Source organism: Phocoena phocoena, chromosome 10, assembly GCF_963924675.1.
Source record: "Phocoena phocoena chromosome 10, mPhoPho1.1, whole genome shotgun sequence".
Taxonomy (NCBI): Eukaryota; Metazoa; Chordata; class Mammalia; order Artiodactyla; family Phocoenidae; genus Phocoena; species Phocoena phocoena.
In genome coordinates, this window is record NC_089228.1 from 91,508,126 (window position 1) to 91,758,905 (window position 250,780).

Genomic DNA, 250,780 nt, shown 5'->3' on the forward strand with positions numbered 1-250,780 from the left:
CAGTCCCCTTCAAAGCAAGTTCACACATTCCAGTGATGACATCTTAGCACTCTGGGGTCTCATCTCTTGGAATTGCCATCACTTTCATGAGAGCAAGCAGACTAGTTTATTTTCACTTATATTTTGGTTTTGTACCAACCAGTATTACCCAGCAGATTCACGCATTTTACCTCTAGACGTAACTACAAATGACCTTAAGCTGTTTATGAACAAACTGAAAAGACAACCTATGGAATGGGAAAAAATATTTGCAAATCATATTTGATAAGGGGTTAATATCCAAAACATAGAAAGAACTCATATAACTCAATAGCAAAAAACCAAATAACACAATTTAAAAACAGGCAAAGAAGCTACATTGCTATTTCTCCAAAGATATAAGAAAGGCCAACAGGCACATGAAAAGATGCTCAACATCACTAGTCATTAAGGAAATGCAAATTAAAACCACAATGTGATATCACTTCACACCTGTTGGAATGGCCATCATCAAAGCAAGACGAGAGAAAAACTGCTGATGTGGATGTGGAGAAAAGGGAGCCCTTGGGCACTGTTGCTGGGATTGTAAATTGGTGCAACCATTATGGAAAACAGTATGGAGAATCCTCAAAAAATTGAAAATAGGGCTATCGTGTGATCCAGCAATTCCACTTCTGGGAATATAACCAAAGGTAACTAAAACACTAAACTGGAAAGACATTTGCACCCCTATGTTCTTAGCAGCATTATTTATAATAGCCAAGATGTGGAAATAACCTAAGTGTCCATCAATGGATGAATGAATAGAGAAGTTGTAGTATATACACACACACACACACACACACACACACACACACACACACACAATGGAATATTACTTAGCCATAAAAAATGAGGAAATCCTTCCATTTGTGACAACATGGATAGACATTGAAGGCATTATCCTGTGAAATAACTCAGAGAAAAACAAATAGTGTATGATCTCACTTATATGTGGGATTTAAAAAACAGAAACAAAAACAAAAAATAACAACAGGGACTTCCCTGTTGGTGCAGTGGTTAAGAATCCACCTGCCAATGCAGGGGAAATGGGATTGATCCCTGGTCTGGGAAGATCCCACATGCCACGGAGCAACTAAGCCCGTGCGCCACAACTACTGAGCCTGCGCTCTAGAGCCCACAAGCCACAACTACTGGAGCCCGTGTGCCTAGAGCCCGTGCTCCACAACAAGATAAGCCACCGCAACGAGAAGCCTGCACACCGCAATGAAGAGTAGCCCCCACTTCCCGCAACTAGAGAAAGACCGCGTGTAGCAAAGAAGACCCAATGCAGCCAAAAATAAATAAATAAATAACTGTATTGAAAACAACAACAAACTCAGAAAAATAAATCAGACTTGTGGCTACCAGAGGTGGGGGTGAGGGGAGCGGGAACTGGAGGATGGTGGTCAAAACATCCAAACTTTCAGTTATAAGATGAATCAGCACTAGGGATGCAAAATGATGTACAACGTGATGACTATAGCTAACACTGCTGTATGCTATATGGGTAAGTTGTTAAGAGAGTAGATCCCAGGAGTTCTCATCACAAAAAGAAAATTTTGTTTCCTTTTCTTCTTTATTTTTTTAAGATTGTATTTATATGAGAAGATGGATATTCGCAGAACCTTTTGTGATAATCATTTCACAATACATGTAAACCAAACCATCATGCTGTACGCCTTAAACTTATACAGTGATGTATGTCAATTATTTCTCAATAGAACTGGAAAAAAGAAAAATCAAGCCCATCTTCCTGGCTTTGTTACTGACCGGCTGTGTGACTTCAGTCACACCACCTAATGTCTCAGGTGCCAGTTTTTCTAAGGCAGTAATTGGGCTAAATGAGCTCTCAGATCCTTTCCAGCTGGAAAATCCCAGGACCAGGTGACAAATGAAGACCTGACAACGCTGAGAATGTTCACAAGAATGTGTCACAGCCTCTGAAGGGAAAAGAATTTAAAAACATCACGATAACCTGTGCATTTACTTCCATGCTATTTTGCAAAGGACAGAGATCCCACTACTCAATTCATTCATTCAATGGACATCCCTGAGAAGATACTGGGTGTCAGGTTCTGTGCCATGGGCTAGCCATAATCAGATGAGCAGGGCAAGTTTTTTACCATCTTGAACAACAGTAAGAATAAAATGATCTACCTTTTACTGGGTTCCTTTGAAGTGCCCATCACTTCTTAGATTCTAATTCCTTAAGGAGTTCACAATCCAAGAGGGAGACAAACAATCAAACCAATGGATTGCAGATGGCTTTAACTGACTCCAGACAAGACTAGTTCGCTAATTTCCCATGGAATTCTCACTGCCTTCAGTCTGTCTTGATATTAATTTGACTAAAAGAAAATTGTTGCTTTTTTTTCAGACAAATGTATCAGTGCTTGTTCATTGACAAGAGCATCGTCCTGACTGAACATTATTACTGATAGTGTTACTAACAATGCCCCATCATAACCCACTTTTCTATCTCCCACAGTATCTTATGACTCTTTTATGGAAGCTGCATAACGCATTAAACTGTAAAGCATAATAGTAACAGACTATTATTTATATTGCCTATCTTATTTTTTTGTGCCAGAAAAATACAGGTGAGTCGGGGCAAATCTATTATCCTTCTTAGGAAAATCACTCACATGCATGTTCCAATTTGTATGTGCATTGAAATCCCAAGGCCACCACTTCCGAGATACTTGACCTTGAACAAGTTACCTAAATTTTCTCTTTATTTTTTACCTATCATAAAATGAAGGATAATAATAATAGTGTGTACCTCAGAGAGTTATTGCGACTATTAAATAATAAAACTGTGCTTGAGAAGTAGGCAATGCTGAATAAATATTCGTTACTGTGAGCTATTGTGAGATATAAATATTATTGTGGTAGATGGTTTGGAGCCCTTCTTTAAAGGAAAAAACTCACTTTGTTTTCCATCTACTCACTACTCACTGAATCCGTCTGTACTCCAAATGTGTGGGGTTTTCCCCCTTACCAAGCAGTTCTCCAATTTTCAGGAGACACCAACTGGATTTCCTAAAGTTTAACTATTTCTGACACTATCCACCTGGACGTAGCTTCAGATCCCACAGGTTAAGGGCTCAGTCCAACAAGACTGCTCTCCCTTCCCACCTCAGATATCAATAACAAGTCCAGGTCATCCTACATGTTCCCATGACCCCCTCCTCTGTTCAATAATTTGGAGAGCAGCTCACAAAACTCAGGAAAACAGGTTACGTACTAGATTACTTGTTGATTATAAAAAGATACAACTCAGTTAGCCAGGTGGAAGGGAGGTGTGTGGGAAGCGGCACAGAGCTTCCATGCCCTCCACAGATACACTACGCTCCCAGCGCCTCTATATGTTCATAATCCTGGAAGCTTCCCAAACCCCATCTTCGTGTTTGATTCAACCTCCAGCCCCTCTCCCCTCCTCTGAGATAGGGGTGGTGGGGGTAGGTGAGCTTTAAGTTCCAACCTTGTAAGCACATGGTCAGTTTCCCTGGCAACCAGCCCTCATCCTGTGGTTATCTTTACAAAAATCACCTCGGTTCCCCTTTAATGCTCTGGAGCTATTTCAGGAATGAAGGATTAAAACCAAATATTATAGTGGAAGATGCTCCTATGCTCTAATCACTTACGTAATTACAAGAGTTTTAGGAGCTGTGAGTCAGGAACCACGATGAACACCAAAATATATATTTCTTTTTAAAAAAATCATTTTGCATTTTTGATAGAAAACGATAACACAAAAGGTGCATTAGAATGGCCACACTTTTATATTGATGGCAATACATTTTTTATAAATTTCGTTTGGGAAGCAATTTTTCACCAGGTGTAAATACATTCCCATCTGGTAATCAACATTCTGGGAATCCTTCCTGGGTTTAATAATACAAAATGCAGGAGAAGGTGCATGAATGAAGATGTTAATTTATGTGTGTTTTTTATAAGTTTAAAGTTGGATGCGTATATAGTTCTTATTATATGACAACATCACACCCACCTTGGGGGAGAATTACTCCCCTGCCCCATCAGTGCTAGCCTTGACCATGTGACTTGCTTTGGCCAATGAAAATTGAAAAGTGATATGCATCATTTCTGAGCAAAAGCTTGAAGAGCCATTGTGTGGTCTGCCACCTTTTCCTTTCCTTCTGCCACAAAACTGGCATTGTCCTGGCTCAGGGCTGTTTCATTGGCCTGGGAGTGGAAATGAAAATAAGTGGAGCAGAGCCACAGCCAGGCTGTGATGGACAGGTCATATGAGCGAGGCATAAAGCCTTGTTTTTATAAGCCACTGAGATTCGAAGGTTGTTGGGTTACCATGGTGTAACTTAGCCTAGGCTGATGGATACCGTTGTTAAAGTAGATTTATAGAAAGCCTCTTATTTAAGTATTTGCCTGTGCCATCATTACTCTTTGATCCTCTGTAGACTTAAGCCATTAGCAGCTTCTACATCGGCCTGGAAGCCCCCTTCCGGCTGAAATAGCTTGAAATCGGATGATTCCAGAGTCTCTGGGATGTTTGTTGATCAGGTGTCTGTCGGATCTTCAGAACCCATGGCATTTCCGGTTTCTAGAGTAAAGCTCTATTAACCAGCTCTTCCTAAAGAAGAGCACATGTGTAAAGTGCATAGACTGGAGGGGGTGGGGGTGGGCGTCTAGTGGCTCGTGGGTGCAGCAGCTGCATTCGTTGCTTAAGCTGAACTTTGGGGATTGTAGAGATGGTTGAAAAGAACATCCGGCCGTGCTGTGCTGTCAGGCAAGCCCTCCCAGCCTGTCCATAGCTCAGGCCCACGACCAGGATCTTCTCAGTCTAGGTCAGCTCTCTGATGAGGCTTTACGTCTACACAGCAGGCCTGGGACCTCAACAAGCTGCTTTGTTCTTCCCTGAGCTTCTTTTTCCTCAGACTGACTCCAGAATGCCACACTGTCTGTCTGGTTCCCAGAACTCCCCTTGCTGCTGCTGGAGAAAAAGCACATCCATCCTTTTATTAGCTTTTTTTTTTTTCCTGCTTACTTGAATTTATTAGAGAGAGAGAAGAAAAACAAAACAAAACAAAAAACTGAGCCTGGGTGCCTTAGAAGTGTCCAGATTCTTCTTAAGAAGTCCATCCAGTTAAAACCCCTGGTCTACGGCCTGTGGCGCCTTCTTAGATGGATAACCACTGGTATTTCTGCTTGCCAAATGTCTGAAGTTGGGGTTCCCACAAGCTCCCCTCCCCACCCTTTGGGACCTTCTTTCCATAGAAGGGCCCTGGGGATGCCCCCCCCATCCCTTCATAGCAAATCAGCCTGAAGAGCCAACGGTGGCAGGACAACAGGTTCCCTTTGTGGACTTGAGTGGGTAATTTGTACTTTTGAGGGATTGCCACTTGCACGTGGCAGAGCTGGAATTTGAACCCGGGTTGCATGACCCCAGAGCGCATGCTTTCACTGTGCTGCCTTTCATTCTCCATCGTGTTTATAATCTGTGTCCAACTCTATATATTCCCCTTCAAAAGGGACTCGTGGACGAAGGGCAATGTGAGCAGTATTTTGCGTCATTTATCGACATTCTCCAAGCTGACAAAATACCCTTGCTACTCCTCTATGAGCATCTTCTTGACTTTTCAGTCCCACTGGCACTTTTCCCAGGTTAATTCTATTCTCACTGTGGAATCTAGGAGCGGGAATGGAGCTCAGCCTTGGTAGAGACTAGAAGCAGAACCTGGAAGGTTTTCAAAAACCTGAAAACCCAAACCCAAACAGTTCTCGCTTCCCTAAGTATCCTTCACAATGGCTTCTTAATTCTTTTTCAGAGCAGTGTTCCAGGACTGCCTGTGAGCATGAAGAATACAGCCTCTCCACAGCCCTCAGGTTGACTTCAGGGGGTGCCAGCTTCCACTTACAATGCCGTGATGAGAGTTTCACCGGTATTAACTCATTTTATCCTCATAGCAACCCTATGAAGTAGGAACTTTTTCCATCATCAATCACCACCATCCTATTTCACAAATAAGGAAACTGATGTCCAGAATAGTTAATACAGATTTTCTTGCTCAGAAAGGGAATGTTCAGGATTCAAACCAGATAGTTTGATTCCAAGGGTCACACCCTCAGTCACAACCCTATGAATGCCAAGCCCAGATTTCCAGGGGGAAGAATCTGATACATCCAGCTTGCAGCAGGAATAGCCCTTGGGGTCCAATGAACTGTATCAGGAATGTGGGGCTATGTAGTACAAACATGGTAGCTGAGGCTCAGAAGCCAAGGGGTGGGGTGTCGGGGGAGAGGGAACAGCAGTTCTCAGAAAAAGTGGAACATTGTATGCTAGGCACTTACTCAGAAAGGTGTCTATTACATCCTGTGTAATAGTTCAGATTCCCCATTTACTCATGAACCAGCTGAAGATGGGGGTGGGGTGCAGTGGGGAGTGCAAAACTTGTTCCAGGCTACGCATGAGACAAGATTCAAATACAGCTCATCTAATTCCTAAGCCTTACTTTATCATAATATACTTTTATAGGAGGATACCCAGGACAGTTGAGAGAATGCATTATGTGGCAAAGTGTATTTTCCAAAAAGGGCTGCAACAGATATCTCCCACCTCACATGATCTTACAAGATTAACTGTGACATTTCCCCCACTGAGATAAGGGGACTATAGTTCTCTCCTGGGATTGGAGAGGGCTAGTGAGACTACAGAAGTGACACTACAGAATTTCTAAGGTAAGGTCGTAAAAGCTGAAAGAGCTTACATTGGTGCTCTTAAAATGCTCATGCTTAGGGCTTTCCTGGTGGCGCAGTGGTTGAGAGTCCGCCTGCCGATGCAGGGGACATGGGTTCGTGCCCCGGTCCGGGAAGATCCCACATGCCGTGGAGCGTCTGGGCCCGTGAGCCACGGCCGCTGAGCCTGTGCATCCGGAGCCTGTGCTCCGCAACGAGAGAGGCCACAACAGTGAGAGGCCGCGTACCGCAAAAAAAAATGCTCATGCTTAGAACCTAACCACCATGCTGCGAGGAAGCTCAAGCCCGCCCATGCAGAAAGACCATATAGTACCTAGAGAAACAGAAACACCTGTCCTGCTCCAGCTGTTCCAAATCCCCGTGCACTGCGCCCCCCCACCCCCCAGCCAATTCCAGCTCCCATCTGACTGCAATCTCATGATTGAACCAGATGAGCCCTTCCCAAATTGTTTTAAGCTGCTGATTTGGGGCGGGGGTGGGGGGGGGAGAGATGATGTGTTATATAACCAGAACAGCATATTCTTCTTCTGAGCAGAGGTCTTCACAAGAATGTGAGAGCCATCTTCAGGTATCTGAAGGGCTGTCATGTAGAAGAGGAGGTTGACCTGGAGTGGGGAAGCTCTAGGTGGCAGCACTAAAATCAACAGTTGGAATTTACAGGGAGGCAAATTTGATTCTTCACAGAGCCCTTCTCTAACTGTGGAAGTTTAGAGCCACCCACTAGTGAGCACTCTGCCAGCAAACATACCCAAGCAGAGGGATGACCGCTTTGGGGGAGGCTGTAGAAGGGTCCAGAAGCCCCCAAAGGCACATTCGCAGCCTAAAAAGATGTGATTTCAAACGAGTTAAGGCTAAAACCGTTTTGAAGAAGAAATAGTTCATACAAGAGGTGAGGACTAATCTGAGTCTTTAAAGTTGGAGAGGGCTGGGAAAGGTGAAAAGCAGAAGGACCACTCGGCAAAAAAAGAAAAAAAAAGGAGGGGACTTCCCTGTTGGCACAGTACTTAAGACTCCTGACTCCCAATGCAGGGGGCTGGGGTTCGATCCCGGGTCAGTGAACTAGATCTCACGTGCACGCTGCAACTAAGAGTTTGCACGCCACAACTAAGGAGTCCACCTGCCACAACTAAGACCCAGCGAAACCAAAAAACAAACAAAACAAAAAACAATGGAGGGCTTCCCTGGTGGCGCAGTGGTTGAGAGTCCGCCTGCCGATGCAGGGGACACGGGTTCGTGCCCCGGTCCGGGAAGATCCCGCATGCCGCGGAGCGGCTGGACCCGTGAGCCGTGGTCGCTGAGCCTGCGCGTCCGGAGGCTGTGCTCCGCAACGGGAGAGGCCACAACAGTGAGAGGCCTGCGAACCCAAAAGGAAAAAAAAAACCAAAAAACAATGGAAACTATTTAACCGGCAACACCCAATTAATCATGGCCCTCTCACCTTAAAACCTATTCTTATCTGTGTATGGTGTGTTATGGCTCATCATCCTCCCAGACCCTCTCCAATCAGCTGCAACTCTCATTTCTCACATCCCAGTGGTTGCTAAGTCTTTCACTCTTATCTCCACAGTAAGTCCTGCCTCTGCTCTTAGCGTTCCATCTGCACTACCATTGGCTTTGCTCTAGCCATCATCACCTTTTATCTAGATGATATTCTTTTAAGAGTCAGGCCTGGGAATTCCCTGGCGATCCAGTGGTTAGGACTCCCCACTTTCACTGCCGAGGGCAAGTGCGCTGCGAAGCCAAAACCAAACCAAACCAAACAAACAAACAAAAAAACACCCCAAAGAGGCAGTCCTGGGCTTCAAGACCAAAGCCTTCATTCAGTTCTCACTGCCTTTGGAATAAAGTTGAAATTTCTTAGGTATTCAAGGCTTTCATGATATGACAGAGAAGGTGATGGTGTCAAGCCCATACTTGGCACCTGTTGGAGACAGAATTAAACCTCATAGCACCTGCCAGCAGTCCAGTCATACCTGACTCGGGGCTGTTTTTCCCGCCACAGAGTGTGTGTCTGTAGCACAGGATGCATGACTTTATTCATGTTTTTGTGTGTCCTCCACAGCACTTTGCACGCAGTTGGTCCCCAATACAACTTCCAGTGACCTTGTGAATGATTGAATTTCTACACTTAAGCAAATTGGAAAGATTTCCCCAGATCTAAACTCGGGATTTTAGACTTGGGTACGCTTCAACATGCCCGGCTCCCAGTAAGCGCCCAAGAAGCACTTGTTGAACCGCACAGAAGAAATCAGATCCCCCGGTTCCGCCCTGGCAGCGAGGTGGGCCTATGGCAGGACGACGGAATCCATGGCTATTAAATTCTTATGTAAGAGTGAATGACCCTCCAGCCCACTTGACAGCTCTCCCGCAAGAAAAGTGCAAGGGCAGGGGAAGGAAGCGAGAGCAGTCTTTGCAAACACACACTCTTTCGGTGGCAGAGGCACAGATTGATTTCCAGCCTCGGTTCACCACACGCATCTGAAAATGCAGCTGCGCGCTCCGTGCGGTGCCGGGCGGGCGGGCGGAGGGGGCGGCGTGCCGGCATTTCGGTTGAGGCGTATTTCATTCCGTGGGTAAGGCCTGCCCACCCGGCACGCCCAAGAGCTCTGGGGCTGCGGTGACAGCGGCCCCACAAGGTGACTCGAGTTCAAGGCGGTACCCGTGGGGTCCCCGCCGGCGCTGGTGCAGGCCGGGCCCGGAGAAACCGGGCGCCCCGCCCCGGACTGCAGCGGCCCCCAGCGCCGCGCCGCTCGCCGTCCCCTCCGGGTTCCGCTGGGCGCCGCGCGCCGCCGGGCCGAGCCTCCCCGAGCCGCGGGGGCGCGGCGCGGCGAGGCGCGGAAGATGGCGGCGCGGCCGGGCCCGGGGCGGCCGCGAGGGGCCGCGGCGCTCTGCGGTCGGCTGGGCCGGCGCGGGTAGAGCGGCGCCTGGGCCCGGGCGGCGCGGCCTCCTCCCCGCCCGCCGCCGCCGCCGCGCCCCGCCCCGCGCGCCCGCCCGCGCGCCCGCCCCTCCCCGGGCCGCGGCCGTGCCCCGCGTCGCGCTCCCCCGGGATGGCCCGCGCGCCTCGGCGCTGCCTTACGGAGCATACGGCGGAGCAGCGGCGGCGGCCGCGCTCGGGGGGCGCGCGGCTGCTGCGGCGGCGGCGGCGCCGCGCGTGAGGGGCCGCCTGGGGCCGAGCGGGCGCCGCCAACATGTCGGATACCAAGGTAAAAGTTGCCGTCCGGGTCCGGCCCCTGAACCGACGAGGTGAGGAGCTTTCCGCTCGTTTTCGTTTGTGGTCGGGATGAGGGCGGGGGCAACTTTGGAAACTGCGGGGCCGCGGGGCTGGAGCGGCGGGAGCGGAGCCGGAGCGCCGGGGCGGAGGCGGCGCCCGCACCGGCCGCGGGGACCCGGTGCGCCGGCTCACGGCTTCGGGCTCGGCCGCCTCCCGGGGGAGTCCCGCGCGGCGCGCAGAGGCGGGCTGCGGGCACGGATGCTCGGCTTGGCAACGTTCGTTTTCCCTTTTGCTTTCAGAACTGGAACTGAACACCAAGTGCGTGGTGGAGATGGAAGGGAATCAAACGGTCCTGCACCCTCCTCCTTCTAACACCAAACAGGGAGAAAGGTAAAGCGGGTGCCGAGAGGGCGGGCAGGAGGGTGCAGCCCCGCTGCCTCCTGCAAGTTTGAGCCAGGGAAATGGGAGTGCTCTTGCCTATTGTTAGGAGGACGGCTTCAAGTTTGTAGCACGCTCCTGTCTGAAGCTGTTGCAAGTCCAAGTTCCTCTCTCTCCTTCTGGCCCCCTCCCCCTTGTCCCCTCCCATCTAGAGCGGCATCAAGGCAGGGCACCCCGGCCTGAACCAGGACCAGTCCGCTGTGTCCCCGGCCGGCTTCGAGGGGGCCGGATGGGACCCTAGAGATGATTAGTCCAATAGCCACATTTTACAGATGAGAAAACTGAGGCCTGAGGCGAGCAAGTGACCACCCCAGGGCCTAGTTCGTGGAACCCAGTGCCCCTGGTTCTTTCCACCACTGTACTGTTTGCTTTACTTGGCAGAATTGTTAAGGAACTTTGTGTGTAAAATGGGGGGTGGGAGGGAACACCTCCGCACAATAAAGCAGAACAGTTTTGTACGATGCAGGCTCAGGCCTGGACCATGTAAGATCTATTTTTTTGTTGGTGCTGAGTTGAGATAATGCCTGAATGTAATGCGCGAATTTCGATTTTCAGGGAAACAAAAGTAGTGCCTGGAGCTGTGTAGACACTGGGGGGGATGTTTAAAAGGGACTGCATTTACTAGATGGCAACATTTGCATTTGAAAAGTGGTAACTGTTGGATCCTTATTAATTCTGCTCTATTCCACGCAACAGTATGGGAAAATGCCCTAAAATAATTTGAATATTTGGCATTTTTTTGGTAAGCCCCTGAGAAGAAAACGGTTGGAATTCATTTAGTATAGCAATGCAGTAGCTTGTAAAAATAGGAAAGAGAAATCAGGGAGATCTGACAAAATTAATTCCTCTCTGACGAGAGTTTGTGTTTCTAAAAGTCACCTGTTGATTGATGTGTTACAATTTAGTGATTTTTTTTTGTTGTTGTTCTTCAGAGATTTTTTTCACTAAAGAGAGACTCTGAAGTAGGGTTTGTTGCTTTATTGCTAAAGGAAGCAACTGCCTTCATTCTATAATCACGCGGTGTTCAGGCATAGTTTTACTAAGTTGGGGGGGAGAAATTATCAGGAGGTAAGTTTGGGGATTCTTTGCTTTTTGTGCGGAGGCTAGAAATTTTTATCCAATGTGCAAACATTCTGCTTCCTGTAGCAGATTGTTATGCTATTGTAGATAGCTAAGTTGTACTTAAAATATGTTAAATACTTTTCAGCACTGGATGTATCCTTGAATAATACTTTTAGATACATTTTAGATATTTATAGGATTTTAGATACATTTATAGCAATGTAGTTGTGTATTTCTTAGTGATAGTAAGTAAACTCATTGAGTAAATTAAGATATTTACAGATTAAATTAGTCACCCACCTCACCAACATTTCCCTCCCCCCCCCAACCTGAATATTGTTTGAGAAAAAATTCTGCTGGGTCAGGGTCTTCAAAGCCGTCTAGGAAACAGGTAGAATGTTAACTCCTTTTCTGTAGCTGTGGCTTCTGTTTCCCTTGCTGGTTTGACACCTGCTCCTTGTCACTCTTAACCATCAGGAGTGTTACTGTTAGCTACTATTTAATGAAATGAAGCTTTGTCATTTGTGGGCAGACACAGATTTAGTGTTGTGGAATTTGGATAGAAATTACAACTGTAGACGGTTGGAACTGTTGAATAATCAATTGATCATTTTTAGGGCCACCACTGCGGTTACTAATCAGCATCTTTTAAGTAATGATTTGAAGGGTGACTTTGGGATTTATCCATCTGCTTGCTTCTTGGAATAGCCCCTTATCTGGAACTATAAGAATAGCACTGAAACATGGGTGTTCTCTTGTTCTGACCTCCTGACAGATATGATTCTTGGAGTGGTGGATGGGCCCTTTCTGTGGGATTCTGCCTGGGTACCTGTCATTCAGTTTACAGACAAACTGGGAGGAGTGAACACAGCAGTGCTGCTTGCAGGTTAGGATTACTGTCTTTGCAAGGAGGGAGACACCAAATGCATTTTGATTTTCATTATGCAGCTTGGTTTTATGTTTCTCCAGTGGGTCTTCCCTTAAAGCAACAGTGCACTTAAAAATAGAAACAGTTCCTCCCTTGGGTTCTCGGTTGATTAATTGCAACGACGCTTCATGTTTTGTTTGCAATTCATTTCTATCGTTTGTTTTGGATAGAGCTCAGAGCAAGGCAAGACTATTATTTTTCTTACCTAAAAGTCCAAGGTTTGAAGTGTAAGAAGTTTTAAATTAATATTGGCAAACCTGTGTCAAATTGAAAATCACTTTTTTTCTCAATATTGCAAGAAATTACTAATGTATTAACCATGGTTGGAATTTTAAGTTACTGGGTGAAAGCTTCCACTCCTACCAGTAAAAACAAACAAGAGTGCATTGGTTTCCAGGAAAAGAAACAGATAGGCTTAGGTTTCATGATTTTCCCCCTTTATGGAATCAAAGCCAAAACTACATGTTAAGGACTAAAAGATCACAGGTCTTCTGAGGTTAAAGATGTTTGTTTTGGTTCTGAAATTCTAAGATCATAATACACCACAGAGGTCCAGGTTATAGTTGATGTGTTTATCAATCACCATTCTGAAACATTAAGACATATATGAATGTATTTCTTAAAATACCATTGCATTACCATGCAGGACACATTTATGAAGTTCAGATCATGCTGGTACCATGCTTAGCTCAGGGGATACAAAGATCACTACGGACCCATTTCCTGCGCCAGAGACTCTCACCTTTGAGAGACGTGGGAAAACAGGGGAAAAAATAATTAAAATATAATGTGGTAGATTATGTAGATTACACTTTTCCCACTATATATACCGTATCATTTGGAAATTACCTGTTTGCTCTTCTGTCTCCTCTCCTCTCCTTGAGGCTTTGAGATCTGGGAAGGCAGGTACCTTGTCCTACTGACTTTTGTGTCCCATGCTTCCAAACAGCATCTGGCACATAGCAGGCCCTCAGCAAATGTCTGCAGTGTGATGGTTTGCAGTGTGATGGGTGTGCTGAGGAGGGGCTGTGGATGTGAATCGGGGTCCTGGCATCCTGCAAAGACAGGTGGCATTTGTGCCTGTCACGTGGTGCTAAGAGTACAGGTTCACTTTTTCAAGATCGGGAGAAAGTCTTTTGTCAAAGTGAAAGCATACCTGCCTCAAATTACTTCTGGGTGATTGTGTGTGCGTGCGTGCAGGATGTGGAATAGGGTGCGGAAGCGAGGCAATTCATGAAGGGAGAATAGAATGAGAACCCCCAATTTGCCAAAATAGGTAATAGTTTTTTTTTTTGCGGTACGCGGCCCTCTCACTGTCGTGGCCTCTCCCGTTACGGAGCACAGGCTCGGGACGTGCAGGCTCAGCGGCCATGGCTCATGGCCCCAGCCGCTCCGCGGCATGCAGGATCTTCCCGGCCCAGGGCACGAACCTGCGTCACCTGCATTGGCAGGCGGACTCTCAACCACTGCACCACCAGGGAAGCCCGGTAATAGTTTTAAAATCAAAGTAGAAGCAGATGTACAGTGCAAAGCCTTCCTCTCACCCTGGTTGTCATCCCTACTCTTCCCATCCCTTCACCTGTCCAAAAAGTAACCACGGTCATTAACTTCTCATGCATATTTTCAAATACACACACACACATTTTATATATATATATATTTCCACAAATATCTTTTCTATAATTAAATACCAGTATATTGACTCCTTCATATTTAAAAAATTTTTTTAATATCCTGTATGGGTGGTAGTAGTGGTTTTAAAAATATACATACCCATGTGTATATGAATCTGATCTTTATAACATTTAAGAAGTGAAGCTTTATCATGAGAGTATAATGGAACTTGCTTTCTGCAGACGTTTTTGTTCTTATTTTAAATCATTTTAAAGTAAGTGAATTGTAGGGTAAGCATCCAAAGCAATGTGCATATATCAGTATAACCTAGCTAAGTTAAAAGAAAAATTGGACTAAATTTAGGGTTTTAGTAAAAGAGCATCAAAGTTTTAACTTGCCCAATTTTTCCATACTGCAAGGTGGGCAGTGTAGCTTTTAAAGTATATGAGGGTGGGTCAGTGGAAGAAAACTACATCTTGGTCGACTGCATCTATACTTTCTAGTTTATGCATTATATGTTGCAAGTTTTTGATCGTTTCTTCCACCAGGCTGGCTTCCACTGCTATTCCAAAGTCGTCTAGGATGGTTCCTTCTGCTCGAGTATATCCGTAGACCGGAAATTTAAAAATTAGTTAAAATCATATAAAATGAAAAAGATCCATCACCTAAGAAGCAGTAATATTCCACATTATCTGATTGACTTTGAGTTTTATTGTGTTTTCTGTGTTGTTACTCTTCTCTCTGGTTCAAATATTACAAAGTTGATTGTAAGAAAGCAGAGTATTTAGATTTCAGTAATATAGGAGTGAGCATTCTTCATGCATGATATCAGTGGCATTTTAAGGAGTGTCACAATGGAATATTTTCATTAGCTGTCAACGTTTTCCATTTCTTTGCTTTACAATAAAGATAGATTGTCATCTCTCACTTTAAAAAACAGGACTAAAAGTAATTATAATGCTGTATAGATAGTAATTTTAAAATTATTTTGTTCACAGTTAAACATACATTTTACATTATGCACTGTTGTGTGTACGTATATGAAGGTTCATGAAAAAATTTACTAAGTGCAATGTCTCTGTTATTTTCTACCACCTTTTTTTTTTAAAGGGAACTTTATTTTTATTTATTTATTTTTGGCTGCATTGGGTCTTTGTTGCTGCGTGGGCTTTCTCTAGTTGTGGCGAGCAGGGCCTACTCTTCATTGTGCCGTATGGGCTTCTCATTGAGGTGGCTTTTCTCATTGTGGAGCACCGGCTCATGGCGCGCAGTCTTCAGTAGTTGTGGCTCGAGGGCTCTAGAGCGCAGGCTCAGTAGTTGTGGCACACGGGCTTAGTTGCTCCGCGGCATGTTCCTTAGTTGCTCCTCTAACATGTTCCTTTATGAACTGGTAACCACCTCTGCCTGATGTAGCTGTCATCCTGGGGTTCCTGTCACATCATTCTGAGAATTCCTTTTATTTCTCTTGTGTGTGGAATCTGTTTTTCTGTTTCCTTTTTCTTTCTTGGTTTACTGTCTCAATTTTGTAGAGCATATCCTTTGGTAGCTTCCTGAGAAAGAATGTTTGGGAAGTAAGGGTTTTTAAAACCATGAAAATATCTTCATTCCACCCACTTACCTCGTTAATAGTTTGGATGGGTATCAAATTCTATTTTGAAGATATTGTTGCTTTAATGTCTTCTAGCTTCCAATGTTTCTCTTGAGAAGTCCAAAGCTATTTGGATTTCTAATCCTTTAAACGTGACCTAGATTTTCCCTTTCTGGAATCCTATAGAATATTTTCTTCCCCATTTTTGTGAAATCACAATGGTGGGCCTTTTGGACCTGGAAACTTGCATCCTTCAGTTCTGAAAAAAAAATTATTGAATTAATTCATTAGCAAACACTTTTAAAAATTTACTCAGTTCTTTTCTGGAACACTTATTTGGACATGGGGTTTCCTGAACTGGTCCTCTAATTACTTTATTTTTCCTTTCTACTTTTTTTTTTTTTTTTTTTTTTTTTTTGCGGTACACAGGCCTCTCACTGCTGTTGCCTCTCCTGTTGCGGAGCACAGGCTCCGGACGCGCAGGCCCAGCTGCCATGGCTCACGGGCCCAGCCGCTCCACGGCATGTGGGATCCTCCCGGACCGGGGCACGAACCTGTGTCCCCTGCATCGGCAGGCGGACCCTCAACCACTGCGCCACCAGGGAAGCCCTCCTTTCTACTTTTTATCTCTTGTTTTTATTCAACCTTCTGGGAGATTTCATCCACTTTATCTTTCAACCCTATGTTTAATTTTTATCATATTTTTCATTTCCAAGAACTCTTCTAGTCTTTTTTTGTTTGTTTTTAAAATAGCATCCTATGCTGCTTTTCTGGTTGTGGCATTTTTTGTGTCCTTCTGAGGACACTAATGATAGTTTCCTCTATATAGTCGGTCTTTTTTTTTTTTTAAGTGCATAGTTTTGTTGGTGTTGGTGTCTGTCTTTTATGTTGAATCTCAAATGTATAGATTTTGGGCTTTCTCTAGGACAAGGACTATATATGATTTATCTTTGTGTTCTTAGGGCCTAGATTCAAGAATGCCCAGCACACAGAAAGCATTTTGTAAATTCTCTTTGTTGTTTTAAAAAAAATGATTATTAATAAACGGTTCTGTCAACTCCCTTTTCTTTTTAGCTTCCAACAATAGAAATAAAAATGCTTTTCTTTTTCTTAAGAGCACGTGTAAATGCTAGAATTAAAGGTAGTAGCTGCCTTATACAACTCTTAGCTACCTACATTAATGAAGATAATCAGTGTAGTCAGTACAAAAGCTGGAAAAATAAGAAAAAGCCTGTTTTTGTATCACTATTGCAAAAATTTTAGTTAGGAGATTTTTCTTTTTTGTCATCATTAATTTTAAAATATGTATGCTTGTTGGGCTGGGGAAATTTTTCAAAATGATACCAAACTGGCCAGTTTATCATCCTACCACTTGGCTTCTTCTGGCAAAATCTAGTTAGAGATAAGTGGATAACTTGGATTGTTTCCAATTTTCAATAAAATTACACATGCTGTGCACTCATATTTTAAAGAAATTTATAGGTCTTCCCTGGTGGCACAGTGGTTAAGAATCCGCCTGCCAGTGTAGGGGACACAGGTTCAAGCCCTGGTCTGGGAAGATCCCACATGCTGTAGAGCAACTAAGCCCGTGTGGCACAACCACTGAGCCTGTACTCTAGAGCCTGCGAGCCACAACTCCTGAGCCCACGCACCACAACTACTGAAGCCTGCATGCCTGGAGCCTGTGCTCCACAACCAGAGAAGCCACCGCAGTGAGAAGCTCGTGCACCGCAGCAAAGAGTAGCCCCTGCTCACCGCAACTAGAGAAAACCTGCGTGTAGCAACGAAGACCCAACACAGACAAAAATAATTAAAAAAAAAAAGAACTTTATAAGAAAAAGTCTTTCACAGATAGTAAGCTTTCTGAAGACATCAAGGTCTCTCAGTTATTCAACTACAGTTACCCTTTCTCAAATCTTCCCTGGAGCTATTTAGAGTTTAAAGGAGTTTGGAGAACATTACTGGCAAATGAAACAGAGAAACCAACAAGACATATAGAAACGCTCAGAAAGAGAACTTTGTACCTTCACAACATAGGAAATGAAGTTTACTAACAACACAGCTGTCAATAAAGGAAGTATGCTAAAATTCACATTAAAACAATCAAGAGTTGATTTATATGGGATTCAAGAGTTATCTTTTCAAAGATTACACAGTATTTCTGGGAATTTAGATTTGCAAATATAAGAAGAAAATATGAGAAATTCTTCCTTGGAAAATTAGTTTATTTGGCATTTTACCACCCAACAACTATGTGGAAACTAAATAAGCATGGGAAAAATGTCAAGTTTTCACATCTCTAAAATTTTATTGTAAAAATGGGTAATTCTTATATTTGATTGTAAGATCTAAGGTTAAAAAAAGAAAAGTAGAGAGGAGAAATTCTTGGAGACTCTCAGAATTAGGTGGACAACCAGTCCAAGCCTCATCTTTTGCTTGAATGCAGTCTTGATTTCATTTTACTACGAGATGAACAATTCAGTGAATCATTGATGAAGCAGTAGAACTGTTTTACCAAATCATTCTTGAAATAAACTTTTCATGTCAAAGCGCAATTGTATCTTTTAAAAAGATTGCTTCCTTAGATACTCTAAAATGTTTTATAAGAAGCATGACAGAAATTTAAAAGGGGGGGTGGGGGCGGGGGAAGGTGTCATTGTCTGGGCAAACCTAACAAATCCATTATTCTTGTTTTTCCCCTTTCTTCATTTTGTCCTTGTCCATATAATATAAATATTTGTAATTACAATTTTGTGTTTTGCTTTTCTCGCATTTATATTTTGTCATGCAACATAGTTTTCATAATTATAATAATTGAGTAGTTTGTTGAGTTTCATAATTTTAAACCATATTTCTATATTTCTGGACCTGAAAGTTGTTCCTCTTAATGATTGTAAATAACTGAGAGCATCTTCGAGGAACTTTTAAAGAATCCTTTGCTAATTGCAAGGCATTTCTTCCCAAGCAAGCTTGCTACTACAAAAATACATCTTTGAAATTGCATGACAACATGAACTATTCCCTTCTATTATAGTGGAGTTAAAGTTGATAATTTTCAGATTTAAGTATGAGCTAGGTCATGGAAAAAATGATTTTGTGTGGACAGTAACAACCCAGGGGTTCTCACACTTAAGAGTGCATCAGGGGACTTCCCTGGTGGTCCAGTGGTTAAGAATCTGTATTCCAATGAAGGGGATGCGGATTCAATCCCTGGTCAGGGAACTAACATCTCACATGGCATGGGGCAACTAAGCTCACATGCTGCAACTACTGTGCCCTCCTGCCGCAACTACTGAGCCCGTGTGCCACAACTAGAGAAGAAGCCCGCATGCCACAATGAAGAGCCCACGTGCTGCAACTAAGATCTGATGCAGCCAAATAAATAAATGTCAAAAAAAGAAAAAAACAGTCCCACCCAAAAGGTTCTGATCCAGTAGCTTGGCTTGAGAATTTGCATTTCTAACAAGTTCCCAGGTGATGCTGATGCTGTTAGCTCCGGACCAAGCTTTGAGAATCACTGCTTTAGACCAGGACTGTCCAATAGAATTTTCTGTGATGATGGAAATGTTCTACACATCTGCTGTCCAATATGGTAACCACTGGCCATGCATGATTACTGAGCACTTGAAATGTGGCTAGTGCAACCAAATAACTGAATTTTAAATTTTACTTCATTTTCGTTAGTTTAAATTTAAACTGCAGATGGCTACTGTATTGGACAGTAGGGGTCCGGACATGGTTCTAAACCTTGGTTGCACATTAGAATCACCTGGGGGGCTTTAAAAATCGATTCGTGGGTCCTACCCCCAGAGTTTCTGGCTTAATTGGGCTGTAGTGCACCTTAGGCATTGGGATTTTTAGCCGCTTTCCGGATGTCCCAGTTAGGATTGTTGTTTAACAAATCATCCCTAAAGTTAGTGGTCTGAAACCACCATTTTTTAATGCCCGTGGCCTCTGTGGGTCAGGAATTTGGACAAAGTAGATATGACTTGTCTCTGCTTCTCATTGTCTGGGGTCTCATCTTGAAGACTAGAAGTCTGAGGGTGTAGTCATCGGAGGGCTTGACCGGGTTGGATGTCGGAGGTGGTTAACACACATGGTTGGTAGTTGATTCTCATGTGTAGTGAAGGTTGACACACACTGATCTAGTTTAATAAAGCAGGTTTTAAAGCCCAGTTTCACAGCTTGTCCTTTGGTTTATTTTACCATCCTGATTGTGATCATGTATGCAAATTCTCATAACCATTAACGTTCTCAAAACTAAAGTGTGAAAGCCTCATAAAATCAGCCTAAATATTTACCTTATTAAGGCGACTTATGGAACTTTAATAGGGTCTTCGTATTATTATGAAAGTTAAGCCTCACAAATAAATTCTCTCCCATTTGAGAAGAGCCTCCTATTCTCTAGCCAGGTGTATTTAATCAAAATACCTCTTCTTATTTGTTTTTCCTTAAATTGTGGCAGAGGGGGAAGGAATTACCTCGATTATCTGGACGCAGGGTACTTGCCTATCCTTCAGCTGACTCCTCCACCTGACTTCTTGGGAAGCACAGGTTTCTCAGCTTTCTAATGGCCTGTGGACCACAATTCCCTGCTTCAGGCCCTGGAACTATGTGGCAGTCCCAACCTCAACTCCTGAACCATTGCAGAGCCCTAGGGACCCCATCTGTGTGGAGGCTCAGGACGGTGTGATGACTGGATGGGAAGACTGGATGCTGCAGGGTCCTGCCACTAACGTGGTCTGTATCCTTGAGCTAGCCATGAACACTTCATCATATGTCAAACTGCGGGCTAAACTAGGTAACCGGTAAGGTTTTTTAAGCTCTAAAATTTAGATTTATCCCAACTATACTTACGTGTAGAGTTGAATCAAATAGAGTGATAGGTAACACTTACAGGGGCTGAAATGGGTTGGGTTGTAATTTACTTCTTGTCAGAGTGTGAGGGAAACTGGGGAGGAAGGGTCACTGTTCTTGGGAGGCTCTGTTTGCCTGCAGTAGCTGATGCGAGAATTGAAGGTGTCAAGTGAAATAAGACAGCCACTAGCTCCAGGTAGCTGAAGCCATTATCAGCTAGCTGGGGAGCCTGGGTTCCTTACAGACATTTCTACATGCCTCCTGTCTCAGCTAGGACAGCAGCTTTTATACGTGCCTACAGGGCATTACAAATCTTCTGATTTGGTCCTTTCAATTAGTTTTTATCTTGTACAGTTGTGTTCTCTTGGGGAACCAGTGATTTTTAAGCTGGTCTTGCAGGCATACAGCTGTTTTATGTGATAAGTCTGTATGTATGGGGGTGGAGAAATGACATTTCCAGAGCTGTTAGCCTAAAACTTACTTGGGCAGTTTGTTTTGTTTCTGAGGGTTCTGTTATAACCTAACCAAAAGTGTGGTTAATTCCCAATATTTCTTATCTTCAACTGTGAGATGAATTCTGTTTAGTAAGAAAGAGAGAGAGAGAGAAAGAAAGGGGGAAAGAGAGAAAGGGAGGAGAGAGTGAGAGTGTTTCCTTTCGGGTTTGTGTCCTCTTACCCATTCTTTTGAAAGCAGAGTGGAGTTACTGATTTCTCTCTGACCATTTAGAGTCTGGTCTGTAGGTGTGATGAGCTTTGCTACTGTTAGAAGAGGTGTGAGGAAAGCATCTGTGTGCCGTTGCCTTGAGGGAAGAAGTTTGGAGCCTTGTTTTTTTTAAAAGACAGGGAACAGGAAGGAAGGCTTTGAGGAAAGGGAAGCTTTACCCTTTGTTGTTGGCTCTTTGTGTTGTCTTGAAGAGACACTCCCTAGACTGTACACCCACCATGAATGACCACAACTATTCATGTATCTCAAGCCGGGAGCCTCAGGGGAAAATCAGAAAGGGCAAAACCATGAACTGCTCAGGCATTCCATTGCAATATCGAGTAGATTTATCCCCAATTTTGGAAGGGTCATGCAGTAAACCCTCATGTAGTTTGTTGAGCAGATTAATAAGCCTTTAAACACTTTGTAGTTTAATAAAACAAGTCCTCAGAATTGATGCTTTGTGTGCCCACCTATCTATAAGCACAGCTCAGCAGAGAATATGTCAAGATGTAGAGCTGAACTTGTAACTGCTCTTTTTAAACTTGGATAACAAACTGTTAGCGTTTTTTGTTTTGTTGTGTCTTTTGTTCTCTATCTTTAATGACTTCTATTTAGATTGTTAATTAAAGTTTAGTATTCGCTGTACAAATTGTAACAGGGGATGGTTACATTATTGTGTTAAGAAAGAGCCTTAAAATTACTGTTTCCAGGGTAATGCTTTGAGTAAGGAGGAAGGAGTGTGGTAGGGGAAGCTTATCAAGATAATGGTGTTAAATTTGAGCAGCCTTATCCAGTTTTAAACATCTGCCTTTTTGATCTAGAGTTACTGTAACAAACAGGTAACATTAGCATGGTAATGTAACTAAGTTTGTTTTGTTTTGTTTTTGTTTTTGAAGCCTTTAAGTTTTGCTGGCTTTGATAGTTACCAATAGAATAGTATTCCCCCCCCTCTGCAATGACAGCTTAGTCTGCGTTTTTGTGATGAATTATGCAGTGGAAATAATTTTTCCCAATTATTTTTCTTTTAAGTACTGAACAAAGAGTCTTCCTTATTTGTGTGTATAAATGAATTTTTCTGAATGGCAGTGTACATCTTTGCTTTTGTAGTTTGATACATTGAAATAACCTCACCCATCTGTTTAAAAGTTAGCCCAGATAAAGTTTAAATGTCCATAAGTATATGAATTACTTTGTTTTTGTTTTTTGCGGTACGTGGGCCTCTCACTGTTGTGGCCTCTCCTGTTGTGGAGCACAGGCTCTGGACGCGTAGGCTCAGCGGCCATGGCTCACGGGTCCAGCCGCCCCGCGGCATGTGGGATCTTCCCGGACCGGGGCATGAACCCGTGTCCCCTGCATCGGCAGGCGGACTCTCAACCACTGCGCCACCAGGGAAACCCTGAATTACTTTGTATTTGAGCCAGAGCTTTTACTCAATGAAAGGAAATCTTTTATTTGCCTTTTGTATGTTTCTGTGGCCATCCAGTTGGGTGTAAATATCTAGTAGTTTTGTAAAACACTATCAAGTATTGTGACAGAATGATGTAGTGGTCCAGGGCCACTCAGAGGACTTGGGAGACCAACTGCTTATATTTGAACCAGATTATGCAACTGACTAGCTGCAAAATGTCTGGCAAGTCCCTTAACCCTCTGTGCCTGTATTTCCTCATCAGTAAAATGGGAATAATAAAATTACAGACCCATAGCGGTTGTGAGGATTACCTGAAAAACTGGGTTCACCTCTTGGTGGGTGTCAGAGAGGGAGAAGGAGGACTTATTACTTGTAGCAAGTAAGGAAAACACCGGGATCTTTCTCAGAGCTGTGGCTCCCCAGCAGCAGAATTGGGGAAGTTTTAAGCTAAGGGTACCTGCATATTCATGAAAGAGCTTGAGCCCAGGAGAATTCAGCGTAGAATTGGGGCAAAGGTCAACAGAGCCCAGGCTTTAGTTGATTGAAGTCGCAAAAGGTCAACTTCATCATTCTGTCCTCCACCAGGGTGGGGACTTTATTTCCTACAGACTCAAAACTATGTATCAGATGACTGTGTATAGCCCTTGAGGAGGAACTAGGGCTCTGTTTATCGCTGAACTGTGTTTCTTGACTGCTTTCCCTTTGTTCCTGCATCCCCTGGCTTCATTGAAGAGCATTAATTACTGAGACCTGTAATGGCTTAGATCCCCAAATGGCTTAGGTCAAAATGGCTTCTCTTCTGTCAAGGAAGCCGTGCCTGGTTCACTTCCTCCAGGGACCCCCCCATCTGTTTATAATAGCAGGGTACCTTGCACAGGGCACACATTAAGTGTTGACAATTTAATGTTTTTATTAACACGGAACACTTAAAGCTTGTTGACCTACGCTTTGCTTCTCATTCCAAGTTTAATAAATGAAGTTTTTTTTTTAACACCCAAGAAGAGCAATTAAAGAAGGATGTCTCAGAATTTTTGCTTTTTATTGTTATGAATTTTCTGATTACTTCTGATTTAAATGTGGACACTTCATGCAGTATGTGGTGACACTTTGTGGTGTTAAATCAGACAGTTGCCATGTCTCAGCTCACAGACCACAGGAGCACTGCTCTTTGGAGATGGATGTGTTGAATTTTGTTGAAAGGGAAATTCCCTCTATGACAGGTGTTCACCAGTCTGGTCATTTGGCAGTCATTCATTTGGGCAAAGAATATATGCCCATAAATTGTATGTGAACACATTGGGAAGTATAATTTCTTGACAAAATTTTGACATGTTTGTAAAAGTATGTTTGGGAAGAATGGGGGGCTGGCGATGGGAGGGTGCACCAAAGCCCTGGGACAAGATCTGAGGGGGAAAACCGCAGTGCAAAGAGCTTGCCCTGGAATTTGACGCATTGCCAAACTATCTGAGTAACGAGAGCCTGTCTGGAGACCTGCATAGGGATGGGACCGTAGCCCTAATTGTGCAACTTCAGCTCTGTGTCCCAGGTAGTGGGTGTCCATCCATTGTTTCCTTAGACACAGTACGTTCTCAGTAAATGTCTGTTGTGATTGATTGTATTTCTGTTAATTGGATATATGGTGACTAGGCTGTAGTTAGTATAGGAGATTTGTAGATGGTCAGTACTACCTAGTCATAGACTGACTTCTGAGGAAATGAACGTCTGGAGCTACCGAAACATTGTATTCAGTAATATTGGGTTTCTATGCTTTTTTTTTCTTTCTGAGGAAACTGACTTTATTATCCCAGTCCCCAGGCTGGTGACTCTTGTTTCCAGTGTTTACCATACTGGAGACATGGACTTCAGGGCCTTTCTAAAAACTCAAAATAGACATATAGTTTTTCTTGTATATCTGGTTCTCTGGCGCCCCTTAACTGAATATGCGTCTTCCTGAACTCTCCTATTTATTTATCTGTTTGTTGGTAATCTTCTGGGTTTTAGTAGTCTTTCACTGACACACTAAAATTCAGAAAATACGTTTATGCTATTTCGCAGAAATATTCGAGTTTCCTTTGAACTTACTAGTCATTTTCTTAAACATTTTTTGCAAAAAGATATACAAATATGGAAACCTAAATGCATGCAGATTTGTGGGGTTTTTTTAATACGGGAGTGATGTACGCCTTCTCAGAAATTTTGGTCAGATTATCCAATTTCCTGTGTGCAGAAATACACGAAAACTAAAGAGGAAGATAAAGAAAAATTTTGATGTACTAAATTCTTTGTACATTTACGTGAATGATCATCAAGTGTGTGCTTTGCTTTTCTCCTTTCTCCCTCTGCGTGTCAAACACCTCAGCCAACATTCCCAGCCTGTGGCTTTGTAAGTGGGGAAAATACAGGCATGTTCCTCCCGTTTGCCTCACCCTCTCTCTGCTGTGTCCTTTGATGTCTTCCAGGCTCTGAGAGTTTGGTGCTGCTGCCCTTGTTCCACCCCTGGAAGCAGAGAACTTGATGGGGCGGTGGGAGGAGGAAGAATTAAAGGAATTGAATTGGCCTGGGCCCTGACCTTCCTGGCCCTCATCAAAGCCGTCTCAGTGATCGGGAGTCAGCATTAGGCTGAGATTGGGGAGACAGGGTCAGACTACATGTGCCCCATTCCGTAGCTGGAATGTTTTAAAGTATCTGAGGTATGTATTAGGTATCTTCAATTTTCATTTGGGAAGGTAAAGCCTTTTTCTACTTGATTAGTCAACCTTCATGGTTAAACGGCTGTTAATCGGCACGAATCAGAGCCTGTCAGAAAGTATCATTCCAGGTGGGACGCTGAATGCAGAGGAACATTTTTATTTCAGGATTCTGAGACGGGATCTAATGACAACATGAAAGTGAAGCGATTTCTCATCAGTTACACGCTTACAGCAATTTGCCTGCTTCAGTTACCGGTGTGTGTGTGATTCCGATCAATTTCAATGCAGTCTTTGACTGAAAGTCTGGATCCTGGATAGGCCTGGCTCTGGGAACTCCTCCCTAAGCCTCTCATTTAGTGAATTCTTTCTAGGGATGTCACTGATAGGTCCTGGTAGGGGTGTTGAGCAGAAATAGGTTACAGCCGTTCAAAAGCCTTGAATCAGTTCCCCTGATCATTCTGGTGCCCTTCCTCCATCCATGTGGCCAAAACCTGTGGCCCTGAGTAAAGACAGAAATAAGTATTGCAGAAGGCCAGCTTGTTCACATGTGTTTGCCTACAGTGGGCTGCTGTGAACGTGCAAGCAGGTTGGTCCTTGATCTGCTTTGGAGTTGGTTAAGTAGGAGTAATGTGGTATTGGTGGGGGGTACTGAAAACTCATTAGGATTTGAATGTGTAGAAAACCAAACCAAAGCTACCTCTTTCTGGCATCTCCTCCTTGAGATCACCAAGCCCCTGGGTAGAATGAGGTAATTTTAGAGTATCCTCAGTTGTGATGTTTGCACTCCAAATGCTTGCTAGCCAGAGCCCCGTGGTCCCATTCTTGAAGCCACCCGCTGCCCTGCTCGTCCCACAGGTGCCCCATGTCATTAGGAAGTAGCGGGCTGCCCTTTTCTGAGCATGTCCCACAGGTGCCCCATGTCATTAGGAAGTAGCGGGCTGCCCTTTTCTGAGCATGGTGGAATTGAGAGAAGCTGTAGTTGAGGAACTGGTGTGCATTTCGGGGCCTATACGCTGGGAAAAAACAATACTGTTCATGTTTCTAGTTTTCTGAAAAGCTGTCTTTCGCGAAAGCTCTTCACTTGCTTGTGGCTTCTCGCTTGCAGTATGTGGCCCTTTAATAAAGACTTGTGCTTTGACAGCAGGGTATCACATCAGCACACACAGCCACGTGGCACTGGCGTCCTGACTGTGAATATGTCCCTGTATGAAAATTGTCAGTGGGGGCAGAGGCCCTGGCCTGGTGCCACCTGCTCTGGGGACTGTTGCGTGGAGGCCAGCCAGGTGGGAACTGCCTAGTATCTCCTACACTCGCTCTGACGGGGGCGGCAGATAACAGGGCTCCTTGCTGTTTTGCACAGTTTAGTGAATGATCTTTGGGGTGTGTCAGTCTTCCGAACTTGAAGCACTTGTTTCTCATTTGGGCCAGGCTCTAGCCTTGACATTGGGCTGGACTTTTGGGAAGAAGCTTGGCATTTTATATTTTAATAAACTGTCCAATCTTCTTTGTCTCTGTTGGTGGTTGGGGAGCTCTGTGGGTGGTGGAGAGGAGATAGAGCACATGTAGGCATCGTGTGGGTACCTTAGTCCAAGTGCTCTGACCACTTGCCAACTCCACCCCAAAGGTCAGCTGATCCCCTTGGAGGGTGGGCACATCTGGACAGGCCTGCTCTGAAGAGGCCGCCCGGGGATTCTGGTTACATGGCTCAGGAACCCTAGCTCTGTGAAGCGCTATTCCAGGCTCCTGGTCCTTCTCCACTAGCTTCTAGAGTGTTTTACAGGTTTGAGGCATGGCTTACTGTGAACATTTTGTTAGTGCATGTGTGCATGCTTGTGTACTTGCTTATTTGTTTATTTAGCTTATCTGCAAGCAGAATGATACTTGTAAAGTGCCTTGTGTTCATTTACTGACAGTTCATTATAGCTCTGTGAGTTCTGTCATGGAGTGCTGAGTAAATGTTTCCAAATACTTGAGTGGAAGATAATAATAACCAACTTCATGGCCCTGGAGAATTTGTGCAAATGGCTTATTGCCCCTTCTAGATGTAAACTTAGGGCAGAACCCCTGTTTTACTTACCTTCGGTTTCTTTGTTCCTTTCCCCCAGGAGCCAGCACATGCCTCGTACATAGTAGGTGCCTCCTAGATGTTTATGATTGGATACTGTGAAAGATATGGATGTGCATTTTACAAGAAGAGCTGTGCCTGGTACATGAGTCTGTGGGTGGAGTGTTTTTATTTGATCCTCAGGCTGTGTCTGTCACGTCATTTGTGGTTTTGCCACTTCTAGTCTGGGCCCTATGAGACCTTTAATTTTTGCATTCTATTATTACATAGTTATAGGCTCTGCACTGTTATGTGATCTGTCTGTTTGTCTTTGATAATGACAGTACAAATGTGGCTCTTGAGCCTTACAACTTTGACTACCACTGCCCGGGACTGACAAGCAGAGGCCGTAGCTGCTTAGTATCACTTAAATAAAGGTCGATCCAGCCAAGGGGTCACCCAGACTTTGACAAAGTTCACATTTTTAATGTCTGCTCCATAACACATGTGGCAGCCTGAGCAGCAAGCTCTGTATGGGTAACTAGCAGAAGAGAATCCTGTCCTGGGCAAAGTCATGAGGTCAGGTATGTTTCACCCCTGGTAGTGCTAGAGCTTTTGTCTGGCCCAGAGGTGGTATGCGGTCCCAGACTTGGGTGGATCCTAGAGCAAGCTGACTTGGTTGGCACTGATGTGAGTCAATATGAGAAGAGAGGAGGTGCTATAGGGAGAGCCGGGTGGGGGCACAGAACTGAGAGGAAGGGAAGATGCTGGAGTGGTGGGGAGTTGCCCATGCATCTTCCTCCAGCTTCATCTGGAGTCTGGTGCCTGTTACCCTGGGTCAGCTCCCTGGTTTTAGGGCCTGCTGGCCCACTTACTCTTTTTTTTTTTTTTTGCGGTATGCGGGCCTCTCACTGTTGCGGCCTCTCCCGTTGCGGAGCACAGGCTCCGGACGCGCAGGCTCAGCAGCCATGGCTCACGGGCCCAGCTGCTCCGCGGCACGTGAGATCCTCCCAGACGGGGGCACGAACCCGTGTCCCCTGCATCGGCAGGCGGACTCCCAACCACTGCGCCACCAGGGAAGCCCTGGCCCACTTACTCTTCTTCCTCCTGGTGGGTAAGGGCACCTCTCATCCTCTGGTTCCTAGGCAATTGGGTTGATATGGCATCTTTTACTTGTTCTCGAGGCAGTGTTTTTGTTGTTGTTTTAATTCTGAAGCACACATACCAAATGGTGCTCCTAAGATTGTCACTCTCCCAGGGGTTCTTTGAGGGTGGTGGGCAATTTGTAGCGTATTGTCCCAAGAATGCACACTGGAGTGGGAGTCATGTGAGAATGGCACTCTATAGGGATAGCTTTGAATCTGTTTTTATTTATATTTTAAAGTAAACTATTACAGACTTTATTAAGACTATACAGCCGTTGCAGACTTTATTTAATAAGCACGTTATTGACAAGTTACTTTTGATACATCTCACAGTGATTACCAAACATTCACTAGTAATAGTCCCATGGCTGAGCCTTGTTGGGTCCAGAAATCAGAGCAGGAAGGCAGAAGGTTCAGTGGGGACCCAGCTGAGAGCAGGGGAGACCCCTCGCTGCAGGTCTTACCAGAGGGAGGTGAAAGATGCGGGACACTTTACTGGGAGTTGTTGCCAATAGTAGTTTGTATGGTAAGGTATTTCTTGACTCTGGAGAGAGCCAGGCATCCAGGCTCTTGGAACCTGCAGGCTTCTAGAAAAGCTTTGGAATTTGGGTAGTTTTCTCCGCTTTAGGCAAGTTCAGTTTTCCAATCCTTGAGCAACTGAGTGTGAGATGGACTCCTGCTGTCTTTCCTTCTTCACAGCACTTTTAAAATGACAAACTAACAAACAAAACAGTTCTACTTTTATTATTATTATTTTTTAACCCAAGGGTCTGTGTGGCTGACCTTTTGGGAACTCAAGCTAACTTTTGCTTGGCTTAGGACTTCCAAATGCAGGAAAGCAAGAGGCATATATCATTCTTTCTCTTTTTGAAATCTTAAATAACTTTTTATATCATTTTGTTTCTAATTATAAAAATGATGCACATTCACTGTTAAACAACTTAGAAAATGTAGGATATTAGAGAGATGTAAAATAAGATTTGCTCATCATCCTGTTAATATTTTGATGCAGTTCCCTTTTTCTGTGCATGATATTTTATACTGCTGAACGAAGAACTTACTTCTTAAGGTTATGAAAGCCCAGCAATTGCATACTGCGTCTAGGCTGTAGCACTATCTAAAATTTTAGAATACTAACTTCAGCTCAGCATTAGTCCAAGTCAGAGTTCTCACGGACATTTTGTGTGTGTGTGTTGCTTCATCTTTTTAAAAATTAATTAATTAATCAATCAGTTTTATTTTTGGCTGCGTTGGGTCTTCGTTGCTGTGCGCGGGCTTTCTCTAGTTGCGGTGAGCAGGGGCTACTCTTCGTTGCGGTGCGTGGGCTTCTCATTGCGGTGGCTTCTCTTGTTGCCGAGCACGGGCTCTAGGCGCGCAGGCTTCAGTAGTTGTGGCACGCAGGCTCAGTAGTTGTGGGGCATGGGCTTAGTTGCCCTGCAGCATGTGGGATCTTCCCGGGCCAGGGCTCGAACCTGTGTCCCCTGCATTGGCAGGCGGATTCTTAACCACTGTGCCAACAGGGAAGCCCTGTTGCTTTATCTTTAATACCTCTCTTCACCAAAGCTTTCCCCTCCTCAGACTACTTTTTCCTTGAGAAGTGCTCAGCACCAAAGGGAATAGAATGTCTACTCAGCCAAGCATGGTCTGCGGAATATTTGGAATGTTCCCTCCCTCACTAGTGAGGCAGCCTTAGCGGCACTAGTTCTGGAATCCAGGCTCCCTGGGTGTAAGTCTCAGCACCGATGCTTACTAGCTGGGTGATCCTGAGCAAGCTACTTAACCTCACCAAGCTACAATTTTTAACTTGGTTTAAAATAGATAAAGCACTTAAAAATGATTTGTGGCACATGGAAAATATTAAGTGTTAGCTATTTTTATCAGTGCATTGTTATTGATGCAGTAGTTGCATTGTTATTAATGCACTAGTAAGAACCATAAGACAGGGTTGATGCTGAAGTAGTTTGATGAATAATGACGATAAGAACAAAAATACTTTTAGATAATTTCTCAGTTATTTGATGGGAGGATGCAGTTGTCTAGGCCTGATCTGTGTGGAAGCAATCAGACATTGTACCGTATTTGGATTAGGTCTAGTTTTTATTCATACCCTCCATTTATGTAAATGCTCAAATTGTCACATCTTGACCAATAAGAATCTTCTTAATTGTGTTCTTTCAGCTGCTCTTCAGAACTTTTGAAAGTATTCTTGCTCACTGGCAAAACTATGTTCCAGAATCTTGAATACTTACTGTGTCAAGATATAAATCCATTTAGTGGAAAAGAACATTAGAGACAAAGCCCAGTTGGTGCACCAGGTTATATCTCGTATGTATTAAAGTTGCTATGTTAGGTCACTTTAGAGAGAGAATTAAAAATATGCACATGTATAATTTTTATGAGTTGACATTGATAATTTTCATTTTAACCTTGCCTTTATCATACTACTTACCTATTTGAAAGTTTTTAACCCCACGGTTGTACTTCTTTTTAATTTGATGAGCTTGTGATTATTTCTTAATCTAAAATTGTGACTAAAGCTGATGTGCTCTTTATCACCACAAAGAGAAACTGAAAATAAAACAAGGTCAATATCAATCCTGATACTAAAGCTACTAAATAAGTAACAAGATTTAACATCACAGATGTCTCCGACGGCTGTGCTCTGAAAACATCTCACTAATGAAGCACAGTTAAATTACTTTGTTTTGAGTCATTTGTAATAATTTTTTTTCCTTCCTGCTTCTAAAAAGAGAATGGAACTTTTGACTCAGTAAAAGCTATGTGAAATTTTGTAAGGACCAGGGAAAGAGTTTCTATGTCTGAACTGAGTTTCTCTCAATAACTGTTGAAATATTGACCAATAAAATGGTCTTTAGATTTGAATCAAATAGAACAAGAGCCTTATTTTTCCCCACCTATGATTTTTAATATTTGAACACTGTTCTCAGCTAGTCAAGTTTTAGATGCTTGTATGTCTAGCCTTAATGGAAACATTATCACCAAATTAAATTTGTGGACAGACCATATCTAGAGATTAAACATGACCAAAACTAAAAACTATCAGAGAAAACTAATCCCTCATTTTCAGTTGGGACACCTTAGTTTCCTTTGATTTTTTTTTTTTTTTTTTAATAAACCTTTCAGAATTCTAAAAACATTTATCTGGAACAAAATCAAGTCAACTTTGAAGATCTTCAGATGGTGTTTACCCAAGTCTGTGAAAAATTTGCCAGGCTAGTATCATTTTTGTCCAATACACATTATTACCAAAAAAACAAAAAACAACAAAAACAAAAACCCCCAAACCAAAAAGTACCCCAAACTTTAAACTTCTGTGTTTCTTTTCAAGAAAGCAGCTTCAGGGTATGCTCAGCTTGACAGCATTGTACTTTTATTTTCTTCCTCCATGTAATAGAGACATTTTCTACTATTTTAATGAATTTGATTTACTTTCACTTTATTAATAATGGGCATCAATACTTATTATCTTTGCTTTTTCTACATTTGAGGGCAATAGGGAATAAGGTACAGTTTCCAGATGTCAACTTCTGAGAACCACAGATAAGACTTATTAAAACATCCTTTTAGGCCAGTGAATCATCATAGCTTCTGACAAGTAGGAAAATGGACTTATTTGAACATTATTTGCATTTTGCCTACCATTTTTCAAATGTATTTTATGAGAATTAGTGAGGTGGCTACAATATTAGCAGCTAAAAGAAGAGGAAGAGAGTTAATGGAGCTGGTTTACTCTAAACTGAATGATTAGTTCCTGGATAACATTCTTTAAAATCAGCTTTATTGAGGTGTAATTTACCTACAGTAAAATGCACCCATTTTAAGTGTACACGTTCTTGCGTTGTAATAACTGCATACATCTGTGTAACCACCACCATTAAGATCCAGAACATTTCCATCATACAGTTCTCTTGGGTCCTCTTGCAGTCATTGGTGATATATTGTTCATATCGTAAAACTTTTTCTCCCCATGTTAATCCACATGCCACTCTTCCTCCTTCTCTGGATCCCACTTTTATTGGTCACAAGGTTGAAAGGGAAGCAAAACCCTTTGATGTCTACACCCACTGGTCATATAATTATACTATATGGGATAAATGATTTTCCTTGTGAACTTGAAGTTTACAGTGCAGTGGGAGAGAGGACAGACAGACCTGCAGTCTAATTAATTGACTCAAATGCGTAGATGTTAAGATACTTTGGGACTGCCTGAAAACATAAACTTCATCCTACTCATTGCATTGTCATTAATAAGCCAGAACTAATTGGAGAAATCATACTTTGAGTCAAGCATGAGAAAGATTCTAATTGAATGGAAAGATGTATCGTGGCTGCGTTTATACCTACAACAATGGAGGCTCCAAGGGGAGACAGGGGGAGAAAGGGCCACAGGGAATTTGTCAGGTCAAATAGATGTAAGAGTCTTGAGCTCGCTGTGGCTGAGCTGTCTCAGGGTCTCATTCAGGGTACCTGGGAATGACCTCCAGACTCAGGTAAACGTTCATTCAGCTCCCACACCAGCATGAGCTTTTCCCTGGGGGCAGGGCCGGGGTACCACGGCTCCATCTGGCTCCACCTTCAGCCTCCTGCCTCTTCCTGGCTCTGCGCATCTCTGTAGTCAGTGTCTTCTGTTTGTTGCCTCCATCCCCAGGTGCCTTCACGGATCTTTCCTGTACTCTTCCCTTTTATGGCCTTTGTTATGGCTTACTGCTTGCTTCTCTCCTGTGTCTCGGCCTTTGCAGGAAAAGCCTGACCTTTTACGGCTATTTCAAGCCTGTACTTCAGTTTATTACCATATTTTCTCTGAATCAAAAGTGCTATCTGTTGTAAGACTTGTCAGTAGTGAGGTGCCACAAAAGAAGGAAAAACTGTTACTAATTGAGCCATTAAACCTTGATTATAAGATGTGTCCCAATTCCCAAATGTTAAAATGTGGATAAAAAGCAGTATCACCAACTAAACACTGAGCACTCCAGAGCACAGACTGGAACACAGGGCTTGGGGAGGATATCCAAGGTAAAAGGAGAAGAAGAGAAATAGTTTGAAACTAGGAGTAAGATGCCCAGTGTACATTGTAAAGTCCATGTAGTTTCTGGAGGTGGACCTCATATTTGGCTGGAATATTATAGAAGCCCATGCAAAAAGAAAAGCACTATGGGTTATATGTCTATAAGAAGAAAACAAACCAGTTGCTCAAAAGTAAAATAGCTATTGCTGTTACTAAGCCCTGGATGAAATATCTCCATCTCCTCTTTTTTTTTTTTTTTTTTAAATTTTTATTTATTTATTTATTTATATTTGGCTGCCTTGGGTCTTTGTTGCTTGACACGGACTTTCTTTTTTAGTTGTGGCGAGCGGGAGCTACTCTTCGTTGTGGTGCACGGGCTTCTCATTGTGGTGGCTTCTCTTGTTGGGCACGGGCTGTAGGCGTGCAGGCTTCAGTAGTTGTGGCACGTGGGCTCAATAGTTGTGGTACACGGGCTCAGTAGTTGTGGTGTGTGGGCTCAGTAGTTGTGGCTCACGGGCTCTAGAGTGCAGGCTCAGTAGTTGTGGCACATGGGCTTAGTTGCTCCATGGCATGTGGGATCTTCCTGGACCAGGGCTTGAACCCATGTCCCCTGCATTAGCAGGCGGATTCCAAACCACTGCGCCACCAGGGAAGCCCCGTATCCTCATACAGTGTCATTTAGTGAACAATATCCTCAACAGCATCTTTACTATCAGTGCAATCACGTCCCCCCCCCCCCCAGCTTTATTGAGATATAATTGACATAGGACATTGTGTAACTTTAAAGTATACAACGTATTGATTTGATGCACTTGTATGTTGCAAAAATAATCACCACCTTAGCTTAGCTCACACCTCCATCACGCCACATAATTACCATTTCTTTTTTGTGGTGAGAGCACTTAAGATCTGGTCTCTTAGCAACTTTCAAGTATATGATATAGTAGTACTAACTATAATTGCCATGCTGTGCATTAGATCCCCCAAACTTTAAATGCAGTCACTTTGACTGGACTGTTTTTGTCTGTTTAATTTACAGTAGTTGGTTGGTAAAATATTGTAGTTGCCGTTTGCCTCTCTTGGTCTGACCTAATTAAGGGATGATATAAAGGGCTTAAAATATATGTGGTGCTTGTTAGGCCAATTTTATGGTGATTTCAAGTTCCTAACTTGATTCCTGGGATTTGGTTAGGCTCATGTCTTAACTTGCTTGAGTATCTCCACATCAGTTGCTACTTCCCACCTTGGTAATCTCAGCTCCTTATCAGGTCCCCTGCCACTCCAGCAAAGTCCTGCTCCTTACAGGTCCAGATCTTATGAAGTTGCATGTTGAAATTCTTACATTCTTATCTTCTCCAGTCTGAAATGTCCTTTTAGCCTCCTCTCCACAAACTCATAGTTCTTTTTAGGTGATTCAAAATCCATCCTCCTTTCTCTGACCCTTGTTTTAACTTCAACCCCCCTTAACATTATTTAGATAATTTTAACTATGCTATGAACTTGTTCATTTACTTTTTTATAATTAAAAAAGAAAACCCAGGTTGTAAGTTCAGCTTTTCTTAGATTCCACATATGTGATATCAGATAGTATTTGTCTTTGTCTGGCTTATTGCACTTAACATAATGTCCTCAGGGTCCACCCATGTTGTCACAAATAGCAGGATTTCCTTCTTTCTCATGACTGACTAATATTCCAGACACACACACACACACACACACACACACACACACACACACGCCACACACCACACCACACCATACGTCATCTTTATCCTTTCATCCATTGACAGGCACTTAGGTTGTTTCCATTTCCATATCTTGGCTATTGTGAACAGTGTTGCAATAATCATGGGAGTGCATATTTCTCCTTGATATCTTGTTATTTCCTTTGGGTATACACTCAGAAGTGGAATTGCCTGATCATATGGTAATTCTGTTTTTAATTTTTTGAGGAACCTCCATGTTGTTCTCCATAGTGGCTGTACCAATTTACATTCCCACCAACAAAGTCCAAGGGTTCCCTTTTCTCCACGTCCTTGGCAATGCTTGTTATCTCTTTCCTTCTTGATGACAGCCATTCTAACAGGTGTGAGATGATATTTCCTTGTAGTTTTGATATGCATTTCCCTAATGATTAGTGATGTTGGGAATCTATTTATGTACCTGTTGGCCATTGGGATGCCTTCTTTGGAAAAAATGTCTATTTTATTCCTCTGCCAATTTTTAAATCAGATGTTTGTTTTTTATTATTGAGTTATATATATGAGTTCTTTATGTATTTTGGGTATTAACTCCTTATCCCATATATGGTTTGCAAATATTTTCTCCCACTCTATTTTTGTCCTTTTCATTTTGTTGATTATTTCTTTTGTTGTGAAAATTTTTTTATTTTTAATTTCCATTGACTCATACTCTTTTCTTATGATTCTACCATGTTGGTAACTTTTAACTCCTAACATTTGTCTACTGGTCGGGGAATCACAAATGCCATCCAGAATGAATGCATAATGCAGCTTTTCCTAGACTGTGACCACAGCCTCTTGGGGAGGGCGTGTTAGTTGGTGGGAACTGAGAACTTTTAATTGCACGAGGAAACCTACCATTAGATGTCCCCAACGTTCATATTCATTTTTGGGGTTAATGTGGTGGTTTAATAAGTATAAATTGAAAATGACCTATTTTGCCTGAAGACGAGTCCCATCTACTTCAGGTGGGGTAGACCTCTGTTTGCTGGGGAGAAAACTGCTGATACAAAAGGTGTTAGAATCATCTTATTTTAGGATTGTTTAGTGACTGCCTGTTGCCAGCCAGTTTATTTTTCTAAGAATACATTCTTTCCTCTCCTGCTTTCCAACTCTTGACTTGTATGTGTTCATACAGAGAAAAATCTGGTATTCCAAGAATTTTATTTTTGGTGGCAACTGAATATTACTGTACTTGCATTGTATCTAGTTCCCAAGCATAATGGAGCATGGTTAATAAAGAGCAATTTGCAAATGTACATAAAATTCATGGTTCTGTATGAGTATGGCTGAATATCCCACGCACGCTCTATGAACATAAATGAGAATGTCTCTCTAGAAGCTCCCACGAACTTCAGGCATCATGTCAGTTTTCCTCGTCATTGTGTACTTAGCAGAAAGGCTTACAGTAAACATTGAATGAGTGATAAGATGTATATAGCTCCTAAACAGTGACTTGTATGTAGCTTACCAACATATTTTTCATTTAGAAATAAGTAACACAAAACCGTTAGCATTGCCAAAATATGTTCATAATTGAATTTTTATCCATTCAAGAAAATAAATAGGGGATGAAAATCAGTTTAGTGTTGGGGTGAATAAAACCATGACAATGGGTTAGATGGAGTAAATGAAATTAAAATACAAGAATAAGTCATACACCAAGAATTAATTGAAAGTATCACATTATACATTCACGGTGACTATGAAGCAGTTGAATAAAAGTTTGAAATTTGAAATACCATGAGGGTAGTAGGTGGGAAAAAGTAAATTGCTGTTAGAATATCCAATTGTCTTTGCCTCTCAAAATTCAAATAACAGCTGTACTACATTTATAGAGAATAGTCTTTACTATTTATAGCTTGAGAACCAATGTTATAAGCAACAAACTATGTATTAGGATATTTATAGACATTTTACTTCACAATTTTAGATACTCAGAATTCTGATGTATCTGGTTTTCACCAGATACAGAGTTAGGTGTATGCTGTGCAGAACCCCCCTATGCAAATAAAGATTTTCTTAAGGAACAGTTGCAAGAAATTTTTCTGCTAAGAGGGGCCAGAGATAACATTTTCCAGGGAACAGTTTTTGCAAGCCACTTCAGTGGATTTAGAGTTTAGGGTGATGTGATGGATCATCTGGAGATAGTAGATGAAATCAGTATCGCTGAAGATAAATTACAGTTGATTAGAATGGGTGGTGACTTGGTGGGTGCTTTGGTTAAATCCCTCATTGTGCACAAGGTATAATTGTAACTAGATGAAAGCATAGCGGCTTGTAGAGGCAGGTGTCTATTATATAAAAAGCTTTCTATTTCTGTGTCAGGTTATCAGACAGAAGCCTGCTTCAGTAGCAGGGTTTGGTGACATTTCATGGTTGAAAATTTTCTCTGTGAGTATTTCCTGGAGGAAGACTGGTGCAAGACTTTAGAGTGTTCTTTAAAAGCTTTTTGTAAAACTATGGGAGCCATTGTGGTGGCCAGTTTCATGATAGTGTGAACGGGAAGGAAAAAACCTCTACCAGGCTATTAGATACTCCATACACATCATGTCTTCAAATATTGTGATAACCCTAATACTACCTTCACTAATTATTTCATTTAGGCATAACTTATCTCCCTAATTAGATTGTTAATTTCTTGCATATTGAGATCCTGTCTTGGATTTCATGTTTCTATCTTGGCTGTTCTTACAGTGCTAGGCAAGAAGCAGATGATGGATAAGACTCTGCTAATTCATTTGCAAAGGCAGGACCACAAGCAGGTGGCACTCATAGCTGCGTGGCTGACAGTCTTGGAAAGAGTGTGCACACTCTGGACTTCTATGGACCTTCTTCACAATGGACCCGTAGAGCAGTGGTTGTAGGCACAGACTCTGGAGCCAGACTGTCTGAGTTCAAATCCCAGCTTTTTCATATACTGCTGTGGGACCCTGGAAAAGTTACCTGACCTCTCCATGCCACAGTTTTCTCATTTGTAAATGAGGATGACAGGACCTACTTGAGGTGGATGTAAGGATTACATGAGTTAATGCTTGAAGAGTGCTTAGAACAGTGTCTGGCAGTGAATCTACATCAGCTTGCTTTGTTTCTCGTTTACCCTCAAATTGCTAGACCGTAAGATTTAAAGTAATATTTACTTTAAAAAATTGTATTTATGATCTGAAACGGATGGAAGTCATTTCAGGCAAATCTGTACACAAGGATAACAGTCACTATCAGTGGCGTCATCTTTAACTGTAAAAGACAATAGTTGGTTGGTGTGATGAATAAATTTGCATGTATTTAAGCAATTATGTAGATGTGCGAACACCAGGTTGGTATAAATTAACTGTACAGGTTAATGCATGGAAACAAACTGTACTGATTTGGTATAACCTTTTCCTGGGACTTTGCAAGAAGTCACAGTAAACAGGGAATTGCCAACTTATACATAGCACACAGCCTCTTTGGTTTAATAAACTGTGACTTTGCTTTCAGCTGTTATCACATCCAAATGGCCACATCATCAAGATTAGTTCCACTGGTGTACTGAAGTAAGATAAGATAAATTTTGATCCAGAAATGGGTGCTTTTTGTGTTACAAACAACGAGTGAACGCCTTTTGTTGTGTTTGCTCAAGAAAGGCACTTGTTCAAGTATATTTGTGGAAATTATAGGGAAGATTATTTTAGCCAGATGTCCAGATTGGTGTGCAGGGAGAAAAATCCACATGAAACTTTGTCCAGTCAGTTATTTATATACCTGAGTGGTTCAGAAATGAAAGACAGCAGAGTGGCTGTTAAATGAATCGGTAGAATAGATCTGTTATTGTAGTTGTTACGTTTAAATAAAAACAGATGCGGGCTTCCCTGGTGGCGCAGTGGTTGGGAGTCCGTCTGCCGATGCAGAGGACGCAGGTTCGTGCCCCGGTCCGGGAAGATCCCACATGCTGCGGAGCGGCTGGGCCCGTGAGCCATGGCCGCTGAGCCTGCGCGTCCGGAGCCTGTGCTCCGCAGTGGGAGAGGCCACAGCAGTGAGAGGCCCACGTACCGCAAAAAAAAAAAAAAAAAAAAAAAAACAGATGCTAGTCCTGGCTTGGCTGCTGACTACCAGATCCTGGGCAAGCAACTTAACATCTGCAGAAACAGCCCCAGTTTGTAAATTGAGGAGGTTGGACCAGATCATACCTAAAGCTTCATCTGACTCTCGTGTTCAGTGATTCTGAATTTAAAGACTTGTATAAAAGTCCTTGTAAACATGCATGTCATATAACCAGTTGAACTTTGGTCATAGAATCAGTATAATTCTACCTGTTGTGAAAATGTCTTAAATGTAATGTAAAGGAAGATATAATATTGCAAAGCAGGCAAAATCAGGTAACTAGAATGAAAACTAAGAAAAGTTTTTCTGAAGAAGCCTAATACTATATTTTTAAATTATGCTGTATATTATACTTAAAATGTAATACTGGTAGCATGTTTAGTAAGCTGCATTTATTGAGCAGCTGTTCCAAACCTGAGGAATGATGGGATTTGTGAAGACCTTAGCCACCCCTCCCCCAAAAAAGGGGGGTAGGATGTTGTCCTTGAACCATAGGAGTTTATTACCTGTTCAAAAATACTGATCTAATTATTTAGTTTTAAGGAATTTTTTCAATTTCAGTTAAATGATACCTATCATAGGGGCTTAAAAAATTTTTTTTTTTGCCTTTCCCCCTGGTTATTAAGAGAATAAATGATAAATAAGAAACCTCCCTCTTCCCTTTTACTTCCTAAGGGCAATCATTTTTAAAAGTTTGGATTGTATCCTTTGAGAAAGAGAGTGAATATGGATGTGTATTCAGGCACCTGTGTATATATGTATATGCATATAATTTTACCTAAATCAGATCATATGAAGCGTTCTCTAAGTTGCTTTTTAATTTAACAGAATAATGCCTTCCTTTCCCTGTGAATGCATATGTGGCTGCCTCATTCTTTTTAACTGTTTCTTTTTTAACTACATTTCATTGTATGGATGAATGATAATTTATTTACTCATTCTCCTATTGAGGATATAGCTGGATAAGTTTTCACTATAAAGAGTACTCCAGTGAGCATCATTTTTCCTTTTGAGGCCAAAAAATGAATTTATTTGGGGTTTGTTAGGACTGCAGCCCAGGAGACACAGATCCAAGCAGCACTTGAATTGTGTTACACCAGACTACAAAATGGGTCAAGTTTATTCCAATGAGCATCATTATATATTTATCTTTGCCTTCTTAATTATTTCTTTAATATAATTTTTTTTGAAATTTATATTAGGTAAAAGGATATGAGCATTTAAATTTTAAATACAGACTGTCAAATTGCTTCTAGAAAAGCTGTATATAAAATACTTTTGGAAGTTTAAAACATTGTTTAAAAATCTATTTTTAAATTTAAAAAATTGAAGTATAGTTGAGTTACAATATTATATTAGTTTCAGGTGTACAACATAGTGATTCAAATCTTTTATAGATTATACTTTAAAGTTGTCATATAATATTGGCTATATTCCCTTATGCTTAAAAAAATTTTTTTTTTTAAGAAGGAAAGATTTGATGAAAATGAGGCCCTGAATGTTCTACAGCTGATGACTAGATAAATAAAATGTAGTCTAGGGCTTCCCTGGTGGCGCAGTGGTTGAGAGTCCGCCTGCCGATGCAGGGGACACGGGTTCGTGCCAGGTCCGGGAAGATCCCACATGCTGCGGAGCAGCTGGGCTCGTGAGCCATGGCCGCTGAGCCTGCGCGTCCGGAGCCAGTGCTCCGCAACGGGAGAGGCCACGACAGTGAGAGGCCCACGTACCGCAAAAAAAAAAAAAAAAAAAAAAAAATGTGGTCTATCCATACAATGCAATATTATGTGGCAATAAAGAGAATTGAAGTACTGATGTGTGCTACAACATGCATGAGCCTTTAAAACGTGGTGCTAAGTCAAGGAAGCCCATCATAAAGGACCACATATTATGTGATTCCATTTATATGAGAAGTCCAGACAGGCAAATCCATAGAGACAAAGTATGATTGGTGGTTGTCTAGGCCTGGGGGGTGGGGGTGTTGGGGGAAATGGGGAGACTGCAAATGGGTAAGGGATTTTCTTTTGGGGTGTTGAGAACATTCTATAATTAATTGTGGTGAAGACTGTACAACTCTGTGAATACATCAAAACCCATTGAATTGTACACTTTAAATGGGTGCATTGTATGGTATATGGATTATATCTCAATAGTTATTTAAAAAAATGAAGTATATGGAGAATTGCATCAGAGCAGACATGGAAAGTAGATTCTGGCAGTGTGGAGCTCCTTTGGTGTGGGTTAGTGATAACCCACATATTTAGTTATTCACAGCCAATAGTATTCTTTTAAGATATTTAAAATTAAAAACTTTAAAGTCCTTCAGTAGGTAGAAGTTTTTCTAGGTGGATGGTTAAGGGATATTTATAATCTAAGTATTTTTCTAATGTTTCATTTGGATTTGGTTAGGTACAATTAAAAGTGTACTTGAGGATTATTAGAGGAATAAAGATGAATTTCTAAGATGGAGAGATAGCTATTGCTTGTGATTTTGCAAATGCTCAACTGTTGAATTAATAATGCTTTTGTTAAAATTCCATGGGAATTTTTCTCATCCAGAAAATAGGGTATAAGAAAGGGATGCGTGTTTGCGTGCATATGTTCTACTATCTGTTGGTCCTAAAGAATGTAAGAAGGTAAATTTGACCAGTGAAATCCATAATTACAGTGCTTTATTTGGTAATCCATTAATAAATTACTTTGTAACATCACATGTATTTGAGTAATTATATTTTTAATCTTCTGTTTCTTTAATCAGAAGTTAGGTTTGCACTCAGATTTGTTCATATCCCCTCTGGTTTGTTAGAATTGAATCAGTTTGCTCACAGCCCTTCTTTTCCTTGTACATTAGGAAGCAGAGATTTGTAATTTTGTATTTACAGAGATCAACAGAAAAGATCAGATGCCCCACATTCTGAGGCTCTGCCAGATGTAATTTACATTTGAACAAGGATTTACAAAAGAACAAGGAGTAAGTTAAACAATTAGAGCAGTATGCTGCATACTATATCCTAGGAAAACTATTTGGGTCAATAGTTTTTGTTTTCAACAGGCTCTTGCATTGTGAGTGCCCAGTAAACTGGTTGTAATTAATAATTGTCTTAGTGCAAGTCTTTGTTTAGGAAGAAGGGAGCTAGCTAAAATTAGTTTGTGACTGCATTTTGTAGAAGTGTATCATTTTGGTTAATCAGTGAATTTTATTTGGTTAATGTGAATCATTATAAAACCATTATAATGATTACTTTTAAAGTCCACCAGTACTGCATTTGTCATTTCTTAACGGTGTTTAGTTTTGGCCTCTTAGTTTGTCATTCTTTAGGCATCCAAGCCTGAGTTGGCACTCTTTTTCCTCCCTCCCTCCCTCCTTTCCTCCCTCCCTCCCTCCTTTCCTCCCTCCCTCCCTCCTTTCCTCCCTCCCTCCCTCCTTTCCTCCCTCCCTCCCTCCTTTCCTCCCTCCCTCCCTCCCTCCCTTCCTTCCTTCCTTCCTTCCTTCCTTCCTTCCTTCCTTCCTTCCTTCCTTCATCGCAGTATTATGACAATCTGTGTTGTGCAGGGTATTTTAAACTGGGGTCAGTGAATCCCCTCCAGTTAGATGTAAAATGGTGTGTTTATGGAGGCATGTGCAATTTCCAAGGGTGAGAGTTCATATCTTTCATCGAAATTTCAAAGATTTCCACAGCTCTAGAAAATTAAGAACACTGTTGTCAGGTATATTTTATGATTGTGTTTAAAAGCATGTTTTTCTTTTCCTATCCTAACTGGTTTCCTATCCCAACTGCACTAACAACAGAATACATTTAGAGAGCCAAGGTCTCTAGACCTTGGTCACATTGTTGTTTCTACAAAAGTGCTGAAATACAACAGCACTGCCTGTTATTTCTCTAATCACTCAGTAGCCAGAATTAAAATGTTGTGGCTGGCTTTAACTCATAGCAGGAATACCTTTGTGGTTACTATCATAAATATTAAGCAGGACTTTTTCCAAAAGCCATTGGTCACATGCTCTGTCTCACTAGTAATTAACTTATCAATGAGCTATGGCACACTCTGGTGATTTTTCCCTAAAAGATTTATACTTAACAGCAAACCAGGGCATGATACATTTATCTATCCAAAGTGCCTTTTTGACCCAGAGGAGGTTAATGTAAATTTCTAATGAACTATGATGTATGGTGGTAGGCGAGTTTCAGCCCCTTTGTTGAGATGTCATACACCCCCATCTCATCTGGTCTTATTTTGCCTTAAGTCATGTTGTATATTGTACATTTGACTTGTGTATTCATATTGAATATAATATTGTAAAGCAAGAAACTGTTTATTGTTAGTTGAAAGGTAGTATGGATTTTGCTTTCAAAGAGCTTATATTCTCTCCTGCACAGCCCCTCTGTACTGTGAAAGAGGACATGTGATTGAATATGTGTCGTTTGGGAACAAAAGCATTTCCCTTCAGTGTTTGTGCATCATAGCTTATTGTACTTTAGAAAATCCACAGTGCTTGGACTTTCCTGGTGGCGCCGTGGTTAGGAATCCACCTGCCAATGCAGGGGACACGGCTTCGAGCCCTGGGCGGGGAAGATCCCACAGGCCGTGGAGCAGCTGAGCCCACGAGCCACAACTACTGACGCCCACGTGTCTAGAGTCCGTGCTCCGCAACAAGAGAAGCCACCGCAATGAGAAGCCCGTGCACCGCAACGAAGAGCTGCCCCCGCTCGCCGCAACTAGAGAAAGCCCGCACACAGCAATGAAGACCCAAAGCGCCAAAAATAAATGAATTTATTTTAAGAAAAAAGAAAATCCACAGTGCTTGAGAGGGTGAATTGATTTCTGTCACTGTTTTCAGAAGTTGGGAGACATTTGTCTTTTTGTATTTCTTAGTCCCCAAAGAAAGCAGTACTCTTTTTAAACAGAAATTTGTGGATCTACAGTGTCCTCTCGCCAAGTGCCAGCACTTGCGGTGTCATAAGAAACCACTTTGCTACTGGATGACAGTTTTAGGCCAGGACCCTTTAATAGTGTACTATCGGATGCTTCAGTCTGGTTATTCCAGAACCTCTTCATCTGAGACCAGTGGGAGGGAGCAGGTAACGCAGTTCTGTGATTCATTACAATCCAACGTGACTAGAATAGGATAGAGGCATAAAAAGGGTGTTCTCAGTATCCAGTGATGTTTCTTATGCTGACTTTTTAGTCTCTCCTTGGGCAACAGTTAAAAATTCTTTTTAAATTTTGAAAAAGTATAAAGTTGCAAGAATAGAAAGCTTCCACTTTTAAGCCTTTGCTGCATTTGCTTAATCATATCTCTCTCTATATATAACACATATTTTTATAAATATGTATATAAATTTTATCTTGGGGGAATTCCCTGGTGGTCCAGTGGTTAGGACTCGGCGCTTTCACTGCTGTGGGCGGGGTTCAATCGCTTGTCAGGGAACTAAGGTCCTGCAAGCCGTGTGGTGCGACCAAAAATAAAAATTACTTTTTGAGCTCTTTGAGAGTAGTTTGCATATATCATAGCCCTTTAGCCCTTAATATTTAAGGGCATATTTTCTAAGAGGATAACCCAAATTAGAAAATTTAATCAAATTTTGAAATTTTGAAGTTAAGGAGGAACCTGGAAACAAAATAAAGTAGGTAGCCTTAATTATTATTTGTTATCACATTTTGCTAAGATAAATTTGTTCTTTTTCAGTTGAGCTCTCTAAAACAGAACTATTTACATTTCTTTTATTTAAAAAAAATTTTGAAGCATTGCATATGTAACAAAGGAGTATATCATTTATATGTTTGGTTTTAATAGTTAAGAAAAAATTGAAGTACGCTGTGTCACTACCCAGTTTGTACTTTTTTTTTTTTGCAGTACGCGGGCCTCTCACTGTTGCGGCCTCTCCCGTTGCGGAGCACAGGCTCCGGATGCGCAGGCTCAGCGGCCATGGCTCACGGGCCCAGCCGCTCTGCGGCATGTGGGATCCTCCCGGACCAGGGCACGAACCCATGTCCCCCGCATCAGCAGGCGGACTCTCAACCACTGTGCCACCAGGGAAGCCCCAGTTTGTACTTTTGAAGCTCCTTGTATGACTTTCCTGACTCCCTTCACTTCCATTGCCCCTGAAAGGAAATTACTCTTCAGACTTTTGTGTACTTATTTCTCTTAATTTTCTTTATTAACTACATTTACTTCTATGTTTGCCTGGTGTTGATCTTTTTGTAAATGGATTGATTCTCTTTGCAATTTTTCCTCCACTTCATTTGCTCAACTTTTACGGGGGGAGAGCTTTATTGAGGCATAATTTGCATGTAGTAAAATTTACCCGTGTAGCATACAGTTTGGTGAGCATTGGTAAAGGTATGTCATTGTGCAGTCATCTCCACGATCAACTTTTTTTTGGAGATATATTAGTCCATGTTGATGCATGTAGCTGCCGTTTATTCACTTTTGCTGTTGTGCAGTATTCTATTGTGTGAATATACTACAGTTTATCCTTTTGTCGTCAATGGCCATTTGGGTAGTTTCCAGGTTTGGGCTTTTACGAACAATGCTGTTATGCGCGTTATTGCTGGATGTGTGCATGTTAAACTTTACCACATATGTATAAAATTGTTTTCCAAAGGGATTACATCACCATCAGTAGTATAGGATAATGATGCCACTTGTGCTAATGATAGTACTTAATATTATCCAACTTTAAAATTTTTATCAATTTGGAGCGTGTGAAATACTACCTCAATTGTGATTTTAATTTGCATTTCCTACATAACTAATAAGATGAACATCTTTTCATATATTTATTGGCTATTGATTTGCTTTATTTTTAAAGTGCTTGCTCATTTTGTGCCCACTTGGCTTATTTGTTGCCTTTTTCTAATTGAGCCCTAGGAGTTATTTTCAGACTGTGCATATTACTCTTTTGTCATATACAAATATCTTTTCACCAGCTGTGGTTTCTCTTTTCACTTGGTTTTAATTGCTTTTGATTATCAGAAGTTCTAATTTCAAAAATACTCAAATCTATTCTTTATTTTTATTTAAGGTTAATATTTTATGTCTTGTTTTAAAATGTCCTTTACTACCTGAGGGCCGTAAAATACTCTTTTGTATTTTCTTCTGTAAATTTTAAAGTTTTACATTTCACATTTAAATCTTTGATTTAAATGCTTGAAATCGATTTTTAAAAACATGGTATGAGGTAGGGATTAATTTTCCCTCTATGTAGATAACCTATTGCCCCAGCTCTGTTTATTGACTAGCCCAGCTTTTCCCACTCATCTGTGATACTAGTTCTGTCATATCAGGTTTCCAGATAACCAAAGATCACTTTCTGAGCTCTTGATTCTGTTTCAGAGCTCTGTGTGTCTTTCCCTGAGTACTCTGTCCTCTGTATTACTGATAACCATAGGTCCAGCTTCCTCTCTTTGCTCTGCTTCAGGGTAGCTTGGTTCTTCTTATAGATTTCCATTAAGAAACTATGTTGTTAGGTCAATCTCCCAAGGCCTTGGAAATAAAAGCAAAAGTAAATAAATAGGACCTAATCAAACTATAAGCTTTTGCATAGCAAAGGAAGCCATAAACAAAGTGAAAAGACAACCTATGGACTGGGAGAAAATACTTGCAAATGATGCAACCAACAAGGGTTTAATTTCTAAAATATACAAAAAGAAATTATGTTGTGATCACCTGAGGTGTATAGCTCAATGTGGAAAGAACTGACATGTTTACAGTACTGAATTTTCTAATCTGAGAATATGGTATATCTCTGTTTCTTCTTTAACAATAGAAATTTTAAATTTAAAAAGTCTTCATAAATTTCTTACACAGCTTTTGTAAGATTTGCACCTAGGTACTTAAAAATTTTTTTTGTGTAAGTGGGTATCTTTTAAAAAACTTTTTATTGCAGTATATAATATGATATGTGCACTTTTCTATATGTATAAATGAACAGCTTGCTGAATTCTGAAGCTAAACACCAGCACCCAGATCAAAAACCAGGACATTAGCAGTTCCCTAGCAGCCATTCTCATCTTCCTTCCCAGTTACTGACATCCCCCCAAGGGCTGCCACTGTCCTGACTCCCAAAACCATGGGTCAGTTTGGCCTGTTTATATACTTGTCATGTAAATGAATCATAGAGTCTGTGTTCTTCTCTAACTGGCTTCTTTTGCTCAGTGTTATTTTTGTGATCATCTAGTTGTAGATTGTTCATTGTCATCGATGTGTAGTATTCAGTTGTGTGAATGTACCACAAGTTGTCATTTTAAGTTGCATTTTCTGAGTCATTTTGTTGTAGCTGAGAACTGCTATTGACTTTAGTATACACAGATTTTTATAGGCAGTAACCTTGCTAAATTCTCATTAATTCTAGTATCTCTTTGCAGATTGTTTTGGGTTTTCTTTATAGTTGGTCATATTGTTTGCTAATAATGTACTGTTGTGGGTTTTTTTTTTCTGATCCTCATATCTTTCATTTCTTTTGATCAAGATAAGAGACAAGCATAAAACAAGCCAGATGCAAAAAAAATCATGGGATAAATATTTTATGAATAAATTAGACAGGTTTTCCTTAGATTTTGGAAGAGAAATTAAGATGGAATTTCTAGTGTATTTTTTAACAACTCTAAGGTTCTGCTACTGTCTAGTGCCTTGCGGTTTGAACAGGGGAGTCTTGTTTGGGAGGAGTGATTCCAGGGCCAGTGGCTTCTTTGCCCTTGGCCTCTGGTTCTCATGTGTGCAACTGGAAATGAATCTCTTTCATGGGATCTTGACAGGCTGTCACAATTGGTTAATCTCTTCTTGGTTTACCAGTGCAGCTGGAGAGCCAAAGGTTGTAGGGGCAGTGGTAATCTGTGTTCTAGCATAGAAGTTTGTCACTTAATTGAATGAAATAGATTTGGGGCACACGGCACCCAGAAAGGCACAAGTAAGTTCTACTCTCCTGGGTCTGAAAGACTTTAGTGTATATGGATTAATTGAAACTCGGAGAAGACAGGGTGAGGTTTTAAAAGAAAGTGAAAGTCACAAAAATCTTGAATCACAGGTTGCCATGTGATTTCTCAGAAGATGACAGTGATAAAGACAGTAAGGCTCACCTATGAAGTCTCAACAGGGAATTTTTATACCTGCCGACTGAAACTGTATAGTAATATAATTATAGCTTGAGATGCTGAGTAGTGAGAAAAGTCTTTAAGAAGTATGTGATGATGAGAAAAGCATATTTCTAGCTCGTGATTCTTTTCTCTTATGTGTTGAGGGTGGATGCACCCTAATGGAGTTGACGTTTTCTTAAGTGATCTCCATTTAACCAGTTAACTGGTGCTCACAAATCAACTGATGTCTGCGCTGGGTGGAATGTTCATGGACATTCCAGTTGGATCCCCAGGCATTTCCATCCCTCCCAATGGAGTTGTAAGGTACCAAGCATTAATAGTATTTGACCTTAAGTTACAGAATTTAATTAAATATTATGTAAGTCAATGAAATATGAATGCAAAAAGATGAACTTCTATGAAATATAGAATCAGTGAAGGTGAGATCTTAAAGTTTGGTTCCCAGATCAGCAGCATCAGCATCTTCTGGGAACTGTTAAAAATGCAGATTCTTGGGCCCCACCAGATACCAGACCCTCCTGGTGATTCTGAAGCATGCTAACGTTTGAGAACCACTGTGCTAAAAAATATTGCAGTTGATCTAAGTACAGGAAGGAAGAGGGATTATAAAAATATAGGAGGCTTCTGCACTCAGATTGTGTTTCAAAGATCTTTTAGTTCTTGATTGTCTTTAAAGAAACAGAAACCAAAAATTGATAACGGGTAATGGTGTAGTTTACGTAGAAAAAACAACCAGAACTCCATTCAGCAGACCATTTTCAAAGAAATGTCCTTTGCCTCACATCTAAAGATTGGTGAATGAATGAACATATGATATAAATTAACATAAAAGTGTTTAGAGGTACGCATCAGTTTTTATGATTCTCTGCTTTAATCTGTTTTTTCAACTTACTGTCCAGCTGCTGAAGCGAGTCCATACGAAAGGAGAGCTTTGACTGTCTTTGATAAATCTAGTAACCAGGGCTGATAGGCATCCAGTATGTACTGGAAGAGCTGGTCAGCCAGAATTTGTTCTGAAACATATTGTGTCGTTTGATCCTTATCATAACTTTAGAAGCAGGTACCTGTTTTAGAGATGGGTGGGGCTCAAATTTGAAGGTTACACAGCTAATGAAATGACAGCACCAAAATTTAAATCTAGATTGTTCTGCTGGTGGCATAGTCTAAATATCAGTGAACAGAAATGTGTATATTGATATAGAGTACCTTGGATCTTTGAGAAGAGAACTAGTAATTTGGTATCTATGGCAAGGCCTTCTAATTCTCACCATGGGCTCCCTGTGCCCCAGTGTTTCCAATAATAATATTCCTAGTGAATAGCATATACAACCCATATTTTCCTGAATCATACACATAGGGAGTATAGTGAGTTTCTGCTGTATTTCACTCTGAATTGAGAATCAAGGCAAAAAACAAATGTATTAGTTTGCTAGGGCTACTGTAATAAAGTGCCATAGACTGGGCGGCTTAAATAACAGAACTTGCTTTTCTTACAGTGCTGGAGGCCAGAAGTCTGAAATTAAGGTGTGGGTAGGGTTGGTTTCCTCTGAAGCACCTCTCCTTGGCTTGTAGACGGCTGTCCTCTCCCTTTGTCTTCACATGGTCATCCCTCTGTGTGTGTCTGTGTCCTAATCTCCTTTTCTTATAAGGACATCAGTCATATTGTATTAGGGCCCACTGTAATGACCTCATTTTAACTTAAAGACCCCACCTCCAAATCTACACATGTTCTGAGGCACTGGGGGTTAGGACTTCAACATAAAAGTTTGGGGGAGACACAAACCCATAACAACAACTAAGATGCTTTTGGTTAATTAGAGTTTTCCCAGAAGGTCAAGATCTTTTATTTGAGATTTGAATGTCCTTGACTTCTTTTTTTTAAACATAATTAGACCAGAGTTCATGGAACCAGGCTAATTTGAAATCCAGGTGAGAGCAAACCAGCTTCTTAATGGGTTTTAGGAGAGTAATATATTTGGGTAGCAGAATGGATTCCATCCTTCAAAGACCAATTAAACCTTCTTTGATGATTTAGAATCACATATGTTAATGCTAACCAATTAAAAGTTCATCATAAAAACTGCTAACTACAGGAATTCTTGTTATGGGGGGAAAAAACTTGTAGGACTCGAAATGTAAATAATCCTGTTTTACATCAGGTTAATTACACAGCCATTACTACAAGTCCCGCCTTCAGCTGCATTTTACATATGTCCCTCCTGTGAGAGCTGCTTCTGAAAACATGTCAGCTTTGTCTGGTAAGGAAAAATGGGAGTTCTCGCTGAATTCTGCTGGTGCATCTTGAAAGAAGGGAAACAGTCATTGGAAGGAAAAAGTATACGCAGTATATGATTGAATTTTGACCCCTTGTTAGGTTTGAATCTTAGGTTCACTAACAGTATTTTCCTCCCATGTGTAAAATCTGTTAAACAGTAATGCTTTCTTCATATCAAATAATTTCTGTGCCCTCATCTCTCATTACTCAGTGTGATGGTTGTTAGAAATGTAGAATCTCAGCCGCCAACCCCAGGTTTAGTGAATCAAAACCTGTATTTTAATAAGATTCACAGGTAAGCTGTAGGCATATTCAAGTTTAAGAAGCACTGCTTTGGATGGTGATAGCAACAGGACTTTAATGGAATTTTTTTAATAAAAGAATGTCCTACAATGTGTTTCGTCTGTTTCCGTTCCATTGTTATATCCAGTTGGTCTCGGCAGAATTGTGGAGGATTCTCTGGCTTGTTACCAGCTGCATAACCTTCTTTTTCCTTCCATTTCCTTGTTTATAAAAGAAAATAAGACCTTAGTGTGGAAAGATTAAAGGAGTAAATGTATGTAGGGCTTTTAGAACAGTGCTGGGCACAGTGAGTTCAGAACCCAGCAACTTTTGTTGTTATCATTATTCTTATTAATTATCACTACCAGTCACCACTACCACTACCATAACCAAATCAAACAGCAATTACTTAGTCTAGCAAAATGCCTACTACAGAAGTAATAAATGTCACAATTATTTTATGAAGAGCAATTCCTACCATGAATACAAATGTCATGCCAGCCTATCAAATAATTCACCCAAACTTTTAAACCCCTCTTTGAAACAAATACAAAATGACAACAAAATATTTAAAAGCTTGGTGGAGAAAAAGTGTGCATGAACCATCCATTTTTCTGTTGCCTGTCTACCATGAAGAAACTCAAGCTCGGTGTTTTGGTCAGGATTTCTTTGTTTTACAGAAATCGTTGTATCCTCACCAGAAAAGCTCTGAAGGCAACAGTTGTTGGGCACATGTATTTGTTACAACTGGCAATCCAGAAACCTGGGCTCTGGTCCTGTCTGCCACTGACTAGCTGTGCTGACCTGAGCAAATTACATACATGTGAAATGAGATTGAACTCCATCGTCGCTAGTGTTCTGATTCTGAGAATCATGTATGTAACATGATTGTTACATAACATGTATGTATGTAACATTCTAGTACAGTCTGTATGAGACTCATTTCCATTTCAGATGGTTAGACTCTCAGACCCTGATAGCAAAAGAGTTGAATGATAAGCTTCTGCTAGAATGGCTTTGAGGAGCTATTGTAAATAACAACAAATCAAGTATAACTTAAATCTCTTTGTTATGTTATGATGAAGTATATCATTGCTGCTTTGCTGAATATTGGATTTCAGATGTACTAAAACATCTGTTACCAAGATATGCACCAGAATGTCTTATGTCTTCCTTGCAGGAAATGTTGTTTATAGATGTCTTCTGTTGTTTTAGTGTTAATATGTAACAGATGCATGGGGAGGGGGAAAGCATCCTAGAGCACCTTTGAGTTTTTCCAAGATTTAAATTTGGTTCTCTTTGAATTTTTATTCTATTGGAACAAATAATGGAGGTCTTAAAGAAGAAGGAATTTGTGCCAAGTTGCGTGCATAGCAATTGAGTATGTATTAGAGTTAAATGACTCTTGTCTTTATCATTGTGGGGTTTTTGACATGCACAACTATAAAATTTCACGTGATTGGTTGACTAAATTGAACTGGTTTTACAGAATGAGTAAATAAAAATTAACTGAGTACATCCTACATATTAAAACACTGCCTTTGCTGGTTAAAGATGTAGCCTCTACAGGAGTTAGGTTCTAAAGACTTTCAGTTCCAACATAATGGTTCAAGGAAGACCTACACATGGCAAGGAGATGGAGGAAAGAGATTTTTTTTTTTTTTAGTATGTGGGCCTCTCACTGTTGTGGCCTCTCCCGTTGCGGAGCACAGGCTCCGGACACGCAGGCTCAACGGCCATGGCTCACGGGCCCAGCCGCTCCGCGGCATGTGGGATCTTCCCGGACCGGGGCACAAACCCGTGTCCCCTGCTTTGGCAGGCGGACTCTCAACCACTGCACCACCAGGGAAGCCCAGAGATTTTTTTTTTTTAAGTACCATATTGAATCCAATTTAGCTCAGAAAACTAAGATACTAGTTTCTGACATTTTGGTGAGACTTAGTTGCCAGATTTCGAGGGAAAGATATTTCAGTTAGTGCTTCTTTATTCTTTGAATGGAATTTATTTTAGATCAAGTCATAAGTGTGTGTTTCAAGGCTGCCGTAATAGAATAAGCCCTGTTCTTCATTAGGTGAAATGGTGGACTTACACATTCCCTCATCTTTCACGGCCAGGGTATATATTCCATCTTCCTGAAGACCTTCATGATTTCTTTTGCTGGGAGCAATGTATCCACCCTCCAAACTTCAGGATCATTTCATCCCTTTCTTATTGCATTGATCACATCTTATGTTATTTTACCATTTTTTTGTATGCTTGTTTTATTATCCTTCCTTCCTTCCTTCCTTCCCCCCTTCCTTCCCCCCATTCCTTCCTTCAACAGGTCTTTGTTGAGCACCTACTATGTGTCAGGCACCCTGCTTCCTGACACATAGTAGGTGTGTCAGTTGGATTGCCATCCGTTTAAAAGCAGATAGGCTCTCCATTCTTACATTGTACAACTAATAGTCAAAGAAATATCAATGCTTGAGGTGCTGAGTCCATCTCTAGAATTTTCTAATTTCACTTATCAAAAGCCTGAATAAATCACCCCAGTTCTCCACTTAAAGGCACCGTTGCTTCCCATAACTACATGAAGAGACCTTTTGTCATTTTTCCAAACAACACAGTTAGACATGCTGCGTCATCAGGGCTATGGAATAAGCTCTTGCAAGCTATGCTCAGCAGCTGCAAGAAACATCTACCAGGATGATGGAGTAAGGCAATCAGAGGTCACTGGTACCTCGGAGGGTAATGAGTGTGCTTGCAGTAGGATTTAGGGCCAGCCAGGAATAACAACTCTTGGAATTACCAGAGACTTCTAATTGCTGTTCTCGACTTTGGATTGTTGGTGGCCAGTGCAAAATCCAGACTCCTTATTCTTTTCCCCTAACAAATTTTCTAGTTGTCGCTATTTGTTTTTTTTCCCCCCGAGGGAATGAGAACACATTGAAATGTAACACATAAATCTGCTTCATAGAAATCCTACTATGTGTGTCAAAATGAATGATATGTTTTTTAAAATAATACGTTAGTATTGCTCATTAATTTCACTTGTGAATACAATTGAGATTGTTGCCTTGCTGAATTTTAGGAGGTTTGTTCATTTTCAGGAGCCTCATCTATGAACTAGGGTAATGGTAGTGACATCATGGGATCACTGTGCACAGATGAAACAATATGTATGAAATACTTGGGATCACTGTGCATGGATGAAACAATATGTGTGAAATACTTGGCACCAGGCCTGGCACATCATACCTTCAACTTTTTTTTTTTAATTTTTATTTGCCTTTTCTTCTTACAGCATAGCTTGGGACTGTGAGGCATAGAACAGTGCATACACTTAAGCCTGTCAAAGATGTGAGGCTTGTGTTTGGGGAGTGGGTGGGGTAGGGGGACATCTCACTGCCTTACTGAAAGTTTAGGGCAATGTGAAATAAGAAAGAATAAGAATTCGCCTGCCAATGCAGGGGACATGGGTTCGAGCCCTGGTCCGGGAAGATCCCACATGCCGCATAACAACTAAACCCGTGTGCGCAACAACTACTGAGCCTGTTCTTTAGAGCACGTGAGCCACAACTACTGAGCCTGCGAGCCACAATTACTGAGCCCGTGCACCTAGAGCCCATGCTCCACAACAAGAGAAGCCACCTCAATGAGAAACCCACGCACCGCAATGAAGAGTAGCCCCCATTCGCCGCAACTAGAGAAAGCCTGCACGCAGCAACGAAGACCCAACACAGCCAAAAATAAAATAAATAAATTTAGTAAAAAAAAAAAAAGAAATATGTAAATATATTGGCCTTTGCCCAAGTTCCTGATGCAGAGATCCTGAATCCCTTGGAATTTTCTAGGTGATGGGGACATCTTTTGTTGTAATGAGATGACTCTTGGTGGGCCCCTGGTTGGGGACTGTTCACGAGAAAGACCAAACCATAAATAGAAATTTGGAGCCTTCAGCCCCTTTCCCTCTTCTCCTGAATGGTGATTGGAAATGCAGTTAATAATCGATCATGCCTATCTGATGGAGCCACCATAAAAAAGCCAGAAGTGTGGGGTTCAAAGGGCTCCCAGGTTGGTGAGCAAACATCCCTGTGCCAGGAGGGTGGCGCATCCCAACTCCACGGGGACAGAAGCTCCCGCACTTGGGACCTTTGTGGACCTCTCCCTATATACCTCTTCATCTGGCTGTTCATCCATATCTTTTTTTTTTTTTTTTTTTGCGGTATGCGGGCCTCTTACCGTTGTGGCCTCTCCCGCTGCAGAGCACAGGCTCCGGACGTGCAGGCTTAGCGGCCATGGCCCACGGGCCCAGCCGCTCCGCGGCATGTGGGATCTTCCCGGACCGGGGCACGAACCCGTGTCCCCTGCTTTGGCAGGCGGACTCTCAACCACTGCGCCACCAGGGAAGCCCCCATCCATATCTTTTATCATACTCTCTATTATGTAATAAACTGGTACGTGTAAGTGTTTCCCTGAGTTCTGTGAGCTTTTCTGGCAAATGACTGAACCTGAGGAGGAGGGTTGGGAACCTCTGGTGTGTAGATGGTTGTTCAGAAGCACAGGTGATAACCTGGACTTGCAGCTGGCATCTGAGGTGGTGGGGGGCAGCCTTGTGGGACTGAGCCCTTAACAACGGGGTCTGATGCTCACTCCAGGTAGATGGTGTCAGAATTGCTTGGTGGGGAAACTCACAGATCTGGTGTCAGAAGTGCTGTGAGTATGAGAGTAAAGGGCAAACGGTGTTTTTTTTCCTAGACAGGCAATGAAGAGGTAGCCCAGCCCTCTCTCCTCCGCTGGCTGATGAACTGTTCTAATAGTGTCAATTCAACATGGACTTTTACATATGTGATAAGAAGTCGAGATTAGTTATTCATATTCATTTGAGTTGGTTGTGTAGGGTCTTCTGTGTTACTCTCACTGAAGGAAATTTCTGTTTTCATTTTAAAAACAACCTCTGTGGGCTTCCCTGGTGGCACAGTGGTTGAGAGTCCGCCTGCCGATGCAGGGGACACAGGTTCGTGCCCCGGTCCGGGAAGATCCCACATGCCGCGGAGCGGCTGGGCCCGTGATCCATGGCCGCTGAGCCTGCGCGTCCGGAGCCTGTGCTCCGCAATGGGAGAGGCCACAACAGTGAGAGGCCCGCGTACCACAAAAAAAAAAAAACAACCTCTGCACAGTCAATGCACTAAGATGAAAGGTGGTGAGGTTTAAAAAATAAGAGTCATTGTGGTTTTAAGATCTCTTTAAAGCCAAGTAAAGCAGCAGATTCTGTCTTAACTCAAGAATCGGGTTGGGGCTTCCCTGGTGGCGCAGTGGTTAGGAATCTGTCTGCCAGTGCAGGGGAGCTGGGTTCGAGCCCTGGTCTGGGAAGATCCCACATGCCGGGGAGCAACCAAGCCCGTGCGCCACAATTCCTGAAGCCTGTGCGCCACAATTCCTGAAGCCCGCATGCCTGGAGCCCGTGCCCCGCAATGGGAGAAGCCACCGCAGTGAGAAGCCTGCGCACCGCAACGAAGAGTAGCCCCCGCTCACCACAGCTAGAGAAAGCCTGTGTGCAGCAACGAAGACCCAACGCAGCCAAGGATAGATAAATAAATAAATACGTATATATATTAAAAAAAAAGAATCGGTTTGGAAATGAGTAATTTATCTTTTTAAAAGCCTCATTTATACCAATCGGTGTAGTAGAAACCAACTTTTGAATTTTTAAATGAGCCAGTTTTTTGTTATATTACCGGTATAAATCTAAGAAGGTAAACATTTTTGTTTACAAGATAGTCTTATAAAACTGTCAAGGGTAGTCTTCCATCTCTCCCCCTTCCCCTCTTCTATAGATTAGGGTGAGAGTCCTGAAGTTTGAGAGAATTGAAATGTCTTCTCCTTTTGGGGCTTGGTACTTGGAGGTTCATGGACCTGCTAGGGTAGTAATTCTCCATACCTGGCTACATGTTAAAATCACTTGGGTGCTTTTAAAAAAATATTCTGCACGGCCCATCCCCAGAGCTTCTGATCACTTGATGAGGACAGAAAGATACAAGGTTGGGCGCCCTGAGGACCCAGCTTCCAGCAGGATTGTATGCCCAGGTTTCCCTGCACCCACTCCCCCCAGCAGAGTTGCAGCTGAACCAGGGGTCAGGGGTACTGAATTGCCCTCATTGAGCCCCTGGTGACTCGGGGTTTTTCTGCTTCCTACTGCCTTGGGTCTCAAACTGGCTGTCCTTAGCAGGAAATGTCTGCGAAAGACAGGAGGAGGTTAGCAGGAACCTTTTTTTTTTCCCCTAAAGAGAATAAATGTTTCTTCAGCATCTGCTTGTGACATTTATTCAGGAGAGTGACTAATTTAAAAGGAAAGATTACTAAGGTGTTAAAATGCTCATTGTGGAAATTTTGAGAACTGTGGAAAAGCACAAACAAGAAAAGAACAAAATATCTGCAATCCCACCTCCATGAAGGAGAACCACTGTTAACGTGTTGGTCTTTTAATGCCCTTTCATCTTGCCCAGGTAAATTAGGAAAATGACAGGAATAGCCAAAATTAAACTTTCATTTATTGAATATTCATTTTGGGCCAACAAATGAAGTTGCTGTTGCCCTTAGAGTGGTAAGAAACCTGTAGTTTGAGGTGTAAAGAAATTTGCTTCAGGTGTTGCAGCTGATAAGCCAAAACAGGATCTACCTGGTTGCAAGGTGAGGGGTTCTCATCCCTGGGAGATGGAAATATTTATGTTTGTGTATTGCTTTAAAAAAATTGAGTCACATTCTACATTGGACATTGGCCGTATTTATAACATGCAGTTAGCACAAGAGTATTATTTTTAGGTGTTGTCTTTCTATTATGACATTACTGGGGAGTCTGTGTTTATATTAGAATATTGCCAGAATATCTCATTTGACTTTCTGGCTGCGGAAGCATGTAGCATGGGAAGAGTTCAGGGTTCCTTAATTAGGAATGGGGCGGTGTTCAGCCTCCTTTTTCTCTAGTAAGCAGCTGGCCGATGTTTCTCCCATGACCACCTGCCAGGGAGTGAGAGCCAAAGCCTGGGCTCTGCTCTGACCCCACCAGGGTCACCTAAGGATTTGAAGGAGGCCAGCACCCTTTGGCCATTAGGCAGTCATGACCAAAATATAGCCTCCTTTGTAATTACAATGAAAATCTGTCCTGGATTTTATAAAAAAAATTTTCCCTTTTTTTATTCTTTTCCACTTATATGCTTGTTTGCTTGTTTCCTCCATTCTTTAAAAAATAAAATAAAATTGACCCTAAATGGCATAATTTACATGGAACTCAGTTATTAAAAGCAGCTCTTTTTGTTTATAAGAGAAAGTATGACTCTAAGTCCTATGTTTCCATAGTTGCATTGCATGGTAATAAGATAAAAGTCAAACTGAAAGAGAGATCCGAAAGGCACTCCATGCGTTGACTGAGATAGATGTGGTTATAAAGCAGCTGTACCAGGTTTTTAGTCAGGAGCTCGGCAGGCAGGTTGAACTGCCTGAAATCTCCCATTGGACGAAGGGCATTTCTAATGCTTTGTGTTTAAGGTAAAAATGGATCAAGGAAAGTTGGACTGTTGCTTCTGTGTTGGGGGTTTGTATTTTACCAATACTTAGAAACATGATTTACTAACTTTGTTCCTTTTGGAACTGTACATGGTATTTTTCCCCATGCAGGAAATCAATAAAATCAATAATTAAAAGTCTAGGTTACCAGCTTGATCATTCTGGTTTCTACTCCTTTTTAGCTCCCATTCATTTCATTGTTTTCTTTATTCCAAGAATCCTGGAGACTTTAGGCTGAGTATATATTTTACTGGGTTCAAACTTTTTATTTCTTTTATTCTGCCTATTTAAACGGCATTACCAACAAGGACCTACTGTATAGCATGGGGAACTATACTCAGTATCTTATAATAACCTATAATAGAAAAGAATCTAAAAAAGAATAGAGATATACATACATATATATAACCGAATCACTTTGCTGTACGCCTGAAACTAACACATTGTAAATAAACAGTATTTCAATAAAAGTTTAAAAAATAAATGGCATTAATTTTTAAAAAAATGTTGTTTAATGTGCTTTTGTGATTAGATTACTTGATGAGACCCGGAGTGGGAGAGAGGTGAGGAAATGGTACATGGTCAAAAAAATCCAATAATAATGTTCTCTATTTGAAGCGTTTATTATTGTTTTTTAACAGTAAAACTAGTGTGAAGTCATCCAAGTTGTTTGATATTTGCTTCATTTTCTAAATTTAATAGGAACTGAAAAAGGGTAGATTCAAGATTAGGTATAAAAATTTCAATAGTGATTAATAGTCTCCACTGTAGAGTTGTAAATTGCCTTTAACTCACTTTTTAATGGACCAGTGCAAATACACTGCTCTGAGAGTTGGTAATTAATGCTCGTTTTCATGGCTCTCAGTAGTTTTTAGATTAGCTTATGCTGCTTTCTGAGATTCATAGAATCTCTTTCTGTTTGATGTATCACAATTCAGCCTGCTGTGTTCAGTATATAAGAACGTAAAAAACTCTGAAGATGCTTTTGGAACTTGGAGCAGAACTTTAGATAGGCCATTAGTGGGATTTTACCATTCATGAAGTTTCTGATCTCATCGACTGTCATTTCCTTAAAAATATGCTCGGTAGGAAAATAGTTATTCTAATTCACAAGAAAACAGACCCTGCTTTTTTTAAACATCCCTCTCCCCTAAGCCGGGGAGGGATACCATTTATTATCCATGTCATCAAGTTAAAAGGACATTTTAATAACATAAAATGTCTAAAGGTAAAAAATGGAGTTGGAAAACCTGATTGAATTACTCTCTTAAGAAGAAGACTATAAAATTTCTTCCATCCCCCTCTTTTTTTTTTTTTTCTGTGATTAATTTCAGGAAGTAGCTGCTTGGAGTTAAAACCAGAACTTTTCATCTTTTTCACATAAAATGTATTATAAACCTGGTTTTATTTTCAGGGCAAGGGCCTAATTACTATGGTTCCATTCCTTTTAACTTTCTGTCATTCTTCTAAAGCAATTCTCCCTGTGGCTAATCTTGTTAGTTTTCTGCTCTTTTACTGTACTTGTGTTACCAGGGATTGCTACTGAAGGTTGTTTTCAGGAGCCCTCCTCTTGTGAACTGTGTATGACATTTGTCTACTGCAGGAAAAACAGCCATTAGAAAAATGATTTTATTGCAGAATCAAATAAGATGGCTTTCCATGAATGAAACTTTTTTTTTTGAATGAAACTCTTATGTCACATCACTTCCTGGTAAGAAAAGCAACCAAATTATGGATGGGGCAAACATTCATGAGAGAAGTTGTGTTCTGTCTTATGTTTCCTAGTTCCTTGATATGTGAAGTGATGGCTTCATTAATTTTGGCCCCAACATATGGATTCTGATACTACAAATTGCTAATTATTATTAATACAGGTGACATGGTTAATTTTTAAAGAAACAAAGTCTGTAATTAAAGCAAAACAAAATATTTAAGACAGAAGAAACAGAGCTATTTTTGTAACCCAAAGACAAAAAATATTTTGGTGCATGGTTTTTGTTTTCAAGGAGGGTGACCTCTGAGCAAATCTGTGAATTCTGTGGTTTGGCCTGGGTCTGGTCAGTACCTCTCTGCCTCCTTTGGGTCATCTCTGCCTAATGTAGGGTGCTTTCACCCTCCTGGTGCCTACAGATCTTACCTACACTCTTCCTACATCAAAATGGAAAAAGGATGGATGATCTGATTCACTATTTTTCCTCCTTCACAGTCATTGCACTTTCACTGGACCTTTTATTTGAGGTATTTCCTCCCCTTTTAAGACAGCACCATTATTACTAACATTTATCGATCACTTGTTGTATGGCTGTTCCTGTGCTAGGTGTATAACAGTCTTGTAGGGTGGATGAAAGTATATCATTTTATGAGATGAGGGCCATAAATCTCAGTTTAAGCAATTTGTTGGAAGCCACATAGCTCAGGAGTGGAGGTGCTGGGGTTTGAACTCGATTCTCTTCTGACCTGTAGCCTTGAGTCTTTTCTCTGAGCTACTTTGATCTCTACCTGTGGGTTGAAAATTTGCCCTTTGAAAGATACTGCTGTAGTAAACAACAGGGTAGGTAGTCTCCGCGATTTAGGACTAACATGCTCACTTACTTGACCCAGTCCATCATCGGCCTTTTTGGTGGCCCCAGGTCATCTAGGTACATATTTTATGGTTTCTGGCACACATGTTACATTTCAGTGGTACTTCCAGACCATAGGTACTTCGTAGCTTCTACCTCTTAATAACATCCAGTATGACTAACAATATTATTGATCATAATAATAGCTAAAACATACAGATAAGAAATTGTTTTATGCACTTTGCACAATCATTTAATCCTCACAAAACTCTGTTAATCCCATTTTCTAAATGAGCGAACCGAGGCTCAGTGGTGGGTGATTTGGGCAAGTCACCCAGCTGGTAAGTGGTGAACCTGGCACTCGGGCCTGGGCATTCTGGCTTCAGTCTGCAGGTTAACTGTTTCTCCACAACACCTTTCATCCTGTGCCTGCGATACCTTGTCTAGCTCTACTTGTGAAGTTTCTAACAAGAAGAATGTATTTGGAATGTATTTTCTTTGTTGTTGAGGGGAGAGAGGGCAAGCCAAAAAATCTTATACTCGCACTGTCTTGGGTTTCCTTTGTTGACGACTCTTAAGGTCACCTCCTCCAATCGTATCACTCTTATAGAAGAGGAAACTGAGGCCCAGAGAGATTTAACAATGTGCCTAAGGTCACAAAGCTTATCTGTTTTATAAAGTAACAATGATATATTGCAGATATTTTTATCTTACCATGAACTGATTTTTTTTCCAGTTAAGTTTTTGGATAACCTTGAGCAAATAAAAAGCTTGACTTTTCCTCTGCTTTACTCCATCGTGGTTTCCCTGGAGCTGGCAAAGATTTTCGAAATGTATATGTTCCAGGACTCGAGAAATAACTTGGTGAAACTAAGCAAGATCTTCGTGGGATGTTGGAGCTGCTTACTCCAGTTTTCTTCTCTTCCTATTCTCACAGACTTCCTCCTTGCTTCAACCCCGTTATCCCACTCAAGGCCCCTGGCCTGTACATAGGCTTCCAGAGCTTGCATTGCTTTTCTGGAATTTGTGCCGTAGTGGTCTACGGCACAAGGATGTTTGGGTGACAGTTCCGGTGTGCGCAGACTGGTGGGTCAGGGAACGGTTTCTGGCCCTGGTATGTTGGAAAACAAAAGCAAGGTTTCTAAGTAACCCCAAAATAGATTCATGGACAGGATAGAGAAGCTATTACAGATGTTCCTTATTTCTTAAAAAAGGATCTAAAAACCTTATGAAACTACTTAGGGATTTTTAAAAAGTGGATTTTGATAGGTTCGCACGTTGCTAACTGACTTGTTTATTATTCAGCCATCAGTGTTTTAGTCTGGCTGACTCTGATGTTTAATTGCATTTGTTATATGAACCATTTTGTGATATTTTTCACTTTTACAGAAGACATTCAGGCATATAATACAGTATGCAATATTTAGTTAATTTACAAAATATAAGCTTGGTGCCCGATATGGGTTTAAAATTTTAAACAATGTGTATGTCATGACCCCATTTTGGGGAGAGAAATATGTGTGTGTGTGTGTGTGTGTGTGTGTGTGTGTGTGTAGCATATGTCAGAGGTTCTCAAACTTTGTCACACATCAGAATCATCTACAGGTCTCGTTAAAATACAGGTTGCTGGGTCCCACCCATAGAATTTCTTATTCAGTAGGTCTGGGTTGGGGGCCTGAGAATTGGCTTTTCTAACAAGTTTCCAGATACTGATGCTCTTAATTGGGGACCACATTGTGAGAACCATTGTGGGAAAGAGAGGCATAGAAAAAAGTCTACAAGTATACTGCACCATAATGTTAACAGTAGTTACCTCATTTCTGGCTAATGGGATTACAAGGGCTTTTATTTTTATCTTTATGCTTTTCTGTATTCCCCCCCCCAATGACTGAGTATTACAGATATCATCAGAAGAAACAGCATTTAAAATTCTTTTTGGAAGTTCTAGTATTTCTATTCTCATGAGCACATATAGTTTCTGTTCTCCATTGTCTAGTCTTATACTGCTGCCATTATTTTTAAAAAGTTTTGAGAACTCAGTGTTTTGTGTCCCTCGTTTTTATTTTGTCTTCCCAAGATGTGAGCATTTAGAAGGGTATATTTGTCACATGGAGTTCTTATTTCTGTTGTGGTGCTAAACGTGAAGTGTTCAGTAGGTTCTCAGTAGCTCAGTTAGAATATCAGACTCTTTTATGCCACATCACTTCTCTTGAGACCCCACGGGATCCTATTTCATGAATACAGATTGTATTTGATATGCCTTTGATAGAGGAAGGTCTCCTCAGAATCGGAAAGAAGAGTAAAGAATTTATCTAAGGCAACCAAAGTAAGTCAAGACCAAAATGACAATCCAACTCTCTTGACCTCAGAATAAATCAACCAGCCACCAACCAAAACAATCTTGGCACTGAACTATCACTTCATCATAAAGGCCCTCCATAGTTCACCCCTTTTTTTTGTTGTTGTTGCGGTACGCGGGCCTCTCACTGTTGTGGCCTCTCCCGCTGCGGAGCACAGGCTCCGGATGTGCAGGCTCAGCGGCCATGGCTCACGGGCCCAGCCGCTCCGCGGCATGTGGGATCCTCCCAGACCAGGGCACGAACCCGTGTCCCCTGCATCAGCAGGCGGACTCTCAGCCACTGCGCCACCAGGGAAGCCCTCACTCCTTACAGTTTTAAAAATAATATATGCATAACACCAAACATGAAAAACAAAATCACAAGAATGCAGTGCTTTCCCATGAAAGAATAGCAAGGGTATTATGCATATATGTGAGTTTCATTAATATTTTAGGAAGGGCCTCTCTTAATTGAAAATATGTTTAGATGTTGACTAGCTGAGAAACCACAGGACTTAGAATCCAGAGAACTAGTTTCTAGGCCTATTAAATTTTAGGCATATTACTTAGCCCCTTGGATTACGCCCTAGCGTGTCAATGGTAATATTGGCCCTCTGAACGCCGTGGGTTGTTACTGTGATCAAGTGAGTCAACTCTCAGAAAACCTGGTTAGAAATGTTTTACAGCTCTAAGGCAGTGGTGTGATCTGAGCAGTGATTTCATCAGTGCCCCTTTCTCTTCCCCAACCCTGTGGTCTCCTGTGGAAATTTCCGTGACTCCTGGTCCTTGGGCTGTAGAGAACGTTGAGGCAATGTTTGGCAGGTCTAGCTTCTTCTTGTCCACCTTGCATCCTGCCCAGCCAATTTGGCAGGAGCATGGGTTGGCCTTTGTATGACCTCTGAAGTCAGACAGCTTTAGGAAAAGCAAGACCTTTTCTAAGGGTGTTTTTCCTGATGACACCATCAAGTTCCTTTCCAATTAAGATGTCTCCCGGAAGTTAAAGTAGTTACGGTCTCTATGGAAATCCATAAATCTGTTATATAAAAAAATGATCTGTCACCTGAGGAATTTGTTTGTCACCCCGTTGTTCACTGCCTCTCTTAGGAAGCTAAGGAGCTAGGCCTTTGTAACCTCCCTTACAAGTTCTTACTGTTCTTCGCAGTTCCAGCTAAGTTTACACTTAATCTGTCTACTTCCTAAGTAAATACCCCAGAATGGTTTGATGTGTATTGACGAAAATTTCAAAATAACTTGTGAATTCCTAAGAAAGGGGTGATTTTGCTCTGCATTCTGGTTCCCATAGCACCCGGACAAGTTTGGGGTACCTCTTAATTCATTTTACCCTTCGAAGAGTAGAAGGATAATACACTTCAGGAATGGTGCCATCTTTTTAAGCATTGCAAGCAGACCGTAACCCCATTTATAGTTCCTTTTCTTTGCCTTAAGGGTTAGTGAGTCTCATGTAACAGTCTCCCCACTTGTCAGCTGTCCTTCAACTATATGCCGTTGACTGTTGTCTGTGGTCGTGGGATTGGTACTATCATGAAGGTTGGCTAAGACACGCATGTGTAGTGCTTCATTCCTGCTGGAGAAGGAGGTCACAAAGGTAAAACCAGGTGACTGGAATATGGTTTTTAGCCCAAAACATACTTTATTCTAATCTCTACAAAGCAGTTAATGATTTAGAAAATTAATAATGGGCGTCTTGCACCTTTTTCTTGAAGAGCAGCTCTGTTTGTTGGAGAAATTCTTTTGAGTTACTGCTTATGACATGAGCTCGTTCTGGAATGCTCACATGATCAAATTATTTGTAATCTTGTGTTTAGCTTTTACATCTATTTATAGTGTCTGTGATCTTACCTTAAATTCTTTGTCAACATTTCCATTGCATACTGGTCTTTCTAAGTTCACCTTTAAAATATTAGTGTGACCCAAATTATTGTGAAGTTGAAGTTTAGGATTTGATGTGACCTCTATTATGTGTTTTTGCTAATGTCTTTTTAAACATTATAACTTTCTGGATGGTTATCTTATGATGACATTTAACACAGTAGGGGAGGAAAAATAATTCTCCCTCTACCCTCTTGAGTTCATGGCTGAGAACCCTGTAATAAAATATTAACAAGAGAAAAATACGCAAGTTTATTAACGTGTATACATGAGGAAGACCCAAGCAAAAATGAGTAACTCCCTGAGGGGGCCTAAGCCACCACCTTTAAATGTCATCTTCAGCTAAAGACAAAAGAAAGGTAGGTGTGTGTGTGTGTGTGTGTGTGTGTGTGTGTTGTGTGTGTGTGTGGTGGGGCAGTTACATGAATTTACCAGGAGAAGAACAAGAACAGTATAAACAAGGGTAAGGATTGTTAGATTGAAGTCCATGCCATCTCCATTGAGTTTCTTGTGATTTAGAGTCATCCTTCTTTTCCTGGTACAGAGAGGGATGACATTACAATGGTTATTTCCTTTATAAATGTAGATGTCCCTTAAAAAAGAGTAACTTCTCTGTTTTCTGAGCTTCTCCAATATCTGCTATTTCTCAAGTAATCCTTACGCCGAATAAACATATTTTCGGGTGGCATGATCTGCTGTCCCAGCACATGTGGCCTTACTTGGAGCAGGGAAATATTTCTTGCGTTGTACTGTTGTAATAGCAAGATGTCTTGGACAGCATGATACAGAGCAGCAAAGAAGAGGTATTTATAGTGAGGCTCTTACTGCTTTACAGTCTACTTGAATCATACGGATATGGAGGCCTGATTGTACTGTGCCATTTTATATAAGGGACTTGAGCATCTGCGGATTCTGGTATCTGTAGGGTGTCCTGGAACCAATCCCCCAAGGATACCAAGGGATGATTGTGTATAGCAGCATAAAATGAACTCTGAACTGTCGTTTCCTTTGTGGTCAGTGAAGTAGAACTAATTGTGGCCTCTGTTTCCCAAAGTGTCCTTTGGGGGTGGCCTCTGATGTAGCAAGCAAATTGGTGTTGCCAGGTTCTAACTTGTTTCACCAAATCCCCAGGTTTTTATCTACCTGGACCTACTGTCACCACCCCCCCAGGCTTCCTAAGAGCATCCTGATTCCTGTTATCTATGCTGACTGGTGTGAAAAGATTCCTTTGAACTTCATCCAAGACTGGTTTGGAGCACTTCAAACATTTTGAAGAATAAGAAACTCCAAGGTGGGGAGGGGCAGTATGGGGGATTAAGAGGTACAAACTATTATGTATAAAATAACCTACAAGGATATATTGTACAACACAGAGAATATAGCCAATATTTTATGATAACTATAAATGGAGTATAACCTTTAAACATTGCGAATCACTATATTGTATACCTGTAACTTATATAATATTTTACAGCAGCTATACTTCAATTAAAAAAAAATGAAACTCCAAGAGTATGTTTACACAAAATACCCAAGCTGTAGAGAAGCATATAATATATACCTGAGTGGTGTTCATATTGGTTCATCGAACCATATTTTGCCAAGTCTGAGAGTGAGATGAGTTGGCCCAGCTCAGTCGCTCCCTGATCTTGGTTTATTTTCATACTTAAACCAGCCTGGGAAGTAGAAACCTCAACTTCAGCAGGAGATTTACAGCTTTCATACATTGTATTTTCTCACAGCCTGCACTTTTACCCAGTGTACCTAATAGGACGATTCTGAATGGCTTTTCTCTTTAAAGTCTGACTTTCACGTATCACCCGGCTGTCGATTATGAACAGTTAAGGTGTTGTCGCTCCTCCACAGCGTCTGCCCCCGGGGTGTTTGGGGGCTGGGGCTCCAGCGCTGCAGGGGGGACGCACACTGCTTGTTGATACCGAGAGTCTTCTTGCCTGGGCCAGCCTCCCCTGGATTATCACCACCCTGTTCCTTCTAGGAGAAATCTTGCTTTTTTTATCTGTCTCTGAACTCAGTGATTATGAAAGTAGGGAATTATCTAGACTCAGATTGTTTATTGTGGTGAAATATACATAACATACCATTTATCATTTAACTGTTCTCAGTGCGGTGATAGGTACATTCACAGTGTTGTGCAATCATTTTCAAAACTTTTTCATCATCCCAAACAGAGCTTACTACCCACTAAACAATAACTTCCCATTTCTCCTTCTCCTAGCTCCTGGTACCTCTAGTCTACTTTATATCTGTATGAATTTAAGTATTCTTAGTCCCTCATATAAGTGGAATCTTTCAATATTTGTCTTTTTGTTTTGGGTTTATTTCACTTAGCATAACGCCTTCAAGGTTCATCCATGTTGTAGCTTGCATCAGAATTTCCTCCTTAAGGCTGAATAATACTTCCTGTGTGTATATATCTCATTTTGTTTATCCATTCATCTGTTGATGGACATTTGGGTTGTTTCCCTGTTTTGACTGTTGCTGATAACGCTGCTATGCACATGGATATACAAATATCTTTTTCGGCCCTTACTTTCGGTTCTTTTGGGTAGATAACCCAGAAGTGGAATTGCTGGATTCTGGTTACATTTTAAGGCACTGCTTTCAGATCTGACTATAAGGTAGTCTTCATCTGCATACACCCTATTTTATTTAAGCATTCTCCAGTTATCGCACACCTAAATTATAAGTAATTTTTACATCAAAGAAAGTTTCAGTCTCCTTCTTATTAGTCCTCTGCTTTCTCAGTGAGTGTGGAATTGGGGATATTGTCTAGTCAAGAAGCAGCTAGCTAAACTTTGTTTTGAATCCCAGGAAAACCATCTAAATGTGTTCTCAAATACACAAGGAGATAGACAATTTAGGAACGCATGGAACATTATAAGAACTGAATTTCTTGGCAGGCTTATATTTTAACAAAAGATAAACAGTGCTTTTCTTTTCAGAATTAATAGATACTTGGATGTAATGACCACTTCCATTACATGCTTGTCGGACATCTTCACTGTAAGATGAGCAGTTATCCTGAGTATGTCATCAATATGCTTGCCTCTTCGGTGCTATGGGCACAGCAGATTCTCATAAGAGTTGGGTTAGGGGCAGGGTAGAAATAACTGACATCTTTAGTAAATGTCACTATTTATACTACCAAACAGTTTTCCTTCTGATTTGCCTCTCTCCTATCCAGATATTCTCTTTATTTTAAGTAAGTAATTTCCAGAGCAAACTGACAGCTAAGTGTCTCTTTACTAAATGTCCCTTTTCCCTTCTAAGAGATAACACTGTCTTTGTCATTATTCTCATGGCCACTCTCCATGAATGACTGCGGTTAATTGAACCTATTTCTTTTTTTTTTCTGGTACACGGGCCTCTCACTGTTGGGACCTCTCCCGCTGCGGAGCACAGGCTCCGGACGCGCAGGCTCAGCGGCCATGGCTCACGGGCCCAGCCGCTCTGCGGCATGTGGGATCTTCCCGGACCAGGGCACGAACCCGTGTCCCCTGCATCAGGGGGCGGACTCTCAACCACTGCGCCACCAGGGAAGCCCTGAACCTATTTCTTAATTAAGCGTTGAGGTGATGAACTTCACTTGAATGCAGTGGGCACATATGCACACACTATGGACGATCTGCCCCTACCCACAGGGATGTGTTGTTTATGTGCTCTCCTAAGTTCAGTGCATGGGAAGTGTTCTGCTTTCTGTCGTGAAACTGTCTCTTTAAAGTGATGGAAAAACCATCTACACGAGATAGAATATAATGTCATCCAGGTATGTAGCTTTAAGCATCATCTTTATTCTGACCTCTTGTGTATCTAGACTGCCTACTTGCCTTCTCCACTTAGATGTCTCATTGGCCTCTCAAAGTTAGCATGTTTAAAACCAAACTCCTGATTTCCCCCCCAAACTCGCTCTTCTCACAGTCTTACTGTTTTAGTAGAAGGTGATTCCAGTCTTCCTCTTGAACAGTTGGCTTTCTCATTGGTTCCTCTTTTACCCGCACACCTCACATCAGTTCATGAGCACGCTGAAAATTAAAGTTAAAATGATAAATGGTATGTTATGTATATTTCGCCACAATAAACAATCTGAGTATAGATAATTAACTACTTTCATAATCACTGGGTTCTGAGATAAGAGAGCAAGATTTCTCCTAGAAGGATTAACACCAAGATTTCTCCTGGTGATAATCCAGGGGAGGCTGGCCCAGGCAAGAAGACTCTGCTCTAACTTCAGAACACATCCTGAAGAAGACCTCTTAACATCTCGGTCCCCAGACACACACTTGCCTCAGTGTTTTTGCTCTTGTCAGTCCCTCCAACTTGAATCTTCTCCTCCCAGGTACCTGATGGATGGATTTGAAGTATTTGTTGATTTGTTTTTTCTTTTGGAAAGCACGTTTAGAGGGAGGGGTGAATTTGATTTGATTCTAATATGGAGATCCTATGTAAAGATAGTACACTTTCTTAAAGAGTATATCCAAATCTATCTCCTATCTTAGCTATTGTACATCATAAGGTGTAGGGGAGGTCAGTTAACCCATGTTTTATAGGCATTTGTTGCTGTCACTTCTGAAGCAGCCCAGTGTTCATTTCATACCCACCTACAACCAGCAACAAGAGAAAAAAACTGTGCGTGGAACATAATAATTATAGTAAGTGCGTTTCCATCTACACGTGGGAGACTTTGCTGCTTAATCTTCTTTGAAGATTCCTTTTTCTCTGGCTTTTGCCCTTTCTGATCCACATCTTCTCAGCTCACAGTGCTGTCCTTCCTATAACCCTTTGTCCTTGTTCTATTCTCTGTAAGGGAGACAAATTTTTTCTTTGGGCAAAGAAAAGAATATTTAGTCCAGCCTAAATGCAAGCTTTATTGAAGAGAGTCTGTCCTCTGTAGAAATGTGTTTACTGCTTGTAGACTTTTCATTTCACCTGCCAAGTCCTAATACTCGAGTGACTAAAAAAATCTGCGGTTTATTTATAAAAGTACTTTTATCGATTAATCCGAGAAGAAATTTAAACGTTTAAATCAGACAAAAGGACCACGAGGCACACTCACACATTGAACTGTAAATTAACAGCATGGAGAGCATCCTGTGGGCACATAGCATCACTTATTTCAAGTCCAAGACTGGAAGTTGTGCAGAAAACCCCTAAAATGTCTGTTGTAAGCAGCTCTAACAAGCACTGTAGCTAATGGCAGGAAAATATTCCAAATCAAATACAGGTCCTGCTGGAACCTACAGATGTGACTTTTCTAAGCATGTTAATATCTCAAATATTATGTAACTGGAAATATAATCTGCTCACTATGGTATCTTTCAGTTTTAACAGATATTTATTCAGTGATCATGGGGGTTTTTTCCCCAAAAGTTTTAAATAGGATTAATTTTTAAATTCTGGAATCTTATTTTGAAGTACAAGATTTTTTTTTATTGAAGTATAGTTGATTTACAATGTTGTGTTAATTTCTGCTGTACAGCAAAGTGATTCAGTTATACATATATACATTCTTTTTAAAAATATTCTTTTCCATTATGGTTTATCATAGGATATTGAATATGGTTCTCTGTGCTATACAGTAGGAACTTGTTGTTTATCCAGTCTATATATAATAGCTTACATCTGCTAACCCCAATCTCCCATGCCATCCCTCCCCCAACCCTCTCCCCCTTGGCAACCACCAGTCTGTTCTCTATGTCCGTGAGTCTGTTTCTGTTTCATAGATGGATTCATTTGTGTCATATTTTAGATTGCACATATAAGTGATATCATATGGTATTTTTCTTTCTCTTTATGACTTACTGAAGTGAAAGATTTTTGAGCAACTCCATGTATTAGCTATTGAAGTAGGTGCAGAAGATATTACAGGATGAGACATGGCTGACCTGACGAGCTTACTGTGTACATACCGGTGACTGTCCTCCTGGGGCTGCTATGCTAGATGACTCTTAGGGAAAGAGTTTTGAGAGTTTTGCCCTTCCTGCCGCCTGAGATCAGACACAAAGACTGCTGGCATATTCCCAGCTGCAATGTTGGTAAAAGGTGACTGGAGAATTGGGGGAAGTTTGGAAAGGGTTAAAGAGCTTTTATGTGAACCTTCAAGTGCAGCCCATGGAGGATTTGGGTCTGCTGCCTTGTTGCTGTCCCTTCTCATTTGTCTGAGTGGTTCATTTGAAAATTTGTGTCCATTAATGCCGTAATTGTGTGAGGAGGGTCACTCCTAATCACCGTATATTGTCTTGACACAAACATGAAGAAAACCTAGACTGCCAACTACCAAAAAAATGCAGGGGCTTGCGTCTGGCAGCCTCCAAGTCTCTGGAACGAGGAAGATGTCATGGAATTTCCTGTTGTAATTGCAAAGACCAGTTGAGTTCCAGGGGCATTCTTGACCTTACCATGGTTGATGAGTCTCTCCTAATAGAAGTCTCCTGATTCATCCACTTCATTTAAAAAAAAATTTTTTTTTAAGACTTAAGGAGAGTCACTGTTTTTTTTTTTTTAATTTTGAAATATACCATATATACAAAAGTGTATAAAACATACATAAAGACTAATAATAATAAAAATGAACACCCACATACTCTCCATTCAGCTGAAGAAACAGATTACCTGTGCTTAAGAAAAGGAGAGTGGACGGAAGGCAGTATTGCTTTCAAAATAACCTCACTTTCCTGATTTTTGTGTTCATTGTATCCCTTAGCTTTTTTCTTTCTTATTTTTAAAAACAGTTTTACATTTAACTGTGCCTCCCCAGACAATATTTTGTTTAGTTTTGCCCTTATTGGGGAACTTTATAGAAATGGAACCATACGCAGTATATTATTTGGGGACTTGCTTCTTTCTCTCAGCACTTATGTTTTGGAGATTCATCCACATTGATGTGTAGCATTAATAACTGTAGTTCATGTTCTTGCACGGCTATGAAGGATTGCATTGTGTGGATCGCCACTATGTCTTTTTCCATTCTCCAGGTCTGTTTCTTTATTGGTTACTTGGAAAGCAATATGGACACCAAATTCAGCAAGTCAACTTGCCATTTAAAGCTTCAGAGTTTGGCCCCTTCCTGGTCAAATTCCCTGAGTCTGCGTGGGGAATTTCCAAGTGGTTTGCTTTCATTTGTGGGAATACTGCCTGTCCTCATTTCGGGAGACCTTCTAGAGAATGGACTTGCTTTGCCTTCTCCAGGGGTTGTTAGTTCTTGACCTGATTCTCCTAGGTCTGGAATCACAGCCCTGTTTCTGCAGGATCTTGTGTATGAGTCCTTCCCTGTGAAAACCACACTCCCTTTAAGGGCTGATCTTTTGTGGAGGTGGAGGGACAGCTAGAAACCCAGATGCTCTAGCTAGAAGCAGGCTAATCGTCAGAGCACAGGAAGATACTGAGACGTGTTCTTCTTCCTGTGCTCGGCTTTCCAAGGGCATTCTCCTCCCTTCCGCTCCTCTCCCCACCTTGTGTCTCCTCAGGAATTGGCAGGTGTTCTGTTCCGTTGTGCCCCCTACCGAGGGAGCCACTTTAGGGGCACTCCCATTGTTTAGTTTCAGATACCTCTGTGGAAATGACCAAAGCGCTAATAAAAAGCTCAGCAGGTTATATTTATTTTAAAATTTAGAAGCATTTTCTGGAAAGATTGTTCTAAGGGGTTACAGGTGTCATCGTTACGGTCCTATGACACTTTTGAAGGTAGGTCTCAGAGTAAGTGAGTAGGTTTTTCCTCTTTCATAAAGTGGAGCCTGTGAGTGTTTTTTTTTATATTAACTGGGTTTTGTTACTTGAGATTTTTTTCAGCTTTCCTTGAAGTGTGTTCTCCTGAACTGATATTAACGGTTGCCACATAGGGAAAAGTAATTCTGCAGTAAAATAAAGTTAAATCAGTTTCTTTGCTACAGTTCTCAGAGCCTTCAATACACTGCGGTGCTTTGTGAATATTTAAATGGGGAGCTAGTAGAGACAGGAGTTCAAAAACATGTTTGATTATAGAATCCCCCCTCTTAGTGTATCTCGCAGTAATAATCCTCCCCTGAATACTCTGAATACTCTTTGGGAAAGGCATCATTAATATATTTTCCATCGTTTACATTGGCTCCTTTTACCTAGATCTCAGGATTGCGGTGGAATCTTCTAGTACCTTAAGATATGTCCATTTGTCTTGAGGGAGGATGTGAACCTTTAAGGGCAAACTTATTTTCAGTTCACTTTTGATTTAGGAAGTGTTATGTATGCAGTGTTTATAGGCCAAATGATCAAATGTGTGTGTGTGTGTGTGTAAGTGAATAAGAGTAGGGCAAAGAGGGAGTTTTGTAAATTGACGAGAAGAATAAGGTCTCAGCTTTTAAAGGATATTCATTGCCCTTGGAATTATATTCTACAAAAGTAGCAGAGTAACAAAAAGGGCCCAAACCAAAATTATCTTTTTGTAAATGTCTCCAGGCAAAGAAAGATTTTGTGTATGAAAACACTGATGAAAATAATTGATCTTCCCAATGATTGTAAACAAAAAATGTTTCCTACCTTCCTTCCTCTGTCCCTCCCTCCCTTCCTGTTTGGTGAGTGGGGAGAAGTGAAGATGATGATGCGAAGGACACTGAGTTATCTTTTTTTAAAAGACTTGTTTTATGACAGGTACAAGGTCTGATTGGGGCACATTAGATAGATTTTATTTTGGGCCTTGTCAGTAGTATGTTTTCTTCTGTTGGTTACTGTTCTATGTTCTCTTGGCCTTGAACATATAAAAGAGATGGAGACTGAAATGAAAACTGCATCTAATTACACGTCTTCTACCAAAATACTAAAACCAGAAGCAGAGAAGCTAGCTCAATTCTTATACATTTTATTTATTTGTTTCTTTTGTTTGTTTATTTATGGCTGCGTTGGGTCTTCGTTGCTGCACGCAGGCTTTCTCTAGTCGCAGTGAGCGGGGGCTGCTCTTCGTTGCGGTGTGCGGGCTCCTCATCGTGGTGGCTTCTCTTGATGTGGAGCACGAGCTCTAGGCATGTAGGCTTCAGTAGTTGTGGCTCACGGGCTTCAGTAGTTGTGGCTCACAGGCTCTAGAGCGCAGGCTCAGTAGTTGTGGTACACGGGCTTAGTTGCTCCATGGCATGTGGGATCTCCCCGGACCAGGGATAGAACCCGTGTCCCCTGCATCGGCAGGTGGATTCTTAAGCACTGTGCCACCGGGGAAGCCCAGAGAAGCTCAATTCTGAATAACTGAAAATTGGGTATAATCCTTATCTAAAATATTTCTTATTCTGATAAAAAAATTTTCAGCTCTCCCTGCTGCTTAGATTTTCCCACCCATAAGTATTTTAAGATAAGTAAAATTTCCAGATAACTGACGCTTACTCCTTCAAACACCAGACCTTAACCATTTTGCTCTGCTTTCCACTCTGTCTTAAGCAGAGGCAGAGGTGACTGGACGTGATCATGAGCAGCTATTATTGTCCGTGTGATGAAAGGAGCTTGGGTTGCTCTGAGCTTCCCATCTCTTGTCACAGTGTTGGGTTGTCAGGAGACCAATCCCGCTGTCGCCTCCCTTCTTAGCCTTGGATGGTGGCTGTCCTGCCTGCTGTGTGCTGGAAGACTAGATAACAGAGCAGGTCGAATGGGAGTGAGTACAGCAGCCCCAGAATGAACGCCTAGTCCTCTACAGCAGGAGTAGGGGTGTGGCTGACCCCTTGGGGCTGTCGATCATCTCTTTCTGGTGCTCGTAGGCTTTCGTCTGGATACAGGAAGACTGAGGTCCTTGGGGAAAGGAGTGCTTCCTATCCTTAGTACCATGTAAAACCTAGATGAGCCCTTTGGAAGTTTGTAATCTACTTGTTTGTTTCCCAGAACTGAATATGAATCCACCTTGGCTTGGACATTAATATAACTTTTGAAATTCTCTAATGGCCTTATCTCAGGAGCATTAGCTATTCCTTATCTGCACAAGGCTGGCCATGTATGGATACTTGTTGAGGATGGGTTCATTGTATTCTCTTGTTATACGATGGATGTGGTGTGGTGTTGCGTGATGCTGTATTATACTATTCCCTCTGCATTTGTATGTGTTTGAAATTTCCCCTAATAAAGCATTTGTAAAAACATAACACTGCATATACATTTGATTGGTTTTCAGACAAACCTCAAAGAGTGGAGCTACTCAGGGAAACATCACGTTGTCTCAAATGGTACTAGTAACCTAGTGATGAGAGCCACAGACTTCATATATCCATTCATTCACTTAACAGATATTTATTAATCTGGTGCCTGACAATGTCCTAGGCACTAGGAACAAGACAGAGGGAAGCCCTTATTTCCATGGATCTTATAACTGCTAGATCCAGGGGAGAAGGTCTGTAGTTAAGTAACCAGGTAAAGGAGATGGTTTAAAATGGTGAAAGGTGCCACGAGGAAAAGAGCTGAGTAACGCGAGGCAGCCTAGGTGAGGTGGTGCGGCAGCAGCAGCGCTAACAGGAGAGTGAAAGAAGGCTTCCCCGAGGGGAGCAGGCCGTGTGGGGGAGGGGGAGGGCACCCCAGGTGGAGGGAGCTTCTGTGCAGATGCCCTGGGATGCGAGCGCTTTCTTTGGGGGGCACCTCTCACCTTTAGGAAAGCGGCCCCAGAGAACGTGCAATCCAGCCAGTATCTGACACACATGCCCACTGACACCCAGAATCAATACCTGCAACTCTAAGAGCTGTCGAGTAATCCAATACATAAGCCAGTAAACATATCCTTATTAAGAGGACTTTCAAATTAGTCATTAACCAAAACAAAGCAGTCACTTTTCTGCAGTAGTAAAATAAATGTACCCAGTTACTTGTATAAAAATAGACTGCCGGGCTTCGCTGGTGGCGCAGTGGTTGAGAGTCTGCCTGCCGATGCAGGGGACACAGGTTCGTGCCCTGGTCCGGGAAGATCCCATATGCCGCAGAGCGGCTGGGCCCGTGAGCCATGGCCGCTGAGCCTGCGTGTCCAGGGGCTGTGCTCCGCAACGGGAGAGGCCACAACAGTGAGAGGCCCGCGTACCGCAAAAAAAAAAACACAAAAAACCACCAAAAAAATAGACTGCCTTTCAAGTATGACCATCATAAATGGCCTTGTGGGATATCTGCGTTCTTTTGGGATGTAGTTCTGAGGTTATTTTTTATGCGTGTGTTTGTTTCTTCAGTAAACATGTATTCTGTCCTGTGTAGCAAGCACTGTGCAAACTGGACAGGACAGAACCAGGACGATTGTGACCCAGCCTCTGCCTGGGGGGCACTCAGAGTGGGAAGAGACAGGTGTCTGTGACCAGGCCAAATGCTTATCAAGTGCCAGGTGTGGGGTAGGTGGTCATGAGCAAAGCAGACCCCGGGCGCTGTCCTGGTGTAGCTCAGCTTTAAGTGGACAAGACAGACAATAAAGCACAACACTGACAAAGTATGATGGGTGCCATGAGGAAAACTGATAGTGAATAGCAAGGCAGTTCAAGACGGGGCAGTCAGGGAAGGCCTCCCTGGGGAGGTGGCAGTCAAGTCTAGTATGAAAAAGAACCAGGGGAGAGGACATTCCTGGCAGAGCAGCATGGGTGGTGGCTCTGAGTCAGAGAAGAGTTTTATGAGTTCACGGTGGTTAGAAAGGAGGAGGTGGAAGGTGGGAAAGGTGAACAGAGGCAAAATCCTATAGATGACATTAAGGAATTTGTTGACATTCCAAGTGCGACAGGGAGTTATTGCAGGGTGTTAAACCAGGAGAACGGTAGGAAATTTATTTTCAAAAGATCGTTCTGGTTGCAAGGTTAGATGTGGGGTTAATGGAGTACACCCCAAAGACCCTAATCCTAGTTTTGCCTGGTCTTAATCCTAGCTTTGCCATTTGCTTAGTCTTGTAGGCTGTTTACTCATCTGAGAAATGGGGCTAATAGATTCCACCTCTTGTTGTGGGGAGGATTGAGTGAATAAGATAAGGTGTCAAGAATCGTGTAATGGCCAGAATATGCTCAATAACATCATTACCCTCCTTGTGCTCCCTCCTTCTCATAGAGTAAAATACAGGAGGAAAGTGCTCTGGAATCAGTCTCTGGTGGCCTTGGGGACAGCATCACTGGGCCCAGTGGCAGCGCTGTGAGGGGATGGGTCCCGTGTCCAGCTGTGGGGCATTTTGTCTTTCTGTTTGAGGTTGATCTGACCCATTCAAGAACTGGATTAGTAATAATGGCTTTGTTAATGGCTTGTTCCAATTGAGATGATGAGTTTAGTCTAACACATTTCCCCCTTTTTTCTCGATGCCTTCTGAAGGAGAGAAGTAAGTTGTGAATGCAGTACTGATAATTCTCAGAGTTCTATCAGGAGGATCTGCGAACCTTAATGCTTCTTGTCTGTATCTCGCATACACATGTAGACGAAAGACACATTCTTCACTTAATTTTCGTGGACTTTCTTGTGTCTGGAATCTGTGAACATCTTCCACAAATGAGTTTTTTTTTACAGTTTGGAGAACATTTAATTCTCAAGAATTCCATCATAATGGTCTTTACTGGGTTCCTATGTGAGTTTGCCTAGTGGGTGAAAGATTTGTTTTTTTAACCACATATATAGTACATGCAAAGAAAATGCTGTTCAGTGGTGTGGGCATAATACATATAATACAGGAAAGCAGCAGCTGTCCTCGGAGAGTCGGTAGTATGATTACAGCCTTGTGTTAATAATCCTAAACTTCCATGAATGGGTTTCAGACTTGCCTGTAGTCAGTTCTGCCCTGGGATGGTGACCGGCATTGTAGGCAGATTACATGTGGAGTGTGGTTAAGTGGTATTATTTTGTCTTGTTTTGTTTTTGAGAGGGTTTATTTTTTGCTTAGCTTAAAAAAATCTTTTTTAATAAAAACTTTTATTAGAGCCATTTGAGGTTCCCAGCAAAACTGAGAGGAAGGAAGAGATTTCCTATATACCCACTGCCTCTATTCATACAGAGCCTCCCCCATGATCAGCATCCTGCACTAGAACAGTACGTTTCTTACAGTTGATCAGCCTACACTGACACATCCTAATTACCCAAAGTCCGTAGTTTACATTAGGTAGGGTTCACTCTTGGTGTTGTACACTGTATGTATTTGGACAAATGTATAATGACATATATCCATTATTGTACCATACAGGATATTTTCATTGCCCTAAAAATCCTCTGTGCTCTGCCTGTTCCTCCCTTCCCATCCTCCCAAACTCAGGCACCTACCCATCTTTTTACTGTGTCCATAGTTTTGCCTTTTCCAGAATGTCATATAGTTGAAATTATACAGTATGGAGCCTTTTCAGGTTGGCTTCTTTCACTTAGTAATATGCAGTTAAGTTTCCTCCATGTCTTTTCCTGGCTTGATAGGTCATTTCTTTTTAGTGCTGTGGTTGGATATAATTTAATATCGATCCATGGTTCCTGCCTTGAATGTTTTTAGATATACCTGGGCTCTAGAATCAAACTGTTCCTAGTTTGCTGTCCACAATGAAGGTTGAATTCTAATTTTCCTGCCTTCATGATTCAACTCAGTGTGACTCTGAAGTTCAATGGCTCTGCACAGACGTCTTACAGCCCATGTGGGCTGCTGAGTCAGCGTGTCTTGACCTCACAGCCCTTAGGGAGGTGGGTCCTGCAGGCTCTCAAAGTCCACAGGCATCTGGTGTCAGCATCACAGCTGTTTCTATGGCAGATGGAAAGAAGGAGATTATGGGTAAAATAAACAGCTGAAAGTGGGAGCATTCCATTACTAGAAAGTGGTGGAGGCAAGAACAGAACCCCCGCAGTCTGGTTTCTGCATCCCTGCTCTTAGCCACGATGCTGGACTGGCTCTTTTTATTTTATTTTCTTAAACATCTTTATTAGAGTATAATTGCTTTACAATGGTGTGTTAGTTTCTTCTTTATAACGAAGTGAATCAGTTATACATATACATATATCCCCATATCTTTTCCCTCTTGCATCTCCCTCCCTCCCTCCCTATCCCACCCCTCTAGGTGGACACAGAGCACCGAGCTGATCTCTCTCTGCTATGAGGCTTCTGCCCACTAGCTATCTATTTTATGTTTGGTAGTGTATATATGTCCATGCCACTGTCTCACTTCGTCCCACCTTAGCCTTCCCCCTCCCCGTGTCCTCAAGTCCATTCTCTAGTAGGCCTGCATCTTTATTCCCTTCTTGCCCCTAGGTTCTTCTGACCATTTCTTTTTTCTTTTTTCTCTTTTTTTAGATTCCTTATATATGTGTTAGCATACAGTATTTGTTTTCCTCTTTCTGACTTACTTCACTCTGTATGACAGGCTCTGGGTCCATCCACCTCACTACAAATAACTCAGTTTCGTTCCTTTCTAATGGCTGAGTAATATTCCATTGTATATATGTGCCATGTCTTCTTTATCCATTCATCTGTTGATGGACACTTAGGTTGCTTCCATGTCCTGGCTATTGTAAATAGAGCTGCAGTGAACATTTTGGTACATGACTCTTTTTGAATTATGATTTTCTCAGGGTATATGCCCAGTAGTGGGATTGCTGGGTCGTATGGTAGTTCTATTTTTAGTTTTTTCAGGAACCTCCATACTGTTCTCCATAGTGGCTATATCAATTTACATTCCCACCAACAGTGCAAGAGGGTTCCCTTTTCTCCAAACCCTCTTCAGCATTTATTGTGTGTAGATGGTTTTTTTTTTTTTTTTTTTTTTTTGTGGTACGCAGGCCTCTCACCGTTGTGGCCTCTCCCGTTGCGGAGCACAGGCTCTGGACGCGCAGGTTCAGCGGCCATGGCTCATGGGCCCAGCCGCTCCACAGCACGTGGGATCATCCCGGACTGGGGCACGAACCCATGTCCCCTGCATCGGCAGGTGGACTCTCAACCACTGCGCCACCAGGGAAGCCCTGTAGATGTTTTGATGATGGCCATTCTGACCAGTGTGAGATGATATCTCATTGTAGTATTGATTTGCATTTTAATGATGTGGAGCATTCTTATGATTAATGATGTGGAGCATTCTTTCATGTGTTTGTCGGCAATCTGTATATCTTCTTTGGAAAATATACATGATTAATGATGTGGAGCATTCCTTCATGTGTTTGTCGGCAATCTGTATATCTTCTTTGGAGAAATGTCTATTCAGGTCTTCTGCCCATTTTTGGATTGGGTTGTTTGTTTTTTTGATATTGAGCTGCATGAGTTGATTGTATGTTTTGGAGATTAATCCTTTTTCAGTTGCTTCATTTGCAAATATTTTCTCCCATTCTGAGGGTTGGCTTTTCGTCTTGTTTATGGTTTCCTTTGCTGTGCAAAAGCTTTTAAGTTTCATTAGGTCTCATTTGTTGACTTTTGTTTTTATTTCCATTTCTCTAGGAGGTGGGTCAGAAAGGATCTTGCTGTGATCTGTGTCATAGAGTGTTCTGCCTATGTTTTCCTCTAAGAGTTTGATGGTGTCTGGCCTTACATTTAGATCTTTAATCCATTTTGAGTTTATTTTTGTGTATGATGTTACGGAATGTTCTAATTTCGTTCTTTTATATGTAGCTGTCCAGTTCTTCCAGCACCACTTATTGAAGAGGCTGTCCTTTCTCCATTGTATATTCTTGCCTCCTTTATCAAAAGTAAGGTGGCCATATGTAGTGGGTTTATCTCTGGGCTTTCTATCCTGTTCCATTGATCTATATTTCTGTTTTTGTGCCAGTATCATACTGTATTGATTACTGTAGCTTTGTAGTATAGTCTGAAGTCAGGGAGCCTGATTCCTCCAGCTCCGTTTTTCTTTCTCAAGATTGCTTTGGCTATTCGGGGTCTTTTGTGCTTCCATACAAATTGTGAAATTGTTTGTTCTAGTTCTGTGAAAAATGCCAGTGGTAGTTTGATAGGGATTGCATTGAATCTGTAGATTGCTTTGGGTAGTAGAGTCATTTTCACAATGTTGATTCTTCCAATCCAAGAACATGGCATATCTCTCCATTTATTTGTTTCATCTTTAATTTCTTTCATCAGTGTCTTATACTTTTCTGCATACAGGTTTTTTGTCTCCTTAGGTAGATTTATACCTAGATATTTTATTCTTTTGTTGCAGTGGTAAATAGGAGTGTTTTCTTAATTTCACTTTCAGATTTTTCATCATTAGTGTATAGGAATGCAAGAGATTTCTGTCCATTAATTTTGTATACTGCTACTTTACCAAATTCATTGATTAGCTCTAGTAGTTTTCTGGTAGCATATTTAGGATTCTCTATGTGTAGTATCATGTCATCTGCAAACAGTGACAGCTTTACTTCTTTTCCAATTTGTATTTCTTTTTCTTCTCTGATTGCTGTGGTTAAAACCTCCAAAACTATGTTGAATAATAGTGGTGAGAGTTGGTGACCTTGTCTTGATCTTAGTGGAAATGCTTTCAGTTTTTCACCATTGAGGATGATGTTGGCTGTGGGTGTGTCATATATGGCCTTTATTATGTTGAGGTAAGTTCCCTCTATGCCTACTTTCTGGAGGGTTTTTATCATAAATGGGTGCTGAATTTTGTCAAAAGCTTTCTCTGCTTCTGTTGAGATGATATGTTTTCTCTCCTTCAATTTGTTTATATGGTGTATCATGTTGATTGATTAGTGTATATTGAAGAATCCTTGCATTCCTGGGATAAACCCTACTTGATCATAGTGTATGATCCTTTTAATGTGCTGTTGGATTCTGTTTGCTAGTATTTTGTTGAGGATTTTTTGCATCTATGTTCATCAGTGATACTGGCCTGTAGTTTTCTTTCTTTGTGACATCTTTGTCTGGTTTTGGTATCAGAGTGATGGTGGCCTTGGAGAATGAGTTTGGGAGTGTTCCTCCCTCTCCTGCATTTTGGAAGAGTTTGAGAAGGGTAGGTGTTAGCTCTTCTCTAAATGTTTGATAGAATTTGCCTGTGAAGCCATCTGGTCCTGGGCTGTTGTTTGTTGGAAGATTTTTAATCACAGTTTCAATTTCAGTGCTTGTGATTGGTCTGTTCATATTTTCTATTTCTTCCTGGTTCAGTCTCGGAAGGTTGTGCTTTTCTAACAATTTGTCCATTTCTTCCAGGTTGTCCATTTTATTGGCATATAGTTGCTTGTAGTAATCTCTCATGATCCTTTGTATTTCTGCAGTGTCAGTTGTTACTTCTCCTTTTTCATTTCTAATTCTGTTGATTTGAGTCGTCTCTCTTTTTTTCTTGATAAATCTGGCTAATAGTTTATCAATTTTGTTTATCTTCTCAAAGAACCAGCTTTTAGTTTTATTGATCTTTGCTATCGTTTCCTTCATTTCTTTTTCATTTATTTCTGATCTTATCTTGATGATTTCTTTCCTTCTGCTAACTTTGGGGGTTTTTTGTTCTTCTTTCTCTAATTGCTTTAGGTGTAAGGTTAGGTTGTTTGAGATGTTTCTTGTTTCTCAAGGTAGGATTGTATTGCTATAAACTTCCCTCTTAGAACTGCTTTTGCTCCATCCCATGGGTTTTGGGTCACTGTGTTTTCACTGTCATTTGTTTCTAGGTATTTTTTGATTGCCTCTTTGATTTCTTCAGTGATCTCTTGGTTATTAAGTACTGTATTGTTTACCCTCCATGTATTTGTATTTTTTACAGATTTTTTTCCCTGTAACTGATATCTAGTCTCATAGCGTTGTGGTTGGAAAAGATACTTGATACGATTTCAATTTTTCTTAAATTTACCAAGGCTTGATTTGTGATCTAAGATATGATCAGTCCTGGAGAATGTTCCATGAGCACTTGAGAAGAATGTGTATTCTGTTGTTTTTGAATGGAATGTCCTATAAATATCAATTAAGTCCATCTTGTTTAATGTATCATTTAAAGCTTGTGTTTCCTTATTTATTTTCATTTTGGATGATCTGCCCATTGGTGAAAGTGGGGTGTTAAAGTCCCCTACTATGATTGTGTTACTGTCGATTTCCCCTTTCATGGCTGTTAGTATTTGCCTTATGTAGTGAGGTGCTCTAGTGTTGGGTGCATAAATATTTACAGTTGTTATATCTTCTTCTTAGATTGATCCCTTGATCATTATGTAGTGTCCTTCTCTGTCTCTTGTAATAGTCTTTGTTTTAAAGTCTATTTTGTCTGATATGAGTGTTGCTACTCCAGCTTTCTTTTCATTTCCATTTGCATGGAATATCTTTTCCCATCCCCTCACTTTCAGTCTGTAACTGTCCCTAGGTCTGAAGTTGGTCTCTTGTAGACAGCATATATACACAGCATATATAAGGGTCTTGTTTTTGTATCCATTCAGCCAGTCTTTGTCTTTTGGTGGGTGCATTTAATCCATTTACATTTAAGGTAATTATTGATATGTATGTTTCTGTTACCATTTTCTTAATTGTTTTGGGTTTATTATTGTAGGTCTTTTCCTTCTCTTGTGTTTCCTGCCTAGAGAAGTTCCTTTAGCATTTGTTGTAAAGCTGGTCTGGTGGTGCTGAATTCTCTTAGCTTTTGCTTGTCTGTAAAGGTTTTAAGTTCTTCATCAAATCTGAATGAGATCCTTGCTGGGTAGACTAATCTTGGTTGTAGGTTTTTCTCCTTCATCACTTTAAATATGTCCTGCCACTCCCTTCTGGCTTGCAGAGTTTCTGCTGAAAGATCAGCTGTTAACCTTATGGGGATTCCCTTATATGTTGTTTTTTCCCTTGCTGATTTTAATATTTGTATTAAAATTTAATACAAATTTAATATTTAATTTAATATTTGTATTTGTTGTTTGTATTTAATTTTTGATAGTTTAATATGTTTTTTGGTGTGTTTCTCTTTGGATTTATCCTGTATGGGACCCTCTGTGCTTCCTGGACTTAATTAACTATTTCCTTTTCCATGTTAGGGAAGTTTTCAACTATAATCTCTTCAAATATTTTCTCAGTCCCTTTCTTTTTCTCCTCTTCTTTTGGGACCCATATAATTCGAATGTTGGTGCATTTAATGTTGTCCCAGAAGTCTCTGAGACTGTCCTCAATTCTTTTCATTCTTTTTTCTTTATTCTGCTCTGCAGTAGTTATTTCCACTATTTTATCTTCCAGGTCACTTATCCGTTCTTCTGTCTCAGTTATTCTGCTATTGATCCCTTCTAGAGAATTTTAAATTTCATTTATTGTGTTGTTCATCACTGTTTGTTTGCTCTTTAGTTCTTCTAGGTCCTTGTTAAACATTTCTTGTATTTTCTCCATTCTATCTGCAAGATTTCGGATCATCTTTACTATCATTATTCTGAATTCTTTTTCAGGTAGACTGCCTATTTCCTCTTCATTTGTTAGGTCTGGTGGGTTTTTGCCTTGCTCCTTCATGTGCTATGTGTTTCTCTGTCTTCTCATTTTGCTTAACTTACTGTGTTTGGGGTCTCCTTTTCACAGGCTGCAGGTTCGTAATTCCCGCTGTTTTTGGTGTCTTCCCCCAGTGGGTAAGGTTGGTTCAGTGGGTTGTGTTGGCTTCCTGGTGGAGGGGACTAGTGCCTGTGTTCTGGTAGATGAGGCTGGATCTTGTCTTTTTGGTGGGCAGGTCCACGTCTGGTGGTGTGTTTTGGGGTGTCTGTGGCCTTATGATTTTAGGCATCCTCTGTGCTAATGGGTGGGGTTGTGTTCCTGTCTTGCTCGTTGTTTGGCATAGGGTGTCCTGCACTGTAGCTTGCTGGTCCTTGAGTGGAGCTGGGTCTTGGCATTGAGATGGAGATCTCTGGCAGATTTTTGCCATTTGATATTTCGCGGAGCTGGGAGGTCTCTTGTGGACCACTGTCCTGAAGTTGGCTCTCCCACCTCAGTGGCACAGCCCTGACACCTGCCTGGAGCACCAAGAGCCTGTCATCCACACGGCTCAGAATAAAAGGGAGAAAAGAAAGAAAGAAGAATATAAAATAAAATATAATAAAATTAAAGTAAAATTATTTAAATAAAAATAATAATTAAGGAAAAAAATTTAAGTAAAAAAACAAACAAAAATATCAGACAGAACCCTAGGACAAATGGTAAAAGCAAAGCTATACAGACAGAATCACACACAGAAGCATACACATGCACACTCACAAAAAGAGAAAAAGGGAAAAAAAAATATATCATTGCTCCCGAAGCCCACCCCCTCTATTTGGGATGATTCGTTGTTTATTCAGGTATTCCAGAGATGCAGGGTACATCACGTTTATTGTGGAGATTTAATCCGCTGCTCCTGAGGCTGCTGGGAGAGATTTCCCTTTCTCTTCTTTGTTTGCACAGCTCCCGGGTTTCACCTTTGGATTCGGACCCACCTCTGCGTGGAGGTCCCCTGAGGGTGTTTGTTCTTCGCTCAGACAGGACGGGGTTAAAGGAGCAGCTGATCCGGGGACTCTGGCTCACTCAGGCCGGGGCGAGGGAGGGGTATGTATATGGGGCGAGCCTGCGGCAGCAGAGGCTGCGTGACATTGCACCAGCCTAAGGCGCTCCGTGCATTTTCCCGTGGAAGTTGTCCCTGGATCACGGGACCCTGGCAGTGGCGGGCTGCACAGGCTCTCCGGATGGGGGGTGTGGAGAGTGACCTGTGCGCGCACACAGGCTTCTTGGTGGCGGCAGCAGCAGCCTTAGCGTCTCATGCCCATCTCTGGGGTCCGCGCTGATAGTCGCGACTCGCGCCCGTCTCTGGAACTCCTTTAAGCAGCACTTTTAATCCCCTCTCCTCAAGCATCAGGAAACAAAGAGGGAAGAAAAAGTCTCTTGCCTTGTCGGCAGCTCCAGATGTTTTCCCGGACTCCCTCCTGGCTAGCCGTGGTGCACCAACCCCTTGCAGGCTGTGTTCACGCCGCCAACCCCAGTCCTCTCCCTGCACTCCGACCGAAGCCCGACCCTCAGCTCCCAGTCCCCGCCCGCCCCAGCGGGTGAGCAGACAAGCCTCTCAGGCTGGTGAGTGCCGGTCGGCACCGATCCTCTGTGCGGGAATCTCTCCGCTTTGCCCTCCGCACCCCTGTGGCTGCACTCTCCTCCGCGGCTTCGAAGCTCCCCCCTCCACCACCCGCAGTCTCCGCCCGCGAAGGGGCTTCTTAGTGTGTGGAAACCTTTCCTCCTTCACAGCTCCCTCCCACTGGTGCGGGTCCCGTCCCTGTCCTTTTGTCTCTGTTTATTCTTTTTTCTTTTGCCCTACCCAGGTACGTGGGGGGTTTCTTGCCTTTTGGGAGGCCTGAGGGCTTCTGCCAGCATTCAGTAGGTGTTCTGTAGGAGTTGTCCCACATGTAGATGTATTTCTGATGTATCTATGGGGAGGAAGGTGATCTCCGCGTCTTACTCTTCCGCCATCTTGAAGCTCCTCCCTGGACTGGCTCTCATAAAAGGCTGTTATCTGTCTCTGCTGTTCAGCTGATTCTGCTGCTTTCGTGAAGCTGTTGCATGTAGCGTGATGTTTGGTTTTGACTGCCTCATGTAGAAAATGTAAATATTGTTTATGTTATTAAAAGCATGGTATCATAAGTATATGCTATCAAGGTACAGACTGCCACATAAGTGGAAAATTAATCCCGGAAATACGAGTAAAACCAGATAGTTAAATGTATCGTTCTTCCAAACAGCATATTAATTGGGGTCTTGTCTAATACTGGCAGCCGAGAACTACTCTGAAATGGCCTCACAGAGGTGCTTAATTCTAGATTTAAAATCAGGCGTCGGTGCTCACTGCTGCTTTGCTTCTTTTTTTTTTTTTTTTGAGAGCTTCGCTGCATGGTACTTTTGAAGACAGAGCAAGAAAATTGCACAAGAACCATGTTTTCTCTTCTCAACTTTGTTTTGGTTCATCTAGTGTGAGTTTTTGCCAGGCTCCCCCGTGCTACTGGGAAATGCAGCCGTGGCGTTGAGAGACTGGAGCTCCGTGCAGTGGCCTGGAGGACGCTCCACAGAGACCACCAGGGGCTTCTCAGAGGCCTGACAGCCACAGCTGTAGTTGGCTGTATTTTCCTTAGGGGGAGCAATTCAGGTATTTTCCTTGACAATATTAGGGAAAGAAAAGTCAGGGAAGCTATTATCAGTGGATAGTAATTATGTAAAATAGTGCCACATAGCTTGCTAAACATTCTGTTTGCTTTGTGTACCCGTTTTCATTTTGGAAGTATATATATACTGAATGAACATCATTATGTTGGGTTAATAGTTATTGAGGATATGCTCATGTATTCCACTCAAGTTTTGCATTTTACTGTAGCAATCTTTTTTTATTAACCAGTTCATTATGTAGAAATGAAACTTTCTTACAAAACTTCTACTTGGCTTCTGGGCAGCAATGCTAAAAAAATAAACTTTCAGAAGGATCGTTTCATTTTCTTTTTTAATTCCAGTCCATCACGGATGGATACTTTTGTAAATGTCGGAGGAGGGAGGCATTGTGGCATTTTACCTCTAAATGAAGGTGAGACTGGCCAGGACCTTGGAACAGATTCTTACCTCCTCCAGGACCAGTAACAAACTGGTCTGCCACCATTTGTAACATGGACTGCCTGTCACCAACCCTCAAACTACAATGTAAGGAGTGAGGGGCTGGGTGATATTTCCAGATTTCATCCAGATAGTAACCACTGTAAAGGGGAAAATCTGTTTCAGTACTTTCAGTACTTCTGGCCACCAAATGTGCAGGGGTTTTCCCACACCAACCACTTCTCCAGTTCTCTGCAGACACCAGCGGGATGTCCTGCAGTTCAGTCCAATTCTGACACTGTCTGCCTGGAGTTAGCATCACATCCCACAAGTTAAGGGCTCAGTCCCACAAGGCTGCCCCCGCCACCCCCACTGCCCTTGGATGCCATTTACAGTTCCCAGGTTGTTAGTTTTGCTTTTGACTGCTGGGCTATAAATATGAGGTTCCCAAAGACCCCTCCTTGGGTTTGATAATTGGCTACAGTGGCTCACAGAACTCAGGAAAACAGTTTACTTATTAGATTATTGGTTTATTGTAAAAGGGTACAATTCAGGAACAGCCAGATGGAGAAGATGCGTGGGATGAGGTGTGTGGGAAGTGGTGCAGAGCTTCTGTGCCCTCTCTGGGTACCACACCCTCCCAGCACCTCCAGGTGTTCAGCAACCCGGAAGCTCTCTGAAACTCATCTGTTAGCATTTTTATGAAGTTTTCATTATATAGGCATGAGTGATTAAATCATTGGCCTTTGGTTATTGGTTCAGCCTCCAATCCCTCTCCCCGCCTCTGAGGTTGGGGTATTTAGAGTTCAGGCTCAACCTGAATGACATTAAATTTTTTTATTAAGAAAAATAATTTTAGCATACAAAATTTTTATTAGAAGTGTATTTATAGTTATTAGTGTCATAGTAGAATAAACCTGATATTAGGAGAGATTGGTAACTCACCGATTGGCTGATTGGGTCCTTTAACCAGAGCTCACTGAATACAAATTATTTGCAAGCCATTTGATGCACACCAAGAGGGCTTCAGTCAGTTTCAAGTAGACTGTCATCACTGTGTCTCCCTGCCTAGTCAGTGGAGATGGTATGGCCTATGTCTTTTTTTTTGCGGTACGCGGGCCTCACTGTTGTGGCCGCTCCCGTTGCGGAGCACAGGCTCTGGACGCGCAGGCTCAGCGGCCGTGGCTCACGGGCCCAGCCGCTCTGCAGCATGTGGGATCTTCCAGGACCGGGGCACAAACCCGTGTCCCCTGCATCGGCAGGCAGACTCTCAACCACTGCGCCACCAGGGAAGCCCTGGCCTATGTCTTTAAAACTTGAGTCTTGCTGGGTGGCAGAGAGCTTGTATATCTGTGCAGGAAAAAAATGATGATTTTTAAAAATGCAATTTTATTATATTTATACATTCTTACAACCCTAGAACATTTTTGGGGGATCATCAGAGTTGTAAAATAATAAAATTAATTTATAAAACTTGAAGTGATTAGAAAACCTCCAATGGGAATTCTAAGACTTTGCTCTTATTCACTTTATTTCAGAAGTTTCTTCTATAATAAAGTTGATACATCTTTATTGCAGAAAAATATTTTTGTAATTAAAAAATTTTTATTACTGCTATTCATATTTTTTAAAACGCAGATTTTTAAAATTGAGGTTTAGTTGATGTATAATATTATATAAATTTCAGGTGTACAACATAGTGATTCACAATTTTTAGAGGTTGTATTTCATTTATAGTTGTTATAAAATATTGGCTATATTCCCTGTGTTGTAAAATATATCCTTGTAGCTTATTTATTTTATACATAGTAGTTTGTACCTCTTAATCCCTACCCCTCTCTTGCCCTTCGCCGCTTTCCCTCTCCCCACTGGTAACCACTCGTTTGTTCTCTATATCTGTGACTCTGTTTATTTTTAGTTATATTCACTAGTATGTTTATGTTTTAGATTCCACATATAAGTGATATCATACAGTATTTGTCTTTCTCTGTCTGACTTAACTTCACTCAGCATAATACCCTCCAAGTCCATCCATGTTGTTGAAAATGGCAACATTTCATTCTTTTTTATGGCTGAGTAGCAGTTCATTGTATATATAGCACCACATCTTCTTTATCGATTTGTCTGTTGATGGTCACTTAGGTTGCTTCCTTATCTTGGCAATTGTAAATAATGCCATAAGCATTGGGGTGCATGAATCTTTCCGAATTAGTGTTTTTGTTTTTTTTAGACATATACCCAGGAGTGGCATTGCTGGGTTATAAGGTAGTACTATTTTTAGTTTTTTGAGAAACCTCCATACTGTTTTCCACAGTGACTGCACCAGTTTAATTCCCACCAACAGTGTTGGAGGGTTCCCTTTTCTCCACACCTTTGCCAGCATTTTTTAATTGTGTTCTTTTTGATGATAACAGAAAATGTTTTTGACAAAGACTAACAAAACGACACTTTTTTTTTTTTTTTAAATCACCTTGTCTCGCTGTTCATTTCAGTGGACTACAGTAGTGAAGCTTTCAAACTGTAAATCTTCTTCGTGGCCTATAGGGCATATCCTACTTGGGTAATGCAGTTCTGTGCTTTGGTACTCAGCTGAAAATTCAAGGTGTTATTTTGGGAAAGGGCCCAGAACTGTTTGCTCCTTTGGGTTCTGTTTCTAATGCTGACCGCTGACCTTTTTTTTTTTAACATCTTTATTGGAGTATAATTGCTTTACAATGTTGTGTTAGTTTCTGCTGTATAACAAAGTGAATCAGCTGTATGCATATATATATATATCCCCGTATCCCCTCCTTCTTGCGTCTCCCTCCTACCCTCGCTATCCCACCCCTCTAGGAGGTCACAAAGCACCAAGCTTATCTCCCTGTGCTATGCGGCTGCTTCTCACTAGCTGTCTGTCTTACATTTAGTACTGTATATATATCAGTGCTACTCTCTCACTTCGTCCCAGCTTCCCCTTCCCCCTCCCCGTGTCCTCAAGTCCATTTTCTACATCTGTGTCTTTATTCCTGCCCTGACCTTTTTTAATGCCAGCTTTCCAAGTCCTGAAATAGTACTTCTAGATTCTTCAGCTTCAGACTGGGAAAATAAATGACAAATTTTAAAATACTAGGTCATTTTAAAATAAAGGCTACCTTTAAGATTAAATCATTATCCCTGTGGTCACTTTGTCAGGTGTCATGGATGTAGCAGTGCATGGGGCCAGATGTCAAGTGAGATCAGCCTGATGATGTATGCTGAAGTGTTGGCCATTATGCACCTGCTCTTGGCTCTTTGCTAAAAAAAAAATTAATATCCTAGTTTAGTTCTTATAAGGGTGTTCAACTTCATATATGTTTATCTAATTATTTCCAAGGTTTGTTTTTTCTCTCTATTCTTTTCCTTCCTTTATCATACATGTTTTCTTAAAAACCTTTTTTTTTTTTTCCTTAAGGGAAAAAAAACCCCTGTTTTAGAAGTGCTGTCATAGCCAGAAATCACTGTGTCATGACAACATAGTGAGCGTTTTTTCCCTCACGAGTTTACTATTATACATCCCTTTGAGGTATGCCATCCCTGAAGGAAATAGAATGCAAGGCACCTTTCTGGGCCTGGGGTCTCCTCCCGGTCCTGGGCTGCTGCTCTGTTGCTCCCAGGTGGTCCTCGTTGCTGCCGACCCCTTCAGTCATTCCTGTCTTCCGAGCAAGGACACTCGAGACTCAGAATATTTTGTATTCACTTTTATGCTGGTGTATTCTTTTTTTCCTCTAAAACTCATTTCTGAACATCAAAACATTTTGAACATCTTGAACTTTTTTTTAAAAACAAATTTATTTATTTATTATTGGCTGTGTTGGGTCTTCGTTTCTGTGGGAGGGCTTTCTCTAGTTGGCGGCAAGTGGGGACCACTCTTCATCGCGGTGCGCGGGCCTCTCACTGTCGCGACCTCTCTTGTTGCGGAGCACAGGCTCCAGACGCGCAGGCACAGTAGTTGTGGCTCACGGGCCCAGTTGCTCCGCGGCATGTGGGATCTTCCCAGACCAGGGCTCGAACCCGTGTCCCCTGCATTGGCAGGCAGATTCTCAACCACTGTGCCACCAGGGAAGCCCCTTGAACTTTTTTTAAAGAGTGTAACACCATCCATATATCCGTGGGCGACGTTCCAACAATGGTTGACATTCAGGTGTCCTTGTTTGAAGAGCGTATTTTAAACATCATGTTTCTCTTCATTTTTATGAACATAAGTTTTCTCTGTTGCCAAAAGAAAGTGCTCTTGTTCTTCAGCTCCCAGTAACTTTTTCCTAGATAAAATTAGTTGGAGCTGTTAACATTTTGCATTCGTTATCCAGGAGGGCTGTTTGTTGTAGCACCAACAATAGCATGTAACATTTATTGAACAATAACTATGTGCCAGTGGTGTGTAGCATTATCCTGGCCACTGAGTGTGGTCCTGAAGGGGTGCTTTTCTAGCCTCATTTTATTTTTTTAAATTTATTTTTATTTATTTTTTGTATTTTGGCCACGCTGCATGGCATGCAGGATGGTTCCCCAACCAGGAATCGAACCCGGACCTCCACAGTGAAAGCACCAAACCCTAACCACTAGGCAACCAGGGAACTCCCCTTCTTTCCCCATTTTATAAACACAGAAACTGAGGCTCAGAGGGGTTACATAAATGTGCCCCAAGTCAGCATGGCTAGCTGATGGCAGAGCTAGAGTTGTTTGGCTCCAAATCCTTAAATCTTCACCACTATCCTGTCTTACTTCTTGCAGAAATTCCAGCCAAATGTAGTTATGCTAGAAAGATGTAGTCCAAAATATACACCCTGCCCCGCCAAAATTAAGCCACAAGTCTTTCCACTCCGGTATCAATTTAGTTCAGTTTTTCTTTTTGAGTTTTATTGAAAATGAGAGCAAGTTAAATGGAGTGGTAAATTTTTAAAAGAAGCAGTTCACACTGAAGGAATATTGGGATGATTGGGTTTTTTAATTGCAGATGCATTTGGAATTTTTAAACTCAACAACATATAAAATATGAAGATAATTGAAGCCATTTGTTCCTTCATTCATCTCATCAGGGCGGCTCCAAGGTTTGCAACGGAAGGACCATAAGAAGTCATTCCACACCACGCAGCGGTGGTTCCATCCTTGCAGATGTAGAGGGGAGGTCAGGTGGTGGGGCACGTCAGTCAACACATTTTACAGAATCTTCCTTGAAATCATCTGTTTGCTCTCTCCTTTCCATCCTACTTTTTCTCTTGCCTTTGCCTCTGTGCCAACTTACACACCACACAGGCTGCGGCCGTTGCCAAGTAGAGGGTCACCAGTACATCTCACTGCTGACTCTGTAGATGGTGTGGCCTCGATCACACGCTCTTAAAACACATCTGGCCGTGTTACACTCATTGCACAAACCATCCATAACAATTGCTTCTGGGAGAAGTCAAAGTCTGAGTGGCACTCAGTGCCCTCTGTACTTTGGTTGCTGTCTATTATTTCTACTTGATTGTTCTCAATCCCCTCTGTGTACCTGCTGCTCCCTGAGCATACCCTGTACTCTCCAACTTTGTTTCTGCTCTCCTCTGCCTGACGTTTGCTCCCAGCACATCTACATACACATTTTTGTGGCTTTATTCATAGCCCTCTCCAAGGGTGCTCAATTTTCTACTCCCCCAGGGAAGGTGGTAGTTTGCCACCTTCTTCTGACTCTACACTGCCATGGAGCAGCCATTTCTCTCTTGCATGTAAGAGCCATTCCTCCTTTGAGATTCTCCTACACATTCCTGAAGGACCTCGACACAGAGCTAAGTGATGCCATTAACCACGTGGATGACCCATGTGGACACATGAGCCACATCATTGAACATTCACAAAGATTGCTATCCAGGACCCTAGCCTAGGCTCAAAGAGCTTTCACTAAAATCTTCTAGACTCAAAAGAGGCAATGTACTGTTGCTGTTATGAGTTGGGGGGGGGGGGCTCTACAGCCAGAGACAACCTGGGCTTGAATCTTGGCGCTGCTGCCAATTAACTGTGTGACTTTGAGTAAGTCGTGCCATCTCTGTACCTTACACCCAGTATTTTTTCATCTGAAAAAAAATAATAAAGGGAACTTAATAGGGTTATCAAATATGTTAAATGAGTAAAATCAGGTAGAACTAACAGAAAAATATAGTTAGAGCTCCATAAGTGTTAGTTATTAATTAAAGTGATGATCGTCCATTCCATTTCACAGACACACTGCTATGACCAGCTTAGAGTCTACCGTTCTGAAATATTACACCTCAGTCATTGACTGCAACATCTTCTCTTGCTGCCACTACACCATCTTTGCTCTTTCACTTTATCCAGGCCACGAGTTTCTTGCTTTCCCCCAGTCTGTCATCTTCCTCCTGACTTGACTTCCTTCTCGATCCAGCTGTGCTCTATTGGATCTTCCCCTTGGACTGTATCAGCCTCCGTCCAACCACAGGGATTTGAGTTCTTGGAAAGCACCACCGTCAGAAAAATTCATAGGTAGAAAAATCAAAGCCTTCTAGAAAATAGGAGGTTAGGAGGAAAACAATATTAAACATACCTTAAACCCAGTAGATTCCAGAGGACATACTCTTCCAAGCAAACCAGATATATTGGTGTTAAAAGTCTGCTCTGGTTGGTAACATTTCCCCTTAAATGAATCAGCTTCCTATTTAAAAAGGATAACCAGCAAAGACCTACTGTATAGCCCAGTGAACTCTGCTAAGTGTTATGGGGCAGCCTGGATGGGAGGGGAGTCTGGGGGAGAACGCATACATGTACATGTATGGCCGAGTCACTTTGCTGTGTACCTGAAAAACCATAACATTGTTAATCGGCTGTGCTCCAAAATATCAAATAAAGCGTTAAAAAAAAGGAATCAGCTTCATCAGTGTTCGGAAAATTTTGCTGTAGCTTCATATAAGCCTTATAACCTGCTGACTCTAATACCTCTTTTTAAAGGTTTTAGAACCAGGCTTTGTCTTGGAATTTAATGCTTTTGGCATTTGCATTCTTCTTGTGGATGGTTTCAGAGGCTCTTCAAAATATGTAATCCCATCTGCTTTTTATAACTCATAGAAGTGCTTGTTATATGTTTTAAATATATGAATATGTTCATTTGTTGGTATACAAGTATATAAATGTATCTTCAAACTAAAGTTAATCAACTGTCATTGAAGATGAACCTTTATACCCCCCTATCTAACCAAATCCCAACCCTGTATCATCCCGTGTCCCACTGTCTCTTTCTGTGGACAAACTACTGAGTTCGGTGACAGAACAGTCCTATGATGCTCTGGTCCTCAAGCGAGCTGTGTACTCTGATGCTTTTTGCACACACGGTTCTCCCTATTGGGATGCCATTTCTTCACCCTGTCAGCTGGGTGCTCTATTCAGCCTTCTAGATTTCCCTCTCTGAGAAACTTCTCTTCTTTCCCAGTTCATATTTCCGTCTTTGGGGCGTCTCTGCACATCACAGAATGTGTATAAGTTCCATTTATTGTTGTCTGAAAGGCAGCGTGTCTAATTTATTTTTGTACCTCAACAAAGTAGCACACAGTATGTGTTTGAATATTTGTTGACTGAATATAGCTCTTTGTTTCTACCTGTGCTTTGACACTCATCACAGTCCCCTTGATATTAGTTATTCACGTATGTATCTGTCTCTGTTACAAGATGTTAAGCTTCTTGAGGTCAGAGATCATGCCTCATTCCTCTAATATCCCTCAGAGCACCTATGATGTGCAGTGTAGGAATTGGTACTCATTAAACGCTTGCTGGTTAACAGGATTACTTGGACTCTGTTGTGACCCAATGTTTAGCTCTCCAAGTGGGAAGTGAAAATCAAGGGCTTTATAAAGTATATGTCCTTAGAGTAATCTCCAGGAGTCAAATGTCATTTAGCTCTGTATCTTTCTGATATAGGTTGTGGCAGTTTCCAGCCATCAATCAATGACATCATTAGCACATGGAAGAGAACTTTCTGTTTCAGAAGAAGTCACTGATCATTCATGTCTCTTGAAGCACTGACTGGGGTTAGGGCTTGAGGACATCAGGGTCTTTGGCCATCTAACTTGTAAGTAGCTCACTGTAGTCAATAGGCTGTAAATAATGGCCAAAAGGCTCCTTGTCCCAGAAATCTTTCAGTGTGAGGTGTGAGGAAAGAACGACAGCTGTATAGGATTGCTGTCATTGTAATATGCTATTTATACTGCCTTATTTATTTCACTCTCTTGTTAAGCTTTTCAGGTTTGTACTATCTACTAAATTAAGTACTGACGGTTCATTTCAAGACCTGGCCCAATATAGATCCAGCTTATCTTTACAGCCCCATTTCCATGTGTGTGTGTCTCCTCTCCTCTCATCAGACTGAACCTGCATTTCTGAACCTAGTTGACCTACGAAGGTTTTGAGGGCTTGACCCTCGTTGGCATCCCTTTGAACTTCTCTGTATGAATGCTGATCTAGAGAAATAATTATTTTAAAACAAGACCTTGGAAACAGTCTACATTTTCTGACAATCCTTGACATCTTCTCTGCTATTAAACGCAAGCAATCTTGCCCCCGTGGGAATTCCCAGGTTTGATTCCTGGTTGGGGAACTAAGATCCCACAAGCCACGTGGCATGGCCAAAAAAAAAAAAAAAAAAAAATCTTGCCCCCAAATTTTGGAATTGTGAGATTGAGGTGGTGGTGGTAGAAAATCCTCACATCTAGATTATGTTTAACCCATTAATGTAAAAAATTACTTCTGAGTTCTTATAATTATTTCAGTTCTACATAAATATGTGGCATTGGGGACTGAGATCATGCAAGTGGCATAGCTTCTGCTTGCAAGGGGTTTAGGCCTTAAGGATACACGAGATTCCAATTCAGACAGAATCACTGAAGGCTGCAGGACTTTATGTGTGCTCGTGAGTGTTAAGCTGTTTTGTTGACCAAAGGAATCCTGGGGTATCGGAGGTAGTGAAGGCCAAGGTGCTCTCAAACAATTGATGGGAATTGAGAGAGTGGAGCCTTGAGCTGGATGTTGGAGAGGAGACAATTCTAGCGGGCAAAAGGGGGTGAAAGGCATGGAAATTACTTGAGTTGTGTGAGAAATGCACAGAGTGTGGGTGACCTTGAAGAGATCCATCAACTTGCTTGTCCTGGGAGAGGAAGGAACCTTTGGTGTTTTGCAAAGGGATGTTCTTTGCAGTTCATTGGATGTTTGTTAGCCAGGAATATCACCTCCTTCTCTAAGTGAGCCACTCAGGTATCAGCAATAGGCTGGACCTAACAGAGTTAGATGGAACTCTTTGTTGATAAGACTTTATTGATATAATCAACAAAGGCTGTAACTTAAAAAAAATGTATTTAATATTGATTATGTTTCTGATAGATTTTTATATTATTTATTTTCTTTCATAGATACATGTGTGAGAATTTTTATCTTTACATTGCGATATCACATTAGTTGTTTTTTCCCCAAAGGACAGCATGCCATATTTGGTTGTAGTGTCAGTATTACTCATGTTGGAAAAATTTTTCTTCACAGGCCCCAAAAAAATGATATATAGCCTCTGGGGATTGGGGCAGTAAACTATGGTTCTGAATTAGGATAACTTAGTTGCACCTAATTCAAACCTCAAGAAATGTTTGTTTACCAATTAATGAAGTACAGTTGTGATCAACTAAATGACCTACTTTTCCTTCTGTAGCCAGGATCCTTGCTCTAAACTAAACGATGAGTAATTTGGGTAGTGGCGGTTTCACTTAGTGGCTCGCCTTTTCCCCATGCATCCCAGTCTCCCTTTATTCTTAACAAACCATCCTTAGAAACACAAAAGAAGGTAGCAGAATTACATTGGCATTCCCATATTATGTGCTATCTTTCTAAGAAAGAGGGATACACTTACAAAGTACTTAAAATCTTGAAATAGGACTGATTTCCTGATAGGAATAAAGAAAACTGTATTGAAATGTCAATAAGGAAAGGATAGCTCTATTATTGGACAGCGAAGGAGGTCAGTGTACTACTGGCTACAAACCAGCACTTGTTCTGTGCCGCTGGTGACGGTTATTGTACAGTCCTGAAGCACATGAGAACCCTGGAGAAATCCCTGGGATTTCTGTTAGCATGTTCTACCCCCATTAGATTACTCGGTTCATTGTAGCCTAAATGCGAAGCATATATTTTATTAATTTGGCCCATGCTGTTTCATATGGTTGCCTTATCGCAAGCCAAGTCAAGTGGCTTTTCTTTACCCTGTTAAATAAAGCCATGATTTAAATGGCTTTTTAAAAATCAAGCAAGCAAAATAAGAGAAGGCGTTGTCAAAGGTACTGTGCGTGAGGTTTTCATCATTGTTCTACCTGCTCAGAACAGATGCCTTCTAGAGCAGTTGTTCCACTTAAGGACATTTTCTTGGCAGAAACCTCAAGTTTTATGCACAGAGCAAAGACCCATGGCTTTCTTAGAATTAAAAACACTCGTACAATTTTATAACAACATCTATAAATGTTTATCTTGTTTTAAAGGACAGATGCACAGAACGTTGAGACTTGCTTAATAGCAGCCAGAGATACCAGTTTTTATAGGAAGTTTCTCTCTAAAACCTGAAGACAAAAATCACATTCCTGTCGTGCCTTCCTGGGGTCACAACATAAGGACTCATTTACTTTTTAGCTAATTTATGGAATTTCAAGAAGATAATTTTTTATCTTCATCATTATAAGAAATGTCATGATTTTCTTTCCCTAGATTTAAAGGTTAGAGTTACCTACCTGATTGTGGAATCCATGGAGTTTCTTTCCTTGATTCTGAGCTCTGGGTTTTGTTTGGGGCCCTCAAAGTTCTGTGGGGAGTGTTAGACACAATGGTGGAGAAAGAGCACCATGCTGATTTTGCCTGTACCTTTTGGTTTCCATGCCCTCTGCCCTGGAAAATCCATTTCTTATTCTCATGATTCTATTCCCTGTGAAGAAGGATTAAAGCCACTGGAAAAATTCCCGCATTTCTATTTAACAATAATTTTGCAGTTTCTGAATTGATGATACTGGAGGTTGATTAAGAATAACCACATCAAGAAGGCCAAGACCCTGTGATAGGATTACACACCATAAAAATCATAGTTCAGCTCAATTTTGTATATGATCAAAACACTTACAAAGCAAGTAAGCCTAACAGTTTGTTACTTTGAAAACTATTTCCTTTTCCGAGTTTTTTCCGGATGCAGTTTCAGTCATTTTTGAATGCAAAAAATGAATGATAGGGCTTCCCTGGTGGCGCAGTGGTTGAGAGTCCGCCTGCCACTGCAGGGGACACGGGTTCATGCCCTGGTCCAGGAGGATCCCACATGCCGCGGAGCGGCTGGGCCCGTGAGCCATGGCCACTGGGCCTGCACGTCCAGAGCCTGTGCTCCGCAACGGGAGAGACCACAGCAGTGAGAGGCCCGCGTACCACAAAAAAAAAGAATGATAAAGAATACATGTGTTGTTGGTGATAAGGAAGGATGTAACTTGCTTTTAAATTTTTATTCAGGGTTGAAATATGTGAAAATTGTCATCTAAACCGTGGTTTTTAATTGGGAAAAAAATCCCATATTTATTATTTTTCAAAAGAAATATAGATATATATTAAGGCGAATTTAACAAAAATTTAAATGTGAAAATTGATTTTAAAGTATTTGACCGCATGCAGTATGATTGCAGCATCTTTCTTTATTCTGATGCTCTTTTTGTTGGCTTTTTAAGAATCATTAAAAATACCTCTTAATGACTGGATACATTCTATTAAACCAGGAAGGAAACTGATGCCCACACTATATTTTTGAACAAATATAAAAGTTTATCACCTCAGGCATGAAGTGAATATGGCTCCAGATCTTTGTGAAGTAGAATATCTTTCAGATCACGTAATCAAGATGCTGAGTTTCCCTTGTTTTTTTTCTCTTTCATTGCTTCCTTCTGACGTGTGGCTGCTGTGTTGACAACCTGCTCTACTTCTGCTGCGGAATGTTTTGTTTCCATCATTCAGGAAACCTCCCAAGGTAAGCACTGATACGGAATTTGGCATGCATGCTGGCCAGGTGCGCCAAAATCCTGAATTGTATCCATCACAGTAACCCATGTGAAACACCTCTGCTTTTGAGAAGACAAATTGGCATTCTAATGTAAAACTTAAACCATGAGCAAACAATTAATGTTGGTAATGATATAAAATGCGAATGGTCCTCTACATTTACAAAGCACTTTCATACATTATTTCATTCTGGGAATTAATGCTTGGGTCAGAACAAACCTGTTTGGTTACTGTTTCTGTTTTATTGATGATGAAATGAGGCTCAGAGAGATGAATTAAAATGTCCTAATTCACAGATTGGGTAAGCGGAGAACTAGATAATATCACTACCTAGAAAATGGAAAAACAAAAACGGTTAACATAATGATAGGTTAGTAACTATGGTTATTGACTGCACAAACTGTCTTTTCTGGGTCCTACTAAGAATAATCGATATCGTCAAAAAAATTCTTCAAACTTTTAGGGTTTCAACCATCTACCAACTTTATGTGCTTTTTTTGGAGTTTCTAGCCAATCACAAAGTCCACTCATTAGAGCTAGCCCCCTTGTTGTGGCCAGCCTTTGACGGCATGTGTGCCAGTGAGAAGCCCAAAAGTTAGAGAGTAGGTAGGAAAAGAAGAAAATGAGAAGCAGGGCATCTGAATGACCAACTCCTAAATAACTGAAGGCTGATTTTATTACTGGTGAGTATTTTATTGGGTATCCAAGGGACACTTGGTGCCAAAAGGAAGGAAAAATGCAACAAGCCCCTGACCAATGATGCTGGTTATAGCTTTGTTTTTTGAGATGGGATCAAGTCAGGCTACACCCACACACATTATCTGGTCAGAATCTAAGGCATGTTGGGTGAGGGGAAGAAATCCAGAATAGGTTAGGTTTACTTACCTCTGGGATTATGAAGGAAAATCTAACTTAGCTTTTGAAGTATTGAAAGCCACAAAATTGCTAAATGTTAGCCTTTATGTTTATTGAAGGCAGTATAGGAATGGTCCTTGGCACTAAGAGTTCCAGCTCCAAGAAGGAAGGCATACATTGAACAAATAATACGAAATCTTTTAAGAAAGAGGAAATATATGATGTTTAGAAGTATCAGCACTGGCATCCTGGCCAAATCTGGGGGATTGGAAGGTTCTCCTTGAGCAATTATTGATGTGGATATATCCCTAAAATTTGCAACCAAAAATGTCTCTGCTACTCAGAAAGATGGGAGCTCCCCTTAAGTAGCTCTTCCTTCCCTTGTTGTTGGTTCCTAGAAGTTTCAGAACAGACAGTCAACCTTGTGATATATTTCATTCTTTCCCTACAGAAAAAGGCAATGAAATCCTGAGCAGTTCCACATATGGTTACTTAATGAAGGAGAAACAGTGAAATGAAAAAGAGGCACAAAAACACATTTTCTAAAAAGTCGCTAATTGTTTTATACACAGAAAATGTTCTGGTTATTTTCTATCCAGTATCTATAGTATGGTGGTTTCACTAGGTGTCCTACTGATAGTTCCTAAGAAGTGTCATGAAATTATCAAAATAAAATGAATGTTAAATCACCACATTTAAATATGTATGTGCATGCCATAAGACACATCTGGAAAGTGTAAAGATCATCTTGAAATAAAATAAATGACATAATAGAGTCAGATTTTTAAAAAAGACACTAAAATAGATAAGGCCTTTTCTTGCAGAAACTGTAAATATTGAAAGCAAATGGGAAATGGAAAGATATTTTTAATGATGATTATGTAAGCATGAAATTTTATTGATTTAAAACAATGAGATTTTGAACATGAATAATTAGCAAAAGCACCAAAGAAGACAGGTTGTTTCGATTTAACAAATATTCTGGGTAGGGACCAAGTGCTGCATGAATCATACCTGATCCTAGCATTCTAAAACGGTTGGGGTAAGGAGCATATGCACAATATAAAATCAGTTGTGTTAAAGGCCACAAGAGGAAAATGTTTGTGGAACTCATAGGATGAAGAGTCCTGTTCTGACTTCTGCAGAACTGGCAGCTAAGACTGGACAAAATATTAAAAACCTATACTTGTAGACACTGGAAAAATACCAAGTTAATGGACAATTACCAGACCAAGATCTAAGAGGAGGTGGAAATGTAGAGAGGTGAATCTGGTATTTGGGTGTTTGCCATTCAGACAAAAGTAGCTTAAAGGCAGAGCTGTGTTTCTGACAGTCTTGTAGGGTCTAGGGGACCTAGGGGGGAAAAGTGTTGGAATTCAGGGTCTTCCAGAGGTGGAATCCTTGGCAAACTTCTTATGGTTTTGGTTGGCAACATGGTTTGCAACCCAGCCTTGGGTGGGGTGTAAGGGTGAAACAGAAGTAAACCAGTCCTCACATGGATTGCTGTGTGATTGCAAGTTTCTTTGTGTGATCCAGGAAGTCTTGAGCATTAAAAATGGACCAAAGTGATCCTAGAATGCAGGTCCCCATCTCACCTGGCAGGAAAGCAAATGTAATCCTGTCTCTAATGATTCTACAAGGCATTTAAATAATATAATGTGCAGCATCCAATCAAAGATAGAGGTGCACTGCAAGATAAGGCAATGTGGACAAGAACTGCTAATGTATATATATGGAATCTAAAAAAATGGTACTGATGGACCTAGTGCCAGGGCAGAAATAAAGACGCAGACGTAGCGAATGGACTTGAGGACATGGAGGGGAAAGGGAAGCTGGAACTCAGTGAGAGAGTAGCATTGACGTATATACACGACCAAATGTAAAATAGCTAGTGGGAAGCTGCTGCATAGCACAGGGAGATCAGCTTGATGCTTTGTGATGACCTAGAGAGGTGGGATAGGGAGGGTGGGAGGGAGGCTTAAGAGGGAGGGAATATGGGGATATATGTATGCATACAGCTGATTCACTTTGTTGTACAGCAGAAACTAACACAACATTGTAAAGCAATTATACTCCAATAAAGATGTAAAAAAGAAAAAAAGAACTAACAGAAATAATAGAGAAGTAGAATCACAGATACTTCAGATATTCAAATTGTTAGGCATGAACTTTAAAATAACTATGCTTATTATATTCAAAGAGGTAAAAGATTTTTAAATGTTAGAGAGGACTGGAAATTATATAAAGTGACAAAACAAATTTGGAAAATTAACCAACCGAAATTCTTACCCTGACAAACCCCAAACCAAAATTAAGAACTTAGGGTTTAGCAGCAGAATAGGTCCAGCTGAAGAGAGAGTTAAATAATTAGAAGATAGGTTAGCAGAAAATATCAAAATGAAGTACAGAGGAGACAAATGGTGCTGGAACAACTGGACATCCACATGCACAGAAATGAACTTAGACCTTATACCCTTCACAAAAAATTAACTCAAAATGGATCATAGATCTAAATATAAAATGCAAAACCATAGAACTTCTAGAAAGTAACATAAGGGAAATCTTGGAAAACTTGGGGTTGGTGATCAGTTTTTAGATACAACATCGAAAGCCTATCCATAAAAATAAAATTGATTAATGGGACTTCATTAAAAGTAAAAACTTCGGCTCTGCAAAGACACTGTTTAGAGAATAAAAAGAAAGCTACAGACTAGAAGAAAATATTTGTAAAGCTAATCTGATAAAGGACAATTATCCAAAATATACAAAGAACTCTTAAAACTCAACAGTAAGAAAGTGAACTACCCAATGGAATAAAATGGGCAAAAGACCAGAAAAGACCCTTCATCAAAGAAGATACACAAATGGCAAATACACACATGAAAAAATGCTCAACATCATATGTCATAAGGAAATTACACATTAAAACAACACTGAGATACCACTACACACGTATTAGAATGGCTAAAATCCAAAAATCTGTCAAGACCAAAGCTTGTGAGGATGTGGAACTCTCTGTTGCTGGTGAGAATGGAAAGTGGTGTAGAAAGACAACATGGAAGTTTCATGTAATGCTGAACATATTCTTATCATACAACCAAGCAATCATACTTCTAGGTATTTACTCAAATGAGTTGAAAATTTCTGTCTATACAGAAACCTGCACATGAGTGTTTACAGCAGCTTCATTCAAAATTGCCAAAAACTGGAAGCATCCAAGATGTCCTTCAGTAAGGGAATGGATAAGCAAACTGTGGTCATGATCCTGATGCTTCTCTCAGGCCTGACCCCAAAGGGAAAGTGCCCACTGGACCTTACAAATCTGTACACCAACTTGGATTCTCTTGTCATTAATATGTGTTTTCCTAAGGAATATCTTTTCATTATTCTCTGTGTGGGCAGTTATTGAAATTATGTCTAATTACATGATGATGGTAAATAATCATCACCTAACTGCAATATTTACTGTTTCTATTATGTGTAAGGATTTTGTACATTTTACTAAAAAATATCCTGAGGTAGAAGTGCTGATTAGGAGAAAGGAGGTCATTTTGAAAATTTTGTCGTTTTGAAAATTTGGTTGAGTTATCACTATTCCTACCCAACTGTTATGAAGGAAAAAAATCTCACATTCTTTATATCCATCCCTGGAACTGTACTCTTACAATGCTGTTTTCGTTGTTACAATTAATAATAGCTATCTTTAATTCAGCACTTACAATATGCCAGGTCCACTTTATTTTTTATTTTATTTTATTTTTTTTGGCTGTGTCGAGTCTTAGTTTTGGCACACGGGATCTTTGTTGAGGCATACAGGAACTTTCTCGTTACGGTGCGTGGTCTGCTTGGGTTTCTCTCTAGTTGTGGTGTGCGGGCTTCTCTCTAGTTGTGGCTGCGGATTTTCTCTCTCTAGTTGTGGCGTGTGGGCTCCAGGGCACGTGGACTCTGTAGTTTGCAGCACACGGGCTTAGTTTCCCTGCGGCATGTGGGATCTTAGATCCCCGACCAGGGCTCAAACCTGCGTCCCCTGCATTGGAAGGCAGACTCTTTACCACTGGACCGCCTGAGGAGTCCCTGCCAGATCCACTTTAAATCCAAATTAAAATTCAGTGCATACTTGGATGCCTTCAGAGAGGAAATCAGTAGTTGCCAGGAGGAGCGAGAGGAGAGGAGAGATGAATAAATAGGTGAATTACAGGATTTTTAGGGCAGTGAAACTATTCTGTATGATACTTTAAGGGTGGATTATGACATTATGCATTTATCAAAACTCATAGGACTGTACAGCTCAATGAGTGAACCTTAATGTATGGAGTTTAGTTATTAATAATGTATCAATATTGGTTTATCTATTTATAACAAATACAACACACTAATGCAAGTTATTAGTAATGGGAAACTGCCGAGGGAGTGTTCAAGAAGAGGGAGTATGTGGAAACTCTTTGCACTAGCTGCTCAATTTTTCTGTAAACCTAAACTCCTTTAAAAAGTTATTATGAAAAATAAATGTAATTCATACAGAAGAAAAAAGAAAAGCCATGTGATCATCTCAGTAGATGCAGAAAAAAGCATTTGACAAAGTTCAACACTTATTTATGATATAAACTTGCAGCAAGCTAGTAGTAGACAGAAATCTTAATTAAAGTGGTAAAGGGCATCCATTACACATCTTCAGCTGTCATCGTATTTAACTTTCTATCCAAGATGGGGAATAAGGCGAGGATATTGCTCTAGCTACCTCTGTTCAACACTGACTGGAGCTCTTAGCCAGTGTAATTAGGCAAGAAAAAAAAATAAAAGAAATTCACCAATAAAGATGTAAAAGAAATTCAGACTGGGAAGGAGGAAGCAAAAGCATCTTTATTTGTAGATAATAAGGTCATATATTTGAAAAAAATTAAGAAATCTCTAAGTAAACTTCTAGACCGTAACAAGTGTCAACGAGGCAAGAAAAAGGTGAAAATACAAATTGTACTTCTTTACACTAGCATGAACAATTAGAAAATAAAAATTTAAAACAACCCGATAAATTACAGTAGCTTCAAGAACATTAAATACTTATGGATATACTTAGTGAAAACTGCACAAGACCTTTTTATTAACATCCCACATACATTTGGTCATTGGATTGTAGACAGATGTGCCGAGAGATGGAGAAAATATCAGCTGTATTCAGAGAATGACATAGCATAGAGATGGGCTACTGGTACATGAAGGGGAATCCTGGGTGACACATCCAGAAGGAGGTTGAGGAAATTCCCTGGCAGTCCAGTTGTTAGGACTCTGCACTTCACTGCCAAGGGCCCAGGTTCAATCCCTGGTCGGCGAGCTAAGATCCAACAAGCAATGTGGTGTCGCCAAAAAAAAAAAGAAAAAAAGAAGGAGGTTGAAACCAAATCCAGCTGTGGAAGATCTTGACGCCAGGGTTGGACCTTGATACATTCAGTGTCTCTGTTGCCTATTTTGAGCAAGGCAATGGCATAGTTCAGGCTCCCTTTCAGAAGGTTAATCTGAAAGCAGAGCATAAAATAAATTGGGTTTGGTCAGTGGGTAGGCTCGGGATGGTATTGAATAAAATGTGCCAGGAAAGAGGTAATGAGGGCCTGCCCTGGCACAGTGCCATGAGACTGGAGAAGAGGAAGGGAAGAATGATCAAAACATTGCAGAACTAAAGTATCCAGGACTTGGGTGCTTATAGCATGTGGGAGAAGACAATACAGCAAGAGGAGTCAGAGTTCAGGTTTAGAGTGGGTTGAATTGGAAATGATGGCAAAGCATCTGATAGAGATACCTAGCAGGTTGTACAAGGTTTGTAGTCTGCCCTAGAAAGGTCAGGTAAATTCTTGTGGGAAGGAGATAGGAGGTAAAGGAAGAGGTATTGATTATGTTGTCAAGGAAGAAAGGATTAAATGGAATAGAAGACCTGAGAGTAGAGGCTAACACCCTGGGACCCATCCTGCTCTAGGGAATGGAAAGATGGGGAAGAACCAATGAAAACTCAGAAGAGAAAGCAGGTACTCATGTGGTACTGCTGCCCGTGATGGCATTGAGGACACATACGTACACTCGCCAAATTGTGTTTCTTTTGTTCTTAAAAGTTATTTTTTCTAGTCTTGTATTAGGACAGGGAAAAAAAAATTCTTCTGGTTGACATTTAAAAGTGAGATTAAACATTTTTTTATATTGCGTGGGTATGTAGCATATTAGAATAGAAAGGAAAATTTACACAAATTTATCCTTGTATAAATTGTTTTGTACTATACATTTGGATTTTTCTCTTTGGTGTTACATTTTGTAAATTTGTACTCCAGAGCGGAGAAACATTTATTTTAGCATGGGCTGAGTGCATACCTATTAATCCTTTTACCAGTAGCATATTATGCAGTGTTTATTGGAGTGTGTTCTACTTCCCTTAAAAAGAAAAATAAGCTTTAGACAAACATGGAGACACCTGCTTTATGCCTCCTCGTTAGTTTAAAACAAAGAGCCTTGGGACTTCCCTCATGGTGCAGTGGTTAAGAATCCACCTGCCAGTGCAGGGGACACGGGTTCGAGCCTGGTCCGGGAAGATCCCACATGCCACGGAGCAACTAAGCCCATGCGCCACAACTACTGAGCCTGCGCTCTAGAGCCCATGAGCCACAACTACTGAGTCCATGTGCTGCAACTACTGAAGCCTGCACACTTAGAGCCTGTGCTCTGCAAGAAGAGAAGCCACCGCAGTAAGAAACCCGTGAGCCGCAACGAAGAGTAGGCCCCACTCACTGCAACTAGAGAAAGCCTGCACGCAGCAACGAAGACCGAATGCAGCCAAAAACAAATAAATAAATAAAACAGAGCCTTTGTCTCATAATTTTCGGAGTTGAAATAGGTGTGTTTTTCCTTATTGGTCTGACTGTAGTTTTGAGTCTAAGGTTTTTGTCTTAGAGGTATCGCAGATGGAGGTAAAAAGGGGACGTTGCTTGTTTGGTTAGCCACCTTCTTCTGACAAACATTGGATTTTGGCAGAGAGGTGGTACAGAGGGAGAAGACACATGTGTAAGATCTCTATCTAATTGTGTTACGCATGCTTTATTGATGGAAGACAGGAAACTGTCCCAGTCACAGTAGCTTTGCCTTCAGAAGCCCAGTTCTGGATCTCCCCGATGGCCCTCAGAATATCAGGCATGTTCTAGGACCCTTCACTTTTCCTGCTTTTGTCATTTCTGGCACAAGTGTCTTACTTTCCCCCAGAGCCACACTGAAATACATGCAGAGAAAAACAAATGAATTCTTCCTCCTTTTTCTGTTTTCTTCTTCATCCCTCAGTGTTTACTGGGTACCTTCCAGGTGCCAAGTGAGCACTTTGGAGCTGGAAGACATTTCTGAACTCAGATTGTTCAGACCCTCTTCTTTAAGACCACGGAGAATGAGGCTTAAGGAATGAATCAGCCAAGACCATCCAGCGAGAGAGCTTTTTGGCCCCAGTTCTAGGCCTTCTGATTGCCGCTACTATCTGTACATGGTTGTAAAGTGTTTTTTTCTATTTGTTGGGTTTTATGCAGTAAAGAAAATGGGAAAGAGTAAGAAGGGAGAGTTTGGGGGAAATGCAGATATCTGCAAGATCGCTTTGTTAAGGATCATGTTCTTTTTTACTCAGGTTGCTCATTTTTAAAGTCATGATCAACCTTCTCATATCTCCATAAGCTAGGGTAAGAGCCATCTGAACAATTCGATCTTGTTAATTAAACTCACTTTAAATGTTTTTTATTTTATTTACAAGCATTGTTAGGAACTGCTGAACGTCAAGGTGTTTAATCCCTCTTCTAGTTACATAAATTTGTTGGCAAAATTGTGAGCAGGAGAAAATGACATCATAACAAAATAAAATGGTTACTTTTTGAAGGCAGTTTCCTTTTTTTTTTTTTTTTTTTTTTTTTTGTTAATTTTATTTATTTACTTTTGGCTGTGTTGGGTCTTCATTTCTGTGCCAGGGCTTTCTCTAGTTGTGGCAAGCGGGGGCCACTCTTCATCGCGGTACGGAGGCCTCTCACTATCGCGGCCTCTCTTGTTGTGGAGCACAGGCTCCAGACGCGCAGGCTCAGTAGTTGTGGCTCACGGGCCTAGTTGCTCCGTGGCATGTGGGATCTTCCCAGACCAGGGCTTGAACCCGTGTCCCCTGCATTGGCAGGCGGATTCTCAACCACTGCGCCACCAGGGAAGCCCAAGGCAGTTTCCTTTAAAGAGTCATGCTGCCATACCAAAAACCTGCCTTTACAAAAATTACTCAGAAAAAAGTAGGGGGAAGTCTTACTCTGTACAGCCTGTGCCATCTGAAGGGCAGTTTCATTCAGACTTGTTTTACAGTGTGTAACCACCATCATTTTCATCGCTCACTTTGTGCATTTTTGAAAACTAAGTGTTGGCCTCAAACGAGATGAGTTCTAGACCTGCGCTGTCCAATACACCAGCCTCTTAGCCACATGTGGCTTTCGAGCATGTGCTAGGTGGCTGGTCAAAATTGAGATTTTTGTAAGTTTAAAATACACACCAGACATCAAAGAATTAGTATGAGAAAAAAAAAAGATAAATTTTTTAGATGTATTAGGGTACATTAAAATATTATTAAAATTGTTTTATCTCTTTACTTTTTCATGTGCCTGTAGACACAATTTAAATGACATATGTAGCTTGGATCATATTTCTGTCAGGCAGCGCTGTTTCAGGCCAAACACATGGCTGAGTACGGAATGTCTTTTCGGCATCCGTCCTGAGGCTTTTGTTTATTTCTTTTACCCTGTTAAATACAGCCGCTCTGCTGTCGCCCCTTACACTTCTGCCTTTATATCTGAGTCCGTGAGTGTTGCAGCTGCATGAATTGAATGGCAACATAGCCTTCCTGCTCTGCGTTTTCCCTAGGAAGCATTTTTACTTTATTCATTCAAAGGTCATTAATTAGACAATTATTAATTGAGAACATTTGCAGGAAGTATTGTGGGGCTCAAGAGGTGATTCAACTAGTGGTTCCTGCTCTCTGGAATTCACAGTGTGGTGAGGAAGATTAAACATATACAGCACCATAAGTAGTGGAAAATACATTATGATAAACATCAACATTCATTGTTGCAAGATTGTGTGACTCCGGAGGAAGAAAAGCTTCCTAGCTAAAAGTGGATCTTGAGGAGGGCCTTCAAGTATGGGGAAGGTTTCAAAAGGCAGAAATGTGGTATAGGAATCAAGATGTATGCCAGGAACAGAAACAAAGTAATTGATGGTAAAGGAAAACTTTCTCTGTTCATAACACATCTGACCCCATATGTATGGGTTTTCCACACCAAACAATTCTCTTTGGATACCAACTGGGTAGCCTACAAGTCACTTCAGTTCTAACAGTAACTCCCCAGAGCTGGCACAGACCCCATAGATAAAGGGCTCAGTCCCACAAGACTGCACTCCCTCAGACACTAATCGCAAGTAGTGGGTCTCCAGGTCAAACGCTTCTGACTTTGCTACAAATCAGGGCTTTCCAAGACCCCCTCCTCAGGTTTGATAATTTGCTAGAATGGCTTACAAATCTCAGGAAACACTTACTTAGGTTTACTGGTTTATGATAAAGAGTACAGGTGAGCAGTCAGAGGAAGAGGTATGTATGGTGAAGTCCGGAAGTGTCCCGAACACAGGAGCTCCTGTCCTTGTGGAGTCACGTCACCCTCCTGGCACATGGAGGTGTTCACCAACCCAGAAGCTCTCTGAACCTTGTCACTGAGGGGATTTTTTTTTTAAACATCTTTATTAGAGTGTAATTGCTTTACAATGTTATCTAAGTTTCTGCTGTATAACAAAGTGAATCACCTATATGCATATGTATATCCCCACATCCTCTCCCTCTTTTCTCCCTCCCACCCTCCCTATCCCACCCCTCTAGGTGGTCGCAAAGCACCGAGCTGATCTCCCTGTGCTATGCAGCTGCTTCCCACTAGCTGTGTATTTTACATTTGGTAGTGTATATGTCAATGTTACTCTCTCACTTCATCCCAGCTTACCCTTCCCCCGCCCTGGGTCCTCAACTCCATTCTCTACATCTCTGTCTTTATTCCTGTCCCGCCCCTATGTTCATCAGAACCTTTTTTTTTTAGATTCCATGTATATGTGTTAGCATACGGTATTTGTTTTTCTCTTTCTGACTTACTTCACTCTGTATGACAGACTCTAGGTCCATCCACCTCCCTACAAATAACTCAATTTCATTTCTTTTTATGGCTGAGTAATACTCCATTGTATATGTGTGCCACATCTTCTTTATCCATTCATCTGTGGATGGACACTTAGGTTGCTTCCATGTCCTGGCTATTGTAAACTCACTGAGGGAATTTTAGGGAGGCACGATCGATTATTAACTCAGTCTCCAAGCCCTCTCCCATTCCTAGAGATGGTGGGAGTGAGGCTGAAAGTTCTAGGTTTCTAGTCAAGACTTGTCTTTCTGGCAGCTGGCCCCCGTCCTGAAGTTATCTACAGTTCCGCAATAAGTCGCCTTATTTAGAACAAAAGAGGCTTCTATCACCTGGGAGCTTCCAAGGTGATAGAGCTCCTAAATGGAGCTCAGTGTCAGGAATAAAAGACTTCCTATCACTCACAAAAGTTCAAGAGCTTTAGGTGCTCTGTGTCAGGAACCAAACATATATTTCTCATAACATCACAGATGTCTTGGGAAGTGCAAATTTTGGTAGGGTGCAGATCATCCCCAGCAGTGAACCCTGTCACCCTTTACAGTTTGATCTGACTTGCACAATAAATGTTTGCAACCCCTGGACCACCTCAGGTGCTTCTGTGACCTGGGGCCTTGGAGTCAGCACAGCCTCCTCTACATGCTGGACCACCAGGCCTGGTCCAGCAGAGGGTGGTAGGCAGATGAGGTGAGGCCTTGGTCTGGAAGTTCTGAACCAGACCCAGAGATTGCTCGTAGTAGGTAATATCAGGGTGACTCAAATTCGATCTGGGTTTAATTTTTTTTCCTTCTTAATGAGCAACATTAATCATTTATTGGAGACAATCTAGGATCATACAGTATATGCTTAGACGTTTGCATCTGATCGTTTGGTCTGTGTTGTCAAAGAAGAAATAGTCTGTGTGTGAAAACATCCCAATTACCTTTTGCATATGCTGTTGGAAGTTATTTGGGTGGCTAGTTTTTCTGAGGAGAAGTAACCAGGGCATGAAAGAACCATGAAAGTAATGCCACAGATTGTGTATTTGTGACACCACCACCCTTGCCCCTCAGCAACCAGTGAAGCAGATTTTAAAGCTGAATGATGAAGGATTAAACGTGGAAGGAATGGAGTATTTGAAAGAGTTGGAATTGAGTTAGTGCTAAACGGAAGCTCTATGCTCTGTCGAAATATTGGTATGGGATTTGGGAGAACTAGTTCCTATTTTCAAGTTTTTGAAACTCTGGATGGTTTTCAGAGCACTTTTTCGGGGGTGCCTTTGTCCATGGGACTGTTTATATCCATAACTTTCAATCCATTCAATGGATGATCAAGCCTCGTTACTTCTTCCTTTAGCAGCTCTCATATTTATATATTTCTTCCTGCAGTAGTAGTTGGGGGTCTTTCAGCTGAAAGTGACAGGAACTCAAACTAAATGAGCCATAAGATAAATGTGTTAGAAGGACTCTCGGAAGCATCAAAGAACTCAAGGGCAGGAAGTGGCTGGCGTTCAAATACAAGTACTTCTTCCTGTCTCCTCATCTCCTTCTCTGTCCCCATGTGTGTCCTCTTCGTTTCTTTCTCTCTCACTGCAGACCAGCTCTGTCTGCTTTTCTGGTCCACATGGTTAGAAACATGGCCTCGACATGTCCCAGATTTTACAGCGTTAAGATTTTACAGTCATTAAAGAAAGACTAGTTTGACTTTCTTAGTCCCAAATCCAGAAATCCCATCAGGCACCCACTTGAGACCAGTTAACTGTGGTCAAGGGATCGTGGGACTGTGAGTGGTCCAGCCTGAGCCCCTACGTGTGTCTTCCCTGCCTTCCCCTCCCCCACCCCAAGAAATCATATATATAACGTGTGAATTTATATGCCATATAAAAATATAGCAACGACCCACGGGAACCAAATGGCTGGAGTGCAGGTTAGTATAATTCTCCAGAGAAAAGGTGCTGTTTCTAGAATAAATGAGGAATGGGGTTCTGGACTAAAGAAAAGAGTGCCTATATTCACTACAGCTCCTCTCTGCCCCCACTGAGCCTGGGTATTAGAAGCTTTCACCTTCATCACAGTGATTTGCTTACTGGACTCTTTTCCTCCTGTTTTACACCAGTTCAGTCCATCTTCCATGTCGCTGCCACTGTGATCATTGCAAAGTGAGAATGTGATCCTGTCATTTGCCAACAAGCTAAAGTCCAGCCTTCTTAATAATAAAGCACATACAGTCGTACATGCACTGAGCTCAGCCTGTGCCCCCGTTTTTCTCTCTTTCTTCCCCTCCCAACTGCTCTTCGCACACTACTCCCATCACGCCCAGCTCCTTACCTCTGTTGCTTGGCTAGCTTCGCTTTTACCTGGACTGCTTTTCCTACTTGTCTTCTCAGTAATTGTCTTTCAGAATTCAGCTCAGGCTTTGCCTCCTCTGGAAACCTTTCCTGATCCTCGCCCCACCCCCCCCGCCCCAAGCCCTGCAGTGTAATTATTCCATCTTTGTATTCCTGCCAAACCCTGTACAGTCAGCTGTCTGTGTCCATGGGTCCCACAGCCAACTGCAGATTGAAATTTTCAGGGCCAAAAAAAAATTCCAAGGAGTTCCAAAAAGCAAAACTTGAATTTGTCACACTCCAGCAACTGTTTACGTAGCATTTATATTGCATTAGGTTTTGTAAGTAATCCAGAGATGATTTACAGTATATGGGAAGATGTGTATGGCTTGTATGCAAACACTACAACATTTTATGTAAGGGACTTGAGCATCCTTGGGTTTTGGTATCCATGGCAGTCCTAGAACTAATCGCCCAGGGGTATCGAAGGAGAACTATTCTGCGTATTGTACTCTTTCCTTTTCCTGGTTACTTTCCTCTAATAGAATCTGAGAGCCTGATAACTAGTTGGCTCTTATTTCTGTCCCAATTAGCCCATAATACATACTCAGTAAATGCCTATTAAATACATGCAAAGGTAAATTAATTCTTTGAAGACACACTGCTTCATGAGCCCTTAGAAATTTGAGCTGCCATGTAGAACAGTACTTTCCATGACATAGTTGTTTCCTACAGCTGTGAGGTCCCTGGGATCAGGACCCATGCCTCATTGCTGGTAGATGTGCAACAGATGCTGTCAGTTTGCTTTGAGTCTTTAAGATGCTTGACATCTTTACAGTTGGGCAATATTGACATTATTTGGTGTGCGTATATAGGCAACTATAAAGGAAATGATTGATCACCTTGCAAAAGGATAGCAGTTACTTGACAACTTTTTAAATGTGAAGTTGGTGTCCATCAATAGAACTCACCAGTAATAAGAATGATCATTCTGGCTGGTATCCCTTCTTTGATGCCCAGGAGCAGATATGCTCAAATACAGGCTGGAGTTAGCGCTGGCAGAGATGCTTTTGCAAATAGCAGTGATGAAGACAGTTCTGATCACAGAGGCTCTCCTTTCAATTTCAGTCCCGCTTCTCCAAGTTGAATGAAGCTTAACTCTTCTTTTTTTGTGACGCTTCACATCTCTGATATTAGGAGAAAGAGATGAAAAAGCAAAAAATGTTGAAACTTGGCGTTAAAAGGAAAATTTTGACGTGACATGAAATGTAGGACTTTAATTCCTTTTGGTCTGGTTCAGTTCTCATAATACAGTGTGGAGACACATGACCACATTTGGCATATGTCTTTCATGTTAATTGTACTCTTTCACATGGACAAAATTGAAAAGTAACCACCAACAGGACATTGGCTTGCCGATATTTATAAAACCAGAGAAATAGGGTTTGTAGAGGGATCTCAGGCGCAGTTTCCAAAATCAGTAGCGGCCTGAACAGGCAGTTAAGTTGCAGCTGAGTCTGCAGATGTGAACAGTGGATGAATTGTATCCAGAGAAGAGGATGACAGGATAGCATGAGTGCAGAGAGACACACTCCTTCGTGCAAAGCAAAGCCAGCCCACATAGAGTGAACTTTTCTCCCCCACGGGAAGCCCTTTTGATTCTGGATTTGGGGGCTAGGAAGTACACAGTGTGTTTTATATTGATCCTTTTGACACAGAACTCAATGAACTATAGCAACTCTCTTGTCATGGCCATATGAACCTTTTTGCCTTTTCATTTTTCTTTCTTCATTTGATTCAGCAAATACTGAGCACGTATCGACTGTGTCTATGCCTGTAATGATTAAAGAAATGAATTAGCACAGGCCCTGGCTCAGGAAACCTCCCAGCTTGAGCAGACTGTAACACACTTAGGATGGTGCCTGGTACATAATAAACACTCTATAAATGACAGCTGTACTGTTAACTGGGGAGAGGACTCCCTCAGTAGATACCATCAAAACTGATAACAGTAGCTGCCGCATACTGAGTTTTACTGTGCACAAAGCGTTGTATCAGTAGACACTTTGCTAAAATGCCCACAGTTCTAATTTAATATAAAATACGTGATTACTTATGTAGAGTGTGTATTCGAGAGGAGAAGCTATCGACTGAGGCAGCACAGAGGAGGGAAGTCAGGGAAGCATTGGAGGAGGTGACATTTAGGCAGGTCTTGAAGAATGGCCAATGAGGTGAAGAGAAGCAGGGACTGCAGGAAGGGGAGACTTTCTTAAACTTCTACATTTTCTTTTCTTTTTTCCCCCCGGACTTCCCACCAGAGGATTTCTTGGTCATTGATGGAAGCTCTCAGAGCTGAAGAGATGGTTGACTCTTGACATAATATGTAGGTGAATAGGGGAGTTTGCTCCTGTCTTTTGGGAAAGGGGTGGGAATCCAGTAAACACACAAATATTGTCTGTACGGTGACAGCTGTCTTGTCACTTCCACAGTTGAGTGGAAACGGGCTTTGACCAAGGACTGTTGTGTTATCTACTACCCTGCAGCACTGTGGGAGGATTCACACTCACCCGTGTGGGCTATTTTAAGCAGCCATCGTGTGGGATAACACAGATTTACAAGGTTGTTTCGGTGAACGGTCATTCACCATGACGTTGCTTTAAAAAGTAAATTCTCAGAGTATTTTTGTTTGGTGGAATTATGGGGCAATAAAATCATTAGGAAAACCAAGGTCTTGACCTCTCAGAATTAATTATATAGAGCAAAGGGAGTCTCTCTATCTCTTTCTCATGCACATACACACACAATCTGGTCAGATAGATATGAAATTCAGAGTAAGAAGTAGTGTCCTTAAGAAAGGTTTCATAAGGGAGTGACATGTGAGATGATGCTGAAATAGTTTAATAAGGAGAAATTTGAAAGGGAGTAGTCTTTGACTCACTTGGCAAAATCTCTGATGTGTATGTTTGTAGATATTTCTTTGCCTAAAATTAAATTATCTTGAGAAAAGTATTGGGTTAATGACTTTCTGCCTGGAGAGGAGTTGAAGGGTATGAAAATGATTTTGGAAAAAAATGTGCTTTTTAATTTTCAAGAATAATTCTTTTATGTTTTCTCTTTGTGACTAGACCAAAAGTGACTGGAGGACAAAAATGCATGCCTAATGCATATTTGAGTTCCCTGTAGTACCTAAAACTGAGAGGGGTTGGCAACTAGGTATTGGTTGAATGCTTTCTGGATGAAATGTTTTATAACTGGAGAACATGTTAGTGAAAGTGTGCAAGTAGAAAGGACGAATGAAAGGATACAGAGGTAAGGCAATTGAAAGTACCTTTACATTTGGTTTTTATGGATCAGGAAAATGATTACAGATCACACTTCTTAGAACACCAATGCCCTCTTATTCTTCAAGGAATATAGAATATGCTTCCTTTCTTTCCTTTTTAAAAATGGCAAGGTGAATTTTGCTGAAATGCCAATGAGATGGGACTTTTTGATAAGAGTGGACTTTCTCTGTGCTGCATCCTGCTCGTAAGTCCTGAGGCTCATTTGCCTCAGAGTGTATATCACCCAGCACATTTGCCTGATTAAAAACAGCTTGTGATAACTTTACAGGATGTTCAGCGGTTCAGAGATGCAAAGCTAACATTTTTAAGAATGTGTGGAAGGTGGGACAGATATGTACAGCAAGCTGCAAGGAATTAAATGCTGGTCTGAATTTTACAAGTTGGAAACCGAGAGAAAGGAATGGGATTCTGAGAAGGTGGAGTCACATTTTATTGAAAACAGTGAAGACAATGACTTTCAGATTTTAAAAACAACTGGGGAGCATCTGTACCTTTGGCTCTTTTTCTAGTTGAAGGATCTTAGAAGCTGTGGGTCTCTTTACAAAAAAAGTTCTCACGATGTTGATTGGCATTGATGAAATATGAAAAATACTTGGTTTCCAAATTTGATTTTTTTTTTTGCTCAGTTGTATGCATTAAGAAGTCCCCCGCCCCCACCCTTCCCCTTTGCAGGTCTGCAGGACTAAGCGTTGTGGCGGCACACTCATGGCAAGAATCGGAGAAGCAGGAGACAGGGAGGATAGGCTCAGGACCCAAGTCCCTCAGGTTCCCCTCAGTTGTTGGAAGTAGCATCCAAACTGAGTGTCAAAAGCCACTCCATTCCTCTGCTGTGGTGAGCCACCTCCACCCTCCATCATTACAGATTTCTCTAGACACCTCAGTGTCCCAGATTGTCTCCTATAGAGATGTGCATAAAGATCCTCCACTGACTTAGAATTGTACTAGCTTAGCAAAACATGGATGTCTATTGAAGAAACTTAAAAAGTAGAGGGAAGGGTCACCTTTGTGACCAGAGCCAACATTGCAGCTTGAACATCACTGAGCTGGAAGCCTGGGAGAGAGAAACAGGGTTAATCTTGATTAATGGTGGAACAAATTTTGGGCCTGTTGAGATTGAGAAGAGTGATTCCTTTGAGATCCTGATGGGTGAGATCAAAGCCACCTGTCTGCCAGAAAGGACACTGGACACTGGATCAAGAGAGACAGGAGACCTCCCTATTCATGTCTGACCCTACAGTACCAGCCAGGAGATCTCTCTGGGTCGGGGGTCAGGCCTGTGCCTCTGAGGTGGGAGAGCTGAGTTCAGGACATTGGTCCACCAGAGACCTCCCGGCTCCACATAGTATCAAGCAGTGAAATCTTTCCCAGAGATCCCCATCTCAACACTAAGACCCAGCTCCACTCAACGACCAGCAAGCTACAGTGCTGGACACCCTGTGCCATACAACTAGCAAGACAGGAACACAACACCAACCATGAGCACAGAGGCTGCTTAAAATCATAATAAGGTCACAGACACCCCAAAACACACCATCGGATGCGGTCCTGCCCACCAGAAAGATCCAGCTTCATCCACCAGAACACAGGCACCAGTCCCCTCCACCAGGAAGCCCACACAACCCACTGAACCAACCTTACCCACTGGGGGAAGGCACCAAAAACAGCGGGAACTACGAACCTGCAGCCTATGAAAAGGAGACCCCAAACACAGTAAGTTAAGCAAAATGAGAAGACAGAGAAACACACAGCAGATGAAGGAGCAAGGCAAAAACCCATCAGACCTAACGAATGAAGAGGAAATAGGCAGTCTACCTGAAAAAGAATTCAGAATATTATAGTAACGATGATCCAAAATCTTGGAGATAGAATGGAGAAAATACAAGAAATGTTTAACAAGGACCTAGAAGAGCTAAAGAGCAAACAAACAGTGATGAACAACACAATAAATGAAATTTAAAATTCTCTAGAAGGGATCAGTAGTAGAATAACTGAGACAGAAGAACGGATAAGTGACCTGGAAGATAAAATAGTGGAAATAACTACTGCAGAGCAGAATAAAGAAAAAAGAATGAAAAGAATTGAGGACAGTCTCAGAGACCTCTGGGACAACATTAAACGGACCAACATTCGAATTATACGGGTCCCAAAAGAAGAAGAGAAAAAGAAAGAGACTGAGAAAATATTTGAAGAGATTATAGTTGAAAACTTCCCTAATATGGGAAAGGAAATAGTTAATTAAGTCCAGGAAGCACAGAGAGTCCCATGCAGGATAAATCCAAGGAGAAACACACCAAGACACATATTAATCAAACTATCAAAAATTAAATACAGGGCTTCCCTGGTGGCGCAGTGGTTGAGAGTCCGCTTGCCGATGCAGGGGACACGGGTTCGTGCCCCGGTCCGGGAGGATCCCACATGCCGCGGAGCGGCTGGGCCCACGAGCCATGGCCGCTGAGCCTGCGTGTCTGGAGCCTGTGCTCCGCAACGGGGGAGGCCACAACAGTGAGAGGCCCGTGTACCGCAAAAAAAAAAAAAAAAAAAAAAAAATTAAATACGAAGAAAAAATATTAAAAGCAGCAAGAGAAAAACAACAAATATCATACAGGGAAATCCCCATAAGGTTAACAGCTGATCTTTCAGCAGAAACTCTGCAAGCCAGAAGGGAGTGGCAGGACATATTTAAAGTGATGAAGGAGAAAAACCTACAACCAAGATCACTCTACCCAGCAAGGATCTCATTCAGATTCGACGGAGAACTTAAAACCTTTGCAGACAAGCAAAAGCTAAGAGAATTAAGCACCACCAAACCAGCTTTACAATAAATGCTAAAGGAACTTCTCTAGGCAGAAAACACAAGAGAAGAAAAAGGCGTACAGTAACAAACCCAAAGCAATTAAGAAAATGGTAATAGGAACATACATATTGATAATTACCTTAAATGTAAATGGATTAAATGCACCCACCAAAAGACACAGACTGGCTGAATGGATACAAAAACAAGACCCATATATATGCTGTCTACTAGAGACCCACTTCAGACCGAGGGACACATACAGACTGAAAGTAAGGGGATGGAAAAAGATATTCCTTGCAAGTGGAAATCAAAAGAAAGCTGGAGTAGCAATTCTCATATCAGACAAAATAGACTTTAAAATAAAGACTACTACAAGAGACAAAGAAGGACTCTACATGATGGTCAAGGGATCCATCCAGGAAGAAGATAATAACAATTGTAAATATTTATGAACCCAACATAGGAGCACCTCAATACATAAGGCAAATACTAACAGCCATAAAAGGGGAAATTGACAGTAACACAATCATAGTAGGGAACTTTAACACCCCACTTTCACCAATGGACAAATCATCCACAATAAAAATCAATAAGGAAACACAAGCTTTAAATGATACATTAAACAAGATGGACTTAATTGATATTTATAGGACATTCCATCCAAAAGCAATAGAATACATATTCTTCTCAAGTGCTCATGGAACATTCTCCAGGATAGATCATATCTTGGGTCACAAGTCAAGCCTTGCTAAATTTAAGAAAACTAAAATTGTATCAAGTATCTTTTCCAACCACAACGCTATGAGACTAGATATCAATTACAGGAAAAAAACTGTAAAAAATACAAACACATGGAGGCTAAACAGTACACTACTAAGTAACCAAGAGATCACTGAAGAAATCAAACAGGAAATCAAAAAATATCTAGAAACAAATGACAAGGAAAACACGACGACCCAAAACCTATGGGATGCAGCAAAAGCACTTATAAGAGGGAAGTTTATAGCAATACAATCCTACCTCAAGAAACAAGAGAAAGCTCAAATAAACAACCTAACCATACACCTAAAGGAATTAGAGAAAGAAGAACAAAAAACCCCCAAAGTTAGCAGAAGGAAAGAAATCATAAAGATAAGATCAGAAATAAATGAAAAAGAAATGAAGGAAACGATAGCAAAGATCAATAAAGCTAAAAGTTGGTTCTTTGAGTAAATAACCAACATTGATAAACCATTAGCCAGATTTATCAAGAAAAAATGAGGGAAGACTCAAACCAATAGAACTAGAAATGAAAAAGGAGAAGTAACAACTGACACTACAGAAATACAAAGGATCATGAGAGATTACTACAAGCAACTATATGCCAATAAAATGGACAACCTGGAAGAAATGGACAAATTGTTAGAAAAGCACAACCTTCCGAGACTGAACCAGGAAGAAATAGAAAATATGAACAGACCAATCACAAGCACTGAAATTGAAACTGTGATTAAAAATCTTCTAACAAACAAAAGCCTAGGACCAGATGGCTTCACAGGCAAATTCTATAAAAAATTTAGAGAAGAGCTAACACGTATCCTTCTCAAACTCTTCCAAAGTATAGCAGAGGGAGGAACAGTCCCCAACTCATTCTACGAGACCAGCATTCCCCTGACACCAAAACCAGACAAAGATTTCACAAAGAAAGAAAACTACAGGCCAATATCACTGATGAACATAGATGCAAAAATCCTCAACAAAGTACTAGCAAACAGAATCCAACAGCATATTAAAAGGATCATACACCACAATCAAGTGGGGTTTATCCCAGGAATGCAAGGATTCTTCAATATATGCAAATCAATCAATGTGATACATCATATTAACAAATTGAAGGAGAAAAACCACATGGTTATCTCAATGGATGCAGAAAAAGCTTTCAACAAAATTCAACACCCATTTATGATAAAAACCCTCCAGAAAGTAGGCATAGAGGGAACTTAACTCAACATAATAAAGACCATATATGACAAACCCACAGCCAACATCGTTCTCAATGGTGAAAACGTGAAACCATTTCCATTAAGATCAGGAGCTAGACAAGGTTGCCCACTCTCACCACTATTATTCAACATAGTTTTGGAGGTTTTAGCCACAGCAATCAGAGAAGGAAAAGAAATAAAAGGAATCCAAGTCAGAAAAGAAGCAGTAAAGCTGTCACTGTTTGCAGATGACATAATGCTATATGTAGAGAATCCTAAAGGCTCTACCAGGAAACTACTAGAGCTAATCAAGGAATTTGGTAACGTAGCAGGATACAAAATTAATGCACAGAAATCTCCTGCATTCCTGTACACTAATGATGAAACATCTGAAAGAGAAATTAAGGAAACACTGCTATTTACCACTTCAACAAAAAGAATAAAATGCCTAGGAATAAACCTACCTAAGGAGACAAAAGACTTGTATGCAGAAAACTATAAGACACTAATGAAAGCAATTAAAGATGATACAAACAGATGGAGAGATATACCATATTCTTGGATTGGAAGAATCAACATTATGAAAATGACTATAGTACCTAAAGCAATATACAGATTCAATGCAATCCCTATCAAACTACCACTGGCATTTTTCACAGAACTAGAACAAACAATTTCACAATTTGTTTGGAGCCACAAAAGACCCCGAATAGCCAAAGCAATCTTGAGAAAGAAGAACGGAGCTGAAGGATTCAGGCTCCCTGACTTCAGACTATACTACAAAGCTACAATAATCAAGACAGTCTGGTACTGGGACAAAAACAGAAATATAGATCAGTGGAACAGGATAGAAAGCACAGAGATAAACCCACGGACATATGGTCACCTTATTTTTGGTAAAGGAGGCAAGAATATACAATGGAGAAAAGACAGCCTCTTCAATAAGTGGTGCTGGGAAAACTGGATAGCTACGTGTAAAAGAATGAAATTAGAACACTCCGTAATACCATACACAAAAATAAGCTCAAAATGGATTAAAGACCTAGATGTAAGGCCAGACACTATAAAACTCTTAGAGGAAAACATAGGCAGAACATTCTATGACATAAATCACAGGAAGATCCTTTCTGACACACCTCCTAGAGAAATGGAAATAAAAACAAATATCAACAAATGAGACCTAATGAAACTTAAAAGCTTTTGCACAGCAAAGGAAACCATAAACAAGACGAAAAGCCAACCCTCAGAATGGGAGAAAATATTTGCAAATGAAGCAACTGACAAAGGATTAATGTCCAAAGTTTACAAGCAGCTCATGTAGCTCAATATCAAAAAAACAAACAACTCAATCCAAAAATGGGCAGCACACCTAAATAGACATTTCTCCCAAGAAGACATACAGATTGCCAACAAACACACATGAAAGAATGCTCAGCATCGCTAATCATTAGAGAAGTGCAAATCAAAACTACAGTCTCACCTCACACCAGTCAGAATGTCCATCATCAAAGAATCTATGAACAATAAACATTGGAGAGGGTGTGGAGAAAAGGGAACCCTCTTGCACTCTTGGTGGGAATGTAAATTGATACAGCCACTATGGAGAACAGTATGGAGGTCCCTTAGTAAAAATAGAACTACCATACGACCCAGCAATCCCACTACTGGGCATATACCCTGAGAAAACCATAATTCAAGAAGAGTCATGTACCACAGTGTTCATTGCAGCTCTATTTACAATAGCCAGGACATGGAAGCAACCTAAGTGTCCATCCACAGATAAATGGATAAAGAAGATGTGGCACATATATACAATGGAATATTACTCAGCCATAGAAAGAAATGAAATTGAGTTCTTTGTAGTGAGGCGGATGGACCTACAGTCTGTCATACAGGGTGAAGTAAGTCAGAAAGAGAAAAACAAATACCGTATCCTAACACATATAATTGGAATCTAAAAAAAAAAAAAATGGTTCTGATGAACCTAGGGGCAGGACAGGAATAAAGATGCAGACGTAGAGAATGGATTTGAGGACACGGGGAGGGGCAAGTGTAAGCTGGGACGAAGTGAGAGAGTGGCATGGACTTATATATACACTACCAAATGTAAAACAGATAGCTAGTGGGAAGCAGTCACATAGCACAGGGAGATCAGCTCAGTGCTTTGTGACCCCCAGAGAGGTGGGATAGGGAGGGGGGGAGAGTGACGCAAGAGGATATGTATAGCTGATTCACTTTGTTATACAGCAGAAACTAACACACCATTGTAAAGCAGTGATACTCCAATAAAGGTGTGTAAAAAAAAAAAAAAAAAGTCCCCCGTCTGCCATAGACTAATTAAGATACTAGTGACTTCGTAATGAATAGGTGAAATAAACATTTAGGAATTCTAATGAAATTAGTTAGAAGTCTTGAGTAAATATATTTCTCTAGTATAATGTGCTGGCTTTGAAGAAAATTATTTTATTTGAAGTGTTTAGTTTCTAAAGAATAACTCAAGAAAATGGTTTTGTTATCTCTTTTGAAATGTCAATGATTTTGTATTAGAAAATAAGAAAATCATGTCCTCTTTTGTTACAAATCTTTGTGATTAAATTATAATTAAATTTTTAGCCATGAAAAGAAAGATAATAGTTTGTGAATACTAGTTTATTGTACTAAGAAGATTGCAAGGGAAATGATTGGGCTACCTAAGACAAAGAAATTATTTTAAACATCTTTAACACTGTTTTTATAACAGTCATACCAAATAATTATTCGAGCAACAGATAATTGTTCTAATTCTGAGCAAACTACAAATTATACTTGATGTGGCCATTCTTGTTTATCCACATGAACCCTGGAATGATGGTGCTGAAGAGGACTCATCTAGTGACCAAAACTGTATTTGACCCTTGAAGGAATCAAGTTCCCCGAAAATGTGCATCTGAAAGTAATGCAACACTAAAAATCTATCTTGCAGTTTGAACTTATACGTTTTCATAACAGTTTATCATGTTCATTCCGTGTTCTTATCTGCATTCCAACTTCTTCTCCCGGTATTATGTTTATTTATTGAAAAAATGTTACATACAGTGGCTGCTCTATATGAGGTACCGACCCAGGCACTAGCATGAGACAAAGCCCCTGCCCCCAACGCGTTCACCTTTGAGTGGAGGTGAGACCCACACCAGTTGAACTAAGCCATAAAACAGGAGCACATGTGGACTAGTGCCACGGGAGCTATAGAGTGCTGTGGAATTTCATAGGAGGAGGGGGATCACTGGTAACCTGCATTAAATAAAAAAATGATAACAAGAATCTTTTCAGTTGCTTTGAGTTTTTAGGGAAATCCTTCAGATATCTGGGCTTCAACTTTCTTACTGATAAATGTTGAGTAAAAGCATAACCTGTACTCCATGACTGGTTTGAGGGAGATGACCATTATAAAATGCTTGTGATCAAAGGTTTTGAAATTTGAGACATAATTCAGTTCAGGGAGAGGCCAGTTTTTGGCAAGAAAAGAACAATTATGTCTGCCAGTACTATCAGGGCCCTTTCTCCTCTGCAGAGTTTTAACATTTGTCTGAATTTGGGAGGGTGAATGCCTAAAATGAAAAATTGTTATCTTCCTTTTTATGAGCAAAAACAACTTTAGACTATTAACCGTCTGTTAGAAATGAAAGTTGGCACAGAATTTGGAATGATTATTACTAAGGGTAGACCCCCCCAGTTTTGGGATGGATTTCATTTTATTTCAAGTAACATTACTGTGAATGTAAATCTCTAGCTTTCTAAGCTTGTATGCAAAATAGCAAGCTGTTAAATACAGGTTTTAGGTAGGTAGGAAAAATTAACATACAGGAAATAAATTATTATTTCACTGTATGTAGCAACTACTAAGAGGAATTCGTTGAGACTTTAGAGGGAAACAATGAACATACCTCGAAATGGAAAGTAGCCTCTGTTGGCCATTTAAAGTGAGGAAAGTTGATTTAGGTCAAGAGGAAAGGAAAATGTCCTGGGGTTGAAAGTTAAGTGTTATAAGATGCCATTAAAGGGAGGTTGTAGAATCTCCTTTTCTGGAAATGTTTAAAAACACGAGAGATCTTCATCTCTCAGAAGTGTTGAAGTTCAGTCCTGCCTTGAGGCAGGAAGATTAACTGGATTAGCCTGTGTGGTCTCTCAAGTCTTTGGAAGAGCCCTTGAATGCAGTAAATATTTCACACTCTGTTGGCTGAAACTATTGTTTCATAGCTGTTCCTTTTAACCTTGGTTGTCATAAGACCAGAGTGAATGTTTGTATAAATAACAAAACTGAATTTGGATTTGACGTTGATGATGTAAGTTGTGTGTGTACCTGAATCAGTTTTAAAAGCATCAAAGTACATGTAGTGCTGAAACTATTCAGAGCGTAATTTAGTCTTTTGATGATGTGGAAAGTCCCTTCTTTCTTGCAAGTTCTCAATGACAGTAATCATGTAATAAGTAATTACAAAGCAACTACTATGGACATTGCAGGATACAAATATGAATTAGGTATGGTTCCTGCTTTTAAGGATCTTTGTCTACCAGGGGAGATAAAACATATGCACACATCATATACATGATAAGTGAAAAATAAAATAATCGGGATAGGAGTCACACCAAAAAAAGGATTAAACAGTGTTGTGAGAGTTCAGAGAAGAGAAAGCAAATCCCTTTTGGTTTAACCAAGGAATACTTCCTGGAAGAAAAATGTATTGAACTGGGCCTTAAGGAGTATGAAGCATTCTGAAGGGTGGAAATAAAGAAAATGACAGAGGTGGAATTGTACTTAGCAACTCCAAGGTACGGAAAGTTCAGCTGAAGCTTAAGGAAGTTGGGGGACAAAGGCTGGAAGGGTCTCATATGGCCAGTCTCAAGTGCCAGGTCAAAGTGCTTGGGTTCTGATTGCTCAGTGCTTACGATCCCTTGGCAATGATTAAGCATTAAAGGGTCTCTGTCCCTTTAGGATTGTAATTTACCATTAGAGTTGCAAGCGGGGGAAGGCTGTAACAAGGAGCCTGTGAAAGTCACTTCTGAGTCACCTGAGCCAGTTTGCTTGAGGAGTATGCTGAGAAACACTAGTTTCAAGGCATGTTAATAGGTGTTACTCTCCTCACCAAAAGTAATTGAGAAATAAAAAAGTTACAAAGGGCTTCCCTGGTGGCGCAGTGGTTGAGAGTCCGCCTGCTGATGCAGGGGACGCGGGTTCGTGCCCCGGCCCGGGAAGATCCCACATGCCGCAGAGCGGCTGGGCCCGTGAGCTGTGGCCGCTGAGCCTGCGCGTCCGGAGCCAGTGCTCCGCAACGGGAGAGGCCACAACAGTGAGAGGCCCACGTACCGCAAAAAAAAAAAAAAAAAAAAAAAAAAGTTACACAACTAAATGGGTTTATTTGCTGGAGGACTTTTCAGAGACTTTAATATTGAGAATTGCATAGAAAATCTTAAGCAGGGTTAAATATCTACCATTTCCGGATGATGTAATCTTTATTTCATGGACTGTCTCATGAAACTGCTGTTCCTTGGTGCGCACTTTGGGGAACGTTGCCTGACGCATTTGCTAATGATGGCTGGAACATGAGTGGTGGTCATATGCCTGGAAAACATTGATTAGATGTGTGTCCTTATGGAGGCAGCATCAGCCATTCCTAGTACATAGCAGGCATTCAGTAACTACTGCAGAAAACTAAAACATGCAAGAGTGAATTACTGATTTTTTTTTCCAAATCTTATTCAATTTTTTTTTTTTTTTTTTGTGGTACGCAGGCCTCTCACTGTTGTGGCCTCTCCCACTGCGGAGCACAGGCTCCGGACACGCAGGCTCAGTGGCCATGGCTCACGGGCCCAGCCGCTCCACGGCATGTGGGATCTTCCTGAACCGGGGCACGAACCCATGCTCCCTGCATTGGCAGGCGGATTCTCAACCACTGCGCCACCAGGGAAGCCCCCGAATTATTGATTTATTAACAATACTTGGCCCAAGACTGGGAGTCCAAGATTTACGGGAACGTGGGGAGTTTTGACAAAGTTGTGGCTATGCTAGATAATGGTAGCATCATGGAAAGTTAGAAGGAACTGGTTTAAATGAAAGTTGATCACTTTAGTGTTTCTTGTGAAGCCACGGAAGGTCTGGCTGGAGAGTTTCAGCAGACGCTGGAACCATAGACTTGGGAGAGAAGCCATTATTCTTTCTCACTAAATGTATCATTTAAAAAATTTTGGCTAAGATGTCTCCTTGTTCGAATTATGGATAAGTAGCATTTTCTATATGCAACTTAGTCTAATATAAGAAAATAACCATCAATTTAGTCTGAAAGAAGCTTCAGGGTTAATAAAGCATCAAACCTATGGTGTTTTTTCGCTTTTTTGTTTTTTTTTTAATAAGACAGTAGCAGGCACCCTCATCTTCATCAGTGAATTTTTTTTCAGTCTGATTTACTCATGGAAGTTAATTAATTTTTAAGTTTAATGTTTTGTTCTTTCATTCAGGTATTTGCGTTTGATTATTGCTTTTGGTCCATGGATGAATCTAACACTACAAAATATGCTGGTAAGTTGGCTCTCTCTCTGCACTTGGCGGTTAGGCCTCTGGCCTCTTCTTCCGTTATGTCTGTTTTCTTTAATTATTCTGGATCTCTGTTTTTCCCATAAAATTCGCACTCATTCTTTCCAATTCTGGCACGTGGGCTTTGAAGTCAGTAAGATTTGGTTTTAGGATCTGGTTCAGCCATTTACTTGCTGAGAAGCCTCGGACAGGGTTTTTTCCCAAACTCATTAAGCTTCAGGTTCTTTACCTGTAAAGGGGGTATGAAATGTCCTCAGAGGTGTTCCAAGGATTAGAGATAACGAGGAACCACCTCAGGCCTTCAGTGGAAGCTGTTGTGGTTCTTACTCGAAGAGGAGGTTTAATGTGCTGTGCCTTCCCTTGCCTCTAACTTTCAGGGTAGGCACTGCTCCGCTTAAGCAAGCAAAGCGCAGATGCTGTTGGTTTCCAGGGCCCCCTCGCATCCTGAGTGTTGTAAAGTAGTCAGTGGTGATATGAACTAAAACTGTACATTCTTCGGGGAAGCATTGCCTCAAGGCCCCACATTTTGCTATTGTTCCTTCCTTGAGGCATTTTATCCCTACTCGATTAAATACAGAAGACTGCTAATTTTATTTGTGATCACAGGTGAATCTTCACCTTTCCTAGGAGTTAAAATTACTTTAGCTCAAGAGGGAAGCATTTGTTTTAGTGGAGGAAGTCTTTGTTCCTTCCCTTCTGACTGTGACCCCTTTTTCTTAGATATATAGTCTTAATGAGCGTTTTCTCCTTTTTTCTACTTATAAGAATGTCAGCTGAATGACTTTCCCATTTACGAAAGAAAGAAAGAGAGAAAGAAGTATTGAAAGAAAGAGAAAGGAAGGAAGGAAGAAAAACAGTGAGGGGGTGATGGAGAGGATGTAGATCTTAAAAGATTAGAGGGTAAAAGAAATTACTTGCTTATAGGAAATTTTGTTTATTGATAGCCTTTTCCTTGCTGCATAAAGCAAATCTGTTGAGAAATTATTTGATGTATAATTTTTTCAAAAGTTAATGGCTGGAGCTAGGAAAATTCCTTCCATTGCTCACATTGGGTAAATTAGCCTTTCTTCCCAAACATCATTCCTGCAACTTCAGCAATGTATTTTATTAATGTGAGTAAATAGTTCTTCATATTGGTTGTAATTAATTTGTCTTTTTATCAGTCCTTTGGGAGTCTATATAAAAAATTCTACAGAGTCTAGGAGAGTCGGCCTTGACTGTTAGCACAGTATAATTTTGTGCTGGGTGTGTGCTTTTGGATTTAAATAAACAAAAGTAAAACACTTCATACTGTGACAGAACCAGATGAGGACAAATGCTATGGCTATACAAAGTCCAATCTCTCACTCTGTTCTGTTGATATTCAGGATATAGTCAGATATAGCTCCCTGTATTAGAACTCTTACGCAATTGTCACATACTTCAGAGGACTCCTCATCCCTTATAGATAAAAATCTGTACTCTTTGGATGACATTTAAGATCCTTTATTTTATAAGCCCATCTACCTTCCCCACCCTCTGCTCCCTGACTCCCCACCACCCCTTCTGTGCTCCAGCCCAGTGTTTCTTCTTATTTAACCGAGGAAGCCAGAAAGTCTCAGAATAGTTCCTGAAGTCTTCATGAAACTTCTACTGTGTATGCAGCCTAGGAAGCCCTTGAGAAGTTATAAGCTAAGCTGGAAAGCAGAGGGATGCATGACAAACAACAGGAAACATTGTGAGATAGTATTTAAGCTCTAAATTTTACAGGTTTTAAGGACTATAGAAAACCCAAGGAGAGGCAAAACGTGGAAAGACTGAAGTTGCCTGGGAAGTCCCATCATAGAGGAGATGGGACTGAAACTGGACATAAAAGTTTAGCATAGATTTAGCCACGGGGCAGTGTGGAGGGCATCCAGACGAGAGGAAGCAATACAGTGTCAAGGAAAGCACACGGACTCTGAACTCCACCCTGGGTTTAAGTCTCAGGAAGCTCGCTTTGGTTCTCTTAGACAGTTTAATCTCTCTGAGTTACAATTTCTTTTCTGTAAAATGGGAAACATGGCAGTGATAATACTTACCTTACATGTTGTTATAAGGGTTCAGTAGGTAACTTAATGAGCTGACCAGTGGAAGGTGCCCATAAATGATACTTCGTTTGGCTTTTCTGTAAGTGAGGATGCAGAAGTGGGAGTGAGCATGGTGTATATAACACTGGTCTGAGCAAAAGATGCATTTTGGGGGGGAATCAGTGGGAGACCTACTTGTACATGTTAAGTGAGGCCAGATAGTAAGAAAGTTTAAAAGCTAGACTAAGAAATGTAGATGATATGGTGAAAAATAGGGGAGGGGCTATTGGAGTAATGGGGTTAAAATAATGCTTCAGGAAGATTGTTTTCTCTTTCTTTTCCGTATCTCTACAATCACATCCTCCATTACTGCCCATAGAGACCATTCTAGCTTTCTGCAGCGTATCACTCATACCTCTGAATGTAGGACAAACTTTTTTTTTATTACTAGAGATAATTTTATTAAATACAGATGATAAAATTAAAATGTGAAACTCAAGATTTCTGTAGCTCTTCATTACAAATAGTATGTGCCGAAGTATTTTAAAAGATAAAATGATTTTTAAACATTTTGATAGCTTAAACGTTACTCAATTTTAGCTTGCATGATCACATCTAATACCATGTGTCTGGTATTAATCCTGAAATAGGATTCTTTTGGTCGATGGAGCAGAGTCTATTTACAAAATGTGAGGAGACAGTTTCTTACTCTTTAGGTATCCCCATTATTGTGCAAATTCTGTGACCACCTCAGCAAAAAGTAAAATTCTTGCTTACTATTCTTTCAGGGTTTTTTGCACTCATTGTAAATAATTTGCCTAGTGAATATATTACTAGTAGATTAATTGATTGGTTTCTATACTAATATGATTTCCTTTCCCTTTTTTTAAATTTAATTTTTATTTTATATTGGAGTATAGTTTGATTTCCCTTCTCTTTAATTAAAAAAAAAGCAATTGCTTCTTAATTGTGAATAGAAACATTAAGATAGAAGCATTCATTCTCTGATGGGACATACAAGAAACGGAGAAGGGGAAGCACATAGTTCCTGAAACTGACCTATTTGTCAGACTCCATGAATAATGGCATCGTTGATACTGAATCACAGCTCTTGAGGCAGCTCTCAAAACTTGGGGGGCAGAGAGGAGGAGGGAGAGGGGAGAGAGACAGATGAGTGCATGGATTGAAAGAGCAAAGAGAGGCTGTCAGTTTCATGGGGTGTGTCAAATGTTAAATTCTCAATTATGTTTTATGTTACTCTACTCATTAAAAGCTATAGCAAGCAAGAGCTTCCACTCTCAGACTGATTTAGAAACCCATAATTCTATAGTAGATATAATGGCACTGCATTGGGTTGGGTGGAGTGGTGGAAGCATGTGGGCTTTTAAATCGAACTGCCTGGGTTCCAGTCCTGCCTCCCCCGCCTTTTTTCTATGTAAGGTCGGGTGAGTTTTGTTTCCTTTTAGGTTAAATAAGGCTGATAATAGTTCTGATCTCATAGGGTTGATTTGAGGACTAAATGACCTGTTCATGTAAAGTACTTAAACCACAGGAAATGCTCGCTTAATATTTATCATGGGGCTTCCCTGGTGGCGCAGTGGTTAAGAATCCGCCTGCCAATGCAGGGGACATGGGTTCAAGCCCTGGTCAAGGAAGATCCCACATGCCGCGGAGCAACTAAGCCCCTGTGCCACAACTACTGAGCCTACGCTCTAGAGCCCGGGAGCCACAACTACTGAGCCCGTGTGCCACAGCTGCTGAGCCTGCACTCTAGAGCCTGTGCTCCACAGCAAGAGAAGCCACTGCAATGAGAAGCCCGCGCCCCGCAGCAAAGAGTAGCCCCTGCTCGCCGCAACTAGAAAAAGCCCACGTGCAGCAACGAAGACCCAATGCAGCCAAAAATAAATAAATAACTAAATTTAAGAAATATTTATCATCATCTTTATCACTGTCACGTTGTAGCAGTAGTAAGGATAGTAGCATCAGTCCTTTGGAGAGAAAATGCATTGTGTGTGCTGGTATTTATGAGACCTGGTTTTGCCACAAACTGCTAAACTTTGGGGATGTCTGTTTCTTCATCTGTGGAAGGAGGATATATAGCCTAGAATGATCTCAGATCTCTTCCAGCTCTCAGATTAAACATGAATCAGACGTTTTATGCTGGCCACACAGCTGTTGCAGTGGACTTTTCAGAGTCAAATCAAAGGCTTGTTTGTTAAGCCATTTGAATTGCATTGAATCATGCTTTGAGACATTTCACAACTTAAATATATTATCTCTTATTACCACCTTTTGGTTAGCGAGTCTGCGCATGATTCTGAATCTTTAAGCAAAAACCCTTGTGCCAGGGCTAAGAAAAAGCAGAAGTAACCTGCAGAATTAGGCACCCACAGCATGGGATTTCTACGTAAATCCGTTTCCTCTCCCCAAGCCCATATATACATACACATAAACATAGATCAGGGGCTTCCCTGGTGGCGCGGTGGTTGAGAGTCTGCCTGCCGATGCCGGGGACACGGGTTCGTGCCCCGGTCCGGGAAGATCCCACATGCCGCGGAGCGGCTGGGCCCGTGAGCCATGGCCGCTGAGCCTGCGCATCCGGAGCCTGTGCTCTGCAACGGGAGAGGCCACAACAGTGAGAGGCCTGCAAAAAAACAAACAAACAAAAACCATAGATCAACATTTAGGATTATAATGTTATTATAGTGAATACTGATAAACTTGAGAGCATCATAACAGATAATAGGCCTTTTTAAATGTTTAAATCACTACTAATTTCATTTAAGGGCTTCTTGATAATAAATCAGTACATTTTTTATCACTGTCTAAAATGTGTCCTGCTGGTTAAATAACAATGACTTCCAGTAACCATGGTTTTGCTTTTCTTCCTAGCAGGAGAATATTTTTCATAAACCTGTTTTTCTATAAATCTTCATACCAAAAATAAAAATCAGTCTAGTGGTGGCATATCTGGGTATCTACATGGACAAGAACATTTCCTGACCTGAGAGATTCTAAACTGTTGACTTACAAATTATATGACAGTTCTCACCATATGGTATGTCGCTCAGATTTGCTGAAACCTGTGTTTTCAGGCATTGTAATACCCTGCAATTCAGGAGAAACGTTCTACGTCTGATTCTTGTTCTGCTAACGTTGCTTTGTACCCCGAAGGAACAGCTGAGTGCCTCCTAGCTATGGCTATTGCAGTGGGGAGAATAGCCATGTTTGATTCTGTTCCTATGATGGGAGCGTTTATGGGCTCAGAGGTAGAAATGATTTCTGTTTTATATTGTTTAACTGTGCATCAAAATTTACATTCTAAAAGTTGACAGTAGCCAAAATAGAACCAGTTTTTTAAGCAGACTTCCAAAATATTTGTTAGAGCATATTGTATTGATTCATTATTTTACTATTCAAGTGTATATGAAGACCTCAGCAAGTGTCTTGTATAGAATAAATACTCAGTAATTGTTAGCTGTTAAGTTTATCAAAACTGTGGAAGTTTTCCCTGTGGTTATGAGAAGCAGTAGTAGTTGACTATGTGAAAAGTTTGTTAGAGATTCACTGTAAATGGTGCATGCCATCTTAAAAGACATTTATGAAACTGACTGCAGAATCCTTCTAGATTTTTTTTTCTCTTTTACAGTCTTACAAATTCTTACCCATACCTAATCTGACAGTTCTTTTAGGGGCTCACCTTTATCAAGTTGTTCCTAAGTAACCAAACTAGTTTTCTTAGAACCAGCAGCTCTCTTGTTGCATTTGTTAATTATGTAATTACAGAGAAGTGTAACTGACACAAACCAGTTCAGGAGCAAACACAACTGACCCTTTGTGAGAACATAACTCAGCTGGTGGGAGTCCAGAGAGTTGTCTACCAGTTGGGTGATTTAGTGTGCAGTAAGCATGCATCAGTGTATTTTACAGATGGAAGAGAGAATGTGAATTGAGAGAATCGGGTAAGTGAAGGTCAGTTAAGAAAAATTTCTCTGAGATAAAGTAAGCTAGGCTGACACTGTTAAATTTTTTACAAGAGTCTGTGTGTATGCTTCTCTTTCTTCTCATCTCTACTCCCACATTTTTTAATCCCACCCAATGCTGCCTTCTTCCACTTGCCTTTCTTTGTCGACATCTATTCCTTAGAGTATTTCTTGGCGCCCAGAGACATCACTTAACTTAGTTAAGTGTGTTTAGAGGGGTGGATAATAATAACGACAATAGACAATAGAGTTCTGAGCACTAGTTTCCCAGCACTGTGCTCACCCCTTTATCTGCAGCAGGTCATTTAATTGTCAAAACACCGAATCAGGAGAAACTGATATTGCCCCCGTTTTACAGATGAGGAAACTGAGGTTCAGAGAGGCCCTGCTGCTTGTAAGAGAGCTGAAAGCAGTGGTAAATGTGGATTTGGGTCAATGACAGTTATGTGTGAAGATTTTATGGATTCTACTGCAATCCCAGGCTCTCCTCTCTTCTCTCTCATCCCAACAAGAGGCTGTGCCTAGGGAATCATGTTATTGGAGTACTCTGGCTTGGAACCTAGCCAGGAATAATACTATTAACATTCTCCCTTCTGTCAGAAGTTCTCCAGAGTCCTGAATGCCTGTGTTTGGTTTGGGCTTTGTTCTCACCTCCCCTCAAGTGCTGTCAATCTTGTGCACCCCACAATCCAGAAGAGATATTGAGTCAGGTCTGCCTCTGTGTCACAGGGACACAGTGGCAAACACTGTCGAGCAGGTAGAGGTGAAGAACAGCTCCTTTTTCAGCAGTTGTTATATGTGAAAGTACCCTCCTGAATCACTCCAAAATGCATTCTCTGTGAGACAGTCCTCACAGCTCTTTCATCCGGGGCCCCGACGCCTGACCCCTCCTCTGTGACTCAGCCACTTTATATGGCAACAAAGAAAGGAGCTGAGGTTCACTGCCAGCTCATGACTGGCCCCAGCGCTGTCAGGGGGTGGAAACACCCATCTGGGCGAGTCACCCAGGCCGTGCTGCAAGGAAAGCTCCTGAGGACTGCAGTACTGATAGCTCCCAGATGCCACTGTGGAAAATGGCCCCGTGTCTACCTTTACCCTCCAGGCCCAGGTTCTCAGGGTCGTTTTACCAAGCCCCTTAATGGCAATCTTCTATAGTTTATTAAAACTTAAATCTCCTATCATCAAGTCAAGCCTTTAAAGCCCTAGTTCCTTTATCTAAGCTCTGTACTTTTTGGTCATTTAACTTAAACCAGGTTTAAAGTCACCACATGTGACAGTTTCTGAGAGTTGCACTGTTTGAGGGAGAGATTACCTGAAACCTCATCCGGGTTCGGCATTCCTCACCCCTTCGGGTATGTGTGAGGTGCCTGACTGGCCTTGCACTGTCTAGGTGCTCGGATTTAGAGCTGGGCCACCTGCCAAGTCCAGACTCATCACAGTCGCTAGTGCTGTCAGCCTGGTTAGGAGTGGAAAAACACCCTCACAGACGCACATGCCCAGGAACTCCAGATCATAAATATTGAGCTTAACCTTTTTTTTTTCACTATTAACTCCAGTGAAAAAAGAGATGGGGAAAAGAAGGAAAACTGGGGATTCTGTTTAAAATGATAGAATCGTGTTAAAATCCCGGCTGCTCTTCCACGCCACTACCTTAGAAATATTCTGTGTACATGTCACGTCCAGCCTTGTATCTCCATATTTAGTGCTTTGGTCAGCCATGATCTATGTGAGACTGCCTTGGTTCATGCAGATTGTGAATAAAACAAGGTTATGCCCTCTTATTTTGTTCTCCCATTTCCTAGAGCATAGCCCGCTGTGATGTTTCACCCTGTTCCTCGTAAGCAGTCAAGTGTCAGCATATGCATGATATGCACTTTCCCTCCCATCCCTAGTTTCTCTTCTGTGCTTTGCTATCAGAGCCCTGCTGCAGCGAGAGAATTACCTTGGTTACTGAACTCCCAGTGCACACGCCTGGTAGCTTTGAGGCCATTGCTGCTCTTCCCAGGAAGGACAGGTTACGCACAAGTGTGGAGACTCAGGGTGTTAGCTTTTCAGAGAGCTGTATCATGTGTGACTCAGGGTTGGGCGGGTCAGGTCTGTGACTTTGCTTGCAGAAATTCCATACAGGAACCTTCTCTACTGTTCTGACATTGTGTTGTGGTTGCTTTGGGCATGCCTGCGTTTTAAGACTTGTCTACACAGCTATAGGAGTCTAATCATAAACCCCACAGAGGAAACTGGCATCTTGGTCATGGTTATGAACAAGTGAGACGCTTTGGATTCCCCGTGCCAGGCACGTGGAGCTGACTTCTGTAGAGTGGCCATCTCCCCTCTGGCAAGGGTCCTGCGGAAAAGTCACAGGGTCTTGGGTTGGACTGTGTTGTGCCTTTGTGTGGTTTGTCTGGGATAGAAACAGGTTCGCATAGGTCCTCTTGCTTCCCTCAGGACTTCTGAACTTGCCCTTCCGTTTCCCTTCTGGGCTGGTACGTATTTCCCTAGACAAGTGGCACTTCGTCCCATTTGAGTGTGAACTGGAGTCGGGAAACATTTAGGGTAGGGATAGTGCATCTTTTATGGATTCCCTGATTCCCACTCTCCAGCATAAATAGCTCTGTGTGTGTGTGTGTGTGTGTGTGTGTGTGTGTGTGTGAACTAAGCTTCTAAAAGCAGTTGACAAATTGCTTTTTTTCTATGCCGAAAAAAGGGACTGCTGTGTTTAAAAAATAAAAAGGAACAAAGTAAAAAGAAACAAATAAACAAAAACACCTTCAGTCTTTTGGATAAACCAGACTCTCCTTAATAGACTGTATAAGGGTCTTTGATGGTTAATATTTTCTGTCCATCACAGAGTGAAGTGTAGCCACTGTTCATGTTTCATGGAAAACTGGTTATGCTGAGGAGGACAGAAGACCGTATAGAGTCTACAGGGCATTTTTAGGCTTTGGTTGACGGTCTTCACTTTTTTCAAATAATCATTTGTTTTACCAGTGGTGGCTGAAAGTCAGCAAACCAAAGAATTGATTAAGTATAACCCCAGCCAGGGATTCATAGAGCTACAAAGGCACCAGAATAAAAAAATAAGGGGAGCTCTATAGAGTCTGTTTGCATTCAGTTTTATTGATATGATTTATTTAGTTGTTTTTTTCCCTCTACCTTTCTGAGATATCTTAATGTTATAAAAAAATGGTAAATATTTTTCCTCCACTGGACAACATGGGTTGGCGTATTCTGGCCCAGATAATAATTAATGATACTGTTCCTTCTTCCTCTCCTCATCATGACCCCCCCTACACATACACACACATTCACACACCCCCTTCTTTCTGTCACGTGTGAGTATACCACCATTACATTTCGTCAGTGGAATTTTAAAGGTGGGACCACTAGAGGTGCTAGAGAAATAGCAATAAATGATTCCTTTAATTTTTTTTTTCTAAGAGTAAGTATCTTTTATCTTTAAAATTGGATCGCCTCATAGAATTGTTGCAAAGATAGAGGAACTATTGAAGGAAAAATAATTAGATGATTACCTCCTTTTCTGCACCAAAATTAATTATAGTTGATTAAAGATTTAAGAGTTGGTATTAATTATGGATATTAGCTAAAATATATTCTAGACTTTTATTGGCCACGCACTATGGCAAGTGCTTTACTGTACTGCCTTATCTAATCATACCAGCAACCCAGTAAGAGAGCAACTATTATTCCTGTTTTACTAGTGAAGGAGATCTTGCCCAAGATTACATAGCTGATAAGAAGTAGAATTCAGATTTGGATATAAAACTGGAAAAACCAAAAACAAAACTAGAAGAAAATATGGGTGAATAACTATGTAATTTGGGGTAATAATAATCCAGAATGATTTTGGAAGCATAACATACACCATATAGATGAAAATCATAAAGGAAAAGATGAGAGATTTGAATATGAAAGACCAAAAGCTTTTGTATGACAAAGAACAACATAAGACTGAAAGGTAAATGACAGATTGGGGAAAAATATGTACAATATATAATAGACCAAAGGTTAATATCCTTAATATATGATGGATATTTTAAAATTAATACTTAATCAATTACTAAACCAATTGATTTATAAAAATAAACGTAGCACCCAAATAGTCAGTTTACTGAAGAGTAAATACAAATGGACAGTAACCTAAGGAAAGGAAAATTTAAATTTAACAAAACAAAAGGCTTTTTTTTTTTTTTCTGTTAGTCAAAGCCAGGAAGAATGATAATAGCCAGTGTTGTTGAAGGTGTAGAAAAAAGATTCATGCATTGCTAGGAGAGTTAGTGATTTGATTTTTTTTGGAGTTTTGCCTAGTAAAGTCAATAGAAAAGTGTACAAAGATAAATGTGTAAGAATAAATATTGCAGAAAAAAAGAAAAAGGAAATAATCTAAGTATCTATAATAGGTTGTATCAGTTAATAAATTGCATGTTAAGTATACAGTGGAAATTAAGCAGAGCTATTAAAAATGTTAATGTTGATGAATCTTTGTAGAGGTGGGAAAGTATTCATTATTTCTTAAAAGATAATAAATTTCCCTTGAGACATGAAGTCGTAGACAAAATGGATTCCATTCTCTCTAGAATCCAGTCTTGCTTAGATTTGTTAAAATACATGAACTTTACAATATAATTCTTTGTATTTTTCCTTTTATAAATTGTGTTTTGGGATAGCTATTTAAGGATGGAAAGGAAAAAAATTCTTTCCAGAAACACAGTATAATTGTCTTCTACTTTTTCATATTCCATTTTGTGTTTCCCAGAATGTTTTCCTTTCCTAGTTATAACTAAAACTTTATTAAATACAGTAAATCTCAATTATATTCTCTCTGTCAAATGTAACCATAAATATCTAACTAAGAGAAGTTGACTTTTTGGAAAGCATATTTGTACATTTAGTGGAAATCAAAGAGACTGGTTTATTTTTTTCAGTCATATATATTTTGTTTCAATGTCTAGGAGGTAACTATGGATGTCAGTAAAAGTGTAATCTGTAATTTTTATCAAAGTTATTCGATTAGTTGTTACATATTATGTTGACACATCTGTTCACACCCCAGGGCCTTATTTAACAAAGACTATTGTAATCTTGAGGGGCTCATTAGAATTTCAAAAACAGCCATACTTTATCCAAAGTGTAAACCCTCCAATTAACTTTTTAAGTTCAACCAACAATATTTTGATGCCTCCGTCATCACTAATGAGGAAAGGGACGCCCAATTAAATACACATTAGTCTAAAAACAGTAGTGTCACCAGAGCAATTCAGTAAATAAGAGTGTGTACTGTGTGCCAGGTACTCTGCTAAGATGCAACAGCTCCTGTTTTCAAAGGAGTTCACAATTCAGTGGTAGAGACAGACATGGGAAAAAAAAAAAAAAATACTGCAGTGTGTTGAGTTCTGGGAGTTTGTTTTAAAATAAAAAGACATACCACGGAGACCAGAGGTGGGAATAACTGATTCCCAGTGTCATGAAGCCTGAATCACCGATTATGGATGGGCCTCAGTCCATCTGGGAGTCAACACCCACAGGCCCTGCCACTCGCTGGTGGCCCCATCTTGGGCAAATGACTTACTCTTTCAGAGTGCTACCCTCACCACCACCACCCCCATCTCCTTATTGATCACAGTCCATATCAAGGCATTGCAAGGATTCAGCAGTATAGAATACGGAAAGTGCACTGCAAACGGGGCAGTTGCCAAAAATTTACTTTTTTTCTTCTTAGCAGCATAAATAATAAAAGTATACAAGTTAAATAGGTTAATTCGTATCCTATTTAGTATCTGCAGTAATTTGGAAACAGGCCAAGCTGAAATTCATTCTTGTATTTTTTTATATCCTGGAGCATTCTTTGATCATTTTTTGTTTTTAGTGCAATTTTAGTATACACACCCTGGCTGGTGGTGGTGTTGGTTTTTTCACCTGACACATCATAAACCTATTTCACGTAGCTCTGTAGCATTCATTCTTGTTTTTTTCAGTTAAGGATCTTCGGTTTTAAAAGATGATTCCTACCAAGGAAAAAGAAGACTTGTGATTTGCCCTTGCAAAAACACTGAGAAAATAATTCCTCATAATTCCAGCCTACTCAGCATCAGAAGCAGAAACCAGAAAGTAATCCATTTCACTACCTGATAAAAGAACAGATATAAATCCTTGATTGGTTAATGACTTCAGGCTCTGTGAAGCCAGGGTGAAAAGCTCTTTGACCACAGTGCTTCTCTGCAGTTGAGTCCTTTCATCAACTCAAGCTCTTGCTTTTTTCCAAGTTACTAAATATGAATCAAAATCATGAATTACAGTCAGGATGTTGGACCTAGCCAAGTCTTAAAGCATCTTGTCCCCATCCTCACCCTACTCCCTTTATGGGGGCTGGTTAACCAGTGTGGAAGATCAAACGAGATTACTCCATTCATCTGTTTGTGCCAAGAAAGTGGTGTTTTTTCAATGCCTTTGATGGCACTTGGGTCCTGGCTGAGGACCACCATCAATTCTCACAAGGCTGAGCACAGGCTGTGTTTAATTCCCCATCTTCTGCACTACAGGGCTTAGGTCCAGATTTAAGCCTGTGTTTTGGCATAGGCCTTGGGAATACATGTGGAATAAGGAAGGTCCTTTGAGAAAACACGTGAGAAGAGAATATCGATGTGTATCAAAGATCAGCAACAGGATGGGTCAGATATTTTCTTAGCACAAGACTCTATCATACTTAACTATAACATAAAAGCATCTTTTTATTGGACTATAGTTGATTTACAATGTTGTATTAGTTTCAGGTGTACAGCAAAGTGATTCCATTATACATATACATATATCTGTTCTTTTTCAGATTCCTTTCCCATATAGGTTACTACAGAGTATTGAGTAGAGTTCCCTGTGCTATACAACAGGTGCTATTAGTTATCTATTTTATATATTGTAGTGTATATGTGTCAGTTCCAATCTCCCTATTTATCCCTCATCCCCCTTTATCCCCTGGTAACCATAAGTTCGTTTTCTACATCTGTGACTCTACTTCTGTTTTGTAAATAAGTTCATTTATACCTTTTTTAGATTCCACATATAAGTGATAATCAGGATATTTGTCTTTCTGCATCTGACTTACTTCACTCAGTATGACAATCTCTAGGTCCATCCATGTTGCTGCAAGTGGCATTATTTTGTTCTTTTTTATGGCTGAGTAATATTCCATTGTATATATGAACCACATCTCCTTTATCCATTCTTCTGTCGATAGACACTTAGGTTGCTTCCATGTCCTGGCTATTGCAAATAGTGCTGTAGTGAACATTGTGATGCATCTTTTCGAATTATGGTTTCTCTGGGTATATGCCCAGGAGTGGGATTGCTGGGTCATATGGTAGTTCTGTTTTTTAGTTTTTTTGAGGAACCTCCGTACTGTTCTCTGCAGTGGCTGTACCAATTTACATTCCCACCACATAAAAGCATTTTTGAAAGTGTGTCTTCAGTGGATAAGAATTTTGACAATACTTTATTATCCTCCGAGTTTATGTGTGTGTGCACATACACACACATCTTTAGGTAGTCTTCACAACAAACCGTATTTTTAGGAAGCCTCTTACTGTTATACCCTTTTAAAAAAATCCACGTATTTCACTAACATGTTTTAAATGCCTCTTCGGTAGAAGTCCATAGTTGAGAAATAATGTTATATAAATTTGGTATATTTTCTTCTGATCCAGTTTTTTCTTTTTTTTACTTTAACACATGTAGATATTACACATACTATTTGACATAAATTTTTACATTATATGTACAGTCTGAACATGACTTTTTTTTAAAACTCAACAATGTTTCTGAATTCTACATTGTTTACACACATAGATTTGTTTTGCTTGTTTTTTTAAACATGGTGTGTAATATTCCATCATATAAAATACATTTTACTTATCTACTCCCTTACTAATGGGCATTTAACTTGATTCCAGCTTTCAGTATTATAAATAATGCTGCCATGAACATCCTTTTACAGGGGTCTCTTGTGGGAGTGAGTCTCTAGGGCAGATGCCTCACAGTGGGTCAGAGAGCCTGGGCATATTCCTTTTTCTTGGTGCTGTGAGGTTTTCCTTGGAATGGCTGCATTTGTTTATTCTCCCACCAGCAGTTTATGAAAATACCTATTTCTTCAATCCAGCTATATTTGATACTGTCAAGGTTTTTTTTTTTTTTTTTTGCCAGCCTAATGATTGGAAATATTATTTCTTTTTCTTTTAAATTAAATTGATTGATTAATTTATTTTTGGCTGTGTTGGGTCTTCGTTGCTGAGCCTGGGCTTTCTTTTCAGTTGCGGCGAGCAGGGGCTACTCTTTGTTGCAGTACACAGGCCTCTCATTGCGGTGGCTTCTCTTGCGGAGCACAGGCTCTAGGTGCACGGGCTTCAGTAGTTGTGGCACATGGACTCAGTAGTTGTGGCTCGTGGGCTCTAGAGTGCGGGCTCAGTAGTTGTGGTGCACGGGCTTAGTTGCTCTGCAGCATGTGGGATCTTCCCGGACCAGGGCTCGAACCCTTGTCTCCTGCATTGGCAGGCAGATTCTTAACCACTGCGCCACCAGGGAAGCCCGGAAATATTACTACTTGTTTCATGTTTACACTTTTAAGAGTCCCATTCTGCAACCATGATATGTCATAATATAACAAGAGACTGCTAAAATCAGATGCATCAAAGAAAAACATAAACCCAAAAGCTTATGTTCTATTGCTTTATTTCCAAACGTAAAAGGAATTGTCATTTGGATAAAAAGATTAAACTGGGGCTTCCCTGGTGGCGCAGTGGTTGGAGGTCCGCCTGCTGATGCAGGGGACATGAGTTCGTGCCCCGGTCCGGGAGGATCCCACATGCCGCGGAGCGGCTGGACCCGTGAGCCATGGCCGCTGAGCCTGCGCGTCCGGAGCCTGTGCTCCGCAACGGGAGAGGCCACAGCAGTGAGAGGCCCGCATACCGCAAAAAAAAAAAAAAAAACCAAAAATTAAACTGACTCATTCTTAGACAAACATTTATTAAGCATTTTGTACTAGGCACTAGGATTACAAAGATAAACAGATTATAGTCTGACATCAGTCAGGGGCTTCTCATTCCAGTAGAGGAAAGAGGTACTTAAAGCAGTAGCTTCTGCACAGAGGAAGGAGAAAATCACTTTAATTGTCTTAATGGTGGGGACTGAATGTTAGAAAGGCACCAATTTCAAAGGGTAGTAAATGCCTCGTTAAGTGTTTAAAACGATTTTCACACCTTAATCTTTAGCTGGGCACTACCGTAGTGTAGATGGTACATGACAGAACTCCCCCAAGAGCCACAGTGAGCTGTAGACAGGCTCACAGACGGGAACCTGTCCCCAGATCCCCGCTGGGAACACAGGTGAGAGGTGCCTGTGCCCAGCACATCCCCTCCACCAGCGGTGAACAGTTGCTCAGCATCTGGCACGGACTTAGCACCGTGCTAGGGGCAGAGGTGCACACACATACCAAGATGTGGATGATGAGGTTCCTGCTTATCAGAAGCTCAGAATCCAGATGGGGAGATAAGACAATTTGTGTTGAATGACGCTTTCATACTAACTCAGGAAAAGACTAAACCAAATTCAAATGATGCTTCCATATGGCCCACAGACAATGGACAGGAAGCTTGAATGCCTAGAGAAATGTCTTAGAGGGAAACAGTTGGTAGACTCATAAACAGATCCAGGTACTGAGCTATAGTGTAGAAGAGTAGATAAGCAAAATTGTATACAATAAGTTCTTTAATCCACAGCCCTACACATAGTAGATATGCAATACACTTAACATCTTTTTGGATTGAGAGAATGTGTTAATGACTGGGGCTCGGTTATTACTACAAATATGTCAAGAAAAATCAGTCTTTTTAGTTTTTTTGTTTGTTTTGTTTTTTAGGTCAAGAAGTGGTTTTCAAGTGCCTTGGGGAAGGAATTCTTGAGAAAGCCTTTCAGGGGTATAATGCTTGCATTTTTGCATATGGACAGACAGGTAAGTAGCCACTTACAGTCAGTGATATTAAATGTGCATTTCTTAAAACATAGATATAGAAAACACTTTGGGAAACCATAGAAAAACGCTTCTGACTTCACGGGTTTGGCTGAATTAGATGATCAAAAGTAATCTTCATTTTGAAGGTTTGACAGTTGTGGTAACTGAGTAATTTTAGTGTTATGAGCAAAGCTAGTTTTAAACTATTAGTGTCATTTTCCTAAATTATAATTTTAACCTGTATTTGAACTAAGAAAATAATTACCAGTTTCTCGGTATAAATGTTATAGCGAAAAACTGTAGAAAAACTCTTAGTATCGTCCTCTTAGTATCATCTAGAGGACTTCACCAGGATAGTAAACAAAAACAGGCTAGTGGCTCAGCCATTAGCCCTCTGAGCCACCATCATTTCAATTATAAAGTTGGAATAAATCAATAAATCATAACAATACTGCCTATTGTCACATCACAGGACAATTAGGGGAATATATATCAAAGCACTTTCACAAATGTGAAATATTGATATTTTGTGGGTAAAATACTGTTAATGTTACTTGATGGTGATATTTGATATTTACCATGTGTACTTTTAAAGATTACATATTTGTAGTGCTTACATTTGTACGTATCCATCTGTAAGAGAGGTGCCCTCTGGGTCTCACAGTGAAAGTCAAACTGGAGGCCGTGAGTATAATAGAAAGAATAGTAGCCTTGGTGTCCAAGGGACTGGCCTTTGGGGGCCAAATTGTCCGCTTCTGCTGTGTGACCTTGGCTGCTGTGTATGAAACACTTGTGTAGCTGAAGCATTACAGTTTGCTTCCTCTTCCATCCTCCTTTCTTTCTGCTTGCCCTTCTCCAGGCTCAGGAAAATCCTTCTCCATGATGGGCAATGCTGAGCAGCGGGGCCTCATTCCAAGGCTCTGCTGTGCTTTATTTCAAAGGATCTCTCTGGAGCAAAATGAGTCACAGACCTTTAAAGTTGAAGTATCCTATATGGAAATTTATAATGAGAAAGTTCGGGATCTTTTAGACCCCAAAGGGTAAGTTAGTGGTTGAAATTAACCTTGTAGTAGGGGTAATAATTTTAAGTGATCCTGAAGTTAAAGTTGCAGGTGAGTATATGTATTTGTGCCCTTGGTTGGTACTCTAGTTTCAGTTCATTTACTGAGAAATCATCAGCTTCTCAAAGCCTGTTGGTATATCTAGTATTCATAGTTTATCCTATATTCGTGTATAAAGTTGCTTACATATGCCATTTAAAAGGATGTTTTTACTATTTTGTTATTTTTGCCACTATGGTTTATTCATAAAAATTGAGTTAAAAATGACACATTGTTCCTTCCATTTATGTTGGAAAGTAGCACCTCTAAATTGGAGGCAAAGTGGTTGAAGGTTTCAAATGACCCAGCCTAAGCAAGTCATTCTTTTCCAGGGATGTACACTGGAATCACTTGGGAGGCTTTTTAAGGATATACTGGCCTGAGCCCCCGCTCTAGCGCTTATGATTCAGTAGACCCAGGGAGAAACCCAGGCATCTGTATTTTTTAAAAGCTAGGTGGTAAAAACCAGACGAGTTTGTTTCATAGAGGAAGGAGAGGGCCATTTACCTTTTTATTAATTAAAATTTTTATTGATTTAAAAATAATATATATAAAAATTTAGAAAGTAGGTAAATGTAAGAAGAAATAAAAATGACCTATAATTCCATCACTCAGAAATAACTGCTGTTAACGCTTTGGTGCATTTTGATCCTGTGTTTCAAATCTATGGGGTGGATGTGTGGTATGCGTGTTTAGGTTCTTCTCTAAATACAATTCAATATCCTGAATTGTTTATATAACATGATGAAAATATTTTTAAATGTTTTTAGCAGCTGTATAATCAAGGGTATAATTAGAGGCATAAGATAAAAATTATGGTTGGAAAGGAAGTGACCCAATCATCAGAAATAGTTTTAGTTATTAACTGTTTAATGCATATGAAAGAACATTTATGATATATGTAAGGTTTAAAGAATAATAAAATCAATGACTGTCCTACTCACCGTTTGACTTAATAAATGGAACATGACTGATATTTTTGAAGCCACCTGTGTGCTCCTCTTTGATACTGTTTCAACTCCTACCATTCCTACTATTACGAATTTTTTTTTTTTTACTATTACGAGTTTTATATTTCTCATTATCTTCCTCCTCTTTAAGAGTTTACACATAATTTTGCACAATTTTTAACTGTGTGTAAGTGGCATCATAATACATGTGTCCTTCGGTGACTTGCTACTTTTCCCCTCAATGATTCATTCGTTCTGATATATGAAGTAATAACTTATTGATTTTTACTGCTCTTTAGTATTCCACTGTATGATTATACCATAATTTATTTATTCTGTCTCCTGTCATTTGTGTGGTTTCCATTTTTTACCACTACTGTGCTGCTCTGAGCATTCTTGTACATTCCTCCTGGTGTACAAATGCAGGAGTTTCTAGGGAATACATCCAGAAGTGGAATTGTGGGTCAGAAGCTACAGCATCTTCAACTTTGGTACTGCGAACCTGTTTTCCGAAACGGTTGTACCAGTTTACACTCCCACCAGCAGTGTACAAGAATCCCAGATGTTAGACACCATCAGAAGCACTTGATATTGTGCTAGATTTATTTTTTCTTGCTCATGAATAGCATTAAAGAATCTCTGGTTGTGCAAACAGACTGAGCCGTGTTCTGAATCCTTGGGCATCAAAGCAGCTCTCTTGAAACTGTGCACTTGGTCTGCCCTTGTTTAGAGTACGGCAGAATTGCTTGTTGTCACATTGCATTCTTCATCCTTAAAATAACGTTAGTAAAACCTACTTTGTGGAATTGTGAGATTAAGATTAAGTGAGATAACTGAGAGGTTCTTAGGGAACAACGTCGAGACTTCGGGAAGTGCTCATGCTTAGTTTCTTTTTTCCACACTTGAGTGATGCCAAGCATTGACTCTTGATTTGAAAAGTGATTAGTATCTGATGAAAAAGGTGACGTATACAATATGGCTATAATATATATTATAGCTTTGCTTTTCATCTCAATTATCTATTGATAAGCTCTTCACATGGGTCCCAAACCAGGATTGCCATTTAAAAATTCAAAAGAGCCGTAAAATCTTCACCAGCAGAGCCAATTCTCAATATAGGATAAATATCAGTAACTACAAACAGCTACTATACTATAACATTACTTTCTGTATAAAATGGTCAGCATAGAAGCAGCTTAAATCAATGCTGCTGATCTGAAAAGGTAAATTAAAACACTTTAATATTGTTCGCTACTTGCTCAAAACCTTAAGACATTACTTACTGAGAATATGCTTATTTATAGAATAGCCTGAAGGTTAAATTCAATTCTGGCATGTTCTTTGCTTCATTTCCTTTTTTTCCCTCCTCCCACATGAAATTGAAGTTCATCTACTAAAGCAATTTGGCCTAACGTAGTATTCTGTGTACTGGCTGTTTAATTTGGGAGTAGAGATAGAATTTTTTAAATAGTATGTTACTTTAAATAGAAATCAGTATAAAAGACATTCCTCATAAGGAATGCTATTTTGCTAATCCAAATAAAATAGCTTTTAGAATACTTTTTGATTGTTAAAAAAAAAATTCCTTTGAAATTGCAATCTTAGTTTCTGAGTACTTTTAAAAGTACTTTCTTTTTAGAAACAAAAGCTCAAGTTGGGTCTGACTCATTCATTCCTTTTTCCTTTCTCCAAAGGAGTAGACAGTCTCTTAAAGTTCGAGAGCATAAAGTTTTGGGACCGTATGTAGATGGTTTATCCCAACTGGCTGTCACTAGTTTTGAGGTAAGTGCCATTAAAAAAAAAAAGTCGTTTAAAAACGGACAGTAAATTGAAGTATATAGGTAATGTTGAATATACTTTTATGTGAACGCTTTATAGCATATTGATGCCGTTCATGGTCTCAGAAACCCAGTATTAACCACCGCAAACAGAAGGAAAGGGCTTTAGTCACACTCTTCAGCCTGCTTGGTTGTGAGGGGTTTGCAGTATTGTTGGGAGGCCCAGTGTTTTGAGATTGCTGAATATTTTCACTAACAGCACTCTGCTGAAACAGTTCTCCCTGAAGTTTCCAGTGACGTCCTTCTGGACAGATCTGCACAAATGTAAACAGTATTTGGTAGTTATTTCAACCCTTTCTCTTTGACAGGGTCTCCGGCCTTAGTTTCCATTACTTTTCACTCTTCGGGTTCTTCTGTTTTTCTGAATCGATCCTCCCTCCATTGACCCGTTTCCTTTTCCTACTCCTTGACTTTTATGCCTTCTCATGTCCTGGCTCTATGTTTTGTCCCTATTTTTATTGTCATTACTTTGGAAATCCCATAAAAGAAACTGCTGTCTGTTGCTGAAGAATACCGATGAATAAATGAATGAGCAAATATATCCTTCCACTTAGAAGTGCCATCTGTGTGTTGTGTTTGTCTTTGCATCATTTCAGACTCAGTAGGACTAAAATTAATCTGCGAGATAACTCTCTCCAGCCATTTAAACATAGACAGTTCTATTATTGCTTAGATCAGAAATAAAGTGCAGTCATTACTTTGAAAACACTGAGATCCTGAAATGAATGAAGACCCCTCTGGCATGAAGGTGCTAAGTCAGCACTTCTGCTAAGGTGCCTGGCTCGTAGCTCAGTGTTATAAGGATCAGTGTCTGTCTCCTCCTGTTACTCATTAGTAAGAGCTGGGGAATTTGTGATTTGCATTCAGCTCTGCCTCTTATTAGGTGTGGGAAGAGTTATTTGACCTCCATGAACTTCAGTGTCCTTGTGTGTAAAATCAGGAAAATACTTATTTTATAAAGTTCATTCATCAAAAATTGTTTAAGAGCCATAGGTTCTGGGTGTCCTAAAGCAGGTGTACAGAGACGAAGAAGGAAAGTTTCCTGTCCTGGGAGAGCCACGGTGTTGGAGGAGGGAGGCAAATAATCAAGCAGTAGAGAGCTTTGCAGGAGAGTTAGAATAAAACAAGGTAACTACCGTTATTGAGTATCTGGAATGCTCAATAAATATTAGCTCTTTTCTCCTTAGTAACTTGCAAAGGGAAAAATAGGTACTTAACAGAGGAGGAAGACGATTGCAGGATGGAAAGAATGGGGGAGCGGTGGAGTCAAGATGGTGGTGTGGGAAGACGCGGAGTTAGCGTCTCCCCACAACTTGGGTGCCTGTGTGCCACTGGTGGGGGACTCTGACGCACAAGGAGATGAGAGGAACCCCAAAGTGAACCAGTAGGATGTAGGGGGACTGAGGGGGGAGGAGAAGTGGAGACCAGACAGGATCGGCACCCCTGAGGCTGGGGAGATCAGGAGAGGCAGGCAGGAGGAGCCATCCAGGAGGAGTGGGAGAGGAGTGGAGGGTGACTGCCCCTCCCACTCGGGCACAGGGAGCCTCCTGGGCTCCCAGGTGAGGTCCCCTGCCCTCTGAGACCAGGGGTGGGGGGCACACCTGGGACCCTTCTGTTCTTTGAGCCTAAGCCCCACCCCCACCCCCGCCAGCTCCCAGGGCCTTTTCCAGTCCTGTGGGTCCTAAGCATTGGCCCCACCCACCACCCAAACCTTGCCCTTGCTTAGGCCCCACCCTCTACAGCCAAGGCCTTCCTCCCCCCCCCCGCTGCCCCCCTTTTTTTGGCCGCCCTAGGTGGCTTGCGGGATCTTGGTTCACAAGCCTGGGTTCAGGCCAAAGCTCCTGTGGTGGGAGCTCTAAATCCAAACCACTGGACTAACAGAGAACCCCAGACCCCAGGGAATATTCATTGGAGTGAGGTCTCATGGAGTTCCTCATCTCAGCACCAAGACTCAGCTCTACCCAATAGCCTACAAACTCCAGTGTTGGAAGCCTCAGGCCAAACAACCAGTAAGACAAGAACACAATCCCACTAATAAAAAGAAAGAACAAAACCAAAACCAAAATGAGATGGCAAAAAAATATGTCACAGATGAAGAAGCAAGGTAAAAACCTACAAGACCAAATAAATGAAGAGAAAATATGCAATCTACCTGAAAAAGAATTCAGAGTAACGATAGTAAAGATGATCCAGAATCTTGGAAATAAAATGGAGGCACAGATTGAGAAAATACAAGAAATGTTTAACAAAGATCTAGAAGAACTAAAGACCAAACAAACAGAGATAAACAACACAATAACTGAAATGAAAAATACACTAGAAGGAATCAATAACAGAATAACTGAGGTAGAAGAACGAATAAGTGACCTGGAAGACAAAATGGTGGAAATAACTGCCGAGGAGCAGAATAAAGAAAAAAGAATGAAAAGAATTGAAGACACTCTCAGAGAACTCTAGGACAACACTAGATGCAGCAACGTTTGAATTACAGGGATTCCAGAAGAAGAAGAGAAAAAGAAAGAGACTGAGAAAATATTTGAAGAGATTATAGTTGAAAACTTCCCTAGCATGGGAAAGGAAATAGTCACCCAAGTCCAGGAAACACAGAGAGTCCCATATAGGATAAACCCTAGGAAAAACACCAAGACACATATTAATCAAACTAACAAAAATTAAATTCAAAGAAAAAATATTAAAAGCAGCAAGGGAAAAACAAAAGATAATGTACAAAGGACTCCCCATAAGGTTCCAGCTGATATTTCAGTGGAAACTCTCCAGGCCAGAAGGGAGTGGCAGGATATACTTAGAGGGATGAAAGGGAAGAACCTACAACCAAGATTACTCTGCCCAGCAAGGATCTCATTCAGATTTGATGGAGAAGTCAAAAGCTTTTCAGACAAGCAAAAGCTAAGAGAATTCAACACCACCACACCAGCTTTACAACAAATGTTAAAGAAACTTCTCTAAGCAGGAAACACAAGAGAAGAAAAAGACCCACAAAAACAAACCCAAAACAATTAAGAAAATGGTAATAGGAGCATGGTACTGATAATAACCTTGAATGTAAATGGATTAAATACCCCAACCAAAAGACACAGACTGGCTGAATGGGTACAAAAACAAGACCCATATATATGCTGTCTGCAAAAGACCCACTTCGGACCTAGGGACACATATAGACTGAAAGTGAAGGGATGGAAAAGGATATTCCATGCAAATGGAAATCAGAAGAAAACTGGAGTAGCAATACTCGTGTCAGATAAAGTAGACTTTAAAATAAAGACTGTTACAAGAGGTAAGGAGGGACACTACATAATAATCAAAGGATCAATCCAAGAAGAAGATATAACAGTTATAAATGTTTATGCACCCAACATAGGAGCACCTCAATACATAAGGCAAATGCTAACAACCATGAAAGGAGAAATCGACAGTAACACAATAATAGAAGGGGACTTTAACACTCCACTTACACCAATGGACAGATCATCCAAACAGAAAATAAAGAAACACAAGCTTTAAACAACACAATAGACCAGATAGATCTAACTGATGTTTATAGAACATTCCACCCAAAAGTGGTAAAATACACTTTCTTCTAAAGTGCACATGGAACATTCTCCAGGATAGATCACATCTTGGGTCACAAATCAAGCCTCGGAAAACTTAAGAAAATTGAAATCGTATCAGGCATCTTTTCCGACCACAATGCTATGAGATTGGAAATTGATTAAAGGAAAAAAACTGTAAGAAACACAAACACATGGAGGCTAAACAGTGCACTACTAAATAACCAAGAGATTACTGAAGAAATCAAAGAAGAAAGTAAAAAATTCATAGAAACAAATGACAATGAAAACACGCCAACCCAAAACCTATGGGATGCAGCAAAAGCAGTTCTAAGAGGGAGGTTTAGAGCAATACAGTTTCACCTCAAGAAATAAGAAAAATCTCAAATAAGCAATCTAACCCTACACTTAAAACAGCTAGAGAAAGAAGAACAAAGAAACCCAAAGTCAGTAGAAGGAAAGAAATCATGAAGATCAGAGCAGAATTAACTGAAACAGAAATGAAGAAAACAATAGCAAAGATCAATAAAACTAAAAGCTGGTTCTTTGAGAAGATAAACAAAATTGATAAACCCTTAGCCAGACTCATTAAGAAAAAAGGGAGAGGACGCAAATCAATAACATTAGACATGAAAAGGGAGAAATCACAACTGACACTGCAGAAATACAGAGGATGATAAGAGACTACTACAAACAACTATATGCCAATAAAATGGACAACCACGAAGAAATGGACAAAGTCTTGGAAAGGTACAATTTTCCAAGACTGAACCAGTAAGAATTAGAAAATATAAACAGACCGATCACAAGTAATTAAATTGAAACTGTAATTAAAAATCTTCCAACAAACAAAAGTCCAGGACCAGATGGCTTCACAGGCGAATTCTGTCAAACATTTAGAGAAGAGCTAACACCAGTCCTTCTCAAACTTTTCCAAAAAATTGCAGAGGAAGAAACCCTTCCAAATTCATTCTACAACGCCATTATCACCCTGATACTAAAACCAGAAAAAGATGTCACAAAAAAAGAAAATTATAGACCAGTATCACTGATGAACATAGATGCAAAAATCCTGAACAAAATACTAGCAAACAGAATCCAACAGCACATTAAAAGGATCATAAACCACGATCAACTGGGATTTATCCCAGGGCTTCAAGGATTGTTCAGTATACGCAAATCAATACAACACATTAACAAGTTAAGGAATAAAAACCATATGATCATCTCAATAGATGCAGAAAAAGCTTTTGACAAAATTCAACACCTGTTTATGATAAAAACTCTCCAGAAAATGGGCATAGAGGGAACCTCCCTCAACATAGTAAAGGCCATATATGACAAACCCACAGCAAACATCATACTCAATGGTGAAAAACTGAAAGCATTTCTACTAAGATCAGGAACAAGACAAGGATGTCCACTCTCGCCACTCTTATTCAACATAGTTTGGAAGTCCTAGCCTCAGCAGTCAGAGAAGAAAAAGAAAAGGAATACAAATTGGAAAAGAAGAAGTAAAACTGTCACTGCCAATGACACGATAGTATACATAGAAAATCCTAAAGGTGCCACCAGAAAACTACTAGAACTAATCAATGAACTTGGTAAGGTTGCAGGATACAAAATTAATGCACAGAAATCTCTGGCATTCCTATACACCAACAACAAAAAATCAGAGAAATTAAGGAAACACTCTGATTTACCATTGCAACAAAAAGAATAAAATACTTAGGAATAAACCTGCTTAAGGAGGCGAAAGGCTTGTACTCAGAAAACTATAAAACACTGATGAAAGAAATCAAAGGTGACATAAACAGATGGAGAAATATACCGTGTTCTTGAGTTAGAAGAATCAATATTGTGGAAATGACTGTACTACCCAAAGCAATCTACAGATTCAGTGCAATCCGTATCAAACTACCAATAGCATTCTTCACAGAATTAGAACAAAAAATTTTACAATTCATATGGAAACACAAAAGACCCCGAATGGCCAAAGCAAACTTGAGAAAGAAAAATGGAGTTGGAGGAATCAGGCTCCCTGACTTCAAATTATACCACAAAGCTACAGTAATCAAGACAGTATTGTACTGGCACAGAAACAGAAATATAGATCAATGGTGCAGGATAGAATGCCCAGAGGTAAACCCACACACATATGGGCACTTAATTTATGACAAAGGAGGCAAGAACATACAATGGAGAAAAGACAGCCTCTTCAATAAGTGGTGCTGGGAAAACTACCGTTATATGTAAAAGAATGAATTTAGAACACTACCTAACACCATACAGAAAAATAAACTCCAAATGGATTAAAGACTTAAATGTAAGATCAGACACTATAAAACTCTTAGAAGAAAACATAAGAAAACACTCTTTGACATAAACCACAGCAAGATCTTTTGTGACCCACTTCCTAGAGTAGTGGAAATAAAAACAAAAACAAATGGGACTTAATTAAACTTAAAAGCTTTTGCACAACAAAGGAAACCATAAACAAGACAAAAAGACAGCCCTCAGAATGGGAGAATATATTTGCAAATGAAACAATAGACAACAGATTAGTCTACAAAATATACAAACAGCTCATGGAGCTCAATATCAAAAAAACAATCCAGTTAAAAAATGGGTGGAAGACCTAAATAGACATTTCACCAAGGAAGACATATACATATGGCCAAGAGGCACATGAAAGGATGCTCAGCATCACTAATCATTAGAGAAATGCAAATCAAAACTGCAATGAGGTGTCACCTCACACCACTCAGAATGGCCATCATCAAAAAATCCAGAAACAGTAAATGCTGGAAAGGGTGTGGTGAAAAGGGAACCCTCCTGCACTGTTGGTGGGAATGTAAATTGATACAACCACTATGGAAGACGGTATGGAGGTTCCTTAAAAAACTAAAAATAGAATTACCATATGACCCAGCCATCTCACTACTGGACATGTACCCTGAGAAAACCACAATTCAAAAAGAGACATGTATGTACTACAATGTTCATTGCAGCACTATTTACAGTAGCCAGGACATGGAAGCAAGCTAAGTGTCCATTGACAGATGAACGGATAAAGAAGATGTGGCACATATATACAGTGGAATATTACTCAGCCATAAAAAGAAACGAAAACTGTAGTTACCTGTAGTGAGGTGGATGGCCCTAGAATCTGTCCTACAGAGTGAAGTAAGTCAGAAAGAGAAAAACAAATACCGTATGCTAATGCATATATATGGAATTAAAGAAAACAAAAAACTGGTAGTGATGAACCTAGTTGCAGGGCAGGAATAAAGAAGTAGACCTAGAAAATGGACTTGAGTACATAGGGTGGGAGGGCAAAGCTGGGGTGAAGTGAGAGTAGCATCGATGTGTATACACTACCGAATGTAAAATAGTTGGCTGGTGGGAAGCAGCCGCATAGCACAGGGAGATCTGCTCGGTCCTCTGCGATGACCTAGCAGGTGGGATAGGGAGGATGGGAGGGAGGCTCAAGAGGGAGGGGATATGGGGACATGTGTATGCATATGGATGATTCGCTTTGTTGTGCAGTAGAAACTAACACAGTATTGTGAAGCAATTATGCTCCAATAAAGATCTATTAAAAAAATAAAGGAAAATAAAACCTCTGTTGAGCACAGGGAATTCTACTCAATACTCTGTAATGACCTCTATGGGGAAAGAATCTAAAAAACGAGCAGATGTATGTATATGTATAACCGAATCACTTTTCTGTACAGCAAAAACTAACACAACATTGTAAATCCAACTATACTCCAATAGAAATTTTTAAAAATAAATAGAAAGAATGGGGGAGACATTTCATCCACTAGAAAGCACTGAGGGAGTGGAAGCTCGAAACAGGCTCTGTGGAGGAGAAGCAGGAGGTTTATATGGAAGGGTGGTGACAGATGCGTCATAATGAACACATACGCTTGATGGGCAGGATGCTGTTCTTGGGTTTTTTGCTTCTAATATTTTCCCTCTGCTTTTTCTCCAGGATATTGAGTCATTGATGTCCGAGGGAAATAAGTCTCGGACGGTAGCCGCGACCAACATGAATGAAGAAAGTAGCCGCTCCCATGCTGTGTTCAACATCATCATCACACAGACGCTGTATGACCTACAGTCTGGGGTGAGGGATCGGGTAGAACCTTCGGTAGCAGTGAAAGAGCTCTACCTTCATGAGTGAACTGTTTCATGACTGGATTCAGCTCCTGAGAACTTTATGCCAGCTCTTCTACTTACTAGATGAGCTACTTTGCTTACATCATTTAATTTGTTAGGTCTTACTTTATATATAACATTTTTAAAAAAATTGGATTCCTTGTATAAACTCCCTAAAGAACGTGATGATGTCACCGTACAGCTTTTACTATGTATCCTTTCATACTGAAATTCCCCTAAAAACAACTGGGTTTACTTCATAGTCATTAAGGGATATTAAAGAGGAAACCGCCGCAACATTTAGCCTAAAGAAAGCTTTTTCAAAAAAAGAAGAATTTGACCTGAATACGGGGGAATCCTCATGTCCTGGTATGTTCTCATAGGTGCATAAAAGCTCCAGCTTTCTGACTGTATTCTGGAAAGCCCAGTGCACTTGCTTCCCAACTACAAAACAAAATGCCACACTGCTACGCCAACCTAAATTTTGCCCGTGAAACTGCTAGACCAAGAGCTCTTCTTACAATTTAAGATCTTCTTGAGGAGTATGCCTTGTTGTAGCGGGATGGCTTTCGTTGTGGTGCTGAGATATATGTAGACGTCTGTGTGGTTTCTGCACTCATGTGTGTCGTATCTCTCGTTTCTCACGACTAGAATTCGGGAGAGAAAGTGAGCAAGGTCAGCTTGGTGGACCTGGCGGGTAGCGAGAGAGTGTCTAAAACGGGAGCTGCGGGAGAGCGACTGAAAGAAGGCAGCAACATTAACAAGTAAGAGGCTGGTGCAACTCCCGCGTTAAACTGGAACACCCCACCCAGCTTCTTGTGTGCCTGGGGGACTTGTCGCATTACCAGGGGTCAGATGGCTCTGATCACAGATGGTTCAGAGTCTGTGTAGCTTTAATGAACTGGGTTGAAGAAGAACATTCACCTGCCTCTATTGAGATGCATGAGGTTTAGTAAAATGCCTCAAACATTGTACAAACACCCAGTGTATCACTGTATAATATCGTCTTAGGTGAACACAAGTTGCAGTTTTGCAAATCAAATCATATCTTAAATTTAACTCGAGGAGCTTATTCTGAAGAGAAAATCTGCTTTGAATCCCTTTGTAAGGCTAATACGGTTTAAACATCAATATCTCCCCCCAAAAAGTAACATTTCTTGACGAACTGCCGTCCTGAAATCTCACTCTCTGCCTGAGTGCCTGCAGCATGCCTAGGGATGTGGTGAAGGCTGGAGGAGAGCCGAGGTGCAGGGTGTGTAGGAGTTGGCCCGGTGGCCAGGAGATGAAGGCATTTCACTCAGAGGGTACAGCAAAGGCACAGTAAATGCCCATAATGTGCTTAGAACAAAGCCTGACACGTAGTATACACTGAATAAATATTAATGGTCGTAGCTATTATTTTTATAAGCTGTATAAACAGCGTGAGTAGAAAGTAGCTTAGTTTGTACTTGAATTTTTCTGTTGAGACATAATAACTTGGGGTTTTGTTTAGGACAGAAGGTGACAAGAGGTAATATTGTCAGGAACATGTTTGTGCAGCTTGCATTTCAAAATGGTACCGGCACATTGTAATTTTACAAAAGTTTAAAATTAGCAGTGCAATATCACCCCCTCTATCAGATGGGCAGAGCCGTGCTCACTGCACAGACTGCTGCTTTACGGGGTTAACTTCCAGTCATTCTGTCTCCTGCTCTAATAACAAAGGATTTTGCTCTATTTCATGACAAAGCATTGTAGGAGCCCAGGCGGGCATACAGCTCTGCATTCCAAAATGAGTGCAAGAACCAGGATGGGGAAGCAGAAATGAGGGTGTGAGGATGCAGGTACCAAAGAAAAGAGTGTCACCCCTCCTAGACATTTGTTTACTGGTGCTAAGCCATGCCAGCCCTTTGCCTGTGTCTACACTTGTGGGAAGCCACTGGGAATTCTGTGCTGTGAATTTATGGAAATTTTGAGTATGGCTGGCCAATCACTAGTTTCTTTTAACCTCTTACTATATGCCAGGCACTGTTCTGAATGCTCTATATGTAATGACTCACGTCAGCATCGTGAGATGGGTCTGTTATACCCATTTTACAGATGAGGAAACCAAGGCAGAGCGCACTGGGATATATCCAGGGTCACAAAACTCTAAGCGTGGATCTTAGATTTGGTTGTAGGCAGTTTGGCTCGAGAGCCCAGGCTCACCCCACTGCTGTAAGTGGGGTGCCCCAGTGTTCTGTTTGCCAGAAAGAGTCCTGATTGATACTTTTGTCCCAGAGGAAATATTAATAGTGCCCCCTTCAATTTGGACACTAAATTATGTAGTGTCTCAAACTGGACTACCTGAAGGCCACATGATAACATGATTTAGGTACTCCAGCTACTGGCTCTTTTCCATTATGACTTACTGGATTGAATGGCATTCTCTTAGCTTCCTATCATCTTTCCTTAGTTATATACTGGCTCTTTCACAACTGGATGTATGTATTCCTTACTACTAGTCTGTGAGATATCTACATTTTTATGGTTCTTTTTAGTTTTGGGAGCACTTTCATATGTATCATTTCATGTGAGGTTCATTATATGTGTCTTTTTCTCTGTTTAAAGATGAGGTTAGAGATATTTAAGTAGTATGAATAAAAGCTGAGCAGATGTTTATTAAGCCTCTGCTATGTGTCTGGCACTGCCTTAGATGTGGGGATGCAAGAGGAACTTAGATATTGTTGTAGACAGAATGTTGCTTGCCTGTCCTCCAAATATGTCCAGGTCCTAATTCCCAAAACATGTGCACATTTTACCTCACAAAGGGATTTTGCAGATGTGATTAAGTTAAGATTTTGAGATGAGAAGATGATTCGGGTGGGTCTAATCAGAAAGCTCCTTATTAGTGAAAGAAGGAAGTGGCAGAGCCAGCGTCAGGGTGACGTGGGTGAGAAAGACCTCACAGTCCATTGCTCACGTGAGGACGGAGGAAGGGGCCATGGGCCGAGAGACGTGGGCACCTGGAAAAGGCGAGGAAACGGTTCTCCCCTCGAGCTTCCCGAAGGCACATAGCACTGTCGGCACCTTGGTTTTAGCTCAGGGAAGCACATTCTGGACTTCTGGCCTCCAGAACTGTAAGATGATACAGTTGTGTTGTTTTAGGCCACTGTGTCTGTGGTTATTTGTTACAGCATGAGTGCTGCCCTCGAGGAGCACATAGGTTAAGATACAGTAAGTTGCTTCATTCGAAAAAGCAAAAGGAGGTGGGGGGATTTTCTCGAGCAGGTGATGTTGAGAAGTGCTACGTCACCCAGCATTGAAGCTTGTTTTTATAGGACACATTGACCAGCCTGTGGATGTTTGCCAAGTTGTTCTTGTGCTTTTCCCAAAATAACTGGCTCGAAGGGAGTGGAGCCATCTCTGAACCCTTTCCCTTGAACCTTAGTCCAGGCCTTTTTTCTTTACCCCACACATCTCTCTCAGCTCCCTGAGTTGGTGCATGTGTGCCGGGAGCCCACTGTGGGTCCAGGTCTCCACCAGGTGTCCTCCAAGTTCTCAGCATGGTCCTTGGTACGTAGTCACTGAATTGATGGGACATCTTCTCACAGTAGGACCATGCCGTGGTCGCCACAGCTGTCTTAGAGACCTTTGTAGAAAGAGAGGCCCATAGTCCTTTACCTGCAGTTCCAAAATCCAAAGTGCTCTGAAAACCAAGTGCTTTTCTGATTTTCTTCATAGCTCACTTGTTGGTGAACCCTCACCTGAACTCTGATGAGGTCTTTATCTTCATTTCCGGTCTTTATTTACTCATTTAGTGTGGCCATTCATAAGTTTAGCTGCATAAACATTAATGAATTTTACAATGGGCTGCTGTCCCAGATCCCACCAGTGGTCATGAGTAAGTGTGTGCACTGAACTTCCTCAAATCCAAAATATTCTGAATTTCAAAACACATGTGGCCCCAAGGATATCCAGTAAGAGATAAATGGACCTGCACTTTTTTGTTCTGTTTAGCAAATATGTGTTGAACACCGACTGGGCATAAGAAGAAAGGGGTGAGTAAGATCAGACCCTGGCCTCAGGAAGTTCAAGGTCCAGTGGGGAAGGAGTGATATTAATACATTAGCTGCCATAGAAACTTACACACAGGGTGTGGTGGGGACATGGGTGACAACACAGCTGGCAGGTTTGCGGGAGGCTTCCCAGAGGAGACACGGGAGCTTCTTAGTTACAGAAACTAGGGGTGTGACCTTTCCGTGCCTCTGTTTCCTCACCTGTAAAATGTGGATGAGCAGACACTGTGAGTAAGGCTGTTGTGAGGATTAAATTAGTGACTACTTGTAGCATGCTTAGAACAAGCCTACCCCTAGTAAGCTCTGTGTTAAGTGTGTACTCGTAAAGTAAATAGTATATTGAAACTGCTGCCTGATAGTTCCACAAATGGTTTTTTTAAGCCTTAAAATCAGTGCCCAGTGGAGGGCTAAAATTAAAGAAATCTCTGACATGTTTCCTAAGCCTCCTCCTGGGGCTTCTTTATATGGAACATGAATAATCCCCTTAAGCGGACCTGCCAGGGACTTCACACGGACATTAGTGTCTGCTTAATGGGTTATGGATTTAGGGGCTTCATCTCTCCTTAAGCTCTTAAGAGCTTTACAGCACACGTTATTCCTTCACGCGGAGAGCTAAGGCACTGTATGGCTGTACCGCCAAGGCCTGTTCCGGACTGGGGAGGGGTAGGTCATCTGTAGACCATCTTCACAGGGGACGCGTCTGGGAGTCCGTCTGCTGCTCCTCCGTCTACTGAGGGCGGAAGGACGAAGCCTTTTTCTGCTCCTGGAGACTGGTTGGTTCAACTTCTCTGAGAACTCACTTAGATCATGGAACACTCTCTAATACCCCTAGGAATGTCATTGAAAACGGTTCTGTTCTATTCTCAGCAATGGCCAACCATTAAATGCCAACAGTATTCATCTAATGAGTATCTTCCCCAGTCTCCTTTCCATTTCAATCACTGTGGTTAATAATAAAGTATATACTAAACATATCCAAAAATGGGCTCTACTGAACACTTGTTGAGGGATATTAATATATGTTACTCCTAGGATCCTGTCATATAATTTGTTTTTGTTTTTGTTTTTGCGGTACGCAGGCCTCTCACTGCTGTGGCCTCTCCCGTTGCAGAGCACAGGCTCTGGACGTGCAGACTCAGCGGCCATGGCTCACGGGCCCAGCCGCTCCGCAACATGTGGGACCTTCCTGGACCGGGGCTCGAACCCGCGTCCCCTGCATCAGCAGGCGGACTCTCAACCACTGTGCCACCAGGGAAGCCCCTATAATTTGTTTTAATAACTTATAAGCACAATGTTTCTAATGTTTCATGTGACTCAATCCTTTTTTTCTTCTTGAGCACCCTCCGTGACTCTTGTTCATTTCCCCTCAGAGACCTCATTTCAGTGGGTTTTGCCTGCAGAACTAAACATGAACTTGTACCAGGGGAGAATAAAAGTGGCCTGCCTTCTGTCCATTATTCAGGGGCGGGTGGGGGTCCTTGTTAATTTACCACTTGTGCATTGCAGGGTCCACATATGTGAAGAAAGAAATCTGAATAAATTTCTCTGTATTTAACACAAGAGACCCACAAGGGACAGAGCAAAAATTTGCTCCTGAGGATGCAGTAGCCACATCTTTTGGGACATGTGCCATTGTTACTTCAGTGTTTCCCAAAACATTCTTGTGAAATACTAGTTCCTCAAGAGGCTCTGGGGAGAAAAAGACCCCTGGATAAATAATTTTGAGAAAGGCTACTTATAAAGCCTTCCTTGGGAGATTCCCAGTGCTAAAAGCGCTCAGAAATCCTGTAGTCATGAATCCCGTATAACTTCATGATTTCCTGAGCTTACTTGATGACAGAATTCTAGGTATAACATATATTAATGTCTCCAGAACAAATGTGCAAAAGAACGTTTTTTTTGGGGGGGGGGCGGAAATGTTCATATGTGCTTTTTTATTACACCACAGCAATTGAAATGGAAATGAGATTGGGAATGGTACTCATTAGATGAACATTTGAGTTTAATGGTTTGCATTAGTCACTGGAAAACGGTGAGTGGAAATGAGGCCCATACTGTAGATATAACTGTTTTCTTTCCTCTCCTGTCATGTGATGGTGCTGTCCTTTCACCATAATTTTCCACATAAATTGCCACTTTGCATTTCCCCTTTCCTGTAAGGAGTGGGGACTTCCTGGGGAAGAGGGCTAAACTCAGTTCCACTAACTTCATCATCTTTTGACTAATTCTGTAAAAGCCAAGGATTGCATTATGCTGTAAGCAACAGAAACCACTGCAATGACAACCAAGTGATGAGTTAATCTTTCTCGCTTAACAAGAAGTCAGAGGCAGGCCCAGCACGTCAGAAATGCTGTCAGGCACACAGCTGTATGTACTGACCTTAGTATGTGTTCACGCGGTTCTCATGACCTCAAGACAGCTCTACCATTCCAGGCATTGTATCCATATCTGTGTGTTCCAAACAAGATGGGGAAATGACCACCGGCTTCTGTCAGCTGACTATGTACCTTTTCTATCAGGAGAACCATAGCCTGCTTGGAAGCCCCTCCCAGGAATATCTCCCTATATCTCATTGGCCAGAACTGTGTTTCATGGCTTCTCCGAGCTGCAGAGGACTCTCTAGAGATTTTAGCTCGGTTCATCCTTCCCAGCAAAATCAGGTGTCCGTTAGCAAGTAAGAAGGGGAAAATGGATATTGGGCCAGCACCCACAGAGTGTACCCAAACTGGCCTTGAATTAGTCCTTTGTAGAAAGAGGTTCGTCTTCTGTTCTTCACTGTATTCTAGACTCAGCGTAGTAACTTGGCAAATATTGACTGCGTGCTTTCTGCAAGCCAGGCGTAGCTGTCTCTGCTGCCACGGTGGTCACAGTCTAAGTAGATAGAGCAATGCATACACGGCTGACTCTGATAAAGTTTAATAAGTCCTACAGTTATGATCTTAGAAAAAGATCACTGGAAACGTAGGTAAAATAGATTTGAAATCCATCCTAGACATTATAGATAACTCACATCACATCATATCTACTCCTAAGAGAAGGAATCTGGTGATTGGAGTTTCAAGGGAAACTAGGTAGGTTTAAGGAAGGTATAGAAAAGCAAAAAACAAAAAAGTTGAATTATGACAATTTTTTAAATTGGGGTATAGTTGCTTTACAATGTTGTGTTGGTTTCTGCTGTACAGTGAAGTGAATCAGCTGTATGTATACATATATCTGACAATTTTTCTTTTCAGCAAGCCACTTTTATTTTGATCCTCCTGAGTTTTATTTTTGATCCTCCTGAGTTTTATTTACTTTCTTTCTGATCCCAAATTCTCCCTTGTCATAGTTGGCTGTCTGTTTTTTTTGTTCTTTTTTTTGTTTTTTTGCGGTACGCGGGCCTCTCACTGTTGTAGCCTCTCCCATTGCGGAGCACAGGCTCCGGATGCGCAGGCTCAGCGGACCGGGGCACGAACCCGTGTCCCCTGCATCGGCAGGCAGACTGTCAACCACTGCGCCACCAGGGAAGCCCCTGGCTGTCTGTTTATAGATGTTATCCCCTGGCCTAAGTGTTCCTTCCTCCGCAGCCAGCCCCTCCCACTTCTCCTCCCAACACCCCCCCCCCACCCCCCACCCCCCACCCCCCTGCCCAAGGACTCGTGGTGAGAGATTTAACCATTAGGAACTTCCTCACTGTCTCCACCTCCAGCAGGTTCAGGAAAGGAGCGGTGCTTTCCTAGAACGAGAAAGATTCCTGGAGTAACGTTTTCAGCCCCTGAAATTGGCAAAACACTCCCACCCCGTTCTGACACCCATGAGCTGCCTGTTTGCCTCCAGGCTGAAACAGCAGGGCTAGCAGCGTCCATAATTTGTTATTTTGTTATATTTTTAAGGTCCCTGGAAATAAAATTCCCATTAAAATATGTAAGCCTGGTGTTCAGCTTTCAGACATTGAACTTTCAAATGGTTTTTAGGATCCTAGATGCCCCTGGATCACTGCTTCCAGGGGGGAACCCAGAAAGGGGGGGTGGCATGGACCCCTTGTCACTGGGTAACCTGGTGACCTCTCAGACATCACTGAGTCCCACTCATTCTGCAGTTTATTTCTTTTTGTTCCAAGAGGGTCAGGTGAAGTTCTTGTTTTGAATGTATGCACACCGTTAGGTAAAGAGCATGGCTTCTACAAGCGTTAAGCTTCTCTAACTGAATAAGTTATAGAGCTGTAGGACCACTGTTAACCTCAGAATTGCCGATATTGACCCTTGAGTCGCTGAGCTCTTTGTAGTTGGTATGAATTAAAGTAATTTCTGCTGCATTTGGGTATGAAAAATTGGGGATAGTCCAAAGAGTTGCTTCCAAATGAAAATTTCATTTCAATAGTAGCAAAATATGAAAAATGCCCAGTATTCTATATCTAAAGCAGAAATGTGTTTTTGCCTTATATTGAACTCCTTTTTCCCTCTTTTTCATATATATCACATGCCATTTTTCTTAAAATTTCTTTTAAAGTGTACAATTCGGTAGCTTTATGATATTCATAGAGCTGTGTAACCGTTACCACAATCTAATTTTAAAACATTTTCATCATCCCCAAAAGAAACCTGGTGTCCAGATCATTCCCCCTTCCCCCACCTCCCCAGCCCTGGGCAACCACGACTGCCATCTCTATAGGTTTGCCTCTTTTGGATATTTCATATATAAATGGAATCAAACAGTATATGGCTGTATCAGTTTCCTAGTGTTATAACAGATTACCACAAACTGGAAGGGTTAAAACAACAGTACTATATTTTCTCACAGTTCTGAAAGCCAGAGGTCCAAAATCAAGGGATTAGCAGGGTTGGGGACTCAGAGGGAAAACCTCTTCCATGCCTCTCTCCTACCTTCTAGTGGTTGCCAGCACTCCTTGGCTTGTGGATGCATCACTCCAGTCTCTGCCTCCATTTGCACCAGTTGTTTTCCCCTGTGTGTCTTTGTGTCTTCTCATGGCTTTATTTTAAGTACACCAGTCATTGGATCAGAGCCCTCCCTAAGCCAGTATGATCTCATCTTAACTATTTACATCTGCAAGGACCTTATTTCCAAATGAGGTCACATCTAAGGTTCCGGTGGACATGAATTTGGGGGTGGGGAATGGGCACTATACAACCCAGGCCAGTGGCTTTTTGTGTTTGTCTTCTTTCGCTTATAAGTTTTCAAGGTTCATCCATGTTGTAGCATGTTTCAGAACTTCATTCCTCTCATATGGCTGAATAATACTCCTTTGCAAGGACATGCCACATTTTATTCTTCCCTTCATCATTCGATGGACCTTTGGGCTGGTTCCACATTTTGCCTGTTGTGAATATTGCTGCTATGAAAATTGTTATACAAGTTTTTGTTTGGACATATGTTTTCATTTCTCTTGGGGTGGATTTGTTTAACTTTTAAATTTGTCAATTATGATACACATATTTATGTCACTTGGCAGTAATGGCTGTTGGTTATTAAAATTCTGACTCATTTTTGCCTCTTGGAATTGCTTTGTGTTTCAATGACTTTTCCAGTGACTCACCTTTGGAGAATTATATTGTGTGGTGGGAAATATGCTTTTACTCCTTTCAACTTATTTAATGGAAATCTATTGTTAACATTAGAAAGAAAGCTATGTAGTCTTTCAGTTGCTAAGCTCTAGTCACATGCTGATTTGTGTCCTTCCTTGTCTTTTATAAATACGTAGTAGCTTTTAATTTTTTAATCATTTACAAAGGGTTTTGTCTTTATGATATCAATGTAACCTTCCTTGCAGTCCCGGGAGATGTCCTGAGACTGCTCTTTTCTGGCTGCTAAACTTGGAATTCAGTTGATTTCTTTTAAAAGAGCAATTGGTACTTAACTGTGATACAAGGATGTCCTTCATCCCTCAATACCACAAATCTGTTGTTTCTATGGTGATGTTTTCTCCAAGTGCAGAGAACATGTATTAACCACCACGGGACACTCATTAGCCTAGACTAGTGGTTCTCAAACTCTACCTGCATCAGAATCACCTGGAAGACTTGTGAAAGCTCAGGTTCCTGAGTCCTACCATGAATGTTTGATTCAGTAGGTCTGTGGTGGGGCCTGAGAATGTGCATTTCTAACAAGGCTGCAAGTTGTGCTGGTGCTGCTGGTCCCAGGACCACTTTTGAGGCTCATAGGCCTGGCACCTGAATGTATGTATTACTTTGGGTATTGTTCAGCCAGGGCTTCTCAAAATTTAATGTGCATGTGAATCACCTGGAGATACCTTTAACTGGTTCTGATTCAGCAGGCCTGGGAAGGCTTCCAAGATTCTGCTTGGGTAGTTCTTTGTTAGACTGTAGCAACTCCACATTGAAATAAGCTTGCCAGCTTTAAGCAAATGAACAGGATGTACCTTGTAACTGTAGTGGAAGGGTGCTTTGCAAGTTACATTGTTACTCTGGGAAAATCAGAGGCCAGAGTGGTCCAAGTTAGACTCAGAGAGTAAATGGTTGAGACTTTAAACATAATATTTGAAGTAAGTTATAATTCTCTAGTGCGATCTTTTTGTTTTGTTTTGTTTTTGCGGTACGTGGGCCTCTCACTGCTGTGTCCTCTCCCGTTGTGGAGCACAGGCTCTGGACGCGCAGGCCCAGTGGCCACAGCTCACGGGCCCAGCCGCTCCGCAGCATGTGGGATCTTCCCGGACCGGGGCACGAACCTGTGTCCCCTGCATCGGCAGTCGGACTCTCAACCACTGCGCCACCAGGGAAGCCCTCTAGTGCGATCTTTTAAATGTATGTTTCCAGGTTCTGAAATGTATGTTTCACAGGTTCTGTGATTGATCAGAATAGACTCTACAGGGATTCTAAATTCATTCTTTTAAATTAATGGGGTTACGTTTTGTTTTCCTTTTTTTTCAGCTTCTTGATAAATGAATGTAGACTTGATGATATCAGCTTTAGGGACTTCTATTTTTTATTTTTTTGCGGTATGCGGGCCTCTCACCGTTGTGGCCTCTCCCGCTGCGGAGCAGAGGCTCCGGACGCGCAAGCTCAGCGGCCATGGCTCACGGGCCCAGCCGCTCCGCGGCATGTGGGATCTTCCCGGGCCGGGGCACGAACCTGCGTCCCCTGCATCGGCAGGCGGACTCTCAACCACTGCACCACCAGGGAAGCCCGGGACTTATAATTTTATACTTACTATCTAGAAGGATTATTATTTTACGAAAACTAAATAAATACTCCATGAAACTAATTTTTTAATTTTTCTCTTGGCAGATCACTTACAACCTTGGGGTTGGTTATCTCATCGCTGGCTGACCAGGCAGCTGGCAAGGGTAAAAACAAATTTGTGCCTTATCGCGATTCAGTCCTCACTTGGCTTCTTAAGGTAATTCATTGTTCTCATGTTCTTTTCCAACTAGAAATTGGCTGTTTCAGTGGTCACAGCTGAGAAGTGTGTGCAAAATACTACACAACGAACTCCTGACAATACTGTTATCCTGATTCCTAAACATGCAGGATGAAAACTCATTCCTGTTGCCTTTTTTCCATTAATAATGCTGTTTGACAGGCATTGTGCATTGATGTGAATAGAGAGAGACCACTTTCATCTGTCCTAAACTTACTTGTGAAATACAAATCCATTTCCACACTGAGTTTTCTTCAGCACGAAGGTCATCCGTGCACGTGTGCTGCTTCCCTCACGCGTTGTGCGTGGAATGGGCCTTGTTTCCTAAGATGCTATTTGAAATATTTTGCAGGATAATCTGGGGGGCAACAGCCAGACCTCTATGATCGCCACCATTAGCCCAGCAGCAGACAACTACGAAGAGACCCTCTCCACACTAAGATATGCTGATCGAGCCAAAAGAATCGTTAACCATGCCGTTGTGAATGAGGATCCCAACGCAAAAGTCATCCGGGAACTGCGGGAGGAAGTGGAGAAACTGCGAGAGCAACTCTCGCAGGCTGAGGTATGGTCAGCCCAGTTCTCCCTGTGATCCAGGCTCCCCGGCTCGTGGTGTCTGAGTGGCAAGGCGAGGTCGAGCTCGCTTGCACTTCCGGGTCGCCTCATGTGGTTCAGTAGTTCTGAGTTGATGGGCATCTTCTCCGTGCTAAGCACTGTGAAGACACAGGTGTATAACGCAAGGCTCCGTCCCATGAACTGACAGTCAAGGAAGCAGACAATTAAAAGAGAGGTGCTGCTATTGCCTGTTTGCTTCAGTCAATCAGGTGGCCCTTGAGCCCAGATCTCTTCCAATGTGAAATCCTAAGACCCAAATATGCTGCTTTGATTAACATTGTAGATTACATTCCCAGGCAGCCTTGCCATTTTCAGAGAAATTAGTTCTGTATCATCTCCTCATTAAGTCGTGGAGGACAAGGTGGTCAAGAATAGTTAGCATTTGGAAAAATTCAGAAATCTCCTTTTATTTTATCTTTTTTTATCAGCTCCTGACAGGGAACGAAATCATTTTGCATTGTTACCATCTTTCCTTGGCTTTACCCAGACTTTAATAACCATAACCCTTTCCAAATAGCTGTTGCCAGAGAGGCACTGTCTCACTGAAATAGTAACAGGACTGAGATGAAGGTCAAGTGCCTTAACTTCAGTTACATGCTTCCACATGCCAGGATTCAGATGTGTACCTAAGGCTTCTAAGAAGTTCACATTCCTTCATACCACTCTCTTCTGACCCCACAAAGAAAAGGAAGTCAAAGCCAGGGATCTGAATATTCCATCTGTTGGTGATCGTGGAGTTGCATTATAACTATTTGTTTACATGTCCTTCTCATCTTCTTGGCCACGGGCTCCTAAAGTGCAAGAGGCGTGTTTTATTAATTTTTGTTGTTGTTGTTGGTACGCGGGCCTCTCACTGTTGTGGCCTCTCCCGTTGGCGGAGCGCAGGCTCCGGACGCGCAGGCTCAGCGGCCGTGGCTCACGGGCCCAGCCGCTCCGCGGCATGTGGGATCTTCCCGGACCGGGGCATGAACCCACGTCCCCTGCATTGGCAGGCGGACTCCCAACCACTGCGCCACCAGGGAAGCCCTGTTTTATTAATTTTTTTATCTCTAACCCTTAGTACAACATTGATACTGGAAAGCACTTAGCACAGTGACTTGCCCATGGTAAGTGCTTGATAAATGTTGCTCTTTTTGTGATTATCATCATAATCATCGAGTGCATCAGGCTTAATTTTTTTAAAAATCGATGCCAAGAAGGGTAGCAGAACACCTGAAAAATCAAAATGCTGATAAACTTTGATGAGAGTCACGATCCTAGGAGGAGAGTATAACAGCTCTGGAATTTGTCTGTAGGTGGATGATCTCCATCCTCCCTCTTTTCTGTGAATCTGCATTTCCACTGTGACCATGTAATCTAGGGCGGGTAGCTAGAACAATGCCTGGCCAAAGGGTAGAGCAGAGGAACCACAGCAGGTTCATGTAGAATTTTCATGTGTGTCCCCTTGGACCCAGCACTAAATGTCACTCCCAGGCTCTGTTAACAGAGTGAGACTCAAGCATCCTCAACCGGCCTCCACATCATCGCCACTTCAGCTTCCTGTCAGAGCTCTGCCATCTTTCTTGGTCATAGGGTTATACTCTGCAGAAGCTCATGTTACTATAGGGTGTCAAAAAAGCATATGTGGTGGCCAAGTAAAGGCCCCACAAATTTCTTAAGCTGCATATAGCTATATTTAGACCCCTTAATTATTCTCACTGAGCAAACACAGAGGGAAATTACTGCCTTTTTAACCAGAAGTCCTATTTCCAAGTGAATAATAAATATGCTAAGTTTATTACCATCAATAAGAAAAGTAGTTCAAATGGCCCAGGCTCAAATTTTAAAATAAATGAGAAGAATTGCCACCTTTCCTGGTAGGTTAATATAACTGGAATGTGTTTATAAAGTGATGTGTGTTGATCTCTGTCTTATTGAAAAAGAAGTCTACTTAAGTAATTTGTTCTCATACTTTTCTATTTTGAAGATGAACTTTAGCATCTTTTAGGTCTTTAAATGTGAAATTTAAGTATGATGGGTAAAATTACTCTGGGATGATTTATATCAATTTAATTCAGGGCACTGGAATTTCTCTTTCTCCCTCAAAGAGTAGCAGCCATTTACTCTTTCACTTCATTTGATTAATAAAGGTCTAAAACCCCCTGACAGTGTGTGGCTTAATTGCTTCCAACAGACAGTTGATAACCTCTTAAGAAGGACAATAAGGGATTGTCTTGTACACAGTGGTGGAAAAAATTAGAAAATCAGATTTCTCTGCTTTCATTTTAAAGGCTATGAAGGCCCCTGAACTGAAAGAGAAGCTCGAAGAGTCTGAAAAGCTGATAAGAGAACTAACAGTGACTTGGGAAGAGAAGCTGAGGAAAACAGAAGAAATTGCACAGGTAGCTTGATAACTTGGGCCTAAAATATTGTGATTTTTTTTTTAATTTTAGTTTTTAATTGAAGTAGAGTTGATTTACAGTGCTGTGCCAATCTCTGCTGTACAGCAAAGTGACTCAGTTATACACATGTAGACATCCTTTTTATATTTTTTCTTTTCCATTGTGTTTTATCACAGGATATTGAATATATTTCCCTGTGCTATAGTGATTCTTTTTCATTTGCTGTCTTTTCTGTATAGCCACTTATCATCCTCAAAAAGTCCTTTAAGGACCTCTTTCTGCTGAACTAGAGCCTGCAAAGATCCTCTTTAGACACTGACTTCATTGTTTTTTATTAACTACCGTTTGGTCCCTGTATTTGCTAGAAGTGTTGCAGGGCACTGAATTTGTACAGGCATGGTTCAGGAAACATCTTTAATACGTTCTGCTTTTCACATTTAACCAGAAACCTGTTCTGTGGTTTTAGATCACCTGGCAAAGCATGCAGCTACCTGATTGGCAGAGAATTTACAACATGCAACATATCAGTAGTTTTTTCAGTGTGCTTGATTCTTCAGCTTGTTAGCAAATGCTGTTATGAACTGTACTTGAGAAAATAAAAAGCAAGGACTAATCGTGTGAGTGTGTGTGTGTATGAGAGAGAGATGAACCTCTACACTGTACATTTCATGAACAGTTTAATCTCATTGACCACTTGTAAGTATTGGACCATCCCAGTCAGGTAGCTTGAAATCAGTAACTGGAACCTAGTCCAGCCTGCTGCTTATATGTCTTGTAGATATCACAAACATATACCTAACTTTCTGTAACTCCTACATTGCTTTATTTTTCTTCATAGCCCATATCACCTTTGGAAATTCTGTATTTTACTTGTCTGTTTTGTCAAGGTCTCTCTCCTTCCATTAGAATATAAGTTTTCATGAAAGGAGTAGCTTTGTTTTGTTTGCTTTTATATGCTCAGCCCTAGATCTGTACCTAACACATAAATATTTCTTGAATAACTTGAATGAATTTGAGGCCCTCTGCAAAAGGGACCCAGCCTGCTCTTCCAGCCCCATCTCCCACTACTTTCCCACATTGACTTTCCCACCTGAAATCATCCAGTGCGCCCCGAGTCTTTACTGTGCTTTCCTCTGCCCTTCCCCTAGAACACTCTGCCCTTACCTTGCTGCTCTCCCATTTCTTCCTACTGAAATGCTTCTTGTGCTTCAAGAACCATCTCAAATGCATTCTCTTCCTGAAGCCTTTCCTGGACTCTTAACCCATCATGATTTCCCTCCTTTGAAGCCCCACAGCACATTGTTCCTCTCCAATGGCACAGGGCTCTCCTCTTGTACTTCTAGTTGTGTGGTCTTACCACCTCCACTGGACAGGAAGCCCTTAAGGGCAGGATGGTGCCCAGTTCATCCTTGGTGCCCCTAAAACACTGACACAAGAAATCATGCGTTTTAGGATCTCAGTAAGCTTGGTTGAGCTGATTAGAATGTGTAATTTCACTGGCCTTGTCCCCAGAAACAGTGCCTTAAGCTTTCCACGGATACATCTCATGACTAGAGCAACAAATAGAGCTTCCCTGCTTTTGTCTGTGTCTGTGCACAGGAGAGGCAACGACAACTTGAAAGTATGGGGATTTCCCTGGAGACATCTGGTATCAAGGTGGGGGATGACAAGTGCTACCTAGTCAACCTGAATGCAGACCCTGCTCTCAATGAACTTCTGGTTTATTATTTAAAGGTAAGAAAGTATGTTAATAGATAGTTGCAATCCCGATTCTGTCACGTACGATTCCTACTTGAGTCTGGGTGCCTGTCCCCATGATTTTGCTTTTTGTATCCAGCTTAGCTTTCATTGAAAGTAAGAGGATTGGTAGTTCAGTCAAGTTACCGTTAAGAGTGAAAACCAGCTCTTTTGCATTCTACTGGGGCTGTGCAGTTGGGCTGATTTCCATCAGAGGGGCACGAGTGAGCAATGGTGTCGCAGTGATCCCTGGCTATGGTGACAGGATTCTGAGAGGCTCTGGAGAGTCACCATTATGCTTCTGAGTAATTCTAAGGGGATCTCGAGATCATCACAAGCCTAAAGCAGACTCTTGTGGAAGATTAGACAGCTAGGGTTCTTCCATATCCATCCCTCCCAAGCCTGTATGCTCAGGACATAACTTTTGGTCCTATGATCACCTTCAGGTGTGGAGATGGGCGTGGCCTTTTGGGTTCGGCACTTTGGCCTCAGGGTACTGCCACTGACCAGGCTGCAGGGCTCAGTGCGGCAGTTCTCAGACTGCTTCGTTAAGGATTCTGAGCTGCCTCGTGAATATACAGAAGGCAGTGAAGAATAAGCTAGAAGTGAAGAAAGGAACCTCAGGCTTCTGTCATCCTTTTGATTCTACTTTTTCCAGAAATAAATATGGCACAAATAGCCCCTGACTTACTGAGAGTCCACTAATGGACTTAAGATCTGTTCATTTAGGAAATGATGAAGGGGTAAGGAATTGTTTCTGAAATCTTAATTTTGAAAGACCAAGTCTTGCAGTTTCTCTCTTGAATAGGGAAGTATTATTATCACAGTGACTGCATGGTTTTTAGAGCAATAGAACAAACAAAGAGGATGAGCAGTGGGCAGAGTCACCAAGGGTCACAGTCCTCACATGTCTGAGGTTTGAGGTACTTAAAAATCATGCTAATCTGTACATTGTATAATCCACAGGCTTCAGTACTCTGTAATTTGGTATTAGAAACTCAGCTATTTTTTAAATCACTTTAAAAGTTACATATTTGAAAATATGACTTTCCATGAAACTATTTTCAATGATTCTTGAATTTATAGAGCTGTTTTCAAAACACTTTCACCATTAAGTCAGGTGATCCTTGAGAAAGAATCCTGCTCATTAGATCATATTAATAATATTGTTCTGGTTCTGCAAAAAAAAAGAAAAAAGAAACTGAGGCTCAGAGAGTGAAATGCCTTGCCCACGGTTACATAGACAGTAAGTCGTCAAGTTAAAACCGGAGCTCAAGGTATTCTGCTATCAAGTCTGACTTCTTTACGTTCTAAAGTAATAGCTAATCACTGTTGATCAGGGTTTGGTTTTTTTTCTTTATAGTGTTTAATCATATTTTACGTTTAGTGTATTAAGGTAAGCTTTTGACCTACAGTGCGCCAGATCTCATATTTTCCATCTGATTCATCATATGTTGTCATGCATGTGCTGTTGGGTTATTCGAACTGATTGCGATGAACTTTTGCTGAGTTACTTGTAAGGGTAGGTTTTTCTTTCTTTAATGATCTGTTGCCAGGACCATACCAGGGTAGGTGCAGATACCTCTCAGGACATCCAGCTCTTTGGGATAGGAATTCAGCCTGAGCACTGTGAGATTGATATTGCTTCTGATGGAGAGGTCACCCTCACTCCAAAAGAAAATGCAAGGTAAGAAATGTCCCTTAAAGGTAAGAAGCAGCTCCTTAACATAGCTCAAGTGCCTTGTTTTTAGGAGTAGACTGACCCTTTCTGTTTGTTTGCTTAGTTATATCAGAGTTAAGGCTACACTGGCTTTTGCTTTCTGCTTGTAGAGAGCTGTGTAAGCAAGATTTCGAGCACCAGCTTCAGGGTGGCTGATTCTGTCTTGAGGGCTGGGTGATCTCAGATAAGCTACTTCTTTTATCTAATCTTCAATTCCCTCATATGATAAATGAGGCTAATAGTAGACAAAACATATAAATCACTTGGCTCAGTGCCTGACACACATAACTATTGAATAAAGTTATTTGTTATTACCGAGTGTAATGCATTGTATGAAAAGCAGTTAATCAGATAACTCCGTTATATGAAAAATTCCTAAACTAGGCTATAATATGTAAAAATTTGAGAATTGACAGGATAATATATTTACTTTTTAATTTCTACTAAATGATGTCTTGAATTATTTTATAATCACATGTAAAATGAAGTCCTAAAACAGTATTCCTTAACTTACATAATTCAGAACACACATTTTTATGAAGAAAACTATATTCATTTCAAATTATTCTGTTAATATCACCCATATACATTTCTAAGTGATGAAAAACGGAGACTAGCAATAGTAGCATACATGATTCATGAAGTTTGTAGGCCTTCTGTTATAGTGATAGATTGTTAAGATATTTAATGGTGAAATGATACCATTCCTTAATTTTTACTTATTCCAAGTTCAAATAGATTTTAGCTTCATGGTGTATCCCCCTATTAGAAGCTCTGGATTTTTTTTACATACTTTTTAAAAAATTGACAGAATTATGTGTGTATACACACACACACACACACACACACACACACACACACAGCATGATAATTTGATCATATTCTCTTTTAACACTACATCTGAAAATGATTTTATTCGGTAAATTTCCTCATACCTGATTTTACTTCCATGTCTTTTTATCCTACTTTTCGTCCTTCCCCACCCTATCTAATCTCCTCCTTTCCTATAACCTCAGGGCAGTGGTTCATTCATTCAGTGTACTTCCTCTAGGCTCTGTACTGGGAATGCCCAAGTATAGTAACTCAAAGCCTGGTGGAGGAGAATATATAGAAACAATTGTTATTATACAGGAAAATAAGTGCTCCTTCTAAAGTGATCTTTATAACCTGCAAATCTGATCACTATAAAAGTGTGTGGGGTTTGCAGGACTGGAGGTAGGGAGAGCTGTTAGGATATTATTACGATATTGTTGTGGGAACACAGCAGTAGCAAAAGAAGTGAAGAAGAAAATGTATTTCAGAATTACTTGAGAGTCAGCGACGTTTAAGCGATGTGCTTGGGGACAGGATGGGAACTCACTTAGTAAAAGAAAAGAAGTGAGCAATATTAGATTTCTGTCTTAGGAGATGAGATAAACAGTGGCACCACTAAATCAAAATAAGAAATACAAGAGGAAGAACAGGTATGGAGGATGATAGGCAATGAGTGGTAATGAGTTCACTTTCGAATACTTTGAGTTTGAGGTGTCCTAGGGATATCACTGTGAAGATTTCCAGTTGCACATTGGATTTAGGGCAGGAGAACTACCCTAAAGATACAGACTGGGCATAATCAGTGTTGCCTGTCTTGAAAGTGGGTCTGGAGTGAATAGTGGAAGGGTTAAACCAATGTTTATGGGATGGTCTGAAGATAATCCATGAAGTAGGGTGAGACAAGGGAGTCAGAGAGGTACAGAGGCAACAGCAGGATACAGTGATGGAATCTAAGGGAAGAGAACATTTAAGAAAGAGGTCAAAGTAGAAGCTAAAGAGCTTCTATTGGACATAGCAGTTAGGAAGACATTGACAACCATGGAATGTTTAAGTACCATGCAGTTGTGGGTATGGAAGGAAAAAATGCAAAGAAAGAAGAATAGGAGGTGAGGAAGCAGGCTGAATCTTGGTTGTGCAGATGGAAATGGGATTGGAGACACAGCAAAAGAGGGGCATGGCGTGAAGGGATAGTCAGTATTTCCTCAGATCTGTCCTCAAGTCCACCAGTTCTCTCTTGCCATGATTTACCTGCTGCTTAACCACATTCTACTGAGTTTTAATTTCAGTGTCTCTGTTTTTCATTTGTAGAAGTTTAGGAAGTCCTTTTTTAGACATGCCTGGTCTCTATTGGTAGAGGCTTGTTTTTACTCCATTGTATGCTTTAATAATTTTATTTTTACTTATTTTATTGCCTTTATTTGGAAATTCTGTTCTCTGAAGTTGCTGGGGCTTCAATCCAACTATTTGTTGTATCTGCTGATAACTTTGCTTCCTAAAGCAGTTCATGATTTTTTAGATGTGCTCCTCTTCAGCGGTTTATCTGTAGGAGTCTTGTGGCTTGGGTGAGGCTACATAAATTCCTGCAAAGAGATTTTATATTTGCTTCTTCCAAGTACCCCAGGCATGTGTTCAAGTAGAAATGACTTTTTAATGCTAATTTCTTGGCTTGGGTATGTTACCAAACCAGGCAGTTTCCATAACTTTTTCTTTTTTATATTATTGTAATAAGAGTGTACGATAAACGGCAAAGTGATATGTTCATATGTATGTTCAGGTGTGTGTGTGTGTGTGTGTGTGTGTGTGTGTGTGTGTGTGTAAGCACCTAGATAGGGGTCCTCTAAAGATACAGATGATCACAAAAGTAATCAGTAAGAGAGATGAAGCTTATTACATTTCTCTCTGATTTGCTCTGGAACTATTTTTAGTTTTATTTTAGAATAATGCTGCTCAATAGAACTTTCTGAGATAGTGGAAAGGTTCTATATCTGCTAAGACCATTTTGGTAGCCACTATTGAGATAGTGTTCTTGAGAATTAACATATGGCCAGTGAGAATGAGGAACTGAATTTTTAAAATTATAATTCAGAGTTTAAAATGATAAAGGACACAGTGACACATTTCTACTCTTGATCATACTGCTATTCCTAGAATTTCCGGAGGGCTTTTTAGATGCCTTAATAAACAATGGGGAAATATATTTCTTAAAAACTGACTATTGAGAGGGCAGATAGCAGAAGCAAGAAGAACTACAATCCTGCAGCCTATGGAACAAAAACCACATTCACAGAAAGATAGACAAGATGAAAAGGCAGAGGGCTATGTACCAGATCAAGGAACAAAATAAAACCCCAGAAAAACAACTAAATGAAGTGGAGATAGGCAACCTTCCAGAAAAAGAATTCAGAATAATGATAGTGAAGATGATCCAGGACCTCGGAAAAAGAATGGAGGCAAAGATCGAGAAGATGCAAGAAATGTTTAACAAAGACCTAGAAGAATTAAAGAACAAACAAACAGAGATGAACAATACAATAACTGAAATGAAAACTACACTAGAAGGAATCAATAGCAGAATAACTGAGGCAGAAGAACGGATAAGTGACCTGGAAGACAGAATGGTGGAATTCACTGCTGCGGAACAGAATAAAGAAAAGAGAATGAAAAGAAATGAAGACAGCCTAAGAGACCTTTGGGACGATATTAAACGCAACAACATTCACATTATAGGGGTCCCAGAAGGAGAAGAGAGAGAGAGAAAGGACCCGAGAAAATATTTGAAGAGATTATAGTCGAAAACTTCCCTAACATGGGAAAGGAAATAGCCACCCAAGTCCAGGAGGTGCAGCAAGTCCCATACAGGATAAACCCAAGGAGAAACACGCCAAGACACATAGTAATCAAATTGGCAAAAATTAAAGACAAAGAAAAATCATTGAAAGCAGCAAGGGAAAACTGACAAATAACATACAAGGGAACTCCCATAAGGTTAACAGCTGATTTCTCAGCAGAAACTCTACAAGCCAGAAGGGGTGGCATGATATACTTAAAGTGATGAAAGGTAAGAACCTACAACCAAATTACTCTACCCAGCAAGGATCTCATTCAGATTCAATGGAGAAATCAAAAGCTTTACAGACAAGCAAAAGCTAAGAGAATTCAGCACCACCAAACCAGCTCTACAGCAAATGCTAAAGGAAGTTCTCTAAGTGGGAAACACAAGAGAAGAAAAGGACCTACGAAAACAAACCCAAAACAATTAAGAAAATGGTCATGGGAACATATATATTGATAATTACCTTAAATGGATTAAATGCTCCAACCAAAAGACAGAGGCTTGCTGAATGGATACAAAAACAAGACCCATCTATATGCTGTCTACAAGAGACCCACTTCAGACCTGAGGACACATACACACTGAAAGTGAGGGGATGGAAAAAGATATTCCATGCAAATGGAAATGAAAAGAAAGCTGGAGTAGAAATACTCATATCGGATAAAATAGACTTTAAAATAAAGAATGTTACAAGAGACAAGGAAGGAACTACATAATGATCAAGGGATCAATCCAAGAAGAAGATATAACAATTATAAATATATATGCACCCAACACAGGAGCACCTCAATACATAAGGCAACTGCTAACAGCTATAAAGAGGAAATCAACAGTAACACAATAATAGTGGGGGACTTTAACACCTCACTTACACCAATGGACAGATCATCCAAAATGAAAAAAAAAAAAAAACTGACTATTGAATGTCTGTGTTTTAGGTAGAAGAGATAAGTATTCTATAAAACTTGTTTTAAAAACTCATCTTTTTGGCAAAAGTATGTATGTATGTACATATTTATATATGTATAGTGTTAACAAACAAATTTTGAGTAAATTTGAAGATGTAATTGTATTAAATGATTTGTGAATTGGGCAGCATCTCATCAGGGGTTACACAACATGGAAGGCTTTTATATTAGGGAAGGTGGGACAAGGAAAGGAAGTCATCAGCAAGGAACAAAAATGAAAGTTCATTGGAGGAAAGTAAGTTAGGTGACAGCAGTTTCTCATTAACTGAGCTGTGGTGTTTTTTAATTGGCTGGGCTTGTTGCTGGGCGCAGAGGAAGTCTTCCTTCCTCCTGCTGGGGTAGTAAAGTAGTGGCACTTCCTGTTGGGGGTGCAAGGTAGGTCTCTTCCTGTTGGGATAACTGGCATCTTCCTTTTTGGGATAATTGACCATGAGTGTTGGGGTATGAGAGTTCCCTTTTCAGGCCTCTTGACTCCAACTTTAGTTGAGGTTTCCTTTTATTAATTTTCACAATAGATGTACATATACATATATATTCTGATCTCATTTTCCATTTTTGCTGATGAATAAATCAGTTCATATTTCCAAATAGATGGGAAACAGACTTTTGAAACTTGAGTCACAATGTTGAGAGTCATTTTGAAGAATAAAGGGAGCACGTTAGTGTAAAACATGCACACCAAAGCTTTACCGTGTTTGTGTACGACAGATTAAAAACATTTAAGATGGTATTTCCAGGGTATTTTTTATCAATAAAAACTTAGCCACCAGACTTGAAATATTACTACAGAAGAGTGATTATTTTCATCTGTGAATTTTCCTTATTCCATAACTTTGAGCTTAAAAGTCCCCCTAAAGATTAGGAGCCAGATAATGAGAGTATATGAGAAAAGTAACTTACAGAAAAATTAAAACTCAAAATGATACTCATTATTTTTCTCCATCAAACTTCACTTGACAGCCCTTATAGCAAATTAAACTTTAATTAATTAACTATCCCCCTAATGTTTTGTTTTGTTTTTATTAAAAAAAATTTTTAAACATCTTTATTGGAATATATTGGCTTTACAATGCTGTGTTAGTTTCTGCTGTACAAAAAGTGAATCAGCTATATGTATGCATATATCCCCATATCCCCTCCCTCTTGCATCTCCCTCCCACCCTCCCTATCCCACCCCTCTAGGTGGACACAAAGCACCAAGCTGATCTCCCTGTGCTATGCAGCTGCTTCCCACTAGCTATCTATTTTACGTTTGGTAGTGTATATATGTCCATGCCACTCTCTCACTTCTTCCCAGTTTACCCTTCCCCCTCCACGTGTCCTCAAGTCCATTCTCTACGTCTACATCTTTATTCCTGTCCTGCCCCTAGGTTCTTCAGAACCATTATTTTTTAGATTCCATATATATGTGTTAGCATATGGTATTTGTTTTTCTCTTTCTGACTTCACTCTGTATGACAGTCTCTAGGTCCATCCATCTCACTACAAAGAACTCAATTTCGTTTCTTTTTATCTCTGAGTAATATTCCATTGTATATATGTGCCGTATCTTCTTTATCCATTCATCTGTCGATGGACACTTAGGTGGCTTCCATGTCCTGGCTATTGTAAATAGAGCTGCAGTGAACATTGTGGTACACGACTCTTTGAATTATGGTTTTCTTGGGGTATATGCCCAGTAGTAGGATTGCTGGGTCCTATGGTAGTTCTATTTTTAGTTTTTTAAGGAACCTCCATACTGGCTGCATCAATTTACATTCCCACCAACAGTGTAAGAGGGTTCCCGTTTCTCCACACCCTCTCCAGCATTTATTCTTTGTAGATTTTTTGATGATGGCCATTCTGACCGATGTGAGATGATATCTCATTGTGGTTTTGATTTGCATTTCTCTAATGATTAATGATATGGAGCCTTCTTTCATGTGTTTGTTGGCAATCTGTATATCTTCTTTGGAGAAATGTCTATTTAGGTCTTCTGCCCATTTTTGGATTGGGTTGTTTGTTTTTTTGTTATGAGCTGCCTGAGCTGCTTGTAAATTTTGGACATTAATCCCTTATCAGTTGCTTCATTTGCAAATATTTTCTCCCATTCTGAGGGTTGTCTTTTCGTCTTGTTTATGGTTTCCTTTGCTGTGCAAAAGCTTTTAAGTTTCATTAGGTCCCATTTGTTGATTTTTGTTTTTATTTCCATTTCTCTAGGAGGTGGGTCAGAAAGGATCTTGCTGTGATTTATGTCATGGAGTGTTCTGCCTGTTTTCTCCTCTAAGAGTTTTATAGTGTCTGGCCTGACATTTAGGTCTTTAATCCATTTTGACTTTATTTTTCTGTATGATGTTAGGGAGTATTGTTTTTAAATGCCAGCAAAATCTCTTTTTTAGGTAAAGGAAACATTTATGAGAAGACTAAAATTGTCCATGCTAAAATTTCTGGAGGACTTTTCCTTTCCCCCTAAAAAAACTCACAGTGACAGTGCTTTAACTGTGTCAAAGGATCGGTTGTTGAGATCTTCTAATAAGCAGGAAATCCTACAAAATCTTTTATAGTGACTTACTTAGGCTACTGACTTCACAGCCCCTTGATAGCCAGTAAGCTGTAGCAAAGTTACAATGTGAGGAAAGCTGCACTGTTGAAAGACCACCTGCAAACGTCCGCTGGACAGTTGCTTCTTCAAGATTTGTTTCAGGCAAGTCCAGGATACATAGACCAACATAAACCCACAGACACAATGTACATCATTATGGTATAATATATACAGTATAACAAAGACTATCAGAGTTTCCTTCCCCACCTCTAATTGTTTGTTTGTTTTTATTGAAGTGTAACTGACTTACAGTATTATATTAGTTTCAGGTATACAGCATATTGATATTACATAATGGTCACCACTGTAGTTACTATATGTCCCTATAACTGGGAGTTTGTACCTATTAATCCCTCTTAAACTTTTTCACCCATCCCCTCACCTCCCTCCCCTTGATTGATTTTACCATTTGGTTGGTAGCTGTTTAGGATTTAAACCTGGTATTCTTTTTATGTTTTCCCTGAGTTTTTATTATGGGAAATTTCAAACATAAGAGTAGAAAGAATGGTATAACAAGCCTCCATACAGCCATCATCCAGCTTCAAAAATGACAGCTCATAGACAGTTTTATTTTTTATTTGTATGTCCTCCACGTCACCTCCTCCCTCCCCTCTGGGTTATTTTAAACATATTTCAGATATTGTAACTTTGCATCCATAAATATCTCCACTTGTATCTCTAAAAGACCAGTATCCTTAAACACAGCTTCCGTACCATCACAGCTAAAATAATAAACAATAATTCCTTACTAATCATACATTGAGGCAGTGTTCAAATTTCCCCAGTTGTCTTATAAAGGTTCTTTTTCAGTTGTTTCGTGAACTCAGGATCCAAATAAGATTTAACCATTCTCATTGATTGTTATGTCCCTTGGGACTCTTTTAGCCCATGGGTCCCCCTCCTTTGCTCCCCCACTTTTTTTTACCTTGCATTTTATTTGCTGCAGACACCTAGTTGCTTCCCATAGTCAGCATTTTGCTCATTGCATCCTATGGCATCATTTAACGTCTTCCGCTGCCCTCTCTATTTCCTAAATTGGTTTTAGATATAGAGGCTTGATCAGGTTCAACTCAAATATGGACAAGAATGTTCCATAGGCATTGTTGCCCATCTCCATCAGGAGCACATCATGTCCAGTTGTCTGTCTTTGAGGGATATCAGCATCCCTTGATCATTTTTGCCTAGATCGTGTATTTTGATAGTGTTTACAATTCTGTCATTCCTTCTTTAGGTATTAGTCGAATATGCCTATTAAGAGAAAGTTCCCCCAGTTATCTCTTTGGCTCCTGGGTCTAGGTTTATTGCTCTTTACCATCCAGCTGATGTAGCCCCCCTGATGTTCCTTCAGGTCCTGTGTAAACGGTACCCTCGTGTGCAGCACCACCCCGCTGTGGCACGGGGACAGAATCCTGTGGGGAAATAACCACTTCTTCAGGTAACAGCTTGTGTTCACTAGTATGTTCACTCATACACCTTTTCTCTTATCTGAGTGTAAAACACGTTGATTTTCTCTAATGGTGAAAAACCCCACAGAATTAATTTACCTAAGAGGAAACGGCGAGATTGGTTGAAAGACTTTGAAAAAGAAACGGGCCCCCCAGAGCATGACCTGGATGCAGCCAGTGAGGCTTCCTCGGAACCAGACTATAACTATGAATTTGCACAGATGGAAGTTATCATGAAAACGCTGAATAGTAATGGTAAGACCCTTAAGCATTTACTTTCTTACTCTACTCTTTAAATAAACCTGAGGAGAATGTGAGCATGGCTAGAGAATTGTCAGTCTGATCTCTGGTGTATCAAGTTGGGGATTCTGTTGCAGGAATAAAGATTTTGACCTTTTTATTTATCTCTATTTCTGGATTTTAAAAAGTCCCCTCTTTTTAATTATAAAAATGAAGTATGAAAAAAAGGCCAGATGGGAAAACAAGTGTAATGTATTACTCTGAAGAGTATAGAATAACAACGAAAAAGAACATCTTTAAGATTAGAGATTAACATTAGCTACTGGGGCTTTTGTCAGCATAGCACAGGGAAGACCACAGTTGGAACTCAGACTTCATCCCACTCTGTTACTTGCTTACCAAGTTGGGAGGAATCTCGACAGACATTCCAAAGTGATGCTCAGACATCAGAGTCACATTAATGGGTCATTTAACAACATGGCTGAGCAACAAGTCTCTCCTGGAGTGATTTTTTGAAAGCCCACATAGATGCAGGGTGTGACAGGAGGGTGCAGCTCCAAACTCCAGGTGGAGGAATGCCCATCAGAAGAGAGATTATTTCTTCAGATGAGGTTACAGAATTCTAGACATCTCTGTGCTCTAACTCTGTGGCGTATCCAGGTGGTATCCATTTAATCATGTATCATCCCACATCACAGATTTCTAATTTTCTCCAATTGCTACCGTCTTAACATATATCTAAATATTTATGTATACATAAATATATTTATATAAATATTTATATATATATGACCCCCCTCAATAACCAGTGAGTATTTAGCGCTCACTAAATACTCATTTGTTAATTTCTCCAAGCTTTCTTAGCCACAGCAGTTCATCATCAGTGGTCTTGGCTCATGGTGTTAACATGAGTATCCGTTTGTGTTCCAGATCAGGCCTTGCTCTCCAGTGTTGATTTTATCCATTTAAAAGTAATGTTTCCCCTTCCTTATGCTTTACTCAACCCCACTGCTAAATGGAGCTCCCCTGTGGGGCACACAGATGTGCTCTGTTATGATGCTGAAATGCTGGTGGCCGGACAGAGTTCACGCCCTTCACCTCTACCGCTAGGTGGCTTCCCGGTCATGAGCCTGTCTGCCTGGTGGCCATCCCCTTGGTGGTCCTATTTGAAGATTCTCTTCCCTCTCATGTGGTTTCAGACGGAGCTCCTCCACAAACACTGGGATGAAGGTTAACTGATTGGCTTTAGCATGAGGGAGCTTGGCTAGTGTTTAGCAGTGCTGCTCGTCAGTGCTTGTGCTACATGCTTTGGCCAAATCTAACTAACATGATGGGGAAGAAGCTGAAGTTTTCTGCCTGGCCTTTTCTGCCTGAGGTGCCCTGAATTCTTGATGGAGGGATGCTCCCTTTTCAATTATGACCCTTTCCTCCCCATGTCCCAACTCCATTGCCTTCCAGTGGTTAAAATCCAGTGGCTGTTCTTTTCCCTGTGTATCCAACAGCACGAAAGTGTCACTAGTATTATTGCTCCTCATACTAGCAACTATTATTTCTGTTGACAGCACAGCAGTTCAGGACATAGTACTTCTGGGTAAATAGTCACCTGCATTATCCCAGTAATAGACTAGAATAATGGATTTTCAAATCTCTAGAATAAATAATGATCTGAAACCCAATTCTTTTTTTTTTTTTTTGTGGTATGTGGGCCTCTCACAGCTGTGGCCTCTCCCGTTGCGGAGCACAGGCTCTGGACACACAGGCTCAGCAGCCATGGCTCACGGGCCCAGCTGCTCCACGCCATGTGGGATCTTCCCGGACCGGGGCACGAACCCATGTCCCCTGCATCAGTAGGCGGACTCTCAACCACTGCGCCACCAGGGAAGCCCCCCAATTCATTTGAATTAAGAATAAAAGCAAACCTAGTATCTGTAGACCATAATATGTTCTTCCTGAGGCTTCAGAATAGGAATCAGACATTTAACTATTTTCACAGAGTCAATGGCAGCTCTAAAGTAAAGAGCAATTAAGGGGCTGGTGAAGGATCATAGAGCTTATTCCATCCGGGATTAAAAGGTTCTCTTTTTCCCCCAAAGGATCTACTTTCCTTTGATTTAGTGCCTTGGGCATCTTGATATGAATTAATTCTGATTCTGTGGGTCACATAAATTCCCTTCAACCTCTACACCATTACCCTCTCTCTTTTCCATTCTCGGGACAGATAAGGAAGTTTGAGCTCATTGCGTAGTTACATACCAGGCAGAGAATAAACTAAGGAAGAAGAGAGGATACTATGCCCAAAAGAAAGGGGGTTCTTTCTGTCATCCTAAAACATTTACCTCTTTGGTTTCTTGGCCTGAGGCTCTAGGCTTACTGAGTTTTAAAACAGTTCATACAAGAGGAAGAAAGAAAATAGGGAGAAAAAGGAAACTGTTAACATTCTCTTGTAAAGTGGATTGGTTGTTTGAGAACAGACCAGATCATCTTCGGCTTCTGTCCTACGCCATATCATAGAGTCAGAGTGACTTGCTGATTAGGGTGACCTTTTTAAGAATATGTTGTATAGTGATAAAGGCTTAAAAGAGGTTAATTAATTCGAAAAGAAAATGTTATCAAATATGTCTAAGAGAAAAGTGTTTCCAGACTTGTGTTGGGATCAGAGAAGAAAAAGAAACCTCAGTCCCTGTACCTCTACCAGGTTTGTGTGTAGCATAGCCAGACTCAGAGTCTCCAGGCAAGGCTTCCCAGGCTGGTCTGTGGCAGGCTTGGGGAGGGATACTTTGAGTTGCTCTCTCTTGCATATCTGCATGTTGATTTGTGGCCACTGAGAAAGCCTGGTGAGTAGTAGGGTTGCTATGTCGTGGTAGCTGCTAAAGCAGTTTAAAAAGGCCTCAGTCACATTACCTCTGCATTGGCATGGAACCCCCTACCTCAGCCATCTGGGGTCATGTGTGTTTCTACTTACCACTGACCCACAAGTAGAAATAAGAATTAAACATCTTATTCAGTGTCCTTTAGCAAAAACCCTAGGATATGATTTTATTTAAAAATTGGTGTGTTTCCCAGTTTTCTCTCTCTGGAAAAGATTCATAAACACTCAGTTAGGGCCCTAAAAATGGATGGTGAGGACCCTGTCCTTTCTTTTTTAAACCTAGAGCCTAAATAGAGAAAAAATATATGTATACTGTTTGAGAAATATGTATATTTTTTAATTCCAAGAGAACTTTTCTTCTCTAGCCCTTACATGTAAGATTTCTTTAAACTCCCTCAAAAAAGATCACCATATTATTCTCCCCCCCCCACCCCGCCCCAGAAGTTCTAGGGCTACGTTAGAAGTTCTAATCCTTTGGAGTATGTCAGTTTTTACTCTGTGGAAAAAGTCTTACGCACCCATGGTCTGCCTTTGTGTAAAAGGGTTTTTTTTTAGGAGTCCATTTTCCATTGGCCTTTCAAGTTAACATATTTCAGGGACTCTGTGTCAGGACTCTATGAAGAAAAGTATTCAGCTTTGAAAAAATAATGAATCTGAGAATTTTATATCAGCGAAGAACAGTATTTTTTTTTAAAATCTACTCTTTAACAGAGTACTAATTCTGAGGAAAACATTGGAGGTAAGAGTACAATTTATTACTAAGTTTATTTCCTACCCCAGACAATTAGCTCTGATCTGAGTTCAGAACCCAGTTCTGTTGCTTATTAGCTGTGCAATCTTAGGTCAGCTACTTAACCTTTCTGAGTCCCAGTTTGTCTCATCTTTGAAATGGGAACGCCATCCACCCTTAAGTTTGTTGCAAGGTTTTCATGAGATGATGCATGCAAAGCGTATAGTGCCTCTACCTGAGATATAGCCAGCAGCCAGTAGAATTATTATTGCTGCTGTGGTTGTCATTTTTCTTAAAACAACTCACCTATACTCTGTGTATCTAGTGATTTTTAAAAGTACTTTCTACTCTGTTTTGTATTATTTAACCCTGTTTTTAAAGCTAACATGCTATTTTCTTTTCCTCTTATAAAGAAAACTACTAAAATTTACCTGCTGATTTATTAGGGTCTTCTGGTAAAGTCAGTCAATAGCTATCATGAGGTGATGTAAAAATTCCTCTTAATTTCCTTCTCTTATCCTGGAAATTAAAATGAGAGTCAATATATAGAAATACGACACGAGGGCTTCCCTGGTGGCGCAGTGGTTGAGAGTCCACCTGCCGATGCAGGGGACACGGGTTCTTGCCCCGGTCTGGGAAGATCCCACATGCCGCAGAGCAGCTGGGCCCGTGAGCCATGGATGCTGAGCCTGCGCGTCCGGAGCCTGGGCTCCGCAATGGGAGAGGTCACAACAGTGAGAGGCCCGCATACCGCAAAAAAAAAAAAAAAAAAAAAATATGACACGAGCAGCACTGAATAATAAGCAAGTGTGTGAATCTCAGGCTAGTCTGAGAATACGAACACATCTCCTAGGTCCCATGTACTTCAGGGAAATATTTACCATTATGGTGATTTCTTTGTTTACCATCCAGATTGTCTAACATACTGTTTCCCTAGAGACAGCATGACTTTCTCTTTTGTGCATGTGGTCAGTGCCTTCCTTAATCTTTCTGCATTACATCCAGGCCATTGGTTGTTACCAAGCTAATGTCCTGCCGTAGCCAATTAGCTCTTTAGGACCGAGTCCTGCCTACACCACAGCCACCACTCGTCACAGTCATGGCCCCTTTCAACAAGACCCATTAGTATTTCTAATACCTGTTCACCCACGTGTGTGTTGGTGATCTCTCAATCTGCAAACGCAAAAAACCAGAAATAGTTGCAAGTGAATTGCTTTCTTGACTATTAACACCTGAGAAATTGCCAGACTGTATACTCAATCAGTGTTTTCAAACACATGCTGTGATCTGTAAGTTTCCTCTCACATTAGAGAAATTCAGGAGTAATAAATTTGTGGCTAAAATCAGAAATACAGACCCTTTGCCATGTGCTGAAACCAATGCTAGAAGAGCGTTAAGAAGTGACTGTCAGAAAAATCAAATCTCATGTGGCTCTGTCTTTGAAGTTGTCTTAGCTTTCATTGAGTTTTTCTTCTCGGTGGATAGAATCCCAACCCCCTTTCCCCTGTCATCTGCTTTTTGCAATTGAGTGGTCTATCTAAACATTAGGATGAACTCATCAAAGTGAAGAAAGTCACATAGTAGATGTGGGGAATGTTTCCCCCCAGGGCATTGATCTAAAATGTTAAGGAAAAGGAAGTGGAGAGGATTTCATCAGATGGGGCCTCTCAGGCCGCTCACAGGCAGCACATTGAAAGGCTCGATTCTGGGGGCAGGGATGGTTTTCGCCGAAAGGAACACCCATGGGCTCCCTGTCGTAGCCACCGCTGAAGGCACCTCGCCTTGTCTCTTGGCTCACCAGACCCAGTTCAAAATGTGGTTCAGGTCCTGGAGAAACAGTACCTGGAAGAAAAGAGGAGCGCCCTTGAGGAGCAGCGGCTCATGTACGAGCGCGAACTGGAGCAGCTCCGCCAGCAGCTGTCCCCAGAGAGGCGGCCCCAGAGCAGCGGCCCTGACCGCCTGGCCTATAGCAGCCAGACAGCTCAGCAGAAAGTGACCCAGTGGGCAGAGGAGAGGTACGAAGGGGAACGGGGGTGGAGACGCCCAGAGTCAAGGCCTCGGGGTCCTGGGGGAGGCGGTCGGAGGCACGTCAAAGCGGGACAGACCTGGCAAAGAGGGAAATCTTACTCCCGTGTCTGGATTGTTAGCACTTGCCTTTCCTTTCAGAGATATCATTTATCCTAAGTATGTTTACTGTGATGTTAGTTGTTAAAGATTACACCTGCCCCCTTACCCTTTAATAAAAACGGTGCCAAGTTAGAATACCACGGTCTGGTCTTAAAGTAGAGAACTTTTGAATAGTTCTTCAGCATAAAACCATTTCTTGTTTTTTATTTCTCTTATGTTGGAACCCATTTAAATAGAATTTTAATGTTAAGAAATCTAAATGTGAATTTTTTTTTTACTTTGTGACTTTATTTATATCAGAACTGAGGTAGTAGTGGAGGAAACGGTAACAAAAACAACCACGATAAGTATTGCTGAGTTCTGTTGTGGTCTTACCACAGTCTAGGAATGCTGCTTATTTTATTTGATGCTCCCAGCAGCACCAAGCTGTGGGAACTATTCGTTCTGTCTTGTAGCTTGGACAATCATTTTAAATACCTTCCCTCAGTCACCCATTAAGTAAATGAAAAGGCCAGGGTTTGAACCTGGGTCTGTTGATAGTCCATTATCTCGTGTTGTAATAAAAATAATGGCGCCTGACGTGTCTTGAGCATTTATCACGTGCTGACACTCCAAGCAGTCGAAAATCCGAGTATAACTTTACAGTAGGTTCTTGATATCTGCATTCCACATCCACAGATTCAACCAACCATGGATCACAGTGAAAAAAATCTGTATCTCCGTGGGCCTATGCAGGTCAAACCCATGTTGTTCAAGGGTCAGCTGTACCCTTTGTTTCATTCAGTGGGTAATTTTTGCATATCCTGTGATGGACCATGCACTTTAGGTGTAGTGACAAGCAAAAAAGACATGGTCCCTGCCCTGGGGGTGCTTACAGCTTCGTAGAGGAGACGGACATTATTGGTCAAATAATTACACAAATAAATGAAAAATTGTAACTATGATGAAGGCTACTGAGGCAAAAGATGTGGGGCTGGGAAAACATATAATAGGGTTCGGACCCAGTTAGGCTGTTAGAGAAGCTTTTATCAGGAAGTGCTATTGTGTAGAGTTGAGAAACGAATTTCTGCTGCCACAGAGGTCCCTACGTCTCACCTTTTACCAACTGAAGAAATCACGTAAAACACTTTCTCCTTACTGGCTCCAGGTCTTCCCCACCCCAAAGCACACAGAAGTCGTAATCATTTCTTTTTCCTAAAGGATTGCTTTATTGGGTTTTGTGTGTACATGTGCATTACCATATCAAAATCTAGTTGTTTTCAAATGTTATATAATTTAAAACATGGTTTGAAGTTAAGTCACCCCACATGTTTGCTCTTCATCTGTGGTTACCAGTGGAGAGCTCACGGAAACCTGGTGGGAAGAGAGGAGGATAAAAGGTGAATTGGCAAAAATAGCTTGAAAAACAATTGTTTGAGAGGAGTTTTCTTCTACTTTCTAACAACATGACTCACTTGGAAACGGGACTGCCGTTTTCTTTTGGACATTCTCATGTCCTTTTCTGCTGTGCCACAGGGATGAACTCTTCCGCCAAAGCCTGGCAAAACTGCGGGAGCAGCTGGTCAAAGCTAACACCTTGGTGAGGGAGGCTAACTTCTTAGCCGAGGAGATGAGCAGACTCACCGACTACCAGGTGACTCTGCAGATCCCTGCTGCAAACCTCAGTGCCAATAGAAAGGTAAGAATGTTCTCAAAGAAGATGAGAGCGAGAGGTACAACAGTAGATACTGTAAGTGGAACGTAAACCTGGCATCCACGGAACATCCGTGAGGAGACCCCGACGTGAGCCGGAGGGTCTGTTCTTTTTAAGACATCCTTTAGAGATCTTGGGTATATATGCCTTCGGGTATTTTATGATCGGAATATGAGAATTTGGGGGGCTTAAAAGCCTTGCTAATATAAATTCTTTCTTTAAAACAGTGAAACTGGGGAATTCCCTGGTAGTCCAATGGTTAGGACTCGGTGCTTTCACTGCTGCGGTCCCGGGTTCAATCTTTGTTTGGGGAACTAAGATCCTACAAGCCGCTGGGATGGCCAAAAAATAAATGAATGAATGAATGAATAAATAAAACATTGAAACTAGAAATATATATAAGTAATTCCTCCTGCTTTTCTCTTTCATATAAATGCCTCCTGAAATGGGGGAATGTGTGTATATTTTGTGATAGTACCATTCTGAGAGTGAATTCTTCGAGAAAGGAAGACTCATATGATACCTGTTTTTCATACACAGAAGGATTCTTTGCAGCCATTGGGAAGTTTCCTGTCATTTCAACTTGAAGAAATTTTCATTTAAGGAGAAACTTTGGAAGAAATAATTTTTCATCCATTCATTTTTCCCTCCAGCAAGCGAGCTAGAAACGAGTCAGAGAGTATCTCGTCAGTGTTCTTGCATTTTAATCTTTTGACCAAGTAGTTCTCCTTTGAGAAATTTATTCTAAATCTGTACTTATAGACGTGTTCATAAACATTTATGGGCTTTTGTACCAGGACACTTATCACAGTGGCCTGTGTAATAGCAAAAATTTGAAGCAGCCATGATGTTGACCAAGAGAATTAGTCAAGTGAGTGATACATCCCTATAATGGATGGCTGTGTTGCTATGAAAAATCATGTTTATGAAGAATATTTAACCACACAAGAAGGTGAACTGTGGAGAGAGAATTGGGATAGGAAATTTGTATATTTGTTTGGTTCTGACTGTGATAAAAATAAACTGTGTGTGCATGGGTATACAAAGAAGATTGAAAATAAACCAGAATACTCCCTAGGTGATAGGGTTTCATCTTCTTTTGTATACATTATGTGTTTTTTCTTTTCAAACTTTCTACTTTACGATAATACATATTGCTTCAATAATCCAAAAGAGTTATAACAAGATGCGTTATGTTTGTTTTTTGTTTTTGTTTTCCTTCATTCTGCAGAGAGGAGCCATAGTGAGCGAGCCAGCTATTCAAGTGAGGAGGAAAGGAAAGAGCACCCAAGTGTGGACCATCGAGAAGCTGGAGAATAAGTTAATCGATATGCGAGACCTTTATCAAGAATGGAAGGAGAAGGTTCCTGAGGTAAGAGGGACAAAATGTAAAGGAGCTTTGGTTGTGCTAAAAGGACAAGAATATAAGTGATTTAATCGTCAGAACACACATATGTGCGTCAGTGAATATCTGTCATGCTACTTGGGACATGTATATTAGAAATGTAAAGTGAAAGTGACCTTGAGAGGATCAGTTGGATCGGTCATAAAACATGTGATCCCCACACAGATAGGAACTAAATGAAGAGAACACATAGCGTGTTCTTATTGGGTTGCTACTACATTTCAAGTGAAGTAGGACAAAGTGAACTTGTGCTGTTTCGTCAATGCTGTTAAAAATCAGCTTAAATGGAGCCAGTGTGGATTTTGTATTCATTAGCATGTGTTCGTGCTCCCCTAGCTGTGTTCATGGCTAGGTAGATGCTAAGGAGAATTTTGGAAAGCATGATCCATTTTTTCTACATTAGTAATGGAAAAAAAGATTCGGTGAAGGAAATGAGGCAAAGCACAGGGAATGAAACCTTGCAGGTGGGGTGTGATAGGGAAGACGGGGTGTGATAGGTGGGGCTGTAACCAAAGAAGAGCTCTTCCTGCCCTTATGTCACTTAACAAGCCCCTCCCGTGGGATAGTTCTGTTTTATTCGTGTGACGTGATTCTATTTTTACTTCTTTTTAATTTATTTGGATAAGTGCTTTTTTTAAAAAATTTATTTATTTATGGCTGTGTTGGGTCTTCGTTTCTGTGCGAGGGCTTTCTTTAGTTGTGGCAAACGGGGGCCACTCTTCATCGTAGTGCGCAGGCCTCTCACTACCGCGGCCTCTCGTTGCGGAGCGCAGGCTCCAGACGCGCAGGCTCAGTAATCGTGGCTCACCAGCCCAGTCGCTCCACGGCATGTGGGATCCTCCCAGACCAGGGCGTGAACCCGCGTCCCCTGCATTGGCAGGCGGACTCCCAACCACTGTGCCACCAGGGAAGCCCAGTGCTTTCTTTTTAAAACATTTAAAAATGCTGGTTTTAAATAGTATTGTTTAAGTTGATGTTTTGTTTCCTACTCGCCTTCCGCCCGCCTCTCCTACCATTCAGACAAAGCGACTCTGCGGGAAACGAGGTGACCCTTTCTATGAAGCCCAAGAGAATCACAACCTAATTGGCGTGGCTAATGTGTTCTTGGAGTGTCTGTTCTGTGATGTGAAACTTCTGTATGCAGTTCCTATCATCAGCCAGCAGGGGGAGGTAAGGACAAGCCAGCCTCTGAGAAAATGGCCATGGTTCAAGTTTGGTTTTTTTTTCCATCTTTATTGGAGTATAATTGCTTTACAATGTTGTGTTAATTTCTGCTGTACAATGAAGTGAATCAGCTATATGTATAGATGTACCACCAATATCTCCTCCCTCTTGAGCCTCCCTCCCACCCTCCCTATCCCACCCCTCTAGGTCATCACAAAGCACCGAGCTCAAGTTCATTTTTTATTTTTTAATTCGATTTAAGCTCTGTTCTTGAGGTAGATCAAGAAACTAGGGTGAAGCATCAGGATCACATTCTTCTTTCTCTACTAATATCAAAAGAAACTATCAAAATTAAGGCATGGTTTTAAAAGATTATTAGAACATGTTTTTTATTTGTGGTTCACAAGTATTTTCTTTGTTTTAATCAAATTTGAAAGCTTTTGGAAACCAGATTCAGCTCTGTGCCCCATATTGATTTCTCTTTGAATCTCTCACCTCTGTAGTACACTTTAACTCCTTCCTGGCCCTAAGTGGTCTTTACAACATACAACTTGGGAGGATTATTTTGAAATTCTAAAATATTCAAAGAAAACAAGCTTAAGCATCCCACTGTTACCTCCTCTTTTTTAAAAAAATGCCCCTCATATTTCATTTATTTCATTATATTGGCCTTCTGTCAGCCTGAAACATTTCAGAAAATGTTCAAGTTCAAACTTTTTTATATTATCCACTTCATCAACTGATGTTTTCATTTTAAATTTAGTAACATCCTTATTTCCTAGCTTATCCTTCAATAACATGCAAACTTGGAAATACTAAGTTATTTCTTGTGATTCTTAGAGCAGACTAAGAATAAGGTGCCATTCTGCCCAAAGGGAACCCAGAAAATAGACCCTAGATTCCCAGTTGTGATGTGTAAGTGCACAGCTCACATTCCACATGTAGTAACCCACCTGTGGACATTATGCTCTAGGAAAATAGTGGGCTAAGTTGCTTTATCCCATGTTAAAAATGGGCACAACTCCTATGGCAAAGAGATCTAGTGGCTGAGTCCGTAGTCAGGGTTTTTAAGCTAGGGTCCATGGTGGGCTTTGAGTATTTCGTTAATCCCCTGAAATTATACTAAAAATGTATTAGGGTCTCAAAAAACGTTGGGGAAAAAAGCTTAAGAGCCACTGTCTTCTAACGTTTTCTCATATTTCCTTTCTTCCCCTTCTCTTGCTCCTTCCTCCATATTTGTCTCACTTGTCAAATACCGTCAACTAATTTCTCTCAGGTCTTGGGTGTCAGGGCCAATTGCTCTGTGGAAGTTAGATCTGAGCTACCTTTAAAAAATAAGCTTCACTATGTAAGATGACACAGCAGTGCCAGAACATGTGTCCCCTTCACAAGTCCAGTCATTACGACCTAAAACTGTGTTGCCAAAGAAAACCTGACCAGTTACAACACTGAGAATGCAAAGGTCAGGGTCATTCCTATCCTTAAATCAGTTCTGTGAAACCAGCTATAAGAGAGACACTGCTAAACTGGCACCAATGCAGAGAACCACCAGGATAATCTGGAAACTTAAGTTCCCCCCACCCCCCCTTTTTTTATTTTCGAAAAAGTCTCAAACTATTTCCTTATAACTTGGTGACTTTGTCGCTCCTCCTGGAGTAGGTCTTATCCCCTCACCCTTCTCCCAGCCCTAAGGTCACTTCCATTCTCATTCTCTGCTCCCAAGAAGTTAGGGGAGAGGCTCCATGAGCCCAGTGGCCATGACTGTTTGGTTTACTGTTGTAAACACAGCACTTAGTACAGTTCCCGGCACACACTGACTCTCAGTAAATGTTGAGTGGATAAATTTATCTCCTAACAACCTGCATGTATCTCTATTAGAACAGCTAGTTTATACTGGGTTTTTATTTACTTATTTGTTTGTTTATTTATTTATGTATTGGCTGCTTTGGGTCTTTGTTGCTGCGCGCGGACTTTCTCTAGTTGTGGCGAGCAGGAGCTACACTTCGTTGCGGTGCGTGGGCTTCTCATTGCGGTGGCTTCTCTTGTTGCAGAGCACGGGCCCTAGAGCGCACGGGCTTCAGTAGTTGCAGCACACGGGCTCAGTAGTTGTGGCTCATGGGCTCTAGAGCACAGGTTCAGTAGTTGTGGCACACGGGCTTAGTTGCTCCGTGGCATGTGGGATCTTCCTGGAACAGGGCTCCAACCTGTGTTCCTTGCATTGGCAGGCGGATTCTTAACCACTGCGCCACCAGGGAAGCCCCCTACACTGGGTTTTTAATTCTGTGTCTTTCCCCACTTGACTGTGAGTGCCCAGACAGCAGAGCCTGTGTCTTTTTATCGTGGTGTTCCCACGATGCCAGGTATTTGATCAAATGAGTAAATGAATGAATATGTGAATGAGGGAAACAGATAACTCTAGGTAGAATGTGATAGCTGCCTTTGTGCTGTTCGTGGGCTGTCCTGTAGAAGACGGGTAAGAATGAAGATGACTCTGGGAGGCAAGGTACAAAGGCAAATTTGGCTCAAAGTAAGGCAGGGTGATTACAGGGCAGGCGATGGAGTGGGCTGGCCCTGGAAGTACTGAGAGCTTCCCGTTGCTGGAGGTGCCCCAGCAATAACAGTGGAGCTGCTCGCCGGAGATGTCGTAGCATGCTTTCCACCTCAGGTCAGTATTGTCCACGGGATGTCTTTTAACCCCACGGCACTCTGGTTCCTTGACCCAGGTTGCCGGGCGTCTCCATGTGGAAGTGATGCGAGTTACAGGTGCTGTCCCGGAACGCGTGGTGGAGGATGACTCCTCGGAGAACTCCAGTGAAAGCGGGAGTCTTGAAGTCGTAGACAGCAGCGGGGAAATCATTCACCGAGTCAAAAAACTGACATGCCGGGTGAGAGGGCAGGGCTGGGAAGGCTCAGATAAATGCCCTTTTCAATTCAAAACAATTTTATGGAAAATCTTAGGAGTTTTTCATAGAAAATGGTAAAAGTTAAACTTTCTGACAATAAATACAGTAACAGACAGTACTTTTCCCAGAAGTGCAGCAGACTTTCTGACGACAGGTGTATGAAATTTCAGAAGTCTGTGTTTGTGGCATGCCAGGAGCGCACATTGTTTAGTGAATCATGCTTTTCTAGTAAAGGTCACAGCTGTGTCAGAAACTCGGTCATTAGGAAAGTTTGAGAGGGATGTGTGCATTTGTCACCATGCTCACATACTGTAGTTATGGAACTATGGTACACATTTCATTACAAGTAGGTAACCCTTAATGAAATATTTTCAGTTGTCAAATGGATGACTGATTTATTTATTTCATCACCCACTCTTAAATTTGAGGTAGCTGGGTATGAAAAGAATGCATAGTTTGTTTTCTTTATGAGAGTTATGTTTGCATTTTTTTCTCTCTCCAGGTAAAAATTAAAGAGGCAACTGGGCTGCCCTTAAACCTCTCAAATTTCGTCTTCTGTCAATACACATTCTGGGACCAGTGTGAATCCACAGTGGCTGCCCCAGTAGTGGACCCAGAGGTGCCTTCCCCACAGTCCAAGGATGCCCAGTACACTGTGACCTTCTCTCACTGTAAGGTACAAATGCCATTAAAAAATGAGCTACTTGGGAAACAAACGGCCGTGGCTCAGTTCAAAAGTCTACTTGTAACTTAGAGTTTTTTCCCATATGAATGTTTCATAAACATAATAGGTTTATTGAGCTTTTTAACCTCAAAACGTACTTTAATACAAATTCAGATCGTTTGAAAGTGTTTAAAATAAAATCCGGGGACTTCCCTAGTGGCACAGTGGTTAAGAATCCGCCTGCTAATGCCGGGGACATGGGTTCAAGCCCTGGTCCAGGAAGATCCCACATGCTGTGGAGCAACTAAGCCCGTGTGCCACAACTACTGAGCCCACACTCTGCAACTACTGAAGCCCATGCACCTGGAGCCCATGCTCTGCAACAAGAGAAGCCACTGCAATAAGAACCGCAGGCACCACAATGAAGAGTATCCCCTACCCGCCACAACTAGAGAAAGCCCACACGTAGCAACGAAGACCGAATGCAGCCAAAAAATAAAATTTAAAATAAATAAATAAATAAAATAAAATAAACTCTGAAAGACCTCTCCCTGAAATCTGTGATGACCAGTGACAATTTGCTGTATATTATGTGTGTGCAAACATATGTTCATACACATAAATGGCCAGAGATACACACTCTTAACGTCACGCATGCATAACTTTAAAAAGTTTTTTACAAAAATGTGATCACATTTTACAGATTGCAGAATTGCATTTTATTATTTTAATATACGTGAGCATCTAACCATATAAGTTGCTGTAGATATTTTTCATTCTTTTGAAATCTAAGCATAGCATTCTAAAGTCCCATGTGAGCTTTTAAAGATCATACAAAATGAGAGAGGCGAATATTTGGTGAATATTGGTTGGACCTATTTTGTGACATCAGCTACTCTTCCTGTCTTTCATATCAGACTGCCAACCAGTCATTTCTGACAGCCAGAGTCTAGCCTCTGTGTAATTTTGTTTTTCTTTGGGCAATTCTCCATAGATATTCAAGACCCCTTCTTTTCGAAATGGTGCCTATTCTTTCTGGTTCTACAGTTAGAAGACAAATCCATATCACCACCTATAAAATTTCCCATATGTAAAGTCCGTCAAGGTTTTTTTTTGAAAGGCTAGATTTCTCTTTTTTTAAGATATTTATTTTTTGGTTGCACCAGGTCTTAGTTGTGGTAGGCGGGCTTCTTAGTTGCGGCACACAGGCTCCTTAGTAGTGGCATGCATGTGGGATCGAGTTCCCTGACCAGGGATCGAACCCAGGCCCCCTGCATTGGGAGCATGGAGTCTTATCCACTGTGCCACTGGGGAAGTCCCTGTCAAGTTTTTATTTATTTGTTTTTTAAAGATCTTTTTTGATGTGGACCATTCTTAAAGTCTTTATTGAATTTATTACAATATTGCTTCTGTTTTATGTTTTGGTTTTTTGGCCCCAAGGCATGTGGGATCTTAGCTCCCCGACCAGGGATCGGACCCGCACCCCCTGCATTGGAAGGTGAAGTCTTAACCACAGGACTGCCAGGGAAGTCCCCTGTCAAGTCTTTATTTTGATGAGAATAGCCCACTTTTTATTTTTACCTGTATTCACCAAGTCTGTTTCTTAATTCTTTATTAATCTTTTGTTGTTGTCATTATGGTTCTCTGAATACTCTTTTAAATATTCCCCATCTTTCTTTGGATCCAAAAAGCTGCTTATTTAGAAGGATGAAACCTGGATTTTAAGTACATCCTAGTTAACAGCTGGTTTAATAGATGCTAGTCTCAGAGACTTTGGACTCGCTGTGTGACCTTGGGTTTTTTTTTTTTTTTTTTTTTTTTTCTTGTGGTGCGCGGACCTCTCACTGTTGTGGCCTCTCCCGTTGCGGAGCACAGGCTCCGGATGCACAGGCTCAGCGGCCATGGCTCACGGGCCCAGCCGCTCCGCGACCTGTGGGATCTTCCCGGACCGGGGCACGAACCCGCGTCCCCTGCATCGGCAGGTGGACTCTCAACCACTGCGCCACCAGGGAAGCCCAACCTTGGGGTCTTTTGGGGCTTTTTTTTAACCTCTAAAAAGCGTAGTTTGTGCTAATTGGTCATGAAGTTTATTTTCCTTTTAAAATTCTGGCTCTGTCTCCAAATAAAATAAGAAGTTAGGTAGTATAAGGTTAATCCAATACAGCACAGCCCTTTCGAGAAATTAGAGTCACCTGAGATTCCACTAATGGGAAGGAAGTCCGCATGGTCCTTGCCTGCTGCTTTGTTCCAGGTGATGCCTCACTGCTCCGTCTATTCAGCACCCGTTTCCTCATGCTCATCTGTTTGTATTTCACAACAAAGAGTTGGAGTGGGAGGGTTTAAGAGTAAGAGCGCAGAATCTTGGAGATAATCGTATAAAATTTAATTCTGTTTTGGTCTTCTAAGCCATAGCAAGGAACAATCAGAAGTTCCCTTTTTTTTTTGCTGTGCTGATTGGTCTGTTCTGTCTGAAAGTCAAAGTGGTCCCAGGGAAGAGAGTGAACCAAGAGGAAGGGAGGACAGATTCAGCTCTGCAGCCAACAGGCAGTGCGATGTGGGGCTGCTGCTTTCCTCAGTGTCCTCATTTATCAAAGAAAGGAGTTCAGGGCTTCCCTGGTGGCGCAGTGGTTGAGAGTTCGCCTGCCGATGCAGGGGACACGGGTTCGTGCCCCGGTCCGGGAGGATCCCACGTGCCGCGGAGCGGCTGGGCCCGTGAGCCATGGCCGCTGAGCCTGCACGTCCGGAGCCTGTGCTCCGCAACAGGAGAGGCCACAACAGTGAGAGGCCCGCGTACCGCAAAAAAAAAAAGGAGTTCAGTTAACTTACCTCAGAATATCACTTCCCATCTAATATTCTGGTTTCTTTGCGGTTTTCTGTGAAACAGCAGCGATGGTTTTAAGGTTGGGATCAGGCTAGTGTGCTCTGAAATGACTGTATACAGCTGAAAGTTAAAAAGGAAGTTTCAGATTCCTTTCTGCCTAACTCCTGTCGCCCTTTCCTCTCCCCCGCGTATCCCAGGACTACGTGGTGAGTGTAACGGAAGAATTCCTGGAGTTCATTTCAGATGGAGCATTGGCCATCGAAGTGTGGGGCCACCGGTGCACCGGGAACGGCAGCTCTGTCTGGGAAGTCGATTCCCTTCATGCTAAGACAAGAACGTTGCATGACAGGTTTGTGCTTGGCTGAGGGCTTTAGACGCAGGGTCAAGGCTCACCCTTGGACAGTGGTTGAAGAATAAGGACTCTCTGAGCCTGTTTCCTCCTTTGTGAATGGGAATGGTGAAAGGAACTACCAGGCCCTGGAAAAATTCGATGGGGAAAGGAAAGTCTTTTCAACAAATGAGACTGAAACATCTGTGTACCTTTATGGAAGAAAACAACCTTGATCTTAATTCACAGGATACACAACACTTAATTTGAGATGGAGCATGACTTTAAATGTAAAAGATAAAACTGTAAAGCTTATAGAAGAAAACAGAAGGGGATCTTCTTTTAAAGTTGACCATTTGCCTCTTCCGTGACCCAGCAATCCCACTCCTAGGTATTTACCCAAGAAAAATGAAAACATAAGTTCATAAGCAGCCTGGTACATGAATGTTTATGGCAGTTCTATTCATGATATCCCCCAAACTGTAAACAACCCTGTGTCCTTCAGTGTGAGAATGTTTGATAAACAAATTGCGTTATTAGTCATATAATAGAATATTACTCAACAATAAAAAAGGACTGTGTCCCACTCTTACATATTGTGGATGAATCTCACAAACATTGTTCTGAATCAAAGGAGCCAGACCTAGAAGAGTACACTACTGCATGATTCCATCTATATGAAATTCTAGAGCAGGTAAAACTAATCTGTGAGGTTACACAGCTGCTGCAGGTGGTGTGGGGATTGAGTGGGAAGGGGCCTGAGCAGACCTGCTGTGGTGATGGCCGGGTGTATGCACAGGTGTATGCATTTGTCACCATCCCTCCAAGTCTACGCCTGAGATCGGGACAGTTCACTGCATATAAGGTATATATCAATAAAATAAATGAAAAGAACCCATACCACAGGATTGTTCTGAGTGTTAAACAAGAAAGTAATCTATGTGACACACATAGCACAGTGCCTCACGGATAGTGAGTGCTCAGGGACTGGGGCCTTCTTCCTGTTGCTAATAATGTCCCGGACAATGACACGGTCGTTGGTTGGAACGTGTTTCTGCAGGTGGAATGAGGTTACTCGCAGAATAGAGATGTGGATCTCCATACTAGAGCTGAATGAGCTGGGGGAGTACGCCGCTGTGGAGCTTCACCAGGCAAAAGATGTCAACACAGGAGGTGTCTTTCAACTCAGACAGGTACTAGGTTTGTCTTTGCTTGTTTCGTGTTTTCTCCCTGTCCCACTCTTACAGTTTCTGGAATTTTCTAGTTATTTGCCTCTCTGTTCCCTAATTCTTTCCCCTTCCTTGATCCTCTTCCCCCATCCATCCCTCCCCATCCCCATTCCTGGTCCCCATTTCCGCATCACACCCCCGCCCCTGCAGGGTCATTCCCGGAGAGTGCAAGTCACAGTGAAGCCTGTCCAGCGTTCTGGGACACTGCCACTCATGGTCGAAGCTATCTTGTCCATCTCCATTGGCTGCGTGACCGCCAGGTCCACCAAGCTCCAGAGAGGGCTGGACAGTTACCAGGTGAGACCAACAGATTGCAAACAGTATTTAACAAAGATTGGTTAGTGTAGAATTAAGGTGGTCAGTGATCTGTGACGGAGACCTGTTCAGGAATATAACTGAACTCCTTGCCTTAAGCAGGTATTGGCCTCCGCCACCCCATCCATATTTCCGTCCGTTGCCTTTTTGCTAGGTTTAAATTACTGTGTTGGCTTAGTGCCGATTAATAATAATTTTATTTATAAACACACATCGATGCTACAGTGCTCATTTACTTTAGGCAGGATTTATTTTATATCTGGCCCAAATTATGTTGGGTGTTTGATATTGCTGGCTTTGGCCTGATCCACTTTTATTAATAGAAAGTTGCCCCCATACACTGGCATACTTAACCAGCTCTCTGAAAGCTTTACTTTTTAATTGGAAGTTGTCCTCGTGATCATTTTTGTTCATTAAATCTCCTTTTGCTAAACCTTCTTTTCTCACTTAAAAAAAAAATTAAAAGATGGAACCAGCTAAGAATTCATCTTATTTACCAGTCACAATAAACTGTAAGATCAGGAACTTGTCCCCAGGGGCCTGAAAGAACGCAGGTGCTTCACCAAGTCCCCACTTTACTATCAGATGTAATTAGGGACTGGGAAGAATCAGACCATTGAATTCCAGTTCTCTCACTGCCACACATGACGGGGAACACACTCCCTGTCATGATGGGGAGAAAACTTTTCTCTGTAGAGTCTGGGCGTAAGCCCAGCCTATCTTGAGAAGGGTTCATCTTCCATCTCAGTTTCCTTTTGGCTTCATGGCAGCAAAGACTTTACTGAAACATTGGCTTGGACTGTTGGGCCGTAAGGCAGGCACAGCTGTGTCAGACACTGCCTTCCTCATCCCAGGCCAGAACTGCCTCCGACTCAAAGCCTGGGAAGAGTATGAATGGAGTTGTGAGGCTGGAGTCTGCTGTTTCCAGGGAGGCTTCTCCACCAGACTTTTCGCTGTATGTGGAGGGGAAGTTGGGTTGTCCCCCACTTGGCCATCAGCTCCGGGGGCAACTGCAGGGCCTGGTAGAAAGAGCACAGACTTGGAGTGAGGAGACCTGGGTTCTTAAGTTTTGTTTGACTTAACTGAGTAATTTAAACTTCAAGTTCCCCTTTTCTTTCCTCTGAAATGATGAGGTAGACGTAATAATTCTCTGAGGTCCCTTTCTGCCATAAAATTTTGTGGCTTAATAAATCTCTGATCTTAGGTAAAACTTTGAATCTGTGTGTGTGAATTATGACCTATGAACATGCATCACCAACTGGCTGACTATTCCTGTTTGATGAACATTGCAAGGATTGATTGTTTGCACTTTTAAAAACAGCTATACCTCTTGAGTTAAAACTGATTTTTGTCAAAATTTGAGCTCTCAAATATCTGCCTTCCCCCAGTGTTGAATGCTCTTCTTATAGTATCTGTCATGCAAATTTAAACTGTGACTGTTTTAAAGCTTTTATTTTTCTTTGCTGCCATGCTCGAGGTCATGTCCAGTACCATTTTTGTTGTTGACATAGTACTTCAGAATTATTTTGATGTGGGCTTCCCTGGTGGCGCAGTGGTTGAGAGTCCGCCTGTCGATGCAGGGGACACGGGTTTGTGCCCCGGTCCGGGAAGATCCCACGTGCCGTGGAGCGGCTGGGCCCATGAGCCATGGCCGCTGAGCCTGCGCGTCCGGAGCCTGTGCTCTGTGACGGGAGAGGCCACAACAGTGAGAGGCCTGCGTACCGCAAAAAAAAAAAAGAATTATTTTGATGCAGTAGCTTGAGCCAATCCAGAATATGCTGATGTCACAACAGTTCTACATCATGAAAGCTCAAGCTAGTTTTTGATGAATAGAAGTATCTTCTTAGCCTAAAAGATAATGATAAATTAGAGCTGTTTGTACTTTATTCACTAATAGGAGGAATTAATTTGAGAAAAATTATTTCAGTAGTGGGCTTACTACTGAAGTTGGAGTTATCCAAATGAAAATGGTGGTTACCAAACTAAAACTAAAGTTTATTTTAAAGTCTACACAGAGAATAATCTTAACAGTATTTTTAAAGCACTTTTAAAAGGCAGTATATTTTGAAGTATACTTAGATATGAAAATAGTGTAATTATATTTTTTAAGGCATTTGAAAAAAAAGTTTGTCTTTTGTCTGACTAGGCCACTCCAGTTCCTTTTTTAATATTAATCCTCCAATAACCATAGAAAAATTAAAGAAGGTTGTTACATGACCCAGTATTCATTTTGAGTAGAACCTGCCTCCATAGAGATGGATATTCCCTACAAATGGGGATTTCTTTATTCTTGTTTCTTTCTTTTCTTCTTTTTTTTGGCTGTACAGCTTGTGGGATTTTAGTTCCCCGACTAAGGATTGAACCCAGGCCCTCGGCAGTGAGAGCACAGAGTCCCAACCACTGGACCGCCAGGGAGTTCCCTCTTTATTCTTGTTTCTAAGGAAAATTGTCTCAACTGAAACCTTTTTTTTTTTTTCACACGATGATTTTGTTTTGCAAATGTTTTGCCAAAATGCTTAGTTTATGTAATTATTGTAAAATGTTGCCATGGGTTTAGGACAGTTCTGAATTTTCTCTCCTGATTGGCATGGATACTGACATATCCAACAGTGGATAATGATAGAGCCATGTATCCAAAATAGTGGGCTGTGCTCTTACTGCAGTGGTACAGTATACAGAACCTTCTACAGTCTTCCCTCGGTATCAGGGGGGATTGGTTCCAGAACCCTCCCCCCCCTTGGATACTAAAATCTGAGAATGTTCAAGTCTCTTATATAAAATGGCCTAGTACACTTGGCCCTCCAATCAGGAAGGTTCTGTGGTTGGTTGAATCTGCAGGTGTGGAACGTGCAGATAAGGAGGGCTGACTGTATGTGGAGTCTTAGCTTCCTGGTGGGTCTTCCCCTGTGATGATTTCACAGTGACAGTGGTGTGGTGCAGGGACAAGGGCGCAGACCTGGCCTCCAGTCCTGACCCTGCCACTATCTGTGTGAACCTTGGTTTCAGTCATTTCATCCTTCAGGCCTTAGCTGCCTCACAGCTAAAACCTGACCAAGAGACTCCCTAAAGTCCTTTCTAGTTCTGCCCATTCTAAATCTCAGTCAAATAGCTCACCCAGAAACAAATAGTGACTGTTTGCATAACAGTGCCATAGCAGGGTTGTGTCCAATCCCCAGCTAAGAGAATCTGAGAGAGTTCCCGTTTTTAAATGACTGCTTTCTCTATTAAAGAAAAAAATTAAATCTTAAATTCTTTAAGTAATTATAGACAAGTGAATTCCATCCACTTTTTGAGATTCAGTTAAATGTTTTATTATGCCGATGTTGTGTGTGCTATCCATTGTAATGTGTGTCTTAAGCTTAAAGACTTATTTTCCTTGTGTGCTGTTTGAGAAAAAAAAAAATGCATGTCCTTTGTGTTTATTTTTTCTCTACCAGAGAGATGATGAGGATGGTGATGATATGGATAGTTATCAGGTATTACTGCTGCTGTCAATCCTGTGGCATGGGGCACAGCTGCTGCTAATTGCCAGCATTCGCAAAGCCGAGGGCAGGGAGGAGGAAAGGAGGAACGGAGAGCAAGAATATGCAGTTTTCACTCGCTTTTGACTTGCTTTCAGTGTAATCAGGGATACAATACTATTTCCCTGTCAGTTCAAAATTTATAAGCAGATACTGCACTTTTGCTATGCCATCTCAAATTGCTGGCTCGTAAAGCCTTTCTAAATAAGACCACTCTCACTGTATTAAATTGATGATCTTAAGAATTGTAGTTATCCTTCCATAATCTTTAAGCAGACCTGTCTTTCCTATGTGAACCTGCAGTTAGCTCCTTATATCTAAGAGAGTAGTACTGTTCTAACGTGCCATTGTATTTTTTAAAGACTTTTGCCGGTTAGGAAAACTGACGACATTTTAAGCACATGGTTTTATTTAGCCAGTTTTCTTCTCTCTTTAAGGCCAATCTTATTCATAACCTGGAGAATTTAGCTCTGAGCTTTAATCTCTTTTTGGAAATCTAGGGGAGAAAAAATATATGCAAACGTGAAGTTTTACCTAGTCAGGGCTGACTGGCCTACTGTCTATGGAATGTGGGATAACAGTAATGGTCAAGGTGGCAAACCAAGATGAACTTTTCTGGGTTGGTTCCCAGTCTTTGTACTGATTCTCTACATAAATTTTAAAAGCATGTTTTCCTGGTGTGCCTTCCTATAAGTAAAATGTGGGTCCATTGTAGGTAAAGCCTCAGAAGTTCTCAGGTGTCTGCTCTTAATGTAACATCTTAAGGGTTAGGCCGGAATTAGGGAAGTCAAAGAGCGTCCAGAATAGAATTGGTAGGTGGCTTTCCCACCTCATAACTTTACTAAGAAAGAAAACAAGCAAGTAAAAACAAATGGTAAGGGAGATACCAGTATCCCCTTGGATCTCAGCAACGCCATTAACTAACGTCCTGTGGCTGTCTGTGCGCTTGCTGCCACGTGGTTCACAGTTGAGTCCAGCGGCTGCTTCTGGGAGTTCTCAGCATGGCTGACTGCATGTTGGCTTCTTGCATGGGAAGTTTTCGGTTAGCCTCATGGTAGCGGTTGGAGGTAAAACCTTTGCAGCAAGTTTGAAAAGTTCTCCACTGATCTATTCTTTGCCTTTCAGAAAATACATCTTATCCAGCCATCGAGCTCTGAATGATGAAAATGCCTGTTGTTTTCCATTCCATTTGCTGCTTTGTGATTTGGGCTGTGTTTCTGGTGTCCTTCTGCTTAGAATCACAAACCCTTCAAACGAATAGCTACAACTTAAATACATGCACGCCCATACCATATAAGACTCATCCAGCAGCTGGTGTAGTTTGAGCTTCTCTTGCTTTTAAGCATAATTATCTTTTTGGAAATCCGGGGGCTCTGATTTCTGAGTCATGGGATCCTCAATCAGCATGCAGTGTTCCTGAGGCCTCTTTGCTTTCCTGCATATTAATCACACAGCAGTGTTCAATGGCCTTTCCTAATGAAAAGTTTCCTAATCAATTTAAACATCTTTTTTTTTTAAAAAAAAGAAATAGTTATCTGTGCACTCTACAGGAAATGTTTTCCTTCCCTGATGCCAGGAAGAAGACTTAAACTGTGTGAGAGAGAGGTGGTCTGATGCCCTCATTAAACGGCGAGAATACCTAGATGAACAGATTAAAAAAGTCAGCAATAAAAAAGGTATGTGAGGGCTCCCCTGGTGGCGCAGTGGTTGGGAGTCGCCTACCGATGCAGGGGACGCGGGTTCGTGCCCCGGTCCGGGAGGATCCCACGTGCTGCGGAGCGGCTGGGCCCGTGAGCCATGGCCACTGGGCCTGCGCGTCCGGAGCCTGTGCTCCGCAAAGGGAGAGACCATAACAGTGAGAGGCCCGCGTACCGCAAAAAAAAAAAAGGTATATGAGATTAAACTCTTGGCTGGGAGTAGTTTTTTCACTTCTAGACAGTAGTGGTAGGCTGTTTTCCTCCCTTAGCTGGACTGCTGTGTCTTAGCTTTTTGACCCCATGACAATTATAGATATTAGGAATCATTAGTGTACAGTGTTTAAGCAGGCTCTGAATTTGAAAGTAATGTTTCATTACTTGAGTTAACTGACATTAAACGTTAAATTCAGATTTTGTTTTGATGAATGCAAATGCCATCAATATCGACACCTCCACATGAGGTATTCGAGGCTCAGAACCTGGGACTGACAGCAGCTAAAGGGTCACTTCTGAAGCCACGACACTTGGCAGGTGGGCTGTGGCTACCATTGGGCGGTAGCCATGCTTTTGGCTCCTTTGGGGTGGCCTGAAGCCGGCCTGCAGGTCCACTCGCCACCACCCAGCTCCGAGGATTCAGTTTGCTTACGCTGGCAATGGCCACTTGGATTCTAGAGCAGAAATCTGCTCCTAAAACCCTGGTTTCAGGCTTCCCTGGTGATGCAGTGGTTGAGAATCCCCCTGCCAATACAGGGGACACAGGTTCGTGCCCTGGTCCGGGAAGATCCCACATGCCACGGAGCAGCTAAGCCCGTGCGCCACAACTACTGAGCCCGCGCACCTAGAGCCTGTGCTCCACAACAAGAGAAGCCACTGCAATGAGAAGGCCGCACAGCTCAACGAAGACCCAACACAGCCAAAAATAAATAAGTAAAAATGAGTTAAAAATAAAAAATAAAACCCCGGTTTCTCATCCTGAGTGAACGATTTACTCAGTGTGGTTGGTTCTCCACCCAAGGACGTGTTCTGTATGTGAATCCGCTTCATGCAGAAGTCGGCGAAAGTCCTTCCCCAGTAAAACATCTTGCCTCCGCGTTCTGCTCTTGGCCTCAGTGTGTGTATGTGTGTACTCAACCTGCTAATGAAAGCTCACTTTGCCTATGCCCAGGTAACTCCAGAGTTGAACTAGGCTAAGAGGATTGCAAAATAGATCAAATAAAATCCCTTTCATAACGAGCATGGAGGAAAACAAGTTAGTTTTGCAGAGTGCAATATATGGTGTTTTTTAATCCTCTATCCTTATAAAATGATGTGTGGTTTTATAAAGCAATGTCACATCCATTATTGCACTTGATCCATCTGACAGGTGCGTGAAGTAGACATGACTTGTATTAACCCTATTTGACAAATTAGGAAGCTAAGACTCATCTGTTGAACGACCTTCCAAAATTACAGAACTAGAAAAGTAACCCAAGTCTTCTAATCCCTGTTCCAACGCTCTTTCCACTCTTCCTGGGTTTATGATCTGTTAGGCTAGTGTCCTAGCCTCTCTGAGCTTGTCTGGGTGCTCCGTCTTAAACTTCAAAGCCTCAATTCCCTATTTGGGACACCGTGGATGTTTAAGGCACTTGTGGGTACCACTGAGTGCAAATAGATTTAAATTTAGAAACTGTCCTTTCTCCCTCTTGGCACTCATGCCCTCGTTTTGTCCCACAGAGAAGACAGAGGATGACGTAGAGCGGGAAGCCCGTCTGGTGGAGCAGTGGGTGGGGCTGACGGAGGAGAGGAATGCCGTGTTGGTGCCTGCGCCGGGCAGCGGGATCCCCGGGGCGCCTGCCGACTGGTGAGTCCGCCCTTCCTTCTGGGCAGGCCTGACAATGGTGCCGTGGTCTGTGGCGGGTCATGCGAGTGACCTGCCAGGACTGTCACAGAAAATGTTAAGTACCGTGAGCTGTCCAGGGAAGGGCCACCCAGCCCTAGTTCTCCCCTCCGTCTTCTTCTTGCCCACTGCCAGCATCTTCCACTCACAGGAAGCCAGCGAGCACTTATCACTGGCCAGGAGTCAGACAGACAGCCCTCCAGCCCTTGGCATGAGCACCTTGGACATGATTACCTGATCTCCAGACATTCTCATATCTTGGGTCGAAAGAAGGGTGTTTCCAGAGCATACTTGAAAAGGGCAGAAGATATGTCTTCTTATTTGCCCTCCTGCCTGTTTATTTTGACTCAACAGAGAGTCAGCACTTAAGCACTGCATCCACAATGATGAGTCAGTCAGTGGATTAATCAGTCAGTCCTAATGCCCAGAAGAAACAGCATGGGATCCTGGGCTCTGGAGGCAAATCGATCCTGTCCCCTGTTCCTCCTCTAACCATAGCCACTTCGCTTCCTCCCATCACTAGAATTATTCTCAGAAAGCCTTCAAATAATCTGTGTTTCAATTAATTACATGTAATTCATATGACTGTAGTTCTTTATATAAGTCACATAATTCCCATGATTTGTGTTAAGAAGGGTGACAAGATCTGTGAAAATATCTCATTTGTAGAACCTGTATCTGACTCCACAGTGGTTCTCTTCTGCTTTCATACCTCTGTCGTGTTTGGTTATTTAACAAGATGTAAAACACATATTTTGTTATGATTAAATATTGTTATTAAATTTAGGATCCCACCACCTGGAATGGAAACCCACATACCTGTTCTCTTCCTTGATTTGAACGGTAAGTTTGAACCTGACGTTCCAAGGCTTATCACATTGAATTAGGTTTGTAATCTAATCAGACCCGCAGTATTTTGACCCTTAAATCACTTGCCTAATCACGCACATGCCATATTTAGGTGACATTTTTACTCCAACCAAATATATAAAGCCATGACATGTCGAATCACTAGAAGACAGATGTGGAAATTTATTCTTAAAAAGACAGCACTTGAGAGATTGAGAATTGCATACAAAGGCATGAGAGCAGTTATTGCTCTGAAATAGTAATGGACATGGAAATTACCTGAGAAGGTAATCACCCTTAGAGATCTGAATCTTTATGCATTGCAGGTGCCCAGGAATCTGCATTTCTGACTGGTGCCCTTTGCTCCCCACCCCACCCCACCCCCATTTGTTTTGTTTCTAGAACACGATCATCTGTAACCCTGCATGAAGGGTTGTCCTTTACTGTAGAAATTCGATTGACCCTGGGCGAATACAGAACAAGGGTTTTCAATGTGTTTTAGCAGTAAAATCCATTTTCAGTATGAACTTGTGAATGGAACCCCATGTGTGGAATACGAAAGCAGAGTTGCTGAGTTTGGGGATGGGCAGGCTCTGGCAGGCCTTTCTGCAGGGCCCTTGGGATCCTAAAAGCACAGCCTGAAAACCTGTCTTCTGGAGGGAAGACCAGTAATGGATGAATGGAAGACACAGGAGGTTGGCTTTGGCTCTTCATATGAACAGTTTTTTTAAAAGCCTAGAAATAGACCGTTGCCTCATGAAGTGGTGAGTTCCCCATTATTGGAGGTTCCCCATTATACAAGCGAAGACTGGATGACTATATACAGAGATTTGTGAAGGGTGAATCCTACACTGGGTAGGACATTGGAAAAAGATGGTCTTCACATTTCTCCCAAGTGCTCAGAACTTTGTTTCTAAATTGATAATTTAACTACCCAAATCTCTACACTTGATCTTAGCCAAAAGGCCGAGAAGCGATAACCACTCACATCTCTAACTTAGTGTAAGTTATGTAAGTAGGACCACAAACTTAACGCTACGTTAAAGGAGGAATTGACAGAAAGCAGCAAAATTCTAAGGTGTGTTTATGTAGTGAAAATATTTGCTCCCAGGACTACATATAGAATATATTCCGTCCATTTATAGGAGAGTCACAAAGGCACCTTTTTGGCTCCTGGAGTTGTTTCTGTAAAGGATAGAAGCTGTTGTAGTTAGTGGAGGTGCTGTTTCAACTGCAGGAATGAAAAACTCAATAAAATTGCATTACATGTAAACTTCATCTGTAAAGAGCATATTTAAAAATTTTGGATGCTTGCTTAAAAAATCTGTTTCCCCCACTTTTGCTTCTGTGCCCTGGACTTGGTCAGCGGATGACCTCAGTGCCAATGAGCAGCTTGTGGGCCCCCATGCATCGGGCGTGAACTCCATCCTCCCCAAGGAGCATGGCAGCCAGTTTTTCTACCTGCCCATCATAAAGCACAGTGATGAGGAGGTAACTGACCTTTAAGAATCTCTTAAAGGGCTTCAGATTAATGCACATGCCTGTGGGCCTCTCTGCCCATTAAACTGCTGTGGTCTGGACTTTGGGAAAGAGGACTGGGAACTTTAAAAAATAGAATGTGTGTGTTGTCAAAAAGGCAAGGAGGGACTTACCTGGTGGTCCAGTGGGTAAGACTCCGTGGTTCCAATGCAGGGGGCCTGGGTTCGATACCTGGTTGGGGAACTAGATCCCGCATGCATGCCGCAACTAAGAAGCCCGTGTGCCACAGCTAAAGATCCCGCGTGCCGCAACTAAAGATCCCGCATGCTGCAACTAAGACCCCTCCTCGCAGCCAAAATAAATAATAAATAAATAAATCTTTTTTTTAAAAAAGGCGAGGAAAAACATCTATGATTCAATGTAGAGTTGCATTTATTTTCTTTCTAGTGCATGACATAAAACTGCTCCACCTGAGTTGTCTTGTTTCCATGTCCCCATCCTTCCCCCATCCCTAGGTTTCAGCCACAGCCTCCTGGGACTCCTCGGTGCATGATTCCGTTCACTTGAATAGGGTCACCCCACAAAATGAACGGATTTACCTGATAGTGAAGACCACAGTCCAGCTCAGCCACCCGGCTGCTATGGAGCTGGTATTACGAAAACGGATTGCAGCCAATATTTACAACAAACAGGTAGTAACGGGGCCTGATTGTGCCGTTTCGTACATGAGCACAAAGTTTTTTCCTTCTCTCTATCACAAAGTAGTGTTTGGGGGTGTTAATACAGTGGCTATGCAAATCGCTACCAGGTTATAATCTGATTCTCATTTATCCAAGATAACAGGGTATGAGGATAGCAGGGGTAAATGTCATCCACCAAAGGACTTTTCCACCTTGACCGATTTGAGGCCCATAATCTTAGGAGGCAGGGGAGTTATGACATTTTATTGTTTGAAAAAGGTTAAGCGCCTGGTCCAAGAGGGTTAGTGACAAAACCAGGACAAAGATAGGCTCCAAATAAATTTCTGTCCTAATGCTTCCCCAGATCTCATCTCAGAGGTGCTGTCAGCAAAACTGATCCTCTGAGTTGACTTCTGACTGTGCCAGGATAGATTCATTAAACCCTGACAAGATCAAGTAGAAAGATGGCAAGTGGGAAAAAGGAGCAACCACAGAAAAACCCTGGATCAGCTGCAAATCCTGCAGTCTAATCCCTAAATTACAGCTGGATGTTATTGTCCTTCAGGATTGGAGACAAGGATTTTTCCATTCAGTTTTTTTCTGTTTTACTAAGTGTTGTGTGTATATCAAAAACATAGTAATTGATGATGCTTTTACAATTTGTAAAATACTAAATAACTTCTATTTTCCACATCGCTTAATTCAGCTTTCCTTTTCTACCAGAGTTTCACCCAGAGTTTAAAGAGGAGAATATCACTGAAGAATATATTTTATTCCTGTGGTGTAACCTATGAAATAGTATCCAACATACCAAAGGTAAAGTATGTATTACTTTTTAAAAATATCAAAATGTGAGTATAGGAGAATGTGTTAAATCTCAAAACTTTTAAATCATTTTCTCACCACCGTTTTGAGAAAAATGTTGTTCAGGTAAAAGTATTCTAATTGCCTTCTTGTCTCGTTAGGCAACAGAGGAGATTGAGGACCGGGAGACTCTGGCTCTCCTGGCAGCGAGGAGTGAGAACGAAGGCACAGCAGACGGGGAGACGTACATCGAGAAGTATACACGAGGCGTGCTGCAGGTGGAGAACATCCTGAGCCTGGAACGGCTCCGGCAGGCAAGTAACTGCAGCATCTGGACCAGAGGGTGAGATCACCAGCCTTCACCCCAAATGGACAAAGATGAATGTATTTCCCAAACACCTTCTCTCTCAATCTATCAGAGAAGAAAAACTGGTAGAGAGTAGCCCTCTTATTAGACAAAATAGTTACTTTGACAAACTAGTAACACAAATTCAAATGACTACCTTTTATTGAATACCACCTAAGTAATAGTGATACATTATTTCATTTAATCTTCAAGATAACCCTGCAAGGTGAATACTGTCATAATTCCCATTTATAAATGAGAAAACTGAGGCTGACAGAAGTTAGCCAACCTGCCCAAGGTGACCCAGCTAAGAAGGGGTACAAAGTTGGATGTAAACCCAGAAAGCTTGACTCCGAAGCCCACGTGCTTAACCACATATTCTCTCCCTAATTTTTGGATCCAGATTAACTTCTGTGGCAAAAGCAGGATATTCAGGTGAAAATAATCCACTAGGTAGTGGAACTGCACAGGAGATGTCATTCAATCAAGGCAGTAGCCGAAGTTATGGAAAGTGTGCTTTGAACGGCAAGAGGACTAAGGTTGGCGTTTGTCAGAAGAATCTTCCTTTAGTCCCACCTAAACTGCTGCACGAGTGAAACACAAGCAGCATAAAAGTTGATTGTAATTTCCCAAGTGAGATATATAGTTAGTGGTATTTCATCCACGTTTTCTCTGCCCACCTATATAAAAGTCCACAACATAAATGTCTTTAGTTCTTCAGTTTTCCTGGTTTTATTTATGAGGAATGCTTTTGATAAATTAAGCCAAAAAAAAAAAAAATGGATACAATATGATTACAGTTTTGTAAATATGGGGGGAGAGGGAGTGTAGGATTGAAATGATCTTTATTTCTATACTTTCTAAATCCTCCACAATAAACATATATTACTTTTGTCATCAGAGGAAGAAAAATAAATGTCCTTTTCAAATTTGCAGGCAGTCACGGTCAAAGAAGCGCTTTCCACCAAAGCTCGGCACCTGCGGCGAAGCCTCAGCACACCAAATGTTCATAATGTGAGCTCACCCGCGAGGGGCTGCCTCCCGCGTGACGCATCTCAGGGTTTGGGGTGCAGCAAGTCAGGGGACCTCCGGTCGGGGTTTACAGGTGGGGATAGAACATTCGGCACCAGTGTGGGCATCCCAAGGTGCCAAGCCCGCTCCTCTTTTCTAGCGAAGCTTACCAGAGAGCCCTTACGTGTAACGTGCCTGAGCTTTTAGTGGAATCTTGCAAATTTCTCTCCATAAAGTTATGTCCTTGAAAGACGTTTTTTGAGATGTAAATAGAATGTAGTTGGTTTAAGGATGGTCGAGTCAGGTAGAAATCCTGCTGCCAGAGGTGCTGAGTGCTCTCTTGAGCCTGTTTACATTCCCCCTTCTAGCTGCCCCAATGGATCTTACTGTGCTGCCCGTCAGGGTGATAGGGCACCAGACTCCTCCGTAGAGACCCTTCCATAATGCCTGGTCTTTATTTTGATTACCTTCCTCAACCATTCCATAGAGGAAATCCAACTGACAGAAGCTACGTCCAGTGGAGGGGAGCGTTGTCATGGGAAGAAAGAACAGAGCAGTACGTGGACCACTGCAAAGTAGCCTCTTTGCAGGAGCAGCAGAGAGAAAGTCAGATCCTCTCAAGGAAAACTGTTATTTACCTTCCCGTTCTCAAGAATTGTCAGATAATGATTAAACACACAGTAAATGTTTATGAAAGCTGTCTTAACAGTAGTCCGAAAAGCAAATCCCTACAATCACTTTCATGCAGATTACTTCTTCTGACCACAGTTCAGTTCTTAAAATTGATAATAGGAGACTCATATAGTTGTAAATTGAAAAAAGTCTTCTAATTAATTTAGGCATCAAAGAAGAGATCATAATGGAAATTAGGATGTATTTAGAACTGAATGATAATAAAAAGTGGTACGTATATCAACAGTTGAGGGATGCAGTTAAAGTGGTACTTGGAGGGAAATCCTTGGCTCTAAGTTTCCTGTTATTCCATTTATACTGCAGAATACTAGATGGTAGAGAAAATGAAAGAGCTAGAGCTATTGTTAGGAAATTTATAGATCTTATATTATAAATGTTATTAAAATATTAATTATATTAAAAATAATGAGGAAAACATATATCTTTAAAAGTAAGGAAAGACCACCTATGAAGTATTCTACCCCCCAAAAAAAATTGAACCTAAGTGTGGTCAAGACTGTAGATCTAACTACTAATATTTACAGGGGACAGAGGAAAATGTTAAATGATACCACAGGGATTCATTTAACAAAATCCAGACCGTGGGAAACATTACAGGAAAAAAATGATCTAGAGAAAAGGGAAAGCTCATAAATTAAAAAAGACTTACAAGATATATCATCCAGTTGCAGTATATTAACTGTCTTGATCCTGATTCAAAATTAACTGTGATAATGTTTATAGACATTTGACCACTAATGGGATATCTGATGCTATTTAGGAATCACTTAATTTTTTTAAGATGTGATAATGGTATTATGGTTTTAAAAAGGGAGTAGGAATTTCTTATCTTTTAGAGATTCATAAAGAACTATTTATGGATAAAAATATTTTAAGTTAGAAAAAGAAAATCAGAATATTTTTAAAGAGGGTAATGATAAATATTAGAGCAGAATTATAATAAATTCAAATAAATAAGGAAATAATAAATATTAGAAGAAAGAAAGAGGGAAGGAGAAGGTCATAACAGCCTTCAACTGTATGTGTGATATTTTATTTAGTTAGTTATGTTAAATATATAAACCACATTGATAAAACCATTCATCCCTTACAGGTCTCTTCTAGTCGACCAGACCTTTCTGGCTTTGACGATGATGATAAGGTGTGTACCCGTGGGCATGGCCAGGTTATTAGTAGAATCTAAGTCTGGAAAGTTAGAATATATTGGTGTTTTTAAAATCTCTGGACTTCCCACCGTAACCTGATGCAGATCATTGTCTCTACATGTCCATTTCCAAGTTCAAATACTTGATGTGAAATTGCTGTGCACTCTGAGTGTTACATTGTTACTTAGCATGACACCTTCCATATCAGGATCATACGACACATAATTGAATAAATATCTGTGTGTTTATGGGTCTAACTCTAAATGACTTAAGAAGGTATTACATCCACCATAGCAAAATCAAAATTATTTCAAATGCGGAAAATTAGGACCTTGAAATTAAGGACATTTTACAGCGTTATCATATTCAAATATTTCTTTAACATATATTGTATGTAAATTACTATTCTAGGGACAGTAGATGATTCAAAAAGTATAAACACACATTATGTCTTCAAGAAGTTTAAAATCTAGTCCTTGGAGATAGACATCTCCTGAGAAGTTGAAGTAGGATTTACTAAGTTTATATGATATTAAGGAGGAGGTTTCTCCCTTTACTATACCTATATCTTATGCCAGCTTGGAACTTTTAAATCTCAAGTATATGTAGAGTAATTGTACCACCAAGTTTGCCTGGGAAAGTTCAAGTTTATGCCTACTACCCAGAAAAAATATCAGTGGAACTGTTTTACTCTCAAAAGTGTTGTTGTTTGGTCTTTAAATTATTTATTCACTCCAGGTATACCTTGGGTATGATAGCACTTGTCATATTGTTCAGTACTTTTCTACATGTTAGATCTATTTAATAATAAAAATAAATGAAGAGCACATACTGCCATTAAAAAATAGAAAACAACCTTCAAATCAGGCTTCATTTCTCTCTCTCACTCTCTTTTTTTTTTTTTTTGGTGCACTGCGTGGCACGTGGGATCTTAGTTCCCTGACTAGGCGTCGAACCTGTATCCCCTGCATTGGGAGTGCAGAGTCCTAACCACTGGACCACCAGGGAAGTCCCCATTTCTCATTTTAGAGGGACTTAATTACGGTTAACCCATATTTCTACCTTGTAGGGTTGGCCAGAGAACCAGTTAGACATGTCTGACTACAGCCCCAGTTACCAGGATGTATCATGTTATGGAACTTTGCCCAGGGATTCACCTCGAAGGAGTAAAGAAGGTAGTGGTGAGATACTTTTCTGTGTTATTTCTTTATAATTTCTTAGGAAAGGCATGGGGGGAAATTTTTTTATAAATGACATATAATATGGTAGGAAGCTGAAATTCTAGTTTGCTAGATGATCCAAAACTGTCTTCTTGAATAGAACATATCCTGTTCACTTTTTTTTTTTGCTTTGTATCCATTATATCATACAATTAATAATAGGCTTTTTGTGCAACACTTGTAATTTTCAAATCACATTTCATGTATCATTTCCTGATTTTGAAGTCAGTTTTGAGACACACATATCTTATTACATTATGGTTAGATTTCATTCTTTACCAAAAGAATATCCACCTCCGTCACGTTTTTGTGCTGGAATCAAAGTATATTTTAGGAGAACATGTCTCTGGTCCCTAAGGAAATTTCAAAACTGACACCAGAAATGAATTTGATGACAACATTATTACCTAAATATGATATATAATCTCCCAATGCCCTGAAGGGAACAGCATTCTTCGGATATGTAAATCGGCTCTGTTACCTTACTTATCCCTTATATTTTACCTACTGTGTGCCATTGTACCAATGAATTGAGGAGAAAACATAGAAGGAGAAAGAGAAGCCCAAAAAGGTAAGAAATGAGTAAAAGCAAGAAAGAAGAATCGTCCTTCTTTAGTCATATGGAGCAGGGTGGCTTGAGGGAAAAGTGCTCACTCATTGGGTATGTATTGAGCCTGTCCTTGCTATATGCAGTGACAGATGCCGAGATCTTAAAATCCAACTGTGGACATGTACATAGAAAATAATAAGTTAGGAAATGATAAAATGCCAAAATGCATGTATAGAATATAAGGGCTCTGAGAATTCAGAGAGATAGAGAATCAGCATGGGGGCTTCCCTCGTGGCGCAGTGGTTGGGAATCTGCCTGCCAGTGCAGAGGACACGGGTTCGAGCCCTGGTCGGGAAGATCCCACATGCCGCAGAGCAGCTAAGCCCATGCACCACAACTACTGAGCCTGTGCTCTAGAGCCCGTGAGCCACAACTGATGAGCCTGCGTGCCACAACTACTGAAGCCCGTGCGCCTAGAGCCCGTGCTCTGCAACAAGAGAAGCCCCCACTCGCCACAACTAGAGAAAGCCCACACGCAGCAACAAAGACCCAACGCAGCCATAAATAAACAAACAAACAAAAAGTTTTTAAAAAAAGAAAATCAGCATGAGTTGAAATTGGTCTGTTAAGTGATGCTTAAGCTGGATCTTGAAAAGAAGGTAGAAAATTTGGTTTCTGATTTCTTTGCTGCTGTCCAGCCCTTTGATGACTCTTTGTAACTTTGTAGATATATCTGCATTTTTGCCTACCTCCGTTTTAATGCTCAGCCAAGTACAGTCATCTCTGAGTATCCACGGGGGACTGGTTCCAGGAGCCCCTGCGTATACCAAAACAACCCGAGACTGTGGAGTGCCGACTGTATATTTATTGAAAAAAAGGAAAAGCAGAGAGAGCATTTCATTCAGAAAGCATAGCATGAACAGCATATAAGTGGACCCACGCAGTTCAAACCTGAGATGTTCAAGGGTCAGCTGTACTCACATACTAATCTCTTTGTTACGCCAGATATTCCTCTGGCTTGGTCACTGCCTCGCTTCTTGTGTGTTGGTTAAAGTGCTCTGTGCCCATAAACCCATGCCTTTTGTCTTCCCCAGGTTGTACGTCAGAGAATCCTCATGCCTTAACAGTCAGCCCTTTTAAAGCATTCTCACCTCAGCCGCCAAAGTTTTTCAAGCCCCTAATGCCTGTAAAAGAAGAGCATAAGAAAAGGATGGCGCTTGAAGCAAGGCCTCTTCTAAGCCAGGAGGTAAATGCTTGACTTGTCTGTACCATGTACGATAGAATGGACGTGTTATGCCTGTGGAGAAGGAACGCTGTGCATTAACAAAGTCAGATGCCACGTGTTGACATGTATGGGTTATCACTCCATGGTTCCTGTTCTGGAGTAAACATCTCTTTCTCAAGCACACAGGGTCATGGTAGAGTGTTTTGTTTGTTGTTACTGCTGTTGTTTTCTTTGTGTTTATGGCTTTTTTCAGAGTATTTATTTCAAATGAGAAAGAGATGTCCCCTAGGTGTTTTGAAAATATGAAAGGCATTTTTTTTATTTGATAAATTTGGTTATGCTATTTGCCATAGAATTTGTGTAGTCTTGTCAGATTTCATCAGTAGTTTGACTCAAGCCTGCACAGTTGTTGGCTGCACTACTCACGTGTAATACAAGTGTTTGCATTGCTTTTCTAACGTGCACGTATTTAGCGTGTATGTCGGCCGTCGTTGTCTTTTGTGTGTGATGCATCTGTGTGTCTTAACCTTTGCAGAGCATGTCTCCACCTCAGGCACATAACCCTGGCTGCATTGTGCCCTCGGGAAGCAATGGCAGCAGCATGCCTGTAGAACACAATAGCAAACGTGGGAAGAAGATTGTAAGTCCTGGAACCATTTCTGTCATATTGCCTGGTGGTGGGTTTAAGGCCCTTTCACAGACAGTCATCCAAATACTTAAGAAGAAATTAAGATCTGTATTGAGTCTTGGCTTTTTTTTTTTTTTTAAAACACGTGATCATCAGTAATGAAATTTTGCATGGATGTGGCCGTGACCTGTGATTTTTCTAAGTGTTCCTTCTATTTATATACTTATTACTGTTTTGCTTAGTGTAAAGGAAAAAGCCACTTTTAATGATTCTCATCTTTAAAAAGCGTAACACAGAGATCACTTTAACTAATAATGAATCTTTCTAATGAGCCTGTGCATATTGCCCAGATTCTGAAGTTAATCTACATAGAGGAATTGCACTTACTTGGAGTAAGTATTCTTTTGTTTAGCTGTGGGTGTTTGAGAGCTTTTTTTGTGTTGCCTGATGCTATTGTCAAGATTACCCTGTAGTTTGTAGCCTCTCCACCATCCATCACTGCCCATCCTCATCATCTGTACCTCTCAGGTAGCCTCTTTTAATTTTCGCTGGCAAAATAGATTCCAGCTCCCTCGGTGTCAGTCCTGCTTTCAGGAGGGCTTACCTGTATTTTACCACTGGTAGGTTGAAACTTTACCTGAAAAACCTCATTCCCTGGCACTTGGTTTTCACATTTCAAATTGGAGAGTTTTTAAAACACTATGTACCAGGCACTTGGGATCATAAGCGATACCTCAGTTCAAAAATGCAAGTGTGTATTCTCATGCCTGGAAAGAATTCTCTGATTCTGTGTCTCAGCTTTCCCTCTCCCATGGTTTCCTACGCTTTGGGTGCAGCTTGGGGCTGGAGTGGGCTGCTTGATGTTCACACCCGCATGCAGTCTGCTCTGTGGGCAGGGTGTGGGCCCTTTCCTTTCCCAGCTGCACCATGTCAGACTCGTTCCAAAGGGTCATCAGCATGAGGTCTTCTAACCTCTAGGTTCTAGAATATGCTGCAAACGCACACTGTGTGAAGCTGACTAGAACTTGACCCAGACATGTAGCAGGCCAGGCTCCTGCATGCTTGGAGCACTAGGGGATCTTAAGAAATGACCTTCTCACTCTTCCTGTCCATGGAGGAAAGAAGGAAAGGCATCATTTTCCCCTCCCCTCTGTGTCCCTCTCCCCCCCACTGTCTCTGTGTCCTCCCTGTCCTTCTCTCCCAAAGTCCCCCTCGCCCCCCAGTCCCTGCTGGAGAAGAACCTACACGCCAACCGCTGCCCCTCACCCCTCCCAATCTTAGTGAACTCTTCAGTCACATACGTGACCTCCCCCTGCTTAATTACTAAAGGCTTCAGCATGGGCTAAAAAGGCCAGGTGGCTAATCTATTACCCCTTCCGTTCTCTGGCTGGTTGGTTCTGTCTGTTTATTGACGTGGTACCCATCACCATGCTGCACGGGCACTAAATTTTAACCTATTTTAACAGTACATTTTGGTAGAGCACACCATCAAGGGACTGCTGGATGGCCCTTCTGGGGCTTCCCAGCAGCTAGTTTCACTGTTCACAATTTGCATTATAGTTATTTTCTTTACTTTCCTTTTATTATTTTAAAATAAAACCCATCTCAGGGCTTTTAGCTAGCAGAGGGTAGAATGGAACCAGATTCTCTTGGAAAAACCCAGGAAGTTTTGAGCAGCAGTTAGATTCTGTGTGATCAGACACACCATGAAACCCACTCAGCAGGGTTTGATGGAACCATTTTTCTTGCTGCGATCTTACTTGAGAGACCTGCCTCTCCTCTCCTTAGAAATCTAGCGCACTGCACACCCTTCAGCTCTGAAACTATTGGACTGTCTGACTTACTGCAGATAGAGGATGTTTTGGTAGATTATAAGAATATTACTTGCTTGATCTGAGGTTCTAGTCTCTCTCTTGGAAGATTTCATTTTATTCCTCTTCTTACAAATGGATATAAACTGCTTTATTCCTGTGTTCCCTATTCACTTTCTTTCCTTTTCCACTCTTGGAAAATTAGAGGGCGAATCAATGGTTCAGTCTGATCAAAGGAGTTTGCAATCATTTTTGAGAAGCGATATTGGGACATTGTTCCTTTTATTTTGCAGCCCATCCAGTTACCAAAGAAACCTGTCGTTTCACATAAAATACAGTAAATATAGCCGTGCTTAACTTTTTTTTTTTTTTTTTTTTTTGGCTTAAAACTACACACATTTATTCTCATGTAGCTCTGGGGCAGATGTCTGAAAAGAGTCTTTTTTTTTTTTCCTTTGTTGTCTCATCAATTTGGGAAGATAGATAAATATACTTTGTGTCTTCTGTGAATAAGATAAAAGCAACAGTGTGCCTTTGGAGTCTCTCTTTTTAAGTCATGATGCAGACAGAAGAGCAGAAAGAAAGTCAGTTCTCCCTCTCTTGGGTCTTGCATAGACAGCATACGGTTTTTGTCTCTCGTTTTACAGAAGAGGAAACACGAGACTTGTTGAGTGATTTGCCCAAGGTCTCACACTTAACGAGAGCATCAGAACAAAAACCCCATCCCTCGGCCGAATTGGGCTGACTCCAGAGGCTCCCAAAGACAGTGCAGTTTCATTACCTGCTGCTGCTGTTCCTAAAAAGGGGCTGCCCTCCCCTTAGTACCATGGACAGAAGTACTGGAGACCCTTGGCTGATGGAGTCTTTTTGAAAACAGACCATCTCTCTGAGGGACAACTGATTAGAGTGGGAGTGAAAATGACTTTAATCAGGTGAAAGTCACTCAGAAGGTCACTGTTTTTTTGGGTTTTCTTAATTTTTAAAAAATTTATTTTATTTTTGGCTGCGTTGGGTCTGCATTGCTGTGCACGGGCTTTCTCTAGTTGTGGTGAGCGGGGACTACTCTTCGCTGCAGAGTGCGGGCTTCTCATCGCGGTGGCTTTTCTTGTTGCAGAGCACGGGCTCTAGGCGCGCGGGCTTCAGTAGTTGTGGCGTGCGGGCTCAGTAGTTGTGGCTCGCGGGCTCTAGATCGCAGGCTCAGCAGTTGTGGCTCACGGGCTTAGTTGCTCTGCAGCATGTGGGATCTTCCCGGACCAGGGCTTGAACCCGTGTCCCCTGCATTGGCAGGAGGACTCTTAACCACTGCGCCACCAGGGAAGTCCAGAAGGTCACTGTTTTAATGTGGGTTTTGATTCCTTCTTAAAATCAAGGTGTTTTCTCTATAGGTGAATATCAGCTGCATAAACTAAATCTCAAAAATCAAATCATGACTATTGTAGCTGTAGAGAAGCTTGAGAACTTGACTCCATGTCCCACTTTTAGGAAGAGTTTTCATTCTTTTTGTCCTTAAGACACAGTAGGAAGGTTCTTAGTTTAGTCTCCTTTAAAGTAAAATGATAAATAATGTTTCTGGTATAAAATGTTTATCTAATATATAAAATAGATAAACAGCAAGGTCCTACTGTATAGCACAGGGAACTCTATTCAATACCTTGGGATAACCTATAATGGAAAAGAATCTGAAAAACAGTATATACTGTATAACTGAATCCCTTTGCTGTACAACAGAAACTAACAGAACGTTGTAAATCAACTACACTTCAATTAAAAAATAAATAAAATGGGGCTTCCCTGGTGGCGCAGTGGTTGAGAATCCACCTGCCAGTGCAGGGGACATGGGTTCAAGTCCTGGTCCAGGAAGATCCCACATGCTGTGGAGCAACTAAGTCCGTGCACCACAACTACTGAGCCTGTGCTCTAGAGCCTGCGAGCCACAACTACTGAAGCCCTAGAGCCCGTGCTCCGCAACAAGAGAAGCCACTGCAGTGAGAAGACCACGCACCGCAACAAAGAGCAGCCCCCGCTCGCCATGTGCAGCAATGAAGACCCAACACAGCCAAAATAAATAAATAAATAAATTTATTTTTAAAAAAAGAAAAAAAATTTTTTTAAATAATAATAAATAAAAGGTACAGAACCAAGCAATACTGTCTCCCCCCCAAAAAAATCTAACCAAATTCCCTTAAAATGCAATTTAAGCCAAGTAAGTCCTCTTTTCTCCTTGGAAGGCATAACTTCGTAAACTTTCCATCTCCGTTTACATGTTGGAACATGATTCATCTCTACTCAGTTTTCTTTCTTCTGGAACTAGTTGTCCCCACTCCTTTAGCCTTTCTCTTTAGGTCACTGCCCTAACCTTAACCCCACCCCAAGTGCATAACTAGGTACTGATCCCTGTTTGTTTTTGTAGACTCTTCAGTTTTACTAAGGTCATTCTAATCCTTTAGTGTATACCTATTTCTACACATTAAACTCGTGCTTGAACATTTCACTCAGCAAAGTTGTATTTTAGGATGACAAACCTGTCCTCAGTGTTAGGAAGAAGTAACTTCAGGCATAAAAAGAGGCCCCAAATTATAAATTCTTATCTTCAAATTTGGTTTTCCTTGCAACAGCTAACTTTTTAGTAATTAATTGCATCAGAGACACTTGGGCTTGGGGATTATGTTTCTTTGCCAGCTTAAATTAGAAGGAAATATAAGAGAAACAAACACCTGAAATCCAATTTTGAGTCTAAACAAGTCAGGTAGAGAATCTAGAAAATATAGCGCAGGTTACTGATTCCGACAGTTCTGTCCAATTTTTGCTCCTTTACTAAACGTTTCCTCTCAACATTAGGGAGAGCTCTCTCTACCCCACCCCCTTTTGAACAGTGCTATTTAATTAGAAGACAGCTAAAGATAAGACAGAGAGGTTAGTGTTGCCAAAAATTTTGTTTTGCTGATTTCTGGAATTTTATCACTGCTATTTGATAGTCACCTTTAATTAATAGACAAGGAATTAAGACTACTGATGCTTTTAACTAATTTATATTCAAGCTACTTTAAAATCTAAAAAGAGTATTAAGCTATTTTTTAGGTATTTAGCATCCTATGAGATAGAAAAGAAAATATTGCTATAAAATTCAGCAGATGAAATTTATGTTCATTTGTAAACTCCCATCTGCTTTATCCGTGGAGCGTGCTTTTCCTCACCCTCCCCATCCTTCTCTCTTCCTCACCTCTTCTCTCTCTTTTTCTCTCTCTGGAAATGAGTAATGTTAATGTTTTGGTTCCAGGTCTTTACAGTTACTCTGTTGTTATACTGATGGAAATTTCATCCACCCAGCAGTGTCCAGGGTTATCCTTCGAGCAAGGACCACAGTCGTAACTCCCCAAGGGTAGGGACCATGCCTGTCTTTGCTCAGCGTTGGTGTTCCCAGTTCTTAGGACAATGACCGGCATGTAGAGGATGCTTGATGAATATTGTTGACTGAAAGTCAGGTTTTAAAAGAGAAAAGGAATAGTTGCAGTGTCATCAGATGTATATGAGGTTAATTAGAAATGACTAGATAGTAATATTTATTTTTATTTGAAAATAAAATGCCCATGTGTTTTATATTGTTTTCCACCAAATTTAAAAGAATCATGCACTCAGGGAGAGAGATTGGAAGATGATAACAGCCACTCTTGCATATTTACCAATCTTTATAAACAGAATCCTAAAGCTATTTGACAAAAGAGATTTTCATTTAACTCTCACTATCTTCCTCACTTTCTAGTCAAATCCTCTTCCATGCTTCTCAAAAATGCTAGAAAATAGTAATTGTCAGATTAATTCAGTATTTTACAGACTTACAATATTTAGTGTAATACTGAGAATGGATGTTGAAATCGCGTTCTTTTCCCTTTCGCCATTGGGGTATCTTTATTTACGGCCCTTCCTCCCCATAAAATAGCTCAGAAACGTTTTGCAAATCATCATGTTTATCTGCACTTTGCTCCCCAAGGTGAGGATTGTAAGAACATATGAAACAGCAGCTCTTCTCTGCCTCTGGCTGTCCCTCTACTCATTTAATTAGAAAAGAGAACATCTCCAACTGAAAACTAATCATGAGGAACTAATTAAAAGTCTACTGCACTTCCTTCCATCCTTTCCTTTAAACCAGGGGAGGAAAGGTTTCTAATTATTAGTGAGTGAGCACAGAAGAAATAAATCTTTTCATCTTGGATGGTAATGGGTTCATGCTCACAGATCTCTGAGGATAATGTACCTTTGTCCAGGAGAGTTGACAAGATTTAACCAAACTCAGAAAACAAAAACAAAAAACACTAGAAACATGGGGAGGTGAATGCCTTTAACAGTAAAGTGTTTACAGCCTGTCTCAACAATGCAGTTGCTGTAAGGAGCTCGTGGCTGACTTTTGCTTCATTTCTGTAGGACTCTGAAGAGGAGGAAAACGATCTAGAAGCTCTTAACCGGAAGCTGATAAGTTCACAGCCTTACGTACCTGTGGAGTTTGCCGACTTCAGCGTTTACAATGCCAGCTTGGAGAACAGAGAGTGGTTTTCTTCTAAAGTCGATTTGACGAACTCAAAGGTCCTGGAGAAAGAAGTGTCCTGCAGCCCCACCACCAGCAGCATCACCAGTGGCTACTTTTCCCATAGTGCCTCCAATGCCACCCTGTCTGACATGGTGGTCCCTTCTAGTGACAGCTCAGATCAGCTGGCCCTTCAGACAAAGGATGCAGACTCCAGTGAGCATCCCGGAGCATCACTTGTGCATGACTTCAGACCATCCTCAAACAAAGAGTTGACAGAACTAGAAAGAGGCTTGGTAAAGGATAAGATAACTATGGTGCCACTCAAGGAAAACAGTGCCTTAGCCAAAGGGAGCCCATCATCCCAAAGCATCCCTGAGAAAAACTCCAAAACGTGCTGTAGGACCAGCTCATGTTCAGAACAAGATGCCTGCTCCAGCAAAAATGGCCCGCCGGCCAGGGAATTCTGCCCCAGGGAGGTGACCATAGAACACACCACAAACATCCTCGAGGACCATTCTTTCACAGAGTTTATGGGTGTGTCAGATGGGAGAGATTTTGATGGTTTGACAGATCCTTCTGCTGGAGAACTTTCGAGTAGGAGGAACCTACCAAATACAATGGACAGTAAGAGTGTCTCAGATGGGCCACAGGACCCTGGCCAGCTGTGCTCCTCGGCAAAGAGTGACCAGGTGATAAATTCCAGGGGCAGTCTCTCGGGTCCTGTGCCGTCAATGAGCGCACCTAATTGTGCCCCAACTGCCAGAGGCCCTTCATCACAGTGACTTAGTAGGAGAGATTCATTCAGATGCTTCTGACAGGGACAATGGGCCCACTTGGGGACCAAGTTCACATGCTGCCCAGCTGGCTGGCTATGGCGGAGCAAGTCTGCTTTCATAGTTTCCGAGTGGGGTTATGACATATGTAGGACCAGCATATGGGTTCATGTTGAATTAAGTGTTCACCTCGTTAAGGATCAGTCAATCTCGTGTTCACTCCCCGAGATGTTTAATTACGGGCTCTCCCAAGGTATCCTGGTAGCATCTACCATATTTCATCACATCTGTGATTTCTTTGATTATTAGATATGCTATTATTTTATGTATCATTAAAGCAAATACTTCCAATTAAACTATATCATATCAGCAGTTTCAGAGATGTTAAAAAGCACAGGGTGGTGGTGAGGGAGAGATGCATCGCAGATTTGATAAAATACATCCATTTGGTGCCCATAGGATAAAAAATGCTTTGGGGAAGCATAGGTGAATTCCCTGAGCAGTTTAAGTGTGGGCTTTGGAAGTTACCCAGGTTGGTTTATTACAGTGTTTAATTTTCGTATTGGAACAAAATGGGTTTTTGCTAATATTCCCAAGGAAAATAGTGAATTATATAATTAAGAGTACCACCATCTCTTCCCATTCAGTGTCACTGTTTTGATCCCACACCCCAGCCATAGCTGTGTAAGGAGTATGGGAGTGCCAGTCTTAGCAAAACAAAGAGCTGACAGAATTAGAAAGCAGCTCAGTGAAGGAGCAGATAATCAGAGTGCCGTCTGTCTCTCTGGTTTTTTTTTTGTTTTGTTTTGTTTTTAACATCTTTATTGGAGTATAATTGCTTTACAATGGTGTGTTCGTTTCTGCTTTATAACAAAGTGAATCAGTTATACATATACATATGTTCCCATATCTCTTCCCTCTTGCGTCTCCCTCCCTGTTTTGCTGAGGAAGTTATCATCCCAGTTTGCTGGCTTCCCCCAAGTCTTCCATACTAGCCCTTAAAATTTCAGTGTGTGGTCATTTATACAGCATATTCACAAATAAACTGCAAAAAACAAATAGTGGGGTCTCTTAGAACTCAGAAAAGACTTCTTTCCCCAACATAAGAATAAAATAAAGTTACTCATTACTGTTCTTGCAAGCTAAACAGTCATTTGTTTAAAAGTCTTCAGCTTCCTTTACACTGATCTTAAGCAGAATCTGCTTTGCTGGCCTACATGAGCTTTTTAGTCCTTCTTCCAAGAAGTCCAGGAAGAATGTGGTCCAGGGGTTAATTCTTCACCCTGGAACAGTGCTTCTCAAACCTAAATGTGCAATAGACCCACTGGGGGGTGTTGGGAGAAGATGCCTCTTAAAAATACAAATTCCCAGGAGTCGCTGCCCTGCACACCTAAGGTTTTGCTTCAGTCCCCGTTGGAGTGGGGCGAGGGGTGGTGTGGGGATAAGGTTTTCACAAACCCCTCTGCTGAAGGGATACAGGGTAGGGTGTCTGAGGGCTGCCCTGTTAGAAGCACGGCCTGGCCCGCAGAAGGGAGAAGAGGGGCAGCAAACTCCCCCTCACCCCCGCCTTGTTTCGTTGCCTGGATTATTTAGAACCCAGTAACAGGAACACTACCTGATTCTTGCTTTCGAAAGGTTCCAGAATAGAATAGTGTGTCCCTGCCAAAGGTCTTGGTTTAAAAGTGGAGTTTACAAAACACATTTGTTGTATCAGGGTAATGTGGGACTATGGTGGGTTTTTTCTTTTTTTAAAAATTGCTTTAAAAAAAAAAAATTGCTTTAGTAGTTTTGTTATCTTGGTTTTAATTTGTTTTGACAGTGTTAAAAGTCTGAGCACTTTTTAAGCACTCAGGTTTGACTTTTGTTCTCACCCTGGTATGACTTAGAGTGTAGACCCAGCAATAACATTTTTTTTTTTACTTTAACTTTAGGTCTTGCTGTCTGTCATTACTTTTCTTAGAATCTTCAGCCTTGGAGCTAGGTTCGTCCCTTGTGTAGAGTACATTCTAGAACTGGATCCCGTAGTCAGCCAGATCCTGCAGGTCCCTCTAGGAAGAGCCCCTCGTGGGGCATGGTCTCCGTGGGTGGGGAGGGCGGGGACAGGAGCCTGCACTCACCAGCCTCTGTGTTCCAGGGGAGCACGACCGCTCCGTGAGAGGCACCAAGCCAGAGCACCAGCCCATCTTTAAAACGTGCTGCGGCCCAGCCGGACCTCACACCAGCGCAGAGAAGCCGTGGCTTCGGGAGCCACCTCCTTTCCCCTCCCGAGCCGGCAGAAGCCGCGCTTTGTCACTCGGCTGAATCGGCAGCCTCTGCTTTCTTCCAGAGAACCGAAAATCCTGGCTTAATGAAGTGGCAGTATTTTTGTGTGCACTCACTACACACCCACACTGTGTAGAAACCTCCACAGAGTCAAACAAACTTTATTCTTGTACAATTTTAATCAGTTCTTACTGTAGAATCTGGAGTCAATGCTCTAATTTTTTTTATAAATAGTATATGTTATGTATATGAAATGGTATCTATAGTATGTCTGGAGACAGACAAGTCTGCACACTAAAAGGGGGAGAAAAGTGGTTTGCAGAAAATCGGAAGGTACTGGACTTCGTTCCAAAGCAGCTTGGGCGATCTCTTAGAACAGGAGCAGATGAAAAAGATTGTGTTGCCTAAGAATGAGGTTGTAAATCCCTCTTTGCAGCAAAGGTTACAGAATGCCGTTCTTTATAACCAAAGAACTTACATAAGACTGAATGTTTTTGCTGTCCACTCTTGTTTTATGTGTACATACGTGTTTAACTGCAAGTTCGGTGCCATACGCCCCTTGGCTCCCAGGCCACGTGCTGCCGTTCTCTGTCCTGTTTCGTAAGCACACTGAAAAATCTCACAGCTCCGTTCTTTGGTCTTCCACCTGGCCTGCCGCCTGCTGACTTGCCGTGGAATTGGAACCGTTGACAGTGACTGGGGCTCTGACCCCAGCGTTTCTGGTCCCTTGGTCCAGGCCATCCAGGCAGGTGGGATGCAGAGAGCAGTATTACTGTAAGAAAACACAGGGACAAACCAAGAGTTGGGTTGCGGGGAGGGGGTGTTGATTTTCGTCTCTTTGTGGTTTTGTTTGGGGTTGGTAGGTTTTGTGGTGGTGTGGTTTTGCCATTGTTGTTTTACTTCAATTTTGGAAAATGCTGAAGAGATGAAATGAGCTGTAAAGTTCACAGGTGCCCACGTCACCGTGTTCGCAGGAGATGATTGAATACAGATGACCCTGCTGTCCGTGTCTTCATTTGTAAAATTCTGTTCCTGATGGAGACGCTGAAGGATTATGTGTGTGGAAGTTTTTACAAAAGTACTTTCTGTACCTATTGTGTAGATGCCTGTACAGTTGGTCCGGATGTACAGCAATAAATGTGTCGTGGGAGCGAGAGAGTATGTACAGCCTGCTGTACCTTTTCCCTTTAAGTTCTTAGCATCAGTAAATGAGTAAGATATTGGAGATTTTAATGCAAAGCTGCTGTTTGTGATTTTTGTGTATAGTGAGCTGACTGTAGTATTTTACTATTGTCTGTTTAAAAAAAAGAAAAACTGTAATTTATGTCCTTTTCAACTTTATTGTATTTAATTGGTACAGATTGTGTGTGTGTGTTTTAGAATACAGACTGTCTAATTCCGATTTTAAAACATCTGTTGTTTGTCTTTAATTACTCTGCCACTAGTTTCGGATCCATTTTCCATATTTGTTTGTATGCGTGTCCCTGTAGCTTAAACAATAATAGTAACAGCAAACATTCACTGAGGGTTTACTGTGTACTAGGCACTGTTCCCAACTTTTGATATAGATCTCGCTTAATCCTCACAGCAGCGGATGCCATAGGTTCTGTTGTTATTAAGTGTTGGACGAAAGGAAAACGAAGGTGGAGAGGTTGGTGAGACGCAGCAGGCGGCAGAGCCAGGATTCAGCCCACGCTTCCATCAGTGTCTCCTGGTGTTCTGTCTGGTGACGCGTCATGGAGGGATAGGCCTCTTAAGGGAGGACCAGGCGCCTTCAGAGAGCGGAAGGCGGTGGTGAGTGTCCCAAGTCCAGACTGACTGACATTAGCGGGGAGCACCTGCAGCAGACAGGCCGAGGTGGGTTACACGTGGTCATGACAATCAAGCACTTCTTTAGAGGAAGCAGCAGGGCCTGCCACCCTGGAAACAGTGGCTCAAGGTAGCTTAATGTGAAAGAGTTATCTAAAAATGGTTTTCCAGAATCTTTTCAGAAAAGATTCACAAGAGCCTTTCTGATGCGGTCAGGAACTAGGTCTAGCCTGTTCTCGAAAGAGAGTGACTTACATAGACTCCCAGGAAAAAGTAGGTGGGGGAAAAACCCAAATTATTAGGATTTTATGGAATGGGAGTTGGGGCAGGAAAGCAGCTATTTAATGTTTAAATAAATCATGACAACCACAAATACAGTTTAAGACAAAATGAGCAAATTGTCATTCCCTTAACTAGTATGAGATCAGTGGTATTTGGTCATGGGCACTGTCATTGACTATGGGAGAGCACACTGGTTTTAGAACATACTGGATAGTTAAATATAGGCATGTGTTTACCAGTTAATTTCCAAAGTACGGTATTACTGCTGTCATCACATTTGTTTATCATTATTTGGACACACAGTTTATCATAGCAAAAATTTAGCCATGCGTTCCTAGGGTACCAACTTACAGGAAGAAAAACTGTTCATAAAAAATACCTTCTGGGTAGGTAAGGGCCAGATATGATCTTCCAAAAATCCTTCTCTAGCCAATACTTATTTTGAAAGTTACAATATTCAAGCTTTAGAACTATGTTGGAGAGAAAAAAGATAACTAGTTACATGATTAATCTTTAAAAAGTAAAGCTTTCCGGTCATGTAAATTTGAAAAGTCTTGAAAGAAGATGTAATTGAATAAGAGTTCTTGCTTTCTTTTCTAGACCAAGAGCTAACAATAGAAAAGGATGCTACCAGTACACAACCACGTAGAGAGATTTTTGTTTTCAGCCTTGAACTTACTGCACTAACAGTAGGACAGGTGTCTTTCTGTAATATTGTGACTACCTCCTAAATTAGAAAACAGCAACAGGAAGTCAGTCTGTAATTCGTAGCAGTTTGTCTCAGGTTTTCTCCTAACCTGGGGGAAAGGCAGTCTAGTCTGTTCTCATGCCCAGACATCTGGGGGTGGACAGCATCCTGCTGGCGGGGGAACCTGGAATATGGAAGACTCCTCGAGAATGCCAGGAGACAAGTTCTCCCCTTTAATACATTATGAACTGGAGCTGACAGGAGTGGAAAAATCCCAGAGTCTTCTATTTAACCTGCTTGTCATTTGTTTCTAATCCCCTGAGCTGAGGGGAAAGATAATTGTAGATTTGAGGGCCACTTAATGGTCTTTTTTTTTTTCTCGGACACTGTGAGTTAATTTAAGTTGAAATAAAACTCAGTCTTCATCTTTCGGAGGTTCTGGGACACACACTCACCGCTGTGTATTTTTGGAAAAACAAGTTATTCTCTCCTTTGTGAGGGGTGCCTGTATCATTGCGTTCAGTTAGAAGACTGTAGCTCGAGAAGATGCCTGGAGTGCCTCAGTCACTGTAATCTGAGCCCAGTTGGCAACGGCCGCCATCTTTGAGCTGATTATTGTAGGTTTCTCGTTGCCAGATTGTGTCCCTGGGAAAGGAACTCTCGAATCTTTGTGGGACCCTATTTATGAAGACATTGAGAGGCTGATTAATAGAACAATGAATGTTTCACAAAGAAAAAGGTAAGTCAGAATTGGAGTCTGTGAAAGAAGATCAACTCAGAAAGGGGTCCAGTTTGGTTTGGGGAAGAGTAGTACAAACCAACTTGACCCTTTCACGATACCTAAAACGCTGGTAACTGTTTACATTTTAAAACCAGAAGACACTGGTGTTTATAACAACTTTATCTGCCTGAACCAAATCATATAGAGATGTTCTTAGGTTTCTTTGTTATTGTTTGTCTTTTCTTAGTCGAGCGTGCCACACCTTCATGTAATTGAGTAGTCCACTTGTTGAGTCAGCGTGATCTTTTCCAAGCATATGTACCAACCACAGATAAGCCACTTAGAAACAAGCTACTTAGAAACACCAGAGTTAAAATACTTAGTCACAGCAAAAGCCGAGAAAAGAGCAGTTCACCGAGAATGATGATTTAAGATCTAACCTCAGTACCACTGGCATCCAGGGGTGTCTTAATGATGATATGAGAATGCCAAGTCACCAACGTTTATTTCCTGGTCCTTTTATGTGTAGTGGTATATATTTGTGAGAAAGCCAGTGCATTAATATTAGTTACCTATTGCAAAATAAACTGCCCTTAAACTCAGCCGCTTAAAGCAACAGTAAACATTTATTATCTCACAATTTCTGCAGGTCCAGAATTCCGGCGTGGACAGTTCTAGGCAGTTCTGCCTCCAGCTGCTCATGAGGCTGCAGTCAGGATATCAGCCAGAGCCGCAGTTATCTGAAGGCTTGACTGGAGCTGGGAGGACCCACTTTTCGGGTGGTTCCGTCACACAGCTGGTGAGCTGGTGCTTCCTCGCCATGCAGACCTCTCTGTGCTGCTTGAGTGTCCTCGTGACATGATGGTTGGCTTCCCCCGGGTGAGCGGCTCTGGAGAGTAAACACAAGCCACAAAGCCTTGTATGACCTCATCTCAGACGTCACACTTTGTCACTTCCACCATGTTCTATTCATTAGAAGTGAGTCAGGAATGCAGGAGAGGGAATTGGGCTCTTCCTTTTGAAAAGAGAACATCTAAGAATTTGTAGACGTATTTTAAAACGACTGTAATTTGTTAGGAGTTATAGGGCTGAGGCCATGGGCCAAAGCAAAGCTAACTGGAACCTATGAGTGAATGTAGAAATCCAACTCAAACAGTAAGGTCAAAAGCAAAGCCACATTTCCATGGAATAAAAAGTGAAAATACTAGGATTATCTGAATATGTGAGTTATAGCCAATAATCATACTGCACTAATATTTCTGGTAGAGGCTAATGATTGGGAACTATTAACTATGCTTCCATTTATAGTTATATTTTCACATTTGATTCTTTTCAGATTTGCTTCATTAGAGGTACAATGAATAGATGTGATGGCTTCGCGCAAAATAGAAAATGAATCTTAGGAAATTCAAACACGTCATTTCTTATTAAGGCAAGCAATATTAATGATTAGCTTTAGAAATAAAACTGCGAACAAAAGAAGAGTTTATGAATATAGGATTTTTTTTTAAATGAAGACACTGACAAAGGATTCTTTTACTATTAAAATGTCATACACATCCAAATGTTTGGAAATATGCAAAAGGGTTGGTTCAAGGCTCTTGAAGCTTGTAAAATAAAACTCTAAATCCAAAAGAGGATGACTGGAAAAAACTTTTAAATAAAGGGATTTTTACAAAAAGTTTAAAAGAGAAAAACAGGTTAAAAAATAAAGTAAAAGTAGGCGAACAAAAAATGATACAGATATGTAGAAAAGGATTCCTGGGTTGTTTCTTCCTGTTTAAAATTAGACTCGGGAGGCTTCCCTGGTGGCACAGTGGTTGAGAATCCGCCTGCCAATGCTGGGCACATGGGTTCAAGCCCTGGTCCAGGAAGATCCCACATGCTGTGGAGCAGCTAAGCCCGTGCACCACAACTACTGAAGCCAGCGCGCCACAACTACTGAAGCCAGCGCGCCTAGAGCCCGTGCTCTGCAACAAGAGAAGCCACCACAATGAGAAGCCCATGCACTGCAACGAAGAGTAGCCCCTGCTCGCCGCAACTAGAGAAAAGCCAGCACACAGCAACGAAGATCCAACACAGCCAAAAATAAAATAAATATGGGCTTCCCTGGTGGCGCAGTGGTTGAGAGTCTGCCTGCCGATGCAGGGGACACGGGTTCGTGCCCTGGTCTGGGAAGATCCCACATGCCACGGAGCGGCTGGGCCCATGAGTCATGGCCGCTGAGCCTGCGCGTCCAGAGCCTGTGCTCTGCAACGGGAGAGGCCATAACAGTGAGAGGCCCGCGTACCGCAAAGAATAAATAAATATAAATAAATAAAATAAAAATAAATTTTAAAAGAATTAGACTCAGGTAAATATTCAGTCAACTCAAACTCAGCGTTGGGGCGCTCTTCCCCTCTCTGTTCCTCCTCGCCTCCCAGGATGGGTCTAGAAGGCACCTTTAGTTGTCCCCGTCAGCCAGGAGAGGTGCCCGTAATCTGTTGCCCTCTGCTGCCTCCTGCTGACCCCGGTTGAGTAGCTTTTCTCGTCTCACTTTTGGGCACAGACTTCTGTCTTCATCCACCACTGATGTCAGTGATGGTCTGTCCTCTGAGAAACTTTTTGAGGACAGTTGCTCCCAGCAAACCTGGCAAGCGTCCTCTGCTGACCAGCTTTCCCTGCTGGCCTCGCACTGGTACTTGTGAGGCTCAGCTCTTCCTGCTGCAGATCTGGGCTGTCTGCAGTGCAGCCCCTGCCGTGGCACTCCGTACAGGAGTGCCCATGCGTGGCAAACCCTGGACAGTCACGGTGACTTAATTCTCAGCTGTTAATTCTTCTGCATCATTCATGGTGTCTCTCAAGAACTTATCCGTGCCACAAGAGGGACAAGGTGGATGCTTTCTGGAGCCCATCCCTTCCCTCCATCCCACCAAAGCGAGGCTGGGAGGATGCCGACAGGGAGAAGCAGACCTCAGCCTAGGCAGTCTCAAATTCCCTCTCAAGCTATCTTAGCTTCTAATGGTTTTCCCAACATCTTATCCCAAAGACATGGTGGACTAGGTCTCCTCTTAACAGACCAGGAAGCATCCCCACCATGGTCTCAACCTCTGAATGTCTCTATCTCTTCTCTCATCCCCTTTCTTTTTTTTTTTGCGGTACACGGGCCTCTCACTGCTGTGGCCTCTCCCGTTGCGGAGCACAGGCTCCGGACGCGCAGGCTCAACGGCCATGGCTCATGGGCCCAGCCGCTCTGCAGCATGTGGGATCTTCCCGGACCGGGACACGAACCCACATCCCCTGCATCGGCAGGTGGACTCTGAACCACTGTGCCACGAGGGAAGCCCTCATCCCCTTTCTTGATTCCATCTTTCTCCTTCCCTTCCTGTCTCACAGGAACCACCTTTATACCGTAGAGCCGGTCTCTCTATACTCTGACTCTTAACAAAATGCTCAGACTTCCAAACTTTGCTTGAATATGTAAAGGAAGGCTCTTGGAATCAAAACAACCCTTTTCTCATTCAACAAAACATGGCTCTCAAGGTTACGTATTACCTAGGTGAGGTCTGAAAGCTAAGCTGTGCTCAAGATAGTACCCGCCACTCTGTGACGGAAGATGTGGAACTGACACAGAGAGTAACATGATTTGTAGGCAAAATGATACATCTGTTTAATATTAACAAATACCCCATTGCATCATTATTGGGTGTAAAGGATTTCGTATGCACTGTCTCCTGAAATCATTTCAACAACGCTGTGAGGTAGATACTGTCATTACTCCCTCTTTGTAGATGAAAAAGCAGTCTTAGTTTAAGGATTGTCAAGATCATAAGGGCCAGAAAATGATGGAGCTGAGTTTCAAATCCAGCAAGATGATCATAATCGGTCTGTCAGTCTTAAAATCCTGTTCAGAGGAACTGTATAGTGGTTGCAGCTGTTACGCTTGACTCTTAGTTTCTTTGGATTTCCAGCAGAGAAGGGAAAGCTGCAGGCAGAGGCATTCCTCCTTTCTCCTAGCTCAGAGACTCTGCTGTCCGTACTGCCTTCATTTGGGGATCTCCAGCCTCTAAGGAAATGAAATATAGCCCTTAACTAAAGGTTGGGGCATCCGTGATATGGATTCTGTAAAGGGATAGGTTGGATCATTCTTCAAAAAATAAAAAACCAACAACTTAAAAAAAACTTGAAGTGACAAACTTATTCTAGTTTAAAATCGCTTGAGGTCAGACAGCAGATGAAGGGCAGCTCCAGGCCTGACGTCTGTTTGATGCCAAAGCCCCCCTCTTTCTATTGAACCAGGTTAATCCTGCTGACCTGACTCCAAGCACCTTTCCAGGTCTACTTCTCACTGGTCATACCCTTGCTCCAGGATCCCTGTACTATGTTTAACATCTATCCGAACCATGCTTATCTGTATCTCCAAGAATCATGCTCTCCCATCAAGAGGCCAATGGAATAGTTCCAAAATTCTGAGAGAAAGTCAATCTGTCCTTCAGTTTCTGGTTTGTTAATAATTCAAGAATGAGGGCAAATAACATTTTAGGCAGAGACAAAGACTTTACCACCTATCCCACTAAAAGACTAGTAAAAGAAGTACTTCAAGAAGAAGAAAACTAAATGCAGATGGAAGGAATACAAGCCAAGAAAGAGTGGTGAGCAAAGAAATCAGTCGATATATGGTTAAATCTCAACAAGCATCAACAGAACAAAACTTGTGTGTAAGTGTGAAAATGACGTGGGACAAAAATATGGTCAACAGTTGAGAGGATGAGGGATTGGACTAGAAAGCATTCTATAGTGTCGTTCTGGAAGAGGAGAGAGGCTGATCAATTTCAGACGATTCCTGTTAAAATGGAAGGAAGGAAGAAAGGAAGTGTTACAGCGTCATAACCAACAGAAAGGGAGGAAAGGCAGGGACAACAAAACCATTAACCATTAGTAGGCAAGAAAGGAAGGGGAAGGCAACATAGAAAAAAACAGGGTAGGACTTCCCTGGCAGTCCAGTGGTTAAGACTCCACGCTTCCACTGCAGGGGGAATGTGTTCGATCCCTGGTCGGGGAACTAAGATCCTGTAGGCTGCGAGGCACGGCCAAAAAACAGGGTGGACAGAGTGAACAAAATAAGAAGATAAAAGCCAATCTAGGGCTTCCCTGGTGGCGCAGCGGTTGACGGTCCGCCTGCCGATGCAGGGGTCACGGGTTCGTGCCCCGGTCCGGGAGGATCCCACATGCTGCGGAGTGGCTGGGCCCGTGAGCCATGGCCGCTGAGCCTGCGTGTCCGGAGCCTGTGCTCCGCAACGGGAGAGGCCGCAGCAGTGAGAGGCCTGCGTACGGCAAAAAAAAAAAAAAAAAAAAAAGGCAAATCTAAGTAAATCCATAACCATGATACTTGTAAATAGTCTAAACTTACCAATGCTGTCAATGAAAACAAAGAACACATCCCAAATAGGGTAAAACTCACTGGAATTTGAGTCAGGAGATGTCTGTTCTATTGCTGTCACAAGGTTGTGACTTTGAGTATATAGCCTAAGCACTCTGGACTTCAGTTTCCTATAATGAAACACAACAGTAACAATAAAAATTTATTAAATGAACGAGTTAGTAACAAATGGAAAAAAATGCTTCACAATCTGACAAACCATCACAAAGAGCAAGGTTATTATCTAAAGTACAAATACATAAAACAACACAAGTATTGAGAGAAAATCAGCTTTCGGCCAAGAGAGCACTTATTGGCAAGACTCTCTGATGAAGTCTCCCCGGGGATTAGGTCCATCCAGGCTGAGTCCCAGAGCAGGTCCCGGAGATAACAGCTGTCACCTGCCAGGACCACTCTCCACCCCTCAGGAAGCACGGATAGACAATGAAGCCCCAACACAATGGATACTTACAAAGTTGAAAAAGTCACTCATGCGTTAGTTGTGGGACTGGCTTAGCAGAACTTTATAATTCGTTTCAACCTGTGAAGTCTGATTTTTTGGTTCTCAACTCCATGCCTGTGTCAACCTTTCAGGAGAAAAGGACACTGTGCAGGAAAACTAGTTTTCTTTATTTACAGCATCTAGCGGAGTGCTCTGTAGACGGTTGGCATCTGTTATAGTATTTCCTGATCAATTTCCTTCCAATTTTATTGAGTTATAATTGATATACAGTACTGTCTAAGTTTAAGGTGTACAGCATGATTTGACTTACATACTCATGAAATTATTATCACAATAAGTTTAATGAAAATCCATCATCCCATATAGATACAAAAATAAAGAAATAGAAAAAAAATGTGTGTGTGTGTGTGATGACAGCTCTTAGGATTTACTCTCCTAACTTTCATATGTAACATACAGCCATGTTATCTATATTTATCATGTTGTACACTACATCCCTAGGACTTATTTATCTTATAACTGGAAGTTTAGGGTATCCTTTGACCACCTTAATCCAATTCCCCCTCCCTCCATTCCCCCACCCCCTAGTGACCACCAATCTGATCCCTTTTTCTATGAGTTTGTATGTGTATTTGTTTTTGAAGTATGATTGACCTACAATACTATGTTAGTTCCTGTTACACGATATAGTGATTTTTTTCTGTACATGTCGAAATGGTCACCACCGTAAGTCTGCTTACAATATGTCACCATACAAAGATATTACTTAGTTATTGACTATATTCCCCACACTGTACATGTCATACCCTGGACTCACATATTTTGCAACTGGAATTTTGTCCCTCTTAATCTCTTCCATCTATTTCTTTCTTCCCCCCCCCCCCCGCATCCCTCCCTTCCGGCAACCACCTGTTTGTTCTCTGTTATATAAAACTCTGTTTCTGTTTTGTTATCTTCATTTGTTTTATGTTTTAGATTGCGCTTGAAATTGAAATCATACAATATTTGTCTTTCTCTGTCACTGCTTAATCAACTTCAAAGAGAAAGTTATATTTCTCAATAATTAAGCCTGGAGTGAGATATTCAGTGTAAATTTACTTTCCTAAGAAAAAAAGGGACTTCCCTGGCAGGCCAGTGGTTAAGACTCTGCACTCCCAATGCAGGGGGCATTGGTTTGAACCCTGGTTGGGGAACTAGATCCCACAAGCCACGAGGTGCAGGCAAAAAAAAAAGAAAGAAAGAAAAAGGAATTATTGGAAGCTGCTTAGGCTACATTCACTTCTCTGCTCCTGTTCAGCCCGCCCACTCCCTAATTTTTCAGGCCCTTTGCCCTGTTACTTACTATGGAGTAGTATTCTGATGTCATTCATAATAATAATACATGACTTTTTGTTAAGTCAATAAGCATAGCTGACTTTTATAAATATCAACTACCATCCCAGGGGGGGTGAGTCTTTCCAATCATTACTTGCGAATGATTTTCATCACTCCCTAGGACGTAATCCTTTAAAAGCCCCAATTTAGCTCAGTACTCCTAACCTCATTTTAGAATAAAATAGGCCAATGGTCTTGCCAGCATGACATGTCCTACCTAGGCATATTCACTTTTTTTTTTTTTTGCGGTACGCGGGCCTCTCACCGTTGTGGCCTCTCCAGTTGCGGAGCACAGGCTCCGGACGCGCAGGCCCAGTGGCCATGGCTCACGGGCCCAGCCGCTCCACGGCATGTGGGATCTTCCCGGACCTGGCACGAACCCGTGTCCCCTGCATCGGCAGGCGGACTCTCAACCACTGCGCCACCAGGGAAGCCCCATATTCACTTTTAAAAAAGGTGAACTGACCTCTCTAAATAAATTAAGAGGGTGTTTAACAATAATGTAAGCAAATCAATGCAAGCGATTTTTAAGAATCTTACTTCGTAATTTACGCGTGTTGGGAATATATCTTAATTGCTTGGGCCTTTCCTCTGGAAGTATTCCCAAGCCTTGAAAAACTGGGATGCTTAGATCTCCTGATGATTCTTCCTAAGAACCAAGCAGCATTTAGGTCTCTGGGAAATAGTTTTGCATTTGACACAGGATGGAGATATGTTGTTGGATGTTCCTGTTTGATGGGTTAGACTGAGATTTTCTTCTTGGAATGTGGACAGGACACTGAAGGATGAGGAAAGTGGGGTAAGAGATAAGAGGAGATGAGACTCTGGAACATCCTCTCGCCCTCCAGGTTATCTTCCCTTTGAAAGATGGATACGGAACTCCACACTAGATTTTGGTTTGGTGCAAGGAACATTTAACTGGATGTTGCCACTCCAGGGATAAGAAAGAAAGGGAAAGAAGGCCGAAGATGTGGGAAAGAAAAGGGGAGTCATTCTCAGAAGCAGGCCAGAGGACAAGTGCATTCCTAGATTCAACCCTAGAGATTCTATAGACCTGGTTGGGGCCCTGACAATCCATGTTTTAAATGCTTCCCATCTGCTGCTGATGCCAGATTTGGGGACTACTGTGGAAAAGCAAAGTTTGTACCTAAAACTAACCAGGATCTAATTCTTTAGCTTTGACACTGAGGGAAAAAAAAAGGGAGGGATGGGGCCTGAGGATGTTTAAAGTCAGTTGGTTAGGATACTTTCCTTTATTCTCACCTTACTCTCTCTCCCCCTATCAAGAAAACTGTTTCGTATTCATTGCCTGGCAGGGGGTGAGGGTGGGGAGAATAAGCCAGGGTGAAAAAGAATAACCTTCCCAAAACCTAAGATCCTTAGGTGAATTGGATACGCAGGAAAAATATTTGAGAGCTGGAGGGTGAGGCCATGCCCAGAAAAAGCTTAAAAAAGATTGAGAAAGATTGTCTAGGCAGAGGGTATTTAGAGAGGGGAGGGGAACAGAGAGGACACAGGTGCCTGGAGTCCTCCAGAGGAACTACGTGCCCTTCCCACCTGAGACCGTAGGATTCAATGGCAAAAAGCCTCAGGTTTCACTCCCCAAAGCAGAGGCCTGGAGTGCAAGGAGACCCTGGAGAGGGAAGGGCTACCCTGTGCATCTCAGCCCAGGAGGACCGGGAGGAATGCAAAGGCCTGGACTGAAGGGGGCAGAGGGCCAGGAAGGCGAGGTGCCTTGGCAACAATTTGCAGGCACAGGGAACATCAAGAAACACACCCCTCCCCACAGCGTGACGTGCACCCTAGGAAAGGCTCTAGGAAGAGGCGGGGTGCTGAGACCTGACTTGACGTCGTTTATGTTTCTGCTACCTCTAAAAAATAGGGTTTGGGAACAGAAATTCTGTTGAGTTAAAGAAATAGGAATTTACATTTCTTGAATACCTGAGTCATGGACACTCATGTCTGCTCATGTCGAGACATGTCTGCTGCACTAGAAGCTAATCAAATGAATAACGGCAGCATCCCATGATAAAGCACAGAACAGCCTGGTTAGGTATGGGGTAGGGATGGTGTGTTTGCAGTTGAGTTTCCTCCATTTCTGGTCAATAGCCAGGATATCTTCATTCTGAGCTAACGATCATGGGTAGAGTTGTAAGTTACCCCAGCATGCATGCAACTCTCTCTAATTCTAATCCAAGACATTCTGAAATAGTGCCAAGAAGCAGGGTGGCCAGATTTAGCAAAGAAGTTGTCCCGTGCATTATTTGCACAACTGGGGACATTCTTATACTCAAAAATTATTCGTTGCTTTTCTGAAACGCACATTTAGCTGGGTGTCTTCTAGGTTGTCTGGCAACCCTATGAAGAGGGGAACTCACAGGTGAGGGGGCCCAATAAGACATCTCCCACTGTCCCCGACCTGTTTAACAGAGCCCTTACTCCACTCCAGAAACCCTGCCAAGGCCCTGGCTGAGAAGCAGCTGGACAAACCTCGGTGAGAAGAGGCCGGAATGTCAGTGGGCTGAGCAGCTTCCGTAAACATCTCAGACTCCACTCCCTGCACCCGCCCATTGGCTGTGGGAAGTTCTAGAATGCTGCCTGGCTTAAAGAAAGGAACACAGGTTTTGAAATTAGATGTGAGTTCAGAGCCCATCATGTCAACTACCAAGCGTGTGACCTTGAGTGAACTCCTTAACCCTTCCCTTTTAGACAACTCCCTAAAAGACGTTTTAAGGATGAAAAAGAATGAAAAAGAGTGCATGTAAAGCACACAGGAAAGTGCATGGCTCACAGTAGATACCCCTTAGTGCTATTTTTTTTTAATAAATTTATTTCTGGCTGCTTTGGGCCTTCACTGCCGCGTGCGGGCTTTCTCTGGTTGCAGCAAGCGGGGCTACTTCTCGTTGTGGTGCGTGGGCTTCTCATCGTTGCGGAGCACGGGCTCTAGGCTCGCAGGCTTCAGTAGTTGTGGCGCACGGGCTTAGTTGCTCTGTGGCACGAGGGATCTTTCCAGACCAGGGCTATGAACCGGTGTCCCCTGCATTGGCAGGCGGATTCTTAACCACTGCGCCACCAGGGAAGTCCCCCCTTAGTCCTATTATTTCATGCAATTAATTACTAAATAGGAGTGTGGGAAACTTTAAATCATATTCCTTGGTCTCTTCCTCTCCTCTGGAAGATCCTACTTGGATATTGCAATTACTTGGGGACACAATTTGTCCCGTTGCAAACTCAGGGCTATGTATCTCTGTCTAGAGTTTACATTTTACAGTATTTTCTTTTACCCTGTTCTTTCATACTAAAGAATTTATTTACATCTAAACAAAGGGCTAGGGAATTCCTTGGCAGTCCAGCAGTTAGGACTCTGTGCTTTCACTGCAGGGGGCCTGGGTTCGATCCCTGGTTGGGGAACTGGGATCCCACAAGCTGTGTGGCCATAAATTAATTAATTAAATGGTTAATTTTTAAAAATAAATAAATAAAGGAATAGCATACTCAACTCATTTCTTAGTTGAACATCCTGATTACAATTCCACTGAGCCCAGGGTATGGGGACAAAGCTGGTTTAGGTGAATTGTTTAAAGAACAGAAACTTACAGCCATTTATGCAATACATATTTCCAAAAGGACATTTATCTGCATTAAGTATTTATTCAAAACACTTAAAGTAAAAGTATAACCATTTCTACTTGTCCCTAAACGGCAGGCCCTATGTCGTCATCAAGTTTCTATCTGCAGAACATATGGCTAAGAATGTAGGAAATATTTGTTGCCTGGTATTCCAAAGGTCTGGTTTTAAAGGATATATCCTCCTCCTGTAGTTCCTATTTTGGTATAATCCCTGAGGGAAAGCACTACCTTCATCCGATTACATAAAAGTGATTTTTTTCTGTTTACTTCTGACAGAGCAAGTAGTACATGGTCTAAGGTAAACTGTGTTTAAAAAGAAAGGGGGGATTAAAAGTGTTTTAATAATAAAAGATTACTTTAACAAACTATTTTTGAAATACACAGAAAAATAATTCCATCACATAAAAGTGGTTGAGGGAAATTACAAATTGAAATAATGAACCTCTGTGAATATGCATTCAGCCATCTAGTAAACATTTATCCAATTTGTACCTGGTACTCTGGGTATAAAATGTTAGGAAACCATGGTGTGGCAATAACGAGGGTCTTTTCTTTCTAATGTATTATTTATTAGTCCTTCATTATTTACGACGTTAGTAAGTGATACTCTGCACGTCTGTAGCACCATTCCTGCAAAGTACCCCTCATCCCTCCTTCGTTTATTTTACGGCGTGTGAATTTGGATCAACAAGCAGCCCGTCTAGACTCAGGAGACTGAGTTACGAAGGGTCAATCCACCAAAGGTGAGTTCAGGTCGGCTGCAGACCTGGCAGAATTTTTGACTGAGTTTTCAGGAATTGCTCATCGTGACTATTTGTCAGAATTTAAAATTTGTTCTTCCTTTCTCTCCTCAGCCCTCCCTTCTTCTCTCTTATGTCACCCCTTAAACATTTCCCTTTTCTTTTTCCATATTGCTGGCATGGGTAGGAAGTTGTCAGTGAAAGTTGCTGAAAAAAATCTAAACAAATGATCTTACTTGTCTTGTTTCGACTTGATGTAGAACTGGCCGCTGTACTTTTATTTTCCTTAGTTTGAACTTAGGACAGAAAGCTTCTAAGACCTATTGCATGTTTTTTTTCCTCCTTCTCAGTCTTTAAGACTTTTCAGAAAATCCCGTTCTAAAGTTAACGATGGAGCAAATGAAGGGGAAAAGTCAGCTCCTTTTTGTTTGTAAACTCAAAGCAAACCTTGAGAAAAGGAAGAGGCTGTTATCTGAGGAAGTGTAGCTGCAAAGGGTAGGCCCAGATGATGAGTTAAGGAGAGGCATAGTCACAAGGGCCAGCAGTGGAAAGAGAAAAATGGCTTTTCCTTCTTAACTGTCTACTCCTAGTGGCCTTTTGCAGGTCTGCGTCCTCACCACCTGTTTGCAGAGTAACTGCCATTCTGCATGGCACCATCTAATCTGGGAGAGACAAGGGATTATACTCCAACGTGAGCAGGCACGAAGCTAAGATCATTCACTGATCTCTGCACCTCAGCTGAAAGACATGGGCCTAAAAGCAGGTGCTTCTTATAATAAGTGCTTAGGAGTTACTGCTGCCTCACAGAAGGGGCAAGATTTTATGACCACACAAGTGAAAAAGAGCTGGTTTAACTATTACTAATTTAAAGCATCTAAGTTGGGGCTTGGATTTAATCGTGGCTGGTAGAAGCTGTGCGTTGCTTGGTTAGGGCCTCTGCGGAGACTTTTGGAGTGCTTTGATGTTTTAATTCTGAATCTAAACCTTTGTGGGCAGAGGTAGCTTTCTCTAACCGGAGGTGGTCTGTTTAACAGGCTTTGCTCCATGTCTGCAGAGTTGCCTTTGTTTGGCAACACTGCTTATTTAATATTACATGTAGAATAGTATAACTTCACTCATATTTGCTTTGGAGAATATTTGTAGAGTTCTTTTTGTTTTTTGGTTTTGAAGAACCATGTTTGTGGTGACTCATGATATGCTGTTGTCCTTATAATGGACCCAAACAAGGTGAGATAGTTTGAAGACAGGCCGTGGGTTATAGGTACTGGGTTTAAAATCATCTTGTTAACCGTTATGTTTGGTTAGTTGCTCTGTTCAATCAGCTCTGCTACCTGCGATAATAGACACTAAAAAAGTACTAAATCCAGAATTTCATTTCAGGTAATAGTCTAGCTTCCTTTGGAAGAAGAAGCTAATGAAACTTTAAAATGTTTAATTCCATTTCTGCTCACATTGTGGTAAAGGTGAAATGTACCAAATGTTAAATAAGAGGGAAAAGAAATCTACATGCACTATAAGCGGCAGGTTCATCAACTCTTACTTAAATTGTTGATTGGAGACTAACAAAGAACAGGGATTCCTAAGCCTGCTCTTTACAGAAACTTTGGTTAACTTCAATACGTTGATGTCTTGATGTGTAAGTGTTCATATGAACAAATGTGTTTATATGTGGCCTATAGGAGGGAAGGTAGGTGTGAGCCTTTTAAAAACGATTTTTCATTTCTTGTGTTTCACAACTTTTTAGGCCTTCCCTATTGTAAGAGTTAAGAGCTATAGGTGTGCTGTGGAAAGAATACTTTTGATGACCAATGTCAGGGAAGGAATTTTTACTCTAAAGATCCATTACTATTTAATTTTTTTCCAGAAGTAATTTTTGGAGAAAATACTGTATCTGAATTTTGTCTTGACTTCATAGCACCTACGTAGGAGGTCAGGCTATTAGTAGGTAATCTATTTAATTGCTTTTATAATTTGTTAAGTAGAAAGCTGCCATCATTCGTGTCCTGACAGTTTAGGAAAGTGAAAAAATCTATAGATTTTACTCCAAGTTGCCTGACTTCTTATCCAACATTTTAGATACTAGTTGCTAACCCAGTACCAAGAATATTCCCCCTTAAGAGTTCCTACCTTAACATTGGTTTTGTGAGTGTTTGGAAAAGCGAAAAGCCACAGCAATTCTAAGGAAGTAGTCTGATATTTCTTTTCAGAATTTCTCTATGCTCACAGCTTCTGGGATTGTGAGATGGTTTATTCTCCATCCATGTCTTTTGTTTCTTGTGAATTAATTCTAAAAGAAAATTTGTACAAATAAAGAGGGATAGTTGGGAATTAGCAAAGTGCTCTTTAAAGTGCTCAAGTGTATTTCATAACTGATGTTTAGTTTCAGACTGTTAACATTTCAGATATGCTTTATGAATTCTACAGCGTGGTTGATTCTTAAAACAGTGCTTCTCGGATGTCCTGTGCATAGGAATCACCTGGCGATCTTGTTGAAATGCAGATTCTGATTAAGCAGGCCTGGGATGATCTTTATTCTAACAAGCTCCCAAGGACTGGTGCTGCTAGCCCCTGAGTAGCGAGGGGCCAAAAGACACCCTTTAAGCTAAGTAGGTTGTACCTTTCTGGTGGTGGTGGGGTGACGTGTACAGTAGGGTTGTTAACATGTTAATTAGTAGAATGCTTTTGAAAAGAAGTCTTAATAAGTTAGGGTCTAATAAATTCCAGCATTCTCTACAAATGCTTTTTAAAAATGAAAATGCTTGGTCTCACTGTGAGCAAATTGAATTTTGCAAACGTTATCGTTTTACATAGATTGGAACCTTAATGATGAGGCCAGTTTTCTAATGAAACTGAGGAATTATATTAAAAAAAATAAACTAAGCCATTAGATTTATTGTATGGGATGAATTCAATAGCAGGTGTTTAGAATCTAGAAAGTAGAATTCGGGAGTAATTATTAGTGTTACGTGCTAGGGGTTAATAAGAGCATAATACAGTAAACTTAAAGAGAATTCAGTAAAATGATCAAGTATAATGCACTATGTGGACAGAGCTTGTTTTAATGTTTTGTACACTGACATATATACTAAATGCTGAGATTAGAAATCAACACATAGTAGGTTCAACACATAGTAGGTGTTAATGTTTAGATTATGTTTGTAAATTGTTTATAAATATCTATATCCTCCTTTAGCCTTGATCTCAATTGTTTATGTTTATCCTAGTTTACATTTTGCCTATAGGCTAATATATGTTTAATCTTTGTCGATTCATTAACTGTCTTAAATATTAGGATGGGACTGGTCTTCCTGAATTTGGTTATTATTTCATTCAGTAAAACTGAATTTCCATTTAGGATTGATGAATTTAAAATGTGCCTTCAATTATAATGGAAGGTACATAAACACATATATGCCAAAAGCTACTATATATTGACATACGCAGTCAGGAAGAAGAAAAATGTTGTATGGCATGTTGGAATTAAGTGATATATACAGTTAATCAAAATTTGATTATATTAGTTAATTAATTTAGTCTTAAGTATTACTTTATTCCCAAAAGTCAGAGAACACAGTAAGTTAATGAGAGTATAATGTACATCTTTAAATATCTTCCCAATGCTGTGGCCTCTCTGTCCCTAAAATACAGACAAAAGCCCCAATACTTTTCTAGAATCCCAACCCCACTTTGAGTTTTTCCAGCTGAGATTGAAGTTCATTATATCATTATAATACATTTTTTTTTTAAAGAACACTAGTTTAACCTTATTTTTCTATCTAATGAAATGCTTGGTAATAATTATCACATAGAAATGTCTGTTGAAAGATCAAGGAGATCTGTCTAAAACTACTCTCAATAAAATAATTTGCTTCAATACACATCATAGCAGATACCTCATTTTGTGTAGGTAGGGTAAATACATACCTTTCTAACTTCTTATAATTGTCATCTCTAAATACTCCTTTGGCCAGAATTGTCTTACCTTTTGAAGAAGATATAAAGGCTGTTTTTCAATCCAGGTTGCGTGTAGACCAAATTGTATTTCACTTGTAATTGGTGGATATTCCTTATCTCTAAAGAGAGGTCAGAAGCCTCTCTATTTGTTAATTTATAATTGTCAGATGAATACCATATTATATGGGGAAAAATAAAGATGTTTCTTTGTGGGGAGGGACTTTAGTAGTAACAGTCTTTTCATAAATTAAGATCTCTTCCAATACACCATCTGTTTTGGCTGAAAAAAACTGGATCCACGTTTAAGTGAAGTTGGTCTAATTTTTTTTTCAACTTATTGAGACGGAATTTCTGTCCTGTGTTTTGTGTCCATTTCTGCCACTTGATCTGAATATGAATAGCTGTCTTTTTTCCCCTTATCCTCATAGAGACAAATACATTGAATTCTATTGATTTTGCTAACATGGCTTCTCTCTGTGATTCGGAGGTCTGATGTACAATATCCTTTCCACCCAAATGCACCTGTTGATGTACTCTTCACTCCCATCCTTCAACATATCCTCATATCCCCATGCCATGATGGGAGTCCCGGAATTCCCAGGTGATCCTAAGCTATTTGAGTCTAGTCTTTCCAATGGCTCTCATATCATACAGCTGGCAAATGTCTATGCTCACTATGCAGTAAGACAGTACTAGGATCTCAACATTTTAGTCAACATGAAGGCTATCACAGAGAGAGATTTCTAAAGTGTGGAGTTCTCCACTGAACTGGAAAAAAAATCTTTTTTAAAAAAATGTTTAAGTGGTAGTTAGGTTCCTAAATTGGCTACAAAAATGGCAGAGTGATGGCAAAGGTAAGAGGATAATAATTAAATTAAATAAATAAATGAATTTGAGAAATATTAATTTGTTATGCAGTATAGAAAATGAATGTATGCAAGCTAGGAAAGGTTATATAAAGTAGTTCAGCTGTATTCATCATTGTATTCTTTATTGCAATAAATGAAAACAGTTGGCATTGGTAGTAATTGGATGTTGGGCAAATGAGCTAAAGTATATGTAGAGCTACTGCTATGTGTCAACACTTTTCTATGTGCTCAGATTATAGCAGTGAGGAGAAAAATCTTGGTGTTTAAAACCTATTAGGGGAGAAATTAGTTTCTATTAAAATACTCCCAGTGAAACAACCCAAAACACAAGATCACTTCTCAGAGTTATTTCAATTTTGTCTAGACCTAAAGACTGATGGGAATAGAAATAATGAATAAAGGATGAATAAAGAAGATAACCATTTTATAATAGAAAATCTGCAAGTGATAGCTTCCAATTCTGTGAACTACAGAATATCATAGGTTTTGTAGGGATTAAATTGTATCATTTATAGAAATTGCTTACTTACGCGTACTAAATAATACATATTATTCCCTTCCCCCAAAACAACTCCTAATATGGCTGGAAGGATTTCAAGAAGACATATTATTATTCCATGCCATTTGATATTTTTCCCAACTTATATATAGTATCTCTTAGAGAAATATTCAGTAATTATTTGTATGTTTGAAGGTGGCAGATTGTTTTATAATCAGAATAACTTATTATAACCCATTCACCTACTAGTAATTCCTAACTGAACAATGAGTTCTGTACCAAAAAGTGTGTGAAGAATTCTAGATTTGGTGATTTGTAACTCCAAACTGAATTTTAGCACAGACACCATATTATTTTAGAATCTCAAACTATGTACAAGAAGTTATTTCATCCCATAGCGAGGCTGATACTATTTCAGGGTAAAATTAGTCAGTGGAAAGTTTAGGATGCAGATTTCTTCTTGCTTCTTATTCCTTCTCTGCTGTCAAGATTGGTAAAGTTTCCAATAACTCAGTTACCTGAATGTGGGACTAAAGTATTATTGTTCCCTCACATTTATTTTACTTCAAAGAAATAATCATAAAATGAGTTAAACAACTGAGATCAAGGCTAAAGGAGGATGTGGATTTGTCCTTATCTCCCTGAATCCTACTAATCTTCTATTCTGAAGTTTTATCTGAGTGTGGCCCAGCTCTTTCGCATGTCCTTTCCTTTCAGAGCTCGGATATGAATGCTGTCTCATACACCAAGTAACAGCCCCCAAGAAAGGAATGATTTTTGAGCCACAGTTTATTCTCCTGTGCTGGAAATTTTGAGTTTGGTAGGGTGAAAAGGGCAAATGGTATGTGGCTACAGTTCAGTCTCCTATATATGAAGTGTAATTAGAGATTCAGGTACAGATCTTTCCTGGGAATTGGCTTATTAGGAATTACCTTACTCTGCTTGTCACATACCTAGCTAAGAATCATGAAAGACAACTGTATTGAAGAAGGATGAAGTGCTTCAGGGGGAAGAGCTTGTATACCTGGAGAGTCTAGTGGGGAGTTAGTGGTGGAAGGGGGCATGAAGCTAGGACACTGAAGCACAAAAGGAGGTAATTAATTTTGTCTATCCTATTTGGGAACTTTTTATAGTCTTGGTGGTTATGGTCAGAGGTGCCATTTGTTCCGTAAACCTATGCCTTATACGGCATGATTCCTTAGGTGCTGGAAGGTACTACAAATTCCAAGGTACTGTAAGTTTGACTTCACCTTTTTTTTTTTTTTTTTTTGCGGTACGCGGGCCTGTCACTGTTGTGGCCTCTCCCGTTGCGGCGCACAGGCTCTGGACGCGCAGGCTCAGCGGCCATGGCTCACGGGCCCAGCCGCTCCGTGGCATGTGGGATCTTCCCGGACCGTGGCACGAACCCGTGTCCCCTGCATCGGCAGGCGGACTCTCAACCACTGCGCCACCCCGGAAGCCCTGGCTTCACCTTTTGACTTATATGATTTATATAGTGATTGGAATATTGGAGTGAAGTTTGGTGGTAGAGATGGTATAAAAGTCTTGAAGTTAGTTATTTGTATCTGATAACTGGATGATATTAGATGCTTTGTATCTAAGCATTTATTATGAACTATACAGAGATACATAAAGCCTTTCATCAGAACCACCAACCTGTTGAGGTTAATATTCATTCTATTTGCAGATGAGGAAACTGAAGCTTAGAAAGAGGATCAGGAACTTCCCCAAGGCTACACAGCTAGTAAGTGATAGATTTTAAATTAAGTCTGTTTGACTCCGAAGTTATTTATAAGCTTCAAAACCAATTGTCTCAAATGGAACATTAAGCCTATGTTTCTTCACAGTAGATTTTCTCCTAATCATTTGGTTACTTGTTTGAACGCTTATAGAAAAGCTGGGTTATAGTCCTGGCTTTGACGGTGCAGCTTTGTGTCCTCCAGTATGCCACCTGAATTCTCGGGACCCCGGCTTGTCCGTTGAATGAGGGCTGGACCACGTGATCACCAAGATCTTTCTAACAGTCAGCTCTTACAATCTCTCTACTTTGTGGATGCAGTCTCTGAGCCTAACTCGCTTATGCACTTTCCTAAATATAATGCCTTCTATTTGGGGCAAATATATGTATATTTTTATTACTGGTAATATACCACTCACCTCTAATGTGAGCTGACTGCTGTAGGTAATCATTTATTGCATTTCCTGTATACCAGGAAATATAATAAGTGCTCCATTTGGATGATCACAACAGCTCTATGAGGCGGATTTTAAAGTTCCCGTTTTATAGGGGGGAGGAAGGTTTTGACTTATCCAAGGTCAAACTAGAGAGTGGTGGAGTGAGAATTCCAGCACTTGTGTGTTTTGACAACAAAGCCCTTATATGTTAATGGAACATTAACGAAACTATGTATTTTCTATTTCTGCTTTAGGCTTAAAGATCATGGACATTGTCTTTTCAACCAGTTTTTTTCTTTTTATAAGGTATTGTTAGCTTCTGTCTGTGATTTTACGATCTGCTCACTTTCTGCCCGCTTTACCAACCACGGGGAGAAGGAGACTGGGAAGGAGGTTACTCTTTTTGTGCTAAACGCCTCTTTCGAAGTCTACGTTTGCAGTGAAGAGCAATAAAGCGAACGGAACCCCTGGCTTTGTGCCTCTGCGGCGAACCGCCCATCTTCCGCGTCCTGAGAATTCGTCTTCTTCTGCTGAACTACGTTTCCCAGAGGCCCGCGCAGCCGAGAGCGCGGGCTCGACCCGCCCTTCCTTCCTCCTTGCCTATCACCCGGTCGCAGCGTGATTATGCAAACTCGTCGGGCACTAACAAGTGACGACCTTCTGGCTCACGACTGCAGCGGCGGCCTTA

General features: G+C 41.3%; 1 protein-coding gene and 1 pseudogene across 1 annotated transcript; one reads left to right on the plus strand and one right to left on the minus strand.

The window, feature by feature from the left end:
* Window positions 1-9,944: 9,944 nt before the first annotated feature.
* On the plus strand, window positions 9,945-225,237 carry KIF13A (kinesin family member 13A). Its single transcript, XM_065886006.1, has 39 exons — window positions 9,945-9,999; window positions 10,267-10,357; window positions 99,663-99,675; window positions 127,664-127,724; window positions 143,693-143,785; window positions 144,645-144,825; window positions 147,530-147,617; window positions 155,240-155,374; window positions 156,058-156,170; window positions 166,685-166,796; window positions 167,170-167,382; window positions 169,703-169,813; window positions 171,413-171,547; window positions 173,107-173,237; window positions 181,814-181,900; window positions 181,999-182,165; window positions 187,551-187,764; window positions 189,392-189,554; window positions 190,801-190,941; window positions 191,995-192,144; window positions 194,862-195,023; window positions 195,544-195,717; window positions 198,724-198,875; window positions 199,915-200,047; window positions 200,234-200,380; window positions 203,836-203,874; window positions 205,496-205,595; window positions 207,330-207,456; window positions 208,280-208,335; window positions 209,708-209,832; window positions 210,336-210,512; window positions 211,224-211,316; window positions 211,466-211,622; window positions 212,591-212,664; window positions 214,448-214,495; window positions 215,569-215,674; window positions 217,364-217,515; window positions 218,030-218,134; window positions 224,353-225,237. The coding sequence occupies exons 1-39, from the start codon at window positions 9,945-9,947 to the stop codon at window positions 225,235-225,237; spliced, it is 5,466 nt and encodes a 1,821-aa protein (XP_065742078.1).
* LOC136130111 (U2 spliceosomal RNA) lies at window positions 209,178-209,319 on the minus strand (annotated as a pseudogene).
* Window positions 225,238-250,780: the final 25,543 nt, after the last annotated feature.

Coding starts and splice junctions, on each gene's coding strand:
- KIF13A (XM_065886006.1), top strand. CDS start 9,945: ATGTCGGATACCAAGGTAAAAGTTGCCGTCCGGGTCCGGCCCCTGAAC. Junction 210,513..211,223: donor CCAATATTTACAACAAACAG/GTAGTAACGGGG, acceptor CTTTTCTACCAG/AGTTTCACCCAGAGTTTAAA. Junction 214,496..215,568: donor GCTTTGACGATGATGATAAG/GTGTGTACCCGT, acceptor TCTACCTTGTAG/GGTTGGCCAGAGAACCAGTT.